General features: G+C 38.1%; 1 pseudogene; it reads right to left on the reverse strand.

Annotated features, from left to right (window-relative positions):
- Positions 1-33,310: 33,310 nt before the first annotated feature.
- Positions 33,311-183,706, reverse strand: LOC137221415 (cilium assembly protein DZIP1 pseudogene; annotated as a pseudogene).
- Positions 183,707-288,358: the final 104,652 nt, after the last annotated feature.

A 288,358-nucleotide genomic window follows, 5' to 3' on the forward strand; every position in this document is an offset into this window, starting at 1 on the left:
AAGAAGCCACAGGGGAAAGCACCACCTTGAAATCTGGAGAGACGGGAGCAACTCAAAAGTCAAAGCTGAGATCTGTTTACCTGGAGCAGAAGCCACTGAAGCTGTAAACTTATAGGACTGAAAAGGCCATTTTAAAGAACAGATGGAGCATGTGTGGACTCGTGGGAGAGTGAAAAACTCCTGGAGCTGCAGGTCTCACTGGGCCTCACAGTTGCCGACTAGCTCCTCATGAGGTCCTCCTGAGAAGCCAGGACGGTTCCCTCTCGCCTCTGGCAGAAGGGGAAGAGAAATCCTTGTAAAATGCACCAGGCTTCCCCATAACAAAGGCTTACCCTCTACAGGAAAGGACTTTGCTAGAGCTTTATTCCATTTGGGGGAAGGGAATTCCTCCTGTTCTAGCCTTCCTGTCTCACTTGACAGAAAAACAAAAGAACAATCAACAAACAAACAAAAAATACAGGACTTCTGCTTCTGAGAAGACACAACACATCCATTTTCCCCTTTTTTTCCTGCTAAATACCTCTAAAATCTCTGGAAATTGTATATAAAACAAGGTAAGAAGCCTCTGAAAAGTGGGGAGAAGAAAGCTGGTCAGTTAGGAAGGTTGGGACACGGGGAATGATACAGTGGTAAGTTCCTGGCTTTACTTTTTGCCTCATGCAACCAAGACTTGGACCCGAAGAAGCCAGGAGACGCCAAGGGTCACAGACAACAAAAGCTCCAACAAAAACCTGCTCGCCTAACCAGAGGACCACAAAAGGGACAACACAGCAAGACCGGAAACTTTCGGAAAATACCTCTTTATTACACACAAACAGCAGGAAAACAAACAAACATCCGGCCCCAAACCTACCACCACCAGCAAAAGCCAAGTGGAGAGCCCAGACTTCCACCCTCATTAGGCTGTGCGGGGGTGTTCCAGCGTTCCCGCCTCCCACCCCGTGGTACTGGTGGAGACCACATGGGAGCCTAGAGTTCTACTCTCACCCAGCAGTAACAAGATGATCCTTACCCTCCTGATGGATTGGTGTAGGGGGAGACCCATTGGAGAGTCAAGTCAGTCACCACTGCCCAGTGGCACCAAAGCCACTCTCTCCATAGTGTCAGTGGGAACGACACGGGGAGCTGGAATTCACCCCTACCTACAAGGTCATGTAGCAAGGCATCACTGAAGCAGGACCCTGTTAAGTATTTCACAGAGGTCATGGTTGGGGAGGACATACTGAGGCACAATTCGATGCAGAAAATGTCGAAAAAGTGAGTCAACCATGACGGGTGTGAGTCACAGATAAAGGTTTCAGAGTCAAGTGCTAATTGAAAGCAAGAAGGGAGGATGTGACTGCCTAAAGAATTTGGGTAAAAGTGAGAAAAGAAAAGGGGTAGAACTAAGGTTAGCTAGGTTCAATGGAAGGGATACAGGATAACGGAACGAACGGAGCGACTTCCTTCCAGAACATGCATTATAGAAGCCCCGGAGCACACTCCCCCACAGTCCCAATGACTTCTGGGTGCTGGGATAACTCTGGTACAGTGCATTGATCTGTATCCTTAACTTGTCCCTGAATAAACTTTTGTTATTTAATATGTGCTACCTTCTCTTCCATTTCTTTATCTCCCCTCCTCCCCATGGGCGGGGGAAGGGGTAAGGGGGTGTTTAATCAAACTTAAAACAGAGGCTAGAAAGAAATCATTAATGTTAATTCTGTTCAAAAGCTAGAGAAAAATCCTTTTTAAAAATTCTGGATACTAATGTAGTAAATTTATTTTAATTTATTTTCACCTAAAGGATTTTATGTTTCTTTGAATTTTCTGAAGACTTTTTCTGTGGTAAAGTCTTTTATTTTTTATCCTTTCCAGCTTTACTGAGGTATAATTGATGAATAAAATAACACAGTTAAAGCGTACAACGTGATGATTTGATATGCACACATTGTGAACAGTGAAGCATTCTTAAGATTAAATAAATGGAGTGATCAGTTTGACTTGAATCCTAAATTTTTAGCTTCATCTCTACATTTTAAATGCCTCCACTCTACCTGTTCAATAAGGTCTATTTTTAGTTAACTCAGGATTTCTCATGACTCCAAACTGTTACCTACCAAAAATTCCTAAATCCAAAAACTTTCAAAAAGCGAATGCGTCTTGTTGTCATGCATTTAGTCTCAGCTTAAATTCTTTAAAGATGGCCACTTTAACTTGACCGTGTCTTTTAATGAACATACTAAATAATGAACGTGCCATATAATTCTCTGCATAGGATCACAAAGCTTGAGAACTGAGCTGAATGTTGTACAGCTAGTGATAGTAATCAGTTTCAGGATATCCCTACTCTTTGACTGAAATGGGGAGTCCACAGTCCTTCCTTTGTGACTAATATAGAATTTGAAACTAGATACCCAGAGGTAAATAGGAAATATTTCAGTCTACTGAGCTTCTTCATATTAATGACTGAAGCAAAAAAAGGAAGGATTGATTGTGCTTCTTTTACAGGAAATGAAGCAATGGGAATTAGCAGGATTCCAAGCATGTGTAGAAATACCACAGAGAAAAAAATAATAAAGCAATGTATTTGCAATATCTACCAGGGATCTGAAATCTAAGACAGGTAAGGAAGACATATGCAAAAACAGATTATGGCTACTGCAGGATTGTTAGCTTTCAATAAAGCACAATTTATTGTCTGTTTTACATCAAAATGGATTTCCTCTGGAAGAAAAGTACCCTCTTGCTTTCTGGAGCATAGTATGTAAGAGAAACATTTTAATTTTAACTCCCTCAGTGACAGTGACCCCTCTGCCCTCTCCATTTTATAAATTATTGACAAAGCATCAGGAAGATTCCAATTGTGCAACAGCTAATTGGCCCCTCTGGTCATTTCTCAACAGCCCTGAAAAGTTCATTGGTTTTAGATAAAGACTTTCCCAGAGTTGCAGGCTCAGGCATTCCGAGAGTTTGAATAAGTTTGTGTTCTTTATTTGCTTTTTAAATACAACATTTTGAGGCCAAGGCTTGGCAAAGAACTATGAGGTTGGGATATTTGCTGGCTAAGGAAAAAATGAGAACTAGAATTGGTATTTTAAATGGAATTAAATTTGAAATGTATATTTTAAAGCAAAAATAGACTTTAGCTGATTTTAAAATAAGGGAAAAATGAAGGTTGATATAAAATGAATGTTGATGGAATTAAGTTATGAGGAAAGACTTAAAGGTAACAATATTTAAATAAAATATTGTCATCCTCAAGCAATATCTTAAAATGTATTTTAGAAGCCTTAAACTGGTATCAAGATTTTGGCTTTCAGGATACATTTTTTCTATCTATGCAAAAAATAAAAAGAGCTTTTGCTGTGAATTGGTCAAATGTAAGATGAAAATGCTTACAGCTTGTATTTGAAATGGAGTATTTTCCATTCTCTTTTTGGAATTTTATTTTGGTTGAGAATTGCAATGTCAAACCAACACTTTTCCTCCTAGCTCTGTTACCTGTGGCCTCTGAACTGCGTGAGGTACATCACTGCACCTGTGGAGTAAGCTCTTCACACAGAATGAAGTTAATCCAAGCAGATGGGTGTTTCAGTCCACAGACTAGACTCACAGTTGTCCACGTCTACAACTAAAACCGAACTGCAATTCTCTGCCAGGCTCTCATTTCCATATACATTGTTTTTCCACTACAGTGCTGTTACTAAATTGTGGTCTTTGGTGGGGGTGCAGGGGGAATGTGTGTGTGTGTGTGTGTGTGTGTGTGCACACAAAGATGAGCAGAAGAGACTGAAGCAATTTTTCCCTTTCTTACCTCTGCAAATTTTTTTTTAAGAATATTATTTCAGTTGTTTATGACAATTAGGTCTCAGAAGCTGTATCAAGTACTTTATTATAGTAGGATATGTTCAAGAACTTCTGCTTATCTCAGTATAAGATATACTCTGGGATGTAACTATTTTTTTCTATTTTATCTTCTTCTTTAAACCTTTTGTTTTCCCTACCTGTTGGGTTTCTGTTAACTGACAGGTAATTCATGCAGATGGAAAGGGAACACAACACAAAGGGAAATTTAGGGGAAAAAGAAAAATTAAAGAGGGGAAAAAAGAATGAGAGGGAGAAAAATATTTGAAAATTTAATAAAATTAGATTTCCATTCAGGTCCACAGCATTTTTAAAAAGTTTCTCAAACATTCTTCTAGGCAGTATATTTTCAAAGCAATGATTTTCAGAAAAAAAGGAAAATAAAAGGGGGTAAATTTTATAGTATCCCAACCCTAATTCAAATGAAGATTTTTTTAAACTCTAAATAAGAATATAAACACATCTGAAATTATGTACATAATGTATATCAAGGAAAATCAAACAGAGGCATGACTCATAGTCTTAGAGTTAAAAATGGATGCATTTAGGAAACAAAGGTAATTATCCAGTTTTAATCTAGACTTCAAACTGTCATTTGGGAATCTTCCCACCATTTCAAGCTATATCATACACTACACAGTGTAACGTTAAACATAGTACACAGTTTATTATTCTTCATTTCTCCAATATCTACTGCATACATTCAGGACATATAAAGAACAATTGTATTTTTATTCTTTCTTGAGTTTTAGAACTGTAATTACTGAAAGTAGACACTTATACTTCTTATTTACCCTAGCATTTCAAACCTTTCCAAAATTATGGACACATTCATATTTCCATACTTTCAGTTAAAAATCAACTCCTCAATGTTCTGTTTGTTCTAAATGAGGAATTTTGTTTTGCACCTGGTTTGGACCAAAGTGTCATAGGCTACCACATTTCCAGATGTCACCCTTACCCTCATTACAAAATCTGGTGGTGGAAGGTTTGTTTTTCTGTGCTTTAGTTTTTATGATCTCTGGTAGCCAGAGGTCACAAATAATGATTCTATGTGCATGGTATATGTTGTCCTCAAAAGTTGTGTCGTCAGAAAGGAAGACTGTCCACAAGAGGAACTGAAATAGAGTACCACGCATCTCTACACATCAGGGGGTGGACCCCAGCCCTGCTCTCAGGGCAGTCAACGTACACGGTCACGTGTGTAACAAACCGCGTCTTCGCGTACAGAGCTCACGTTGAACACCATCCAAACTTTGCTTTGCACCTATTTATACAATTTTCTTTTTTTTTTCTTTCTTTCTTTTTTTTGGGGGGAGGGGGGGCACACCACGTGGCTTGCGGGATCTTAGTTCCCTGACCAGGGATGGAAACTGGGTCCTCAGCAGTGAAAGCATGGAGTCCTAACCACTGGACCGCCAGGGAATTCCCTATACAATTTTCAATACTGGAAAATCCTATCTATGATTCACAAAACATCAAATCACCAGACACTGTTGCTATATTACTTTGCAAACAAAGTTGTGAGATCATTACCAGCCAGAAAGTAGAAAGAAAACAAATTTAACAAATCATTCAATTGTCTCTTAACTTGCTCGGTAGCACTGATTACTGTAAGTCAAAGTGTCACTATGGTAGAACACCAATGCATCTCTGTACTAGAGAAGCTATGAGGGTGTATATGATAAACTGGGGAAAAAATTGCAAATTCAAAAGTGCAGTATTTTCCCACCTCTGTCAGCAGCAGAAGAGAACTTTTAACCAGTGCTACTTCTCTGTGCAACACCAACACGTAAATATCGATTCTATGCTATACTCCAGTAAAAGGACCCCAGACTCCTTGAGTCTAGTAAATTTTTTTTTTTTTTTGGTCGTAGCATGTGGGATCTTAGTTCCCTAACCAGGGATTAAACCAGTGCCCCCTGCAGCGGAAGCACACAGTCTTAACCACTGGAGTGTCAGGAAAGTCCCCCAAATCACCATGAATTGAAACATTTTGTTGTAAAACATCAAAGTTACTTTGCAAATTTTAGGGGAAGTATGAAGAAGTGTCAATTTAAAGACTATCCTACTAATGAATCTGTAAAAGTCTGAATCTAAAATAATAAACAGTAATAGTTCTATTATGTTTTATTTGATAATGAGATATATTTTGTTAATATAAGCACTAAATTTAATCAGAAAAGTTGAAAGTTTAGAAAAGCATGAGCTCATAATGATCCTCAAAAGAAAGAAAATGTTCATATAAATTGTTCACAAAGAAAGTTGTAATATAAGAGCAGATATAATAGACACATGAATTGGAGCATTCATTAAATGTGAATTTTATTTCTTCTGTAAATATGTTTATAAATGCATTATTCACTATTTAAAAATTCCTAGAACTCAGAGTTTAATAAAGAATTTTGTCTCTCATGTCACAGTTCAAATCTAGCTTTACTCACATTCCAATAACTAGAATTCAACCACCTGACCACAACTAACTATAAAAAAGATGAGAAATACAGTTCAGCTTTGTGCCCCAGAAGAGAATGGAAATTGTGTCTGAATAATTAGCCAAGTCCTGTCCTAATAAGACAGTATATTTCTACCTCTGTAAACAAGGAAAAAGGCATACAGGGACTTTTGAGTAACTTAAATTGTTCCAGAAAAATAAGTACTGTCCCCTAAAGGAAGGTTTGGCAAAATTTTTTAGTAAAGGGTGAAATTTTACTTTTTGTAGGCCATAAGGTCTCTGTTGAAACTACTCAGATTTACTGCTATACTGTGTCAAATGAAGGAAAAACAACAACAACAACGTAAGAGCTGTGAGTTTCAATTTTATTTGGGGACCTCTCTGAGGACTACAGCCCAGGAGACAGCCTCTCAGACAGCTCTGAGGTACTGTTCCAAAAAGGAAGGGGGAAGAGCCAGTATATATATTAATTTTTCGGCTATGGAAATACATGTGGCCAAGCACACATCATGGTAAAAGAATACTGTTAATCACAAAAAACAGATCTCTCAGGTTAATGATTTTAATGATTTTCTATGTATGGGGAAAGGCAAGAATCCAGGGTCATTAAAATTCTTCCTTCAATATGCATCTTACCTATCTAGGGGCTGTGTATCTGAAACACAGACCACTTCCTCCTGCTTTTCTCCATACTGAATTCCCCACAGGCTGTACCGTCAAGGGGCACTGCATGGGTTTCGACTTAACCTTTGATGTAATCACATGATGAGTGAGACTCTGTTTACGTGTGCAAAAGTGGCCATAAACAATACCTAAATGAATGGGTATGGCCATGTTCCAATAAAACTTTATTTATAAAAACAGGTGTCAAGCCTGGGATAGTTTGCTCACCCTCACCCTAACTGAAGGATGACTGATCAACAATGATTGACACACGTATTAATTAGTTACAAAGAGAGTTCAAGCGTTAGCACTAGTCATCACACATAGCAAATAAGTAGAAAGAGCATTTAACAATGTTCTAAGAAAACCAATTAGCCAAATGTCTTAAAATGTAGAGATAACTTTATCTCCTAGGGGAAAAATTCTCCAGCTAGATCTAATAGTAATAATTAAAATTTTTTTTAAATATAGTTTTACTAGTGGCAATAGAGCATGTCAATATAATTACAAGAAAATGGGTAATGATAAAAGCATATCATTTAGGGATGAACCATGGGTTGCATAAAACCAAAGCTAATGTAAAGGCATAGATGTTAAGTATTATTGATTTGGCACAATTTAGGTGTAACAATAAATTAGAAGTTCAGCATGATGCTCAGTGACATGGATTTAAATAACTTTGACACGCTTGTCAGGACCTGGGCCTTGAAAAGAAATAACTGATTAATAACCCAGATCTTGAGAATTGACTTATCTAAGACAACACTTATTTTTCATTTTATTCCAGTAAGATTATTAAGACCATAGGAAGATAAAGTTAGACAGGAATAAAAACAATGGCAAGGAAGATGCAAATTTAGGTAAGTGGCATTTATAAATAATGCTTATCAATAACATTGTAGACTCTGTTATAAATATTCCAATTGGTTTTATAATTACTTTTTATAATTTGTCTGCTTTTAAAATGCTAAAGTTGTTAAGAGAATATATGTTGGAATTGTGATTTTAATTAAAAATTTTTAAGTGATTATGTTTGTTTCCAGTAAATGTGTAAATGTTAGGGAAATTTTGACTTTTTAAATCCATAAAGATTTATGATATGTTTTAGTAATGTGTAACTATTTAAAGGAACTGATTAATTTTTAAAATGGTAGTTGACTGACAAATCAATAATACTGGGTACTATACGAAGTTCAAATGTTTTTCTGTATTGTTTTCACCACAACCTTTTGGCAATTAAATAAGCTATTACCTAACTGCAGCACACAAAATATACCAAACACAAAAACCCTATCATGAACTAAATGTATAATATCCTTCATAAAAAAAAATTTACATTGTATCATCAGCACTTAAACAGTTAAATATTTTTAAAACCGCTCTCTGTTCACCAATAGCACCTCTCCATCTATAGTTTATTTGATGAACCCTGAAGATAGTTCATCTTTACCTTAGCATTTTTAAGCACTTAGTATACTGAATGGTATTTTAAGCACCTGATTTCAACTAAATCAACAAGTAACGCTCAGAGCAGTTCACGGTGTTGAGGGGGTCTGAGTAATAATTTTCTGTTCTTCATTTCTAAAATTGGCGGCAGGTTTGAGGCAACCGTGAAAAAATATTTCCCATGAGGCAGAATAGCTGCTACTCTGATTACATCTGCTGCTGTTGAAATTATTACCCAAAGGAGAGAAATGATTTGTATTTGATTATTTCTATATAGTACACCTCTTATCATGAACTAAGATCAGTAGAGGGAGAATACCATAGTTTTCATAAAAAATAATTTTGCTTTAGTTTATTAAATAAATATATTTCTGTATCAGTGTAAGTATCTGGAGATACATACTCATCACCCCATCCTTCCACCTAAGAAATTTTAAAATACTAGACTGAAGCTAACAAATGACATGAGAGAATTCCCGACCTTCTTTCAGTTCTATACCAGCGCATAACAGACACCTTATTTTCTCATATGCTAAGATGATTGGGTTTTGGTCAACTGGAGATGTTCATCCTAAGGTGATGTCATAATTTTCTGTGATAGAGAGAAAACTGCCTTTAGAGAGAAACCTAATCAAAGGCAATTCTCTACTCTGTTCTTGACAACCCCCAGCACTACAAAGAAACAGCCTTTATCCCGGATCCACAGATGAGGTGGTTATTGCTTTCTCCGAGCCCTGTTTAAGGTTTTCATGAGAGGCATGGGTTATTTAAAGGTTATTAAGTTATTTAACTTAAAATAGTTAACCACTAATTTTTACATTGTGGTAACATACACGGCCTTTTAGGCATTAGAGATTAAAAAAAAATAGCCTCACTCATGTATTTCAGCGTCATAAATTCAGGGACTACTAAACTGTAGTGTCGGAATCACATGAGGAAGACAAGCCTTGGGTCCTCTCTATTCTTAGTTTTAGAAGCTCATCAAGGTCTTTGTTACAGGGTTTTCCTCAATGGCTCATTTCCTGAAAATGGGTCCTGAAGATCTTTATAGGGAAGCTGCAGTTCCTGTGCTTAACGCAAATAAGGAGAAAACCCTAATAAGGAAACATAAGATGTTTTCCATTAAGATTTTTAAGAGACATGAAGCATTTCAAAGAATTATGCAAATATATCATGCTGTGTGCCATTTAGCACATTTTATTATCTCACATATTAGTGTAATTTAGTGCTTGAGCAGTGGAAACCTCTGCCAGAGTTGTTGAAAGCATGAGGCATCTGTAGTCAAAATGCTGACATTAGCAGCCTACAAAATGTGGACAACTGTAACCATAAATTACAGAAATTACCAAGAAGATCCTTCCAGAGTAAGGCAGAGATCTGATGAAATACAGATGTCTCTGAAGTTCCCTCATATGCGCATAATTTCATAGCTGCACATTCTGATATTCTGAAGATTTTATTCCCATTCCTTTGGGTACTAACACTTTTAATACTTCCTTGGTCAACAGGTGGAGATGGCAGTAAAAGATATAAATCATTCCAAACATGATATTAAAAACTTATCCTTGCTCATTTTAATCAAGAGCTCCATGCTTGCAAAAAGTTAAACTGAAATACAGGTATACACTGCCATAAAAGAGAAAAAATAAACGATTGTTTCTTTGCAAATATATGAGATATATCCTGCCCCTCTTCCATTGTAACAATGAATTACAATTTAAAAAGAGTGAGAAGAAGGAGAGGTGAAGTCAGTTTATTTAGTCTGCTTCTCAGTGTTTCCTGAAGCCAGTGACCAAGCAGAGGCAAGGGTGTGTGAGCTGCGCCCTTACACAGGACCTTCCCTTGGAAGGCCTCTGCACTTGGCTTAGGCTCTGCTTAACCGTTTTTGAACAAGGTGTTCCTTGTTTCATTTTTCAGTGGCCCCACGATACACAATAAGCCCTGTCGGTGGAGTTCCGGGTCCTGTGGACCCTAGGGAAGTCTATTTCAGAGGCATCCGGGATTTGAGAGCAGGGAAAAAGAGAACTGAAGAAAAATGAACTGACACTCAATGTGCACTTTTTTAAATATTCGGACATTTGCAATTTCCTGTATGGGGCAAGAAGCTGAGAACTGTTAATAGAGAGCTGCTTCTAAGAGGGCGAAAATTTATCAGAGATTCAACAATCTGACCATTCCGAACAGAAAAAATTGGATGACAGGCCTGTTGAGGTAGCCAGAGGCTGCTATTTCTTTGGGTCCACCTATAATTCTGACTGAGGTCTGGGCTTGGACCAGGCAGATGCTGCTGCTGAGGAACCAGCAGAGCTGTTGGTGGTTGTGGGGATTCTAAGAAAGACAGGAGGCTCAAGGTCCTCACCATCTGGCTGACTTTCCCCTCCCAACACTTACTGAAGTCTGAAGCTTGAGGGGCTGGAGGATAAAGAGTTAAGACAAAAGTCTCTGTAAATCACAGGGTCATTTCTCAAAGCCTAAAGATGCAACAGAAACAAAGATTCACTAGGTGGAGGGTCAGCTCAGGATTCACCAGACAATGATGGAAAGGCCTGTGAGTGACACCTGCTGGGACAGATCTGACAGAAGGGCTTGCAGATTTGCTTTTCTTCAGCTGCTGCCTCTGTCAGACCCTGAGTCCGCAGGCCCACTCTATTCCACACCGACGCTTGGACAGCTCAGGTTTGAAAACTCCCTTTCCCTTGGGCCGACTGCTTTCCAGCCTCCTCATCCTTCCTAAAGGAGAATGACCTATGTGTCAGCAGGACAAAGATCCAGAAATGCATAGAAGCTTCACTGTAAGCCTCAATCCTTAAAGGGACTCAACTGCCAACTCCAAGTGAAGAGAAGGGGTGAGCAGAAAGCAGGAAGTCATTACAGTAATGAATCACCAGCTGGGCTTTGAGCTCCTTTACCACTGATTTATTTTTTTTTAACTTTTTATTTTATATTATAGCCGATTAACAATGTTGTGATAGTTTCACGTGCACAGCAAAGCGACTCAGCCATACATATACATGTATCCATTCTCTCCCAGACTCCCCTCCCATCCAGGCTGCCACATGACATCAAGCAGAGTCCCCTGTGCTATGCAATAGGTCCTTGTTGATTACCCATTTTAAATATAGCAGTGTGTACCACTAATTTAATGCAAAGCTTTATTATCTTCACAATTTACACTTTTGAAAAATCATTTAATCTTCACATAAATAACTATCTTTGTGTTTTATCACAGAGGAAATTATAGGTAGCAAATCAATATTTTATTTTGGCAAACTTGTACCTTACAGCTAAGGAAAACTAAAGTCTTATTCTAAATTAAGGCAGCATTAAGTAAAGAAATGGCATTTTTCTCCTTTTCGTGACTACAACACTTAATGATTCAATACTTTCTCTGCCCACTTTTGTCTTTTAATATTGATAGGCTGTTTTTCTGCAATAAGCATTTAAATAGGAATTAAAACTTTACCATTTTCTTTGAAAAGTAATAACGAACTGACTTGAAATTTATAGTTTCCAAGTTTGGAAATTCTTTGACATTTCATTTTCCTTTATCAGAAGTGAGTGGGATATTTGTTGCTGCTGTTTTCTTTTTGTTTATTGATCCTAAACTAAACATAATAGAGTCCCAAAGTTATTCTCTTACTCCCCTTTCAGCAATCAGACTTTTTCTGATTTCTAGATTTCACTTGATATATATATATATATTTTTTTTTGCGGTATGCGGGCCTCTCACTGTTGTGTCCTCTCCCGTTGTGGAGTACAGGCTCCGGACACGCAGGCTCAGCGGCCATGGCTCACGGGCCTTTAACACATAAATCTTGTTATAAAAGTATTTGGAAAAGTATCAAAAAAGTTAAGGAAAGCAGAGAAAATAAAGCTTAGAGATAATTCCATCATCCAAAATTAGCACCAATAATATTTTGGAATATTTTCTTTTAAAATGCGTTTTAGGATGGTTTAGTTATATTTCCATGCCATTTTCTGTGTCAATAAATCGTTTTTCTAAAAACATAAGTTTAATGTGTAAATCATATTAATTCTTATATACTTGCTGTAGTTAACAAGCTACCTTGTTGTGAGGCATTTAGATTATTTCCAACTATTTAGTACCCTAAATAACACTGCAAGAAATGACCTATTACTCATTTAATTTGAATTCATTTGTGTACAATGATGTCAGGAATGCGGAATAAAACTGGTCCTGCTTCAACTCTCGAATTTTCCTTTAGAGATGATCCTCAGTTTGAGTTAGAGGAAGAAGGTCTTTTCCTGGTTGATTACGTAGCACTCAGAAATTCCTTACTTATGTGCTTTACAAAACAAAAAGTAAGATGGAGTGTGGCAGGCAAAGTCAAGAACATGTTTATTAAATGTGAAAGCAGCCTGAAACATTTCACTCACAGTCAGGTTGGCTACCTGTGATCTAACCCTAACCCTAACCCTAACCTCTGCTTGTCTGAATATTTTTTTTGGGGGGGGGGGAACTAAAACAAAATTTCAGAAGAAGCATGAGCTATTTGGTGTATGTCTCCAATAATTAACAAGTAGAAGATACATTCCTGCATTATAAATAACTGTTACGAATTTATCCATGACCCTGGGGATAAGGAATAGTATATTTCTTTATTTTTCTATTTCTAGTCATATCTGATTTAAACACACCACTTGCCAAAGTGAGAGAGAAATTCAATATTAGTTCATTTAAACTTATAACTTAATTCTGGAAGTTAAAGCATCACTTCCCCCAACACTGGGAGAACTCCCTTTCTAAATCAATCTTCATCTCTGATCTAGCTTTCACTCCTTATATTCATGGTCTCACTGTGGAGCACTTGTCTTCACAATATTGTGCACTGCTTACGCTTGTCTGTTACCCCTGAATCCTTTCCAACCCTTGTCTATGAGAGAAAAAAACATTTTAACAGTCATAGAATGCCTCTGCTTTTTCAATCCACACTTTGAACTGAGAATTGTGGAATTTAAGCCAGTCGTCTTCTTTTGTAGTGCTACAAAGAACTGGATTTCTGCTAGGAGATCCTTAGAGAAATGAGAGGAATACAGAATCAGTTACTTGACCAAGTTGGGGCTATTGAAAGTAAAACTATTTACTCGGAGATGAGACTCTGCTAGCTCATGGCATGCAGTCGTGAATGCTGGTCATGCCATCATCAGTGAACACCAACCAGTTAGGAAGTGCCCACTGAAGGACAGACTTGGGGCCAAGTGACAAGAGGAATGTGGAATTTGAGCTAGTCAGTCATGACTTCCTCTTGGATTATATTTAATTTCTCTACTAAAAAAATTAATATGAAAGCAATCACCTAGCATTCAGAATTCAATTACATAGTTAGAGAAATTAAATATCATAGACTTGCTCGTTTGCTAAAACCTTCTTTTGCTTTTCTCCTCTTGATATGGATGTGGCTCATTGCTTCTATTGAACACGGCACAACAAGTCAGTTCAGTCCCTCTCCTGGCTTTCTTTATAAAAGTTGCATATCTCAGAAATGAACAAATAGACTAGTTTTAGCTTACTTTCCACCTCTTTTATTAAAAGTTACAAATCCCCTTTTTTTTTAAGCTACCAAAAAACCATAGAGGATATTCTAGTTTTATGTTTGCTATGTCTTTTACAAAGAAGAAAATAAACAGCTAATGAATTGGATGTCAGAGTCAATTTCCTAAAGGATTGAGACACTTTTGTTGAAATCTCTGTGCATGTAGGTGGCATGGTAAATCCTTTAACAGACCTGGTACCTACACCTTGCTCTAGAACATTTTTTCCTCCACCTGCCTCTTTAGCTTCTGTTTTAGCAGGTGTGGGTGGCTTGTGGTTGAAAAAAATAATGACCCGCAAAGCCCCTCATCTTTGACACTGAATCTGTCACTTGAATCACCCTTACGTTATAAACTTGACTATTGACAAAAAGTTTCAGGGAGAGAATATCCCCATTTGCTTTGCTTGTAAGGGTCTCCTAATTAAAAAAAAACAAAGAAGCTCGATTAAACAAGATTTTAACTTCTCCATATCCAGTAAGAATTTCAGAGACAATTCATCTCAGGGATTTTAAGCTTGCATTCACGTGTCCTCTCTGGTCTGGTCCTTAAGCAATGTGCATTCAAGAGCTAGTGCCCCACTGGTATTCCACTGTGTGTGTATGCATGTATGTGTGTGTGTGTACGCACAAGTAATATAACTGTGTTGCTTTTTAAATAATTGTCTTACCCAATTTGACAGTGACTCTGTTGTGTTTCTCTGTTGATGACAAACATTACACCCATACAAATACATTCACACCCAGTGAGAACTCTAGGTTTTCAAATTGGATTTAGGCTTTCATTTCTTTTTGAAACTTCGAATTAAAATTATATCATCTTTTCAATATATTAACTTTAAAATATTCATGTGCCATTTGTAAGAAAAATAACAGAAAGTGTAAAAGCAAAGTGTCTTTATGAGTCACAAATTTTTATTTTACTTTAATATTCCTTAAAATAAAAATAGTATTTCTTCCATGAGGCATTTTATAATGCTTTAAGATTTCATAATTTCAAATACAGAAAGAATAATTTTTAAACATCTAATTAGATTAAAATTTTATTTTATAAGATTTACACGAATATAAAAGTACTATGGATAAATAAAAACTCTAAGCCAATGTATATAAATGTATAGCACATTTAATAAATGCCTGAACTTAAAGAAGGTCTGCCAGCGGTAAAAGCTACACTGTAGAATATTTGGAGACACCTATTTAAATCGTGCCTGATGGCAGGTTTTTTTCTTTGTCTGGCTGTGCTGGGTCTTCGTTGCTGTGCGCGGCCTTTCTCTAGTTGTGGCGAGCAAGGGCTACACTGCATTGTGGCACGCAGGCTTCTCATTGCGGTGGCTTCTCTTGTTGAGGAGCACGGGCTCTAGGCGCACGGGCTCAGTAGTTGTGGCTCACGGGCTCTACAGCGCAGGCTCAATTGTGGCGCACGGGCTTAGCTGCTCCGCGGCGTGTGGGATCTTCCTGGGCCAGGGCTCGAACCCGTGTCCCCTGCTTTGGCAGGTGGATTCTTAACCACTGCGCCGCCAGAGAAGTCCTGAGACATCTATTTAAAGGAAATACTTTTTCTTTTGTATTTCTTATTGCTTTTGCACTTATTTTTCTGTATATATTTTTGAAATGATCATATTCATGCAAAGTGTTTAGCACACTGCCTGGCAGACAGAAAAGTTTTGCTATTATTTATATCCCCTCACAAATGTTCAGTTATAACCTTCTCATATTCAGAAGTAATTTCCTAACTTTAGCTAATTCTACTGATAATATGTGGAAATAGTTTCCTAAAAAAACACATAACTGACGCTTTACAAAGATGAGGATTGTATCATACACACACAGAACAATAATCCTGCTTGGTATTAGGTGATGCCTTTTTAATCTGTGAATGTGGAATTATCAGAATAAATTACTAGAGGAGGAGGTTTATATATAATATACTCATTTATGTATTTATTTTACTTAATTTACTTATATAGTTTAATTTAATTTACTTATTTTACTTAATTCGTAATCTTGTGTAGTGTAATCTTGTATATTTCATGCTTTTCTTGACATTGATTTTAAAAACTATGTTTTTCTATTTTATAAAATTTAACTTGAAATGGCAAATAATTAAATAATATCTTCATTAAAATCAGTCAACAAAAATGGAAATGAGAAGTGTAATAAATTGAGAAAACTAGAAAAATAAAGCATCTTGAACAAAATATGAAAAAATAAAAGTTATACTACTCTACAATTAAAAACAACTCTCAGATTGTTAAACTATTTTATGTTATGTTGTAAATGAGACACCCTGAGCACACGCAGAAAGGATTAAATTAGAATAATAAACAGCTGTGATTGTGGATATATTAAAAGAAAGAAAAAAGTTTTAATTGAGTAAATGTATGACTTATAATTTTAAAATGTTGTTTTATTAAATATCTATTTAAATATAAAAATAAAAATTTGTAAAAAGGCCAACATAAATATTTCTGATTTTTAACAGATTTTGTGGGAAAAGAAACATTATTAAATTATAGAAAGCATAAATAATTGTTGTTTTGATAAAAAATCTAACTCTGTACCTTCTAAATTACAAATACAATTCTTTTTTAAAAGCCAACAAAATACTTCAATTTTTTCAATTTATTTAAGTGGCAGAAATTACTATAAGGAAATAAAACTAGATTTAATAAACAACCTATAAATAAATAATTTACCATTTGGAAAAGCTTAAAAATGTTTCAAAACTTTATAAGATTAAGAAATATGATAATGAACTAATTATTAGAGAAATGCAAATCAAAACTACAATGAGGTATCACCTCACACCGGTCAGAATGGACATCATCAAAAAATCTATGAACAATGAATGCTGGAGAGGGTGTGGAGAAAAGGGAACCCTCCTGCACTGTTGATGGGAATGTAAATTGGTACAGCCACTGTGGAAAACAGTATGGAGGTTCTTTAAAAAAATAAAACTAGAACTACCATATGACCCAACAATCCCACTACTGGGCATATACCCAGAGAAAACCATAATTCAAAAAAACACATGCACCCCAATGTTCATAGCAGCACTACTTACAATAGCCAGGACATGGAAGCAACCTAAGTGTCCATCAACAGAGGAATGGATAAAGAAGATGTGGTACCTATATACAATGGAATATTACTCAGCCAGAAAAAGGAATGAAATTGGGTCATTTGTAGAGACATGGATGGACCTAGAGAGTGTCATACAGAGTAAAGTAAGTCAGAAAGAGAAAAGCAAATATTGTAATAATAACGCATATATGCGGAATCTAGAAAAATGATATAGATGATCTTATTTGCAATGCAGAAATAGAGACACAGATGTAGAGAACAAATGTATGGATACTAAGGGAGAAAGGGGTGGGGTGGGAGGAACTGGGAGACTGGGATTGACACATACATTATTGATACTATCTATAAAATAGACAACTGATGGGAACATACTGAATAGTACAGGAAACTCTACCTAATGCAATGTGGTGACCTAAATGGGAGGGAAGTCCAAAAGGGAGGGGATATCAGTATGTGTCTGGCTGATTCATTTTGTTGTGCAGTGGAGGCTGACACAACATTGTAAAGCAGCCATACTCCAATAAAAATTAATTAAAAAAAGAAAAGAAATATGACAATGAGAAACACACACACACACAGGTGGAGTGGTGCCAAACCTTACAACACAGAAATTTCAAGACTTTCAATATTTTTTTAACAGAACAGAATAAATGAGTTATCCATTCCAAGAAGTGAATAAAAGATCAGAAAACATGCTTAAGAGTAGGAAATTAATAAAGAAAAAGCAAAAATGGTGATTTAGAAAATAAAAAATACAAAACAAATTGTAATACTTTAAAAAAATTTTTCTTAAAGAAATAATCTCAAGCTAGAATAATCAAGAGGAATGAAAGAAGACATACATGAAAAAACGATGAAGGGGAAGATGTGAACACTCTTACTACAAATTAAATTAATTTTAAGGAACTTTTTTTATGAACAATAAACATGAGTGTCATTCACTCATTGAGCCCGGATTCATTTTTATTGTTTCTGCCCAGCACTTGTTTTGTACTTTCAGAGGCCTCAAGTATTTCTTCAGTTTTGGAAATGTTGAGGCATAATGTAAAGTATAAAATTAGTGTGGGAATGGCCAATTTTTTCTTGTTTAAATATTCTCTACGATTAGAAGAAAAACTTATCCAGGTGGACCCTTCGTAAATATTTGTTGAGTGGATGAAACTTCTCTTTTTGTTTTTTCTCATGAATTTTTTTTATTTTTATTGGGATACAGGGGATGGGCTGAGAAATATCTCTGCAAGTGATGCCCCACTAGGGAAATGTCCATTCTACTCTTCCCAGGATAATGTTTAGAACTTTTTCTTTTTGTTGGAGCTGCTGCTCTTGCTGGCAGCGGCCTCTTCGGGCCCACTGCTGAGTGGCTCCTCCTTGGAAGAGAATTTCCTCTTTTTTGGGGTGGGGGTGACGTTCTTGTTTCCTGACTCTCAGGGTCACTAACTGGTTCCTCTTTAGGGAAAGACTTCTTCCTCTTGGGAAGACTTCCACTGCCAGCTGTCTCTTCAAGATCATTACTAACCAGCTCCTCCTTGGAAAAAGATTTCTTTTTCTTGGGTTTGGAGAAGGAGACAGATGGGTCTTCCATTCCATTCTCCTGAGGAGCCCCCTGGGGCTTTTGCTTTTACTTCTTTTTTGTGAACCTTCTCTTTAAATATGCTTCTCCTTCATTCTCTCTGTCCTCCTTTTGGAACTTCTATCAAACCTGTTAGATGCTATCTTCACTGGTCTTTTTGATCTTTCAATCTCTTTATCTGGATAAACTCCTTATTATTATCATCAAGCTTCCTAATTCTCTCTTTGATTGTATTTCTTGTTTTTATGCTTCTTTTTCTTATATAATTTTCATTTCTAGAGCTGTTACTTATTTATACCTGTCTGTACTTTATTCTTTTTTTGCATGCTACTTCAAAATCTCCTGCTCTTTTTCATGGGTTGTATTCTTTTTTAAAAATCCCATTAAGAATTCTTAACATACTCACTTTAAAATCAAATGTAGACTGCTATAATATTTGTAATGTTTCCTATGGTGAACTCAACTCCAGAATGCTTGTATATATAAGTATTTTATTATCTCTCACAGTTAACTTTCCTTTCACATTCTGTAATATTTTTGCACACTCACCTTGAATGGGAGGTACTGTACTCATTCTTAGTTATAATGTTTCAAACAGAATTCATCATCTTTCTCCACTATTCTACATAATGTGCAGTTTCTCTTGGATGTTCTTTATTAATTGTTTAACCAGGGACCCTTGTCAAAAACAATGTATCATTGACTCTTCCAACTATTGTATCTCCTTTCCTATCTATTGTCCAGTTATTGATTTTTAACATTTTGCTATTTCTGTTCTTCCCATCTCTACATAACCCACCTGAGATTAGCCTTCTATAAGCAACTTCAAATTTCAGTCCACACTAGCTGTGAACACTACTCAAATTGCTGTTGTATTCCCAGAACATAAATTTACTTCACATGTAAATTTGAGTTATATGAATTTTACAAAATGTATACACAATTTACAAGCAAAAGTGAGTTATATGCATTTTACAAAAAATTCCATAAAAGATAAAATGAGATGATGATATATGTTGGAACGCATCACAATTTTTCTCCAAAGTAATTTCCATTAGAATTCCCTCCTTCCAGAACCCTCCTATACTGTTGGTGGGAATGTAAACTGGTGCACCCACTATGGAAAACAGTATGCAGCTTCCTCAAAAACCTAAATAGAGTTGCCATATGATCCAGCAATCCCACTCCTGGGCATATATCCAGGCAAAACTACAATTCAAAAAGATACATGCACCCCTATGTTCACAGCAGCACTATTCACAATAGCCAAGACATGGAAACAACCTAAATGTCCATAGAAAGATGAATGGATAAAGAGGATATTGTACATATATACAATGGAATACTACTCGGCCATAAAAAAGAATGAAATAATGCCATTTGCAGCAACATAGATGGACCTAGAGATTATCATACTAAGTGAAGTAAGTCAGAAAGAGAAAGACAAATAACATATGATATCACTTATACATGGAATCTAAAATATGACACAAAGTTATCTACGAAACAGATTCACAAACATAGAGCACAGACTTGTGGTCACCAAAGGGGACTTGGGGGTGGGGAAGGGATGGATTGGGAGGTTGGGATTAGCAGATGCTAACAAGTATATATACAATGGATAAACAACAAGGTCCTACTGTTTAGCCCAGGGAACTATATTCAATACCTTGTGATAAACCAATGGAAAAGAATATGAAAAAGAATGTGTGCATATACATATATATATATATGTATATAACTGAATCACTTTGCTGTACAGCAGAAATTAACACAACACTGTAAACCAACTATACTTCAATAAATATTTTAAAAAAGAATTCCCTCCTTTCTAACCCCATTCAGAGCTCTCCAATAATACATCATAAATGAAAATTTTAGTTCTTTTTCATCTTATCTGTTTACACAACTTGCATTAAAGTTCAGGTTCATTGAGAAGCATATACCAAGATGAATTAGGAATCCAAGACATCTATTGGAGGAGTGAATAGGAGAAGGTGGAAAAGTCTTCAGATTACAATGTCAGCCTTACACCTGAGGAAGGAGAGAGGGAAGGAAGAAGCATGGACTCCACACAAAATGATCATGGATAACAATAAATTATCAGTTTTGTTTGCTTTCCATACCAGTGTTGATCAATTATTTATCTGATTATCTCCCTGTGTAAAACTCATATTGATTATATTGCCATGAAATGCAATTACACAAACTGTATACTCTTCTACTCTAAAGGGGGAAGTTATACATGGGACAGAGACTTGAACTACAAATACTATCCTCCAATTCCCTTCCAAATTCTGGATACCATAACTGTATTGTGAAAAATGATTCAATAGTCCTGTTTCACTTCACTCTTCATACAGACACCCTTCATATGGTTTCCGAAGTGCAACTCTTAGCCATATCTTATGTTCTTTTGACTGGAGATTTCTACCTTTCAGAAAAAAAAGTGTTCAAATCATGATTAACTCTTGCGTGGATGGACCAGAACCAGGGCAAACGGAGACCAGTTTTTGTGACCCAGGCAAGATAAAATCATTTCCTCTTTGATGACTCAAATGATATATGTATTGCATATTTCAGGGGGCTCCGTAAGCATAATTCTCCCCCAATATGTTGGTATTGTTTCAAATCAAACTGTGTAAGTTTGCTCTTTATTAGGATGAGGTTTTATAATTCTCAAAGCATTTTTAGGAACATTTTCCTCAAATGAACCCTGAATCAACCTTGTGAGATAATCATAGGTGGGATTATTACCCCCGTTTTACAACTGAGTAAGTGGAGTCCAAGAGCTGTTCAATTTTTTGAGCTGGATTTTGGTCCACCGTTTCATGTAACCAAGCTTTGATTCCCTGTGCATTTGCCTATCAATTTTGCAAAGAATTTAATGACGGTTATAACATGTAAATTAATTAATTTTTCTCTTTGCTTGACAACCAAAACAATGGGAATTATGTGTAATATGCTTGGAGTATCTACAGATTATTTTGACTGGACAAGCACTTTCTCAGACATCATTCCAAGAACTAAAGAAAAATGATGAAATGTTCAAAAGCTACATTATAGTGCTTTGGGAGGGAAAAGAGAGAATGTTGCAGTATGTTTTCATATTTTACCTACTCAAGCTACATTACAGGAGATGTTTTAAACAATGGATAAAATCTCTCTTACAGTCCAAAAACAATGAGCCAAACCACAATTTTCCAAGGATATCTGAAATAAATACCTACATACAGCCTCCTAGATATGATTTTTTTTCTTACCTAGTTTATTAAATGTGTCTGCTTATAGCTTTCTTACCTACTCTACCTACCACCTTTTAATTAAATAAGATGATAAAATTTCATCTTAGTGCAGAATTTCCTTTGCTTGGCCTTGATGCTTTGTTCTGCTGCATATCACCTGCCTTGGCTTTCTATTGTATGGCTGTTTACACAGGGATGTGCTGTAACTCAAGAATAAGCAGAAGGTGCTTTCATTGTTAGAAATCAAATTGGTTTAACCTGTGATTGGGGTAAAGGCGGCCCCAGCTTTCTGATAACTGTGCTCCCTGCTGAAAATTGCTAGGTTGCTCTTTTTCTCTTTTTTCCTGTCACTTTAACTGGGTTTGGAGGTCTTTACAAGTCCAGAGCACTACTACTTAGGCAACCAGTTTTCTAGTGTGAATTAATAGGCCAAATGTATTGAGCAGAACCGACCTTTGCTTTTATATGTAATGCCGTTGCAATTGATGTGAACTTCTTTAGCTAGGTTGCAGGTATTGGATTACTTCATAGTCTTTATTGCAATCAGCAGGGTGTTAATTTGATTTTTTTTAACTCCTGAATTCTGTCATTCTCATTACCAGTTTCCTAATGAAAATCGATGGATAAAATAAATGAAACCTAAATATCATAATCCTAAAAATCCTACTATTTTAGAGTTCTATAGTCATTTGCTTTTGGCATTCATTGAACCATGTCTGGCTTGTAGAAGGATAAACAAGCATTTTTTTTGCAACAGGTATAGAGTACAAAATACAAAACTAATCACCAATTGTGTACGTGCTCAGAGTAAGCATTCATCAAAGGACATACTATTCCTTAGCATAAATTAGGCTTATGGAAAATATTTGTAGCACAGAAAATATAACTAAAGTTTAGAAATCTATTAAATTAGCCGAATGGTACTTAATATTTCTGATGAAAATTTGGGCCTATTATGAAACTGGTTATTTTATGCTTAAATAACTTTAATTATTTCTGTAATTTTCTGAGACAAACATTTTCAACAGCTGCTCTTAAAAACTGGAGAATTGGAAGGGGGAAAATGCTATTAATAACTGCTTCCTGAGAAGCATGTTTACAAAGTTCTCTGTTCTCCTCTCTTCAAAATAAATATCTTGGCTTCCCATTTTAATTCTGGTCATCAGAATTACCTAAAGTTTTCACTGATAATATCATCAAGCCCTGAAGGAAATTCAAGATAATACAGCGATATCCTTAGTTGAAAAGAGTATGAGAGTATGATTTTCAACCCTGCAAATGTAAAGGTAAGAAAAATTATCCTGGTAAACCAAAAGCAAAAGGAACATAATATTCATATATCCTATGTAATTCAGAGCACTTACTTCAGGTATATGAATATTTGTATAAAAGACGTTTATTCATCGAAAATTTTCTTGAAATTGATAAATGTTGGCTACACAATAACATCCTTTAGTCAACTGACTAACATAATATCAGTTTTCACCAACATCGGATCAAGAAAATGAAAACGTTAACAATAATTGCACGCTAAGTATGTGTGAATAAAAAACAGCAATGTTTAGTCCTTTTAAGTTATGCCACATTAACATACAAATATGTTATTTTCAGTTTATATGGAGAATTAACTAGTATCTTGTATTTTCAGGACATGTTGAATAATATTATATTGATTATATTAATAAAGTTATAATAAATGCTAACATCAAACTTTTGTTATGTGCCACATACAGTTCCTTGGCCAAAATGAACAGAATTTTAGCTGCAGATTTATAGCTAGGACTAGTCATTCAGGCCAGACATTAAACAACTAATGGATACCAGACAACAGTGTGTATGTATTCAAAACTGGGCTCCTTTTCCCTTGCTTAATGCTGTTTAAGCACCCTTGCTTAATGGGTGTCATTAGATTTACAGATCCTAGTATCTTACCATAAAATCACACCCCACATTCGAGAAATTCATTTTTAACAATTCTAGTTACCTAACGCCTACATTTTTCTCATCAACAACTACTTAGGTTGTTTCAAAGCTTAACCCTTTTGTTTGGAAATAGATCAAGGTCAGTCACACAGACAGATGATTTACGATTAGGGCAGATTGAGCCCCCCACCTCCTACCCGCATCCCGCCTGGGAGGCCAGGTTCGGCTGTGGCACCAGGGAGGGAGTGGGTTCCGGGTTTCAACGAAAAATATGCCAAGTGCACCGGGTTCCCATTCTCCATCCCCACCTTTCACCCTAAGCGGAAGACTCCCAAAGCCGAGGGCTGGCATTCCTGGATCAAGGTCATTCTGCGAATGCAGAGCGCGGAGAGAGTACAAAGCGCGGCCGGAAGTCACTGGGGTGGCTGAGAGGCAGCTCACAGACCAGCTGCGTGAGACATTGAGAGCATGACCCCTCAACCCAAGCCGCCCACGTGCACCAGCCCCAGAAGTGGGCCTCAAACCCACGGTGCCCCGAGCCAGGGTCCAGGCCGCAGCTGGCGCCGCGTGTTCCACCGGGCAGTGCGCCTCCTCGCGGATGCAGGGGAGGCCCGGGAGCCCGCGGTTAGCGTGCTCCTCCTTTTCCCACCACATACCTGGTCTTTACGAGGATCTGACGGGGGTGTGAGCGTAACAACGCCAGGAGGCAACGACTCCCCTGGGTCAAGGGCGACCCGGGCGCTCTTCTCGCCGCAGGCCTCGACCGCAGCCCCATGCTGGGCCGACTCCAAAGTCCAAATTTCCTCCTTCAAACTTCTTGTGGTGAGAGACGCGGGAACTGAATCAGACTTGTTCTTAGAGCCCACGACCTGGCGTAACCCCTGCCTCCGGCGCCGGGCCTGGGCTAGCACCCCGGAACCGAGTGTGCATGAGGCATAGCCGGCGCCGTCCGGAGTCCCGGAAGTGCCCCCACCCGGCGTCCCGGAAGTGCACTCCCCCGGGGCCGAGGGCTCGGGCCGCTGGCTGGTAGTGGCTTCCCGTTCCAACTCGAGGCCTTGCCCGCTGGTTCGTGGAGCAGCGAGATACTCCGGGTTGAGGTACGTTTTGACGACTGAGTAACGAAATGGTCTAAAATGAATTTTGAGTTAGAGTTTTGAACTCTAAGGCTGCACATGTAAAGCTGTCCCCCGAGTTCTTCTTGGCCACTAATCTAAACGAATTTGATAACTTTTGAGTTATGCTTAGTTGGAAATTTTCATCCATTCTTACTGCTGTGGAAGTGGTAAGATTTTTTTTAATGGGAAGCAGATATTTTGGGCAATTTTATATATATATATATATGTCCAACATATATGTCTAACGTATAGATATAATATATGTCTAACGTATATACATAGTATATGTCTAACGTATAGACATAATATATGTCTAAAATGAAATGTAATTTTGGACAGAAGAATCACATTAATTTTTTAAATTTTAAATTGATCCAAGCCTCTAACTGAAATTCATTTTTCAACAGCTCTTGCTGATTAAGTTGATCCTATTTTTAGTTTTCATCTGAGTTGGCCACTTGAAGCCTTAGAAGGCTTACAGGAACTCAGTCTGTTAGTTATCTTTTACCAAAATCATAGCCTTGTTTGGTCTTAAAATTGATCATACTCTAAGGCCCTCTAATTTTGAGATGGAGGAGAGGTGAAAACTTGGTACAAACATGTATTCACCATTTTCAAGGACAAATAATTGGGTTACTTAAACCAATAATCTTCATTTCTGCCCATTTTAAGAGAGTACATTGCTTTCTTGCCTTTTTTTCTTTTCTTCATATGTATTGATAAAGATGTGGAGTGTGCACTCTTACTGGAAGTTGCCTGAGCTGATATCTTTTTCAGGAATTCTTAACCTGTGGTTCAAGTACCCTTTGGGGGATGGTTGTCCATGGATAGATTTCAGAAGATGGGGGCATTCCCTCAGTTGGGTGAAAATTTCTTTGGTTTGTGTGTTAAGTGTATTTTTTCTGGGCAGAAGATCCATAGCTTTCACCAAATTCCCAAAAGAGCTTGTAACCACCCAAAAGTAAGAGCCATTGGTTTTTATGATGCATAGGTTGCAAATGAAGGATGAACTTGGAGATGGAAACTTTTGTAGTTCTTTGTAACAATTGGACAAGATGGCAGCCCTGTAAATTTCAATCTACCCTTAACTTTTAGAAACCTTGAATTTTCTTTAAACAAAATAATCTTAGACGTCCCTTTTATGTCTAAGTTCTACCTAGTTAGGCCTTTTTGAATTATTATCCACGAGTCAGTTTATGTATAACACATTAAATTAATAAATGAAGTAGACAAGATTTATTTTAATAGTACCTATGCATGAAATGTCAAGTAGGAGATATAGGCAAATACTTTAATGATTCATACCCAAAAGCTTCTTTAATCAAAATAAAACAATAACAACAATAATAACAAAATATTATCTGGCCCTGATTAAACATTCAGAAAATTTAATGTGAATTGCTTCTCTCTTCTCTCTCTGCACATATGTAAATGCTTGTGCACATTCCAACCATGCCTAGGTTCCCAAATTTTTCTTTTGAAAAGTTTTCCATTTTCCTTAAAGTTTAATGACTGTCAAAGTGGACGAAACAATAGATAAGGGAGGTGGGACCTTCTGACTGAGTCAGACTGTGCTATCCAGGAGAGGAATTCAAGACCAGATGGTATTTATCTCCTGTAGAGGACCCAGGATAGAATTTAAATTTAAATACTTAGAGGCCTTTCGCCTTGAATAGCAGACTTTGCCCATTTCCCACACTCACAGCTCCCCAGCTTACTTCCAACCTTGTCTGAGAGGATATCTTCCATTAATTCAAGAAGAAGTATAATATGTGGTTTATTTAGAATTTGCACAGAGACTTCTATTTAGAGTACCCACTGCAGCTAAGATTTGGCTCTGGTCCCCCAAATAGCGTGAACCAGGCAACCTCAGCAAGTAGATGCAAGATACTAGCAATTTATTTCATCTCAGCTCCCAAGTGATCACCAGATGATAACAACCCTTGGACACTGTTAATCTCTGCTTGACTCCAACTCGTGACTGCAAGGTAAAAGGCAGGACATTGTCTCTGAGCAATTCGCGTGCACTTCCACAGATTGCTGGTTGGGCCAATGTAATTGAAGCCTCTTCTCCAGTGGTTACTTTAAAAAATTCATATCCGAAGTCTTTAGTCTTTGTTGGACTGGAAGGTAGGAGGGCTTTAACAAGAAAAATGCCTGAAGGCCAAGATGTGGGAGCTTAGGATCCAATAAAAATTAGAAAGGTTGAAAAGGTAACCATGTGTGTTCCCTGCCCAGTAAACTTTGAACAACATCACAGTAACTATGACTAGAAAAAGCCTCTGGAAATGATAAAATATAATGTGTGCGTGTGTGTCTATGTTTACTTACCTGTATATACCATTGAGTGAAAAACTGTTTCCGTGAATTGGCTGAGGCTGGGGCTCCCACCCTGGCGGTGCTCTCCATGTTGGGGAGGCCTGGACAGAGCCACGAGATAATCTCAGAACCATCACATAATCTCTTGTCCTAGGCCCAAGATGAAAAATTTCCTTAAGATCAAGACTTGACAAGCATCATTTTTATTACAATAAGATCTTCCGAATATAAAAAATTTGAATATACATAGATTTTGTTCTGTTTTGCTCACACCTATGAGACTTATGCCTCTATTTTATGAAAACTTTACACTTCTTCTCAATGATTCTAATTAGACAAATTGAGCTGAAAAAAAAGTGACACAGCAGAGAAGGTAAGGGACTCCTTCCACGCATTGTTTATACAGCGAAAGGAAACAGGCAGAGGTGCTTCCTTCTGTCTGGTGGTGAAAATTGCTGAGAGATGGGTTAGTGGAAAGACAGAGCTAGAGCACCATCCTCCTTTGCCCCGTGTTTTCTGCATACATTTATCATCTTCAGCACTAAGACCACGCAACCTTTTGTTTTGAGAAGGGTTGAGAAACACTGGATCTGTGGCAAGTTTAATAGGTTAAAGTGTTCTGAAGCTTCTCTGTACCGTTCATCTAAAATGGCCTACATATTGGGGCTATTGTGGGATCCCTGAATTTCGATGAAACAAGTACTTTTAAAATTTGAGTTTAATTTGTAATTCAAGTTTAAATCATAACATCATTTTGCAGTATGTGTCATGATAGTATATGTTGCTGACTCAGTAAAGGTTCTAATTTGAATATTACTGGAATATGAGAATTTTAAGTTCTATGCTAAAATCTGGAGTATTTCAATTCAATTCAATGTAATCAACATTTATTGAGACTCCAGTAGGAGCCCTTCACTAATGTACTACTCCAAGTTTTGAGGATACAATATGGTCCCTGCTCACAAAACCAGACCTGTAGGCAAATAAGGTACCATATATTAAGGTCAAGAATAGAATTTTGCTTCAGATAAAATAGCAGCTCAGATGAGGGAATGGTTGACTTTTCCAGGAATCACTAAGATTAGAAAGGGCTTCTGTGGGGATTGATATTCAGGTCAGTTTTGGATAATGAGTAAGAATTCACATGAATCAGGAGAAGACCTTTTGTGATGGAAAGCATAGTGTGTGCAAAGGAATACGCACATAAGGTACCATGTAGATTTTTAAAGCAGTCAAGTCGTGGTTGGTAAGTGGCAATGATAAGGAACAAAAAGTAGATTCAGAGTGGTTCATGAAAACCTGGTAGGTTTTCAGTATAATTATTTTTATAGAATAAACGGAGACTTGAATGGAAATATAAAATCTTCAATTGCTGTTAGAACTTCTCAATGGAATTACAAAACCTGTTTAATTAACTGAACTTGCTAGCAGCAATTCTCCGTGTGATAGCACTAGGTAAATTTTAAAAAGTGCAGAGAAATTGGGCAATGCATAAACAAAAGTGGACTTATAATCAGAGAACCAGGAGTGAAGAGTCCTAGCCTTCCCAGCCCTATTTCATATTAGCTATGGAATATGCTCAAATCTCTTAGCTTCCCAGATGTTATTTCACATCTGTACAATGGGTTAATGATAACCTGTTCTGGGGGGATTCGCACAACTCCAAAGTTTATTTTGAAGGTCAAATTGACATGCATATAAAGTCATCTTTTAAATTCTAAGTTTAAAATATTTTATTCTACAGTCAAGGAGACTGTGGCCCTAACAAATTATATGTTTATAAAAAGTTAGTGTGTATTAACAGCAAGAACTGACAATTAAAACCATAAACTTTGTATTCTTATCCCTGTGCTTTTCCTTTGTTCAAGCAAAAATATGTATCTCCTACACACCTAACTGTCCTACAGGGCAGGGGACAAGTATACTGAGTTTTAATTCCTGTGGATAGCAGGAATGCTCCCTACAAAACCCAACCCGTACCAAAAATTTTATATGCCTAATGCATTTGCTTTCAGAATAACAATGTATTTGTAAGGCACTGGGGAGTAGCAGAAAGAATGCTCTTCCTCTCTCTGCCCCAGAGCAACTTGAATTTTTTCCACCTCAGTTCACTCTGGCAGGGAGTTCATTTCTGCTCCCATCACACCCCAAGCACCATTCATTCAAGGCTGTTACGTGGAGGAGATGAGAGAATTATATCAAACGAGGGTAGCAAAATATTCTCACACACATTCATAGGTACGTACATATTTTGACCCCACTGTCCTGAATTTCCTCATTTATTCCCATCGGAAGGAATTTCTCCAGCCCAATTCTAACAGTGTATTCTTGGAATTTCTTATCTAGACCTTTCTCCCACTTTCGTCTCCGTATCTAGGTCTGCCATGTTCCCGCTCCAAACCTCTCGTGTTAACTTGATATTCCTCTTCATTTATTATGCAGAGCTACAGCTAGTTCTTTCTTTTACCTTTGTGGTCCTGGTTAGGCCTGAGTGAATGTAGTAACTTCACATATCAGTAGAACTTTTACACTATAAAATGGGGAGTTTGAAAATGTTTAGGGCAAACATTGAGCCACTAACCCGAGGGAAAAAAAAAATGATCATTTTTAATAATTTAAGTTAATCATAAAGTCTTGTGAATTAAGATGTTTTTAGCCTTTCAATTCAAAGGTAATAATAACTGAGCATGCGTTTGTCCTTTTTCCACATCTATCCATCTTTATTTATTGTATCTGTGGTCTCTGCTAACTCATTGCAAAACTGAACTCCTATCTGCTCACCCATGTTTTGTCTTTATGGATCAGGCAGGACAACTGTGTATAAATTCACAAATTTTTTTGGTAACTTACTCTACTGTTAAACAAATCTTCCTGAAATTTGACCTAAACAATTCATGTCATATTCCTTCAGGAAAGATGAAGAATAACTAGAGTGTTCTCAGTGTAATTGTCTTGATGGCAATAACAGATTCTATCCTTAATATGGTACCCTAGACAAACTGGCCCTGATTTCTTAAACTGTGTCTTTTCAAAGGTTTAATGTTTCATTTCTCTGGTTTCTTTACTCATTTCAGATGTCTTATAGCTCTGTGTATAATTTGAATCCTAAATATCAGCTCAAGATCCTCCTGAGGACCCTGCTGTGTTTTTCTTTTTAATTTTTTATCTCTATTTTAATAAAAATAGAGATATACTTTGTATATGTACAAAGTACATATTTGTGTAGGTACTGTCCTTTTTTTTTAAAGTGTTATTCTCACGTGTGGCCTTCAGGGATATTCAAGCTGTAATTGGAAGGATTCAGATGAAATGAAAATTTCATTTTGATCATGACTTGGGATTTTGTGTGTGTGTGTGTGTGTGTGTGTGTGTGCACGCTTGTGTGTGTGTTTATGTGCCTTTAGTATTAGAAGTTATAGGGAATCCCTTCTATTGTTTCTTTCTCTCCCTTCATTTCTCACCTTTTATACTCAATAAGGGATTTTTTTTTTATATCTTAGGTTAACTTATTTTGTTTTTCATTATAAAATCATAGGCTCTCAGAGCCAGAAAGAACTTTAGAAAGTATAGCAGAATGATTGATAGAGACAGCTCTACAGTTAGATTAAATCCTTTTTCTCAGTTTCTAGTTATATGATCTTAGGCAAGTCGCATAAGTTACCTCTGTTCATTTTTCTTATTTGTAAAATGGGGAAAATAATGGTGCCTGTCTCTGAGATCAGATTGTGCTAAGGGTGAATTAGTTTGTGTAACAAGCATAAATCAATGCCTGGGACATAGTAACTATTCTTTCCTCTGCCTCAGTCTCTCTCTCTCTCTGTTTCTCTTTCTCTCTCTCTGTCTCCCTCTATATATAGAACAATATGGGTTTGAACTGTACAGGTCCATTTATATGTGGATTTTTTAAAATAAATACATGTTATAGTACTACATGACCCTGATGGGTTGAATCCGTGAATGTAGAACCTCGAATATGAGGGCTGATTGTAAAGTTATACATGGATTTTCAGCTTTGCAGAGGGTTGGCACCTCTAAACCCCACATTGTTCAAGGGTCAGCTGTGTATGTGTGTATTTATATATAAAATCTTCAGTCCCATAAAGACCTCCTATGTCATATCGATCCTCATTTCCAAAAGTAATTAGCATTTTATTGTAGTTCACTATAATGATTTGCACGCACAAAGCTTGTATAATTTGCAAAGTATTTTACATATGTTACCATATTCTATCCTAAGAAGAATTTTGAGATATTTGTGGACATACAACATTTATTCCTTATGGTAATAATGTAAACATTCTGATAAATGACTATACATTGTGTATCTTGAATATATCACTAAACTTGGAGTTTTTTATGAAGTTACCATGTATCCTTCATAACTAATAGTAATATTTTGACAGAATTCAATATTACTTGAATATTTTGCATAAAAGTCATGATATAAATAGTTTATATAAAACATTTATGTTTCCACATCCTATTACATTGTTCCTACTGTAAAAAATAAAAAGATGGACTAAAAACATCATATTTTTTCAACACACTGAAGAGCTTTGGATGCAAAGAGATCTAAAGGAAATAAATTCTAGCGAAAAACAAGCCCTTCCAAGAGGGTCAGCAGTCTAGGGCAGCTGAGAGTGTTGCCAAGTCTGAGCCTGTGCTGGCAGAGAAGCAGGCCTTTCATGGGTGGAGGAAATTTGTTTCTGTCAAGAAAGATCACTCATAGGCTTGGAATTCATAGAATCCCTATATGCAGAACAGAGTTAGTTCTCCCTGCCTACCTGCTAGTTCTCCACAAAGGATAGAAATACATGTTAAAAAACAAGAAAGGTTACTAACGTTTTAAAGCAATTAGTGATATCAATATGTTGACGGATTTATAATATATGTAGAAGTAAAATATATGGCAATATTAATAGGAAAGGATTGAGGGGTATATAAAATTATAATATTAAAAGTCTTACATTATTCATGAAGCTGCAAATTGCTAACCACCAGAAATATACTACAAAAATATATAGTTAAAAAGCCAATAAAGAAGGTAAAGGGGAATAATAAAAAGTTGATTAAAAGAAGATAGAAAAAGATAAACAAAGAACAGATGGGATAGCCAGATAAAAAAAGATAAAGAACAGATGGGATAGCCAGATAACAAGATAGCAGACTTAATTTCAGCCAAATCAGTAATTATTTTAAATATAAATGGACCAAATTCTCCAACTAGAGTGATTTTCATTAGATTGAAAAAGACCTAATTTTTATACTTTTTCTTTTTGTAATGGAGGGCTTTACTTGAAAGGTTGACAACATGAAGAAAGATCCAAAATCCAACAAACCATTTAGTTAAAATGTTACTTTTTTTGGGAAACAGAGTACATATAGTACCACAAAGTATAAAAAATGCAGAAAACAGTTTATATGAACTTTTTGACTGTTGACAATGTCATTGTTAAGAATAAAACTAACTTAGTTTTGAGGTATTTTAGAATATGGATTGGGCATTTTTAAAAAGTGAAAAAAACTACAGACATACATGAATTCAGTATTGACTCAATCTATTCTGTTCATAGTATGATAACAACTGACGTTTAAACTGGCTACATTTTATTCATAACATATCCAAGGTAAAGATGATGCCACAGAAAGTTTTTAAAGTTCTAAAATAAAACAGCATGCTTACAATGGCTCAAAGCTGCATATGGTAAAAGTACTTCTGGAAAATGTAGTTATCTAACATGGGCCTAGCTATATTTTTATAACTCTAAACTTCTATATGAAAAATAAGCAATCTACTCTTAAGATTTCACTGATTCCACTAATTCAATTTTAAGGATACTAACAGAACTTTATAATAAAACACTTCCAACGTGACAACATACATAAGAAAGATATAAGAAAAGGTTTTAATTCAAACCAAAACCTGCTATAAGTTTTAAAAAATATTCACTTAAAAATTAGTTGAAAAAAATACACTTAAACACTAGAGTACCGTTCTGAAGAAAAGCTTTTTATGACTTCAGTGACACATTATTTTTAAGCAGCAGCAGTCTTAAACACCTTTATATCCTTCAAAATACTGTTGACAATTTGTTTTTTAATAACTGCATTAGGTGCCACAAAAGGGACTCTTGTTCTTTGAGAGTCAGCTTCCTTGTTATTGTAGGAGATACTGCCAAGCAGGAGCATTAGAGTCGTGTAGGCAGTACTGAAATACTGCGCTACTGCCATACTGCTGGCGTCTGGAAGGGCCTCCTGATGCGTGGGGTGACAGTTACACATCTGAAGAGTCACTCCAATCAGTCTTGGTTACTAAGCTGCTTTTCAGTGTGCTGGATTCATCCTGAGGTCCTTCTCCCTTTGGCCCTTTCAGGTTAGTTGCACCCCAGGCACTTGGCACTTAAGTAGAATTTGACTCATTCTTCACAGGTGGAGGTTCCTTCTGTTCTCTTCCAATTCTTCTCCCCAAAGATTTCTCTTCCTCTAAGGATGATATGTCCCAGTCATCATCGTCCACATCTGCACACTTTAGATCTTTTTGTTCTTTTTTGATGAACGCCTCTGCAACATTAAGCCCACCAACTGGCTTATTCACATTTCTGTGATTTGAAACTGTCTTTTCAACTTTTCCAGTTAATGTTTTAATGGAGGTTCCTGTGGGCTTGGGAGAAATATCAGAGTCCTTAAGTTCACCTCCCTCAGTCCAGTCAGTGTCACTTTTGACAGTGCTCCTTCCAAAGCTACTCTTGTTGCTTTTAGATGACAGCACAGGAAGTAAGTCTGGCGAGGCATAGGCCTGGATGAGGTCCTCATCGTCCAGCTCTTCCTCTGAACTGAAGGGAGGGGTCGCAGTAGTTGAAGACTTTCTGGGAAAATGATCTTCTGTGATATTTTTCTTAACTTTTGGAACAGATGTCCTATCAGTAAAAACAGGTCTTTGTCTAACCAACTGTCTGCTTTTGGGAGGAAGATGTATTGCTTTGGGTATTTCTCCAGGTGAAAGGGTGTCCACTTGAGAAGCACTGTACCTGTCTGTGGACAGTAGTGTTCTCTCCTCAATTTTACGGGTGACCTGACGTTCAAGGAATTCACGAATTTGCTGAATGTTAGGTACTTGTCATTCCTGCTCATGTCTTGCTGATACTATGGTTCTTAGCACTCTATTCAAGTGGTCACTTGGAAAACCACATATATCTGCATTAATCCCCAAGGTTTCCAGTAACTCCACTAAACTCTCCTCCAAGACTGTTCTTATTTCCTTAGCGAGGGAAGGGTTATTCTTCAGTTTTCCTTAAATGTATCTTGTTATTTAATTTCTGTTCATTTTCCTTTCCTTTTTCTTCTTCTGAAAGTTCTTCTATTCGTTCCAGTATGTGCAATGAGAATGCCTGTTCATGTGCCATTGTTAGACTTGACTTAGCATCCAAAGTCTGTGGTGCTGCGGTATTCATAGGTACAGTTGGGGTAGTTGGCTTAGATTCAAAAGTTTGCCAGGTTAAAGGATTCCCTCTGGCTTCACTGACACTGTTTAATGGTTTACTGGTAAACTCTTTAATCTTTTGTCTCTGAGTGATGATCAGCTCTTTCTGCTCCTGGAGCCTCTGCCCTAGCTCTTCTATCCTTTTCTTGTAGAATACATTACTTGCATTTAGATCATCTATCATTAGGCTTCGAAGTTTCTCTATATGTAACAGGAGCCGGCTTTTCTCTTTCTTGTGTTCTTGATGAAGAGCCTGAACTCAAGCTCTCCACTTGCTTTCCTGACTATCAAGAAGTTGCATCACATTTTGGAAATCCTGCGGTTGCTGAGGACGTTCTTCTTTAAACTCATTTGCATCTTTTAACGTGCCTATGCCTGACTTGATCTGCATGTTGGACTTCCGGACTTCTGACAATTGCTATTCTAATGCTGAATTCTTAGAAGTTAGTTCTTTAAACTCCATCATAAACATTTCCTTGACTTTTTCCATTTCATCAACTAGTTTCTCCTTTTCTTCTTTCCATCTATCAAATAACTTCAGAAATTCTTCCTCTCTTGTTTTCTACATTTCATATTCCTTAGAGAATCTGACTGCATGGCCATGCTGTGCAGCCTCTAGCTGACACTTGGTGAGCTCCTTCAACGTGGCGGTCTCATTCTGGAGCTTGTCAGTCTGTACCCTTGTCTTATACTCTGCAAGATGGGAACCTTCAGGGTGGCAGCACTGAATATGACTTTGTAGAAAAGCTTGGTTCATAAAGACCTTTTCACGAAAACGGCACTGGTAATACCTGGCTTTGGCCTCAGTCATCAGCTGCTGGGTGGAAATCAACTTTTTCCTGCATTTACACTCTTCCTTGAGTAACTTGATCTCACTGGCCTGCTTGGTGAGGAGTTTCTTGCTCTGCTCGCACTAGGCCAGGCCCAGGCGCAGCCACTCCTCCAGGTTGTGCAGCTGCGAGGTGAGAACTCCTGTGAGTGTAAGTCGAGTATAAGTCTCTTATACTTTTTATAAGAGACTCACTTAAGAACATATATAGATTGAAAGTTAAATGATGGATAATAACATGTAAACTATAAGAAAATTAATGTAATGTAAAGGAAAATTAAAATTAAAACCACACTGAGACGTGACTATCCATTAGAATGGCTAAAATTAGAAAGATGGACAAAACTATGTGTTGTCAAGAATATGGAGCAACCAAACTCTCATATACTAGTTGTGGGAATGCAGACTGCTACACGCTCATTCAAAAACTGCTTGACAGATATTATAACTAAACGTATTCAAGAAAAACTAGTGCATATGCTCTAAGTAAATAAATAAAAATTGCCTGTACTAAATGGTTCAGAGCAGCAATGAGGTATCACCTCCACCAGTCAGAATGGCTATCATCAAAAAGTCTACAAATAATAAATGCAGGGGAAGGTGTGGAGAAAAGGGAACCCTCCTACACTGCTGGTGGGAATGTAAATTGGTTCAGCCACTATGGAAAACAGTATGGTGGTTCCTTAAAAAACTAAAAATAGAGCTACCATGTGATCCAGCAATATCACTCCTTGGTATATATCCAGAAACTATGAAAACTCTAGTTTCGAAAGATACATGGACCCGTGTTCATAGCAGCATTGTTTACAATAATGAAGACATGGAAGCAACCCAAGTGCACTCCAACAGACAATGGTCTTAAGAAGATTGTGTGTGTATATACACACAATGGAACATTACTCATCCATAAATAAGAATGAAATATTGCCATTTGCAGCAACATGGATGGACCTAGAGAATATTATGCTGAGTGAAATAAGTCATACAGAGAAAAACAAATACTGTTTGACATCACTTATATATGGAATCTAAAATATAATACAAATGAACTTATATACAAAACAGAAACAGACTCACAGATATAGAAAACAAACTTACGATTACCAAAGGGGAAAGGAATGAGGGGGGAGGGACAAATTAGAAGTATGGGATTAACAGATACAAACTACTATGCATAAAATAGATAAGCAATAAGGATTTACTGTATAGCACAGGGAATTATACCCAATATCTTATACTAACATATAATGGAATATAATCTGCAAAAAATGAAAAACAAAACTGAATCATTATGCTGTACACCTGAAACTAAAGCATTATTGTAAATCAACCATACTTCAATAAAAAAAAATTTATTTCTAAGTTCACCATACAATCTTTATTTCTTCCAATATTTCCTACATTTTGCTGTAATTAACTTTTCTGAAACATAAATATCTGATTATGTGTCTTGTCTACTCAGAAATCTCTACAATCTCTTCATGGCTTAGAAGGAAAATTATGATGCTTGGCACATTGTAGATACCAATTACCAGTCCACATGCACATGCCTTTCCTTCACCCCCAGTCTTCTCTTCCATGTTCACACCAGTTCTCAGTGTCACAGTCACATGGAATTCATTGTTTCATGAGCATAGCCATACTTTTTAACTTGCATTTATTTAAACCATCTGACCACATGGAATTGCCTATCCCGACCTGAAACTCAGCTCAGAAAATTCAGTGTTATGCCTTCCATGAACATGTCTTTAAACACTTTTGAAATTAAGTAGCACTCCCGTGATCACACAGCCTTTGCTGTATATGTAGTAATCTAGCACTCACCTTGTGTGGAGTGATCTAGTATTCACCTTGCTCTGCTTTTTCTTTTTCTTTTTTTTTTTTTGGAGAGGGGGGGCGGTTAGTTAATGACTTCTCTCTCATCTATTATGAAAGAGTATTGTCTTTTTTTTTAACATCTTTATTGGAGTATAATTGCTTTACAATGGTGTGTTAGTTTCTTCTTTACAACAAAGTGAATCAGCTGTACATATACATATATCCCCATATCTCTTGACTCTTGCGTCTCCTTCCATCTCACCCTTTCTATCCCACCCCTGTAGGTGGTCACAAAGCACTGAGCTGATCTCCCTGTTCTATGTGGCTGCTTCCCACTAGCTATCTATTTTACATTTGGTAGTGTATATATGTCCGTGCCACTCTCTCACTTTGTCCCAGCTTACCCTTCCCCTCCCCATGTCCTCAGTCCATTCTCTAGTAGATCTGCGTCTTTATTCCCGTCCTGCCTCTAGGTTCTTTGTGACCATTTTGTTTTCTCTGGTTTTGTTTTTTAGATTCCATATATATGTGTTAGCAGACGGTATTTGTTTTTCTCTTTCTGACTTCACTCGTATGACAGACTGGGTCCATCCACCTCACTACAAATAAATCAATTTCATTTCTTTTTGTGACTCAGTAATATTCCATCGTATATATGTGCCAAATCTTCTTTATCCTTTCATCTGTCGATGGACACTTAGGTTGCTTCCATGTACTGGCTATTGTAAATAGAGTTGCAATGAAAGTTGTGGTACATGACTCTTTGAATTATGGTTTTCTCAGGGTATATGCCCAGTAGTGGGATTGCTGGGTCATATGGTAGTTCTATTTTTAGTTTTTTAAGGCACCTCCATACTGTTCTCCATAGGGGCTGTATCCATTTACATTCCCACCAACAGTGCAAGAGGGTTCCCTTTTCTCCACACCCTCTCCAGCATTTACTATTTGTATATTTTTTGATGATGGCCATTCTGACCGGTGTGAGGTGATACCTCATCGTAGTTTTGATTTGCATTTCTCTAATGATTAGTGATGTTGAGCATACGTTCATGTGTTTCTTGACAATCTGTGTATCTTCTTTGGCGAAATGTCTATTTAGGTCTTCTGCCCATTTTTGGATTAGGTGGTTTGTTTTTTTTTTGATGTTTATCTGCACGAGCTGCTTGTCAATTTTGGAGATGAACCCTTTGTCAGTTGCTTCATTTGCAAATATTCTCTCCCATTCTGAGGGTTGTCTTTTCATCTTGTTTATGGTTTTCTTTGCTGTGCAAAAGCTTTTAAGTTTCATTAGGTTCCATTTGTTTATTTTTGTTTTTATTTCCATTTCTCTAGGAGGGTAGGTCAAAAAAGATCTTGCTGTGATTTTTGTCATAGAGTGTTCTGCCTATGTTTTCCTCTAAGAGTTTGATAGTGTCTGGCCTTAACATTTAGGTCTTTAATCCATTTTGAGTTTATTTTTGTGTATGGTATTAGGGAGTGTTCTAATTTCATTCTTTTACATGTAGCTGTCCAGTTTTCCCAGCACCACTTATTGAACAGGCTGTCATTTCTACATTGTGTATTCTTGCCTCCTTTATCAAAAATAAGGTGACCATATGTGCGTGGGTTTATCTCTGGACTTTGTATCCTGCTCCATTGATCTATCTTTCTGTTTTTGTGCCAGTACCATACTGTCTTGATTACTGTAGCTTTGTAGTATAGTCTGAAGTCAGGAGCCTCATTCTTCCAGCTACGTTTTTCTTTCTCAAGGTTGCTTTGGCTATTCAGAGTCTTTTGTGTTTCCATACAAATTGAGAAATTTTTTGTTCTAGTTCTGTGAAAAATGCCATTGGTAGTTTGATAGGGATTGCACTGAATCTGTAGATTGCATTGGGTAGTATAGTCATTTTCACAGTGTTGATTCTTCCAATCCAAGAACATGGTATGTCTCTCCATCTGTTTGTAACATCTTTAATTTCTTTCATCAGTGTCTTATAGTTTTCTGCATACAGGTCTTTTGTCTCCTTAGGCAGCTTTAATCCTAGGTGTTTTATTCTTTTTGTTGCAATGGTAAATGGGAGTGTTTCCTTAATTTCACTTTCAGATTTTTCATCATTAGTATATAGAAATGCCAGAGATTTCTGTGCATTAATTTTGTATCCTGCTACTTTACCAAATTCATTGATTAGCTCTAGCAGTTGCCTGGTAGCATCTTGAGGATTCTATATGTATACTATCATGTCATCTGCAAATAGTGAGAGTTTTACTTCTTCTTTTCCAATTTGGATTCCTTTTATTTCTTTTTCTAATTTGATTGCTGGGGCTAAAACTTCCAAAACAATGTTGAATAATAGTGGTGAGAGTGGGCAACCTTGTCTTGTTCCTGATCTTAGTGGAAATGGTTTCAGTTTTTCACCATTGAGGACAATGTTGGCTGTGGGTTTGTCATATGTGGGCTTTATTATGTTGAGGTAAGTTCCCTCTATGCCTACTTTCTGGAGGGTTTTTAATCATAAATGGGTTTTGAATTTTGTCGAGTGCTTTTTCTGCATCTATTGAGATGATCATATGATTTTTATCCTTCAGTTTGTAAATATGGTGTATCACATTGATTGATTTGCATATATTGAAGAATCCTTGCATTCCTGGGATAAACCCCACTTGATCATGGTGTATGATCCTTTTAATATGCTGTTGGATTCTGTTTGCTAGTATTTTGTTGAGGAGTTTTGCATCTATGTTCATCAGTGATATTGGCCTGTAGTATTCTTTCTTTGTGACATCTTTGTCTGGTTTTGGTATCAGGGTGCTAGTGGCCTCATAGAATGAGTTTGAGAGTGTTCCTCACTCTGTTATATTTTGGAAGAGGTTGAGAAGGATGGGTGTTAGCACTTCTCTAAATGTTTGATAGAATTCACCTGTGAAGCTGTCTGGTCCTGGGCTTTCCTTTGTTGGAAGATTTTTAATCACAATTTCAATTTCAGGGCTTGTGACTGGTCTGTTTATATTTTCTATTTCTTTCTGGTTCAGTCTCGGAAGGTTGTGCTTTTCTAAGAATTTGTCCATTTCTTCCATGTTGTCCATTTTATTGGTATACAGTTGCTTGTAGTAATCTCTCAGGATCCTTTGTATTTCTGCAGTGTCAGTTGTTGCTTCTTTTTCATTTCTAATTCTATTGATTTGAGTCTTCTTTTTTTCTTGATTAGTCTGGCTAATGGTTTATCAATTTTGTTTGTCTTCTCAAAGAACCAGCTTTTAGTTTTATTGATCTTTGCTATCATTTCCTTCATTTCTTTTTCATTTATTTCTGATCTTATCTTTGTGATCTCTTTCTTTCTGCTAACTTTGGGGGTTTTTTGTTCTTCTTTCTCTAATTGCTTTAGGTGTAAGTTTAGGTTGTTTATTTGAGATGTTTCTTGTTTCTTGAGGTAGGCTTGTATAGCTATAAACTTCCCTCTTAGAACTGCTTTTGTGGCATCCCATAGGTTGTGGGTCATTATGTTTTAATTGTCACTTGTTTCTAGGTATTTTTTGATTTCCTTTGATTTCTTTAGTGATCTCTTGGTTATTAAGTAGTGTATTGTTTAGCCTCCATGTGTTTGTATTTTTTACAGATCTTTTCCTGTAATTGATATCTAGTCTCATGGCGTTGTGGTCGGAAAAGATACTTGATAAGATTTCAATTTTCTTAAATTTACCGACGCTTGATTTGTGACCCAAGATATGATCTATCCTGGAGAATGTTCCATGAGCACTTGAGAAGAAAGTGTATTCTGTTGTTTTTGGAGGGAATATCCTATAGATATCAATTAAGTCCATCTTGTTTAATGTATCATTCAAAGCTTGTGTTTCCTTATTTATTTTCATTTTGGATGATCTGTCCATTGGTGAAAGTGGGGTGTTAAAGTCCCCTACTATGATTGTGTTACTGTCGATTTCCCCTTTTATGGCTGTTAGTATTTGCCTTATGTATTGCGGTGCTCCCATGTTGGGTGCATAGATATTTACAATTGTTATATCTTCTTCTTGGATCGATCCCTTGATCATTATGTAGTGTCCTTCTTTGTCTCTTGTAATAGTCTTTATTTTAAAGTCTATTTTGTCTGATATGAGAATTGCAATCAAGCTTTCCTTTGATTTCCATTTTCATGGAATATCTTTTTGATCCCCTCACTTTCAGTCTGTATGTGTCCCTAAGTCTGAAGTGGGCCTCTTGTAGACAGCATATATACAGGTCTTGTTTTTCTATCCATTCAGCAGTCTATGTCTTTTGGTTGGAGCATTTAATCCATTTACATTTAAGGTAGTTATTGATATGTATGTTCCTATTACCATTTTCTTAAGGTTTGGGTTTTTTATTGTAGGTCTTTTCCTGGTCTTGTGTTTCCTGCCTAGAGAAGTTCCTTTAGCATTTGTTGTAAAGCTGGTTTGGTGGTGCTGAATTCTCTTAGCTTTTGCTTGTCTGTAAAACTTTTAATTTCTCTGTTAAATCTGAATGAGATCCTTGCTGGGTAGAGTAATCTTGGTTGTAGGTTCTTCCCTTTCATCACTTTAAAAATGTCCTGCCACTCCCTTCTGGCTTGCAGAGTTTCTGCTGAAAGATCAGCTGTCAACCTTATGGGGATTCCCTTGTATGTTATTTGTTGTTTTTCCCTTGCTGCTTTTAATATTTTTTCTTTGTATTTACTTTTTGATAGTTTGATTAATATGTGTCTTGGCCTGTTTCTCCTTGAATTTTTCCCGTATGGGACTCTCTGTGTTTCCTGGACTTGGTTAACTATTTCCTTTCCCATATTAGGGAAGTTTTCAACTCTAATCTCTTCAAATATTTTCTCAGTCCCTTTCTTTTTCTCTTTTTCTTCTGAGACCTCTATAGTTCGAATGTTGGTGCGTTTAATGTTGTCCCAGAGATCTCTGAGACTGTTCTCAATTCTTTTCATTCTTTTTTCTTTGTTCTGCTCTGTGGTAGTTATTTCCAGTTTTTTGTTTGCCAGGTCAGTTATCTGTTCTTCTGCCTCAGTTATTCTGCTACTGATTCCTTCTAGAGAATTTTTAATTTCATTTATTGTGTTGTTCATCGTCATTTGTTTGCTCTTTAGTTCTTCTAGTTCTCTGTTAAACGTTTCTTGTTTTTTCTCCATTCTATTTCCAAGATTTTGGATATCTTTACTATCGTTGTTCTGAATTCTTTTTCATGTAGACTGCCTATTCCCTCTTCATTTGTTAGGTATGGTGGGTTTTTACCTTCTCCTTCATCTGCTATGTCTTTCTGTGTTTTCTCATTTTGCTTAACTTACTGTGTTTGGGGTCTCCTTTTCGCAGGCTACAGGTTCATAGTTCCCGTTGTTTTTGGTGTCTTCCCCCAGTGGGTAAGGTTGGTTCAGTGGGTTGTGTAGGCTTCCTGGTGGAGGGGACTAGTGCCTGTGTTCAGGTGGATGAGGCTGGATCTTGTCTTTCTGGTGGGCAGGTCCACATCTGGTGGTGTGTTTTGGGGTGTCTGTGGACTTATTATGATTTTAGGCAGCCTCTCTGCTAATGGGTGGGGTGTGTTCCTGTCTTGCTAGTTGTTTGGCATAGGGTGTCCAGCACTGTAGCTTGCTGGTCGTTGAGTGGAGCTGGGTCTTGGCGTTGAGATGGAGATCTCTGGGAGATTTTTGCCGTTTGATATTACGTGATGCTGGGAGGTGTCTTTTGGAGCAATATCCTGAACTCGGCTCTCCCACGTCAGAGGCACATGCGTGATGCCCAACCAGAGCACCACGACCCTGTCATCTCCATGTCTCAGAATGAAAGGGAGAAAGAAAGAAAGAAAGAAAGAAGGAAGGAAGGAAGGAAGGAAGGAAAGAGAGACAGGGAGGGAAGGAGGGAGGAAGGAAGGAAGGGAGAGAAGAAAAGAAAGGAAAGTTATTAAAATAAAAAATAATTATTAAAAATTTTTTAAAAATTTAAGTAATCAAAAAAAAGAAAGAAAGAAAGAAGAGAGCTACCAAACCAAAAAACAAGTCCACCAATGATAACAATCACTAAAATCTATACTGAAACAAAAACAAACCTGACAGACAGAACCCTAGGGCCAATGGTAAAAGCAAAGCTATATAGACAAAATCACACACAGTAGCATACACATACACACTCACAAAAAGAGCAAAAGGGAAATATATATATAAATATCGTTGCTCCCAAAGTCCACTGCCTCAAGTTGGGATGATTCATTGTCTATTCAGCTATTCCACGGATGCAGGTACATCAAGTTGATTGTGGAGGTTTAATCCGCTGCTCCTAAGGCCGCTAGGAGAGATTTCCCTTTCTTTTCTTTGTTTGCACAGCTCCTGGGGTTCAGCTTTGGATTTGGCCCCGCCTCTAAGTGTAGGTCACCTGAGGGCATCTGTTCCCCATCCAGACATGACGGGGTTAAAGAAGCAACTGATTCAGGGGGTCTGGCTCACTCAGGCTGGGTGGAAGTAGGGGTACAGATGCGGGGTGAGCCTGCGGCAGCAGAGGCCAGCGTAACGTTGCACCAGCCTGAGGCGCGCCGTGCGTTCTCCCGGGGAAGTTGTCCCTGGATCCTGGGACCGTGGCAGTGGTGGGCTGCACAGGCTCCCCGGAAGAGGGGTGTGGAGAGTGACCTGTGCTCGCACACAGGCTTCTTGGTGGCGGCAGCAGCAGCCTTAGCGTCTCATGCCTATCTCTGGGATCTGCGCTGATAGCCGCGGCTCGCGCCCGTCTCTGGAGCTCCTTTAAGCAGCGCTCTCAATCCCCTCTCCTGGCGCACCAGGAAACAAAGAGGGAAGAAAAAGTCTCTTGCCTCTTCGGCAGGTCCAGACTCTTTCCCGGACTCCCTCCCGGCTAGCCGTGGTGCACTAACCCCCTTCAGGCTGTGCTCACACCGCCAACCCCAGTCCTCTCCCGGCCTCAGCTCCCAGCCCCGCCCGCCCCGGCAGGTGAGCAGACAAGCCTCTCGGGCTGGTGAGTGCCGGTCGGCACCGATCCTCTGTGCGGGAATCTCTCCACTTTGCCCTTCGCACCCCTGTGGCTGCACTCTCCTCCGCGGCTCCGAAGCTCCCCCGCTCCGCCACCCGCAGTCTCTGCCCGCGAAGGGGCTTCTAGTGTTTGGAAACCTTTCCTCCTTCATGGCTCCCTCCCACTGGTGCAGGTCCCATCCCTATTCTTTTGTCTCTGTTTTTTCTTTTTTCTTTTGCCCCACCCAGGTACGTGGGGAGTTTCTTGCCTTTTTGGAGGTCTGAGTTCTTCTGCCAGCGTTCAGTAAGTGTTCTGTAGGGGTTGTTCTACATGCAGATGTATTTCTTATGTATTTGTGGGGAGGAAGGTGATCTCCACATCTTGTTCTTCCGCCATCTTGAAGCTCCTCCCCAATATTGTCTTTTTAATGTTGATATTCCCTGCTGTTTCACAGAGTACTGTGCACATATTTGTAAATTAACTTTCAATTGAATTAATCTTATTGGTGAATTCACCTATCAATTATCCTTTTCAAGTATTTTCCTTTAGAAATGTCTTTACCTTGATATATGCTAATTTCTAAAAGAAAACTGAATTTAATTTTGACCATAACATTTTTCAAAACAAAGTAATGGAAAGTACCATGAAATTCTAATGCTAGTTCTGAATAACACTTTAAATGGTACATCAAATGTAAAAAAAACAAAACCCAATTCCCCTGAAAGCCAGAGGAAGAAAAAAAAATCCTTGATAATGCTATAACTAAAAACAGAGGAAATTAATACAATGCACAATTTTAATCCCAAGATTGCCATTTTTTTCCCTGGCTTTGGGACAAAATGAACACATTTATAAACTTTGCTTCTTGTTTTTCCTCATATTGACCTTACACATAACATACTGTGCAACTGAAACAACAAAGGAGCAAAATGATGCTTGAAAAATGCAACACTTTCTTGCAACAATTCCTTAGGTGAATTTTAAATTGAAATGGCACCATTCTGTAATCACTAGGAAAGATCCTGAGTGTGCCAGTATTCCTTTCAGTTCAGATAAACATTGATAAGATCAAAGCCGGCTGTAGGTTATCTGCCTTTACCGTGCCTTGACTGAATCTCAGAGTGAAATCATGCAGTTTTTCTTTATTTCGGTTAAGCCTTTGATCTTTTTAAAATACAGGCATGTCTGGCTAAGAAAATAGCTATAGAAGGCAAAAAGACATGCAAAAGAAAATGTTAACCACCAGTTGTGTTGTTAAATGGGTTCAAGTTTAGGGTTTTGACAAGTATTTGATGTAAACATGAATTCAGCTTATTTCCTGTGGAGCATATAGGTCTCCAGGCATTTATTTTGGATGAAGTAAATACCTAAATCTCTCTAAATTTTTAAAAGACCTCAGTAATGTAAGTAAATGGTGTTCTTTTTAGTTTGGATTTCTGCATGTGATTCTATGTGGAATCTTAGGAAAGAAGGAGTAAAATAATAAAATTAAAGGCTATTTAAATAACAGTTCAGTGTGCATCTTAGGCAGAAACATAATATTCTGCTTTTTAAAAAGGTGTAAGTTAGTATTCTTTTTTCTTTAGTTACTGATAAACATTTCTATTTTCACTTAATTTACTCCCGGTCCCATGTACTATATTTGGAGCTAGAGTTTGGGTTGAAGGAGAGGAGAGCAAATCAATTTATAATATGGTTTTAATCAATAAATATATTACTCAAAAGTGTGACCTTTAACTCTTAGTTAAAAAACCCATACCTAGCAAGATGATTAACAACTTTTTATACAAACAAGTGCCTTACAATACTCAAACATTTAAAGTGCACTAAAACCATCTTCAAAATTATTGGCAATCAGCATATCATGAGTTCACTTTTCCAAAGAGGCAGAAGTTACTCCTTTTACCATGGATCTGTCTTTTCTAACTACCAGATGAAATAGCTGCGTATAACCACCTGCAAATTTGACGTTTTAGTCTCTTTATTTGCTTTTGTGTTATGTTTACTGTCCCCCTTATATCAATCAGTAGTTCTATTCTTTATATATCTCTCTTCCTTAAAAAGTATGCCTTCATTTAAATGGAAAACATATTTTTAAGGGAGACATTTACTCATGCCTAGACTTGTGGGTTTTTTTTTTGTTTGTTTTCTTTTTGTTTTTTTTTTCCTCAATTGCTGATCTGCCCCAAGGAAATGAATGTTGCTCTACTTATGATGCTGTTCTTTTTGTTGGATGTCTGCGGTTTATTACAGCTGGGGATTTTATAGGTGTCCACACTAAGCCTTTTCCTTGAGAGCAGAGATTACTTTGCCCAGTGCTTTGCTCGCAGAAATATATTTTAGAAATCAAGACAATATCTCAATATCTCTCTGGTTAATTCTGATTTGTTTCCACTGTTCACAAAGAGTGATTCTAAGCTCTTCTCATGGTCTGAAAGCTTTAAATCATTTCATGAAACCCTACTGTAAATACCACCACAAAACACCTACAGAGACATAATTGGGTATTTCACATTGCACTATTTTTGCTTTTAAACCTCCTTGAGATCAATCAAGTTATCTTTCATAGTAGAGATAAACTCAGAATAAAAAAGTGGGCATAGTTATGTACCTTGAGAGAAGAGTGAAGAAGGAATGGACACACATTCTCTGTCAGTAATGATTATTTTGTTGTTTGTTTTTTAAAATCTGTCTACTGCCCCAACCTACCAATGGACAGTGGTCATCTGATCGTAACAGCGCTGTGTGATAGTTCAAATCCCATAAATCCTCTTTATAACATGAGAAGAAATTAGGGCATTCTGCAGTTAATAGAATGTGAATATTTACACAGCTCAAGTATAATTTTCCAAAATCTTAATAATAGAACGCTCATACAAATACATGAACCTGTGTCAAAATTAGTTTTACCCATTCATAAAGGAACCAGTGAGATGGGAAAACTGGTTAGAAAAATTCTGCAGACTTTTTTTTCAAAAACAAGAATTTTAGAATAAGGTAGCTAGATTAGACTCAAAACTGGTTACTATCTTTCAAAAAAATGGTGCTGTGAAAACAAGCATCCACATGTGAAGAATAAAGTCAGACTGTTACCTTACACCATACACAAAAAATAATTCAAAATACGTCAAAGGCTTAAATTTGAAAGCTAAAACTATAACACCTTTAGAAGAAAACATAGAAGAAAAATCTTCCTAACCTTGAATTTGACAATGATTTTTTGGATATGACACTAAAGACGCAGGGAACAAAGGAGAAAATAGATAAATTGCACTTCATCAAGATTAAAATCTTTCGTGCATCAAAGGACACTGTCAAGAGAATGAAAAGACAACTCACAGAAGGGGAAAAAATATTTGCAAATCATATATATATATATATATATGATTATATCTAGAATATGTAAAGAACCCTTACAACCCAGCACAAAAAACAACTCAATTAAAAAATTGGTAAAGGACTTGAATAGACATTTCTCCAAAGAAATACACAAATGGCCAATAAATGCATGAGAAGATGCTCAATGTCACTAGCCCTTAGAGAAATGCAAATCAAAACAGAGAGATACAACTTCACACCCTTCACAGTAGCTCTTATCCAAAAAAACAAAAAACAAGGGAAAAAAAACAATAACCCAGAAAATAACTAGTGTTGGTGGAGGATGTGGTGTAATTGGAACACTTATGCATTGCTTACAGGAATTTGAAATGGTATACCTGGTATAGAAAACAGTTTGGTGGTCCCTAAAATAGTTTAATGTAGAATTACTGTATGATTCAGCAATTTCATGCCTAGATATATATATAAACAAAATGTTTATCCATATAATAGAATAGAATTCCACCTTATAAAGGAATGATATTCTGATACGTGCTACAACATGGATGAAACTTGAAAACATGCTCAGTGAAATTACCCAGACACAAAAGAACAAAGTAATATGATATACTTAGAATAGGCAAAATCATAGAGAGAGAAATTAGAATAGATGTTCTCAGGATCTGTGGGGAATAGTATATTATTGTTTAATGGGAACAGAGTTCCTGTTTGGGATGACGGAAAAGTTCTGAAAATGGATAAGGATGATCGTTGTACGATATTGTGAATGTACTTAATGCCACTGAATTGTTAACTTAAAATGGTAAAAATGATAAATTTTATGTATATTTTACCACACACACACAAGAAAAAAAAACCCTTCCCAATTGCACTGTGTCTGTGGTGACTGAATATAAATGCTAAACTTCGTTAGGAAAAAGGGAATGGAAAGTTGATATAATGCAGTAACTCTCAATAATATGTATGTTGAAATGTATTCAGGGCAACTTTTCTGAATGTCAGCCAACTGCTATCAGTTGTGAAAAAAACTGATCAATATCCCCCAGGGTGATAACCTCAGGCGTTGTCTTTTCCTAAGAGTGGAACCTCAGGTGGTTGTCTTTTCCTACGAGTGAGAAATCTGCACACTAACATATATCAATAATTTCTTAGTATGTAGTATGGAATCAAATAGTACATAGTAAAGTCAAAAAAGAATTAAGTAATCCTTTGGTTGCTCTGTTAAGTATTACCCCAATATAACACTGAAAATACATGTCTCATATCAGAGTTTTGGTTAATTTTCCTTAAAAGTCTTCTATCACAAAATCATTTTAGTTAATACTAATTTGTAACTAAGTTCCTCCTGCCAGTTCCTTATTTTGATCATCAAAATATCAAAACATTACTCTTGGTCAAAAAAAAAAATGGTCTTACTATGGTAGGCCTTGATAATTTACTTGGATATAGAAAGAGGTTGTCAAACTTGCGGGTCAAGCCTTCCCTCCTCAAGGTTCTCAAGTATACTAAGAATTCATGGCTTTCTAGAAGTGACTTCCTCATCCCTTTGAGGCTGGAACCATAGAACAGGTCCTTCCTAGAAGAACCTGGTAGGCATTGGATCAGCATTTAAAGTGCAATCCTTGTCTGTTAATGGTGAGTTTTCATATCTGATAAAGGAGATGTGTAGCCTTGGATGTCCAGTTAAATCACAGGAAAAAAAGGACACATTCTTTATGAAACTATGCAAATAATATGTTGCCATTAAAAGTAAGGAGATGCTGTAAAAAATATTGTTTTGAATTCTCAAAGAATACTGAAAATCAGATACCATTTAAATAATGCACTTCAGTTCTTATAACACACAGTCTACTAAATTTAGGATCAGAGGTAAATTAGGAAAAGAAGGAAAGGGCTCTGTCATATATCCATCAGAAAAGAAAACATTGAAACCACGTCACTATTCTAAACAATTGCTATCCACACATAACTTCCCTCGTGAATACTTTTCAGTCCTCTGCTTTCATAAAGTCATCTGCTTCTGAACCAAAAAGAGAAGCCCTTGAAATAACAAAGGTTAGAAATAACTAGTATGGTCACTATTTTATAGCAGAACGTTCAAACAAGTGTTAGAGGGAAGCAAAAACCACCTAGAGATGAGACTACATGGCTGTGGTTAGTTTACTACAGTAACAAGAATATGACAATAGAGGAGAGTAAAGTTGTGCATTAGTGTGCAGTATTTCATTATTTTATAAAGATTTCATCAATGTTTCACCTGAGGGCATGAACATACCATGGCCTTGACAGTCTCCAATCTGTTAGGTAATATATACAGTCTCTGAAACGTTTATGTCAATAGTACTTTACTTCTGTAAAATTAACCAGGAAGGGTGAGCTTTTTAGATTTGACAACTGTCTTCATGCAACTCATAAAGATGTGTGAAGCTAGTGAAAAAATATGCCAAACAAGTCTAGCTTCTTTTAGCATCACTTTTTATAGGGTGAAAATCTTTATGACTTTTCCAGGAGTCCTCTAGAAATCTAAAAGATACTTTTTTTGTCCTAAAACAAATCCTAAAAAATTATTTTTCTGAATTCTATATATAATTTTGGGTAGGCAAAAATAAAAAATGTTAGCAGAGGATATTTAGTCACCTGATTAAGACAGGAGGTAAATGCTGAGAATGAATGGGAGCTGAGCTATCTAATGCTCAAAGTTAAAAGGCAGCATTAAACTAAACAGAAGATGTTGGAATTGTAAGGAAGTTTATCCCCTTCAAAGTGAGAAATTTGGGCTGTTTCAAGCATGTTAAAATATCAAATTTCCTATAGGAAGATTCCCAAATGGTAAATAATGATCTTTTATTACTTCTTACAGCCGAATGAATATTACCAGATTAATTTTGTCATTTTAACAAATAAAGAGAAAATCTAAATTTTAGTCTTGCTTTAATATAACATTTGGCACCAAAGAATTCAAAATGTTTTCATAAAGCCATTTTAGCCACATTATAACACATATCATTTTGTCTTTTACACTTGTCATTTGCAGCTATTATAATCAAAGGAGAATAAATACCATTTCCTCAGACCTCCTACAACTTGCTATAAACATTCAAGTTTTTTCCTTCACTATGCTGTTTCATATTTTGAATCCTTACAAAGCCACTTTATCTTTTGAAAGCAAAAATACATCCTATTCCCTTGAATACATATTATTTGCCATAAATATTCTAGTATAATTGCAACTACTCCTATTATAACTTTTAAACAAAATATCTGTCCTTCACAGAGAGAACAGGGAGGTAGAGAGTTAAGAAGCCTGTCATACTTACTGCATACCAGTGATGAAGTAATCCCCTAAAGCTATCTACATACCTTTTATAACTTCATAAATAATATAATTGTGTCACTCTGCAATTATAGCAAGGTTTTGCTGTTATATCTTCAAAAATTTTATGTTAATTAACTCAAGTATTCATTCAAATTTTTAAATTAAGCATTTTGGAAATTATATTTAAGCTAATACTTTTCAAAACATAATGACTGCTGATATGAAAATTGGCAGAATAATAATTTAATTAAATTGAACAAAGTTTTATATCTTTCTGTGTCTCATCTTAAACATGTGGAGTAATATTAAATTATCTAATCATTAAACAGAATACGAGGTTAAGAAAGGTCAAGTTAACTATTATCTTAATGAAGAACTAAACTCAAATCTTATATATTTAAAAGGACAAAATTGTATTATTGCCCAACCTGATAAAACCAGAGGACACAAATTTAGCTTTTCTTTTTAAACCAAAATTATTAAGCCATTCTTACTAGTCCAGGGAATCACCTTGATCCTATAAATTCGGATTGAGTTAGCAATTTCTTTGAGAAGGCTTTTTTTTTTAACTAGGAAAATTATATCTCTAAATTTTCTGGTAGCTGCGAAAGAATATTATATGTATGTAGCTGCTCCTTAATCTCTATAAATTAATCAGGTTCTTTCAGCATAGGAGACATTATAATTTAATTTATTAATATTCTCTGGGAGTAGGAAAATATTCCACATGCAACACAATGAGAGCTAAAAGATTTTCCTAATGATAGACAAGCATAGTTTCCAGTTTCATAATCTCAGTTTTACTGTCTCAGATACAGAAAAATTTACAGCACAGAACACAAAAACCCTTCCAGGCCTCAAAAGGCTGTTGTCTCCCAGTGGGCATAAATAATTCCTTATTTTATATAGACAACCAAACTAAAGGATTAATGAGATCTAGAATGAGCACCCATCTCTTCAGTAGGTATTGCCAAATGGTCAGACCAAAAAAATCAGATTTCCAGTCATTGCTGCCACCAGTGGGGAAAACTTATGGGCTATGTACCAACTAAAAGCAGAATTGAACTTAGTCAAGGAACAGAAACGAACAAAAAACCCACATACACAGTTAGGAAGAGAGAGAGTCAGAGAAGGCAGCATTTCATTTCCACTTCACAGTTGGGATTCCCTCCAAGGGCCGAGTAAACAGGCCTGGGAATAGAATGCACAAGAGGTACACTTCTTATGTAAATATAAAATTAACACATGTTAAATTCATGTATTTAATAACTCATTCACTATGTATTGAGATGGTAAACCTAGTGCCAATAGCATATGAAGAAATGGGTATTTATTAACCTTTCTGTAAAAAAATTAGAAATTTAGAATAAAATTGCTAGGTTGGATAAAAAACTCTTTGTACAGGATAGCAAAACTGAAAGTTTTGCAACTGTCTTTTCTACCAAACAGAAATCTGCAAGTTAATATATAACTTCTATGTTGCTGGGCTCTAATCTAATCCTCCTAGTTAATTGAATAATCCTTGAATTGCTCTGTGAAATAATTCCTGAGCATAACACGAAAAGACAGGTCTCCCCACTTTTGCTTTATTTCCAAGATTTGGATACTTCTCCTTTTTATGAAAGAAACTGTAAAAGAAACATGAGATGTTTTTACTATAATATAGTGCTTAAGTTTGAAGAAAATTCTAGATCTTAAAAGTCTTTTAATCACTCATTCATCGTCATTATTCAAATCACTTCTCCTCTGAGACAGTTTTTCAGTTTTTGAAATGAAGATGAGATCAAGATGATTTTGGGGCTCTTAAGGTTTTTAAAAATTCTGATATTAGCTGAGCTTCTTAAATTTTTGTAATTATATACGCTGACCAGTAATTAAGCTTTTCTGTTTTTTTGGTGTTTTAAGTAGTTAGAGGGCTTAGATAAACTTGAATCAGGCCAGTGGCTTTCCATTAGAGAAGAACAGAAAAGAAGGAGAAATATTATTGACACTGTTCAGATCAGTGCCCACAGGGGAAGGCTAGACCCTCTTGATAAAAGTATCAGGAAAAAGCCCAAAGGCAATCCAACCTTCTCACTAGATTCTAATCCCTGATATCATCCCCCCACCCCGCCCCCACACCATGACGCGCGCGCGCGCGCGCACACACACACACATCCCCCTCCACACTTTCAAAGAAACCCTAAGGCTGTAAGGAACAGAGTTTAAAAGTTATTGGTCTATGCAAAGTTAAATACAGGGAGTCTGTTGTGACACAAAGTATAACTTTGTCTATTCCATGAATCTAAACAGCTTTCTGTTTACATCAGTCTTAATTCAGTAATTTGCAAGCTCCTCAAAATTATTCTCTCTCTCATTCTCCTTACCTCCCTCCCTTCCTTCCTTCTCCCCTTCCTTCTTTTCTCCCTTCCTTTTATTGAATGTAGTCGTAAGTATAATGCAAGAATTTCCTACAAAATTGAAGATAGAATTTCACTGTATTCCAGTCTTCTCAAGTAGGCAAATTAGACAGAGAAAGGTGTTTGCTAGTTAGACATCTAGAGTCCATGCTCCTTTTCTACTCCTCTAATCTATACTGTGCTATGAGAACGTGTCCCCTTTTGCAGGGTGCATAATTCCAGAGTCCAAATCTGAAGCTGTCCTGCCTTGAACTCCTTTGGACAAATCCTGACCTGGCCTCTGCCTGAAGTGACCTCATGTAATTTGGTGCAAAAATAGTAATATGCTGCTTACAAGGTGCTCAGATCACACTGAAGAACACGGGCACACCAATATCTTTCTAAAATCTAAATTTCTGAATCTCACCTCAAAAATGTTGTGGACCTATATTTGATAAAGGGGAAATAATGCAATTCAATATTACAGTACTTGGATGCCTATAGGAGATGACTTGTATATACAAAAAGAGTGAATTAAAATATTAATCTCACTCACTGTATAAAGGAAAATTCCACACATGGCCTCTCTCCTGCTCCGGGCCAAGTCTCTGGCTCAATGATGTATCTTGTATTTTCCTTAGTTTTTATAAAGAAGGCCCCCACAGTAAATCCTACTTTCTTTATTCTTATTAACTGTTAATTCCCTTTCACCCTTGGAGGTATTCTTCCCCACAAAACCCAATATATGAGAAGAATTTCTTTTTTTAAAATCAGGGATGTAGTGAATGGACTTGGGCATTGGGGTTATACAGATCTGGGTTACTGAACTTAATATTATGACATACTGTGACTTTTTTTTTTTTAAGTATCTGTTTTTAAGATAACTCTAAGAGAACCAAAATCTAAATTACCCTAATTCTTTTCAATATCTCTTTTCTACCAAATTCCCCAAACACAGGTAGAGGTTGGTCTAATCCTAATCTGTCCCTTAGGTACAGAGGTATAAACATTCTTTCCTCCCTGTAATTCAGAGAAGAGTTTACTGAATAAGTTACAGAGCTCCTCAATCCTATCCCTACAATGACCAAAGAGACTTTATTGTGGGCATGGCTGACATGCTGGATAAAAAACTTGGGAAATGAGTAGAGAGAACAGGAAGACTGTGGAAAATAAAAAGTTTCTTTCCGCAGTATAACAAAGTGAGAAAGCCAGACTTTTTAAAAGTTAAAGTTCATTTTTTCCTAGGTTATTACCTCTGAAAGTAGCACTATCTTGTTTAATTTGGATTGTAATAAATATCTTCAAAGATTTCCACCAGTTTAATGAAGTAATAACAGGCCAAATTTGTTCTACCATCATTAACAATCGTCTCTGACAAAGGGTTTTAAACCCAGGAGCCAACTCTGATCCATTTTTAGCAGATGCTTGGAAGAATGCATTTTAAAATATATTTTTATCTGTATGAGGGCTCTTAAAAAGAAAAACAAAAATTACTAAGTCGTTCTTGAGTTGTTGTGAAAAATGAATTTGTTAATACCTGTGAAATTCTTAGAACAAGACCTTTTACATGGTAAGAATGCATTCCATTTCCATTTCTCTAGGAGGTGGGTCAAAAAGGATCTTGCTGTGATTTATGTCATAGAGTGTTCTGCCTATGTTTTCCTCTAAGAGTTTGATAGTGTCTGGCCTTACATTTAGGTCTTTAATCCATTTTGAGCTTATTTTTGTGTATGGTGGTAGGGAGTGATCTAATCTCATACTTTTACATGTACCTGTCCAGTTTTCCCAGCACCACTTACTGAAGAGGCTGTCCTTTCTCCACTGTACATTCCTGCCTCCTTTATCAAAGATAAGGTGATCATACGTACGTGGGTTTATCTCTGGGCTTTCTATCCTGTTCCATTGATCTATCTCTTTTTGTGTGAGTACCATACTGTCTTGATTACTGTAGCTTTGTAGTATAGTCTGAAGTCAGGGAGCCTGATTCCTCCTGCTCCGTTTTTCGTTCTCAAGATTGCTTTGGCTATTTGGGATCTTTTGTGTTTCCATACAAATTGTGAAATTTTTTGTTCTAGTTCTGTGAAAAATGCCAGTGGTAGTTTGATAGGGAATGCATTGAATCTGTAGATTGCTTTGGGTGGTAGAGTCATTTTCACAATGTTGATTCTTCCAATCCAAGAACATGGTATATCTCTCCATCTATTTGTATCATCTTTAATTTCTTTCCTCAGTGTCTTTTGATTTTCTGCATACAGGTCTTTTGTCTCCTTAGGTAGGTTTATTCCTAGGTATTTTATTCTTTTTGTTGCAATGGTAAATGGGAGTGTTTTCTTGATTTCACTTTCAGATTTTTCATCATTAGTGTATAGGAATGCCAGAGATTTCTGTGCATTAATTTTGTATCCTGCAACTTTACCAAATTCATTGATTAGCTCTAGTCGCTTTCTGGTAGCATCTTTAGGATTCTCTATGTATAGTATCATGTCATCTGCAAACAGTGACAGGTTTACTTCTTCTTTTCCGATTTGGATTCCTTTTATTTCCTTTTCTTCTCTGATTGCTGTGGCTAAAACTTTCAAAACTATATTGAATAAGAGTGGTGAGAGTGGGCAGTGTTGTCTTGTTCCTGATGTTAGTGGAAATGCTTTCAGTTTTTCACCATTGAGGATGATGTTGGCTGTGGATTTGTCATATATGGCCTTTATCATGTTGACGAAATTTCCCTCTATGCCTACTTTCTGCAGGGTTTCTATCATAAATGGGTGTTGAATTTTGTCAAAAGCTTTCTCTGCATCTATTGAGATGATCATATGGATTTTCTCCTTCAACTTGTTAATATGGTTTATCACATTGATTGATTTGCATATATTGAACAATCCTTGCATTCCTGGAATATACCCCACTTGATCATGGTGTATAATCCTTTTAATGTGCTGTTGGATTCTGTTTGCTAGTATTTTTTTCAGGATTTTTGCATCTGTGTTCATCAGTGATATTGGCCTGTAGTTTTCTTTCTTTGTGACATCCTTGTCTGGTTTTGGTATCAAGGTGATGGTGGCCTCGTAGAATGAGTTTGGGAGTGTTCCTCCCTTTGCTATATTTTGGAAGAGTTTGAGAAGGATAGGTGTTAGCTCTTCTCTAAATGTTTGATAGAATTCGCCTGTGAAGCCATCTCGTCCTGGGCTTTTGTTTGTTGGAAGATTTTTGATCACAGTTTCAATTTCAGTGCTTGTGATTGGTCTGTTCATATTTTCTACTTCTTCCTAATTCAGTCTTGGCAGGTTGTGCATTTCTAAGAATTTGTCCATTTCTTCCAGGTTGTCCATTTTATTGGCATAGAGTTGCTTGTAGTAATCTCTCATGATCTTTTGTATTTCTGCAGCGTCAGTTGTTACTTCTCCTTTTTCATTTCTAATTCTATTGATTTGAGTCTTCTCCCTTTTTTTCTTGATGAGTCTGGCTAATGGTTTATCAATTTTGTTTATCTTCTCAAAGAACCAGCTTTTAGTTTTATTGATCTTTGCTATCGTTTCCTTCATTTCTTTTTTATTTATTTCTGATCTGATTTTTATGATTTCTTTCCTTCTGCTAACTTTGGGGTTGTTTTGTTCTTCTTTCTCTAATTGCTTTAGGTGCAAGATTAGGTTCTTTATTCTAGATGTTTCCTGTTTCTTAAGGTGGGCTTGTATTGCTATAAACTTCCCTCTTAGAACTGCTTTTGCTGCATCCCATAGGTTTTGGGTCGTCGTGTCTCCATTGTCATTTGTTTCTAGGTATGTTTTTATTTCCTCTTTGATTTCTTCAGTGATCACTTCGTTATTAAGTAGTGTATTGTTTAGCCTCCATGTGTTTGTATTTTTTACAGATCTTTTCCTGTAATTGATATCTAGTCTCATGGCGTTGTGGTCGGAAAAGATACTTGATACAATTTCAATTTTCTTAAATTTACCAAGGCTTGATTTGTGCCCCAAGATATGATCTATCCTGGAGAATGTTCCATGAGCACTTGAGAAAAATGTGTGTTCTGTTGTTTTTGGATGGAGTGTCCTATAAATATCAATTAAGTCCATCTTGTTTAATGTATCATTTAAAGCTTGTGTTTCCTTAATTTATTTTCATTTTGGATGATCTGTCCATTGGTGAAAGTGGGGTGTTAAAGTCCCCTACTATGATTGTGTTACTGTCGATTTCCCCTTTTATGGCTGTTAGCATTTGCCTTATGTATTGAGGTGCTCCTATGTTGGGTGCATAAATATTTACAATTGTTATAACTTCTTCTTGGATCAATCCCTTGATCATTATGTAGTGTCCTTCTTTGTCTCTTCTAATAGTCTTTATTTTAGTCTATATTTTCTGATATGAGAATTGCTACTCCAGCTTTCTTTTGGTTTCCATTTGCATGGAATATCTTTTTCCATCCCCTTACTTTCAGTCTGTATGTGTCTCTAGGTCTGAAGTGGATCTCTTGTAGACAGCATATATATGGGTCTTGTTTTTGTATCCATTCAGCAAGTCTGTGTCTTTTGGGGGGAGCCTTCAATCCATTTACATTTAAGGTAATTATCAATATGTATGTTCCTATTCCCATTTTCTTAATTGTTTTGGGTTTGTTATTATAGGTTTTTTCCTCCTCTTGTGTTTCTTGCCTAGAGAAGATCCTTTAGCATTTGTTGTAAACCTGGTTTGGTGGTGCTGAACTCTCTCAGCATTTGCTTTTCTTTAAAGGTTTTAATTTCTCCATCAAATATGAGTGAGATCCTTGCCGGGTAGAGTAATCTTGGTTGTAGATTTTTCTCCTTCATCACTTTAAATATGTCCTGCCAGTCCCTTCTGGCTTGCAGAGTTTCTGCTGAAAGATCAGCTGTTAACCTTATGGGGATTCCCTTGTGTGTTATTTGTTGTTTTTCCCTTGCTGCTTTTAATATGTTTTCTTTGTATTTAATTTTTGACAGTTTGATTAATATGTGTCTTGGCGTGTTTCTCCTTGGATTTATCCTGTATGGGACTCTGTGCTTCCTGGACTTGCTTAACTATTTCCTTTCCCATATTAGGGAAGTTTTCAACTATAATCTCTTCAAATATTTTCTCAGTCCCTTTTTCTCTTCTTCTTCTGGAACCCCTATAATTTGAATGTTGGTGCCTTTAATGTTGTCCCAGAGGTCTCTGGGACTGTCCTCAGTTCTTTTCATTCTTTTTTCTTTATTCTGCTCTGCAGTAGTTATTTCCACTACTTTATCTTCCAGGTCACATATCCGTTCTTCTGCCTCAGTTATTCTGCTATTGATCCTTTCTAGAGTATTTTTATTTCATTTATTGTGTTGTTCATCGTTGCTTGTTTCATCTGTAGTTCTTTTACGTCCTTGTTAAATGTTTCTTGCATTTTCTCTATTCTATTTCCAAGATTTTGGATCATCTTTACTATAATTATTCTGAATTCTTTTTCAGATAGACTGCCTACTTCCTCTTCATTTGTTAGGTCTGGTGGGGTTTTTTCTTGCTCCTTCATCTGCTGTGTGTTTTTCTGTCTTCTCATTTTGCTTATCTTACTGTGTTTGGGGTCTCCTTTTTGCAGGCTGCAAGTTCGTAGTTCCCATTGTTTTTGGTGTCTGTCCCCAGTGGCTAAAGTTGGTTCAGGGGGTTGTGTAGGCTTCCTGGTGGAGGGGACTAGTGCCTGTGTTCTGGTGGATGAGGATGGATCTTGTCTTTCTGGTGGGCAGGTCCACGTCTGGTGGTGTGTTTTGGGGTGTCTGTGGACTTATTGTGATTTTAGGCAGCCTCTCTGCTAATGGATGGGGTTGTGTTCCTGTCTTGCTAGTTGTTTGGCATAGGGTGTCCAGCACTGTAGCTTGCTGGTCGTTGAGTGAAGCTGGGTCTTGGTGTTGAGATGGAGATCTCTGGGAGATTTTTGCCATTTGATACTACATGGAGCTAGGAAGTCCCTTGTGGACCAGTGTCCTGAAGTTGGATCTCCCACCTCAGAGGCACAGCACTGACTCCAGGCTCCAGCTCCAAGAGCCTTTCATCCACATAGCTCAGAATAAAAGGGAGAAAACTTAGAAAGAAAGAAAGAAAGAAAGAGGATAAAGGAAAATAAAATAAGGTAAGGTAAAATAAAATAAAGTTGTTAAAATAAAAATATAACTATTAAAAAAATTTTTAAGTTAAAAAAAAAAAAGACAGAACCCTAGGACAAATGGTGAAAGCTAAGCTACACAGACAGAATCTCACACAGAAGCATACACATACACACTCACAAAAAGAGGAAAAGGAGAAAAAATAATAAATCTTGCTCTCAACGTTCACCTCCTCAATTTGGGATAATTCGTTGTCTATTCAGGTATTCCACAGATGCAGGGTACATAAAGTTGATTGTGGCAATTTAATCCACTGCTCCTGAGGCTGCTGGGAGAGATTTCCCTTTCTCTTCTTTGTTCGCACAGCTCCCGGGGCTCAGCTTTGGATTTGGCCCCGCCTCTGCATGTAGGTCGCCGGAGGGCGTCTGTTCTTCGCTCAGACTGGACGGGGTTAAAGGAGCAGCTGACTCGGGGGCTCCGGCTCACTCAGGCCGGGTGGAGGGAGGGGTACGGAGTGCGGGGCGGGCCTGCGGCAGCAGAGGCCGGTGTGATGTTGCACCAGCCTGAGGCGTGCCGTGCGTTCTCCCGGAGAAGTTGTCCCTGGATCCCGGGACCCTGGCAGTGGCAGGCTGCACAGGCTCCCCGGAAGGGGGGTGTGGAGAGTGACCTGTGCTCGCACACAGGCTTTTTCGTGGCGGCAGCAGCAGCCTTAGCACCTTATGCCCGTCTCTGGGGTCTGCGCTGATAGCCGCGGCTCGCGCCTGTCTCTGGAGCTCCTTTAAGCAGCACTCTTAATCCCCTCTCCTCGCGCACCAGGAAACAAAGAGGGAAGAAAAAGTCTCTTGGCTCTTCGGCAGCTCCAGACTTTTCCCCGGACTCCCTCCCGGCCAGCCGTGGTGCACTAGCCCCTTCAGGCTGTGCCCACACCGCCAACCCCAGTCCTCTCCCTGAGCTCCAACCGAAGCCCGAGCCTCAGCTCCCAGACCCGCCCGCCCCAGCAGGTGAGCAGACAAGCCTCTCGGGCTGGTGAGTGCCGGTCGGCACCGACCCTCTGTGCAGAAATCTCTCCGCTTTGCCCTGTGCACCCCTGTTTCTATGCTGTCCTCCGCGGCTTCGAAGCTCCCCCTCTCTGCCACCTGCAGTCTCTTCCCGCAAAGGGGCTTCTAGTGTGTGGAAACCTTTCCTCCTTCATGGCTCCCTCCCACTGGTGCAGGTCCCGTCCGTGTTCTTTTGTCTCTGTTTATTCTTTTTTCTTTTGCCCTATCCATGTACGTGGGGAGTTTCTTGCCTTTTGAGAGGTCTGAGGTCTTTCTGCCAGGGTTCAATAGGTGTTCTGTAGGAGTTGTTCCACGTGTAGATGTATTTCTGATGTATCTGTGGGGAAGAAGGTGATCTCCGTGTCTTACTCTTCCGCCATCTTCCCCCTCTCCAAAAAGAACATTTTATAGTAACAAATAGTAGAGTCTACTCTGTGTGAAGGTTAAATTGATTCCATGCACAATTTGATATTTAAAGTTGTTTAGAAGACCATCCCCAAAACATCCATCAATATAGAATACTGGACTTCCGGATATAAAGCCACCATTAGACCCACAACATGTAAAGAACTTGGATACTATCAATCTCATCCTTACCACAGGAAAATGCTGAAAAACTTGAAAATCAATAACTTTTCTAGTACCCGTCACAGAACTGAGGTCATAGTGAAAACTACCATCCCCAAATCTGTAGAAGACAGGTGAATTCAAAGAGTCACAACCAAGACATGCTTTCGTAAAGAAGTCACTGGAGCCAGAAAGTGGTAGGAAGACTTAAATGATAACTTTGACAAATTGATGGACGTTGAGAGTGGACTAACTTGAAAGAAGACTCCTGAGGAAGAGTCTTGTGGGAAGAGGTTTCCATCCTCCATAGGTTTTTTTCTCCAGAAACACTACCTCATTCTCTTGGGGAAGAGCCAAGTAAAATGCCCTCATGGCTCTAATAGAGAAAGGGGAAAATTAAACATTTTGATATTTCCAGAACATTCTCTAGGGGAAGACTTCCCCATCACACTTGGGGGAAGGGCATTTCCCTGACTGTAGCCCCCTTTAGGCTTCTGATTTTACCTAGGGGCTGGAGGGGGAATTAAAGAAACACTTTTGAAGGTCACAGTGCGAGACACATGCCCACTAAGAGACTTGAGTTGTAATCATAAGATTATAGAGTTTTTACCACCATGCCAATAGGGCTACAGTGTAAAAACAGTGGATTACAACTGAGAGAGCTGCACATTTCATGGTCTATCTCAGGATGAGTTCTTAGGGAAACTCAAAGACAACAGGGGAGGCAAAAACAAGTACATTAGAGGAATTTGAAATCTCTGGCAGCTAATGCTATAGCAAACAGTAAAAACTGGCACCCAACTCCTAGCCAGATTAATACAAAACTTCACACTAAATACCTATTTATCTTAGTTCCTATTACCCAGTAAATCATGTCTGGATTTCAAAGTAAAGATACAAACCATGCTAAAAGGCAAAGAAAAGCACAGTCTAAAAATATAAAGCAGGCATCAGAAGCATACTCAGATATGACACAAATTTTGGAATTATCAGGCAGAGAATCTAAAATAACTAAAATATGTTAAGAGCTCTACTGGAAAAATTAGCAACATGCAAGAACATATGGATAATATAAGCAGAGAGATGGAAACATTAGGAAAAACATTTGTTAAGTGCTACAAGTCAAAAATACTAGTATAGTCTTCTGCTTTCCAGCTTTACATGTAAGAAACTTAGAAGTCATCACAACAAGAAAGAAGCTGAAAAACAGAAAATCAACACCTTTTTAGATCCATCAGACAATTGAGGTCACAGGACAAACCACCACACTGAAAACTGGAGACACAGGCAGATACAAAGATGCACAGTTTACTCAGAGCAGAAATGCCCAGAAACCACTAATGGAGCTAATGTCAGTTCTTTTTACTTAGAACAGTGTTTTTATTTTCTAGTATTGCTTTTTGATATTAGGATGACCATCACTCTGCTTATATTACCTTGTAGTATACTTTGTAAAATATTTTTTGCCTTTCAACAAGTTATTAAAAGACATTTTCAAAGGTAAAAATCAGACTTTGAAGAGACAAGAGCAATCATCAGACCTGGACTGAGATGTGGCAGCAGTGTTGGAATTATTAGACTGGCAATTTAAAATAACTATGACTAATATGCTAATGGCTCTAATGGAAGCCAATGTGCTAGAGCAGATGGATAATGTAACCAGAGAGATGGAAATTCTAATATCAAAAAGAAATTCTAGAAGACAAAAACCCTGTAACAGAAATGAAGAATGCCTTTGATGGGCATTAGACTGGAAATGGCTGAGGAACTTGAAGATATAACAGTAGAAACTTCCCAAATTGAAAAGCAAAGACTAAAAAGACTGGGGGGGGGGGGAAATCCCAACGTAGAACAGTATGTCCAGGAACTATGGACAATTACAATAGGTGTAAGATAAATTTACTGGGAATACCAGAAGGCAAAGAAATAGAATAAATATTTGAAGCAATGATGACTGAGAATTTCTCAACGTTAATGTCAGATGTCAAACCACAGATTCAGGAAGCTCAGGGAAAGCAAGAAAGATAAATGTCAAAAATCTATACCTGGGCATATCATGTTCAAACTTCAGAAAATCAAATACAAAGAGAAAATCAAAAGAAACCAGAGGAAAAAATACCTTAGCTATAGAGGGGCACAGATAACAATTACATTTGACTTATCTTCAGAAATGATGTGGAAAGATGAGAGGAATGGAATTAAATATTTGTGTTGGAAGATAAAAACTCATCAACCTAGAATTCTATATCTAGTGAAATGATGTTGTCAACCAAAAATTGAGGAAATTTGTCATAATAGACCTACCTTACAAGAAATAGTAAAAGAAGGTCTTCAGAGCAAAGGAATATATAGGTCAGAAACTTGTAACTACATTAGAAAGGAAAAATATGAGAGAAGAATAAGTCAAGGTAAAAGAAAAGCTTTTATTTTTCTTACTTTTAATTGATTTCACAAAACAGTGTGTTCTATATAATAATAGCAACAATGTATTAAATGATTATAGTTCATGAATAAGTGAACTGAATGACAGTGAAGATATAAGGGACAGGAGAGATGAATTAGGGATACTTTGTTATAAGATACTAGCACTCCCCTGAAGTGGTATAGTCTTGTATGAAAGGGTTAGTTGTGGATGTATATTGCAAACTTTAGGGCAGCAACTAAAGAAGGCAAAATAAGGAGCATAACTGACATGCTAACAAAGGAGACAAAATGGAACCATATATTACGCTCAAATTCTGTAATAACTTATATAGGGAAAAAATCCGAAAAAGAATGGATATATGTATATGAATCACTTTGGTGTACACCTGAAACTAACACAACATTGTAAATCAACTATGCTGCAATATAAAGTTGAAAAATTAAATAAAAAAGGAAGACAGAAAAACAGAAGGGCAATGAATAGAAAATAATAACTGTAACGTCATTGAAGTATTTAGACATCAATTGTTTAGATACACCAATTAAAAGAAAATGACTATGAGAGTGGATGAAAAAAAGAGACCCAAATATTTGTTGTATACAGTAAATCCACTTTAAAAATAAAGACACACGTTGATTGAAAGTAAAGGGATGAATCAAGATATACCAGGCTGACAGTGATTAAAAAAAAAAAAAAAAGCTGGAACACCCATACTAATTTCAAACAAGGCAGACTTCATAGCAAGGAAAATTATCAGAGATAAGAAAGGCATTACATAATGATAAAAGGGGGCTATTCTCTAAGAAGACATGACACTTCTTAATGTGTATGCACCTAACAACAGAACATCAAAATATGTGACACAAAAACTAAAAACTGCTAAGGGAAATGAGCAAATCCACAGGTATAGTTGAAGAATGACTTCAGTGTGCCTCCAACAATAATAAACAGTTTCGTCATACAGAAAACCAGTAAGTTTATAGTTGAACTCAACAGCACCATTAATGAATTAGGTCTAAGTGACATTTATACATTATTTTACCCAACAATAGCAGAGTAAGCATCCTTCTTGAGGTCACATGGGATATTCACCAAAATAAACCATATTCTACAACATAAAAAACACCTTCACATACTTAAAAAAACAAAATGCAGTATACGTTCTTAGACCACAGTGGAATTAAACTAGAAATCAATAATACAAAGATAGGAAATCCTAAAATACTTGGATACTAAATAGCACACCACTAAGTAACATATGCGTCAGGAAGAAACCTCAAGGTACTTTTTAAAAAATACTTTGAATTAAATGGAAATGAAAATACAATTCATCAAAAGTTATGGGATGCAGGGAAAGCAGTGCTTAGGGGAAAATTTATAGCACTAAAACCATATTGTGGAAAAGAAGAAAGATCTAAAATCATTGATCTAAGTTTTCACCCTAACAAAGTAGAAAAAGGAGTAAATTAATCCAAAATAGGAGAAAAGAAACAATAAAAACTAAAGGCAATGGCATTTTTCACAAAACTACAACAAAACATCTTAAAATTTGTACAGGGACACAAAAGACCCCAAATAGCCAAAGCAATCTTAGGAAAGAAAAACAGAGCTGCAAGAATCAGGCTCCCTGACTTCAGACTATACTACAAAGCTACAGACATCAAAACGGTATGGTACTTGTACAAAAACAAAAATAGAGATCAATGGAACAGGGTAGAAAGCCCAGAAATAGAGGAATGGCAGCCTGAACTCCACCACACCAGGGGTTTTTTTGTTTTGCAGTACGCGGGCCTCTAACTGTTGTGGCCTCTCCCATTGTGGAGCACAGGCTCCGATGCGCAGGCTCAGTGGCCATGGCTTACGGGCCCAGCCACTCCGTGGCACGTGGGATCTTCCCAGACTGGGGCACGAACCCGTGTCCCCTGCATCGGCAGACGGACTCTCAACCACTGCGCCACCAGGGAAGCCCCACACCGGGTTTTCTGAGCAGCCGCAAGCATGAGGAGGGAGGGGAGTGTGGCACCAGACATAGCACTGGGTTCAACACCAGGATTGGTTTCAGGTAGGAAGCTTTCGACACTACACTGGGACCATCAGACTGTGCCGGCACCGCACCCGAAGCTGTAGCAGGCACTGCACGCAGGTGCTCAGCCAAGTGGCTGACAGGGTCTTGGTGCTCCGGCCAGGTGTCAGGTCTGAGCCTCTGAGGTGGGAGAGCTGAGTTCAGGACATTGGTTCCCCAGACACCTTCCAGCCCCACGTTCTATCAAACAGCAAAAGCTCTCCCAGAGATCTCCATCTCAATGCTAAGACCCACCTCCACTAAACAACAAGCAAGCTACAGTTCTGGACACCCCATGCCAAACAACTAGCAAGACAGGAACACAACCCCACCCATTAGCAGAGAAGCTGCCTAAAATCATAATAAGTTCACAGACGCGCCAAAACATACCACCGAACACAGTCCTGCCCACCAGAAAGACAAGATCCAGCCTCAACCACCAGGACACAGGCACCAGTCTCCTCCACCAGGAAGCCTACACAACCCACTGAACCAACGTTACCCACTGGGGGCAGACACCAAAAATAATGAGAACTACGAACCTACAGCCTGCAAAAAGGAGACCCCAAACACAGTAAGTTAAGCAAAATGAGAAGACAGAGAAACACACAGCAGATGAAGGAGCAAGATAAAAACCCACCAGACCAAACAAATGGATGGGAAATAGGCAGTCTACTTGAAAAAGAATTCAGAATAATAATAGTAAAGATAATCCAAAATCTTGGAAATAGAATGGAGAAAATATAAGAAATGTTTAAAAGGACCTAGAAGAACTAAAGAGCAAACAAACAATGATGAACAACAAAATAAATGAAATTAAAAATTCTCTAGAAGGAATCAATAGAAGAATAACTGAGGCAGAAGAACGGAGAAGTGACCTGGAAGATAAAATAGTGGAAATAACTACTGCAGAGCAGAATAAAGAAAAAAGAATGAAAAGAATTGAGGCAGTCTCAGAGACCACTGGGACAACATTAAATGCACCAACATTTGAATTATAGTGGTCCCAGAAGAAGAAGAGAAAAAGAAAGGGACTGAGAAAATATTTGAAGAGATTATAGTTGAAAGCTTCCCTAATATGGGAAGGGAAGTAGCCAATCAAGTCCAGGAAGCACAGAGTCCCATACAGGATAAATCCAAGGAGAAACACGCCAAGACACATTAAACTATCAAAAATTAAATACTAAGATAAAATATTAAAAGTAGCAAGGGAAAAGCAACAAATAACATACAAGGGAATCCCCATAATATTAACAGCTGAACTTTCAACAGAAACTCTGCAAGCCAGAACGAAGTGGCAGGACATATTTAAAGTGATGAATGGAAAATACATTCTCCATGTTATCATCAGGATAGATCATATCTTGGGTCACAAATCAAGCTTTGGTAAATTTCAATATTAAGAATATTGAAATCGTATCAGGTGTCCTTTCTGACCACACTGCTATGATACTAGATATTGATTATAGGAAAAAATCTGTAAAAAATACAAACACATGGAGGCTAAATAATACACTACTAAATAATCAAGAAATCACTGAAGAAATCAAAGAGGAAATCAAGAAAAACCTAGAAACAAATGACAATGACAACATGATGACCCAAAACCTATGGGATGCCACGAAAGCAGTTCTAAGAAGGAGGTTTATAGCAATACAATACTGCCACAAGAAACAAGAAACATCTCAAATAAATAAACTTACACCTAAAGCAATTAGAGAAAGAAGAACAAAAAAAAACCCCCAAAGTTAGCAGAAGGAAAGAAATCATAAAGATCAGGTCAGAAATAAAAAGAAATGAAGGAAACAATATCAAAGATCAATAACACTAAAAGCTGGTTCTTTGAGAAGATAAACAAAATTGATAAACCATTAGCCAGACTCATCAAGAAAAAAAGGGAGAAGCTTCAAATCAATAGAATTAGAAAGGAAAAAAGAGAACTAACAAATGACACTGCACAAATACAAAGGATCATGAGAGATTCTGACAAGCAACTATATGCCAATAACATGGACAACCTGGAAGAAATGGACAAATTCTTAGAAAACTACAACTTTCTGAGACTGAACCAGGAAGAAATAGAAAATATAAACAGAACAATCACAAGCTCTGAAATTGAAACTGATTAAAAATCTTCCAGCAAACAGAAGCCCAGGATGAGATGACTTCACAGACGAATTCTATCAAATATTTAGAGAAGAGCTAAGACCTATCCTTCTCAAACTCTTCAAAAATATAGCAGAGGGACGAATACTCCCAGACTAATTCTACGAGGCCACCATCATCCTGATACCAAAACCAGACAAAGATGTCGCAAAAAAAGTAAACTACAGGACAATATCACTAATGAACATAGATGCAAAAATCCTCAACAGAATCCAACTGCACATTAAAAGGATCATACACCATGATCGAGTGGGGTTTATCCCAGGAATGCAAGGATTCTTCAATATATGCAAGTCAGTCAGTGTGATACACCATATTAACAAATTGAAGGAGAAAAACCATACGATCATTTAATAGATGCAGAAAAAGCTTTCAACAAAATTCAACACCCATTTATGATAAAAGCCCTCCAGAAAATAGGAACAGAGGGAACTAACCTCAACCAAATAAAGGCCATATGTGACAAACCCACAACCAGCATCATTCTCAATGGTGAAAAACTGAAACCATTTCCACTAAGATCAGGAAAAAGGCAAAGTTGCCCACTCTCATCACTATTATTCAACATTGTTTTGGAAGTTTTAGCCACAGCAATCAAAGAAGAAAAAGAAATAAAAGGAATCCAAATCGGAAAAGAAGAAGTAAAACTCTCACTCTGCAGATGACATGCATGATACTCTACATAGAGAATCCTAAAGATGCTACCAGAAAACTACTAGAGCTAATGAATGAATTTGATAAAGTAGCAGGATACAAAATTAATGCACAGAAATCTCTTGCATTCCTATACACTAATGATGAAAAATCTGAAAGAGAAACTAAGGAAACACTCCCATTAACCATTACAACAAAAAGAATAAAATACCTAGGAATAAACCTACCTAAGGAGACAAACGACGTATATGCAGGAAACTATAAGACACTGATGAAAGAAATTAAAGATGATACAAAAAGATGGAGAGACATACCATGTTCTTGGATTGGAAGAATCAACATTGTGAAAATAACTATATGGATTGGAAGAATCAACATTGTGAAAATTACTATCCAAAGCAATGTACAGATTCAGTGCAATCTCTATCAAACTACCAATGGCATTTTTCAAAGAACTAGAACAAAACATTTCACAATTTGTATGGAAACACAAAAGACCCCGAATAGTCAAAGCAATCTTGAGAAAGAAAAGTAGAGCTGGAGGAATCAGGTTGCCAGACTTCAGACTATACTACAAAGCTACAGTAATCAGCACAGTATGGGGCTTCCCTGGTGGTGCAGTGGTTGAGAGTCCACCTGCTGATGCAGGGGACATGGGTTCGTGCCCCAGTCCATGAGGATCCCACATGCTGTGGAGCGGCTGGGCCCGTGAGCCATGGCCGCTGAGCCTGCGCGTCTGGAGCCTGTGCTCCGCGAAAGGAGAGGCCACAGCAGTGAGTGGCCCGCGTACCGCAAAAAAAAAAAAAAAGACAGTATAGTACTGGCACAAAAACAGAAATATAGATTAGTGGAACAGGATAGAAAGCCCGGAGATAAACCCACGCACATATGGTCACCTTATCTTTGATAAAGGAGGCAAGAATATACAGTGGCGAAAAGACAGCCTGGTTAATAAGTGGTGCTGGGAAAACTGGATAGCTACATGTAAAAGAATGAAATTAGAATACTCCCTAACACCATACACAAAAATAAACTCAAAATGGATTAAAGACCTAAATGTAAGGCCAGACACTATCAAATTCTTAGAGGAAAACATAGGCAGAACACTCTATGACATAAATCACAGCAAGATTCTTTTTGACCCACTTCCTAGAGAAATGGAAATAAAAACAAAAATAAACAAATGGGACCTAATGAAAACAGCTTTTGCACAGCAAAGGAAACCATAAACAAGACCAAAAGACAACCCTCAGAATGGGAGAAAATATTTGCAAATGAAGCAACTGACAAAGGATTCATCTCCAAAATTTACAAACACTCCTGCAGCTCAATATCAAAATGACGAACAACCCAATCCAAAAATGGGCGGAAGACCTAAATAGATATTTCTCCAAAGAAGGTATAGTGATTGCCAACAAACACATGAAAGGATGCTCAACATCACTAATCATTAGAGAAATGCAAATCAAAACTACAATGAGGTATCACCTCACACCAGTCAATATGGCCATCATTAAAAAATCTATAAACAATAAATGCTGGAGAGGGTGTGGAGAAAAGGAAACCCTCTTGCACTGATGATGGGAATGTAAATTGATACAGCCACTATGGAGAACAGTATGGAGGTTCTTTAAAAAGCTAAAAATAGAACTACCATTTGACCCAGCAATCCCACTCCTAGGCATATATGCTCAGAAAACCATAATTCAAAAAGAGTCATGTACCACAATGTTCATTGCAGCACTATTTACAATAGCCAGGACATGGAAGCAACCTAAGTGTCCAACGACAGATGAATGGATAAAGAAGATGTGGCACATATACACAATGGAATATTACTCAGCCATAAAAAGAAACGAAATTGAGTTATTTGTAATGAGGTGGATGGACTTTGAGACTGTCATACAGAGTGAAGTAAATCAGAAAGAGAAAAACAAATACCATATGTTAACACATATATATGGAATGTAAAAACAAAAAATGGTTCTGAAGAACCTAGGGGCAGGACAGGAATAAAGACTCAGATGTACAGAATGGACTTGAGGGCATGGGGAGTGGGAAGGGTAAGCTGGGACGAAGTGAGAGTGACATGGATGTATATACACTACCAAATGCAAAATAGATAGCTAGTGGGAAGCAGCTGCATAGCACAGGGAGATCAGCTCAGTGCTTTGTGACCACCTAGAGGAGTGAGATAAGGTGGGTGGGAGGGAGACGCAAGAGGGAGGAGAAATGGGGATATTGGTATATGTATAGCTGATTCACTTTGTTATACAGCAGAAACTAACACACCATTGTAAAGCAATTATATTCCAATAAAGATGTTAAAAAAAGAAAAGAAAAGAAAGCCCAGAAATAAACCCATGCAGCTATGGTCAATTAATCTATGATGAAGGAATCAAGACTGTACAATCGAGGAAAGACAGTCTCTTCAGCATATGGTGCTTGGAAAACTGGACAGCTTCATGTTAAAAAATGAAGTTGGAACATTCTTTCACACCACACACAAAAATGAACTCAAAATGTATTAAAGACCTAAATGTAAGACTGGATACTGTGAAACTTTTAGAGGAAAACATAGGCAAAACACTCTTTGATGAAAGTCGCAGCAAGATCTTTTTTGAGCTGTCTCCTAGAGTAACGAAAATAAAAACAAAAATAAATGGGACCTAATTAAACTCAAAAGATTTTACATAGCAATGGAAACTATAGACAAAACGAAAAAACAGCCCACAGAATGGGGGAAAATATTTGCAGTCGAAGTGACTGACAGGGATTAATCTCCAAAATTTACAAACAGCTCATGCGGCTCAATATCAGAAAAACAAACAACCCAATCAAAAAATGGGCAGAAGACCTAAATAGATATTTCTCCAAAGAAGACATACAGATGGCCAAGAGGCACATGGAAAGTTGCTCAAAATTGCTAATTATTAGAGAAATGCAAATCAAAACTACAATGAGGTGTCACCTCACACCAGTCAGAATGGCTATGATCAAAAAATCTACTATCAGTAAATGCTGGAGAGGGTGTGGTGAAAAGGGAAACCTCTTGCAGTGTTAGTGGGAATGTACATTGATACAGCCACTGTGGAGAACAGTATGGAGCTTCCTTAAAAAACTGAAAATAAAATCACATGATCATATCAAGAGGAGCAGTAAAAGTGTCTGATAAAATGTAACTCCCATTCATGCAAGGAATAAAGGGGAACTTTCTTAATTTGGTAAAGAATATCTACAGAAAACCCACCGGTAAAATAACACCTAATGGGAAGAAACTAGATACTTCCGGGAATTCCCTGGTGGTCCAGTGGTTAGGACTCCATGCTTCCACTGCCGGGGGCACAGGTTCAATCCCTGGCTAGGGAACTAAGATCCTGGAGGGGGGAGGAAAAAAACTAGATGCTCTCCTGCTAAGATCAGAAACAAGGCAAGCATGTCCCCTATTAAAACTCTTATTTAATATTGTATTGGAAGTACATGATCTAAATATACCAATTAAAAGACAAGTACTGTCAGCATAGATAAAGAAACAATACTGAATTATATATTGTCTACAAGAAAACCACTTTAGGTATAAAGACACTTATAGGTTAAAAGTTAAAAAAAAGGGAAAAAGTAAATATGCTAATACAAATTGAAAGGAAGCTCAAGTAGCTGTATTGATTTCAGACAAAAGAGTAAACAGAAAGTGACGTTACATAATAATAAGGGGGTCAATTTTCCAGGAAGAAATAACAAAACTATGTGTGTATGCAACTAACAACCGAGCATCAAAATATGAAGCAAAAACTGATAGAACTGCTAGGAGAAATAGACAAATATTATAGTTTGAGACTTGAACATGCCCTTATAAGTAAATGATAGGTCAAGTCAGAAAATCAATAAGGACACAGCTGACCTGAACAGCACTGTAAATTAAATTGATATTTACAGAATAATCCATCAATAACAGCAGAATACACATTCTTCTCTACCTTGTATGGAACGTGAACCAAGATACACCAAATTGTGGGCCATAAACACCTTTAAAAATATAAAAGAATAAAAATAAAACAAAGCATACTCTCAGAACAAAATAAATTGGAAATAAATAACAGGAAGAGGGCTTCCCTGTTGGCGCAGTGGTTGAGAGTCCGCCTGCCGCTGCAGGGGACACGAGTTCATGCCCCGGTCCGGGAAGATCCCACATGCTGCGGAGCGGCTGGGCCCATGAGCCATGGCCACTGAGCCTGTGCTCCGCAACGGGAGAGGCCACAACAGTGAGAGGCCCGCGTACCCAAAAAAAAAAAAAAAAAACTCAGAACAGATATCCTCTTTTCATTTACTTCAAAAGAATAAAGAGGGCATCCCTGGTGGCGCAGTGGTGAGAGTCCACCTGCCGATGCAGGGGACACGGGTTTGTGGCCCGGTCTGGGAAGATCCCACATGCCGTGGAGCGGCTGGGCCCGTGAGCCATGGCCGCTGAGCCTGCGCGTCCAGAACCTGTGCTCCGCAACGGGAGAGGCCACAACAGTGAGAGGCCCGTGTACCGCAAAAAAAAAATAAATTAAAAAAATTTTTAAAAAAATAAGAAGAGAGAAAATCTTCAAATATTTGAAGATTAAACAACACTTCCAAGTAACACATTAGACTAAGGAGAAGTCTTAAGAGTCAATAAAAATATTGTGAACTAAGTGAAAATGAAATTAAAACTTACCAAACTTTGTGGGATATGGAAAAATCCGTACTTAGAGGGAAATTTATAGCATTAAATGTGTATATTAGAAAAGGAATAATATATAAAACGAATAACCTAATTTCTACCTTGATATTAGAAAAAAAAGAGAAAATAAAAAGTAAGCAGCAGAATAAAGATATAATAAAAAAGTAAGGAAATACCAGTGGGTTTGGAAATAGGAAAACAATAAAATCAATCAAACCTAAAGCTAGTTCTTTGAAAAGATCAATTAAAATGAAAAACATCTAGTCAAGCCAAGGGCAAGAAAGAGGACACAGATTGCCAATATTTTAAATGAAAGAAGGGTCATGACCACTGATTCTGTGGACATGAAAAAGACTTGGATTTGAAGGGCATTATGCTAAGTGAAATAAGTCAGACAGAGAAAGACAGATGATGTATTATATCACTTATATGTAGAATCTAAAAAATACAACAAACCGGTGAACAAAAAAGAAGCAGACTCACAAATATAGAGAACAAACTAGTGGTTACCAGTGGGGAGGCAGGGGAGGGGCACTAAAGAGTGGGAGGTGGGAGGTACAAACTACTGGGTGTAAGCTGGGCCCAAGGATGTGTTGTATAATATGGGGAATACAGCCAATATTTTGTAATAACTGTAAATGGAAAGTAACCCTTAAAAATTGTATAGAATTTTTAAAATAAAAAGAAAAACAGGTTTAAGGAGGAAAAAATGGATAATAAAGGAACATTGTGAAAAATTCTATGCCCACAAATTTGATAACCTAGATAAAAAGGACCCATTCCTTGAAAGAAACAAACTTTTCCACTCACACAGGAAAAAATAAGTAATCTGAATAATCTTATACCTACAAAAGGAATAATTAATATTTATTCAATACAATAATTAATAACCTTCCAGAAAGAAAGTTCCAAGTCCAGGTAAATCTTGTCAAATATTTAAAGAAAAAAAATTATACCAATTTTGCACATTCTTTTCAAGAACATAGAAACAGAGGGAATACTTCCTAACTCATTTTATGAGGTAAGCATTATTCTGATACCAAAACTCAGTAGAGACATTACAAAAAATTAAAACTACAGATCAGGATTTCTCATGAGGGATGGATTTAACAATCCCTCACAAAATAGTAGCAAATTCAGTCCAACAATGTATAAAAAAGAAAGTGTATCACAGCCAAGTGGGATTTATTCCAGGTAGGTAGGGCTTGTTCAACATTAGAAAATGAATCTGTGAAATCCACCAGATCAACAGGCTAAGGAAGAAAAAATCATGTGATTATATCAACTGATGCAGAAAAAGCTTTTGACAAAATTTATTCATCATTTTTAAACTCAGCGAACTAGAAAGAGGAGAATTTCCTCGACTTGATAAAGAACATCTAAAAGAATACTAGCACTAACATCATACCTAATAGTGAGAAACTGCATACTTTCCCCCAAAGATCAAGAGCAAAGCAAGGGTTTTTTTCTCTCACCGTTTGTAAAATGATACTGCCACTTTAGAAGACAAATTGGCAATTTTTTACAAAACTGGAGCCTTACCATACAATATAGCAATTGTATTTGAAAATTATGTTCACACTAAAACCTGCATGTGACTCTGTTTAACAGCTTTATTCATAATTGCCAAAACAGGAAGCAACCAGGATATTTTACAATAGATGAAGAGATAAACTATGGTACATCCATAAAATGAAGTATGTTTAAACTACTGTCAGGGGTTCAGTGCGGAGTTTTAATAGGTAAAGTCTAGGAATTATTTGGGTTAGTGAAACTATTCTGTATGATACTGTAAATTTGAAACATGATACTATGCATTTGTCAAAAGCCAAAGAACTTTATAGCACAAAGAGTGAACTTTATACAGATTTTTAAAATTTTAAGTAAGAAGTTGTCAGAATTATACACACACACACACACACACACACACACACACACACATTGCATTTACATACCCAAATCTAATATCTCATCAAAATGCCAGCCCTTATAATTGCCTAAATTTAGAATATTAATTTGTTTATATTAAAACCCATTTTTTCTCTACATAAAGATATAAAATGCAAAGCAATAGCTTTTTTGTATTTAAAATTCTCTTAAATATGTATATAATCTTACAAATTCCAGTTTTGAATTTCTCTCAAATTTCGGTAAATCTCTATCAGATGGCACATCCTATGATTTCATTAAGTACTGTTTCTTCTTTTATTGAAGTAACTATTAAAATATCACTTTCTCAAGCAGCCTTCTTGGAACATTGACATAGAGATGACAACTTCCACCAATGAAATCTAGAGGAAATAGGAAACTTCAATGACCTCACACAAGTTGAGCAAAGAATGTCTAGATCTTTACCTGAAGTATGCATTGAATTCTTGACAAAGATGAGAACAAAACTAAATTTAAAGCACTTAATTTATAATAATAATGACAATCTCAATTTAAGGACGTTCATGGTCCACGTACAGCACTATTCATGTTGCCTACTTTATGACAAACTTTGAAGATAACTAACCCCACTTCAGAATTGCACATGAGAAACCAACATACTGAAAAAAATGGTAATCTGCCCAAAATCACACAGCCAATATTCCCAGCTTTGGGAGCACGTCTCTCTGATTTCAAGCTATCATTCTTTCTGTCACATTGCGCTGCCTTACAAAAGTTAATTATTTTAAAAAATATTCCTATTGTTCACTTTCTTTAAGAATCTTCCTATAATATATATGGCTTTATCTAAACTGTCTGAAGAGTTTAGAGATCAGGGAAAATTATAACTTGAGATTGCAGGGTTGTTTGTGTAGCCTTGGCTGCTGAAATGACCCAGAGTGAGGTGACTGGGGGCAGGGGGAGCACATGGCCTTTTCTTTCAGACTGATCTTGACCTTGTGCAGCTGGGGGGCATGTTGGTTCCAGCCAGGGGAAGGCTTGTGTGGGATTTCAAGCAAGAACAGTCTGTGTACATCAGTTACTGAAAAGATAATGTCTTATTCTTAAGATATTTGAAGAGGGAGACTCCCAAGCCCTTTGGAGAGATGACAAGAGGCCCCACCTGTGGGAGTCCACGGTGCATGAAGTGGGATGCGCTGATAGGTACCTGAGCCAGAAGGAACACCTTCTTAGAATGTGTGCATCAAGCACCGTTGCCTCCCAGAGTGTGCTCGTTGTCTGGAGAAAAAGCACTTCTGCAGTTGTTTGATCTGTGATGTGTTCTCACACTTATTTTTCACCAAACGCCGATTTTATTTGAGAATTGGGAGTTGAGAAAATACTCAGATGCCTAAAAGCCCCTGTACCTTTACATTTCCCTGTACTGCTTGTGACCTGTGTTCACCACACAAATGTGATAAACACAGTGCAGACCCTAGGCAGTAAGATGATTCTCAGCCAATACATGAGAGACATTTTTGAGAAAAGAAAAATCATCAATTTAATTATATGAAACTAAATGATAAATTCTTTGAGGTTTTCTCTTTTTTTTAATTTTCTTGTGCAGTAAACCAACATAAAGCAGAATTAGTTAGGAGTTAAATCATGTTTGGTCTTGTGTACGTGAGAAGGAGTTTGGATTTTATCCTATTGGCCTTAGGAAACCACTGTTAGGTTTCAGTAGAGGATTGATGTTAAAAGCTTTGATTTTTTTTTTTTAGAAAATCACTCTGATGATCAGATTGAAAAACCTCCTAAAATAAGTTGATACAACTACTCCTCCTTCAGCCTAACTCTATTTCTGCATTCCAGAGTTTTCTGGAAGTGGTAGCCTCCATGGAATCACAAAAGATACTCCCTGCTCCTCCAAATTATGATAGGACACTTTTTTTGTGGGAAGGGATAAAATTCCAATACTAGCCTCCTGAAATTCAAGCTTGTAGGGATAGCCCAAAATAAACTTAACCATGGTACAGTGTCAGGGAAAAATAATTAAGTTTTGAAATGGAATTGTGCTGAAGAGAGGGGTAAGCTAGAGATGTATCCGTCACTAAATCAGGTACTGTCTTGTGGCTGAAGAGGTCCTCGTGAGGAGTGGAGAATGGCCGAGAGTAGGACCCACTCTGACCTGAGAACGTGCTGGACCAGCAGAGCCTTTCCACTGAGCTGAGATGAGAAAAGAAGACCAGAGTCCAGGAAGAGAAGAACAGGTTAGAAAACAGATGTGCAATCGGTTGAGGCAAACAATAGAAAGCGTTGACTACAAAAATTGAGAGTACAGAGAGTAAGTTGTTTCCTCATACTGGCAACAGGGCATGGAGATAGCCTGGGAGCTAAAGGCATAGGGTTGAGTGAGACAAATTCAGCACCCCATATTTCATGAGTAGAAGACTCTGTTATTCCCTGTGAAGTTGGCAAATGTAGTCAAAAAAGGCAAACAATGCGATACAAAATACTGATTCCAGTTGTATTCCTAACATATGAAAGGAGTATTAGATTGTACTCTAATCTGTGCCAAATGCATGGTTGCAAAATGGATTGTTAATGTGCTAAGTGAGAATAATCTTCATAACTATGCACATAACACCATGCTAACGTGGGTTTTATATGTTTTATAAACATATAAAGCTCTACCCATTGAAATCTGTAATGTGTGGGAGGGCATCTACAGTACTTCTTGTACTAAAAATACTTGAGACAATTGGGAATTTTTAATTCTAGGACACTATTTTAAAGGAGTAATTTCTGCTCGTGTAAACATTTGTTATATCCTCTGACTTTCTTTGGAACTCTTTTCACCATCTTGGGATATTGTTACTGGTAGAAACAAAATCTGTTTTATCAAGATTCTGAAAAGCATGTTTAAACATTTTTCTTTCCTTTTTCTTTACAACATAAAGATTCACATTGTGAATTATACAGCTTACTGACAGAGGGGGTCTGTGATGAAACTAACAAGAATTTCTCTAAACTCTTAATGAAATTAAACACTGAGATGTTAAGATAAACAAGAAGCAAGATGTTTGAACATGAGAGTATTAGGACCAAGGGTTCAGCCTAAGAAAAAATAAATGCATTTTGTAAAAACTGCAGTTACCTTAATGAGTAATGCAAGGCAAACAGTTCAAAGGAGTGAATGCAGGCATAGGTTAAATTGGGAAAAGATTGAAGAAAATGGAAGGGGAATCTTGAATGGTTCACCTCTAGCTAAAGTAACAGGCATTTTCTATAAACCAGATAGACTTTTAATGGTGATTCTATTTTCATCTAAAGCATCTGAATAAAAAAAAAAAAACAGTGCACGAACATACAGAAGGAAGTAGAACTGGGGAATGGTGAGATAACTGATGTATCATTTCAGGAACTTAGAAAACTCAGCAATTCTCTGGGTTTTTAGCAAAAAAGAAAATATTTGTTTTTAATCATGTGTGTAAAAGGTAGCTGTTGTTTCACTAGTAAACTCATGTAAAACACAGTAAACTACCACCTAAATCTAAAATGCAGCATGTGATCGAAGAGCTTCCCCACAGAATGGGTGGTATGAGCGCTGCTGCTGACATGACTATAGCTCCTTCCATCTCCTATGGCTGGTGGAAAACACGGGTTCAGAATGTAGGTTCAATTTTCTTTTCTGTGATTATCTAAACTTCAGGTAGGTAATCACAGAAAATTAATGAAAAGATAAACAGCAAATTGTTCACAGTGATTATCTATGTGGGATGATGTTATGAATGACTTTATTTTCAAGTTTTCTCAGTATTTTTCCAGATAGTCAAAATAAACTGTGTGTGTGTGTGTGTGTGTGTGTGTGTGTGTGTTTCTTCCACACATATAGTGGAAGAAACAATGTATATGAGGAAAAACTGTAAATTGATAATGTAAGAATCCAGTATCAATTTCTGGTGCGTCAGCAGAAAAACATGTTGATCACATTCAAGAATCTCCTGGCTGCAACATTCTCAGGTGATGGGCTAGGACACACACCTCTTTTTCAAAGTCAGATCAGGATATCTATGGCTTACTAGCTTTGTTGGCCCCTTTGATATACAAGTTCTTAAATCCTTTACATTTATTTTTGGAAAATTAAAAATTCATTGAGTCCTTTTATTTCTGTGATATCTCAATATTCTCAGTTCCTCTCTATTTTTTTTGTAACCATGTCATTTGCTTATACAGAGTTTGAAAGTACTCATTGCTTAGTTACTCATCATTTCAGGGAAACAGGTAAAATCACTTAGATATGTACTTAGGGACTGATTTATAAGATAATTATCATATAATCAGGGAGAACATTGTTCAGTTATGGTGCAAAGTATAGAATGATATATTTAATTACTCTTTCTTGCTCTTTATTGAGTTAATAAAATTCTTTCCTTCACTCTGCGCCTGTTCCTCTACTTCCTTCTCATCTTTTCTTCATTTCCTTTTTCTTTTTATTTGATGCCATATAGTATAATATGGTGAAAATGTAAGATTACTTTTAAAATGGAAAAAAGGAAAACATAAGAGGAAATGACATTAACATATTTAATTTTAGTTATATTTTCTGTAAATAAGTGGTTATGCTAGTTATAACTTACTATTATAACATATTGGCTATAAAGAATGTAAAAGATTACAGAAAACATAGGGAAATGGGCAAAAATTTGAACATATGTTAGATTTGTTCTAGAGATGTATAAACTCACTATCTATAAGCCTTATATGAAACTTATTGAAGAAGAAAATCAAAAATAAGAAAGTATACATATTAAAGGATGCGTGGACAGATAAATGGGTCAGGACTCCTTGATTTGTCAAAGTGACAAAAGGAGATTAATTAACTAAACAAATGTGTCTTGAACTACGTAGTCCACGTCAGGCACTGGTCTAGGCATTGGGGGTAGAGCAGTGAGCAGAATGAAGTCCCTGTTCTCATTAATTGTACATTCTTTGGGACTGTTATAAATACGTTGATGAAGCTGATATCTCAGTGAATTTCATGAACCCCAAACTTATTTATTGACCTTTACCCAAATTTGTCATCCCATACTACCTGGCACACAATTGATGCTATATGAGATTTTGTTAATGAAATATATGTCATAATAATCGCTAACTGAGCTGTTTCATTTTTTCATTTTAGAACATTAGGTTTTCAACTTCTTTACTCTAAAATCCTACACTGTGAATTAAAAATAATCTTATATGCCTCATAGATACTTCTATAGGGATTTGTGTCCATCTCAGTGATATAGTTTACAATAAGTTAAATGTGGCTAACAGCAGAACTGCATAGGATTACGGAATTTGAAAGTCGCTACTTTGTCTGTGGTTTCCTGTTGTTAAAAATGTCAAGTTTTGCTTGACTTCAATTCAAAACCATACACATTTTTCAAAATTTCACTTGACTGTTTTTCTCAAATACTTGCTAATATGCCAATACTTATTTTAGTTTTTTTTTTGTTGTTGTTGTTGTTTTGCACAGCGTAAATGACTATCCTCAAAAATTATGGGAATGTCCAAATCTAGAACACCTTCCCATTTTCTAAGGATCTGTTTTAGAATTACTTCATAAAGACAATTTTCTGTTCAGCCATGTTAAAGTATAACCTAAAGGTTTTAGCAAAAATTAATGGGCTTTTTAACAATTCAGCCAGATTCTAAAATTTGGAAAAAACAGATTTCATCCTTGCCTGAAACTCCTTCCTGGAATTTTGTGTTTAAATTATCCTTTTTATAATTAGAAGTGAATATTGTCAACTAGAGGAAGCATGGAATATTGGAGAAAAGTAAAAGAACACATAATTCAGCACTGGTTAAGCCTTTCTTGGTTTGGGAAATTTTGAGAATGATTTTTGGAGGCTTGCCTAGAATTTTAGGGATGCCAATAAATGTTCTGTAAAATAGTAGGTACTCCATTTCATTCTGGTAGAAAACTTTTTAAATCTATACCAAAGTCAGAGCAAGCTCAAGGTCACTGCTGGATTTAGGCCTCTCACAAGAGTTATATTTTTCCATAAGGCTTAGGAAAGAGAACAGATTTTAAATACAGTATGCAAAAGAAATCTGCATTCTGGCATTCCGAAGTATCTCTTTGCACTTAGAGTGCTTATCTGCAAAGCACAGTGTTTCATTTCAATGGAATATTTGATACATGGGCTCAGTAGGTCTCCCACTCATATTTTACTTTAATTATGATGCTTACAATGTACAATCATTTCCTTTATTTATAAATAGCCTTTGTTAAAGGAAATCAAAGTCTGACAAAGTTTAGATTGCAATGCTTTTTTAGTATTAATGGTGACATCAAACATTTACTCTTCATGCCCTGTTAACCCTTCAGTCACAAATTCTAGCCTTAATGGCCATAATACATAACCCTCTTTTCCTGATGTGCTAACCTAAACTAAGGTTGACAAATCTAAAGAGAGCCTCCTTTTGGTTTAAGCTCTTGGGCCTACATTGTGTTTCTGTCACAGGAGTGATGGTAAGAGGGACTAATTAAAAGTCCAATGAATGTGCCAGGGTTAAAATCACAGGCTCTGCTCATTAACAGTCGTTTACCTATTTCCAGAGAATTTCCAGAGAATTCTTTCCGTGTCTGAAAAGAACAAAAACTGAAGGGGGGAGGGAGAAATAAGTTGAAAGAATCATTTATAAATATTTTATATTAGAAATGTGATTTAAAAAAAAATTCACAGATACCCTCAATGGAGGAAATGAAGTCTAAGTAGATTTTCAAATACTGCTTTTTTTTATTATGTGTGCATGTGTATCTGTGTGTACATCTGAGTGTGTGTGTGTGTGTGTGTGTGTGTGTGTGTGTTTTAAAGGGGGAATATCCTCTCTAAATCTAAAGAGTAGAAGAAGAAATAGGAAAAACAATCAAAGCCATTTTGTTAATTGTCTTTTTCCTGCTGTTTCCATGGTAATACTGGCTGCCAGACTTCTCTGCAGAGTGACAGTCCAACAATTCACACACTACACCCTTTCAAGCACAATGAATGGCCGTGAAAGAGGCCGAACAGGCACCATTCAGGAAACATGTGATATCTACTCAATGCACTACCTTTCATCCACATTTTCCAAATTGCAGTTAATTTAATTCTAAACAAATGGCTAAGGGGGACAAATGAGGATTAGAAGGAAAAGAACATCTTGAGCGCTAATGGGGCTGGTTTGTGTGAAGAACAATATAGCACTTTCTTCTGTTGCCAAGAAGGCTGGATGTAAAGATGCACTTTCCCTCTGCATCTGAGGCCTTCGTTTAGACGCTGTGTCAACAATGAGAACCACGGCAGAAAATTCCCTGGCAATACAGAGTTTATGTAGGTTTTGGCTTTCCATTTGGAAACACATTTGATACAGTACGAAGTAATTTCATTTACTAGGAAATTATCACATCAGACTTTCTACTGGCATTTAGGAGCTACTAGTTTTTGTAAGGTTATATTTTCCTCTATTTTTAACATCCTTTAAGGTTCAGGGGAGGGAAAGCAGTGAATTCAAAAGTTCTTGTAACAAAATACAAGGAATTATCTTTATTCAGTCTAGAGTTGCATGTGATTTCTGTGTTTAAATGTCAGTAAAGTAGGCCACAGTCATTTAAAAAACAACACAGACCAAGAAAAGGTGGAATGGTGTCCCTGCGAACTATTTCATGTTATTTGAATGAAAGAATCATGAAAGAATTCTCTCTCATGTTCATGTAAGTCTTCATATAAATGCCTCACAAAACTCAGGATAATTCATTTTAGATACAGCATATGTAAATTGATATTTCTAATAAAAAAAAAATTTAAGGTAGGACTTTTTATTCCATTGGTGAGCTTTATGTGTTACAGTGTCATGAACAATTTGGTTAGAGGTACACTAGTCAGATACCAACCTCAGTGTTCCATATTCAGTGTCATAAATCCGTCTCTAAGCACATTTGTATTTCATCTGTCACATGTAACTTTCTAAGAGACCATACTTATTTATTTATTTCCTGATCCAGGAAAATGAATCCAAATGAATTTGCTAATAATTCTTCGTCTCCCTTACAACATAGTTCTGCTTGAAATATGAGCCCATCCATAAACTTATCTGCACCACTGTGATGATTACATAATTCACGTTTAATCCAAGTGAGTTATTTGAGAGGTACCACATTGGTCTTCAGAGAATTTTTGACTCTACAGTAGTTTCAGAAGAATACACTTTTATTCAGCTCTGATTTGTCTGCCATCAGATAATCTGTAAAGAAATGAGACTTGTAATGACGTCGGTTTCTGAGTAGATTAGTCCTAGGGCTTAAGTATGAAATTGCCCTAAATCTTCTCAGAAATTTAAATGACACCAGGATCATAGTATTTCAGACGTTTGACAAAAGTCTTAAAATTCTTCCTTCTTTACTAGTTTCTTCTACTTTTTTCTCTAGTGTTTGGGACCCTTAGGGTTGACAACCTATAGTTGTTGAAATGCGCCAGACAAAAGGTCATTTCCCTCACGTAGATGAGCTGGGATCAGATGTTACCTTGTGAAAAAGTTGTGTTTGATGCAGAGATTCAGGTGGGGAGCCAGGACTCCTATTATTTCTGAAGGTTTTGATCTGCTCGATGGAATCTTGATGTTTCTTGTAAAGAGGGATAGAAATGGATACTTTTAGTGAAGAGTGGCTTTTAGTGTCTAGGAGGCTGATACTATCATTTCAAGGCTGAGACTCAAAAGCATCCAGCTCTGGGCAGGGGCCAAGGGGGCCCCCATTGTAGAGTGTGGCAGACAGACCAGCCTCCCCTCGCGCTCCCAGCACGCCCTCAGCTTTGCTTTCTGTTTTCAAGCCTGCATTCCTATGGGATTCAAACATACCTTGGGGATTTTAACTGCTGAGAGAAGTGGGAAAAACCTGTGTTTAATCACTGTCAAGCCCACCCCTGCATGCTATTGTACATCTTGGGGTAGAGTCATTGCACTATTATTTTTTAAATCCATGAAGTTCAAACAATTCTACTTTTTTGTAATATTCCATATAGAAAAAAAAGCCTATGGTAAGTATTCAGCTGTTAAGTATTTACAGCTGTTGATGCACAGGTAAAAGACAGTTAACTACAAAGATAGTGTTACAATGCCTGAGGAAAGCACACTGTCCACAACGAGAGGGAGAAGACAGGCTAGTGACTCAGTGGTGCTTATCTAGCTATATACCCTGTCTATCTATACACCTTAGTAGTATCTCTCAGGGCTCTTTCTCTTTAGGAAAGAAAAATTTCCTGGACTGGGTTTCAAATTTAAAAATAAATAAATAATGACATCATTTTTCACAAAAGGAGGAAGAAAACAATAAGGAAGCACCAGGAATGACCAGTGGCAGGTCGTCACATGTCCCACTCCTATTTGCAGAGGTTCATTTTCTCCCAATAGAACAAGTCATCAAGTTCTTCTACAGAGGATACCAGTGTCCTAGAGACCCACAGGTGGATAGAGAGACTGAGGAAACTCTTGAATAGTGAGCCACACTGAGTGAATATTTGTCTAAGTGCATTTCTTCTGAGGAGATGGTCACAGTTTTACCCACATCTCAAAAGATGACATTACCCGAGGGTGGGGATGTCCCTGGCTTGCAGGGTATTAACAGCATTGGTGCTAAAACCACTGTGTGTTACATGAGATTTCCTTAGTTTCATTTCCCAGAGGGCCTGAAAATGCTCTCACCATAAAAATGAACAAACTTCCACTCAGTCCAGTAAGTTCCTTAAAAACAAAAACACATGGTGTTTGTCATGTATTTGTTTGGAATGGGTGTCCGTGACCTGTTTCTCACACTTGGTCCAAATAAAGAGAACAGTCACTAAACTCAGAAGCTTCCACAAGTGCTGGTAATTCGCGAGTGATTTCAATGTTTTTATTAACCCTGTTGAGCCACACAAAAGTGACACTGAGAATGAAGATACAGTGTCTTGTGTTACTTTGGGACACAGATATGTGTCTTTAATTTTACAATGTCACTATTCGCAGAAATGGACCTCCTGGCATATTTAAACCGTATTTTGAGACTAATAAAGAACAGCTGAAAATCTTCATCTTTAGAAAAGATGGAGGAAAAACAGGAATGAATCACACGGCACTGTCATTCTGGGCATATTAACTCCCTATAACAGGGAAATATGGGTCCCTTGGACCATCTCAAAAGCTCCAGCAAACGCTGACCAAACAGCAGATGTCTGAACTTAACTTGTCATCTTTAAAGACAGTATTTAATTATTTCCCTTCATTCAGGCAACAAATGGCTCTTTTAGCAGGGACCGTCCATGTTCCTCAAATTCTTTCTACCAGCGAAGTGCTGGTATTCGTATGCTGTTTTAGAGGAAGATATCAATTACCGTTGGTCTCAGTAGCCATGTGTCTATTCTAAAGCAATTAGGATAGCAAGAACTCTTGATTTTTCTCTTATCTGGACATCCAGTTACTCGAATATACTTTCAACAAAGACATGGGATGAAGACCGCAAACTCCAAATCTGCCCTCTTTCTGGCAGATGGTTTTGAATATCTCAATATAAAATAAAGAGTCTCTAAAATGACTGGTCCAATATTAATTTTGAATATTTTTCTCATTTACCAATATTCTACTAGTCAACTCTTAGTTATCTAGGTTTTCATTTTCTGTGGAATTTGTTGTTCTTAGCTATTCAGCCATTCTGTCATTTTTAGGAGATAAATAAAACAGAATGAAACAAAAATCTGTTGGAGTTTCTATTTTGCTCTAATTACTGATGAAGACCAAATTTTAAAAGTCATCAAAAGTGAACTTTTTACGTTATCAGTTCACTTTATTAATGGTCTTATTCCTTTTAAGAAGCACATACATGGGTTTGCCCTTGCCTAGGCAAGGTTCTAAGCGACTTGCATACATGAACTCAGTTAATCTTCATGACAACCCCTTGACACGGATGGAATGACTAACCATATTTTTCAGATAAGTAAAAAAGGATTTACAAACTTTAACTTATTTAAAGTCACAAAGCTCATGAATGCTACTGCAGGATTTGAAATCAGGCAGAGTATCTCAGATGTTCTGAGCTTTTAACCCAAATGTTTGCCTCCTATTTACTCCTATGATTACTTTGTCTTAATATTTGTTTTTCACTAAATTAAGGTATTTTCCCAAGTTTTCTTTGATTTGTATTTGTTTGTGTGTCTTTTTTCATCATTTAATATTCATCATTTCTTTGTTATGTTTTAGATATATCTTTTATAAATAGCATGTTGCTGAATTTTTTAAAAGCAAATCTGATAATTTATGTGTTGTAACTGGCAAATTTTGTCATTAACAATTATGGTGACTACTGATAGATTTATCTTTACTTACTTTGAGCTTTGTATATGTCTCGCTTTTCTTAGCTTTATTTATTTTTTTAATTTTGTTTTTGCTTCTTTCTTTTTTGTTATTTCTTGATTCTGCTTTGCTTGTTTTTATATCTTATCTTTTAAAAAATGTAACAATTTATACATTATAATCTTATTTTGTGTGAATGTATTTACTTAGGTTTACTGATCATTACCATTTGCTTTACTCTCTATTCTTCCTTAAATCTGCCTCTTTCTCATTTCTTTCCTTCTTTCCTTCCTTCCTTCCCTTCCTTCCTTCCTTCATTCTTTTCTACCTTTCTTTCCTCCTTCCTTCCTTCCTTTTTTTTCTTTCTTTCTGTTCCTTTTCTTTCTTTCTCTTTCTTCCTGAAATACATCACTTAGAAGTTTTGTATTGTTCTGTTGGTGGTAAGCACTTTCAGTTTTACCATTCCATTATCTTCTCACTTTTATTGTTGTTGAGAAGTATTCAATCAATTTGCTTTAAAGAACTTTAAAAACATATGATATACCTTAACACACATGGACAACTTGGAGCAACACATAACAACACATAACTGTAAGGGGCTATTATTCAATGTCAGTATCTTAGAAGAATGATACATTGTCACACACTTTTCCTAAACTAGCTCACCAGGTAATCCAGTTAACTTACATAAGAGAAACTTGATTATAAGCCACAATGCCAATATACAAATAATAATAATAACTACGATAGTTGGCTGTTTCTTTTTCCAGGAACTCTTCTAAGGCCTTTTTAGAAATTAATTAATCTAACCATTTCTATGATGTGTCTGGGTATAATTTTCTTTGTATTTATTCTGTTTTGGTTGTGAAGTCTTTCTTGAACTTATGGATTCTTGTTTTTAATTTATTTTGCAAAATTTTCTGCCATTACTTTTCAAATACTTTTTCTGTCCCGTTCTCTTTCTTTAGATCCACAAACACATACGCTAAATATTTTCACTGTCTCATTTATCTCTACATTATTTCCAAATTTTTCTACCTTTTAGGCTTTCTGAATCTCAGCCCACATATTTCTTCTGATCTTTGAGTTTACCTATCTCTTCAGCTGTGTGCAATCTCCTGTTAAATTCATATGCTGGGTTTTTAAGCTCAGTTATTGCATTTGAAAGCGCCAAAGTGTCCATGAGATTCTTTTTATACTTTCTAGTTTTCTGTACCTCCTACCTTGGCATTTAATTTTTTTTTAAATAAATTTATTTTATTTTATTTATTTTTGGCTGTGTTGGGTGTTTGTTGCTGTGTGCGGGCTTTCTCTAGTTGTGTAGAGCGGGCGCTACTCTTCATTGCGGTATGAGGACTTCTTATTGCTGTGGCTTCTCTTGTTGCGGAGCGCAGGCTCTAGGCATGTGGGCTCAGTAGTTGTGGCTCGTGGGCTCTAGAGTGCAGGCTCAGTAGTTGTGGCACACTGGCTTAGTTGCTTCGGCATTTGGGATCTTCACAGAGCAGGGATCGAACCCATGTCCCCTGCACTGGCAGGCAGATTCTCAGCCACTGCGCCACCAGGGAAGTCCCCATTTAATTTCCTAAACATATTAATTATAGTTATTTTCAAGTCTGTGTGCAATAAATTCTAACGTCTGAATTTCCTGTTGGTCTGTTTTAGGTTTGTTTTTATTATCTATTTCTTCTCTTGGTTTTAAATTGTATGAAGTTGTGTCCTGACAAGATTGGTAATTTTATTGAACTCTAGACATTGTCAATGAAAACGTTATAATACGCAGATCTGAATAATGCTGTTTTCTTCCAGAGAGGATTCACTGTCACTTCTGGTGAGCAGTTATGGTTAGGGACAGATTAACTTAAGGTTAATGAGCACTGATCCACAGCAGGGCTTCCAAATTTGTAAGAGCTGATCTATTTCTGATTCACCTCATTTAGTTGCATATAGTCCTTTGAGGGGTCCCAGCTGATAGCCTGGGGTGTTAAAATGTTCCCTTCTTCTTCTTGAGCTGTGAACACCAATTTTTGTCTTCATAGCTCCATATGATTTTTGAAAGCACTGCCAGCTTCTGAGTATTTCAGCAGCCTCATCAAAAATAAAAAATATTCAATATCTCAGGAAGAAAAGCAACACAATGTAGGGCTCACATCTCTGAACTGAACTCCAGAATCTCGTCCCCACTGTCCACAGGTGTTCACTAACTTGGTAACTCTCTGATGTTTTCAAGCACACCCTCACACACACACACACACACACACAAACACACACACACACACACACACACACACTATTCTGCATCTTGGCCTGCATTCTTAATTACTATACATAATTTAATGCCTGCCTGTGTCTGGATAATAGACAATCAATACACTGTTAAGAGAGAGGAAGACAAATATATTTCTAAAGAACTTACTCATGTTTCGGGGACTCTTAAGTACCTTACATATATTATCACACTGATTAGTAAAATCCCTAGGAAATTACATTTACAAATGATAACTGAGTATGGAGACATTAAGCAACTTGTCAAAATTTGCATATCTTCAAATGGTCGAGCCAAGATTAAAAACCAGGCTTGTATGAAGGAAAACATTTCATTGTCTTCTTGGTATTAATACTCTCTATTCTTTATCTTTTCTTTTTTCTTTTTCACTTCTTCCCCTCCTCTCGGTCTCTCCCCCCTTTCCTTCCCCTTCCTTTTTTTCTTTCTTTATAAAATATAAGGAGAAAACGTGATCCAAAGACATTCTTAGCCTGGATTCTGACTAGCCCAGGTACCAGCACCAGTGGCAGTGGACATTATGATGACATTGGCTGTCTGGTGAATTAGGATAGGGGAGGCTGGGTCTGCTACATCCCACGGAGCAGCTGCACCATCTCAACTGTTCCCCACGTGATCCCTGAGCACCACACGTCCCTTCTTCTCCCTGATCTCCTAGTCTCCCAGCTTGCCACAGGTCTCTCCACTTATTCTGAGACCTTAGTTTAGGTACCAACATTATCTTTGACTGAGAGCTACATCCACTTCCTAAATGTATCCATAATTTCCGTTTTGCCAGGCCCCAATCCATTCTCCAAGCTACAGCCAAATTGATCTTTGTAAAATGCAAAACTTTTGATGGTGTCACCTACCTGCCAAAAGCCCTCAGTGACCTTACATACCCCTCAGAGTAGCCCTCAGCAGGGAACTGAAAGCACTTTATGGTCTACCCGCTTCTCACTTGTCATTGGCTCTGCACATTTTTCATAGCTCTTTAACATGTCATGTCCCCTTTTTTATTCATTTTTTTCTCACATATTTTTTTCTTTGGCCTTGTAATGTCTTTACCCCTCCCTGTTTTATCTTCCACAACTCCTCCATTTGTAATATCAACTTAGTCATGACCTCCTCCAAGAAGATTTTTCTAATCACCAAAGGCAAGATTTCTACGTGCTGCCACAGGTCTCTGTGCAGTCCATATTATCAGTTCACTGGTCCTGCTGTCCTAGAGTTTCCTATTTACTCGATTATATCCTAGTCACCATTGTGCCTCACAATCAGCATGAGACCTAAAGAGCCCTCGTTAAATGTTTATCTAATAAATGACTGAATAAACGAGTGATAAAAAGATAAAGATGCAGCAAATTACCCATAGTGGTACCTAATTTATATGCAAGAAAAACTCTTAAACACGTATATACAAATAGGCATACTAGTAAAATAATTGGAAGATGATATAGCATAATATTTATAATAGTTATAAATGTTTTCATAAATCACTTGCATAATTCAAACAGTCACATAAAAGAGATTATAAGTGCTACTCCTAATTTTATCACATCTGGGATTTCCAGTGCTTTTGCCTATCACCTTCTGGAGTGGCATTGTGCTACTGGGAACTGAACCTTAATCTGATTTCATAAATTATACTCAACAATTATATATTTAATTTCTATCATGTTGTTATCACTTGACTTGTTGCCATGGTAGAAAGGAATGACTTTACAACTGTTTTTGAGTTGCTTACAAACTTTTGGAGAGAAAAAATATTAACATATAGATAAAAAGTTAAGGGTTTTTCTACCAGGTAATCAGGAGGTGTGTATAGTTGTTTGTAAAATATTCAGAGGTTGGACTTTATATATTTTAATACCTTTCCATTCTACTCCTCTCTCTGAGCCAATCTCTTCTGCTCCACTGTACTTCCTTTTGAGGCATAGAATCCTACACTTAAAAAAACTGAAATAACTTCAAGAAGCATACTATTTGAATGTCTCCTTCAACATTATCACCAAGTGGTTGCATTTTTCAGACCTGAACACCCCCAGTAATGGTAACTCAGTAGTTCTCAAGATTCTACTGTTTTGTGCTATCTCCTGTAGTTTCCAATCACATTGTCAAGACCAAGTCCAATCCCTTTTCGCCTGTTGACCAGACAATATCTGAAGATAAATATTTTGTTGCTTCTGAATCTCCTCTTCTTATTATTCTAAAATCCTTAATCAAATCTAGACAAGCATTAGCTGACTCGCGGGGTTGGCTTTTTGAAACCATGTACAAGTGTATATATCTCCACAATAAAATTTTTCTTCTTAGATTCTGGCCTGTCTCTACTCATCAAGATATTTTATACGTATAATATATTTATATGTATAATATATTCACCTAATGCCAGTACCTAATACTGGCAATGACTTAAAAATAGGTACCATTATTATCCCGATAGTACAGGTGAAGAAATTGAGGTACCAAGAGGTGAGATGACAAGTGTGCAAAGATGGAATTGAAATTTGAGACCATTTGGCTCCAGAGTCCATCCAAATGATATAATGCCACTCTGCTCTATGATGCTGTGAATAGTTGTACACTGTGACTACAATCGCAATGACAAACATATAGCTTATTATTTTCTCTCTGTGATGGTCAAAGTTTATCAGGGGATTTGTGCCTCTATAGCTACAAAGCTAGTGGGGGGCTTCCCTGGTGGCGCAGTGGTTGAGAGTCTGCATGCCAATGCAGGTGACACGGGTTCGAGCCCTGGTCTGGGAAGATCCCACATGCCGCAGAGCAACTAGGCCCGTGCACCACAACTACTGAGCCCGCACACCTGGAGCTTGTGCTCTGCAACAAGAGAGGCAGCGACGGTGAGAGGCCCGCGCACTGCGATGAAGAGTGGCCCCCACTTGCCGCAACTAGAGAAAGCCCTCGCACAGAAACAAAGACCCAACACAGCCAAAAATTAATTAATTAATTAATTAAAAAAAAAAAAAAGCTAGGGGGAACATTATCAAAAGATTCTTCCAGCAAGCTCTACTATACAACACACTTCTGTCCCTAACTCCTACTTATTTTTAAAACATTAATTCAATTAGACTATGTCTTGCAATTATTTTTGCATTTTTCAACAAATTCCTAAATCATTCCGTAATATGTTTTTATATAAAAATACATATGCATATTTTAAAATATAACTATATGTTAAATTCTAAAAATTTAAATATAAAGCCATATTTAAATAAATGCACTAAGAAAAGATTAGATGAAATATCTGAATGTCTGTAATGAAGTTGTTGCAAATGGATTTGGGGAATATTACTTTTTTTTTAACATCTTTATTGGAGTATAATTGCTTTACAATGTTGTGTTAGTTTCTGCTTTATAACAAAGTGAATCATCTCTATGTATACATATAACCCCATATCTCCTCCCTCTTGTGTCTCCCTCCCACCCTCCCTATCCCATCCCTCTATTTGCTCACAAAGCACCGGGCTGATCTCCCTGTGCTATGCAGCTGCTTCCCACTAGCTATCTATTTTACATTTGGAGAAAATATTCGTAAATGAAGCAACTGACAAAGGATTAATCTCCAAAACATACAAGCAGCTCATGCAGCTCAATATCAAAAAAACAAATAACCCAATCCAAAGATGGGCAGAAGACCTAAATAGACATTTCTCCAAAGAATATATACAGATTGCCAACAAACACATGAAAGGATGATCAACATCACTAATCATTAGAGAAATGCAAATCAAAACTACAATGAGGTATCATCTCACACCAGTCAGAATGGCCATCATCAAAAAATCTACAAACAATAAATGCTGGAGAGGGTGTAGAGAAAAGGGAACCCTCTTGCACTGTCGGTGGGAATGTAAATTGGTGCAGCCACTATGGAGACCAGTATGGAGGTTCCTTAAAAAACTAAAAATAGAACTACCATATGACCCAGCAATCCCACTACTGGGCATATACCCTGAGAAAACCATAATTCAAAAAGAGACGTGTACCACAATGTTCATTGCAGCACTATTTACAATAGCCAGGGAATATTACTTTGTAAGTCTATTAATTTGGTGAAGTAGCCAGGGGAAGCAAAATAATATACTTCCTACTTATGTTTCAATTCTGTCTGTTTTGAAATTTGAAAGAAATGAGAGGCAATTAGGAAATTTTACCATACTATTTAACAGTGAAAGTTGGTATTTTTCCCATTATTGTGATTCAAAATAAATATAATGCTTCTCCTCCATAAAATCCAGTGGAAGAAGTTCAGAAACGGAACAGGAGATAATTGTGTCCTTGACAGGGACAGAGTGACATCGTGTGGAATAAAAGAGAACAGAACTACCCCACAAGCTCTCCCCAGAAGAGCACAGCCTGACATAGGAGACGAATGGCAGACTTTGTAAGTTCAGTCACCTTATCTCCCTAAATTCACCTTAGAGGAGAATGTGGACATGTTCAAGCAGGCTGACAGCAAAGAGGGTGTATGCAGTTAGACTGGAATATGTAACATTTTGTAAGAACTATTTTATACTCGAAAAAGAATAAAGCCAGTGGTAAGACATTATGATCCATATACATCTGAGATGTATATAAATATATAAAGAATTTATACTTATATAAATATATATTTATATATTGTATATTTATACATTATATAAATATATTTATATTTATAAATATATAAAGAACCTTCCCATTCCTCCCCCTGGCCCCCAACACACATAGCATAGTTTATCCATACTTGGATCTGGAAACTTCAGAGATCTAAAAGCACTTAAAATAAAACTCACAGCTTAAATAATTACTGAAAGAACTTTCTTCTCAATTAAATACTCTTCAGAAAAATTCACAACAATGTATTTTATTCCAAGTCCACTAATATAAATCAATTGTTCCAACCAAGAGAAGCCGGGAAATCACTGGCAAAGATGCATTTGAGATTGGATTTGGGGAAGAAATTTGACTTACACATGTTTTTGAAGAAAGATATATGCAGCATCGGGGATTGTGCATATGAAATTTTTTTCACTTATTCAACAAATATTGATGGGCATATATTACATTTTAGGCACTGTGGGAAGTGTTGGAGACACCTCTGTAAGATAGAAGTCCTTGTCCTTGACTTTCTGGCAATATAATGAGATGCCAGAAAAATGAATTGAGCAATGTTTAAAATATGCATCAAATTCCATTTTAGCATTTGTGGAGAAGATCAGAATATTTTTCTATAGATCTAATAATAGGGTAAATTACACCACTCTTTCGCCATAAAATATCCAGAGAGAGATGTTTAAAACCCAAGTCATATTACACCTCTCACCTTAAGATGTTACCATCACATTTATATCAGTTGGAATTCTTACTGGGTCTTCGGTGCTGTCCCCCATTGGTCACTCCCAGCCTGAGCCAGTCTCTGCTGGCCACAGGCCTTTGCACAAACTCTGCTGTGCCTGAAACGTTCCTCCCTCATTTCTGTACTTCTGGCTCTTATTTTTCAAGACTAATTGTGACTAGTGATGCCATATCCTCACAAAGGACATTCTCTGACTCTCCAACCTAGTGCTTCCCCCTAGACTCTATATATCACTTCGTTCCATTATGACTCTCTCCTTGGCACTTATTGGTCGCTGCTAGTTTTTATTTGTGTTTATATTTTTTATGTGGCTCCGCTAACAAGAATGGAAGCTCCCAGTGAGAGCTCTTTTGTTGTTAGCCGTACGTCTCTATCATTTGGAATGAAGGTTCTCCACTCAGAGGTGTTCAATAAGTATTAACTGAATGAATAATGTTTTGATCCTTATTTATTTATATTTTTATTAATTACAGACAACTTCTTCCAAAGAAGAGACTTTGAAGCACTTTTTATTCTGCTGTTTTCTCCCTCCCTCCCTCCCTCTCTCCTCCCTTCTTTCTTTCTTCCTTCCTTCCTTTCTTTCCTTTTCTTCCTTCCTTTCTTCCTACCTTCCTCTTTTCTTTCTTTCTTCCCCTATTTTCTTCCTCTTTCCTTCTTTTCTTATGTCTTTCCCTTACAGAAATATGAAGATTTTCATGCTTAGCGTTTAAGGAAAAATGACAACACCAAGTCAAATGTCTTTATATTGACTGAGTTCTTAAAAGGAGTATATGGAAGTAGGTCTCCAAACACCATGATGAACTGTTGAAACAAATAGCAAAGCTAGCATATGTATACCAAAAAAGGCTTGCACAATCATATTTTTTTCTAGTGAGAGCGAAGAAACAGAGCTGTTTTATTTAGAACAATGCAAATGTATTAGGTATGATAGACTTTTTAGAAAGTTTTCATACCTTTAATAAAGAAAGGGGTTGGGTTTATTCTGTGATCAGTAAGTGGTACTTACGGGGCAACACCTTTTAGCAAAGTACAAGAAAAAAATAAATTTTACAAATGAGAAAGATATGCTTGAAATTTAAATTCTGCTTATCCAGTGCCAACTCTAATTAACTGGTGGTAGCTGCCCTGAGTACTGTGTATCCAAGGATTCTGAGGTCATGTTCAATCTTTGTGGGTAGTTCTGTAATTGAATAAAAATGCCTATGTAAGCAGCTCCCTGAATTAAATTATCTCAGTTGAAATACTTAGAATGATTTCCACTTTCTCTAAAGGACTTGGCTGATACTAGGGCACTTCCCAGGTGTTCTGTTTATATAATACAGTAATTAAAAGCACAGTTATTGAAAATGCATTGAAGTACACTACACTTGGGAAATCTTATAGATAATCTGTGAAATTACCTAGTTTTTCCTGCTTAGAATGGTACAGGGAAACACTGAGATGCACAGAGTGGATGGATGCATCCAAATTTTGAGTTGCCGTATAGGAGACTGTTCAGCTATCTAGTCTTATTCTTAGAGATAGAAGAGAACAATGATTGCAGCATAATACTGAACATTCCTTTGGTCCTATATTCTATACACATATAATGAGATACCTTTTTTGGCCAGCATGCCACTTGAGCTTGATTTCAAAGATTAATTTCTGCCCTTGTGCTTGATAGAGACATTTGTTGGCAAAATTATCTGATATGAATGTGGGCAAGTGGATAGAGGTATTCTGAAATGAGTTGCTTTAAAATAGTAAAATTAGACTAAATAGCTAAGTAGTCTATAAATTTGAACATAGTACTTGAAAGAGAAGCATGCAGCGACTTCCCTGGTGGTCCAATGGTAAAGAATCCACCTTCCAATGAAGGTAACGTGGGTTCAATCGTTGGTCGGGGAACTAAGATCCCACATGCCGCGGGGCAACTAAGTCCACGTGCCACAACTACAGAGCCCACGCACTCTGCAGCCCGCGCACCACAACTAGAGAGAGAAAACCCGCACACCACAACCAGAGAGAAGCCCACATGCTACAACTAGAGAGAGAAAACGCACGCGCCACAACTAGAGAGAAGCCCGTGCGCCTCAGCAAAGAGCCCACACGCCACAACAAAACATCCCGCGTGCCACAACAAAGACCTGATGTAGACAAAAAAAAAAAAGCAGCTTGTATTTATTTACTGGGCATAGTGATTGAGTCAACGTCTGCTAAGTTAAAGTTCATAAATGTTATATAAAGAGGTAGATGAAATCTACATCCCAAATCTACATTGAACTTCACATTCAAGAGGATACATTTTAAAATAACTTATCTCTGTGGATCCAGAAATTGTGAAAATATGTATATTGAACACTAAAAGTTATTGAACAGCTCTTAAATACTATAATTCAGTTCTGATACTTCTATCCAGCCTCTTTTTCCCTTTGTGTTTGGAGAAGGAATAGGCTGAGGAGGATGTGGCCGGGAGGCAAATATAGAAAATGATGGAGAAGAATTTAGTAAATGTTACTTGCATACAAGAGAGCAATACGGAGCTTTTTATTTTAGCTACTTAATTCTTGGAATTTATTCTTAAAATTGGTAGGTCCTCTAAAAAGAACTTTCATAGTTTTGAAAACCAATGTGAAATGGAATATATTGACAAGGTTCAGTTTCACCATCCCTGGAACTTTTCATTGCTGATTTTGGTGACCTATAATTTTCAGTGAAGACATTATCAATAGCTTGAAATCTGAGAAAAGATAACCCTGGACTTAGGCTTGCCCCAAAGAAACTCTGTGTACTACAGAGGAAGAGATGAACTAAGTGAATATTTGCAATTTCTGTTTATTCACAAAAGTGCATTTGAATAACGTCAGCGTATTAATTATTCAATCTTTAATTTCAATATTTTGATTTTTTTCCAAAAAAATCTACTCCCAAGTACTGGTTAATAAAGAGAGTCTAAGTTATAGAACATTTTTAAAATAAATTTATTTATTTATTTTTGGCTGCGTTGGGTCTTCGTTGCTGCATGCCGGCTTTTCTCTAGTTGTGGTGAGCAGGGGCTATTCTTTGTTGCAGTGCACAGGCTTCTCATTGTGGTGGCTTCCCTTGTTGCGGAGCATGGGCTCTAGGTATGTGCGCTTCAATAGTTGTGCCAAATGGGCTCAGTAGTTATGGCTCGCGTGCTTAGTTGCTTGGCGGTATGGGGGATATTCCCAGACCAGGGCTCGAACCAGTGTCCCCTGCATTGGCAGGCAGATTCTTAACCACTGCACCACCAGGGAAGTCCCTATAGAACATTTTTAAGGGGGAAAATTTCCTTTTTCTCTCGAGACTCCTCTCTATGTATGGCTTTCTTTTATTGTGGGGCATCTCCTACTGCCAGGGAAAATAATACCAAGATACATGTGTTTTTGGTTTCTTCCTACAGTGCAAGTCATAATAATTTTAAAAAGGTAGTAAATTCAAGGATAATTGAAGAGGTTTATAGCATTTAGACACACATTTGCTGCAATTGCAAGAGCAGGGATTTAATATTTGTGGTCTAGTGATTCAGAGATTTGGGGAGAAATAGATATCTGTAGACATTTCTAAATATGTGTAAATATAGATAACTTTAAAATCTTGCTCTTCAACTCATTCTTTAGACATAGGAAAAACCCACCTAGTTTCTTAAAGGATACCTCAATAACAAACTTCCAAATTTGAGTATTGGTATGCTGTCTTCATTAATTAATAGATAAGCTTCAAGAAATCTAGAATTTATGCCTAAATGGCTAGTCCCCAAGTCTGAGAACCTTAATTATCCATTCATAAGTCTGAATAAACTGAGTAAAATTTGTATGAATTAATACCCATATAGTAACAAGGCACTTTACTTTCCAATTGATTTAAAACTTGAGGTTTTAGTAAAAAGTGTTTGGCTTTATCTTCACAGTAACATTTTTGGCATTTGAACTAAATCTAATGAAGGCTAATTATTTTGACGTATGTGTATGGATTAATATTATTTCAATAATTTTACTAGTATAAAAACATTGAGGACTTCCCTGGAGGTGCAGTGGTTAAGTATCCACCTGCCAATGCAGGGGACATGGGTTCGAGCCCTGGTCCGGGAAGATCCCACATGCCGTGGAGCAACCAAGCCCATGTACCACAACTACTGAGCCTGTGCTCTAGAGCCTGTGAGCCACAGCTACTGAGCCTGTGCGCCACAGCTACTGAAGCCCATGCACATAGAGCCCATGCTCCTCAACAAGAGAAGCCACCACAATGAGAAGCTCGCGCACCGCAACGAAGAGTAGCCCCCACTCGCTGCAACTAGAGAAAGCGTGCATGCAGCAACAAAGACCCAACATGGCCAAAAATAAATAAATAAACAAACAAAATAAAACAAAAACATTGACTGGCTGTTTACAGAGAATTATCCATAAAATTTTTTTTGACAATTCAGGAAATGTAATATTTTCAATTTTGAATTCATCAGCAAAGGTGAAAACAAAATACTTTTTAAGTGAATCGCCAATATTTTGTCTTCTTTTTTAAAAATTTCACTTTTATTTTATATTGGAGTATAGTTGATTTACAATGTTGTGTTAGTTGCAGGTGTACAGCAAAGTGATTCAGTTATGCATATACATATAGCCATTCTTTTTCAGATTATTTTCCCATATAGGTTATTACAGAATATTGAGTAGAATTCCCTGTGCTGTATAGTAGGTCCTTGTTGGTTATCTATTTTATATATGCAGTAAGTTCCCTACATACAAACCTTCAAGTTGTGAACTTTCAAATATGCGAACGTGCGTTTGCATATCCAGTCATATAAGTTAGTTCACGTGTCTGACGTACATTGTCACATGCGTGCATCCTCTACAAGTGGTTGTGCTTTTGTGTATCTTACTGTACAATACTGTATAGAATAGAGCAGTACAGTATCTTTATTTCAAGCCCAGGCTATCTGGAAGCAAGTGTAAAAGCAGCAGTGATGAAACTGGTACTGCTACCAGCCCCTGTATGCCAGCTGTTGTACTGTACTACTGTACTTTTCAAGGTACTGTACTGTAAGATTAAAAATGTTTTGTTTTTTGTGTTTTTTATGTATTATTTGTGTGAAAAGTGTTATAAACCTATTACAGTACAGTACTATATAGCTGATTGTGTTAGTTGGGTATCTAGGCTAACTTTGTTGGACTTACGAACAAACTGGACTTACAAACGCGCTCTCAGAATGGAACTCGTTTGTATGTAAGGGACTTACTGTAGTAGTGAGTATATGTTAATCCCAAACTCCTAATTTATCCGTCCCCCTCACCTTTCCCCTTTGGTAACCATAAGTTTGTCTTCTATGTCTGTGAGTCTGTTTCTGTTCTGTAAATAAGTTCATTTGTATCATTTTTTTAGATTCCACATATAAGTGATATCATATGATATTTGTCTCTCTCTGTGTGACTTACATCACTTAGAATGATAATCTCTAGGTCCTTCAATGTTGCTGCAAATGGCATTATTTTATTCTTTTCTATGGCTGAGAAATATTCCATTGTATATATGTACCATATATATACATATATATATATATATATATATATATATACACATCTTTGATGATTATCAGGTATAAAGCATTTTTCTTCAGGAAAGAGGATACTGTCCACTGTTTTCAATTACATTTTCTCTGTTTGCAGCAAGGAGAGTGAATTGCACTTTCCTGTCAATATTGTCTTCCTCAAGCACAGCTACTGTTATTTACTGATTAGGAAAATAATGCCTTTTCTTTTTTTAAAAATAAATTTATTTATTTATTTAGGGTGCATTGGGTCTTCGTTGCTGCGTGCGGGCTTTCTCTACTTGCTGTGAGCGGGGGCTACTCTTCATTGCAGTGCACGGGCTTCTCATTATGGTGGCTTCTCTTGTGGCAAAGCATGGGCTCTAGGCGCTTGGGCTTCAGTAGGTGTGGTGCACAGGCTCAGTAGTTGTGGGGCACGGGCTTAGTTGCTCCGCGGCATGTGGGATCTTCCCGGACCAAGGCTCGAACCCGCATCCCCTGCATTGGCAGGCAGATTCTTAACCACTGCGCCACCAGTGAAGTCCCTAGGAAAATAATTTCTGAATTTTTTTTTTACAAAGTTCCGTAAGTTAGTAGGGGCAGAAATTCTGATCCATCAATATGGAACATTCATTTAAAATTCTATTAATTAAAAATGGCAAGACATAACAGAATTATCTGGAGTAATAGTAATACCCCATGTTATGATAGGGGTTTGTGTTCAGGTGCATGCATTTGTCAAAACTCATCAAGGGTACATTTAAGATTTTTTATTGTGTCCACTGAAAAAAAATGCACAACCTAAAAGTTGAGAATTATGTTTTATTTCGGGCATTACTGAGGACTATAGCCTGGCATGGAAGCCTCTCAGATAGCTCTGAGGAACTATTTCAAAGAGGTGGAGGGAAGAGCCAGTATATACATTATTTTTTTGGCTATGGAAATACATGTAGTTGAATTTACATCTTGGTAAAAGATTACTGCTAATCACAAAAAACAGATATCTCAGATTAAATTTTTAGTGCTTTTCTATACATGGGAAGATGCAAGAGTCTGGGCTCATTGAAATTATTCCTTTGCTATGTACCTTAACTAACTATAGGGCCAGTATCATGTTTTCCTCTGTCCTGAATTCTCCTGAGGGCACACCCGCTGGGGGGCAGAGGGTGAGGGTGCAGCTGCAGTGGCCGATGGCTTGGTGGCCACGACACCCTTTGTTTACTGAAATGGCAGGAAACAGTCTTTCTCCACAATTGTATATAAGTTTTACCTCAGAAGAAAAAAATAAACTACAAATAATTATGGAATTCTTATTAATGATATGTATGTTAAGGTATTTAGGGGAATTTGTAATAATGTCTATAAATTATTTGAATCAAAAATGCATTAAAGGGCTTCCCTGGTGGCGCAGTGGTTGAGAGTCCGCCTGCTGATGCAGGGGACACGGGTTCGTGCCCTGGTCCGGGAAGATCCCACATGCCGCGGAGCGGCTGGGCCCGTGAGCCATGGCCGCTGAGCCTGTGTGTCCGGAGCCTGTGCTCCGCAACGGAAGAGGCCACAACAGTGAGAGGCCCGCGTACCGCAAAAAAAAAAAAAAAAAAAAAAAAAATGCATTAAAAAGATGGGTTGATTGATGGATATAAAATGTCATGATAAAGCAAATATATTTTAATGCTATTGGTATAATCTAAGGAGTAGATATTGATTGTTCACTGTAAAATTGTTTAAATTTTTCTATATGCTTAACGTTATTTATAATAACACTTAATTTTTTTTTAATTACAACTAAAAGAAAAATTGCATATTTGTATCTTCCTAAAGAAGGCTGCTTTGTTCCTTTTTTAAATTATTTATTTATTTGTTTATTTATGGCTGTGTTGGGTCTTTGCTGCGCGTGGGCTTTCTCTAGTTGCGGTGAGTGGGGGCTACTCTTCGTTGCGGTGCGCGGGCTTCTCATTGCAGTGGCTCCTGTTGTTGCAGAGCATGGGCTGTAGTCGCACAAGCTTTAGTAGTTGTGGCACGTGGGCTCACTAGTTGTGGCTCACAGGCTCCAGAACGCAGGCTCAGTAGTTGTGGCACACGGGCTTAGTTGCTCAGTGGCATGTGGGATCTTCCCGGACCAGGGCTCGAACCCGTGTCCCCTGCATTGGCAGGCAGATTCTTAACCACTGTATCACCAGGGAAGTCCTGGCTGCTTTGTTCTTGAAGATTATTTTTAAAGATTTAAGGAGTACTTGATTAAATAGATCAAATTGTTTTGTCAGTTCAAACAACTTACATTGTTAAGTAGATCAAATTGTTAGTGAGACATACTTTGTATGACTAATTATTAAACTAATTTTTCCTGTAGGAAAATAATATACAGATGAGGGTTTTTACCTTTAATCTATCTGTGTAGCTTTGACCCTGTGGACCGAAACTGAATTAGCATTTTGGTTTCTTGCCCTTCCATTGACCCCAATTTTCAGAGGTTTAGAAATTGGCTACAAAACTGGTTTGGATTCTGAAACTTGGCACCAAAACCTAAAACCCAAGACCAAGCCGTCGTTTTCAGTTTATTTTCGAGCTTATTGGCAAGAAGTCCTAACTTTCATTTCTTTGCCTTAGACGATAATGCTAAGGATGTCAGGACACAATGTCCCTCAGGTGATGTATCAGGAATACCTGAAAACACGTGCAGTAGGATGTTGGCCTTAGGAGTCCAAAACTGCTGAAGCAGGAATTCAGAAATAAATGAGGGGCAAGAAAGGTTTAATTTTCAGGTATGAGGTATCATTCTGTTTCATTCTTACTAAATTCTCCATGGATGGATGAATTTTCTGGCCAGGGACTCAATATGTCAGTAAGTTGATTTACCATCTTACTATTTTTCTGTGTGAACATTTTAAAATAAAGAGAAAGAATTGTAATGTTAATCATTTGTAGATTCAGGTGGAGAAGGTGGATCAGTTATTTCTTCTGATTTATTTTTCTTTTTTTTCCCATTTTTTTTACTTGCACATTTCCTTCCTATTCAGTTGATTAACACTTTATATTTCTTAAGATTATCCTTCTATTGAGATCCTTACATTTCAATCAAGGACCCTGGGCTGGTTCTGAACTGTGTAGGAAACAAAATACTAAGTCAGAAATAGCTGTCTGCCCCTAAGAATTTACCCAGAACAATAAACCAAAGTAAAGACAAAAGCTAGAGAGAAAACAATAGGGAAGGAATGAGTTTGATGGGCCTATTCATTCAATAAATATCAGTTTAGCACTTCTGAATAGCCAGTTTGGCATGAAGTGCTTTGCAGGGAAGTGCAGAAATGAAGATATAATTTCTATCTTTGAAAAACCAATAAACATGCTGTGAAAATTGAATAAACAAGGCTTCATACTGAAGAACCATACCAGGGTTGCAATAAGACACTTGTAAGTAGTCAGCAGGCAAGTTGACTGCAAAGACTTTTCTAGTAAGAATGTGTAAAATGATGAGGAGTGAAACCTAAGAATGAAGAGGAGCTATTTATGGGGCAGAGGCGAAGTGAAGACAAAGGAGGAGATGGGCCAGCAAAGACCATTGCTGAGGATGTTTAAGACTGACAGCCAGTATCTGTTAAGCACTTACTTTATATCTGTTAAGAAATACTTTATGTGCATCATCTTGTTTAATGCTAAAACAGTTTCATGTAGTAGGCGCTGTAATTCTGTCCATTTTACAGACAAAGCAACTGAGACTATGGAGTTTAAGTAACGTTCCCAAGGTTACGTGGTTAGTATGAGGTTGATTTGAACAAAGATTCATAGATGACTGCTCTAGTTTCAGAACCCAAACTCATAGGATAGTCAATAGTTCCAGATGCTCTAATGATGCTGCATTGGGATGGACTGAAAAGTGAAAGAGAACACAAATAACAGGAGTGGAAAGATATAGAACATGAGATAAAGGATTCTATGGTTATAACAGTTACAATAAACAGCAGTAAAGCCCTAATTCACAAAACACCGTAACAGTGAAGAGAATGTCAATTCCTAACTTTCAAATATTCTCTAAAAATGCTTAAAAATGATTAAGTGAAAAATAAAACCTGAGAGCCTCAGCAAGATAAATCCTCCAAGTTATGCTTTCTCCACCAAAATTGGTTTAAGAAATAACATCTTTCAGACTTCCCTGGTGGCACAGTGATTAAGAATCTGCCTGCCAATACAGGGGATATGGATTTGATCCCTGGTCCGGGAAGATCCCACATGCTGCTGAACAACTAAGCCCGTGTGCCACAACTACTGAGCCTGTGCTCTAGAGCCTGCGAGCCACAGCTACTGAAACCCGCGCACCTAGAGCCCGTGCTGTGCAACAAGAGAAGCCGCTGCAATGAGAAACCTGCGCACTGCAGCGAAAAATAGCCCCCGCTTACCACAACTAGAGAAAGCCCATGCACAGCCACAAAGACCCAATGCAGACAAAAATAAAGAAAGAAAGAAAGAATTTTTTTAAAAAAAGAACATCTTTCTTATTATATAGTATATGTTTGGTTATTTCAGGATAATCTACTGGGTGACAATGGTAATCTCTTAGTGGAAAATTTGTGCTTCTGTCTACACATTATTTCATTTGATTATCCCAAAGTTCATCATTTCCTATCTCTCCTGTCTTCCTCTAGATTTTTTATCCCAACTACTATCATTGTGTTTGGAGAGTCCCCAGTACTTAGACCAAATACGGTAATTCATATGCCAAAAGGTATATATCTTCTAATTGATATGTAGAGGAACTGTAAAAAAAATAAAAGCACACAGTATATACTGTTATCATTTTTCAATTATTTATTCATTTATTTTGACACTTGATTGTCAATTCTAAGCTATCTTGGCCAATAGAAACTTTCATTTGTTTCCTGTGTCCCTTTATTATATGTCCATCAGTGTCTTTGCTTATTTTTTTTAACACTACTTATTTTCTGGCACTACATAATGCTCCAGGCTCACCTTATATATTTTCTGCCTCACTCCTGGAATCATCCATTTCTCCAAGAAATCTTGGTTCTTCTGGAGAATAGTATTAGACACCAAGATCTGGGTGCTAGGCGTGCTCATTCCTACTAAAGTGTTATAACCTTCTCCACTGGTAGAGAAGAGAAAAAAATGTATATATACCAAGTCGTATATATACACATAAATATATATATGTTTCTGTATGTAACCATCTGCGTCCAAATTAAACTGAACACGAGTTCCTTCTGATATCTCCAATCCTAATCTATTATCTATGGATCATTCTAGCCTTCTCCCTTTGTGTATCTGTAACCTCCTACTCGCTTTATCAACATTATCAACTACAGTGCAGTGCTTCTGTGTAGCTCCTTTTACCTTGATTTTTGAGACTCACTCATTTCCAAAGTTAAATAACTCTGTCAGTAACTTTTCCCTACTCTTTTCAGTGAGGTTGTTTCATACATTTGTAGTACAGTTAGATTGCTTTGTTAGATTGTTTTGTTACATTCTGCAGTCCCTCCTAAGATCCATTGAACTCCTAAATATTTTTTTTAATTTGTGTACATTAAAGTTCACTATCTGTGTCAGTGAGTTTTGACAAATGCATACTGTCACATACCCACAATTATAGTATCATGCAGAATAGTTTTACCCCGTAAAAAGTCCCATGTACTTCACCTATTCAATACCCTTTCTGCAGCTTAAGTCTTTTTAATTAAATCTCCTTCTTAAGAAGGAGGACAAAATATTGCCCTTTATTTTGGCATATATGACTATATAGCCTTCATCATCTGACTTATGTTTACTTTTCCAGACATATCTTTAGAGTCATATTCAAAGGCAACCAAACATTGTGCATTCCATGCAAATCAAGCTATTTGTATTTCTTAGAATGTTTCATCTTGACAATTAATGTACACTAAATACTTCTCTGTCTGTCAAAACTGTTCTTGTAGACATGAAAGCCTGGAAATTTTCCACACATTCTTCAAAAATGATCTCAAATATTGCGACCATCAAAAAAAAGCCTCCTTGATAACATAGAACACGTTAAGTAACATCTTATGTTTTTTCATTTTATTTGTCATTTTATTATCCTTCTATATTGTTATATTTCTATTATTTTGCCCCCTCACTAGAATTTAATCACCTTGAAGAAAAATAGTATATTATTCATCTCTATACAACGAATAAATGAACAAGTGAGTGGGAGAATGAATGAGTCAACCATACATATTTATTTCTGATTTTACCTTCCAGAAGTTGAGCTTTTTGGAAATTGAGGCTAGTCTAAGGCTAAAATGTTAAATCTCATCTTCCAAGGGGAGTTCTAAAGGATCTGGAGTCTAACCACCTGCGGATCACAAGGTCTAGTTATGGAAGGCTTGGATGTAAACTTGATATAAACTGTGTTCCCTTAAAGTTGCTGCATAGTTTCCTTATTGCATTCACTCATTAAGTTTGAAAAGGTGCTAAATATCCCCATATGACTGCTTAGCCTGACTTTTATAAGTATACAGGTATACATATACAACTCTAAGAATGATTCCTTGGCCAAATGGTGAATTTGGATATGCTGTACGATTACAGCCCCTTCCATGAGAATCCTTTTGTCCTTACTTTCACACTCTCAATACACAAATTTAGTACAAATATCAACATATTAGGTAAAAATGTCACCATATTAGGTACAAATTTCACCACTGAAATTCCGTGTTCCAAAGGCATCAAAACAAGTCAGTAAAGGCAATTTAAATTCTTGTAGTACATCACAAGACTCCCTCTCTATGTCACTTAGAATCACTACCCTAAATGTTCAGTGTGAAGTTCAAGTGCTCAACAGCTGAATATTTTTTTAATAGATCTTTAATGGAGTATAATTGCTTAACAGTACTGTTAGTTTCTGTCGTACAACAAAGTGAATCAGCCATATGCATACATATGTCCCCATATCCCCTCCCTCTTGAGCCTCCCTCCCTCCCTCCTTATCCCACCCATCTGGGCCATTGCAGAGCATCGACTTGATCTCCTGTGCTATGCGGCTGCTTCCCACTAGCTATCTATTTTACATTCTGTAGTGTATGTCTGTCAATGCTACTCTCACTTTGCCCCAGCTTCCTCCTCCCACCCCATATCCTCAAGTCCATTCTCTATGTCTGCGTCTTTACTCCTGCCCTGCAACTAGGTTCATCAGCACCATTTTTTATTTTAAGATTCCATATATATGTGTTAGCATACAGTATTTGTTTTTCTCTTCCTGACTTACTTCACTCTGTATGAGAGACTCTAGGTCCATCCACCTCACTACAAATAACTCAATTTCGTTTCTTTTTATGGCTGAGTTATACTCCATTGTATATATGTGCCACATCTTCTTTATCCATTCATCTGTCGATGGACATTTAGGTTGGTTCCATGTCCTGGCTATTGTAAATAGTGCTGCAATGAACATTGTGGTACATGTCTCTCTCTTTTTTTTTTTATGTTTAAAGAATATTTAATGACATGGTAAAGTGTCCAAAATATAAATCACTGCGAAAAGAATGCAACATAGAACTGTACACAATACACACAATAATTTCAGTTTTATAAATATCTGAACATACATAAATCTAAGGTAGATACCTATATAGATATAGATAAATTAAAATTGATTAGAATGTTAACCACAATTATCTCTAATTTGGGGAATACATATAGGTGACAAATATTTTTGTTCTCTGATTTTTGGTATTTTCCCAATGTTCTGTAATGAACATGTGGTAGTTTTATAATCATGAAAAATATTTTAATATTTTATAATTAAACCAAAATATTGACAAAGTTTTATTCATGTCTAGATTCTATAAAGTTAACATAGCTTTGGTAGTAAACCTGGCAAAGTTAGAACAAGAAAAGAAACCCATAGACCAATTTGTCCCCAATTGGTATTCCACAGAACTCTGTCCCTAGGTATCCCAGAAAAAAAAGTTTCATTTCTATATAACAGCTTAATAAATGTATAACAGCTTAATGAAAACAGAATTTACTATAACCAAGTATATACATTCCTCCAATGTAAGAAGTTAAAATCTGGAACTCTACTGGATCACTAAGAAAAAAACAGAAGAAATTCAATAAGATGCTTCACCCATTCTAGATTTTATATATTTGGGTACACTAAGAAATAAAAAGATATTTCTTTAACCTGATAAATATTATATCAATTTTAAATCAATGACTAGCATCATTCTTAATAGTTTCTTTAAAAAAAATCAGTAGCATTCCTTCAGACTAGCAATGACCAGTCAGAAGATATAATGAGAAAACACAGACACACACACACACACACACACACACACACACACACACACACACTATTTTAGTTGGAAAAAAAGCAGGATATAAATAGGATTTATACCCTGAAGCCAAACGCTCACATAATCACAGTGTTTGCATACCCAGGTTTGGGTTTGACCTCTTCAGCCCTGCTGCACCTGCCATTGGGAGTCCATCAGTCATGTTGGTAAGTTTCTTAGGGATGTTTTTTAGTTCACCCACATGGGTATCTAACTTAGTGAGGATGTTAATTTTTCTATCCATAAACAAATCAAAACATAGATGTTTGGGGTTTTGTTTGTGGCAGCAGCAGAGATTGAGGGCAGAGGATACCTTCTAGATAAAGAGGGTCACTATGAGCATGGATTGACCATTACTAGACCAGATATGGAGACCCTAGAGCGTGATGCGTTCGGGGAAGAACTTGCAGTTAGCTTAAGGGATGTGAGTGGGTTGAGGAAACAGGCTTCCCTTACACCCAAGGGTCTCTTGGAGTCTCCTGCCTTTCAGAAAACACACGTCTAGGTCAGCTTCCAGCCTCTCTGGGGCTTGCTGGCCTAGTATTCAGGCCCTGGTTTAAAGGGATGAGGGCAGAGCAGCTGGCTGGCTCAAGATGCGTGGATGGGTTGGGAGGCTTTCCCTGCCCCAAGCCCTGTTGAGGCAGACCCCTAGTGTCTTCAGGATCTGGGAGCTTCCTCCAGGAATGGCCAGCCTGAATCTGACTTGCCCAGGGTCACATGCCTAATATCCAGGCCCTGAATCTGAGGGAATGGGGGCCTGGCAAGAAGCAAGCTAGAGGAAACTGCGTGGATTTGGAGGCTCCCATGTCCCCAGGCTCTGGTAGTGCCATCATCAGTAACTTCTCTTGTTTGTTTGTTTGTTTGTTTTTAGTCTCTCAGAAAAAATTTTTTTAACATCTTTATTGGAGTATAATTCCTTTACAATGGTGTGTTAGTTTCTGCTGTATAACAAAGTGAATCAGCTATACATATACATATATACCCATATCTCTTCCCTCTTGTGTCTCCCTCCCTCCCACCCTCCCTATCCCACCCCTCTAGGCAGTCACAAAGCACCGAGCTGATCTCCCTGTGCTATGTACCTGCTTCCCACTAGCTATCTATTTTACGTTTGGTAGTGTATATATGTCCGTGCCACTCTCTCACTTTGTCCCAGCTTACCCTTCCCTCTTCCCGTGTCCTCAAGTCCATTCTCTAGTAGGTCTGTGTCATTATTCCCGTCCTGCCCCTAGGTTCTTCATGATCATTTTTTTTTAGATTCCACATATATGTGTTAGCAGACGGTATTTGTTTTTCTCTTTCTGACTTACTTCACTCTGTATGACAGAGTCTAGGTCCATCCACCTCACTACAGATAACTCAATTTCGTTTCTTTTTATGGCTGAGTAATATTCCATTGTATATATGTGCCACATCTTCTTTATCCATTCATGTGTTGATGGACACTTAGGTTACTTCCATGTCCTGGCTATTGTAAATAGAGCTGCATTGAGCATTGTGGTACATGACTCTTTGAATTATGGTATTCTCAGGGAATATGCCCAGTATTGGGATTGCTGGGTCATATGCTTTTCTCAGGGTATATGCCCAGTATTGGGATTGCTGGGTCATATGGTAGTTCTATTTTTAGTTTCTCAGGGAACCTCCTCGCCATAGTGGCTGTATCAATTTACATTCCCACCAACAGTGCAGAAGGGTTCCCTTTTCTCCACACCCTCTCCAGCATTTATTGTTTGTAGATTTTTTGATGATGGCCATTCTGACTGTTGTGAGATGATATCTCATTGTAGTTTTGATTTGCATTTCTCTCATGATTAATGATGTTGAGCATTCTTTCGTGTGTTTGTTGGCAATCTGTATATCTTCTTTGGAGAAATGTCTATTTAGGTCTTCTGCCCATTTTTGGATTGGGTTGTTTGTTTATTTGATATTGAGCTGCATGAGCTGCTTGTAAATTTTGGAGATTAACTCTTTGTCAGTTGCTTCATTTGCAAATATTTTCTCCTATTCTGAGGGTTGTCTTTTCATCTTGTTTATGGTTTCCTTTGCTGTGCAAAAGCTTTTAAGTTTCATTAGGCCCCATTTGTTTATTTTTGTTTTTATTTCCATTTCGCTAGGAAGTGGGTCAAAAAGGATCTTGCTGTGATTTATGTCATAGAGTGTTCTGCCTATGTTTTCCTCAAAGAGTTTTATAGTGTCTGGCCTTACATCTAGGTCTTTTATCCATTTTGAGTTTATTTTTGTGTATGGTGTTAGGGAGTGTTCTAATTTCATTCTTTTACATGTAGCTGTCCAGTTTTCCCAGCACCACTTATTGAAGAGGCTGTCTTTTCCCCATTGTGTATTCTTGCCTCCTTTATCAAAAATAAGGTGACCATAGGTGCATGGGTTTACCTCTGGACTTTCTATCCTGTTCCATTGATCTATATTTATGTTTTTGTGCCAGTACCATACCATGTCTCTTTTTGAATTATGGTTTTCTCAGGGTATTTGCCCAGGAGTGGGATTGCTGGGTTCTATTTTTAGCTTTTTAAGGAAACTTTATACTGTTTTCCTTAGTGGTTGTATCAATTTACATTCCCACCAACAGTACAGGAGGGCTCCCTTTTCACCACACCCTTTCTAACATTTATTGTTTCTAGATTTTTTGATAATGGCCATTCTGACTGGTGTGAGGTGATACCTCATTATAGTTTTGGTTTGCATTTCTCTAATAATTAAGGATGTTGAGCATCTTTTCATGTTCCTCTTGGCCATCTGTATGTCTTCCTTGGTGAAATGTCTATATTTAGGTCTTCTGCCCATTTTTTAACTGGATTGTTTGTTTGAGCTTCATGAGGTGTTTATATTTTGGAGATTAATCCTTTGTCTGTTGTTTCTTTTGCAAATATTTTCTCCCATTCTGAGGGTTGTCTTTTTGTCTTGTTTATGGTTTCCTTTGCTGTGCAAAAGCTTCTAAGTTTAATTAAGTCCCATTTGTTTATTTTTGTTTTTATTTCTGTTACTGTAGGAGGTGGGTCAAAAAAGATCTTGCTGGAACTTCCCTTGTGGTGCAGTGGTTAAGAATCTGCCTGCCAATGCAGGGGACACAGGTTTAAGCCCTAGTCCGGGAAGATCCCACGTGCTGTGGAGCAAGTAAGCCCATGCGCACAACTACTGAGCCTGCGCTCTAGAGCCCACGTGCCACAACTACTGAAGCCCGTGTGCCTAGAGCCCATGCTCTGCAACAAGAGAAGCCACCACAATGAGAAGCTCGTGCTACGAAGAGTAGCCCCCACTCGCTGCAACTAGAGAAAGCCCGCTTGCAGCAATGAAGGCCCAATGCAGCCAATAAAGAAATAAATTTATTTATTTTAAAAAAAAGATCTTGCTGTGGTTTATGTCAAAGAGTGTTTTTCCTATGTTTTCCTCTGAGAGTTGTATAGTGTCTGGTCTTACATTTATGTTTTTAATCAATTTGGAGTTTATTTTTGTGTATGGTGTTAGGTAGTCTTCTAATTTCATTCTTTTACATTTAGCTGTCCAGTTTTCCCAGCACCACTTATTGAAGAGGCTGTCTATTCTGCATTGTATATTCTTGCCTCCTTTGTAGTAAATTAGGTGCCCATATGTGCGTGGGTTTATCTCTGGGCTTTCTATCCTGTTCCATTCATCTGTATATCTGTTTTTGTGCCAGTACCATACTGTCTTGATTACTATAGCTTTGTGGTATAGTTTGAAGTCGGGGAGCCTGATTCCTCCAACTCCGTTTTTCTTTCTCAAGATTGCTTTGTCTATTCGGGGACTTTTGTGTTTCCATACGAATTGTAACATTTTTTGTTCTAATTCTGTGAAGAGTGCCATTGGTAGTTTGATAGGGATTGCATTGAATCTGTAGATTGCTTTGGGTAGTATAGTCATTTTCACAATATTGATTCTTCCAATCCAAGAACATTGTCTATTTCTCCATCTGTTTATGTCATCTTTGGTTTCTTTCATCAGTGTTTTATAGTTTTCTGAGTACAAGTCTTTCACCTCCTTAGGCAGGTTTATTCCTAGATATTTTATTCTTTTTGTTGCAGTGGTAAATGGGAGTGTTTCCTTAATTTCTCTTTCTGATTTTTCATTGTTGGTGTATAGGAATGCCAGAGATTTCTGTGCATTAATTTTGTATCCTGCAACCTTAACCAAATTCATTGATTAGTTCTAGTAGTTTTCTGGTGACATCTTTAGGATTTTCTATGTATAGTGTCACGTCTTTGGCAAACAGTGACAGGTTTACTTCTTCTTTTCCAATTTGGATTCCTTTTATTTCTTCTTCTTCTCTGATTTCTCTGGCTAAGACTGCCAAAACTATGTTGAATAAGAGTGGCGAGAGTGGACATCCTTGTCTTGTTCCTGATCTTAGTGGAAATGCTTTCAGTTTTTCACCATTGAATATGATGCTTGCTGTGGGTTTCTCATATATGGCCTTTATTATGTTGAGGTAAGTTCCCTCTATGCCCATTTTCTGGAGAGTTTTTATCATAAATGGGTGTTGAATTTTGTCAAAAGCATTTTCTGCATCTACTGAGATGATCACATCATATGGTTTTTATTCCTTAATTTGTTAAAATGGTGTATCACATTGATTGATTTGCATATATTGAAGAATCCTTGCATCCCTGGGATAAATCCCACTTGATCGTGGTGTATGATCCTTTTAATGTGCTGTTGGATTCTGTTTGCTAGTATTTTTTTCAGGATTTTTGCATCTATGTTTTATCAGTGATATTGGTCTATAATTTTCTTTTTTTGTGATATCTTTTTCTGGTTTTGGTATCAGGGTGATTATTTTATTTTTAATGAAAGCAATCAAACACAACTGAGGAAACAGTGCAGCTTTCTTTACTAGATCTTCCAAATAAAAGAACCAGTCATGCCAAGTTAAACCAGGTATTTCTATAGACCAAAGTAACACCTGCATATGGAGCAGGCTTGGTGTTATTTACCTTCCCTGCGCTGAGCTCAACAATTAGCCAGAAGACAAAACTGTGCTTGGAAAATCCAGTCAAATAAAATGAACCATTTAACCTAATAATGAAAAGAATGATTAATTCTAGGGTCCACTCTTAGAAGACCAAGGTGCTTCATTTAGGGATAAATGAAAATCTTCCCCAATTACTTCTAATCATTAACCTTCTTAAATCAATCTAACCATTTGCCGTGAACTTCTTGAATAGGAATAGAAGTTTTCCTTTTATTCTCTGAAATGGAACTGATTAGAGGTAGAAATTTCAATAAACAATAATGAAGAAAAGTTTAGTGGGGGAACCTATTCAAGTATTTTTCTTAGGAAAACTTCATCAAGTCAGCAGGTTCCACGTCAAGAACTGAACTTTTCCATGTTTGTCTGAACCAAACCTAGAATGTACTCTTTGAAGTTAACTCTAGTATTGCCAATTTAACAGTAATCTGCAAGAGCACCAGTGTATAAATAAAATCAGTAAGTGTTTATTGGCTGACTACTCTTGTTCTGGGTGACAGAAGTAAATAAGAAACTCACAAATGTTCTCAGTCAGAAAAACACCAGTTAGTAGTCACTGAGTAGTGAAAATGCCACAGCCTCTGACCTAGGTGTTAGTCACTTAGAAACAAAGGAGACAGTCTAGAGGGAATATGACGTTTGGCCTCAAGGAGCTCATTGATTGGAATCAGAATGTACACAATTATCTGTAATAAAATGTTTTGGCATGGACCTTTATAATAATCACATATTCCCAAGAGCAGACTTTATAGAAAGGGATCTTGGCATTGGAATCATGCCAATGAGATTGTAGATTATAGAGCTAGGATTTATTTTTTATTTCAGTTTGCATCCATCTCTACCCCCCTTCTCCTAACAACAAAAAAGATTATTTCTACTCATTCTCTGGGTGTGATTTGTTTAAAGTCCAACAGGTGTGATGAGGGGGGATGCAATCCTTTTGAATTAGGCTTCAAAAATACTCTTCCTTGAACTAGGAAAGAATAAAGAAAATGAATGTTATGAGGCAAAATATTAAGAGGCTCAGATTTTGAAAAGTTAGGGGAAAGGAGGTGGCAAACTAGGGTTTAGGAAACAGCAATACTAATTTTGTTGGGAATAAATAAATATCAGTATCTTCATCGTTTTTGAACTGCTAATCTCCTTGATCCTTTGATAATAAAGAATGAAATAATGTTTTGCTGTCTTTAGTTGATTAAGGCAGAGCATTTAGACTGTGATTGTTTTCATATAAAGCACAAAAATATATTGTATTAAAATACCTTTATGAAAGAAATACACCAGGCTCAGTGGTTAAATGACTTTTTTCCTTTAAAAGTTAAACGAATTTTCATTCTCATTTTATGCACATGTTGAAGATAAGATTTTTGCAATTGCTCTAACACAAATACTGCTAACCTTCGTTACAGTAACATTGCTCTTTTCTTTGGAATAAATGAAGCCTCAAAACCAGTGAACCATTTCCTGCTATGTGTTGTTCTTGCAGTTTCATTACCTCCAGATCCACTGCCAGTTTGAAAGCTCCTGTGCATAAAGCATCGCCAAGCTTGAACGTATAATAAACCTTCTGTAATATTCTTGGAAACCAAAGACACTGAGCCCAGGGAGTGAAGCGTTTATATGTTTAAGTCAGGTATTGCAATTCTCCTAATCTCATGAGATTCTAAATAACCATTGGCTGAATAAAGCTGTTTTCTGCTGACATTAAAATTTCACCCAAGTCTGTCAATATAAAAATGAGAGGCTCCAAAGTAGAAGGCAGGGTTTGCATTCACAGAAGAGTGAGAAAACTTGAGTGGTGTCATGACTGAGAACAAACACTCTTAGGCTGTGGCCAGAAAGCACAAACCCAAGAGTTTTAGTGGGGAAAAAAAGAAAAAAATATTGAGCATACATTTACATGAGACAGTTTTTTTCAGGGATAAATCTATGCTTTTGTGCTTCCTTTAAATCACTGAAAAACATTTTATTTTCTCACACAACCTTCCAGTCTGAGTAAAGGAAATTAGCGAATATAGAAATGTTTATCCTTGGTTGTTACAAGTCTCTGGCATCTATTGCAAATTTTCTTACTGTTATAATTTGCGTTCATTATGGCTCACAAATTACTCACTAGTCAAGTAGGATCCAGGTCTCAGACCTTAGACGAGACATGGAAAAACTGATCAAGCAAGCCTGGGTCCCTTCCTATTGCAAGAAAATATTAGGACTGAGGTTAAGGTCGAAGTTGAAGCTAGCGGGAGCGAGAGTTTAGATGTCCTCAAGACCCTAAATCATCATCTGGCTTTCTTCCCGCCACTGCTGGAGCAGTAGTCAAAAAGGTACAAGCATACATAGTACTCTTCTAGAAAAACCAGCAGTAAGAACATTTCAGATAATAGACATCATAAGGCCCGAGAAAATTCTGCTTCTACAGAAATACCATTTTCCTTATTTTTTTCAGACTGTCAAGGCAGTTTCAGAAGTCTAAGAAAACACATACCTGTTATTCGAATAACAGGATGCCTCACGTATATGTTACCGGTCCTGGTAATATGTGTGGGATTTTCATGGCTGAACCGACCTCTGCCTGACTCAGTTTCCTATTCTGTACAAAGGGAATAAATCAGAACTCCAGAGGTTTAGGGACAGACTTAGCTCCTGTTCTCCTATTCTTGCAAAGTAGCCTCAAGCACTGTTTCCCAAATCCACCCTCCTTCCCGAGAACACCTGAAGTTTCATTTATGTCCACTGTGAACTGACCCCGAAGGTTGGTCGAGATACTGGCCCTTGCACTGTGAGTCACCTCTGCTTTCCTCTCCTCCTCCCACCGTCTACATCCGAAGGTCCGAGTTGAAGCTGTTCAGGAACCAGCTGACAGTTGAAAGGAGTGGTGGCCTGTTGGAAGGTTGTTATTTTTCCCCACCCCCATCATTCTTCCTTTCCCTCTTCTTCCCTTCCTCAAATGGCTTGGCTGCTGCAGCATGAGACAAATAGTTGAGCTGTCTGCTCTCTGCATGAGGTGAGGTGAGGAGGGAGCAGTGACCGCCAGGCACCAGATTGATGGTGTGTGGAAACCAGAGCCAGGGCTGCCAGCAGCCAAGTGCTTCTCCGCGGGGATCCCACATAATACACTTTCCAGATTTCTGGGCCTCCATCCAGCCACACACTTCTGTGCCTGCAGCTCTCCCTTCATGAGAAAGGGGTGGAGGGGGAAGGATGGGGGCGAAGGCCTGTGTTTGCACTTGCTTACTTATTTACAACCTTAATAAATGTGTTTAACATATGTTACTTTAAGAAGCAGCCAGGGAGAGGAAGGCAATCTGACTATCTCTTTCTACAAAGCCTCCACTCATCCCCTTCTGGGGTGGATGATTAAAGTTAGATAAGGGCCAGTCTAAAAGCGTGATGTCTTCCAGGGCTGACAGCCACTGAGGTAGGCTTATGTGAACACAGTGAAAACACCACTGATAAAGTCTCCTCCACTGTCAGTCCTGCTGCCACAAGCAATTAGGATTCCTATCCTAGACCATCACCTCTGCGCATAACTGCTGCTGTCTGGAAACACAGTGCTTCTGGAACATGCTTCACTTTGGAGCTCCAGAGAACTCTGCAGCTGGGAAAAGACTTACCTCCGAGGCCATAGGGGGACTAGATTATGTCCTTAGGAATTAACTGAGAATATCACCTTTCCCAGCATCACCTGGTGTGGAATGCCTTTCTCTTCTCCAAAGTTCTTCAAAGCTAAAGTTGAAGCAGGCAAAATAAAAGTACAAGTCAATGAGAAGCAGTTGAGTGAATAGAGTCTTTTGAGAACAAATTGCATTTGTGCTCACAGGTGAATTTAAGCTATCGGTATAATCAAAAGTACAGAGACATTACAAGCTCAAAATCATGTTTTTAAAAATTGTCCCTACAGAGATGAGGTCTTCTTGCTCAAGGTCTCTGACTCGACATATACATTTTTCTCACCTCTTCTGAGACACCATTAAAAGGACACAGTAAATGAATTAAAAGTCATAAATCCATAATAAGAAAAAGAAGGGATTCATGGTGAAGATGGAAAGTAGATAAAAGGATGGAAATGATTAAACCGAAATAAAATACGAAATCTATAATGCAAGAGGTGGGGACTACATAGACAAGGAAACATGTTTAATGAGACATGCAGAGAACAACAGAGGGTGGGAGTGAAAACACGGTGTAATATTAAAGGATAAATTAATTCCTTTAAAATATAGAGGAAATCATAGATTCCCTATTGATTCCTGCCTCTTCCCAACTTGTGCAGACCAGGAGTTTACCTCCAGGCAGCACATTGGAGAGTTGTCCTCTATAAAAACTGTCAAACAGTTTTGGAAACTAAGACATCTTAGATGGATATTGTCATTCTAGAATAAAGCACTAATAATTCTGGCATCTTTGAGAACCTCAAGGGTAAGGCCAGCATCTTTCTCACTCATACTAAAGCAAGTTTTTTTTTTAACATCTTCAGGCTTCCTCTCTGTCATCCTCATCTCTCAGTATAAAATATAAAACAACAATTAAAGATGACTAGATATTTGAAGCAAGCCTCCAGCATGAAAATAAAGACCTAGATAAAATTAACCTCAAAAGAAGCAAATATTCATGGAAATGGACATTTTAAAAAATCAAGAAAACCCACCTCTACTCAGAAAAGTTTCAGTAAGTAATATGTGAAGGAAGAAAAGTCAACCGTAAGAAACAACCCAAAAAACTATAAGAAAAAAGAGTCAGGATTTGTTTTAAGGATGATTAAAATCAATAGAACAACAAAAAAAAAAAATCAGTAGAACCCTGGGAAGATAAAATGAGGACCTCTCCAAGAGCTTAAGCTAAAGGACATAAAGTGTTAATCCAGAAAATTTAATATCTGACTAGCTAGTTTTCAAGAAAAAAAAGTAGGGGAAAAAAAACAATTAAAAAATTACCAAAGAAATAATGGAAGAATTTCCCCAAATCTTAAATAAAACAGATTACTCTATGTTTTCATATTTAAAGGACACTTTAAGTGCCATTTAGTAAGAATTTGTGAAAGACGTACACCTAGAACTATTATCAATTATTAAAGCACTGAGTATATCAAAACAAGATGCTAGAAAGTTTCACAGAGAAAAAACATCTTTTAAAAGAAGATCAGTCTTGCATCTAATTTTTTCACATAAACAATATATCCTAGAAGATAGAGAACAGAATTTTTTAAAGTATGGAGGGAGGGATATATTTAAGAAATTGAAATTATATTTTTAGCCAAAACATGCATCAGGCATGAGTATGAATAAATTTTTTTTTTTAAGATTTGTAAGTTTTATCTTACAAGCATCCTCCATGAGGAAGGTTTTGAAGTTGTACACTAGCAAAACAAGGCTGGGAAACAAGAAGGAAAAACATGTAGCATACAAGAAATGCTGGTCTTGCTTAAGAGTCCACTTAAAAAATTCTTAGCCATGCTGGAGACCTACAATTAATCTTTCCAAATTTGATCTAGAAGCCAGTTGCTTCTAAGAAGAATGTTTTCAATGTAAGAGAAGAGTATAGTACAAAAGAAGATTAATATTTGTAGGAACTTGGAAGAAGTTAGAAATAAATGTGGTATTGATTTTATCTCTCAATAAGAAAAAATAGAAGGCAATCTCAAATTCCAGGAAAAACAAAAACATGTCCAAGAAAAACATGATCTAAGTATGAAACAAAATAGAATGCGACTTAATATAAACAATTGATAGGCAAGAATGACAGGGAAATAATTTTCTTTGATATTAGAAATACCAGTTTTTGTGTGTGGCATAAGGCTTATAACAGCAGAACTGAAGAGAAAGAAGGGTAACAATAGCACACTGCTTCATCCTTGGTAAAAAATATTCACCTGATCATCATCATGTAAACATTTTGTTGGCTGTCAACTTTTAGAATCAGGATGAAGGACTTGATTTTTGTTATAGAACAGAAATAGGATGTGACAGAATTTGGAAGTAGAACTTGAGTGGAGGAGAGGTTACATTCAGAAAATTAATGTTCTCATCTTAAAAAGCAGCATCTCAAAAGACACCATGGAGTGTTGATGAATTTTAAATGTACAAAATTATCCATAGTTATCCATGTAGTTACAAAGATATCCATTAAAGGAACTAAAATCAGTAATATAACAAAATACAGAAGTAGAAGGAGGAATTATTGAGGTATTTGAATAAACAAAATTCTTATCTATTGGGACAGAAATGTATGAACATCAATAAATAGTGATATTTTTATAACTTGAGGATAATCACAAAATACTGATAACAGAAATATTTCAAAATAATTGCATTTCCTATAAGAATCTGTTCTGTAATTAAGAGTCTGGGCGAGGTGGTTACTTTTATACTACACGGCATAAATTAATTTTTAAAAAGTGTAACAAAAATAAGTGTTTATGGATATGATTAAAATGTTTAATTTCAACATGACCAAGTCCACTGCTTTTATTCTCCACCTTCCACTCTCCCAACACTTACCATCAAAAGTGTTTAGAGTATTCAAACAAATACATGAAATTGAACATTTAGCCATATTAACAATACAAATTTGTTCAGCCACTTAATTTTTTTCTCTTGCTGACTTCACAGCTGTCAATCAGCAGGAGAAATCTCCCAACTATTCTAACATCAGCTTCCATACGGTTGATTTTTTTCATCTTTAATGACTCCTGAGGGAGGTAGTAGATTTTTTTAATCAAAATTGATTTCAATATTTTGATCATCTTATTAAGCACACACACAAGAAAGCCACAAAATCTATTTTCTTTCCATCACACCTTCCCTATTCTTAAAGCATTTTTGTCTCTTGAATAATATAATACTGTTTACCTTTCCTTCTTCCATTCTAAGGAGTATCAGTAAAAATCGATGTCCACTACAGCAGTGGAACTCAAATGCCTTGTTGACAGGGCCTGGCATCATATCAATATATTAAGAAGGTAAAATTATTAAAAATACAATAACCTTCATATTTTAAATCATAACTTGTCCATTTATTCTCTGCTTTATTTGTTAACTACATTCCTGATCATTTGGGCTTGTCTTGAAAATTTTATTTTTATGCCCTTTAGCTAAGTCAAATTTATATTTCTGGAATGTAGTTCATTAATTCTAAAACACTGTCAATTTTCAAAAGTGTTTTTGACATGTCCTCGTGTTATGGGAAATTGTCTAAGGGAAAGCTAAAGGGAAAAAAACAGAAAACAGATACTTGGAGTGGATTTTTAAAAATTACTTATTATGGTTACTCATTTCAAACTTTTAACACTTTCATCGAACAGGAAAGCGTGGTTTTATCTAGACTATGATTTTTAGTTGCTCCACTATTTATTAAAAATGAGAAAAACATAGGGTATTCTAAGAGCTACTTGCTTTCTGTGTCAATTAAAAGAAAGCATTTTATTGTCCTTATTTAGATAAGATTTATTTTTTAATGTACTGAAATGTATTATAATTTTGTTCCTTTGGTAAATGACTTATTAACGGGAACTGAACCTAAATCCTGAGTAGATTGAGAACATGTCAGTTGTTTTCCTGCCTTGAATTTTGAAAGTTAATTATTTTTGTTTCCCACTAGTTCTTTTTAAAACTGCTCTACTTCTTTCCACGATTATTTTACTGAGAACATTACACTTCATTTTAAAAGCCCTTGGGGGAGAAAGTCTTTTCTATAGGGATTATTTTAAATTTAGTAACATATATTAATGGAAATGAATAAACTGATTGGATATAAGGATGAGAGGACAAAGTATGACAAAACAGACTTTCAGTTTACAGTTATAATATATCTTGTTTAAATGATACTCAATTGCTGCCCTCTCTAACCTGGATTGTGGCAGTCAACTTTTAAATAGCTTTCCCACTGCCAGTGTGTTTCCAAACATGGCCCATCTACCTCACATTCTTATCAGTTATTTATCTATTTCATGAAAACCATTGTGTCATACTCCTGTGTAAAAAATGTGTTAACTCCCAATGATAATGGGGAAAATTCCAATTTTCTTAGCAAAACTAACAAGGCCCTGTAGGATCTGTACCCAACTGCCTCCGACCTCATTGCCCTTTCCACTCACACCAGATTTCTCAAGAGACCTGTTTGTGCTTTCTCCTTTTTCTTACTGTACATTCACTGCTTAGCACAAGGCAATCTGCCTTCCACTTTTATTATTGTACTGAAATGTCACCAATGACACTTTTCCTTCCTAAAGCACTTTCTTCTGCTGCTTTTATTGACACAACTTCTGCCTGGTGTTTCCCTGTCTCCTTAGATGCTCCCTCACTGTCTCCCTTGGGTTGATTCAGTTGCAAGCAACCATTTAAAGGTCGGCAGCTCCTCAAAGCTTAGGGGTCAGCCTTCTCCTCTGGTCCCTGATCTCTTCCTAGGTAATTGTATCCACATCTACAGAACAATGACCATGTACATACAGTTGACTCAGAAATCAGCATCTACACACTAGGCCATTGCACTGGGCCCTGGACCCTATGATCAAACTGCCCACTTGACACATGTCCTTGAATGTTGCAAAAGATCCTCAAAATAAACTTGTCCACAACCTAAATCAGAAACTCGTTCCAAAGCCTAGTCTATTTAATATAAGTTGCTACTTGCTATCCTGTTTTGAGAAGCAAAATGCTCTGGAGCAAGGCTTGATACTTTTCCCTCATCACCCCCTACTCCCTTAACCAGTAAATTAAGGATTTAATTATCTATCCAGGGATTCGCAAGCTGCAGGTCCCAAGTTTTGATATAAGTTAAAAGGGTCAGGACCATCATTTTTTTTTCTTTTAATGAAAAGGAATATAGTAAACTAAAGCTGAAAGAGTTCAGTGTCAATTTTAAGTCACAAATATGTATTTTCATTATAGACTTACACGTGCATGCATACACTGGGTTGAAATGGAAAAGAATATTTCTTATTCTAGACCATGGTCAAAATTTTGTTTCCTCTTCTTCTTTCCACACCTCTATCCACCACCACCATTCTAGTCCAAGTTACCAACAGATCCCTCATGGACCAATAAAATAACCTAATGGATTTACACTATAATCTTAGCACAGTGCCTGGGACATGAGAGCCACTCCATTAATATGAATGAATGACTCTAACTTTACCTTTTCAGTTTCACATCCTACTGGTCTCATTCACAAGCTGTAGTACTTAATCACATCCAACTTCTCTCCATTCTGTAAATATGTGTGTCACGATGTGTTATGGGGCTAGGGGGAGCGGGAGTGGGCTCTTGTCTAACACTTGGAAATGAATTGTCCGAGGAGAGACACGTACTGATGTAAGGCAAAAGACTTTATTGAAAAGGGGTGCTCTAGGGGAGAACAGCAGGGTAGGGGAACCCAGGAGGACTGCTCTGCCTTGTGGCTCTCAGTCTCAGGTTTTATGGTGATGGGGTTAGTTTCTGGGTTGTCTCTGGCCAATCATCTTGCTCGTGCCCATATTTGGTCCAACTCAGGGCCCTTTCTGGCACACATATCTCTCAGTTAAGTTGGTTTCCAGTGTGAGGGTTTCTGGGAGGTTGGCCCCTCCTGAATTTCTCCAGTTGGTTTTGGTGCCAGCTTGTCAGTGCTGTGTTCCTTATTGGCACCTCCTGTTGTGAGATGACTCATGCCAGCGTGCCTGACCAGGGCAGGTGGTCTCGATCAAGAGGTCCCTAACAAACATACTCATCCATGCCATACTGTTTTCTCCATTTTATTTTATTTTATTTATTTGTTTAGAGTGAAAGCAGATTTATTCAGGGAGATACGCACTCCATAGACAGAGTGTGGGCCATCTTGGAAGGCGAGAGTCCCCAGGGTACAATTCATAGGCTAACAAGTGGGGAAGGGGAGGGGATTTCCAGGAGCTGTCATGGCGGCTTTGGGCATGTCATTTAGATACTAATGTATTCTAATACAATAAGCATATAATGAGGCTCAAGCTTTTGTGGAAGCTGAATCTTCCGCCATCTTCAGCTGTTTCCTGCATTTTATTTTATTTTATTTTTAATTTGTTTTTACTTATTTATTTTTGGCTGCGTTGGGTCTTCGTTGCGGTGCATGGGCTTCTCACTGTGGTGGCTTCTCTTGTTGCAGAGTACAGGCTCTAGGCTCAAGGGCTTCAGTAGTTGTGGCTTGTGGGCTCTAGAGTGCAGGCTTAGTAGTTGTGGCACGCGGGCTCAGTAGTTGTGGCATGCGGGATCTAGGCGCAAGGGCTTCAGTAGTTGTGGCACTCGGGCTTAGCTGCTCCACGGCGTGCAGGATCTTCCCAGACCAGGGTTCGAACCCACGTCCCCTGCATTGGCAGATGGATTCTTAACCACCGCGCCACCAGGGAAGCCCTGTTTCCCGCATTTTAAATGCCAGGTGCCCCTCATACACAACTGAAAATCTGTGAGGGCAAACTGGTCCTGCTCAGCAATGTATCTGGTGAGTCATGCAATAACTGGCAGATAATAAATGCTTCATACATAGCTTTTGAATGAGTGTAGGTATGAATAAAATGGTGTTAGAAAGTTGAATAATTTGAAGGGAGTCAAAACTGTTTACTTGACAACACAATTACACAGCTGGTGGTTTGGAAGTCAAAATAGTTTGTAGGTCTTGCTATGTCTACATGTAAAATTTAAAATTCATGGGGCTTCCCTGGTGGCACAGTGGTTGAGAGTCCGCCTGCCGATGCAGGGGACACAGGTTCGTGCCCCGGTCCGGGAAGATCCCACATGCCACGGAGCGGCTGGGCCCGTGAGCCATGGCTGCTAAGCCTGCGCGTCCAGAGCCTGTGCTCCACAACGGGAGAGGCCACAACAGTGAGAGGCCCGCGTACCGCAAAAAAACAAAAAATAAAAACAAATAAAATTCATGCTTCTTTTGAAAAATCAAACTAATTTGCTAAATAACTCAATGGAAAATCTTAGAAATGTACAAAATACTTGCTCGTATGATTTTATAAACTGTTTTGTGCCAAATTCTTCATACTTTTTGCTTTCTCAATGCAATGAGATGTGTGTCTTATTTAAAAGCTTTTTGTTTCTCCATTAAATTATCTTATATTTCCATTTTACCTATATTCTGCCTTTCAAAACCATTACATTAACCTTTACTTTTTAATAAATTTTAATACTAAGGTTGAGAAACATAATTTGAACATTGGAAGCACATGGTATTCTAGACGTTATGATTTTACTGCATAAAAGAAAGAATAAACTGTCCCAAACAATTTTACTTTTAGTCTAGTTCTAAAGCAATTTTCCTGGATTGCAATGAGTAAGGGTTCAAAGACACGTGAGGCCAGTTTGAAGTAACTTAAACTTCATGGATTTAAGACTTTGAATTAACTTCAAATCTTCCCAGAGTAAAATATGCTTTTTTTTTTTTTACTCTTTCAAAAATTGCTTTATATTTTTAATTTTTTTTTTTTTTTGCAGGTAGGTGTATCAAGGTACATTTAATTTTAAAAATAACTATAGGGGGCTTCCCTGGTGGCGCAGTGGTTGAGAGTCTGCCTGCCGATGCAGGGGACACGGGTTCATGCCCCGGTCCGGGAAGATCCCACATGCCGCAGAGTGGCTAGGCCTGTGAGCCATGGCCGCTGGGCCTGTGCGTCCGGAGCCTGTGCTCCGCGGCGGGAGAGGCCACAACGGTGAGAGGCCTGCGTACCGCAAAAGAAAAAAAAAAAAAAACTATAAAACTTTGAGAAATATTTCTGAACATGAATTAGCTCTTACAAAATGATTTTGCAAGTTAGCTGTAAGTAAAGAATATATATTTATATATATATATAAATGTATAATTTTCCTTACACTCTATATGGATTTAAGAATTTATATTATGTTATATATCATGTATTGACTGTGCTCTTATCATCTTAAGAAGTCTACAAGAGACTGAAGAGTAAAAGAATCTACTTGTACAAAACTGATAACTTTCAATGTGTCTGTTTTGTCTTTGTACCTGTTCTTGAGTGCGTAAAACAGTAGTGATTCTAGCTTAAGTGAACAATAGTAATTCAGGAACATTAGGCTCTCTTTAATACATGCAAATGTATGGACTGTTTGTTTAGCATGGCTCAATTCAGCAATTTGGTCAAACGTGTTTCCAACTTTTATGCTTGATCCATTTGTGTCTACATTCTGCTATATCCCGAGTGCCCTCAGTTTTATTATTTGCTTTGATTTTGTTTTTTAAATAAAATTCTGACCACTACACTCCCTTTTAAATTATCCAGTAGCTCCCTAAAGCTTCCAGGATCATGTCCAAGTTTCTTACATGATATGTAAAGTTTTTAACCATATGGCCCCAATTTTTTATTCCAAACTTTTCTCTCACTAATCCTTATACATTCTGTGTTCCTTTCAACTCCAATCCTGTTTGTCTCCTAAAACAGTTCTACTTCTTTGCCTTTGCGCATGGTCTCTGTGGAATGCCCTCCTTTTTGCCACAGGATGCACCCAGCTTAATCCTCCAGGGTCAGTAGTGATGGTTCTTCTCTCTGGACCTTTTCTGTTTGTCTCCAGCAGTCAGGCTCAGTGGTTAGGAGCTCTTCGTCTGTTCTCCACAGCACTGTTTCAGATCCTTTATAGCACTGTCACTGCATTACATGGTACTCATTGGATTGCATCACATGACAGTGTTATTCTTTTTCTGCTGCAAATTCCTTGTGGGTAGAGAATTTGCTTTATTCATTTTATATCTAAAATATTCTATTTCTTCTCATATAACGAGCAATGAATCTTTAGTGAATTGAATGATGTGTGAGAGAGTAAGAAGAAAAAATTGGGCTTGAAAATTACACAGTAATATATCTTACTTCTTACCATTTTCATAACTTCTGCCTATATTTTATTGATAACCAGGCCTTGAATATACATGACTAGATAATACGCGTCTGACATCTTGGGGAGGCTTGTAGCAAATTAATCTTCTAATTGTTTGTTTATATTGTTCTATTTGATCATCACAACTTAGTCTCCAACATGGAAAAGGCAAGGAATTTCATCTACATGACAAATGAATAAACAGGAGATAAATGGGATGTGTTAATAATGGGATTTGTTAATACTCTGTTAAAAACATGATAAATTTTTACTCTCTGTGATAGTAACAAAATGAAATAAGTTGTATTCCTAGAGTTTACTTATAAATTAAACACATTATTACCACTTTATTTCCTTATCTCATCTCTTTAAGAAAAATGTGTTACTTTAAAATGATCTATCAGTATAATTTTATATTGCAAGAACAATAAAATTATTCTTAAGGCAATTAGGGGTTTCACTGTAATGGCAACTGTAAAAACGGTTTCTCATTCACTGCAGGGTGTGTGGCACAGACCTTTAATACAGCCAATGTCACTAAGAAGTTGAAAACACAGTACTACAGAATCAGTGGAAATCAAACAAACAAGTGTCCATCCTCTTTTCTTTGTCTAACATGTTTGGATATTAGTATTGAAAAAGCTCTGTAACAAGTTGCAAATTATGTGTGAAATGAATCAGCTCTGCTCAGCATACAAGCAGAGTATAAAGCTACTTATGCAAATATAGTTCTGCTGTGTTAATTGCTATAGGACTCAGATCACATATGGCAGAAGGATAACCAAATTTAGATGACTTATACACTGATGTCGCATTGAACTCCCTCCAAATGTCCCTATGAGATAAGAATTGTTATTAGTGCCAATCTTAAAGATGAGGAAATTGAGCAGAAGACCTAAATAACATGGCTAAGCTAGTAAGAGGCAACGTCGGGGTCACCCCTCAGCATGCTGTCCCTAGATCCTGTCCTCTTCACCACTATTCCACCCAGCTTCTGACCACCTCTACGAGTTCTCATGATGCGTGCACGGGTCAGCGGGTGCAGTGGGTGGCGATGCATCACATCGCTGCACTGACACCTATGGCACACTAACAAAGTGGCTGTGGGAAATACCAGTGTCCTTAAATAGATGAACCCTGCTGGGACCCCCTTAGAGCAGATACCCCTTGTCTGCAGAGAGCAGAGAGCAGATAGCCCTACCTCACACCAAGTCCTAGAGCCTCTAAGAAGACTCTTCGCTGTTGCTCTGGTGGGCCAGCTCTTAAACACACACAGTTTGTACACCCTACAAAGGGGATTTTTCTCATTCCATAGAATCTATATTACTCAGATCATCCCGAGTAACCCTCATAATTGATGGCAATCTGTCTGTCTACTCACACATCCCTGGAGAGACAGAAAGACACTTATTTTGCATATATCGTTAAGACTTTTCTTTTCCTCTCTCTAGCCCTCTTTGTAACCCACTGAGCCAAGAGCAACTGCCCTGAGCCCCTTCCTGCTTATAGTTTTCTTCCTAAGCAGTGCCTGTCCTCACGGTCTCCTCTAGAGTCTTCCCTCTTTCTGTCACCCAATATCACTTGTTCTGCTAAATACCAAGAAAAAGAAAGACAAAAGTCTTGAAACCTGCCCTGTGCTACGCAATTTCACATACTTTCAGGAATCCAGATATTGGGGAGCTTCCTGATGAACTCACATAGTACACTAGGGGGCAGAGCCAATTGGAATTCAGGCCACGCTAACCCCAAAGCCCATTTGCTTCCCACAGTCCCACTAAGAATCATCCTTTAAAGGAGGGGAACTTATGTAAAAATATGAAATATTTATAGGTCACATTTATTTTTCCTCTTAAAAATGGAAATCATTGCATTATATTTAATAGGGAAAACTATATTCCTTCAGCTTAGATTTATTCCTTTTATGGAATAAAATTATGTGTATTAGATAACGGGCACTGTTTTGTAGCCTCTAGCATGTAAATAGCTGAGATTATTTAATATATTACAACTCTAAGTCTGTTTTCTTATCTTTTATTTCTCATCTTTGTATAGTATGTAAAGTGTACTCTTCATTTTTGGAAAAAAAGACAAAAAGACCCTCAAGATAATTCCTCCTGTTATAGAAGATGAATTTGGAGGAAAGCATTGGAAATTACTTATTGAAGTTGAAGTTGCAGAGCAGTGACTGAAGGTAGGTGGTGACATCCATTACCACACTCACCAAATAATTGCAGAGTGCGCCATCCCACTGGACGTGGCTGTAAGGAGATGGTAAAGATGCAGTGCTTGTCTTCCCCCTATGAAAGTCCTTTCCTTTCTCTTGGCTATAGAACCACCTCTCTTTTGGAGTTAAACAGGGGAACAGAGAAGCCTAGAGAAGCCCCACACTGAAATGTTCTCGCAAACATCTCTAGGTGTTCCAAACAGCAATCTGCTGTGTTGAGTTGGCTCCTGGGGCCTTGAGGTGCCAACCTAATGCAGGTGTATTGAACAGAGAAGCCTTACTCCCCAACTCTTAGAATGAACACCTTCCAAACCCACGAGCTTGAGTCTGTGGCTTAAGTTGCTCAAATAAATGCATGGGCCTACAGACATATTTCATGCTTTCCTATACTATGCTAATTAGATAGTGAATTCAAGTTAATATGCTAATGACCAACAAGAACTTAAGGTTTCATGGTGTTCAAATAATGTTCACATTTATACAGGGGCTTCTGCCTAAGTTCAAAAGAACAAATAATATAGAGGTTGTTACAGGAGGCCAGGCTTAAAGTAAGTTTGTCATTTTCAGCTTTATATACATTTAATGCAAGAGTTGATTATAGGAGGTGATGGTATCCATGTGTGAACAATATTCAATATTATGGCCACACAAACACACTCAGGCATACACACTTCTTATAGTAATTAACTCAAAGCGCCCAATATGTTCAATCTCCTATAAAATAGGAGATTGATTGATCAAAATACTCATATGTATGAATCAGAGGTAAGTATATAAGTGGTAGTAATCTAAGTGATGTTAGAAGTAATAATTGCTATTATTATTATGTTATTAGAAACGCTTCCTCTTTAAAAACTATATAAAAGGATGCTATAATTTTGTGTGTGTGGTTTTTCTTTTAAGTCAAGAATCTTCTTCAGCATAGTGATATATAGACCTCAATGGTTAAATTATGGTGTTTCACATGGTTGGATATATATCACAGGGAGGGTGGGGAAGATGCATGAAGTTGTAATGCTAACCAATAATAATTGTGTTACATTATCACTTTAATATGGTTTTATTCACAGTTCTTTTACATGTTCAAAAATATTTCAAGCAGGCTGAAAAGTATAAGTAGGCAACAATATAAAAATTATTCAGATTTGTCCAATTTCAATGTTATTTTTTGTGATTTCAAACTTTACATGTAATATCTTAGAAAGTGGAACACACTGATATTATACTGGAAATATCATAAAATATGGTCCCTATCCTGAGGGTCTTGGTGCTTTAGTTTGAGAGAAATATGCGTAAAAGAGAAGGGTATGGAATTCAGTGTGATAGGAATACAGTATAATATTAGAAGCATGTGCTAAGTGTAGAGGTGAAGCAAGTGGGATACAATCTACTCTCCTCCATCAGCAATGAAGAGTAACCATTATTCCTCCCCAACTCAATCTGCGTTCAACTCCCAGCAGTTTCTACCCTCTGGGAAAAAAGATTGAGTTTGACACTTTCTAAAATCCATACTCTCCAGCATCATCAGATATCCTTCACTGTCCCCTCACACTAACTTGAAATTTGTATGCTGTTGAAGCCCCCTTCTTCCACATTTGTCTGTGTTTTCAGATTGACCTGTTGTACTTTCCATTAAGTACCTACTGGCAATTTTATTGTTCTACTGTCAGGGCCATTTGAGGCACCGATTCCTTTATTCTGCTTTTACCTCATAGATGATGATACTGAATGGTGTCGTAGCTGTTGGTAGTTTGTATTTTTAGGTTCAGGAGAAATTCTTGTCACCTGGCTTTTTTGTAGATGTTATTTACAGGTGTTTCTGTCATTACTCTTACTCTGTTACTGTTTGTTCATCAGCGTCCCATAATCCTTCATTTAATTTTTTTTTATTCATTTAATTCTAAGGGTTAGATTTACACATTTGGTCAAAGCTGTTTACCAGTCTAGGAGCAGAAGTTTTTAAGTATCATTACTCTTTTCTCTGTAGGCAACAATTAGAAATTGACATCATTCCCACAAGGAAAAATATAACTTCTTAAAAAAGAATATTTTATACAATTTTGTAGTGCAACTACAACTAAATAGGCCATTTAATCATTTTAATCCAACAAAAAACATTTTAAGAAAAATAACAAAAAGAAAAAAATGGAGGTAGATTACGCTTTGTAGTGATAAGGCATTTCTTCTGGGAACCTAAACACTTTAAAATAAATGCAGTTAAATGTTGAAAAATTATGCATTATAGCCTGAAAATAAAAATCTACAGTACTACAAAATTCATGATCCTTTACACGCCCGACATAAAACCTTGGCATCGGCTGCCATGGTTGCAACCTAAGTCATACTTTCAAACGAGCCATATGAGTTATAAAGTCTCTCATAAAAACACAGCATTTTTTTTTAGTGACCAGAAAATGAAAACCTAGCTCTCTTCAATTCACCTCTATCCTTTTTCTCTTAATTTTATTAATGGCCCAAAGTGGGGATTAATGTAAAGTATAGTATGGCTCCATGATGGCAATAGACATTTGTTTTCTATGAAGTTAATTCATTTTCCAACAATAACAAAGCATTTTCCAATAGCGGAGTAGGAAAACAGAGGGGTTCTTTATATTCCAGCAGGATTTTTAGGTCTGTGCTCCTTTTAGATATCACTGAAATTAATATTGCCTGACAGCTTTAAGACTTGAGGGCTGATTAAGCTAGACAAGTGGTGGGAATAACAATGAGTTGTTCTTTATGGATAATTGGAACTGTGGTAACTTTTTCACTTGACATTCGGCATAGCCTGTTGGATGGAGTGTAACTGGGAATGGAATATTTGATCTCTTTGAGGAAAGTATAGTATTTTATTCATTTTTAAATGCTCAATACCTAACAAAAAGCCTGGCACAGAATAAAAGCTAAAAATATTTGTTGCATTCAGACTGAATAAGTAGATGAATGAGTGCATGAACTAATAAATAGAATTCACTTTTCACAAAGGAAACATTATCCTCTTCATCTATCCAGATATTGAACATAGTCCTTGGCAACTTGCTATCTGATATCCAATATACGATCACTTAAAGTAGAGTAGTCTACTTTGAGAATGCTGAATTTTGTGGTTAGAATGAACATAACCCCTGTAAGGCACCGTGCCACGCATAAAACAGAAAACAATACTGTGGAAAAATATTTTTCCCCCGAATGTTTCCTGTGCCCACATTCTATTTTAAAACATGATTGATGACCAATTTTGCTGAAGAAAGCTTAAAATAGAGAATTTGACAATTCAGCTTCTCGTATTTCTTTCCAACAGATGGCTGCTTTTCTGTTTGGAGTACCGTCATTTCTTCTTTGTCAGATGAAATTCAATGTAATAAGAGATTAGATTTCTCTTCTTTTCTCTTGATTTTTAGTACTGCAAAATTACTAAAGAAAAATTCAACACATAGGGAAAATTTGTTCAAAATGAATAATAACACTCTGTTGCAGTTTAATTAGGGCCATACTCCTTTGAGAATGGCAAGCAGATATTCTGCATTTATAAGCAGCTTTGTACAAATCCAAATGACCTGGAGGCGAAGACTACACGAATCAATTACATTCACTAAATATCCCAAATCTCGGTTTTGTCCAAAGGTTCAAATGCCTCACAAAAGCTGGCAGAAAGTCACAAGACACTGTAAGTCTGAAATCTTATTTTTTGTTCACATCGTGAGCTAGAAATACTAACTGGCACCAAAAAGTACAAAAAATGAACAAGAAAAGGAGACAAAAAAATAAGTAGATTATTTTATCTGAGTAGCAAATAAGCTAGCTACACACAGGTGTGAAGTTTATTTTCCAATGGGTAAAAATTTTAACATTAAATTCTAATGGAAAGATAGTTTGTTCATGCTTTAAACTATATCAAAAAAAAAAAAGACCAACACCCATGGCAACAGCAATAACCAAAGAGGTTAACATTTAACCTACATAATTTCACACTGTTTTAGATTTTCAAAAAATTATATTTTTTGTTAATGTTCCCCTAAATGCCTATTTTATGTATTCAGCCATGTCAGAAATTTACTTACTTATTTTTAATTTTTTTTCAATACCACAATAAGTTTAGTGAACATCCATCATCTCATATAGATACAAAACTAAAGAAGTTTAAAAAGTTGTTTTTCCTTGTGATGAGAACTCAGGATTTACTCTCTTAACAAATTTCATATATAACATATAGCAGTGTTAATTATGTTTACCATGTTGTACATTACATGCCTAGTACCTATTTATCTTATAACTGGAAGTTCGTACTTTTTGACTGCCTTCAACCAATCCCCCCTCCCCCAGCTCCTGTCTCTGGTAACCACAAATTTGATCTTTTTTCCTATGAGTTTGTTGGTTTGTTTCTGAAATATAATTGACCTACAACACTGTTAGTTTCTGTTACATTTGATATTTCTATACAATTCACAATGATCACCATGATAAGTCTACTTACCATCTGTTACCATACAAAGATACTACATAATTATTGACTATATTCTTCACACTGTACATTTCATACTTGTAACATTTATTTTGCAGCTGGAAGTTTATGCCTCTTAATCTCCCTCATCTCCAACTCCCTCCCCTCTGTCAACCATTATTGTCATAGGTACAGAGAATCTGTAACTGTTTCTCTTCTGTTATGTTTTGTTCATTTGTTTTGTTTTTCTAGATTCCACATGTAAGTGAAATCATATAGTATTTGTCTTTCTCTGTCTGACTCATTTCACTTACAATAATACACTCTAGGTCAATCCATGATGTCATAAATGACAAGATTTTATTCGTTTTTATGTCATATTATGTCATATATATATCACATTTTATTTATCCATTCCGTATCTTGACTATTGTAAATAATGATGCAATGAACATGGGAGTGTATATATCTTTTCTAATTAGGATTTTAATTTTCTTCAGATAAATACCCAGGAGTGGAATTTCTGTATCATATGGTAGTTCTATTTTGAATTTTTTGAGGAACTTCCATATTGTTTTCCGTAGTAGCTATACCAGTTTACATTCCCACCAACAGTGCCCAAGGGCTCCTTTTTCTTCATATCTTCGCCAACACTTATTATTTGTTGTCTTTTTGTTAATAGCCATTCTGACATATGTGAAGTGGTATCTCATTGTGGTTTTTTTTTTTTTTTGCGGTACGCGGGCCTCTCACTGCTGTGGCCTCTCCCGTTGCGGAGCACAGGCTCCGGACACGCAGGCTCAGTGGCAATGGCTCACGGGCCCAGCCACTCTGGGGCATGTGGGATCTTCCTGGACCGGGGCACACACCCGTGTCCCCTGCATTGGCAGGCGGACTCTCAACCACTATGCCACCAGGGAAGCCCTCTCATTATGGTTTTGATTTGCATTTCCCTGATGATTCGTGATGTTGAGCATCTTTCATGTGCCTGTTGACCATATGTATGTCTTCTTTTAAAAAAATGTTTGTGTGTGTGTGTGTATACACACACACACATATATCTGAAAAAAAATTCAAAAACATACATGCACCCCAGTATTCATAGCAGCATTATTTACAATAGCCAAGATATGAAAGCAGCTAAAGTGTCAATAAACAGGTGAATGGATATAGAAGAAGTAGTATATATATATGGAATATTAGTCAGCCATAAAAAAGTGAAATTTTGCCATTTGCACCAACATGGATGGACCTGGATGGTATTATGCTTGGCAAAATAAATCAGAGGAAGACAGAGGAAGACAAATACTGTATGTTATCACTTATATATGGAACATAAACAATAAAACAAATGAATGAATATAACAAAACAGAAAAAGACTCACAGATATAGAGAACAAACTAGTGGTTACCAGTGAGAAGAGGCAAAGGGGGGGCAAGATAGGAGTAGGAGAGCAATAGGTATAAACTACTATGTATAAAATGAATAAGCCACAAAAATATATTGTACAGCACACAGAATATAGACAATATTTTATAACTTTAAATGGAGTATGATCTATAAAAATATTGAATTACTATGCTGTATACCTGAAACTAATATATTGTAAATCAACTATACTTCAGTTAAAAAAAAAAATTCAATCTAGTTTAAATGTGAAAAAATATTGGAAATAAATAAAACTGTTACTGTTTGCAGTTGACATGATATTAAGAAAATCCTATAGATGCCACAGAAAAATCTACTAGAACTCAATGAATTTGGTAAAATTGCAGGACACAAAATTAATATACAGAAATCTGTTGAATTTCTATATAGTAACAATGAAATGTCAACTTGCAACAGCAATTAGTTGGAACAAATTCATACTTTAACATCTCCTTGAGGTGATTATGATTCCCATAACTCTAAAGGGCCTCTGTCGAATAATTAGAATAAAATATTTTGCCTGACACCAAAACCTGGATCATTTCTCTTACAGCCAATTATACGTGCTAAATAGACAATTTTTCCTTTATAATTGGTCTGGGAGTATATCAGACCACTATTTTCAAAGTGGGTAATAGTAAAAGTGTCACTTTCTCACCTTTTTTGATCTCTCATGTTTGTAATCTGAAGCTGGTATCATGCCTTGTACATGAGACATATTCATTAAATTTCTGTTGAATTGAACTGCTTACAAAATATAATCCCAAGATGTTTTTATGCAATGGATTATTTCACCATAAGCATTTTTTTTCTCTCTTCTCCACAGGGTAAGATAAGACAGAAAGTAGTTCATATCCAGATGATAAATATGTATAAATTTTATGTTTTGTGTTTAGTATGAAGGAGAAATCTTCATCATTATCAAATGTTGCAAACAAAGTAACAAAGTTTTCTGAAAGGTTTTAAGAGAAAATTTTCAGTTAAGTAGAAAATTTCATACAAAATATTGTGATATATTTTTAAGTTCCCTTTTCTGTTAAAAGAGAAAAGTCAACAGGTCAAGAGAGAGTGAAAATTCATTTTTTAAATTCTTCTCTATGCTCCAAACACATCAGATTGATACACAGAATATTTTTAAAGTAAATGACATAGAACAAGTAAAAATAAGATTAATATCACCTTGGATCAAGTGTTACACAGAGAGAAGGGGGCATTAACTATCAGCTAATTAAAAACAAGTAGAGAATGTTAAAAACTAGACTCCTTGCAAAGACATATGCATCCCCATGTTCATTACAGCATTATTTACAGTAGCCAAGATATGGAAACAATCTAAGTGTTCATCACTAGATGAATGGATAAAGAAAATGTGCTGTATATATATATATATATATATATATGTATGTATGTATACACACACACATATATATATACACAATGGAATATTATTTGGCCATAAAAAGGATGAAATCTATGTTGTCATTTGCAACAACATGGATGGATCTTGAGGGCATTATGCTAAGTAAAATAAGACAAATATCATTATAATCTCAATTATGTGTAGAATCTAAAAAGAAAAACAACAAATAAAAAAACAAGGTCATAGATACAGAGAACAGATTAGTTGGCACCAGAGGCAGGGGGTTGGAAGTGGGTGAAACAGATGGAGTCAAAAGGTACAAACTTCCAGTTATAAAGTAAATGTCATGAGGACATAATGTACAGCATGGTGACTGTAGTTAATAATACTGTACTGCATATTTGAAAGTTGCTAAAAGAATAGATTTTTATTTATTTATTTATCTTGGGCTGTGTTGGGTCTTCATTGCTGCGTGCAGGTTTTCTCTACTTGGGGCGAGCGGGGGCTACTCTTCCTTGCGGTGTGCAGGCTTCTCATTGCAGTGGCTTCTCTTGTTGCAGAGCACGGGCTCTAGGCATGTGGGCTTCAGTAGTTGTGGCACACAGGCTCAGTAGATGTGGCTTGCAGATTCTAGAGTGCAGGCTCAGTAGCTGTGGCACACGGGCTTAGTTGCTCCATGGCATGTGGGATCTTCCCAGACCAGGGTTTGAACCCACATCCCCTGCATTGGCAGGCAGATTCTTAACCACTGTGCCACCAGGGAAGCCGCAAGAATAGATCTTAAAAGTTTTCATCACAAGAAAAAAATTTTGTAACTATGTGAGCCAACGGATATTAATTAGACTTACTGTGGTGATCATTTCACAATATATACAAATATCAAATTATTATGTTGTACACATGAAACTAATATAATGTGGTATGTCAATTACACCTCAATAAAAATTTGACTCTTAAATGGGCTAATAAGGCCAAAAGTACCCTGTTTGTGGTGGAGAACTAAGAAAAATCTACTACATAAGATAAGGAGTTTCAGGGCTTTCCTGGTGGCGCAGTGGCTGGGAGTCCACCTGCCGATGCAGGGGACGCGGGTTCGTGCCCCGGTCTGGGAGGATCCCACATGCCGCGGAGCGGCTGGGCCCGTGGGACGTGGCTGCTGGGCCTGCATGTCCGGAGCCTGTGCTCCGCAGTGGGAGAGGCCACAATGGTGACAGGCCCGCGTACCGCAAAAAAAAAAAAAAAAAAAGATAAGGAGTTTCAGTCAACCTTTCCAGACCTTGAAACAAATACAAAAATGTATGTGATTTCTCCTCTGCACTGTAGGGTTTATAAAGCTGTGAGAGAAAGAAATGAGATCAGCACCCAAGACTTGGGCATTCACCTTCCACGCTCAATAATTGTATTGTGACTTTCCCTAAGTATCTGCTGGACAGAAACCCCAAGGTCCTGTCCTGGCCCGGTTCTGAGCTCTAAGTGGCCGGGTGGAGTAACTAATATCCTTATCAGGAAAGGTGAATTCAGAGAGAATGTGAGGACTTCCACACAAAAGCCCTTTAACTAAAATTGTAAAGTGCCACGATAGACGCTAACACTAAAGAAAATCAGCAAAGAGAAGAATCTTTTCTCGTTACATGCAATTAATTGAGTAATCTGAAAATTACTTTAAAATAAATATTATACATACACAGACATAAGGAGACACCAATGAAAAGATGAAGGAGTGTCTTGACCAACCTGAAAATCTAAATTTTAAAAGTTATTGAAAAAAGTGTACTTATAATCAATCTATTAGTTAATTAATTTACACATGAATATTTAAAATCACATATTACACAAATACATTAATTTGGAAATATTACATTTTCACTCATATTAACTAAAATAATTTAATACAAATTTGTCACATGTGTCTTCAAATATATAACAAAAGAGAGTTTTGTCTACTCGGAAATATAAATGATAAAGCATGTAGATAAAAGTCAACTATTCAATTACAAAATTTATTTAATTTAGTTACATGTAAATATTCACATTGCATATTATATAAAATAATTGAAAATAGTCCTCTTTCCACTCATATTTCACAAAACAAATGTTCTCCAGTGTCTCACATGCATTTTTAACATCTCTTTTCTCATTGACTTAAAGACAGTTATCACTATTAAACAGTTTTACCTAGCCCATCATCTTCAGTTATATCTTCATTATTTGAAATACAGTACATTTCTATTACTGTATTATCTTATTCCTAAAAATTGTATCCTGAGTCACAGGTACTCATTCCCAACACACTAGCAGTTTGTTGTTTTTCATGTCTTATAGGTCTTTACTTGTGATTTATATAACATAAAAAAATCAGCATATTCTTTTTATGTGGATCTTAAAAGTTTTCCAGCTCTTCTTCATTGGTAATAGTATCATTATGATTTCACCACATATATACGTATAATGTTTTTAGTCTAATATTCTTCTCCCTTATAAAAGATGTTAGACTTTATTAAAAACTTGACAATATGGTAGACACCCAAACCAAAATGCACTGCTACCAAATGCTTAGGTGGTAAACAAACTACACTAAGAATATATTTAAATATCTGGGGGGCAGTCACAATTAGGGCAAATCTTAAGAGCCAAACTGGCTGAAACCACAAAAGAAGATCTGGGATTCCTGAAATAGCTATATTCTCAGTGAAGCCTGAGTAAGAAAAAAAATGCCCTCTGTACAAAGAGGAGTAACAGGAACCAGGCTTTCTCTGATCTATCTTAGAGCAACTACCATTAATATTACCACTAATATGACTGAAACAAATGACTATGAGCACCACTTCTACTCCAGTATGATTGTCTATGCTACCAGTCTAATACTACAGTAAGTACTACTACTAATATATTGTCATAATCATAATCATATGTATAAGCAGAAGTATAGAACACATAGGAAACAAGACATTATAGATGAGAGTCAACAGAGAATAAAACAACAAACTTAGTCACTCTGCTCATGACTTCTGATAATGAGATGATCAGGTAGAATTTAAGATAGTTATGTATGAAATATATGTTTCCTAAAAATATTTTTTCTGAAAAAATAACAAAGGGGTGATAAAAAGAAATATAAAACAGACCAAGCAGATTTTTTTCGGCTGTATTGAGGTATAGCTGACAAATAAAATTGTATATTTTTAAAGCGTACTTGAGATGATTTGATATATGTCTATACTTTGCACAATGATTCCCACAAAAGATTAACACATCCACATCTCTCATCGATATCTTTGTGTGTGAGGGGTGAGAAGACTTAAGATCTACTCTATTAGCAAATTTTAGGTACACAACAAAATTTTATTAATTATAGTCATCATGAGGTATATTAGCTCTCCAAAGCTTATTCATCTTATAACTGAAGCCTTGTACCCTTTAACCAGCATCTTCCAATCTCCTTTAGGTGTCAGTTCCTGGTAACTGCCATTTTACTCTCTGTTCCAGTGTGAAATATTTTTAAAGTTAGATTCCACATATGAGATCATAGAATATTTGTCTTTGTCTGACTGACTTGTTTAGCTTAGCATAGTGTCCTCTAAGTCCATCATATGTACCTCTAATTTTATCCAAATGACTGTGTATTCTTCCTTCTTGTAGCTAAATTATATATGTATATCTCACATCTTCTTTATCTATTCATCTGTCAGTGGACCCATAGGTTGTTTCCATATCTGGACTATTGTGAATAATATTGTATTGTACATGGGCATACAGGTATCTCTTTGAGATACTGATATCATTTCCTTCAGATATAACCCAGAAGCATGATTGCTGGATAATACAGTAGATAAGCTGTTTTTTTTTGTTTTCTGGGTTTTTTTGTTTTGTTTTGTTTTGTTTTAGAACCTGCATTCTGTTTTCCATAGGAGCTGTATCATTTTGCATTCCCACCAATAGTGAGTAAGGGTTCACATCCTCACCAACAACTTGTTATCTCTTGTCGTTTTGATAATAAAGCTATCCTAAGGGGTGTGAGGTGATAGCCCATTGTGGTTTCAACTTACATTTCCCTGATGACTAGTGATGTTAAGCACATTTTCATGCACCTGATGGCTATTTCTATGTCTTCTTTGGAAAATTTTTTATTTAGGTTCTTTGCCCTTTTTTAATCAGATTTTTTGTGTGTTTGTTTGGGAGTGGGTTGGTTTGGTTTGGGGGTTTTGTTTTTGTTTTGATTTTTGGTGTTGACGTTTATAAGTTTTAGGGAGTGTGATGCCTCTCCAACTTTTTCCTTTTCCTCAAGATCGCTTTGTCTATTCAGGGTCTTTTGTGGTTCTATACAAATTTTTTTACTGTGAAAAATGCCACTGAAATTTTGATAGATATTTCACTGAATCTATAGATGGCTTTGGGTAGTATACACATTTTAACAATATTAATTCTTCCAGTCCATGAACATAGGTATCTTTCCATTTATTTGTGTTAGCCTCAATTTCTTTCATCAATGTCTTATAGGTTTTAGTGTAAAGGTCCTCCTGGGTTGAACTTATTCCTAAATATCTTATTGTTTTTAGTGGTACTGAAAATGAGATTATTTTCTTAATTTCTCTTTCTATTAGTTCATTGTTAGTGTTTAGAAACACAACCAACACTATCAATTTATTTACTGATTATAACAGTTTTTTGTGGGGGTGGAGACTTCAGGCTTTTTTATATGTAAGATTATGTCATCTGCACACAGACAATTTTACTTGTTTCTTACCAACTTGAATATATTTTATTTATTTTTCTTATCTAATTGCTCTGGCTAGGAATTCTACCACCATGTTGAATAGAAGTAGCAAGAGTGGGCATCATTATCTTTTTCCTGATCTTAGAGGAGAATCTTTAAGTTTTTCGCCATTGATTATGATGTTAGCTATGGACTTGTCATATATGCCCTTTATTATATTGAGGTACATTTCCTCTATACCTAAGTTGTTGAGAGTTATTATCATGAAAGGATGTTGAATTTTGTCAAATGATTTCTCTGCATGAACTGAGGTGATCATATGAGTTTTATCTTCCATTTTGTTAATGTGGTGTATCACCTTGATTGATTTGCATATATTGAAATATACTTCATCTGAGTGATAAATCCATGATTACGGTGTAGGCTCTTTTTAATGTGGTGTTGAATACGGCTCAACAATATCTTGTTGGGGATGTTTCCATCTAAGTACAACACATTAGAGATTTTGAACTGCAATTTTTTTCTTCTTATAGTGCCTTTATCTGGCTTTGAATGAGGATAATGCCAGCCTCATAAAATGAATTTGGAAGTGATCTTCCACTTCAGTTTTTAAGAAGAGTTTGAGAAGAATTGATATTAAGTCTTTAAATATGTGATATAATTCAACAGTGAAGCCTTCAGGTTCTGGTTTTCTTTGTTAGGAGATTTTAATTACTTCTCCAAACACCTTACGATTATTTGTTTCTTCATATTTTCTATTTATTCATGATTAAGCGTTTGTGGGTTGTATGTCTTTCAGAAATTATCTTTTTTTTTTTTGATTATCCAATTTTTTGGTGTATAGTTGTTCATAGTAGTCTCATGTAATTCTTTGCATTTGTATTAGTTGCAATGTTTTCTCTTTCATTTCTGATGTTTAAATTTTGAGTGTTCTCTCTTTTTTTTATTAGTCTAGCTAAAGGTTTGTCAATTTTGTTTTTCTTTATATAAACAACAGCTCTTATTTTTGTTGATCTTTTCTATTGTTTTTCTGATCTTTATTTTATTTCTGCTATGATCTTTGTTATTTTCATCCTTCTGCTAATTTTGGGCTTGGTTGCTCTTCTTTTTCTACTTCCTTGAGATACAAAGTTAGGTTATTTATTTGCAATCTTTCTTTTTTCTTCTGTGTGTGTTTATTACTGTAAACTTTCCTCTTAAAACTGCATTTGCTGATCCCATAATTTTTGGTATGTTGTGTATTCATTTTTATTTCAAATTTAATCTTTGACCATCAGTTGTTCAGGAGTATATTGTTTAACTTCCCTGTATTCATGAATTTTCCAGTTTTCCTCTTGTTATTAAGTTCAGGTTTTATACCATTATGGTTAGAAAAAATACTTAGTTGGACTACAACTCTTAATTTTGTTAAGACTTATTCTTTGACATAATATATGATCTATTCCTGGAAAATATTCCATGTAGCCTTGTAAAAGACTTTTATTTTGCAGCTGTGGTTTAGAATGTTCTGTATATGTCTTTAGGTCCCTTTGGTCTAAAGTATAACTCAAGTCAAAAGATTTCCGTATTGATTTTGTTTTTGTCTGGATGATCTATCCACTGTTGAATGTGGGTCTTAAAATCCACTTCTATGATTGAATTATTGTCTAATACTTTCTTTAGAGCTGTTAGTATTTGCTTAGTATATTTAGGCGACCTGTTTTTGGGTACATACATATTTACATTGTTTTAGAGTTAGGTGATTAATACACCACCATATTACAGTAATATAGTATTATAAATTTGCTTATATACTTACTTTTACCAGTGTGTTGTATATTTTTGAATGTTTTCATGTTACTAATTAGCATCTGTTCATTTATTCTTGAGGAATTTCTTCCAGTGGTTCTTGTAAGTCAGTTCTAGTGGTGATAAATTTTCTCACATTTTCTTTGTCTGGGAAAGTCTTTTATCTGTTGGACAACTTTGCTGGGTAAAGTATTTGGTTTGCAGTTTTTTCTTTCAGCATTTTGAATATAACATCCAAATTTCTCTTGGCCTACAAAGTTTCTGCTAAGGAATCTGCTTATAGCTTTATATCTGGGAGATGTTCATTTTGTAATGAGTCATATTGGGGACATATTGTCATATGTCCCCATATAGCATATGACATATAAGCTTCATGAATTTGGATGTTTAAATCTTTCCAAGTCAGCGATTATTTCTTTTTTTTTTAAATAGATCTTTATTGGAGTATAATTGCTTCACAATACTGTGTTAGTTTCTGTTGTACAACAAAGTGAATGAGCCATATGCATACATATATACCCATATCCTCTCCCTCTTGAGCTTCCCTCCCACCCTCCCTATCCCACATCTCTAGGTCATCGCAAAGCACCGAGCTGATCTCCCTGTGATATGCTACTGCTTCCCACTAGCTATTTTACATTCAGTAGTGTATATACATGATGCTACTCTCACTTCGTTCCAGCTTCCCCCTCTGCCCCCTGCATCCTCAAGTTCATTCTCTATGTCTATGTCTTTATTCCTGCCCTGCCACTAGCTTCATCAGTACCATTTTTTTTTTGGATTCCATATATATGTGTTAGCATACGGTATTTGTTTTTCTCTTTCTGACTTACTTCACTCTGTATGACAGACTCTAGGTCCATCCACCTCGCTAAAAATAACTCAGTTTTGTTTCTTTTTATGGCTGAGTAATTATTCCATTGTATATAAGTGCCACATCACAGATTGAGAAAATACAAGAAATGTTAAACAAAAATCCAGAAGAACTAAAAAACAAACAGATATGGACAACACAAGAACTGAAATGAAAAATACACTAGAAGAAATCAATAACAGAATAACTGAGGCAGAAGAACAAATAAGTGAGCTGGAAGACAAAATGGTGGAACTATCTGCTGAGGAGCAGAATAAATAAAGAAGAATGAAAAGAATTGAAGGCAATCTCAGAGACAACACTAAACACACCAACATTCAAATTATAGGGGTCCCAGAAGAAGAAGAGAAAAAGAAAGGGTCTGAGAAAATTTTGAAGAGATTATAGTGGAAAACTTCCCTAACATGGGAAGGGAAATAGTCACCCAAGTCCAGGAAGCACAGAGAGTCCCATACAGGATAAACCCTAGGAGAAACACACCATGACACATATTAATCAAACTAACAAAAATTAAATTCAAAGAAAAAGATATTAAAAGGAGCAAGGGAAAAACAAAAAATAACATACAAAGGAATCCCCATAAGGTTATCAGCTGATTTTTCAGCAGAAAGTCTGCAGGCCAGAAGGTAGTGGCAGGATATACCTAAAGTGATGAAAGAGAAAAAACTACAACCAAGATTACTCTACCCAGCAAGGATCTTATTCAAATCAGTCAATGTGATACACCATATCAACAAATTAAGGAATAAAAACCATATGATCACCTCAGTAGATGCAGAAAAAGCTTTTGACAAAATTCAACACCCATTTATGATAAAAACTCTCCAGAAAATGGGCATAGAGGGAACCTACCTCAACATAATAAAGGCCATATATGACAAACCCACAGCAAACATCATGCTCAATGGTGGAAAACTGAAAGCATTTCCTCTAAGATCAGGAATAAGACAAGGATGTCCAATCTTTCCACTCTTATTCAACATAGTTTTGGAAGTCCTAGCCATTGCAATCAGAGAAGAAAAAGAAATAAAAGAATACAAATTGGAAAAGAAGAAGTAAAACTGTCACTGTTTACAAATGACATGATACTATACATAGAAAATCCTAAAGATGCCAACAGAAAACTACTAGAACTAATCAATGAATTTGGTAGGGTTGCAGGATACAAAATTAATGCACAGAAATCTCAGCCATTATTTCTTTAAATAAGCTCTCTGCCCCATTTTCTCTCTTTCCTTGTTCTGGATTCAGTAGATAACACATAGATTATTTCCTTTAAGCAATCCTATAATTAATGTGTTTTTTTTTTCACTCTTTTCATTCATTTTTCTTTGTTTTCCTCTGACTGGATAATTTCAAATGACCTCCCTTTGACTTAACATTTTCTTTTTTCTGCTTGATCAAGTCTGATGTTGATGCACTTTATTGCAATTTTTATTTCATTTATTATATTCTCTAGCTTCAGAGTTTTTGTTTGATTCTTTTTTGTGATTTCCATCACTGTATTAAACTCTCATTTTATTTGTGTATTTTTCTCCTGATTTTATTTAGTTATCTTTCTTTGTTTCCTGTAGTTCACTGAGTTTCCTTAATTCAACTCTTTGGAATTATTTATCACAGATCTTGACTTCTTTGGGGTTGGTTACTGGAAAATTTTTATGTTCCTTGGGTGGTGTCATGTTCCTTAAAGGCTTATATAGCTGTCTTCACATTTGAAGAAGGAGCCACCTACTCCAGTCATTACTGACAGCTTTGGTGAGAGAAATACATTCTATCAGTCCTGCAAGGAATTCTGAAGCTTTCTCAGACCTTTACTATGGTACACTTGTTCCACATTTCTTGTTCCCTGTTGGGGGAGAATTATTAATTTTGAATGCCTTCTCTCAATCCCGAAAATCCAGCCCAGGTGCAGACAACCTCCCACTTGCTTTCTCTGAGGCAGTGATTAATGCTCGTTTGTGTGCTTTCTCCCAGTCCCACAGACTTTGGTTTGTGTTTTGCACGTGCTTACTAGCCACCTGCAACCACTTGCACTTGCCTCCCTTGGGCCCCGTACAGGGAGCTGGCCAAGGTGTGGGGATCTGTGTGGAGTGCTAATGGTGCTCCTGGGCGAGTTGAGGATATCCACAGACAAGGTATTCTGGGGCCTCATAGGAGGGCTTTCTTATGGGGTCCATGAAAAGACTCTTCATATTTATCATGTTCTTTAAGAGCCCTGACTGCAGACTTCTCAGCCCCTCTGTACCCTCCAGTGTTACAATACAACTCCGCACTCTAAATGAATTGAGAAAGAATTGTAGTTCATTGTCAGCATCCAACATGGATGAGGGAGACAGACGTTCACTCACACAACCTAATTTTCCCCTGTGGGAGCAATTTCATGCCAAGAAGTCCTTGGCACTGAGCTGTGCTGCCTTGAAGGATGGTTCACACAGGTAATTTGAAACTATTCCTCTTACCCTCTTCAATGTATCCAGTCTCTGGGGTTTTTTTGCTCCAACTCTGTGCTGGAATATTGTCACAAAAATCCTGGACTTCCAAAATGTCACTCTCATTCAAGGGTGATTGTCGATATTGGCTTCTTTGGGGGGGGAAGACAGTAGAAAATCCCTCTTTTGACATTTTTCTGATGACACTCCAGACCAAGAAGTTTAAAGAAGAACAAAAAAGAAAATATAAAAATGATGGGGGGAGAAAAGAATACAATGAAATAATCGATTTAAAGAGCTGAGATTAAAAAAAGAAATGTCAAAAGAGCCCAACTGGAAATCCTAAAGATGAAGAATACAATAATAGTACTAAAGAATTCAACAGAGATATTCAATAACAGACTTGACTAAATAGAATAAAGAATAAAGAACCAGTGAACTTAAGGTAGATAAGTTGAAAATATCCAGTCAGAAGAGCAAAAAGAAAAATGAATGAAAAAGTATGAAGAAAGCTTACAGGACTTATGGGACTCCACCAAAAAAAAAGTTGGGGGGGGGGGTTGAGAAATATAAACACTATGGGAATCCCAGAAGGAGAAGAGAAAGAGAAAGGGAAAGAAAGTATATCTAAAACAAAAATCGCTCAAAACTTCCCAAACCTGGAGAGAGAAATGGGAACACAGATTCATGCACCTCATAGAACATTTAAAATGTTGAGCCCATAAATCACAACAATATTTTTTTTGATTCATCTCCTAGAGTAATGGAAGTAAAAACAAAAATAAACAAATGGGACTTAAAAGCTTTTGCACAGCAAAAGAAACCATAAACAATGGGAGAATGGGAGAAATAGAATGGGAGAAAATGTTTGCAAAAAATGCTACCGACATGGGATTAATTTCCAAAATATACAAACAGCTCATACAGCTTAATATAAAAAAAAATCAAAAAATGGGCAGAAGACCTAAATAGACATTTCTCCAAAGAAGACATACACATGGCCAACGAGCACATGAAAAGATGTTCAGTATCACTAATTATTAGAGAAACACAAATCAAAACTACAATGAGGTATATCACCTCACAGAATGGCCATCATTTAAAACTCTACAAAAAATAAATGCTGGAGAGAATGTTGAGAAAAAGGAACCCTCCTACACTGTTGGTGGGAATGTAAATTGGTGCAGCCACTATGGAGAAAGCATGGAGATTCCTTTAAAAAATAAAAATAGAGTTACCATATGATCCTGCAATCCCACTCCTGGGCATATATCCAAGAAAACAGTAATTTGAAAAGATACATGTACCCCAGTGTTCATAGCAACACTATTTACAATAGCCAAGTCATGGAAGCAACCTAAATGTCCATTGACAGATGAATGGATAAAGAAGATGTGGTACATATGTACAGTGGAATATTACTCAACCATAAAAAGAATGAAATAATGCCATTTGCAGCAACATGGATGGACTTAGAGATTATCATACTAAGTGAAATAAGTCAGACAGAGAAAGACAAATATCATATCCACTTATATGTGGAATCTAAAAAACTGATACAAATGAACATACTTACAAAATAGAAATAGATCCACAGACATAGAAGACAAACTTATGGTTACCAAAGGGGATAGTGGGGGGTGGGGGAGATAAAGTAGGAGTTTGGGATTATCACGTACACACTACTATATATGAAATAGATAAACATCAAGGACCTATTATATAGCACAGGGAACTATATTCAATATCTTGTAATAACCTATAATGGAAAAGAATCTGAAAAAGAATAGATATATATGTACATGTATAACTGAATCACTTTGCTGTACACCTTAAACTAACATAGCATTGTAAATTAACTATACTTCAGTGAAAAAGTAGTTAAATTTTTAAAAGTAACCCTCCAAAAAGACAGTTCCATATGTATGTAATTTCTTTGGATTGGCTGTCTTCTAGCACTTTTATGTAGATGGGTCAGTTATCTAGGTTTTCTTTTGGCAGGTACCTGATTGTTGAACTGCATAGGGGAAACAAAGAGTAACTGAAAACAAAATTCATGATCCTCGGAAAGCACTATAGACGTACCACATACCTTATTGAGGTGGTGGAAGATTGTCAAAGGGTAAATGGTAGTAGTTGTTTGTCAGGTTCCCAGTGAGAGAAAAAACAAAGGAAGTTTCACAGATCAAGAGCAATAATATTGCCTATATTGAGATTAGAAACGTCCTGGTATGGAGCATGGACTTGCATTTCTGCCTTACTACCTCAGATCCCCAAGCTCAAGTGCAGTGTCATGAAGCTGTAATTGGCAAGAGTAAACTCCTCAGGATAAAGGGGGTTAAATGTACCTGCCATGGATACCTGGGTAAGCAGTGCACACTCTCACTTCTTATTAGATGTCTAGCCAGAATCAAAGTCCCTGGATTAATATTTCATCATATCAGGGCCAGACGTGTTTTGCATCCTCCAGACATGCCTAGTAGCATACCTTAGGCATCTGGGCTGGCCTCAGAGTCTTTTCAATGGGTTTCAAGGCATTCACACATGTAAGAGAAGCAGACAGTTTTACACAGTGTTTGAAATAAAGGATCTTCTAAACACTCCTCTTGCCCCAACGTATTTACCCAAATCGAAGAACCTGTCCTTCACTTTTGGTTTAAATGTTGCTATCAGCAGGTCCTACTCTACCCTGCATCCCTTTTCCTGTAAAGAGGGCAACACACCAAGATGAATACTAACACGCTAAAAACTATTTTTAATCAGAATTATTAAGATTATTATCTTCCAAAGATAAAAGAATGAGCAAGGTGGGTGGAAAAGATGATAGAAGAGAAAGGACTGGGAAGAAAAGGTGAAGTACACTTAGTCCTCCTTGTCTGCAGATGTGCCTCAGTTCTCTCTTTTATCTCTCTGAAGGCAGGCAAATGAGATTTTGTGTGGGCGAATGTGTGTGTGTGTGCGCATGCGCGCATAAGAGAGAGAAGGAGAGTGAGAAGATATTGCGTGAGTGTCCGAGCCTCTTTCAGAGGAACAGGCTTTGCGAGTTTCCATTTTCTTCAGGAGCCCAGTGTTTTTAGCAGCCCTGGCACGGTTCTGAGTGAGGAGGCACCGGAGACGCAGCAGTTGTGCTACGGCTGCCCCGTTGCAGCTGTTGAATGGCTGTACTCCCACCTGTGCTACTCGTGGGGTCTTTCCTACGTGAGTTCTGGTAAACTTGGCCCAGAAGAAGCATTCTAGGAAAATACAGTATAACTCTAATGATTCACCAGTTACTAGTCAATCGATTGAATACACATAAATGTATGTATGTGTTTTGTCTGTGTATTTTCAAGCTGTTTTATAACATTCGAATGTGGAACAATGGTAAGTACAATGGACTTTCTTAAGACTTTAGTAATCAGTAATAGCAATAAAAGGCAAAAAAGGAGGAACAAGAATAACAACTAAAATTCATTCCAGGGCTCACATTTTACCAGGCAGGCACTGTTAAGAGTATTAGCCCATTTAACCCTCCCAATCTTGCAAGTAAGGTTTTACTATTTTCCCATTTTATGGATGATGAAACTGAGGTAAGGTTTAACAGTAAACTACCTCTATGAAAGCACATATTTAATATTCTTAGAAATAGGTCATTCTGTGAAATAGCAAAAAATATTTTTGCCTTTAAAATATACTTACAAATTTCAACTCAATAGGAAATAAGTGCAAAGACACTGTGCTGAGCTCTGTATGTTTTAATAAGCTTAGAAAGTGTCTACTCTTGAGGAGTAAATTGCAACCCAGTAGTGCCCAAGCTTGTGTTCAGAATGGATTTTAAGAAGGTAGATGTCTCCATGCAGAAGATAAGCTCAGTTTTACTAGCCCAAGACAACTCCTGGACTATGTGAAAATGCAAATCGCTAGTATTTGTATGAATATACTTACGTCTTCTTTAATTGCTTGTCCTGAACCATATATAGAACTGAAATGATTTCCCTCAGATTCTTTGCGTGTGATGGTATCTGAGTTCATCATTTTTTCGTTAGGCATTTCTGCCAGTTTGTTTGACTTCTCAAGGAAGCATTGTCTTGACAGCGTCCGGGGTCATCCTCCATAGTGGAGCCCATTAGAACAGTGCAGACACAAAGAGCACACCGAAGAAAAAAGGCAAGGCTGTAATGGGAATAACAGTGGTTTGGATAATCCAATTTACCTTCTTCTGGGGAGAAAAGAAATTCAACCTCATGGATAGAGTATCTTTCCCCAGAGTAATTCCTGGATGTTAGACAAGTTTATTCACTTAAAAAAGATGACTGTGAGTACAGAAATGCCATTTAAGACGTACAATGGAGGCCAAGGAAAAGAAACCATCTAGTTTATTTTCAGGACCATTATTAATTCCTACGGAATCTGTAAAGCAACACTTTTATAACAATGTAATTTAAAGGCTATCTCATGATATTACATCTTGGACTGAGAGGGTAGTAACTGCTTGCTTTTTTTTTTTTTATTCAGTGTTCTGCACAATAATTTTCCTGAAGTTAAATGCTGTGTTATATAATATTTTATTTTTTACTGTTAAAATCTTCATTTACAAGAGTTTTTAATAGAATTATAATAGTGAGAAATCAATGTTAATATAATCGAAGGACTGATTATGAAAAGGGAATATTCACTGTGTGAATTTGCCTAGGTGTTTATAAGAAAATTCAGTGACATGGATTTCATCATGAATTCAACTCACTCTGAGGAACATTTCCTAAATGCTTACTCTATGACAATATGAGCTAAGTATTAAAAAAAAAAAAGAGAGAGACTCACTATTTTCTCTGAGCTCTGGGTATTTATGGAATGTTAGATAATGTAGGCTTTAATTTTCTTATCTGTGAAATAAGGAAATTAAACTAAAATTAGAAAGAAACAGTGGAGGCATTTCTCTGAATTTTGTATGCTTGTGCTCCTATTTCTACAATTCAGCTTCCCTTCTACTCCAAACCTCACTAATAAGCAAGAACTCTCATGAAACATTAGAAATCATCTAATGGAAATGTATGTGCACAGCTTGCATCACACTACTACAAATGGATGACTTTAGAAGTTGTTTGGTTGCCAAAATGTAGCTTGCATGGAGGTCACACAGACTTAAAACTTATTATTAGTTACATTTATCCACACTACTAATAGAATAGTGTCCACACTACTGTGTTGCTTTGGAAAATAGCCCCAAACCCACCAGCTTCATATTTTTGGACTCTCAGCCTGGAGATGATTTTACTTGTTCTCCAACTTAGATGTGTGCTAAGGCCAAATAAATTGTTTGAACAACTTTAAGGAGCCCAAACTAATAAATTAATAGGCTGTGCCTAAAAATATGAGATTTTTTTGTTTTATTTAATCACTGGGATTAAGCAATTCTAGTTGTCCAGAGGTACTAGGTATTGGATCATCTCAGTGAAGAGCTTGAACAAAACAGATACTGTAAAACTTGGTCTTTATTGCTAAAAATGGAAAGTCTGAAGATTGGAAATTTGACCTAATATTGGCCTCAAATGGAAGCAAATTCAAACCAGAGCATAGGGATGGAAGACGTCCATGATGTCATTACCATTCCAAGTCTATTGTGAAACGAGGAAAATCACCTCCTGATCTCAGCTCGATGCCTGAGGATGCAAAGTCCAAGGGGAGGCCTAGGTTCTTTCTTTATCATTGCTTTTGTATTTATCCCTAAACTTATTCTGAACATGTTTTTCCAAAAATACACAAATATGTGCTTCAGTGTACAAACAGGTGATAAAGGGAAAGAAAAGGGCATGTGGAGGAGTTAGAGGGACCAGTGTTTGAAGCCTATTCCCACTTACTTGCTGTGTGACACATATTTAATCTTTCTGAGACTTCATTTCCAAATGTATGAAAGGGAGACTTTCGCATGGGCAGCATCTGACACAAAGTAAAGCTGTCAGAAATCATTGCCTCCTTCTCTCCTTTCTATTCTGCCACCTGCTTCTACACTGCTACACAGTCTGATCCCATTCCCAGAACCATCTTCTCCACGGCATTGGCACTAGTGAGACTTGCTGTGTTTTGTTACTTGATTAATACCTTATAGCCATAAATAATGCATCCACCTACTTGGAGATTGCTGCATTCCAGGCTGCTGACTTATCTTGAGAGTCACAGACAGCCCAGCCTCTCTGGGGTCAATAATGGTGGGGATGAGCTCTGAGATCCTGGGGTAAAGCAGGTGGGGTGGACGGTGGGGGTGGAGATAAGTCTACATGAAGCAGAGCTAGTGATGTTGGTCAACCAGAAATTAGAGAGCAAAGGAAGAAGCAGATGCAGTTTGCAACTAGAGTGAGAAGAAACAAGCAGAAAACAGGAGATCAATGTGAATATATTCTCTCTTTTTGTGTGGATGATATGATGAGAGGCTAACTATACATTACCTGAAATTCCTTAATGAGATCAAATAAAAAGGGGCTATGGATTACTACCTCCATCTAGAGATTAAACAGGAGGTTCATACTGGCAGAAGCCCTGTACGCAGAAGTGGACTATCTTGTGATAGTCCTGGGTGGGGAAGCACATCTTGAGGAAGGCTGCTGCGTCAGTGTACTTGTATTAGGGTAGGACCTTCCTGTCCTTCCAGGATTAGATATTGTTTTGGGTATCATGAATTTATGGGTAACTTTATATATGACATTCATGAGACCAAATCTGCTAGGGACTGGCTTCAATTGGCTTCAGAAGTGCAGGGAGCAGAGGGGAGTATAAGAGAAAGATGGGTCTTGGCTTTCTGTAGTTCCTTCACAGTTACAAGGTAGTGATTTTCTGCAACTTGTTTACAAAATATATGCTTTAGAAAATGAAAATGAGATCTAGCAATTATGGATTCCAGTGTTCATGCTAATATGACCTGACCCAGATGGTGAATTGGCGAGAATTGCTAGAGTAAAGTTGACGCAGGAGAGTGGGACTTAGTTGTGAGTGGTCTCAGTTGCAGATTATGGCTAATTTTAGAACCCAGTGGTCTTTACTAAGGAAGGAAGTGCAAATTTCACAATTATAAACAGCAAGAGAAACGCTGTTTTTAGGTTCTTAACTTCAGGAGTTTCTGTTTAGTTTAGTAAAAGAATGCTTACATTCCATTGATACTGAGGGTCCAGGATAACTCAGTTATGTAATGAAGTCCCAACTGATGATGAAACAGTATCCACATTGGCTTTAGTGACAATATTGTTGAAAAGATAAAAAACACAACCATAAGACACGTGATCCCTTGAAATAATGGCACTGTGTCTCATCAGCAATATAACTTCCCAAATCATAAGGGATGGGAGGGAAGAAGTTTTGGTGCAGGACAGAGGCTACGGTATGAAAGGAAGATTAATTGAAACAAATTATTTAAGTCTTCAAAGAGTATAGAGTATTTATAGTTCAGATTTACCCATAGTTTAGAGCACAGAGCAAATCCTGTCTTTTCCATGATGCTTTCTTGGACTTCTTACTAATGTCTTCCATTATATTTAAAAAAAATCTCAGTTATAGCATTTTGCATAATCTAGTTTGTGATCCTACTTAATGCTTTATGATAATCTTTTCTTCTTTAGAGCAGTGCTATCCAATGGAAATATAATGTGAGTCACATTTGTCACTTAAATTTTTTAGTAGCCATATTTAAAAGGTAAAAAGAAATGGAGATTTTTTTTTGCTTTACTTCAATGAACATTTTATTGAAGTTTATTATATTGTATTATGTGTTATGTTATAAACTTTTTATATACATATAGAAACATTTACAGTCTTAGGTGTGCAGCTTGAGGAATCACCACTAAGTGAATCCGTTTATGTAACTACCACCCAAATCAAGAAATAGAACATCTTGGAAGCCTCGCTTATGTCCCCTCCTAATCATGACCCTCTCTCTTCTCCTAAGAGGTAACTCTGTCCTAACTTCTAACACCACAGATTATTTTTACCTATTTTTGAACTTCATATAAACGGAATCATATAGTACATATTCTTTCATATATACATTCTTTCACAAAACACTGTGTTTGTGACATCCATCTACCCTACTGTTGATTTTCAGTGTTGTATACTTATGCCATTGTGTGAACAGACCACAATTTATTTATCCATTTTAGACCATTTTGAATCGTGCTGCTAGAATCATTCTTCTGCATTTCTCCTGGAGCATGTATGTGGGCTTTTCTTTGGGTATTTATCGAGGAGCTGAATGAATACATACTTCAGCATTCTTAATTTCAGTTATCATATTTTTTTATTCTAGAATTTCCATTTGATTTTTTTTACAGTTTCAATTCCTCAGCTGAAATTTTCTTTCTTGTTATCTGATTTTTCAAATATATTAATAAAGTTATTTGAAAGACCATGGATCATAATTCGAATACCTGACTCCCCATGGTTGGCGATATTAATTTTAATAATGTTTTTATCTTATCCAAGATCTTATCATTTCAGAATATAATCAATATAAAATTATTTTATATTGATATTTTATAATCTTTTTTCATACTAATTTGATAAAACCCAGTGTGCATTTTATAATTATAGCATGTCTCAGTTTGGACCAACCATATTTCAAGTATCAATAGCCACATGTGGGTAGTGGCTACTGCATTGGACAGCACAGCTCTAGAAATGAGCTCCTGTCTGACTTCTTTATTATTTTCAGAATCTCCTGTAACGCCATGAGTGACATGGCACATAAGAGACACTCAGTATAAAAATACATTGAATTAAACTCATCTTAGCTATTCGTGATGTGAAGTCAATGAGACTCTATCAGGAGATTTAACCAGGTAGAAAGGGTGTTTGCCTCAAATAGGAGCACTGATCTGGGCTGAAATCCTCCAGTCAAATGAAACTTCATGAAGCATATGAAGACAGAAGCTTGCTAGTAGAAGACAGCAGAGCCCGGGAGCTGGTGCTGGGAACTTGGATGACAGCCCAGTGCATTTTGCCTTGATGCCAGCGCTGAGTGAGCTGTAAGCCATCCCTTCCTGGACTCTGGATTGAGTATCTGGGCCCTGGAGCATCACTCCCTCACTGCATATCTGTTCATGGACCTTGGGCTAACCTTCCCTTTCCCTTTCCTTTGAAGTAGCACTGATTCTTGCACCCTGGGTGAGGAAAGGACACTAAATAGTATCCTTTATCCCTTAAGCCCTAAGTGATAACCAGAAAAGTCCAACAGAAAAGTGACTGGTGTTAAGTTGCTTCTTTCAAAGAGTAGTTCTCCAAGCCTCTCCTGAAGCTAATGTGATAATATAGCTTTACTCGACCTGAGGTCTTAGGCCTAGGTGTCAAAAAGCCAGAGTGTGCTGCTGTGTTGATCATGAGCTGTAATTCCACTGACAGTTTCTCCAATTTATAGATCCTTGTCTCGGACTCAAGAGACTCGTTTGAACTCCCTGATGGCAAGCTGACAGTTTGCCAACAATTCGTTATTTTGGAGGCCAGTTAAGGCTTCACAGGAGCACAAGCATTTAAATACATTTTAAAAAATCTCCAGTATTCCTCAGACCTTAGTTTCTTTAATACTTCTTTTGTTTACTTGCTTTACTGGTTGCCATAGAGCTCACAATATACATTTACTACTAATCGAAGCGCACTTACAATAACACTATACCACTTTACCAGCAGTGTGAGTACCTTATAACAAAATAGTTCTACTTCCTCCCTATTTCTCCCCCTGTCCCTTATAGTACTGCCATCATTCATTTCACTTGTATATAAACATATATGTGGTATTTATATAAGCATACACAACCAAATACATTGTTGCTCTAATTATTTTGAACAACCTTTTACCTGTTAGATCGATGAAGAATAAGAAAAATGAGTTTTTATTTTACCATCACTAATTCTTCTTCAATGTTCTTCCTTCCTTTATGCAGATCCAAGTTTCTGACCTATATTATTTTCTTTCTCTCTAAAAAAAAACTTCTTTTAACATTTCTTGCAAGGCACATCTACTGGCAGCAAATTTCCTCAATTTTTGTTTGCCTGATAAAATCTTTATTTCTCTTTAACTTTTAAAGGATAATTTCATAGGGTACAAATTCTAGGGTGGCGGGGTTTTTCTCTCAACACTTTAAATATTTCACTCCAGTCTCTTCTTACTTGCATGCTTTCTGAGGAGAAGTTGGATATAATTCTTACCTTAGTTCCTCTACAGGTAAAGAGTTTTTTCCTCTGGCTTCTTTCATCTTTGATTTTCTACAGTTTGAATATGACATGCCTAGGTGTAGTTTTGGGTTTGTTTTGGGTTTGTTTAGGAGTTTTTTTGCATTTATCCTGCTTAATGTTCTCTGAGCTTCCTAGATCTGTGATTTGATGACTAACATTAATTTGGGGAAATTCTCAGTCATTATTGTTTCAAAAATCTCTTCTATTCCTTTCTCCCCTTCTTTGGAACCAAGCAGAACCCTGCAGGGCCCTCCCTAAATACAAAGGACCCTCTATGTCCCCTGCCTCTTGTTTGTAGAAAGCTGAAGTCTCCCAGGCCTCCCAGAGTCTCAAAAGCGTAGGCTCAAGTAGTTAATGATTAGGACCTTAGAGTCACAGAATCAGTGTCTGATGAAATAATGAGATTAACAGTATTGCACATAATTATATCTTTGTGGGCGTTAGAACAGCTTGCTCTGCCCATATATGTAAGCAGGAAACTAAAATTGTCAGCAAAGAGATGCTGGAGACCCATGTCAACATCTTCCACTCAGAAAATATGGTGCCCTATGTCAGCACAAAGAAGTTACAGAAGATGGACCTAGCCCCTAATCCCATAAAAATGGAATTGATGTCTGACAAGTGGGGACTTGTAAGCAGCTCTTTTGCCCCTTTCCTGTTTGTCTATGTCTGTTCCCCGTAAACCTTAATTATAAAAATGAGATCACTAGGTAACATTTAACCTAACTCCTGACTTGTGCTCTACTGAATGTACACAATGCCTTTCCTAACCTGTCGACTCCTTTCCTGGATTAAAAGGAGTATGAATGAAATCCAGTAGTTAAAGAATAACTGACTCTCTACCCCAGCTTCCCCTTAGCAAATTTGCAGGCAGACCATGCAGGCAAGAGAGCGTCCAAAGGAAGATCAGGAGAAGTCAGCAGTCTGCACACAATGGAAAAATGATGAAGAATCTGACCTCCTACCTTAATGATTAACTGAGATTGTTTCTCCTTTTTCCCTTTAAAAATTGTCACGGCTGAGCAGAATCTTTGGAGTTGGTGTCCAGACATGAGTCCAACTTCTCCCCAGATTGCTGGCTTTTCTGAATAAAGCACCTTTCATTTCTACCAACACTTACCCCTCAATTATTGGCTTTTGAGCATTGAGCATCCGAACCTGTGTTTGGTAACATCTTCTCCTGTGTATTCACATTACTTATGTGTTAACTCCTTCTGCAGTTTTCTCACAGTCCTAGGATATTCCCTTCTGTTTTGTTTGTCTCTTTGCTTTTCAGCTTTCAAGGATTCTATGGATAGAGCTCCTAGCTCTGATATTCTTTCCTCAGCCATGTCCAGTTTACTAGTAAGCCCATCAAAGGCATTCTTTATTTCTGTTTTAATGTTTTTGATCATTAGCATTTCTTTTTGGTTGTTTCTTAGAACTTCTGTCTCTCTGCTTACATTACCCACCTGTTCTTTGTGTGTTGTCTGCCCACTAGAGTCCTTAGCATATTTATCGGAGTTGTTTTAAATTCCCAGTCTGATAATTCTAACATCCCTGCCACATCTGGTTCTGATGCTTTCTCTGTGTCTTCAAATTGTGTTACTTGCCTTTCGGTATGTTTTACAATTTTTTTCTTAAGACTCGGACATGATGTACTGGGCAAAAAGGAACTGCTATAAATAGGCCTTAGTAACGTGGAGGTGAGGTGTGGGGGGGATAGGAGACACTCTATGGTCCTGTGTTAGGTCTCAGTCTTTTAGTGAGCCTGTGTCTCCAGACCATGAACTTCACAAGAGTTTCTCAGTTTTTTTCTCCCCCCTTAGGTAGGACAGGATGGCTAGAGTGGGCTGGAGTTGGGTGTTTCCCTTCCCTGGTTAGTTAGACTGTGATAAAACCCCAGCAGGTTAGGCTCTGGTTAACTAGTTTTCCCTGCGGGCAACCCTTGTTAAGAAGAACAGAATATCCAGGCATATTTCAAAGTGGCTCTTTCCCTCTCCCCCAGCAGGAATGCTTGGGGGATTTTTCTCCTATATTTACTATGGGAATCTGGTTATATTCCTGGAGGTAAATCTCACAGTATTGACTATGACTGGGTACCCCTGATGCCTTCTAACTCTCAGACTTGTCGGCACTGAGCCTCCAGCAGTTTGTAAATTATAGTGCTGATTTCCTACCCCAGCATTGGAATCTGCTCTGGTGAGCTGAGACTCCCTGTATTTGCCTGTCTCTCTCTCCAATCTTGGGAGCAGCTGTTTGCCCTGGGGATTCAGGAAGAGTTAATTTTCCAGTCTGTTTAGCTTTTTACTTATTAGGGTGGAGTGGTGACTTCCAAGCTCCTTATACACAGAACTGGACACTTAGTTTCTTTTAAGACACTATAATATTTTATGATATGATATTGATATATTCTACCTGTGGTAAAAATGAATAAATAATATATAGATCTTAATAGTCTCATCAGTAACATTCTGAATTTCATCTCAATTTGCTTTCTGTTTACTTCATTAGAGACTAGACTTTATTCTTCTTTTTAACTGTTTGAATCCCTGTGCTATCTATTGCTGATTTTGTCTCTCCGATTTGCACATTGTAAAATACATCCTCATTGAATTATATCTTCATGGAAATTTCAGTTTTGTGACTAATAATTTTAGCTTCTATTAGTTGTTTTGTATTTCTTTATTTACATTTAAAATGTCTTAGTATCATAGAATTATAGTCTGTCAGAATCTTGGAAATTTTCTGGTACAATTTCTTAATTTTATATCCAAGACATTAAGACACATATAATTATGCTTTTTGTGCAGGTTCATGCAGCACACATTCATAATCCAAACTAGAACTGACTTGCCATTTTGCTCTGAATAAAAGCTAACATCATGCAAGACGTACAGGACTGGTGCCTGGCATCTCTGGTTTCACATAGAATACTTTCCCCTGTGCTGGGCCACTCCTGCTGTTCCCCAGACACCAGGTACATGGGCTGCTGGGGGCCTCTGCCTGGATGCTCCCTCTTCACAGAACTTTCTTCCCCCACTTATCTGCACAGGTAATGCTACATCTTCTTCAAGCCTTTGCTCATTGTCACCTTCTCTATAAGACTAACTCTCACCACCCAGGTTTAAATTTCACCTTCCCATGCACACCACATCTCCCTTACTAGGCTCGCATCTGTCTTTTTCTTTTTACCACTTTTGAACATACCATATCTGATACTGAACTCAGGTTCAGCTGCTCACCACCCAAAAGCCAATAATCACGGGGCAAGTGTCAGTAGCAAGGAAAGTGCTTTATTCAGAAATGCCAGCAATCTGGGGAGAAGTTGGACTCATGTCTGGACACCAACTCCGAAGATTCTGCTCAGCCGTGACAATTTTTAAAGGGAAAACAATCTCAGTTAATCATTAAGGCAGAAGCTCAGATTCTTCGTCATTTTTCCGTTGTGTGCAGACTGCTGACTTCCCCTGATCTTCCTTTGGATGCTCTCTTGCCCGCGTGGTCCACCTGCAAATTTGTTAAGGGGAGGCTGGGGGTAGAGGGGCAGCCATTCTTTAACCACTTAATTCTTTATTCTTATTCCTTCTAATCCAGGGAAGGAATCAACAGGTTAGGCAAGGCATTGTGTACATTCAATAGAGCAGAAATCAGGAGTTAGTTTAAATGTTGCCTGGTGATCTCATCTTTGTGATTAAGGTCTGAGGAAACAGAAATGAACAAACAGAGCCACTTACATATCTTCTCTTCTTTACAGTCTGTCTCCCTTACTTAGCATGTGTGTCCCACAAGGGCACAGGCTTTTGTCTACATCTGTTCACTTATGAAGCCCAAGGCCTAAAACAGAGCCAGGCACCTGATAATAACTTTGCTAGCATTTGTTGAATGGATGAATGACTGAATTCCAGTTGATTGATTATTTAATTTTTATGGCAACTTCATTTATTAAGCTTATACCTTATAAGAGCATTTAATTTAATAGCATCTAACAGCCATTTTAAAATGACATTAGCAAGCAGGAACGACTGAGCTGGAAAAAATAATGAAAATTAATGTGGTCAACATAAATGTAGGTTAAAGTATTCAAATTAGTTATTTACCTTAGTGAGAACAACCTGGGGGATTAGGGAACAGAAGGTCGATGTGTAAATTCAGTTCAGGAAAGTAGTTCTCAAAATGTGATCTTACCTGTCAAAACACTGCTTGTATTAACACTAAGAAGTCATTTCCTTTTTTCCCTCTGATTCTCCCCCAAGTGTACAGTGAAGTTTCCTTGAGACTACATGATGTGTAATATCACAACAGATTGAATGCACACACAGATCTGGGAATCCAGCTGTCTTCTATGGAAGAAGACATAAAAGCAAGTTACAAAAATGTAAAATATTGCTTTTCTTCGCACTCTATATTTCTTTTATTTTATCAGTATAGTTAATTTTCATTACAATATTATTTATAGTGACATGTAATGGTATCATTATTTCAAAATTAATTAATATATAGGTTTTTTTTAAAATCTTCAGCTTTAATTTCTAAAATGGTAACTATTAAGGGATATAACCCATATAGACAAAAGCTCTTTGAGGCCCCCCAAAATTTTTTTAAAAGTGTAAAAGTTTCTTAAGACCGAACTTTGAGGAACACTGATCTACAACAATACTGAGCTGCTTTTACAGAGTTTAATGACTGTATCACTGAGGTATTCTGGCCAGTTTGGAACATTGGTCAGATTAAATATGGACAGGCATGAATTTCAAGACCTTACTTCAAGAGTGAGGTAGTCAGACAGCCAATAAATCAGAAGAACACAGTGTAGTGGCTAAGAGTTTGGACTCTGAGGCCGGACTACCTGGGTTTGAATCTTACCTCTACTAACTTCCTGGTTGTGTGCATTTTTCTTATCTATAAAAAAAATCGTAGATATGTCATACAGTTGTGAAAATTAAATGATTTAATATATGAGAAGCATTTAAAACAGTGCCTAGCACATATAAACACTATATAAATTTTAATTACTGTTGTTGTTACCGTTATTAGTTTCTGCAGGCATAATTTGCACTTCCTGAAAAAAAGCAGTAACAGGAAAGAGTCTTATGGGGCAACATCATAGTAAGAAGGGCCAGTAGACAACTAATAAACACACAAATAATAACAAATATTATTGGAAGTAATGATAAGGGCTGTGAATAAGATAACAGTATTGGGATGCAGAATTACCAGGAGGCAGATGTCTCTTTTAGCTGGAATGATCAGGGAAGACTTTTGAAAAAAATTTTTTTTTTTTTTTTTTTTGCGGTACGCGGGTCTCTCACTGTTGTGGCCTCTCCCGTTGTGGAGCACGGGCTCCGGACGCGCGGGCTCAGCGGCCGTGGCTCACGGGCCCAGCCGCTCCGCGGCATGTGGGATCCTCCCGGACCGGGGCACGAACCCATGTCCCCTGCATCGGCAGGCGGACTCTCAACCACAGCACCACCAGGGAAGCCCTGCTTTTGAAAATTTAACATTTGAATAGAGACTGGAATTATGAGCAAGGAGGAAACCACATGAAGATCATTAAGAGAATAATTATACAAGGAAAGGTGAGCATCAGAGGCCCTAGAGTGGGAATGGCACTGACATGTTCAAGAGGCAGCTTTTAAGGTAATTGTTGCTAAAACAATAAATTCTGGGAAAAATGGAAGGAGATGGGGTTAGTACCATGGTACAAATTAAATATTTTCCTGCATTCTGTGGAAAACTGTTACAGGGTATTGAATGTGGAGTGACTGGAAGGGAAGTCTGTAGGGTGGAGGATGACTTTACAGGTGAAGGGGGAGGTGAACAAAGGCGAGGAGGCTGGTTAAGAGGCTGTGGCTTAGAGATGACAGTGGCTTGATCTGAAGTTGTAATAGTAGGGACGGTGAAGTGGTCATATTTTATTGTATGTTTTGAAAGTAGAACCAGTAGGATATATTGGGTTGGCCAAAAGGTTTGTTCGTTTTTTTCCATAAGATGGCTCTAGTAGTACTTAGTTGTCTTTAACTTCATTGGAAACAATTTTGTTAGATTGTATGTAACAGCCGTCATATCAGTGTGCATTTAAAAAAAGACGTATCAAAATTGGTGAATTTTTGTGTAGCCATTTTAATATTGAAGGTGGAAGAAAGAAAGCAACATTTTCGGTATATTATGCTTTATTATTTCAAGAAAGGTAAAAACGCAACTGAAACGCAAAAAAAAAAGATTTGTGCAGTGTATGGAGAAGGTGCTGTGACTCATCGAACGTGTCAAAAGTGGTTTGCGAAGTTTCATGCTGGAGATTTCTCTCTGAACGATGCACCACGGTCAGGTAGACCAGTTGAAGTTGATAGTGATCAAATCGAGACATTAACTGAGAAAAATCAACATTATACCATGCGGGAGGTAGCCGGCATACTCAACATATCCAAATCAAGCGTGGAAAATCACTTGCACCAGCTTAGTTATGTTCATCGCTTTGATGTTTGTGTTCCTCATAAGTTAAGCGAAAAAAACCTTCTTGACCGTATTTCCACATGCGATGCTCCACTTAAATGTAATGAAAACGTTCCATTTTTATTATATTTATTTTTTGAAAACATTCAATTTTTAAAACAAATTGTGACAGGCAATGAAAAGTAGATACTGTATAATAATGTGGAACGGAAGAGATCGTGGGGCAGGTGAAATGAACCACCACCAGCCACACCAAAGGCTGGTCTTTATCCAAAGAAGGTGAAATTGTGTATACAGTGGGATTGGAAGGGAGTCCTCTCTTATGAGCTCCTTCTGGAAAACCAAACAATTAATTCCAACAAGTACTGCTCCCAATTAGACCAACTGAAAGCAGCACTCGACGAGAAGCATCCAGAATTAGTCAATAGAAAACACGTAATCTTCCATCAGGATAACGCAAGACCGCATGTTTGATGACCAGGCAAAAACTCTTACAGCTTAGCTGGGAAGTTCTGATTTACCGCCGTATTCACCGGACATTGCACCTTTGGATTTCCATTTATTTAGGTCTTTACAAAATTCTCTTAATGGAAAAAATTTCAATTCCCTGGAAGACTATAAAAGGCACCTGGCACAGTTCTTTGCTCAAAAAGATAAAAAGTTTTGGGAAGATGGAATTATGAAGTTGCCTGAAAAATGGCAGAAGGTAGTGGAACAAAAGGGTGAATACATTGTTCAATAAAGTTCTTGGTGAAAATGAAAGATGTGTCTTTTATTTTTACTTAAAAACCGAAGGTACTTTTTGGCCAACCCAATAATAAAAGGATTAAATATAAGTGTAGAGGAAAGAGAGAAATCAGGAATGATTTCTAGCTTTTGGACTTAAATACTGAATGAATAATAGTATTGTTTATTGAGATGGGGAGTTTGGAAATAAAAGAAATTTTAATAGAAAATCAGTAGTTTTGTTTGGACTATGTTGATTCTGTGACATCAAAAAAGAATTTCAAGTAAGCAAGTGTACAAATGAATTTGAGATGCATGAGAGAAGCCCAGGCTACACTTCACATTGCAGAGTCTTAGATTACTTAGAAAGAAGTATAACATATAAAAGAATGGTAAGGACAGGATTCTGGGCAAGCCAGTATTTAATAGTAGAGGACAATTTTCCAGCATATGAGTTGAGAGGAGCAACCAATAAATTATAAAGAAAACGAGGAGGGTATGGTGTCTGGGACTCCAGCAGATCAAAGTGGCACTTTCCAAGGAATGTCTATAATTAATACTACCAAAAGCAACTGAGATGAGGACAAAGAATAGACCATTGGCTTTGTCAAATATTAATGATTTTGTTAAAGTTTGTTTGAGTAGAATTGTGAGGACAAAGGCCCAACTGTAGTGATTAGAAGGTGGTTAGGTGAAAACAGAAACTTCACACAATTCTTTTGCAAAATTTGGGGCTGTAAATCGGGAGATTGCAGGAGCTAGACACGAGGTCTAAGAAGACTTTCTTAAATGTGAGAGTGAGGAAAGAACAGGTGATAATGGGTAGTGAAAAGAATCGGCAAATTTGAAGTCTCAGTGAAAATGCTGGAATGGTTATAGTACAATAAATGCTTTGAAATAAAATGTGAGAGTCCAAGACTGTCTTCACATTTGAAATCAAGGTTTCAGAAGCAGTGCAGTCATTGGTCATGACCAGATCTGGATCCTTGTGAGATCCTTGGCATCATGAGAGATGAGCTGGAGAAAAAGTTCACTGAGGATACGGAGTTTAAGGACCTGAGGGGCCAGAGTTTTAGATGAGTCATATATCTGGATGTCTGAGATCACCAAGCTTCCGGGAAGGGGAAGACAGGGGCTGAGAGATGGTAGAACACACTGACGAGGAGAGGAAATGATGAAGACTGGCACCGCACACTTCAAAGGAGCTTCTGTTTCTGAAAGGCCAGAAGATCTGGAAGTAACAAATAGAAGCAGAGATCCTATCAACTCCACAAGCACATCTTGAAGCATGAGGGAAGAAAAGAAGAAAAAGCTTTTATTTTCTAGGACTTGAAGGGAAGGAGTGGCCTCAGGGGACAACTAAGTTTCCATTGGAATAATAAACAGAAGTGAATGCTTAGAGGAAGAGAATTTGCTTTTAACAGACCAAGAGAACTAAGTGGAAGATTTGGGGAGGAAGGTCTGGGAGTTTGGATAGAACACATGATTTACACAAGGAATTGGGAACATGAATCTACATGATGACAATTCATCTGAGAGTCTTGTTTTTCTGACAATGACTGAGGAGCGGAGAGATGCGAGGAATGATGGGTTTCATCCTGGAAGTCTTTGAGCTAAAATGATTGAGAACTCAGGGAACCTGGAGAGAAGTGGATCCAGAGCACATGGCAATTGAGTGTCTCGGCGGGGGTGGGGGGGCGGGCACTGTCTAACCAGCAGGAAGTCTGGAAGTCAGGGGCCTTCCCTGGACACGCAAGCTGAAAATGTCGAGGCTGCTGGTCTTGCTGCCAGACAGGTTTTCAGCACCCGAAGGATGAGAAACTCAGGGCAACTGGTCTGGAACAGAGACCATTACTGAGACATTTGGGGTTTGAGAGCTGTACAGTAATGTCAATGTCCCATCTGGGGAACTTCAGGAAGGCAGTGCTTTTCCAAATGTTTGGGTATAAAAATAAAATCTGGGATATAATTATGATCCTTGTTCTATAGACAGTGAGGCTGCTGTTAAACCACTTCAACAAATTCTACTTCAATATTCTGGACAAGTTCTCGACCAACAAATCCAAATCTTAGAATCTCAGATAGTTATGTGCTTAGATGGTTAATATCATTGCTGCTACTATGACACTATTTGTAGTTTGAAGTAAATGTCTTTTCCTCTGTTTCTCTCAGGAACGTTTTGGTGAGACGTATCCTTTCCTTTCCTTTCTCAATTTTAAGATGTCAGTGGAACAGTATTAGCTCCTCTATGTAGAGGACCTGAGACTCCCGGGAGGGAAGTGAGAGGCAGATGACACAAATTCCCAACTGGTAAAGACCAGCAGCCGTGGGCCAGGTTGAAGGGAAAGAACGAGCTCTTCTGCCACTTGAAAGGTTCTAAGAACGTGCATCTTAGTAGACACTGCAAATAGGAATCCGGGGTTTTCTGAGCAAAAGGAGTAAGTGGAGGATTCACACCCATTGTTTCTAAGTCGAGGTTTGGAGACAGGGAAGCAAGAAGCCCTGATCCAGACTGCAGACTCTGATCAGTATTCACCCCTGAATGTGTGTGGTGGTGGCAACAATGAATCAAGATTCGAGGCTGGGGACCCGGTTGGTTTTGGAGGTTCCACTGTTTTAGTAGCCTTCTCAGTTTAAGCTCTCGCCCCTGTACTTTCCTCAACTAAGAGTTTCAGTAGTCTTTCCGCCGTTACCCCAGGGGACTTGCTTGGCAAAGCTAACAAATCAGGCTGCTTTTACAAATCAACAACAAGGCCTGCTAGGTTTCTGCCTCTGCCCAGGGCTGCCAGGTTCCTAACAAGCACCAGGAGATGGAAGGAGGCAGATGGCAGGAAGCACACTTGGCCCTTGCGCTAGAGAAAGAAGGATTGCGAGGCCCCTGCTTGCTATACAACGCTTTCCTCCCTTCATTCTTTTCGAGGAAAATAAACCAAGTAGCCCTGAGGGGAATTGAAACATACCTTAACAAAACAGAGTTGGTGCATGAAGAACTATATTTAAACTGCATTTTCTGTTGGAAAGCAAGCACTGGAGAAATATCCTTTTTACTCTTGTCTGTCCTCTGCTTCCAAATGAAGGAAATAAGAAAATGTCAGGAAGAATACAGAGCTGATCTCTACAGATTGGGCTGGGTTAGAGTCCAGTGTGTTCTGTGAGCAGCTTAATCAATAGTCCCAAAGACTCCTTGACTACTCTGTGTATCTCACATTGTATCATTTTCCATCTCAAGGCCAAGTTCTAAGATGTCAGTCTATGTCTGCCTAATTGACTGTGCCCAGGAACCTCTGACACTGAGAATTACTGCTAGTCTAGTCCAATGAAAATGAAGAATTATATTGCTCACAAGGCATTAAAAAAAGAATTAAAATATACTTTAAAAACCTAAAACTAAATTTTAGGTAATATTTTCTGATGATCTTGGTAGTTTGAAGTGAATCAGTTACCAGGCATAGACCTAAGTATTATTTTACATACCAGTATTTGGGACTGCAGGCATCTGGATAGGATTTACATTTTTCACTAATATTTTTATGGACCTAGTGGATCATCTAAGAGTTTTAAACAGCGTTAAGGGCTACTATCATGCAAATATTTTAAAACTAGATTTTTTTCAAGGTCCAAGTAGCAGAAGGAAGTGAAGATTAAGGAAAAGGAAAAGGGTGTTTCAGTAGGAGTCAATTGGATAGTAAGAATGGACTGAAAAGTAAAGTGCAGAATTTGAAATGATATTCAGCATCCCTAGCTTATTCCAACACTTGCATAATGATCCAATATACTCATTGTAATAACCTATGCTTAGTATTAAAGAGATAATCATCACATACGATTGTAAAGATCTTTCAATTTGAACAACATGAGATGAGTATTCAAACCTCTTCAAATCTCATATAAATTATGAGACCTAGGGGGCTTCCCTGGTGGCGCAGTGGTTGAGAGTCTGCCTGCCGATGCAGGGGACACGGGTTCGTGCCCCGGTCTGGGAAGATCCCACATGCCACGGAGCGGCTGGGCCCGTGAGCCGTGGCCGCTGAGCCTGCGCGTCCGGAGCCTGCGCGTCCGGAGCCTGTGCTCCGCAACGGGAGAGGCCGCAACAGAGAGAGGCCCGCGTACCGCAAAAAAAAAAAAAAAAAAAAAAAAATTATGAGACCTATATAGCTCTGATTGCCTAACCTGTCTGCCCAGCAGAATCACCTGGCAAATTAAAAAAGTGTTCCTGAACCTCCTCACGACCTTCAGTTTGGGCACCTAGGAACCTCATTAATTCAGCGCTCCCCAGAAGATTCTGCTAAGCACTCACATTTGAGAAACATTCCAGCATAGAATTCCGATCTTCCTCTTGCTTCTGACTGGGAGCCTATTTGCAAGTCAGGACTGGCATTGCAGCACGTGACCTGTACAGTTACATGGACTCAATCCTAGGAGGAACTCACATGCAGTTCAATGCGGGGGGCCGGGGGGCGGGTCGCCATCTTGAAATTCTTAATAATTTTTGAACAAAAGGCAGAGCATTTCCATTTTGCATTGGGTGCACATACTATGCAGCCAGTCTTGCCCCTTGTGTTTTTCTCATCAGCAGAATCACTCTTGAAAGAAGCAACCAAAGGGTCCTAGGAAAGGATGAGTCCAGGAGACTCTGAAAGCTCTACTAACCCAGACTGTTACTAATACACCCACACTTTAATATAACAATTCTCCCACACTGGTGGGATTCAGGGCGTCTCATCTCAAGGAAGGAAGGTGGCTCCTGCCCCAGCTGAGAGTTCTGATTGTGTTTGGCTCTCTGCAGTCTCCATTGCCCTGTGTCACCATCTTGTTCCACCTCCCAGAGGACACTCCTAAGATCCCTGTGGTCAGTCTTCCTTCTCTGGAGAGTTCCTCACAGCAGGACACGTATTCCTGTCAGTTGCTCCTGCCTCCCTTCATGAGAAGAGTGATAAATTCTTTGTCAGTATGTGTTTTGCAAATATTTTTGCCAGTTAATATCTTAATTTTTCATTTTTGTAAATGTGTCTCATAGAAACAAAATTTTTATTTTAATAAACTTTATCATTTCATTGATTTCCTTTTTGTTAGGTCCGTTATAAGAACTCTTTTGCTAACCAATGCCACATAGATTTTATGCTATATATTCCACTAGAAATGTAATAACTTGGACTCTTACATTTAGGTCAACCAACAATTTTGATTTTTTTTTTGTGCATAGTGTGAGTTAAGAGTCAATGTTCATTTTATCCACACAGATATACAATAATTCTAGCAACATTTCTTGAAAAATATATCTTTTCCAAATTGAATTACCTTGGCACTTTCTAAAAAATCAATTGTTCACTTAATGGTGAGTCTATTTCTGGATTGTCTATACTGTTTACACTATTCTATTGATCTATATGCCTATCGTTATGTCTATTCTTACTGTCTTGATTACTGAAGCTTTATAGTAAGTTTTGAAATCGTATAAGATAAATCCTCCAATCATGTCCTTCTATTTCAAAACTGCTTTGGCTGTTTTATTTATATATATATACACATTTTTTTTCCATGTAAGTTTTAACATTATCTTGTCAATTTCTTCCAAAATCCTGTTAAGATTTGATTGTGTGGGACCTCCCTGGTGACGCAGTGGTTAGGAATCCGCCTTCCAATGCAGGGGACAAGGGTTTGATCCCTGGTCCGGGAAGGTCCCAAATGCCGCGGAGCAACTAAGCCCGTGTGCCACAACTACTGAGTCTGCGCTCTAGAGCCCAAGAGCCAGAACTACTAGATCCTACATGCATGCCGCAACTAAGGAGCCGGCAAGCTGCAACTAAGGAGCCTGTGAGCCACAACTAAGGAGACTGCCTGCCGCAACTAAGACCCCAGCGCAACCAAAATAAATAAATTTTTAAGAAAAGAATTAAATGCTCTCATTATTTAAAAAGAAAGATTTGATTGGGTAATATTAGCCTCATAAAGTAAGCTGACATATTCCCTTATTCTCTCTTTTTGAATAGTTTGTGTAAGAATGATAGTATTTATTCCTATAATATTTCTGGACTTCAACAATTTTTTATTGAAAAGTTATTTTTTTTTAATTGGAGTATAGTTGATTTACAATGTTGTGTTAGTTTCAGGTGTACATCAAAGTTATTCAGTTATACATAGATATATATCTTTTTTTTCAGATTCTTTTCCCTTATAGGTATTAAAAAATATTGAGTATAGTTCCCTATGCTATTCAGTAGGTCTTTGTTGGTTATCTATTTTATATATACTAGTGTGTATATGTTATGTCCCAAACTCCTAATTTATCTCCCCACCCTTTCCCCTTTGGTAACCATAAGTTGCTTTTTTGTTTTTTGTTTTTGGCCACACAGGGTGGCACTCGGGATCTTAGTTCCCCTACCAGGGATTGAACCCATGCGCCTGCAGTGGAAACAAGGAGTCTTAACCACTGGACCACCAGGGAAGTCCCCATAAGTTTGTTTCGTATATCTGTGGGTCTATTTCTGTTTTGTATATAACTTCATTTGTATCTTTTTTTTTTAGATTCCACATATAATGATATATGATATTTGTCTTTTTCTGTCTGGCTTACTTCACTTAATATGATAATCTCTAGATCCAACCATGTTGCTGCAAATGACATTATTTCATTCTTTTTTTATGGCTGAGTAATATTCCATTGTATAAATATACCACATTTTCTTTATCCATTCATCTGTCGATGGACATTTAGGTTGCTTCCATGTCTTGGATATTGTAAATAGTGCTGCTGTGAACATAGGTGTGCATGTATCTTTTCGAATTATGGTTTTCTCTGAATATATGCCCACGAGTGGAATTGCTCGATCATATGGTAACTTTAATTTTAGTTTTTTAAGGACCCTCCATACTGTTTTCCATAATGACTGCACCAATTTTCATTCCCACCAACAGTGTAGGAGGATTTCTTTTTCTCCACACCCTTTCCAGCATTTATTATTTGTAGACTTTTTGATGATGGCCATTCTGACTGAAGTGGTACCTCACTGTAGTTTTGATTTGCATTTCTCTAATAATTAGTGATGTTGAGCATCTTTTCATGTGTCTTTTGGCCATCTGTATGTCTTCTTTTTGATTATAAATTAAATGTTTTAAATCACTAGAAGACTATTCAAGTTCATTTTTTTGTTTCTTCTTGAGTCAGTTTTATTATAAAGTCTTTTTCAAGTAATTGTCCATTTAATGTAGGCAGTCAAAATTATTGGCAAGAGTTTTTTAATAATCTTTTCACATTTTTGTATATCTGCAGGATCTATAGTGATGTTTCCTATGTCATTTCTGATCTTGACAATATGTGCCTTCTCTATTTTTTACTTAACCAGTTAAGCTAGAAGCTTATCAATTTTATTGATTCTCTCAAAGGACCAGCTTTGGTTTCACTGATTTTTCTCTTTTGTTTTTTCCTTTTTTAAATTTCATTGATTTTTACTATTATAAAATATTATATGTATTATTTCCTTCTATCTACTTAATTGGGTTTAATTGTTATTTTAGTCTAATTTTATAAAATCAATCCAGATCATTGACTTGAAATCATTATTTTTTCTAATATATGCACTGCATTTAAATAATAGGTTTTACCCCAAGCACTGTTTTGACTGTGTCCTAAAATTTTTGCTGTAATTCCATTCAATTCAAAATATTCTCTAACTTCCTTTTTGATTTTTTACTTTGACCCATGGAATATTTATAAGTGTGTTGTTGAATTTTCAGATATTTGGGGTTTCCTCATTATCTTATTTTGGTAAATTTTTAATGCAATTGCATTTTGGTTAGAGGTTATACCTGAATGATTTCAATCTTTTTATTTATTTTATTTATTTATTTTTTAAATTTTTTGGCCGCGCCTCACATCATGTGGGATCTTAGTTCCCCAACCAGGGATCAAACCCATGGCCCCTGCAGTGGAAGTGTGGAGTCTTAACCAATGACACCAGGGAAGTCCCTCAATCTTTTTAAATCAATGGAGTTTTTATGACACTGCATATGATCTAGTCTGATAAATATTTTATGTGCCCTTAAAAGGTATGTGTAATCTGCATGTATCATGTTTTATATTGTGCAGGTATCATGTTTTATAAACATAAATTGTCAGTGTTGTTGATTAGATGGTTCAGATCCTCTATATCTTTCTTATTTTTTCCCCTAATTTGACCACAAATTTCTGAGAGGAGGGGTTTATTCTCTTTAGTGCATTGAATAGTGGCCCCCAAAAGAGATGTTAACTCAGAACCTTAGAATGTAACCTTATTTGAAATAAAGGTCTTTGTAGATATAATTAAGGTAAGGCTTTTGAGATAAGATTATCCTAGATTAGAATGGGACCTAAAACCAATGATAGACATCTTTGTAAGAGACAGAAAAGGAGAACACATACACAGCTGGCAGAGGCCATGTGAAGATGGAGGCAAAGACTGGAATTATGTTTCCACAAGCCAAGGAATGCCAGGGACCACCAGAAGCCAGGAAAGGCAAGTGAATATTTCTCCCCTAGAGCCTGCAGAGAAATCATGGTTCAGCTGAAACCATGACTTCAGATGTCTAAACTCCAGAACTGTAAGAAAATAAATTTAGGTTGTTTTAAGCTACAAAATTTGTGGTGATTTGTTCTAGAAGCCCTAAGAAACTAACACACTCTCCGTCTATGATTGTGGAATTTTCTATTTCTGTGTTCAATTCTGTCAATTTTTGCTATTTGTATTTTGCAACTCTTTTAATGATTGCATAGATACTTAATGATTGTTATGTCTTCTTGTTTAATTAACCACTTTTTATTAGGAAATGTTTTATCTCTATTAATACTTTTCATATTAAAAATGTAATTTTTTTTCTGATTTCTATATAGCTACTCCTACACACATAAGCTTACTATTGGCATGGTAAATATTTCCCATGCATTTACAGTCAACTATTTGTGTCTTGTAATTTAAAGTTTGCTGTCTTATGGACAACATATACTTGGGTCTTGTTTTACTTAAATACTTTTAAAATTTGTGGTATTTTATTGAAAAATTTAGTCCATTAACATTTAATGTAGTCATTCATACCATTAGGTTTAGGTGTATAATTTCAATATCTGTTTCTTCTATGTCTCTTCTATTTTTATTTCCCCCCATCATGTGTTTTAAGGAATATTTAAATAGCTTTTAGAATTTAATTTAAATTTACTGTTGATTTTCAGCTATACTGCTTTTCAATCTTTAAAAATGTGGTTGGATCATAATATACATCTATAAGTTTTCACACTCCACTTACAGTAAATATTGTACCAAGTCATTAAAAATATAGAAAGCTTGCCCCAATATTCAAATCTGTACCCCCCCCATCCCTTATGTTATAATTACTTTATGTATTACACCGATATACTATATAAACCTCACAAGGCCATGTTGTTGTGTTTGTTTTAAGCTCTTCTACGAAAGTGCTAGGAGGGACAAAAAATTAAAATGTACTGATTGTTTTCTACTTAACCAGATATTTACCATTTCTAATGTTCTTCCTTCTCTTCTGATGATCCAAGATTCTATCTGGTGTGATTTACCTTCAATTTGAGTAATGATTTCTTATAGGGAAGAACTGTTGGCAATGAATTCTCTTAGGTTTTTTTTATCTAAAATTGTCTACTTGTGATTTTTTTTGTTGAAGGATATTTTCAATGTATGTAGACTCTTAAATTTTCAGTTTTTATTTTAAAGTATTGTTCCACTTTTATCTGTTCTCACTGATTTTTAACAAGAAGGTAGCTGTTAGTGAGAGCATTGTTCTCCTGTATATAAAATTTCCCTTTTCTCTTTCTGTTTTTGAGATATTCTGTTTATTTTGACTTTCAGCAATGTGACAACAACGTGTCTCAACCTGGATTTCTTTGTGTTTATTCTGCTTGGTCTTCATTGAGACTCTTATATCTATAAATTTTTGTCTTTCATCAAATTTGGGGTAATAGTAGACATTGTTCCTTTAAATATTTTCTGTTCCATTTTCTCTCTGTGCTGCTTCTGAAATTCTAACTACATGTATATTGAGCTGTGTAGTATTATCTAAAAAGTTCCTGAGGCTCTGTTCATATTTTTTCAGTCACCTTTTCTTCTGTTCTTCACATCTACTGATCAGTATTCAGGTTCACTTACTCCTTCCTCTGAATCTCTGATTGCTGATTATAATTGCATCCAGTGAATTTTTTAGTTCAGATATTGTTTCTTTTCAGTTGTAGTATTTCTGTTTTGTTCTTTTTTATTGTTTCTGTTTCTCTGCTCGGGTATTGTACCTTTTTATACGCTTCAAGCATATGTTACCTGACTTCATTTAGGGTAGTTAAAATGGCTTATTTAAAGTGCTTTTCTGCTAATTCCAGTTTCTTACTCACTGCAGTGTTGGAATAGGTGGATTTTCTTTTCTCTTGAAAATGTGTTCTATTTTCTTGGTTCTTTGCATGTCAGTAATTTTCTTTCTTTCTTTCTATCTTTCCTTTTTTTTTTTTGCCACGCCACATGGCTTGTGGGATCTTATTTCCCTGACCATGCATTGAACCCAGGCCCATGGCAGTGAAAGCACCGAGTCCTAACCACTGGACCACCAGGGAATTCCCCCAAGTAATTTTTAATTGCGTCCTACACACTATTAATGTTTAATTGTAGAGAACCTAAATTGTTTGTTTTGGGGTGGTTTTTTTTTGTTTTTTTTTAATATTTATTTATTTATTTGGTTGTGCTGGGTCTTAGTTGCAGAAGGCGGGCTCCTTAGTTGTGGCTCGCCAGCTCCTTAGTTGCGGCATGCGAACTCTTAGTTGCTGCTTGCATGTGGGATCTAGTTCCCTGACCAGGGATGGAACCTGGGCCCCCTGTATCAGGAGCACGGAGTCTTACCCCCGGCGCCACCAGGGAAGCCCCTGTTTTGGGGTTTTTTGATAAATGTTTTAGTTTTTGTTTCAACAGACAATTAACTTTGCAGGATTTGAATAGCAAACTCTATTTCTTGGGCAGCAGCTCTAGTGTCAATTCAAATCTTTTATGTTTAGTTGAAATACTTTAGTCTTTTCTGCAAATATGTGACTCAGGAGACAACCATAAATATGGGTAGACCAAATTATGGGATTCTTTCTACAGATCTTTTTCTTCCATTATTTCCTCACTCTCTTAAGCCATCATGGTTTCCCAGGCTATATTTTTTTCTGAGGCTTCTTCTGATGCGTTCAGAAGAATGCATATTTCCCATTGTGTCTTACCACTCAAGTGCACTTAGCTCCAGGCGAAAAGCCACAGCTGGGAGCTTATTTAATCCCATCTCTTCCTCCCTTCCATCAGAGTCTATCTAGTTCTGATCATTCTTCATTGTCTTCAGATTTTTTTTTTATTATGTCTGCATTTTATGGTTGTTTTCTTTAGGGAAGGGCTTTTGTTAGGGCTTTAGACCATCAACACCAAAAGCAGAAGTCCACATATAATTTATCTTGGATTGAGCCCTTTTTACAGGTTAAGCAATATGTACTATATATATAGCAGCATATTTAACACAGACCATATTTCTGTAGTACAGGTAGATTAATCCCATTTTCTAGATGAGGAAACTGAGTCTCAGGTAAAGCAACTTGCTGAATACCATACATTTAATAAGAGTTGGAGATGGATTTGAAACCCTAGTTCTCTGAATCCACTGTTCATGTCCTCAAATTTCGCTGTGATGTGCTGGCCAATATTCTAGCTGGTGCACTATTGTAAGGAAATGTTATTCAGTATTTGGTACATATGTACAGCAACAGAGTAAAAAGCTATGATTCTTCTTTATAATGATAGAACTTGAGGTTGCAAGTGAAGTAACTTTGCTCTTTTATATTTTGGCTGGAGATTGGTTTCCTATAAAATTTCAGAAGGAAAGCATATTTCCATTGGTTTATATGAAGTGATAATGAGACAATTTTTATTCTGTTAGGGGAAAAAATTTAATTATGCAGGAATTCTCTATATCGTAACCATAGCTAAATTTGCCCATGTCTGAAGAGAGCAATTATGGACTGTCATTGTTCTCTTTTGCATACATTATTTCCCTACAGACAAGAAAGAAGACGGGCAGAGCCAAGCGATGTCCTCACCCTCAATAGAGAAAAGTTCTTAACTAGCCAGTACTTCTCAGTGTTCTTGAACCTGCATTAGTATGCAAATAGTTAACTAGTTCATCCGCAAGGCTGAGTCAGGAAGGACCTGAAACAGAAGGGTTAAGTCATGGTGAATTACAGGAGTCAGGCAACAGAGCAAAAATATTGTGAGTAAAGCTTCCTGAAGGCATATGTTATACATGGACCTTATGACTAAATGATTTAAACAAAATGATTCATTTTGTCGAAACAGTTCATCATTCCTGACTCCCCTGTTCACAAAAGCTATTAGATGTGGTGATAATGAGAAATTTCCTTCCGCATATTTGCTTATCTCAAGAAGTTACTTGTGTTGGTAAAAATGAGGAGCAGCATCATTAAGTAAGAAGGAATAATATTCAGCATAAATACAGTTTTATGAAAGATGCCAAATAAAAGCTATTCCAGATGAAATCTATTTAAACTTATAATAAGTTAATTAATGTAAGTAGTAAATGCAATTATAAGAAATGCTGGAGTGTTGCGAATAATTTCTAGTTTAAGATGACATATGGTAATGTTTTTGCTGTAGTACAGGTTTATTTTTTTAACAGATTGGAAGTTTGGCAGGAATATCAATGAGCTTCTCTCTCAGCCCCGACCCCCTGCACACATACACATTTTCCTTCTTGGCAGCACTGCTACCAAATCTCAAACTCTACGACAAAATTAGTGTTTTATTTTGAAGAATATCTGGGTCTCCAAGGTCTACACTTGAACCTGGATGATGGGCTTATACTAAACATTTTCCTTCATCTCTTAAGTAAAACCCTCTAAAGAATATTCATTTTTATCATTCTCCCTGATCATCTGTTAATGTTGCATTTTCACAGCAGATAAAGTGAGAATCTCAGGGTCGCTGTTCTCACCATAAGACAATGTAGATGCTCATTCAATTTTATTATTATTATGTTTTCAGTCCACAAAGGAGATTCAGGTATCAGCTTATTTTAATCACACAATGTTCAGAGATGCTGGTGTCAATTTTTTAGACTTATCACCAGTAAACATAGCAAATCCACCTGCTTTGTCTACTATTGTGAGTTCTAGTTTTTGGTTTACATAACGTAACTCATATATAAAGAAAACAATATATATTGCAAAAGGGTTTATATACATTCAGTCCAATAATAACACAAGCAACCCCATATCTACCACCTGGTTTGAGAATTAGAATATGTTGAATTGTGTGACCCCCCTCCCCTGAGATTACCATTATCCCAAGTTTTGTGCCTATTTTCTTGCTTTTTAAAGAAATAATTTTACCACCCTAAATATACTTTTTTTTTTTTTTTTTTTTTTTTGCGGTACGCGGGCCTCTCACTGTTGTGGCCTCTCCCGCTGCGGAGCACAGGCTCCGGACGCGCAGGCCCAGCGGCCACGGCTCACGGGACCAGCCGCTCCGCGGCATGTGGGATCCTTCCGGACCAGGGCACGAACCCGCGTCCCTTGCATCAGCAGGCGGACTCCCAACCACTGCGCCACCAGGGAAGCCCATACATATATTTTAAAACAGTTCAATTTTGCACAGTTTTGAACTTTATATAAGTGAATGAGTTGCTAATATTCTTCTGTAACTTGCTGAAGAATATTAAAGTAATATTTAAGGTTTTTAAAGCTATTTTCATAAAAGGATTGGCATTTAATTGCTATTTCCCATATTAACTCTGGTTTGGGTTTTGTGGTTGTGCAAACCTCATAAAATGAGTGGAGTTATGATTCCTCTTTTATTTTTTCTTCTCTATTTTAAGGTTTGGCTAAGATTTAACAATGCATTTCTCACATATTTGATGAACACATAAAATCAGTTAAGCTTGCTCTTTCCTGGGGAAAAACTATTTAACAATTAATTCAATTTCTGTATTATGGGACATTTTAATTTATTTCATATTGAGTCAGTTTTGGTAATTTATATTTTACCTGAGACATTTATTTTCTTCTAAGTTTTAAAATTTATTACCATAAAGTTTGTACATGATTTCTTGTTTTTAATCTGTTGTATCTACAGTTAGGTCCCTCTTTTTTATCTCCTAATGTTATTTATATTGCCTACTCTCCAGTTTTATTTTGATCTTACTAGATTTCTATCAATTTTATTAGTCTTTTTAAAGAATAAATTTAGCTTCTTTTGAAGTTTTGTACTCTATTTCCTTAACATCTATTTATTTTTAAATTTGTCTTCTGTGTCTTTGTGCTATATTTGTTGTAATTTTTCTAATTTTTTGTTTCCTAGCTCATTAATTTTCTACCTTTCCTCTTCTTTCTGATAAGATTTTGTCTGAAAGCTTCTTTCTAATACTGTAAGCTTTAACATATTAATTACTTCATTTAGTTGCCATAGTAATTTACTTTATTATGAGTTTGTTTAAAATGTTTTTAAATTTTCAGACATATGAGGTTTTTAAAAGTTATCTCTTTATTATGGATTTCTAAATTAATTATGTATGTTAATGAGTTTTTAAGACTCATAACCTAGCACAAGACTGATTTTAAAAATGAAGCATGGGGGGCTTCCCTGGTGGCGCAGTGGTTGAGAGTCCGCCTGCCGATGCAGGGGACACGGGTTCATGCCCCGGTCTGGGAAGATCCCACGTGCCGCAGAGTGGCTGGGCCCGTGAGCCATGGCCACTGAGCCTGCGCGTCCGGAGCCTGTGTTCCGCAACGGGAGAGGCCACAACAGTGAGAGGCCTGTGTACTGCACAAAAAAAAGAAGCATGGGGAATTCCCTGGCGGTCCAGAGGTTAGGACTCTGTGCTTCCACTTCAGGGGGCAGAGGTTGGATCCCTGGCTGGGGAACTAAAATCCTGAATGCTGTGGGGAGTGGCCAAAAAAAAATAATATAAAAAAAAATGAAGCATGAAAAGAGTATCTATCATCATGTAACAAGTATGATATTCTTTTTTTCAAATATTGATTTATTTATTCATTTGGCTACACTGGGTCTTAGTTGCAGCATGCTGGATCTTTGTTGCCACATGCAGGATCTTCACTGTGGCATGAGAGATGTTTTTAGTTGCAGCATGTGGGATCTTTAGTTACGGCATGTGCGCAGAGTCTTAGCCACTGGACCACAAGAGAAGTCCCAAGTATGATATTCTAAACAGGATTATTACAGGATTATTATTATTTACATATTCATTCATTCAAGTATTCTGTAACTTTCTCATTTGCGGTTTGCTTGAATTACCAATTAGATATACCAAACTTAAAGATGTATTACAAACTCACTTTAAGATGCTGAATTTTTCCTTATTGTTTTTAGTTCCCTAATGTTTGCCTTGTATAATTTAAGAAATTATATTAAGTTCATACAGATTTTAAGTTATCTTCCTAGTGTAATTTATCATGTGTGTTGGACATACTTATATCTAATAATGTTTTTGCTTCAAAGCCTATTTTGTCTAATATTAAAATATCTATTTAGCTTCCTTATATGTGATATTTGCCTATTATTTTTGTGTAATTACCTGTCATTTTCTTTCAATCATAATATACTTCTTATTTTAGTTGTGTCTTTTATAAAAAACATAACTCATTTTTGTTATTAACCCACCCAATTTTTAAAAAATTTTAACTAGCAAGCTTAGTTCACATTTATTTCTTTTTTATTTTAATTTCTATTGGTTTTGTTTTTCTGATTTTTCTTTTATCTCTTCTGACATTTTTTTTGTATTGATTATAAGTTTTATTTCCCAATTCTGAAGCTACTGGAAAATTCTCCATCTTTTTTACTCCTTAAATTCTACTCCTCTCCCCACATTCTTTCTTCTCTCCTAGAACTCTAGTCAGAATCCTGTTAGACACTTACAGTCTGTTTGTCAAGAACTTTGACCATTCTTCCCTGTTGTACTGTCTGTATGCACATGCTTCTTTCTTAATATCTTCATCTAAATTCTTCAATCCATGAATTTTCTCTTCAGCAGAATCTAATTTTGGTCTGCAATCTAGCTATTGAAATTTAATTTAAATTATGTTCTCACATTCCCAGAACATCTATCTTCTTCTTTTCTAATTTACCTGGTCATTTTTTATTTTTCTCATATACATGTATGGGCTTCCACATCCCTGCTTTATTTCTTTAAACATATCCTATATAGCTATTTTATACCTGTATTCACTAATTGCAGCATCTGCAGCCTTGAGGGGTTCTGTTTGTCTTTTGGCTGTCTCTCCTTAGTGGTATCTTGCTTTCATGTGTCTTGTAATTTTTAATCAGGAGCTTATTTTTGTGTGACTTTGATAAGTGGAATCTTGAAGTGTCTGGGTGGGGTAGTGATACCTATGGAGATAATTTCCCTGTGTTCCTACCTTGCACCTGGCCTACATTAAATATATTTCTAGGCTGGAGGTTTACCAGAGCACATAGGTGGTAACGGTTGGAATCTCAGACCTTTGTGAGAGTAAAACTGTCACTGTGAATTTTCAGAGCAGATATCTAGAATGTTTTTTGTTTTACACCAGAATCAAGGTGAAGATCAACCAATCTTCCTTTGCTTAGAAAATATTTTTCTACCTTGCCCTTCCATTGAGGGTTTAGTTTGCTGAGCCTTCCAATACTATGAGAGTCTTGGTTACAAACCCCCCCACTCCCCCCCTACCCATTATGTGGACCAAGTGTTTGTCTCTTGTTCCCTGTGTGGTCAGTGAAGTGTGCGGCACCTGGTAACAGGAAAAATTCTCACAGCAGAAGTGGTTTCAGTGCCTCATCAGCACACTGATATGCAGCCCCCTCTTTGTTTTGAGACTTGTATGTTTTCCTAACATTTTGAAGTGCTCAGCTATATATTTAAAGTTATCTTTTTGGTATTTTAGTCAGAATTCTTAGATCTTTGGTGGTGGGAATATTTTTCTTTGTGAGTCCCTACTCCATCATTGCTTGAGTGGAAATACAATAAGTATTTATCAATCAGGAGATCCTGAATTTTCATCATGTTTTTCACCGTGAAGATGCCACAGTGCTTTGAAAGAGAAAAAAAAAAACCCCTACATTTCCTACAGCTCTGGTGTGTACTAACCACACTGCCTTGCGTCCTGCCTTCCTTTTACTCACTTTCCTTTTCCACTTGACTCCACATGATTATATTCAGATATATCAAACTGACATTTCCCTCCACACACAAAACACACACACACACACACACACACACACACAATATACTCACCCAACTCCTTCAAAAACTTACATTCGTGTCAGAACAGAGAGAAACCCGTTTGTTGTTCTTTTACTGACCTATTGTAAGGGCGCCATAGTGAATTTAGATGAGCCAAGAAGCTTTGATTTGAATAATAGCTCTGTCCGTATTGGCTATACAGGAACCTGAGTTTGTGATCCAACCCATATAAGCCTAGGTATCCTTTTCTGGAAAAATGAGGAGTGGAGCTGGTGAAGGAGGCGGTGAGGAGTTGTTCCTTCCTGTCAAGTTCCAGTCATGAAGGGCGGGGGCAACTCTAGGGTCTGCTACCTGGTGTGTGTGTGTAACTGGAGGTTTTGTACTGCACACTTGGAAATTGCTGGGAAGGGGAATTTTAGTTATGCATTTTTTGGTCATGATAAATAAATAATAAACATAAATTTAAGAGAGGAATACTTAAATAATCTCTGAAACTTTTCAAATATAATAACAACTGAATCTATAAATCTGACATTTGAACAAGCATTGAAGAAGTTTTAAAATCAGGGTTCATACGATCCTACAACTTACATGAGTTTGCTCCTCAATCAACATCTGTTAGTAGAAGCCTTGCTTTAAAAACTAAAAACAGAGTTACCATATGATCATGCAATCCCACTCCTGGGCATATATCCAGAGAAAACTATAATTTAAAAATATACACCCCAAAGTTCATAGCAGCACTATTTACAATAGCCAAGACATGGAAGAAACCTAAATGGATAATATATAATGGAATATTACTCAGCCATAAAAAAGAATGAAATAATGCCATTTGCAGCAACATGGACAGACCTAACAATTATTACACTAGGTTAAGTAAGTCAGATAGAGAAAGACAAATATCATATGATATCACTTATATGTGGAATCTGAAAAAAATACAAATGAACTTATTTACGAAACAGAAATAGACCCACAGACATAGAAAACAAACTTATGGTTACCAAAGGGGAAGGAGAGGGAGGGATAAATTAGCAGAATGGGATTCACATGTACACACTACTATATATAAAACAGATAAACAAGGTCCTACTATATAGCACAGGGAACCATACTCAATATTTTGTAATAATCTATAAGGGAAAAGAATATATATTCACTGTGCTGTACACCTGAAACTAATACAACACTGCAAATCAACTATACTTCAGTTTAAAAAAAAAGAAAAGAAAAAATGCAGAAGCCTGGCTGAGTGAGAAGCACCACGTCTCGTGAGCAGAAGTGGTGAAATGGCTATAGCTTTCTGGGCTCCCTTTGTGGCACATCCCAAGGTGAAACGCTTGTGCTCAACTTCAGAAGCTGTTGCCTTGGAAAATGTTATTTAAAACCTTTCACTTACAGGTATCTGCATCTGATTAATCAACTCATAAACACTAAGGCCTAGATTCTGAGTTGGTCATTAATGAATAAATTAATTGTATGAGAATAAATGACAGTCTGTTCAATAGAGTTCTAAGGATCTGAGACAAAAATATTGGTGGAAGGGGAGTGTAAAATGCTTGGACAGGTGAAAACCCAGAAGAGCTGTGCATGGAAATTGTGCCATTTTTTTGCGGACCAACTACCCAGTTTTAATGCTCAGTGTACCCTGGAGCATTTTGGTGATTCATTTTCCCCCGAAGTTGTTGCTAAGTAGAGCCCTCAAATGTCTTCCCCTTGATCGGCTCTCTCCCTTTCATCTCCTGCTCTCCATTAGCTGAATCTCTCCCAGAAGGAAGGCAGGGCTCTGCCAGACCAAGGCCAAGGGCTCTGAGTGCTCAGACAAAGCCTCCAGGTTGTAGCTCCCTCCCGGCTCCTGGGAGGCGCACTCCATCCAACACCACAGCGGCCAAAATGGAAAGTGGGAAAAAACAATCTTCTTTGGCAGGAACAGTAGGGCATGCACTGCCAAGTCTTATGAATTCATGTCAGTGAAGACTGGCATTTCTTGAAATTCTCCAAACAAATAAAAGGGAGAACGTTGCTGCATTTGCATGCAGAACATATTCAGTCCAGACGACTGCTAATTTTCTTCCAAGAGTCAAAACACAAGATCCTGACATCTTGCAGATTAGCCCCTTGTCACATTGTTTTTCTCTGTCCTGTCTCCTATTTATTCCACTGGCAGAGGGGAACCATACTTTACTTTCCTAAGAAGCTACTCTCCTAAAATCGAAGACCAGACTTTGTCATGAATTTACAACAGGGATGTGCTCTAAGACCATCGCAGGAAGAAGGCATTCAGGAAAGCAGGTCTGGGTGGAAAAGCCCTCATTAGTGCGCAAACACTACTTACTTACCCAAGGCCGGCCTGGGTGTTTTCGTTCCTGCTGATACAGATTTCAGAGATGGACTTCAGTTAATACAGTACCTGGAAAAACACACAGCGAAGTCCAGATGTGCATTGCATACAAGAGAGTATGCATTAACTTTTTACAAAAACGGATAATTAGGACTCAGGTTCACTCTCAGGTTACACACTGGATCTGCTCTACAGAACAAACTGGTCAATCAGCATAAACCCAGGATCCCCGAACCAAGACAAATTAAGCCAAGGTTGAAGAGACAGGTTATAGAAAAAAATTTTTTGAAAGGAAAAATGGTCATAATTATGCTAATTTTAAACAATTGCATTAATAATCAGATAGTCTGAGAAAAGTTCAGGTACCATATAGTGGCCTAATACGGAACTTGTATAGAGAATGACGGACTCTAGAGAATGAAATATATCAAGTAGAAATAATTTCTAGGTCCTCAATGTCCTGTCTTTCATCATTGATGCTAAAACATTTCTACCAACCAGGATAATAGGATAGTTGTTTTAAGATTTTTACTGCAAATATCTTGTTTGTTTCTAATATTTTCACTACTTTCTAATTTGTAACCTACTTCTAAGGTGAATACTACTTACATGCTTATTTTAGAGGTAAAGCATGAATATTTTACTGAGTATGCTTATATATGTACATCACTGAACTAGGTACTATGAGAGGTAATGAAGGATAAGACATGATTTCTAATGTTAATGAGATTAGTACTAATAGAAGAGGGGGGCACATTATGAGTGGCCAGCATCAGAAGAACAATTAATTGGAGGGGATCTGACACAGAGGCCAGTTCAGATGAAGGGCTGGGTGTCCCTAAATGTAAATTATTTCCTTTCTCATAAATCTCACTCTAATCATATATAAAATACGAGAACTGGTTTTAAACTTTAATGAGTGATTGTGTGACTGAACGTGTATTTGGAGTTCCCAGAATCTGTGTAACACATTAGTGTGTTATTTTCATAACACTCCCACTAGTGTCCCACATAAGGGGTGGGGAAAATGCCATCAAATATCGCACAGCGCGTCTCCAAACCTTTTAAACCGACTGTCGTAATCTCTATTGAAAAGACTTCTTTGAGGCTCATGCCATTCAGCTCTGCTGTTTTCTGTTTCTCCTTGTCACAGTCATTTTTACACATTAGCTTTCTCTGCGTAACAACTGACCTAAAACTTAGTGGCTTAAAGCAAAACTCATTTACACAGCTCATATGTCTGCAGGGCAGCGATTTGGACTGTGCTCACGTGGGGTTTTCTTCTGGTCTCAGCTGCACTCATTTCCTGCTGCGAGGGTGCCTGAGGGATGACTAGACCAGGCCGACCTCAGATGGCACAGGGTATTTCTGCTCCATGTGGACTAGTGCAGCAGACTAGCCGGGGCTGGCGGGGGGAGCTGGGAAGAAGCAGGAGAAACAAGTGGAAGAAGCAGTCAAGGGTTTTGAGGCCTTGGCTCCACACCATCAACTGCACCACACTCCATACATCCACTGATGCAAGTTATGAGGCCGACACAAATTCAAGGGGAAGGGAAGAGATTTCTCTTCTGCCTGGGAAGGTGGGAAGGGCTACAGTCACCAGTGGCATGGATGCAGGGAGAGATGCAGCGTGGGGTCATGTCTGCATCTCTCTTACCTGATCTTCTGGTCCCTCCTCCCCAGTCCCTGAGGAGCCCTTGGAGTCATGGTCCACGTCATCTCCATGTCCATCATCTCCATCCTCTGACTGACTTCAGGATCTCCATCCAGCCTTCTATTTCCCAGGTTCTGAACCTCTTCATCACCAAAGCCTCCCACCTCCATGTCCCTTTGCTCATCTGCTGCCTTACCACGCCCTGAACTTCGTCTACACTGGAACAGATCCACCTCGGAAATAGTAGAAGTGAACACTCCATTTCCTGACAAAATCTCAACACTTTGCGCTCTCATGATGACCTGACCCTTTTCCGTGGGCATTCTTGGCCTTTCTTCTGGGCCTTTAAAACTTCTCCCCGTATATCAGTTCCCTTTCTGGTCACCTCCTGTGCTGTTCAATTCTATGCTACAACATTTCAATCACTCTCCTGGTTATATCTTCAAATTCTTTCAAAAATACATCACGGCAGGGACTTCCCTGGTGGCGCAGGGGTTAAGAAGCCACCTGACATTGCAGGGGACACGGGTTCGAGCCCTGGTCCGGGAAGATCCCACATGCCGTGGAGCAACTAAGCCCGTGCACCACAACTACTGAGCCTGCGCTCTAGAGCCCGCGAGCCACAACTACTGAGCCCGCATGCTACAACTACTGAAGCCCGCGTGCCTAGAGCCCGTGCTCCACAACAAGAGAAGCCACCAAAATGAGAAGCCTGCACACTGCAACAAAGAGTAGGCCCCGCTCGCCACAGCTAGAGAAAACCCATGCACAGCAATGAAGACCCAACGCAGCCTAAAATAAAAATTAAAAAAAAAAAAAAACATCACAGCAATGTGGCAGCTTAGGTGTTGTTCCCTGAAGAAAAAAATACGGCCACAACACACCCCAATATTCAGCGGGACATTAGAGACAAACCTGGGCCCACAAACCACACATCTCACACTGGGGCCTGTGCAGAGTCAGCCCTGGCCTGCTTTGCCGTTCACATTCTTCGACCTCTGCCACAGTGGTTGTTACTGTCTGGAGTTTATGGAGCCCTTACATGTGTTCCTTGTTTATTGTGGTATTTTAGCTCAGCCAGGGCATTAGTAAAGCAAAGAAGACTAAGCATATTTACAAAGGGACATAGAAAGGAAACTTTTTTCCTATGAGCTTTTGGCAAATAAACTTGAAACAGCACTAGGAAAATTCGATGGTTTCCACTCCACCCTCCTAAGCCTCTTACCATCCTAATCTCGCCTCACCTACCTGAAGAGGGCTGGAGGAGCACAGTAAAGCCTTGGCTATTTCCTGAGCCAGTAGTCATTTTTAACTTCTCAGAAATAGAGGAATAAAATACTAACAATATATAAAAAGCCATAAACACAGAAAATGAGTTTCTATTCATGGAGGCCAAAGTGGTAAAATGTGGCATTTGTTTAAGAAGGACAGAGTGAGTTCCCAAGTTACATTAGCTGTAATTGAATGTGTTGAAATCCTCAGACTGGTAAAATCTTCTGGTTATACAAGGGCAAAACCTCCTTGTTGGGAATGGACCTCATTTTCTCCCTCTGACGCTAACTGCTACCAGGCGTTCATTTCACTTTAAAAAAATAAATACACTGTGTTCTTTTACCTCAGACTTCACTATTTTATTTCAAATTTTTTGTAAACAAATAGAGCATTGAAGACAGAGGAGAACACTTAGGCCCATGAAAATGATCCTTTTATCCATATCACAGTGCTAATAAATTTTATACTCAACTGGAACACAAATCTTCAGCATCTACTTCCTCTTCCTGTACTACAAGGTCAGAACAAACCCAGTTATGTATCACTTTGTTAATATACTTGTTTTCTTTTTTTGTATTGCCCTTCTTGGTAGCTATATACCTAAACATCACAGTCTAAGACAAAGTGAATCAACAAGCAGAATAAAACAAAAAAAGAAAACAATATTCCTCCTACTCTCCTGCCCCTTTCACTTTATTGCTCTGTACCGTTTTTGGTTTTTTTTTTTTTTTTGCGGTACGCGGGCCTCTCACTGTTGTGGTCTCTCCCGTTGCGGAGCACAGACTCCGGACGCGCAGGCTCAGCGGCCATGGCTCACGGGCCTAGCCGCTCCGCGGCATGTGGGATCTTCCCGGACCGGGGCACGAACCTGTGTCCCCTGCATTGGCAGGCAGATTCTCAACCACTGCACCACTAGGGAAGCCCGCTCTGTACCTTTTAATTTATGCATTCTTGCTCAGCCCCGAAGGCAGAACTATCTTAAAGGGAAATGGTCATCAGTGAATGATTACTCCAGCATCCTCTGATGACTCGCTGAAGGGTCAGCGACCCAATCAGCAGAAATACACCCTTTTAAAAATAACTAAAATATGGCTAACAAATGAGTCTCCAGTGAGGAACAGAAGGGGAATATTACAGGCAATCACTAGCTTAGGAACAGGCTACACTATAAACCTTTGTGTTTTAATTAGCTATTTTAAAAAGAAAAGGTTTTTAAATTTTTTCAAATGAAGAATATTTTGTATCGTACTAATTCCCAATATCAACCTTAGAACAGTGTCCACAGAGATGGACAGTATTTAACCCAACTCTGATCTCCAGGGTGGTGGATTTCAAAATCAGGTTCAGGTACCACTTACATGGAAGCACTTGCAGAGGGAGTTGCCAAAGACGATGCCTGGACCAACAACAGACCCGCCAGGTCATGCTTCCTGTGGGAAAGCCCTGGGAGATAAGGGTGGAGGGGTGGGCTGGGAAGAGAAATTGTGGAAAACTAGTCATGTATGGCATCATTCTAGGTCATTTGCATCTCAGATATTGTGGGGATTTTTCCCAGAGAGTGGAGTTGGTAAGTCTAAAAAGACCTGCCTCTCAATCACACAACGGATGCATTTATAATTTGAATAGTCATAATTTGGGTATTGCTTCTACATGGAAACCTCAGTATCTTTTAAGGAACACATCCGAGCTCTTCAACACTAGCCACTACTACATTATACATACTTAGAATCTGGGTTTTAACATGCATAAGAAACTTAAGGTAAAAAAATTTTTGAATCACAATTCTCAAAGAAACATGGCTATGAGCTCTAAATGACTCTGACAGGAAACTAGTGCTAGACTTGGAAATAATGCCTCAGACAACCTCAAGCTCGAGGCAAAGAAGGAAATTTTCCGCTGGCATAAGCAGTTTTCAAACTTCTTTCCTGTCTATGCACCACCATCACTCCAAACCCACCCCTCACCTCGACAATGGCAGCTTTATAGAGAGAATCAAAATGCAAATTTGAATCATAATTTAAAACGAGTAGTTGCAGAAAACAAGGATACTGGAGACTCTGTTATAGCAATGAAAAAGAATCATACCGAGAAAGTAGGAAATAATTAGTGAATGTAGGTTACCTGCTTAGAATTAAAAGTAATTAAAAACTTTTAAGTGTAAACTAATATTTTTATTGGTGAAAAAAGTGAGGTTCCAAAAGCTGATTTTGTTAAACTACAAATAATACAAGTCTTTAGTGGTAGAATTGTTCTTAGAACCTGACCTTTTAATAAATGGTAGCTTTCAGACATAAAAAGGCACCTATTAAAAAATATTAAATAATTAATAATTATTTAACATCTTATCGATTAAATAATTAAATGGGGGAAGATATAAAGAAATCACATAATAGAGTTGAGCAAAAAAACAAATTATGAGAAGGGTAATATCTAATTTACTGTCCACTGCTGGTTATTTGAGAGTGATTAAATTAAATTGTATATTTTATGAAATATTTAATGAATACCAATTGGCATTGATACATTGCTATATTGACTATTCAGAACCTATTTTCAGAAGTAAAATTATTTCTAAAAGTGAGCTATACATATTTATTAAAGCAAAAAATTTTACAGCCGTTACTTGCTTTGAATATTAAAAATAGAAAACAGAATAATTATATATATATTTGTATTTTATCCATTTATTAGTATCCATGTCACTAGCATTTTTCTGAAAAATATATATTTTCTTAGTATGGTATTTTACATACTTATCATCTGCTTTCTTGAGAAATGAAAAGCCAGTTCTGACTTGATTTTTTTAATTAAAATGTATTTTTTCAGATAATTTCCACTGGAAGTGGTTATTGCAGAAAGAGAACAAGTTACAAACAATAAAATAGTTATAGATTTAGTCCACACAAAGCCACTACAGCAAGATCTTCTTAGCCTTTGTTATTTTTTCTTACACTTTTAGTTTCCCAAGTTTCCCTCTGACTTTTCTACCTGATCTTGTGTGTCTCCCAGGCCCCTTAGAAAGAAAGGACCATGCACAAGTGGCTGAGGTGAGCTGACATGGGGCAGGCACCAGGGACAGCAGCAAAGAATGGGAGGATTCCTCCACCCCAGACTTTTATGTCAGCTCACAACCTGCTTACAGCTGTTGACAACCAGCTTGCTGTCCGTTAAACTGAGCAGTTAGATCAGATTTGGAAAAGAGACACAGGCTACCGTTGGCCCCCTTCAGATTTTTTTTTTTTTTTTTTAGTCTTTATTGAATTTGTTACAATATTGCTTCTGTTTTATGGCCGCGAGGCCTGTGGGATCCTAGCTCCCAGACCAGGGACTGAACCTGCACCCCCTGCATTGGAAGGCAAAGTCTCAACCACTGGACCGCCAGGGAAGTCCCTCCCTTCAGGTTTAACTACATACGCTTCTTGCATACTGTGAGACAAGCTATGGCAGAAGTTGGAAGTGAAAAGTGGACAGTAGCCAAGTCCATCACAGATGATTATAATGCAACAGTTAAATGTTATTTTCTTTTAAATGATAAAGCATCAAGATTAGTGCTAAATGGACAGACATGGTTCAGGAGGCATAAACCAATCCTGTCTAGGACGTCCTAATTATGAGATTTCTAGGACCAAGACCAGGAGAGGTTCTTGTCTGTGCCTTATTAAGGTGCTGATACAGCAAATGGTGTTTCTGGTATAATTGGCAACAACAAAGCATGCAATGTTTGGTATTTGTCCCACAGCGTCTTTTGAAAGAGCCTCCTTCCACCCTTTAAATATCCCCTTTAAGAATGAATCTGGCCTTGACTCTAAGGATTTTTTTTTTTTTTTTTTGCGGTACGCGGACCTCTCACTGTTGTGGCCTCTCCTGTTACAGAGCACAGGCTCTGGACGCGCAGGCTCAGCGGCCATGGCTCACGGGCCCAGCCGCTCCGCTGCACGTGGGATCCTCCCGGACCGGGGCACGAACCCATGTCCCCTGCATCGGCAGGCGGACTCTCAACCACTGTGCCACCAGGGAAGCCCGACTCTAAGGATTTTAAGATCTTAGTGTGGTTTCCTCTCAATCCGTTCCTTTGGAGGATATTTCATCAGAAGCCTCCACTAACTTAGTGAAATCACCTTGGAAGGTAACCCTAAGCTTTAGACAAGATTGCAGCCCCGGCCGAGACTTTGGTTTCAGCTGGGTGCAACCCTGAAGCAAGGACCTTGCTAACCTGTGCTCAGATTCCCGACCAAGGAAAACTGTGAGATAATAAATTTGTGTTGTTTTAAGCTGCTAAATTTTGATAACAGAAAATAAATACAATTTTAAATTAATAGAAATTTCAATAAATTAATTTTATTTATGTATGTATATATAATATATATGCATATATAGTAAACAGATAAAATGCACACAGCCTATCAGATACTCATGGGCCGTTTGTGAGGCCCTATACAGCATGCTGTAGCATATGTATTATATGCATACATACATACATGCATTACCTATTGGAGAAGCGTGGAGTTTCCTATGAATTTACCAGGTATAAATTTTTAAGACCAACCTGCAAAAGGGCTCATTCATTACTCATAGATGAAGCTTGGCAGATATCTGCCAGTGCAATAGATGGTGATTTGTTTTTTTTTTTAATTTTCTTTTATTTTAATCGAAGTATAGTTGATTTACAATGTGGTATTAATTTCTGCTGTACAACAAAATAATTCAGTTATACATATATATACATTCTTTTTTATATATTCTTTTCCACTATGGTTAGTCATAGGATATTGAATACAGGAGGACCTTGTTGTTTATCCATTCTCTATATAATAGCTTACATCTGCTGACCCCAACCTCCCACTCCATCCCTCCCCCAACCCTCTCCCCCTTGGCAACCACCAGTCTGTTCTCTATGTCTGTGAGTCTGTTTCTGTTTCATAGATAGGTTCATTTGTGTCGTACTTCAGATTCCACATATAAGTGATATCATTTGGTATTTGTCTTTCTCTTTCTGACTTACTTCACTTAGTATGATAATCTCTAGTTGCATCCATGTTGCTGTAAATGGCATCATTTCATTCTTTTTTATAGCTGAGAAGATGGTGATTTAGATTTAATTTCATAGTCTAGCGGTTAGCCTTTTATGAAGAATTTTTTAAAATAGAACAGTTGCATGTTCTACTCTGTTTTGCACATTATATAAAATATAATCCTTTTTCTACATAACAGAGTAAATATTATTCAGCAACAAATTAATGTGAATACAACACTTAAGAACAGACTAAAGCCTGTGGATTCTGCATCACCCATTTGTAGAAGTGTAACATTAGGCCTATGTTGGTGATATACCAAATGTTTTCTAGAAAATGCACGTGGATAAAACATTGCACAGCAATGTAACTTTGGGAAAGACAATGCTCTTTTCTTCCCTTGGAAATTTATTTGTAATATATAGCAGCATTCTAAAGATTCTGAGAAATCGTGTGAGTTAACACAGAGGATGAGATTGTTACTTCAGACACACAAATCAGAGATCTTTCCTGAGCTTTACAAATAATTGCTTAAAAGTGGTCAAATGGCACAAGTGAAACAGGAAGAAGGCTGAGGCATAGAGAGTGATGCCCCATGTGTTTCCTTCCCACATCACGTGCATGCTCTCTGACTCATAATATTGATGAGCTTTTAGAATCAGATACACATATTATTACCTCACAAACTTAGAGGATGTAGATAGTAAAATGACTCCATCTTGGATACCAGATAGTTTTATATTTTATATGACATTTCTGGAGGACACGCTTTTTAAACCCATAGATTCTAAGCTTGTTTTCTATAAGCAATTCTGAACCACAGACTTCCTAAAAGCATTTCACAGGTAAGGACTCTACTCCTGGCAAAGACTACGAGTCTATTTACCAGGAGGTTGGGTTTCAGCCAGGTTAACATGAAAGAATGAGTCTCCCACTCTAACAGTAATGGGAGAGAAATAGATCATGGGTCAGCTGCCTTAATTCCTTTCACTCCACACTGAAGTTTAAAAATATCTATCTGTTTAATTTGTTTAATCTAGTTTTCAACACCTTATTTAACTAAGGAATAATTTTCTAAATATTAATATACAAGGAACACATTTTGGGAAACGTTGGATTAAATAATTCTGAGATTCTTTTTAGTTATGTAATCATATAAGTTATTTGAAACCTCAGACAAGATACTTAACCTCTTTAAACCTCTCATTTCATATCTGTAATGATACTTATTTTTTGCAGAATTATAGTAGGTGTTAGGAATAATGCATAAAATACCTATTATAGTTTAGCATATGACCTGTTATACTTTGGCATTAAATATGTAGTAGCCTTTTGCTCATTGGTATTTGAGTTCAGGTATCAATTTGTAAGTTTTAATTTAAAAATAACTCTTCGTATTCAGTTAACTCAGATTCCACTCTCTCACTTTGTGGTTCTGCACTCTGAGATGTCCCTCCTTGTTTATGGTTGGCAACCAGTGTTTGCGGCTGAGTAGTTTTATCCACCCGCTTCATGCCAGTAGAATTTGGGGGAATCTAACAGCTTCTTTTCATTTTGTACTGTCTCTATTCAATTTAGTCCAAACAGACATGTTTCTGCTGGAACAGTTTTCTCAGAAACCTTGTGGGTCTTCCATGTATTTCACAGGAGTTCACATCACTGAACAAAAACAAGGCCCAAAGATTTTTTTCAAGATAATCTATTGTCTATCTTGGTGGCCTGCTGAGATGATTGAGCAACAACACACTAAATCTTCCAGAAGATTAAACACTCTGGTCTGATGGAGAGGTTCTGTGAAGAACAATTTTAATCTCTTGAAAGGGCCCTTTGTGTGATTGTGTGACTAAATACTTTGACGTTTTGACCTGTCGGAGGTTTTAGCAAAAGGTTGGATCATCACACATCAGTCTCTTCTCTATGCCATAACTTTGGCTGCCATTTCTAACTTTTAGTGTCTTTTGTTATATGAAAGGTCTTTCAGAAAGTCCTGGTTCCTCTTTGTTTAACATTTTCCCCCTAAATTTATCTCTCACCTTTCAGTTTACCATATACAGCAAAAAGAAATCAGACAGTGCTGTCAACAAAATTGTTTGGAATCTCCTTAGCTACTTAACAAGTTGCTTCTTTCCACATAACTGCAGAAGACAATTTCATTATGTTTTCTGCCACTAAAGAGCATAACAAGGATCCTTCATTCCTCTAGTTTTTGATAACATATTCCTCACCTCCTTCTGAACCCTCACCAAAGTGTCCATAAGTCCAACTTTCTACTAACAATCTGTTCAAGGCAATCTATGCTTTCTCTGTCACATGCGTCAAAATTCTTCCACCCTATTCTAAAGCTACTGCCACATTTTAGGTTTTGTTACAGCAGCACTTCATTTCCAGGTACCAAAATCTGTGTTAGTTTTTCACTGGTCCATTACGAATTACCACAAATTTAGTGGTTTAAATCAACATAAATGTATTATCTCACAGTGTCCTTGGTCAGGAATCTGGGCTGAAAATCAAGGTGAAAATCAAGTCTCAGCTAAAAATCAAGGTGTTGGCTGAGGCTGCAACCTTGTATGAGGCTTTGGGCTCTCCTTAGGCTCACTAGCTGTTGACAGGATCCAGTGCTCATGGCTGTAGGACTCCTGGTGATTCACTTTTTCAAACCAGCAGGATTGTCGCTGCTGTGGGCTAGGCCAGGGCCAACTTTACACAGCCAAGTAACCAAGTTGAGGGCAGCTAATCCATCATAATCACAGGTCCCATCACACTCAAGGGGAGGGAATATATACACTGAGGGGCGGAAACCTTGGGGGCCTTCTTAGGTTTCTCCTTACAACAAATACATTTGTATTTTTGTCTCTTTTACATGTTCTAATTCTGAGTTCACTTGTCTCCCACAGTTACTGTGGTTTTATCATGTTATGTTTTCAGATTAGGATAATTAGGATTAACTAGCATTTAGTTAATTCTCCTAACCTAGAGACTCATATCTACTCTCAGTTCAAACAAATCTGTTCTATCATGTCATTCACTATTTTCTTTTCTCCGTCTATGTGGTTTGTTCCTTCTGGAATCCCTAATGAAAGTGTTGTGAACCTCCTGGTTCTAACCTTCATGCTTCTTAAGTTCTCTTTTATAACTTTCTTATGTTGGAGAAGAATTTCTCAAGTTACATAAAAAATATTCTCAAATTTCACTGAGCTTTTAATTTGAATCTTTTTTTGATTTCTTTTAGAAATTTTCTTCTAACACTCAGTTTAATCAATTATAAAATGGGTAGATTAATAATTGCAGAGATATGGCATGGTTTAGAAATAACATTTAAAACTGTGAGATCGAGCTTCCCTGGTGGCGCAGTGGTTGAGAGTCCGCCTGCCGATGCAGGGGACACGGGTTCGTGCCCTGGTCCGGGAAGATCCCACATGCTGCAGAGCGGCTGGGCCCGTGAGCCATGGACGCTGAGCCTGTGCGTCAAAGCTGTGAGATCATGGCTTGCTACAATAGGTTTTCAAAATTTTCTGTTATCACAGCAGTTCAAAGGAAAAAGACAAAAACTCTGCTCCCATAAACTCCCATTCTAGAATCATTTTAGGGTATTTTCTCTAGTTGTACAGCGTGGCCCTTCTCTTTTATGCCGTCATTTTTCTATATCTGTTTACTGATTACGTTAAAAATAAACTGGCATTGAAGATCAGTGCAAAGGGTAGAATTAGTTAACAAATCATATAAGAATTTGCTTATTCATAGAAAAAAATTGGTTTCCTTTCTTACATCATACAAACGAAAGTAATTCCCTGTAGATCCAGGACTTCAATGTGAGCTATATTAAGAGATTAAATCTTTTAGAAGAAAATAGAATATATTTATTTTCCTGAGGAAAGAAAAGATTTCTTAAATAAGAGCCAGAAGAGTACATGTAAAAGTAAGGTAAATGTGAAAGTATTCAGTTACACTAAAATTAGAACAAACTACAAGAACATAATTACGATACATGTAACCAATTACAGTTTAGTACTTGGATCAAAGAAATCAAAGAATTTCTTTGAATCTATTAAAAAAATATAAACCCAATGAAAACATAGTCATTTCATAGCAGAGGACAAAGAAATGGCTAATAAAGATATGAAAATTTCCTCAAGTCAATTTATAATCAAGGACAGGAAAATGAAACCACAAAGAGAAACAAACTCGCATGTATTAGGCTGACAGAAAGTTTTGATGAGTGTTCGGAGCAATGACATCTCTCACGCACGGACAAAGGCTGTGTGAATTGGCATAGCATTGTGGAAGACAATCTGGCATTATCTAGAAAAGGTGAAGATAGGTACCCCAGAATTAAACTTTCAGTTCTAGAATAACCAGGAAAAACAATGCGTGTTCAAGACGTGCGCACAAGTGCACGAGTGTGCACATCAGCATTGCCTATATTAGAATCTGTGTGTAAGCAGCCCAGACGCACATCAACAATAGAATGAACGAAGAACACGTGGACTATTCACACAATGGAATAACATCTAGTGGTAAAGATGAAAGGACTAGAGTTTTAAGGAACCGCTCTGATGCATCTGAGGAAACCAATGACTGAGCGATAAACGCAAGTAAAGAAAATCATCCAGCATGTTTCCATTTGCATAATATTAAAAATAGGCCAAATTAATCATTATTTTGTTTGGGGATACACTTCTGCGAAGAAGAGAAAGTAGCATTAATGGTGAATGATTACAGAGACAGGAAAATATAGTGGTTTCAAGCACAGACTCAGGAATTAAACTGCTCTGGTTCCAGATCTGCCACTAAGTCACTGTGTGACCTTGGTCAGTTGCCCTACATCTCTGTGCCTCAGTTTCCTCATCTAAAAATGGGGTAATAATTGTACCGGTTTCAGATTATATATGGGTAGTTCAGTTTGAATTGCTCTACATGTTTGTTCTCTCTTGTTCAGACTAAATGCTGTATGGTTCTCACCATTAGTGGAGATGAGGCACGTAGGGGTACAGTCTGAAAGGAGCCCACGGGGACTCCAAACGCTTTCTCAAATCATCGCCATAAGGTGGTTGGCACATTCCCAGTGACATTTTATTCCATTCTTTAAACTGCACATATACACTGTGTACCTCTTTTATGAGTCCTACATCTTATATGTTTAGAGATACAAACATAAAGGTTTTAGACTATAAAACCATTTGCCCATTTCTTTCTCTTAAAAAGTATAATATACCATTTAAACTGCAAACTCCAGATTAGTGGACTATTTTATTTTTTCTTCTATTTCCAAGAATTGGTATTTAAATATTGTTGTTAAACTGACTTCATTCTAGACAGCACTTGATACACACACACAAATTGGTTTTTAATCTGTGTATGTGATTATGGTGACTCTTCTAAGGAATAAATGATTTCCTCTGGGCAGTGGTTCATTTCTAAGACTGTAAATCTATTAATTTACTCCAAGAATTTAGTATAGTTTGGTAAATTTGTATCTGGAAGGGACTCTATTTTAATTCATATTTAAGGAACTGAAGTACAGTGAAATTGTTCTCCAAAATGGCTTAGTTTCCTTTACAGCTCCTCCCAACACGTCGTTAAGATCTCAGGAAATGTGTGAAATCTCTTGCTGCTTTGCTTCAATGGCTGAGAAAACACAGGCAATCCATCCCTGCTTTTGTGTCCTGCCTTCAACCAATCTTCAGCCTTGTAACTCTGGTCTGCATTAACCAAAAATCTGTCCTGATATTTCACATTTGAACCTTCATTATCATATTGATAATTCCGTTGTCACCACTACCTGGTTTAGCTCTTTTTGTCCCTGGGATGCTGTTTATTGACCTTTTAGGATCTCATTCTCAGAAGCTTTCTTTCCAGCTTTGTGTAAACCTGAACTCAGCCCCAACCCAAAATCCCAGAACCAAGAGCTCAAGCCTGTCAAGAAGTGTGGTTTAGACATCAGGGATTTAGTCAATAATTATACAGTTAATGAACAACAAAGTTGAACCTAGGAGCCATCTGAACTCTTGTTTCACTTAGTGCAATTTAGTCGATCTGTGTGGTTTGGTATATTTGCATTAATTTGCATTATTTGCAATCTCCTCACTATTCTCCTCTTTAAATACTAACAAATTTCATCTGATAAGCAGCACATCTTAGAGGCTAAATATAAATTGGCTTAAAGCATTGGGTTTTGTGGCAACCAGTCCTGCTGATCATCTTAGCTTATCCACTAATACTCTCCCCCAGCCCATGCTGTTCAAACATACTGGCTCCAGTTTTCTGCAAAAACAACTCATATGGTTCTACCTCAGGGCCTTTGCACTCACTGCCTCTCTGCTTATAGTTCTGTTCCTAGATGTCCAGATGGCTTATTCCACCACCTCCCTTAGATCTAAGCTTAAATATTACTTTATTGATGAGGCATAGTCTGTTTATTCCATATAAGGTAGCAATCTTTCTCTCCCCAAACTTTCAATCTTCCTTCCCCTGCTATATTTTTTTTAATATCGATTGACTGATTGATTGATTGATTTGGCTGCACCAGATCTTAGTTGCAGCATGTGGGATCTTGGTTGCGGCATGCGGGAACTTTAGTTGCGGCATATCCGGGCTCTTAGTTGCGGCACGTGGGATCTAGTTCCCTGACCAGGGATGGAACCCAGGCCCCCTGCATCGGGAGCGCGGAGCCTTAGCCACTGGACCACCAGGGAAGTCTCCTCCTGCTATATATTTTTTCTACATAAAGTTTTCACCATCTGACAGAGTTTGTATTTTAACTTTGTTGGTAATACTTCTTCATCACCAGAAACATGTTCCACAAGGTCAGGGTTTTATATCTGCTTTCTAATTACCATACCACCAGTGCTAAGAACACAGGACTTGCTCAACAGTTAAGGGAAGAATAAAGAAGGTAGAAAAACAGCAAGTGAAAGTCAGCCGAGCTCATAACGGCCTGACATCCAGCGTCAGAAGCCTGCCTGCCATGTTATGTTGGGCGGGGGCCATCTGCTCCCTCTCACGTCTGTCACAAACTGCCTTATTACAGCGCATATACCACGATTTAATTAACAGACCTTGCCAAGTGGAAAAGAGGAGCGTGAGTAAGAAGTGTGAAAAATGGCGTTGTCTGTTTCTTACATGTCTTCATTCCTTTTGTCTCTCTGCATTTCTTTCCTCCTTCGTGTGTCCACCTCTCCATTTTACCTTTGTGCCCTCTCCTCCTTGCTCCTTTGCCCCTGTTTTTATGGCTAAATGCATCTGTGGCACTAAACCAAGCTGAGGGGCAGAGATTATTGAGGGTTGATGAGGCACGTAACAGGCACAGTTAATCTGTCCTGGAGAGCCTTGAAGGAGGAAGGGGGCCTTGCGGTGAAACTGGTTAGGGTATTCTGTAAACCAATGGCCTCCAATAAGCATTCGATTTAAACTGAGCAAGATATTGTGTAAGAATTGCTCTCAGTTTCTTAGAAACACCTGCCAATGAAGAAGCATTGTGATGAGTTACTTTAAAAACTGAGAGTGTTTTTCAATTAGCTTTGCTTCTTTTGTGAGGATTAGTTTCCCTTTCTGAAAAATATTTGAGTAAATGAGAAAAAGTGAGTAAGATTCAGCGTGTAAAGAAAAAGTTAAACCTTTAACATTGAGTGATTGCCTGTCAACTTGCACATTAGACAGAGGTTTATCATGGAATCAGATATGATGTTTTGGGGATACCATTTGTTAATCCTCCTGCCTACACTCAGGCACACGCTACCTGATCCCTGATCATTCTGCCGCTAGAATCCCATATTATGTAAATTCCATGGTGAGTAAATTTACTTCATAAATCCAGAATTCCTTGAAATGAAGAAAAACGGAATATCTAATGAGTTGTTGGTCATGTACCTAACTCTAAATTAGAAGTTCTAATTTAAAGAACTGGAATTATAATTGTGAGCAGGGAGTACAAACTCAGAAGCCAGTATGAAAGACCTTAGCTGTAAGTGCAAACCAATATCAGAAGCAGCTATTTGTGACAGACAAGAAGGAGTCTGTATACATTATCAGTTCTTGGACAAGAGTCTGGGAAATACAAGATAAATCCTAAACAAATAATTCTCTATTTCTTTAAATTTTTCTTTAAAGCATTTTATAACATTTCACACGAATCCATTGCTCTGTCTCAGGAGTTTTGTAAACTACCTAAAATTTTACATAAAATTTTGTGTTTATGTTTGGATGTAAATGTTTTTGGAAAGCGGGTCTATAGTAACCTTAGATAATTTTTATGAGCCCCACCCCCCACAAAAGTTAAAGAACTACTGCTCTATAATCTTTTGGAAATTTGGAAAAAATGTGAGAGGAGTGTCTGGCTTTCCGTTCATTGTGGTGTTTTTATTTGACAGAAGTCCAAAGGGCTGCCAAAGTGAAAGTTCTTTGGTTACAAGAAACAAGCCCAAATGACCCAGCTGAAGCCGTTCTAAGATGCCTGATTGGCAAACAGAAAGAGAATCTAGTTGTTCTAAACAGAAACTTAATTTATGGGATGAATATCATGGATTTCCTAGAACTGACTGGAAGTCTAAGGAGCCAGTTTTAAAAATATGGGCAACAACTGAGGAGGGCCATTGGAGGAAAATCAAAATCCAAACATGAAGAGTGGTCAGGGCCACGTTGTTTCTAGTGCAGAGCCCTGCGTGATGTGGCAGTGCTTCCAGAACACCGGGAATCACCAACTCTTCAGAAACTTGAAAGAAATGCAAACGGTCCCAATTTTTTAATCAGTTGATTCTTTGCAAAATCAACCTTTACATTATAAAGGTTGATAGAAACGGAAATGTTGATAGATGTCATTGACAGCAATGGAAATGTCGCTTACCAATATTCTGCACAGTATCTTTTTGCATATTTGAAAGTCTATTGATAGTTAAGGTTGTTCTTCAAACCTATAGACTAATTATTTCCATGCAGTTTGAATTTCCAGATAATGCAGACAATAAATATTAATATACATGCTTTTAAGGAGTTAACAATAGCAGTTCAAACCATGCCATTTCCAAATTATCTATATTTCACATAAATAAAATTCTAGTCCCCAAATTAAAGAAATAATTCCATCATATAAGTGAATGCAATACCAGTCATCATTTAGATTCAACCCTTTGAGACCACTCTCTACTAAGATACACAAAAAAATAGAACTCAAATCAAATCATCATGCAAAACAAAGGTCAGTTAAAATTTTAAGTGAGAAAAAGGAATGTAACAAGATTCTTTTAAAGGTTCAGATAAAAAGTGTACCTATTAAAATAATATAAGAACAACTATATAACTAGATAACGCAACTGAGTACAGTGTTGAACATGATCACCTTAATATCTCACATAATGTTATTCTGGTCCATTACATTGATGATACAATAGTAATTGGTCCAGATTAGCAGCCAAGTTTCAAGCAATCTAGATCCTTGCTACTCAGAGTGGTCGTTGGACGGGCAGCAGCGATATTGCTTAGAAGTTTTTAGGAATGCAGAGTCTCTGGCCCCATCCCAAATTTATGAATTAGATTTTGCATTGTATCAAAATTTTCAGTTGATTCACTGAGTTGATGCTCGTTTAAATATGAGAAGCACTGCTCCAGTGGTCAGTTAAGTCCTTTTCTTAAAGGACTATGGCTTTAACTAGGAAAATAAGGGTTAAGAAGAATCACCTGGGAGCATTAAAAAAAAAATCCCCACACCTACCCTATGACCAGACTCTGCAATATTCTCAGAGTAGAACAGGCTTGGTAGCCCAGCACAAACGTTTTTTAGAAAACTCCCCGAATAAGCGTTTTAACCTGCCCTCCCTGGTTTGAGAATGTCTTACTTAGTAATATTCATCCCTTAATAACCATTTCTAAGTCCCTGCTCGGTCATGCTAGCTTAGAGCACAGGTCACCTGCTGGATCTATCCACTTGTATGACGTTTATCAATTTACTTTGTTACTCTTTAACTCATTTGCTGCATCTGTCAAGAAGGGATATAATAGCACCCACCTGATATCATTTTGAGATAATTAAATAGCATGTAAATATAACATGTTTACAACTGTTGTGATAAAATGTGCATCAGTGAGAAAGTCCGTGATGATGTTGATAGTGGTGGTGGTGACAGTCCTCCCCGGCACAAAAGGTTCCTGAATATATCTTGGTTTTGAACCATTTAGAGTGTGAGTTCTAGATTTTAATTACAAAACTACAACTGTTTTAACAATGTGATTGCTTTCAAATCATCATATCATGCACACCTGTCCTTTTGTTAAATAAATTTTGTTCAATAATACAAGGGGTTTTTCTTAAAGACTACTTACAAAGAAGCTAATTTATTAATTAAGATGATGAGCTGTTAGTGGCCCCTGACTACCACTTCCCAAAGTTTCCAATGAAAATACTCATGACAATATGTAAAGAAAGGCAGATTACAACCGTATATAAACTAGGGCACTGGGTCATTGTTCTGTCAGAAACGATGAGGATTTCTCATTGCAAGGTGGAGATAGAGCCAATGACAAAATACTGGGGCTGGTTAGAGAAGGGCGAAGGGGTCTTGTACACCCTGACAGGCTACACATCTCCTCAGGGATGTGGGCCTTCACTAACCATGTATAGAAAGTGCTTCCTATGTCTCTACCCACCCAAGGCTATTTATTTCCTGCCCCACATTTCTTAATAGTCCATTAGTATACGATTTTCTCCATTTATGTTAAAACCACATCCCACCGATGCAAAGCCATCAGGGATAGAAGTAGTCCTGCATTTTAACACTAGGATTGTAAGGAAAAGGTAAATAACAGGAGGTACCTGTGCTGTTTGGGCATGGGCTGTACTTTTTCTTTTTTGAAAAACATTTTTTTATTGAAGTATAGTTGATTTACAATGTTGTGTTAGTTTCAGGTGTACAGCAAAGTGATTCAGTTTTATATATATGTATATGTATGTGTATATATATTCTTTTTCAGATTCTTTTCCCTTATAGGTTATTACAAAATATTAAGTATAGTTCCATGTGCTATACAGTAGGACCTTGTTGGTTATCTGTATTATACATAGTAGTGTGTATATGTTATTCCCAAACTCCTAATTTATCCCTCCCCCCTTTCCCCTTTGGTAACCATAAGTTTGTTTTCTATGTCTGTGGGTCTATTTCTGTTTTGTATATAAGTTCATTTATATCATTTTTTTTAGATTCCACATATAAGCAATATCTTATGATATTTGTCTTTGACTTCCTTCACTTAGTATGATAATCTCTAGGTCCATCCATGTTGCTGCAAATGGCATTATTTCATTCATTTTTATGCCTCAGTAATATTCCATTGTGTGTGTGTATATATATGTATACACCACATCTTCTTTATCCATTCATCTTTCGATGGACATTTAGGTTGCTTCCATGTCTTGGCTATTGTAAATAGTGCTGCTATGAACTTTGGGGTGTATGTATCTTTTCAAAATTATAATTTTCTCCAGATATGTGTCCAGGGGTAGGATCCCTGGATCATATGGTAGCTCTATTTTTATGGGCTGTACTTTTTTCTTGCTCTGCTTTTTAAGAATGTACAAGTTACAGTGTGCTTCAAATCATTTATAACTAAATTCTCCCACATACATTCACATAACTAAGCAGGAACATATGTATTTTCATCTGTCCTTCAGAACTGCATAAAATCAATGACAAACACTAAGAATTTGGCTAGGAGCTGTGATAATCATTCAACCCTTTAGTTTCAGGTCTGAAATGAGGATTAAAATAGCAATCAGGTAGATAGTAATTGGAGCCCAGCCAAGGAGAATGTACCCATGCAGTTTATTGGCAATCACCAGGCCTAATTCATTTCAAAGAGAAACAACAGACAAAAAAATAATTAAAGCAATCAAACAACAAAATAAAAAAACAACTTTTGGGATTTAAAACCATCATAGAGCATAAATGGAAAAGAATAGTTCAGAAGAAAACCATACTTTTAGTTAAAAAATAAAAAGGAAAATTTTTTCATAAACACATTTAAAATTTTTGTTATGCACATTATTTATTTATTTTTATTTATTTTTTTGGCCACGCCACGCAGCTTGTGGGATCTTAGTTCCCCAACCAGGGATTGAACCTGGGCCCTCAGCAATGAGAGTGCGGAGTCCTAACCACTGGACCGCCAGGGAATTCCCTTAAATTTTTTAATTCTTATTTTATGTTGGAGTGTAATTGATTTATAATATTGTGTTGATTTACAATATTGTGTTAGTTTCAGGTGTACAGGAAAGTGATCTAGTTATACATATACATATACCCATTCTTTTTCAGATTCTTTTCCCATATAGGTTATTACAGAATATTGAGTAGATTTTCTAAAAGGAAAATTTTAGTCCAAGAAGTGCAATTAAATTTTAAAGAGCATGAAATTTTTGTTAAAAAAAAAACAAGAAAACATTCACTCTGTTGACATGAGGCATGAAAATTATGATGATCCCACTGAGGAAATTAAAAGGGACCTGAGTGATGGGTGTGCGTTTAGAAAGAGGTCAGCCAGCTGACCTGCCCATGAACACTTCGGCCAGAGCCTCCAGAAGTGATCGAAAGGGTGGTAAGGGGAGTGGTGACCTGAAGCTCAGACACTAAAGGAGGGAATGCGTCCTAGTTAGTGAGGACACCGGAGGGTAACACCCTGCAAGGGTCAAGTGTAATGGGGTGAAAAATATAGGCAAGAGGGGAGACCTACCACAGGGAACTGACAGTCAGCATGTTTGTAATGACAGTGTTCCGATGCAGTGGTTTTAAAGATTAAGTGATCTTGAAATTGGCATTCCATGTCATTTTTAAAGATGAGTGGTAAAGCAAATATTTTATTCAGATCTCTCTGTTTCATTCTGTCTCTCCCCCTTCCTTTCCATCATCTGTTCTTAATGTGGAAGTTTAAAATCCAATCTCACATCAGTTCCTTTTAAAAGTATAGTGTGAAAAGCTCCCCTTAGTACACCTGTGTCATCACCTGGGTTTTGCTGCCACTTGGTGGTAAGAAGAAGCCATGAGTCTTAGACACACTATTGTTCAAGTCAAGCCAGTGAACTACAGGAATATGTTCCAGGTTTAAGGGTAAGAGTACTTCATCGTAAATCCTTTTATATTTTGTAGGCAAAGGGCTTTCATTGTTTTACACGCAAGGTTTGTTGAATATACTTTTTAAAACAAAGTTTGTTATAAGCATTGTATAACTTTTAGTATGAAATGGACCATAATTTAAAAGTTTGGGCTAGCTTTTTGTCTGTCTTTCTTTATATTCTGAATGTGATATTGTATTGGAGGGAGCTAAGCATGAAATAAACTCACCCTCATCTGCATGCAGACGTCTTTCCCCTAGTGGAGCTGCACATTGAGGATGGGGAGGGCGAGGCTGTGAGGTCCATGAACTAAGCAGTATTTGAGCCAAAGTTCAGAAACTGGGGCCCTGAACAGTTTTTTGTGTCATGACAGCACTTGGAGGTCCTTCATTTCTAAAGCATCTGGTGGAAAATGACCCCTTATTGTAGTCCAAACACCATGCTCCCCTCCAACACAAAGCATTGCTTCATTTCCTTCATTTAGAATGTTGTTTCTTTTCAGATTCTACCCATCCCACAAGGCCTAGTTTTAAAATGTTAGCTGTCTTTATTTCTTCCCGTTCTCATCTCCCTTTAGCACTTGTGCCTTATGCTGTATTTTCCACTTGGTCACGTCTGTGATGGTGACAAAATCTTTTTATTTCTTTTGCATCAACTCATTACTTAATGTAGTCACTTAAATAGTACTAAGACAGCATGTACTAATCTGCAACGAATTTGTGCAGTAACTGAGAGTATGAATTTGGAAAATTTTGTAGCAGTATGACATTGCCACAGTGTTTTTATTACATTTTACAAAATGTAATAGGCCTTCACAATGGGTAGTTTGAGAAGCACCACTGAAGACAAAAGAAGATAAAACTTCATAAATGCTTATTGGATGATCCTTAAGGTAATAAGTAAACTAGGTATCCTATAAAGTGCTGTCCTTCACCAAAAAAAGGCAATAATTAATAACAGTAGTTACTTAAATAATTAAATTACAATGATTCATTTCTGTGGTAAGATTGAAGAATGAGTTTTCCGAGCCTGATTAATTCTTTCACAAAATGTTCGCTTATATAAGCACTTCACTTTTAATGGATAAATGTACTTTTATAAAATCTGAAGGAAAACACGTTTTGAAAATTCTTATCCTTACCTCAAAACTACTTTTTCTGCTGGTACCTCTGACTAAAAGACTTTAATATGTCAACTAAAGCCTTTCAGTCAGAGATACCCTACTTTTTGAAATTTGAGCCACCTTTGAAGGTCCAAATGTTTACAAAAGTAGTTTCCTCTCTTCTCTCATTGTATTATTATATTAATGCCTTAATTTGTGGTGATTTGTGAATATGTCATATTTTCCTTAAGCTTCTTAAGGTCAAGCTCATTTATTGTAATTTTGTATATTCCTTAATGTCTTGCCCAGAAGAAGTGCTCAATAAATGTTTGCTAAGTTAACACCATTGAATAAAACAAAACAATGTCATTTCTATTATTAATAATGATTGACTCTGCATTAGCAGGGCAGGAATCCTGAGGCATTTGTCTACAAGCATTTTCAAAATGACCAGCCAACTTTAGTACCAGAGACCAGGGTAAAGGACCTGGGTGAAGTCATTGGATGACCTTGGCTTCCTTAGACATGATTCAGCCCAATGGATCCAGATAAGAGAGTTTCAGAGTTGAAAGGGGCCATAGACGTCATCTAAATTAATAGCCAAACCAGAAAAAATATTTCAAGGACTACTTGGAAGATGTGTTAAGCTGTTAAAAGTGAAGAAGGCTAAGAATCTAAGAGGATAGTTGCTTAAGAATAATGCCGCCTCATAAAAGAATACTGCTGACCACTACAACCAAAGCAATACTTTTTTTTTTTCCTGCGGCACGCGGGCCTCTCACTGCTGCAGCCTCTCCAGTTGCGGAGCACAGGCCCCAGATGCGCAGGCCCAGCGGCCATGGCTCACAGGCCCAGCTGCTCCGCGGCATACGGGATCTTCCCGGACCGGGGCACGAACCCGCGTCCCCTGCATCGGCAGGCGGACTCCCAACCACTGCGCCACCAGGGAAGCCCAAAAGCAATACTTTTGATGAAAGTAGATTCATAGATCTGTACACATCTTCAAATATTTAAAACTGATATAAGCTTGATATGTGATCCAACATGTTTCTGTAAGATCTCCAACTTCTTTTTGTTTGAATGTTAAATGTATTCCTTAAGCAAGTGATTTGAAGAAGATTTTCATCATGCCTGCCTTCCCCCTGTCCTCCCTCAACTGAAGATGGGAACCCAGCCGTCTACACTGGCACAGGGTCCGCTGGTGCAGTGCCTTGGTGACATGGCGGTGGAGAAAAGCGCCGGGTCAGTCTCCAGACAGATGACCTCCTGTGAGTTTTCTGCTTTCACATGAAGCTTCTGAGAAAGGAGAAAGAAAAAACTCATAGGAAATGCATTGCCTTTCAAGAAAGGAGACCTGCTGTGCAGATGCGCACACCACTGTGGACAGAGTTCAATATTTTAAATGAATTTTTCCACATAGTTTATGTGACCTCATTTAAAAGACTGTTTTTGGACTCCCTGTTTCTAATTTATACCTATATCCTCCTGTTCACTTAAATTTAAGGAAATACTCATGTTAGCATTGAGAGCTGTGTCTTTATTTCCCTTTTCTCTTGTGTTCTCTGACTGTGTCGCAAACGGCACTGATGCTGCACGGTGACGTGAATCCAGACACACTGCACGCTCAGGGAAAGAGCTCCCCTTGTTTCGCTCAGCCACCCACTTACTGGTCTCACATTTGATAAGGATAAAAATAGAAACACGTGTCAAACACCATAGTCAAAGTACTTAAACGTGAAAGTTAAAAACACCTTAATTGATTCATGACTGGCAAGGTGACAATACACATATGATTTATGATATTCCTCTACAATCTCTATTTATAGACTACATGTATGCAATCACCTCAGTTACTTAGAATTGTGTTCATTTACAAGTGACAGATAACACTCAAGATAAGTGTTATTCAGTGGATTCAGCAAGTGAATTCAGCAAGTGTATTTCTTGCTCATATAGAATTAGACGTTAAGTTGACCATCCAGGTTTGGTGTGGCAACTCCACTTCATGAGTTATCAGGAACCATACTTCTCCAGCTCCAGCTAGAATATGGCTCATTTACTTATGGCCAAATGTGCCTTTGAGGAAACACAACTACCAACTCTGGGAAATCACAGACGCACAACAATTCTGCCCTTATCTTACCTTCTCTAATTTAAGTTCCATGGCCACACTGAGCTGCAAGGGAGGCTGAGGAATATAGTCTTTACCTGAATAATAATGCTGTCAGCTAAAAATATTGTTCCAGTTTCTATGAGAAAAAGGGGAGAGAAAGTTTTGAAAATAAATTAGAAATCTTTGACACACATTATCCCTTTCTATAACAGAAATGATTCCTGTTTAAGGAATTCTTTTAATACTAATGAGAAAAAATTTGGGAAATCCAACAGAATAGAGAACAAGGAGTATGAATAGGTATTTCAAGGTAGGGACAACACTAATGGATTAAAAAATATATAATCAGGTAAGCAACACAAAATAACACTTTACAGACACATTAATAAATTTTAGAAAGTTGCAGCATAACAAATATTAGTGAAAATGTGGGTAGGCAGGCATGTTCATGTTTTCTTTCAGGGATGCAGACTCATTTAGAGATCATTTTCTTTTTTTTAATGTATGTATATATTTTTATTTGTTAAGTATGGAAAGTGTGCTTTTTGGTTCCCTGTGTATTTTTTAATATTTTTAATTGAAGTATAGTTAATTTACAAAATTGTCTTAGTTTCAGGTGCACACCAGAGTGATTCAGTTTTATATATATGTATATATTTTTTTACGTTTTCAATCTTTTCCATTATAGGTTAGTACAGAATATTGAATAGAGTTCTCTGTGCTATACAGTAGGTCCTTGTTGTTTACCTATTTTATATATAGTAGTGTGTATATGTTAATCCCAAACTCTGATTTATCTCTCTCCCTTTTGGTAGCCATAAGTTTGTTTTCTATGTATCTGAGTCTATTTCTGTTTTGTAAATAAGTTCATTCGTACGATTTTTTTTAGATTCCACATATAAGTGATATCATATGATATTTGTCTTTCTCTGTCTGACTTACTTCATTTAGTATGATAATCTCTAGGTCCATCCATGTAGCTGCAAATGGCATTATTTCATCCTTTTTTTTAATGGCTGATCAATATTCCATTGTATATATGTACCAGATCTTTATCCATTCATCTGTCGATGGACATTTAGGTTGCTTCCATGTCTTGGCTGTTGTAAATAGTGCTGCAGTGAACATTGGGGTACTTGTATTTTTTTTAATTATAATTTTGTCCAGATATATGCCCAGTAGTGGGATTGCAGGATCATATGGTAACTCTGTTTTATTATTTTTAAGGAAACGCCATACTGTTCTCCATAGTGGCTGCACCATTTACATTCCCACCAGCAGAGTCGGAGGTTCCTTTTTCTCCACACCCACTCAAACATTTTTGTTTAACTTTTTATTTTATATTGGAGTATAGCCGATTAACAATGTTGTGATAGTTTCAGGTGCACAGCAAAGCAACTCAGCCATACATATACGTGTATCCATTCTCCCCCAGACTCTCTCGCTCGAGCATTTATGTAGACATTTTAATGATAGCCATTCTGACTGATGTGAGATGATATCTTATTGTAGTTTTTATCGGCATTTCTCTAATAATTAGCAATACTGAGCATCTTTCCATGTGCTTGTTGGCCATCTGTATGTATTCTTTGGAGAAATGTCTATTTAGGTCTTCTACCCATTTTTTGATTGGGTTTTTTGTTTTTTGTTCGTTTGTTTGTTTTTTGATATTACCTGTATGGGCTGTTTGTATATTTTGGAAATTAATCCCTGTCAGTAGCATCATTTGCAAATATTTTCTCCCAGTCTGTAGGATGTCTTTTCGTTTTGTTTATGGTTTCCTTTGCTGTGCAAAATCTTTTAAGTTTAATTAAGTCCCATTTGTTTATTTTTGTTTTTATTTCCATTACTCTAGGAGACGGATCCAAAAAATTCTTTGGCCTATTGGTTATTCAGTAGTATGTTGTTTAGTTTCCACATGTTTGTAAAATTTCCATCTTTCCTTTTTCGACTTCTAGTTTCATACCATGTGGTCAAAAAGATACTTGGTGTGATTTCAATCTTACATTTTCTAAGACTTGTTTTATGGCCTATCAAATGATCTGTTCTGGAGAATGTTCTGTGTGTGCTTGAGAAGAATGTGTATTATGCTGCTGTATGGTGGAATGTTCTGTATATGTCTGTTAGGACCACTTGTTCTGATGTATAGTGCAAATTCAAAGTTTGTTGGTTTTCTGTCTGGATGACCTACACATTGTTGAAGATGGGGTAATGAAGTCCCCTAGTGTTATTGTATTATGGTCTATTTCTCTCTTCAGATCTGTTAGTATTTGCTTCATATATTTAGGTGCTCTGATGTTGAGTGTGTATATATTTATGATGGTTATATGTTCTTAATGGGTTGAGCCCTTTATTCTTATATAATGAGCTTCTTTGTCTAGTTACCATTTATTTTTCAAGTCTCTTTTGTCCAATATATGTAGAGCTATCCCTGTTTTTTTTTGGTGTCCACTTGCATGAAATATATTTTTCCATACCTTCACTAAGATCCCATGTGTGTCTTCCAAGCGGATGTGTGTCTCATGTAAGCAGCATATAGTTGCATCCTGTTGTTTTTAATCCACCCAGCAACTCTGTGCCTTTTGATTGGTGAATTCAATCCACTTACACTTAGAGTAATTATTGGTAGGTAAGGACTTATTTATGCCATCTGATTACTTGCATTCTGGCTATTTTATCAGTCCATTGTTCCTTTTTCCCTCTCATGCTGCCTACCTTTGTGGCTTGGTGATTGTCCTTGGTGGTATGCTCTGATTTCCTTTTTTGAATCCCTAGGTTTTTGCTTTGTGGCTACCATTAAGCTTACATAGAACATCTTATAGATCAAACAGTCCATTTAAAGTGTTATCAAATGAACTTTCATTACATACAATAACTCTACCCTTTACTCCCTCCCCCTTACCTTTTTAATGTCATAATTCACCTCTTTTTAATATTATATTTATGATATAAATATTGTTTTTCTGGGGAAAGTCTTATTTCTCTTTCATTTCTGAAGGATGATTTTGCTGGAGAGAGTATTCTTGGGTGGCAATTTTTTTTCTTCCAACACTTTGAATATATCCTTCCCCTCTCTCCTGGCCTGTAGGGATTCCTCTGAGAAATCCACTGATAGCCTCATGGGAGTTCCTTTGTAAGTTACAATCTTTTTCCTCTTAATGCATTTAGAATTCTTTCTTTGTCTTTGATTTTTGACAGTTTAATTATAACGTCTCTTGGAGAAGGTTGTTTTGAATTGAGATAATGGGGTGCTCTATTAGCTTCATGAACTTGGATGTCCAAGTTTTCCCAGGTTTACAGCTATTGTTTCTTTTAAAAATCTCTCTGCCCCTCTCTTCTTCTGAATCTCCCATGTTTCTGATACTGGATTGTTTGATCCCATTGATCACATAGGCTTTTTTCCATTTTTTTTTTTCTCCTCTGACTCAGTTATGTCAAAGTTCCTATCCTCTAGCTCACTGATTCTATCTTCTGTTTTGTCTATTCTGCTACTCATGCTCTCCCTTACATTCTTCACTTCATTCACTGAATTCTTCAGCTTCAGAACTTCTGTTGTTTCTTTTTTGTATCTCTCTTTTAAATTTCTCATTTTGTTAATGTATTGTTTTTCTGATTTCATTCAGTTGTCTTTCTGTTTTCTTGCAGCTCATTTAGTTTCCTCAAAACAACTATTTTGAATTCTTCATAAGGTAAATCACAGGATTCTGTGTCTTTGTTTAACTAACTGGTGGCATACTGAGGATTTTGGGGGGGTGGGGGTTTTGGTGATTTTATGTTTCCTTGATTTTTCATATTCCTTGAAGTTTGTGTTGCTGTTTTTGCATTTAAAGTAGAAGTTACCTCTCAAATCTTTACTAGTTGCCTTCAGGTGGAATATGCTTTTTGTTGGTCCTGCTTATATCTGGGACTTTCTCTGACCTTGAATGAATACACCTGACCCATGCTTCTTGCTCCCTCTGGTAGCATGATTCTCAAGCTTGTATCTTTTCTTTAGATCTTACTACTCATCAGGCTGGCTGCTGGTTTTCCAGAAGGTGTCACTACAGCTCAAATTTGCAGTTTCTCCCTGCCCACAGACCCTGGCCTGTTTTATGCATGAACTTCCTGTTTGTTTGTGCTGGCTCTCACTGTCACACTCAGGAGTACCTAAGAGAGCTGGCTGCATGGTGGGTTTAACATGTGGTGCACTGGAGGTGTCTGCAGGCCAGGTGGGGCAAATCCTCAGGTAAGGTTTGCCCAGCAGCTTGTGGGAAGGCTTACTGCTGGAGTTCTGAAAGCATTCAGTAGTAACAGTGTCCTTTTACTGCTCTGCAATATTTCTTATCTACCCCTTTCTTGATTTCCTTCCGCTCCAGAGTTGTGGAGGTCTGCCTCAATATTCTGGGCACAGCAGGAGAGAAATGGGTTTCTCCAGCATTGCCCTGCACAGCTGGGAAGCTGGGCATTCTCTCACCTATCTCTCTTTCCTCACAGGAGAGTTCACTGCCAGCTTTTTTGGCCCTCTGCTGTTCTGTCTTGTGGAGGGGCAGACCTTGCAAAGTTCCTCTTACCCTCTCCAGTGCATCCAAACTCGTTTTGCTTTGTTTTATTTTGGTTTTGCTCTGATAGCAGGCTGAATCTTTGCCCAGGAAGCCTGGATTTCAAAAAAGACTCTCTCATCTGTGGCTGTCTGCCCAAATCAGTACTCTCCAGGTTTTCCCCAACTATGGCCGAGAGTGGATGGGGCTGGGGCTGCTTCACTGGTTCCTGCTGGTTCCACAGCCTGTACCAAGTTCTGTATGCACAGGTAGGCAAGACTCTTCCTGGGTCCCTTGGCATATGATGCCAGATGCCACAACTCCCACAGAGGCACTTTTGTTCATGGATAGATTCTGAATTTTAGGTCTCAAATTTGGAGAGAGGGGCAAAAAGGAGGGATGTTATGCCATTAGATGCTAACATTACTCCATTACACCTAGTATTTTAGTTCTATGAATTTTGTATTCTTCAGGTATGGAAAACCACATCTCACTTTTTATCTTTACTACAATTTTGTTTTTGTCATCATTTGTTTGGTTAATAGGAAAGGTAACCTACATTATAGGACTACAAGATAATTTTTGTGAATTTCTGTCCTAAGCAAAGTTTTCTTTCTTCACAATAATACAAAAAGATCCATTTATTGGATATCAGGTATCAAATATCATTGATATTATATATCAGCCCTTATGTCTTCTAGCCAGATTTACAACTCAATTTAATTCCAGATGTCTAGAATGTCTTTGTCCTTTTCTCTAAATTATTTGAATACCTTTATAAAATCTTAATCTGAACTACCCTATTATGGCTTCTTATAGGCCCCTTCGAATTTCTTGAGGAAGAATTACAGAAAATTTTAAAAGGAGAATAATATGAATGGCAAAGATATAAACACATGAAAATGTACTGATATCAAGTATAATGAAATAATTGCAACCTTAGACTACATTAAAGTAGCTTACATATTAATAAATTTTAAAACTTTACCACATACACATGGGAATGTGGGGAAAGGCCCTTGTGCATTACTGATGGGAACCTACCTTGATGCATCCTCTTTGGATGGTATTGTGACCATTTCAAAGCTGTGAATACGTTACCTTTGATTCAACAGTTCTTCCTTGCAGCACTGTGTGAACTAGAAAAAAAAAGAGATAAACTAAATGTCTGAATGTATGCATCTCTTCTTTCCTTTTGCTTCTTCCCTCTTCCTTCATTTTCTGCTGGAGTTAGGCTTTGTAATTTGTTGTCTGAGACACCTGGGTAGAGAAGAAAAGTGAAAGGAGCCTCCAGAAGGCAGAGGCTTTTCAAGTCCTTGGAATGTATTCAGTGAAGGACACTAACTGTCCTGGACGCAAGAGGGCAAAGGGAGAGCTTTGGAAATGGATCAAGGCAGAGTCCCCTCCCTCTACACCTGCAGCGCTGTGAGGGGTGTGAGGGAGGGCTTTTCCCCAAGCCTGATGGCTGCTTTGTCCCCTGGTTTTGCAGGACCAGCCCTCAGAGAGGATTCACAGTCTTCAGGAGGATGTCCTGTTTCAAGTCTGGCACAAAAACAGCAGAAAATTCATAAGTGGGAAAAGAACAGAGAAAATTCACCTTTAGTTAGTGATCATATTTAGCTTTTCATCAGCCTGGTTGGAATTAAGCTGATTCAAAGGAAATAATTCATTTTTTAAATGCACTTGAGTTTTGTATTCTGGAGTGTACACACATTAGTTTGTATACTAGAACTCATGTTGTCTATATGCCTTAAAATGGAGGACTAGAGACTTAATTAAAGAAATTATTGAAACATCCCTAGAAAGAAATACTCTACCACTTGTAAAATCCATGTGGTATATCTACACTTGCTCATAGGGAAAGTGTTCAGGGCCCCATGCTCAGTGAAAAAAGCAAGGTTTAAGATTTGATGAATATAACACATATACTTCTATATATGCATTGATATATTTGATATGCATAGAATATTTTTGGACTATATAGGAAACTTAACAGTGATGACTTGTTGAATGGAGCAATGTTGCAGGAGATTGAATTTTTTTTTAAATGTGGATGTTGTGAGATTATTTTTATAATATATTGATATAATATATAATAAATCAGTGCATGTCTTTATTTTATAATTTTCTGAACTAGTTCATAATAAGAAGCAATATGAGAAAGTCATTTTTATATTTCCTTGAGTAGGCAAAAATTTTAGCAATAACATGTATTTTTTATAAATACATTTTAAAATCATTATTTTATTTATAGTAGATATAGAGAAAGTTCACAAATTGTAAGTCAAGTAGATTATTATTTAGAATGTGCCTTACTTGAGCGTTGGAAATATTTACATAAGTAACTATATACTTATGTGACCCTGTATAGATGAATAACATGACTTATTTAGAAATCACAACTGAGGAAAATAATTGTATAATAATTACAGGCATCATACTTCATTTTATTGTACTTCTCTTTATTGTGCTTTGCAGATATTGCATTTTTTACAAGTTGAAGGTTTGTGGCACACCTGCATTGTCATATGATGGTTAGAATTTTTTATCAGTATAGCATTTTTTTTTTAATTGGAGTATAGTTGTTTTACAATGTTGTGTTAGTTTCTACCGTACAGTGAAGTGAAGCATTTTAATTAAGGTATGTATATTAGTTTTTTTAGACATAATGCTATTGTACACTTAATAGACTGCAGTATAGTGTAAACATAACTTTTTAAATCATTTTTTTAATTCTTAATTTATTTTAAGTTTCTAAATTATTTTTGACTGCTTTGGGTCTTCATTGCTGCTCGCGGGCTTTCTCTAGTTGTGATGAGGAGGGGCTACTCTTCCTTGTGGTGTGCAGCCTTCTTATTGCGGTGGCTTCTCTTGTTGCAGAGCACAGACTCTAGGTGCACGGGCTTCAGTAGTTGCAGCACGCGGGCTCAGTAGTTGCAGCACGCGGGCTCAGTAGTTGCAACACGCAGGCCCTAGAGCATGTGGGCTTCAGTAGTTGTGGTGCGTGGGATCAGTAGTTGTGGCTCACGAGCTCTAGAGCACAGGCTCAGTAGTTGTGGCACATGGGCTTAGTTGCTCTGCGGCATGTGGGATATTCCTGGCCCAGGGATCGAACCCGTGCTCCCTGCATTGGCAGGCGGATTCTCAACCACTGCGCCACCAGGGAAGTCCCTAAACATAACTTTTATATGCACTAAGAAACCAAAATATTTGTGTGACTCTCTTTATTATGGTGATCTGGAACCAAACCCACAATATCTCCTAGGTATGCCTGTATATGATAATTAGTTGAAAATATTTATTCTAATATAATCCTGTGGACCTTGTAGGCTGGTTCTTCCTGCCCTCTGGTGGCCATTTCTCAAAATGCAGACAAAGTTGTGTTAAGATGACAGTTTAAACTGTTAATGTAACACAGGTATATGCATCAGGCTCCAAATTTTAGATATTTGATGAGCCTGAGAAATCATCTGACTCGATTTTCTCATTTTGATTTTACTACATAATCACAATATCTCGATTACATAGGCTTACTTCACATTACAGACATAAAGTTGAATTTTGGCATCTCTTGTCTATGTGACTTAGATATTAAATCATCCATAGCTATAGTAACTTTCTGTAAAATGTTTGCAACTATAGTATAATCTGAGGCCCTATAAATATCTCGTAAGGTATGCTTTTCTAATTAATTAATTAATTACTTTAAAATTAGTCTCTTTCCTACTGTTAGGAACTACATACTCTACCATTTGAATTTCACAGGTAAACACAGCAATGCTGAGGGTAGCCAAATTAACTTAGTAACTGGTAGACCCAGAACTTGAAAACGGTCTGACTCCTGACGTTGTGTCTTCCTTTTCCTTCTTCTGTTTCAAATCTGTATAGTTAATTAAGAATAGATTTTAAATTATTTAATTAGAATAAGTTATTAGTGTATAGCTTGTGAAGTATTATATAGCATATTTTAACATTTGTTTATCATATTTATCCTGTGCTAATATATATGTCAGCCTCAAAGATCTGGGCTTTTCTATAAAGTTTGAGTAACAATATTCTATTTTGGATCGATGATGGTGGGGAGAATGGATTCAGGTGAGAATAAGACTAAAGGAAGAAACTAATGTTGCAGCAATGCAAGTATTTCATACACTACTTAAAAGGATTTGAATTATTCTAAAAATAATTTTGGAGGCAAAATGCTTATTATTTCCCCTAATTGATTAAAATAGGATAAGGAAAGAGAAGTTTAGCAAATGGGTCCTGATTTCCTTGATATCATAATCAATGGTATAATAAATGGAACAGGAACCACAAGGGACTGGGCAATAGGAGAAAAAATAAAATAATGCTACTGGAGCATATTAAACATGAATTGCTTACAGGACCTCCAAAGGGAACTATCCAGCAAACATAGGCAATGTGTCTGGAGACCAGGTAATATCATTCTATCATTGGCAGGCATTTACTCCTCAGCTACCTCTCATTCTTTATTTACTAAAAATCTTTTAATAATAAACATATAAACAAAGGATTTTCGTTATCTAAAAATTGGGCTTCTCAAATTCTGAAGATTAGTGATACAGTACACATTAGTACTTTTTTTTTTTTTTTTTTTTTACCACTATGTACTTTCCCATTCTTTTTAAAATCAAAGTTCTTTCACTTGGCCGGCCTGGAGAGGGTTGTATGTCGCTCCATCCCAGCCAGCTGGGAGAGGCTGTGTGTTGCTCTATCAAAAAGAAGGCGGTGTGTTGCAGAGGTGGAGATCGAAAGCACCTAGTAACTCAGAAGAATGAATTGGATTCTTAAGAACTGAAATTTGGGAGACAATGAAGAAGTGGGTAAAGCAGAAGTAAAAATCAGAGCTGTGTACTCTTGGGTAAGATGCATTAGGAGTTGGGCACAGGAGCTTGGAAGCAGGTTGAAAACAATGGGAAGATTCTGGACTGTGCAGTCTGGCATCAAGGCAATTCCTCGTGATCAAAGCAAACCCCAATAAGAGAAGTTCTCAAGATTGTCTCTCTGCGGGAGATTGGCTACTGTCTCTGCTAAGCCTCCTGAGTTACTCAAGCTAGAACATAAAGGCAGGACGCATCACCCCTCTCATTAATGAACACATCACTACCCACCCCCTTCACCAAAGAATTACAGTATCTGCACTGAGTTGGTCCTTTATTCCTTTAACTTTACAGATGAGCAGACTGAGGCACTGGGAGAGGGAGATCCTGACCCCAGGTCCCCCAGTAAGTAGCACATGTGTCAGGACCAGAACCCAGCTTTCTGTCTTGTGGTCCAATGCTCTTCTTCCTCCCTACTTGGTCCTGAAATAAAAAATATTTTATGGAACCCCTTGTTCCATAAATTCCATGTGGAAGGAACCCCAAAAGACCAAAAGAGTTCAGGGAAACTCATTCAGATGCAAATACAATGTATCTTAAGGTAGGCAACGCTTTTCAATTAAACAATACATTGGCATGCATGTAATTTCATTTTTCTCTCATTTTAACGCAATGTGGTCACTGCCAACAATGAAGTGGACTGAAGCAAGGTTTGTCTCCGTTTTTAGGTGCTCCTGGTCATGGAACGGAGGATGAACCCCACTGCGTTCTCAATGACCTCCTTGCCCACAAGGTTTAGGAATTTGGGGAGCTCTGGCTCTGGTTTTGTGCCTGAACCATCTGGCTTTCCCTCGGGCTTGTCATCTGAAAAACACGACAGAATCTCAGGGATGATTCTCAGCTGGAGGAAAGGGAAATTTCTTTCACTGCAGGGAGCCCCAGAGCCTTTTATACCCCCTCTCACTAATTCTATAGCCTCAGATAATTATCCTTATTGTACATTTACTGCCTGCCTGGTTAACGTCTTCACATGCATTATGTCATTTATTCCTAAAACCGAACAGACCAACAGATATTGCTACTTAGGTAGACATTGGTCCCCTTTCCAGATGAGAAAACTGAAGCTCACAGAGGTTAAGTCACTTGTTCAGAGTTAAACAGCTGGTAAGTGCCGGTGCCGGGGCTGGAATTCAGAATGCCTGGTTTTAATGTATTTTTTCTCATGGAATCCCTGGGCCTGTGGTCATGATAATAATGAGGATGATATAATCATAGGTAGCATTTACTGAGCACACACCTGTGACAGGCAATCTACATGCATTATTTTATTCTCACAGCAACCCTACGAGGGAGGCAAAATTATTATCCCAAGTTAAACGTAAAGAAACGGAAGTTGTGAGAGGTTTAGGAGCTGGTCAAAGTCACAGAGTTGATAAGTGACAGAAACAGAATTCAATCCCATGTCCATCTGGTATTAAAATCTGGATTTTTAAGCACTCTGTAATGAGCTACATTGTGTTTGACAGAAAAGTTATGATCTAACCACAAGTGTGTTATAAGATTGAAAGTAGTATAATGATGATTAGGAGAAGTTCTATCACCTGTATATCATCTGATAGTTCTGTAGATAATGATTTTACATCTACTGTGTAATTTCACACTTGACCAGTCTTGTGGAGTATGCAGATTTTAGCTCACTGGACTAAGAAACTTAGAAGATAGGGCTTCCCTGGTGGCGCAGCGGTTGGGAGTCCGCCTGCCGATGCAGGGGACGCGGGTTCCTGCCCTGGTCCGAGAAGATCCCAAATGCCGCGGAGCGGCTGGGCCCGTGAGCCATGGCCGCTGAGCCTGCGTGTCCGGAGCCTGTGCTCCGCAACGCAAGAGGCCGCAACAGTGAGAGGCCTGCGTACCGTAAAAAAAAAGAAAAAAAAAAAAAAAAGAAACTGAGAAGATTAAGCAACTTGCAGAAGATCTCACAAATAGCAAGAGAAGATGGAACTGGAGCTGCAGGTCTCTTACTCTTGACATTTAACCAAGTGCCCACATATATGGACATGACGCGCACATAAAACTCAGAGCAACCACGGTGACCAGAATTGCTTTGTTTTCGTTACAGGAAGCAAAAGAAGGAAAAGGCCTATTTGTGACGTGCAGGTACTGGGATGTGCGTTCATCACACGGCCTGATCCTTATTCAGTTCAGTGACAGGAGTACAGTTTTACAGGAAGGAAAACAGATACTCAGAGGAATTAAATGACACACCTAAAAGCACAAATCTAGAAAGTGGCTGAGTCAGGGTTGGAACCTACATTTTTTTTTTAACTCCACAGACCATGTTATTTATATGATATAATACTGCCTTCAAGCAATTGTCCCTGGAGACATTCACCAGGTGCAAGCCAGGGATTCCTTGCATGAAGAGTGAGTTCCTTTTTTCTGTGTTTCTACGTGCCTACTTGCATAACAATTTAATTTTATCAACTTTTTATTTTATCATGACACTAAATGCTAACTTTTCAGTATGAAAGGAGCCCTGGATTGGAGTGTGTGTGAAGGTTGAATCCTTGGCCACCGCCCTTGGATCACATATATAATGAGAGGTATTAGAGTGTGGTGGGTCATGTTTTGGAGTCCTACATACCTGAGTTTGAATCGTGTCTTCAACAAAAAATTCACCATGTGACCTTGTAAACAATACTTAACTACTCTGTTTCCTCATTGTGTTATTGTCAAGATTAAAGGATACTTTATATATCTCTATTATATACCATATATGTATGTATATATATGCATATACATATATTATATAAACCACTTAGGCTTACCAGGCCTAAGGTAAGCCCACAATAGATGCTCACTGTAGTATTATTACTATTATTAATAATAATAGCAACAGAATGATTCATAGTAGCTTTCTCCTCTAGTGCTTAGAGATTATGAAAATTTTGAAAGGCTGTTAAAATATTAAGAAATTTGAAACTGTTGAAAAAAATAATAAAAATTAAGAAATTTGGCATACCAAAAACAAATCATCAAAATCAATAGTTGAATGTTTTCTCCTTTCAAATATAATATGGGGTAGCCTTTATTTACATTAACTACCTGACTGAGTTTCTTAGTCAATCTAAACACAAAGTTCTGAAAAAATACAGTAATGCTGATATTTATACAGTTTTTATGGTTTACAAAGTGATTACAAAAGCATGTTCACTTGACCTGGTGAAGCTGATAGTTATCCCATTTTACAGATGAACAAACTAGGTTCAGGCTGTGAACTGATTTAACCCCTTTCAGAGTTCATGAGAGACCGACCTGGGACTGGTCTCTAGGATACAACACTCACCTTTCACTTTACCACAGTGATGGACACATTAGTCTCTGAAGCCATCCCTGCAGTAACTCTGTGGGAGTGTCTGCCTGTGTGTCGTGCTGGTAGACAGTGGGTGGCTGAGGGTGTGAGTTCTGCCAAGTTACATTTAGAACGACTCAGAAGGCTCTCTTACTAAATATTTGCACTGTCTGGTTTTCTGACCTATCATTCTGAATGGAGACGAGTTAAGAGCTCACTGCTTCTGCAGAGCAAAAATTAATTAATGGGAATTCTGCAGGCTGCCTTGTGGTCCTCTATGTGCTTAGAACAGACATGAAAGAAGTAGATGCTTTATAACAGAAGGAATTGAAGGGCTTAGGTTTCAACCCAGGTGTGCCACATCTACCTGTGTCCATGCTCAAGTAACTTTCCCTCTGCAAGATCAATTTATTTACCTGCAAAAGGGAAATGATAATCTGCCTGTTTACTTAAAAGATTATGAGAACTGGATGAGATAATAATACATGATAACAATAACAGTTAATATTTACTGGGTGCTTATTATGGACCAGATACTTTTCCAATGTTTTGTCTCTTTTATTTAATTTCCGTGACAACTAAATGATAAAGTTAACTACTGATATTCCCTTTAAGTGTAAGGCCCATAGGCGTTAAATAGCATGCCTGAAGTTATATTTCTTTTTTTTTTTTATTGAAGTATAGTTGATTTACAATGTCTTGTTAGTTTCTGGTATACAACAAAATGAATCAATTATATATATATACATATATGTGTGTACATATATACACATATATATTCTTTTTCATGATGGTTTATTACAGGATATTGATGACCTAGTTGTTTATTTTTTATATAGTAGTTTGTATCTGCTAATCCCAGACTCCTAATTTATCCTCCCCCGTGCCTTTCCCCTTTGGTAACCATAAGTTTGTTTTTCATGACTGTCTGTTTCTGTTTTGCAAAAATGTTAATTTGTATCATATTTTAGATTCCACATCTAAGTGATATCATATATTTGTCTTTTTCTTTCTGACTTACTTCACTTAGTATGTTAATCTCTAGATCCATCCATGATGCTGCAAATGGCATTATTTCATTCTTTTTATGGCTTAGTAGTATTCCACTGTATATATGTACCACATCTTCTTTATCCATTCGTCTGTCAATGAACATTTAGGTTGTTTCCATGTCTTGGCTATTGTGAATAGTGCTGCTATGAACGTAGGGGTGCATGTATCTTTTTGAGTTATAGTGTTGTCTGGATATATGCCCAGGAGTGGGATTGCTGGATCATATGGCAATGTCTTTTTTAGTTTTTTAAGGAACCTCCATACTGTTCTCCATAGTGGCTGCACCAATTTACATTCCCACCAGCAATGAAGGAGGGTTCCCTTTTCTCCACACCCTCTCCAGCATTTGTTATTTGTAGACTTTTTAAAGGTGGCCATTCTGACCAGTGTGAAGTGATACCTTATTGTAGTTTTGAATTTCATTTCTCTAATAATTAGTGAAGTTGAGCATCTTTGCATGTGCTTATTGGCCATCTCTATGTCTTCTTTGGAGAAATGTCTTTTTAGGTCTTCTGCTCATTCTTTGATTGGGTTATTTGTTTTTTTGTTATTGAGTTGTACAAACTGTTTGTATATTTTGGAAATTAAGCCTTTGTCAGTTACATCATTCACAAATATTTTCTCACAGTCCGTAGGTTACCTTTTTTTTTGTTTATTGTTTCCTTTTCTGTGCAAAAGCTTATAAGTTTGATTAAGTCCCATTTGTTTATATTTTGCTTTTATTTCTATTGCCTTGGGAGACTGACCTAAGAAGTCATGGCTATGATTTATGTCAGAGAATGTTTTGCCAGTTTTCTTCCAGGAGCTTTATGGGGCCATGTCTTATGTCTAAGTCTTTAAGCCATTTTGAGTTTATTTTTGTGTATGGTGTGAGGGTGTGTTCTAACTTCATTGATTTCCATGTGGCTGTCCAGCTTTCCCCACACCACTTGCTGAAGAGACTGTCTTTTCTCCATTGCATATTCTTGCCTCCTTTGTCGAAGATTAATTGACCATAAGTGTGTGGGTTTATTTCTGGGGTCTCTATTCTGTTCCACTGATCCATATGTCTGTTTTTGTGCCAGTACCATACTGTTTTGATTACTGTAGCTTTGCAGTATTGTCTGAAGTCTGGGAGGGTTATGCCTCCAGCTTTGTTCTTTTTCCTCAGGATTGCTTTGACAATTCTGAGTCTTTTGTTGTTCTATATAACTTTTAAGATTATTTGGTCTAGTTCTGTGAAAAATGTTATGGGTAATTTGATGGGGATCGCATTAAATCTGCAGACTGCTTTGGGAAGTATGGCCATCTTAACAGCATGAATTCTTCCAACCCCGAAGCATGGGATATCTTTCCATTTCTTTAAATCATCTTCAGTTTTCTTTATCAGTGTTTTATAGTTCTTAGCATATAGGTCTTTCACCTCCTTGGACAGGTTTATTCCTAAGTATTTTTTTTATGCAATTTTACAAGGGATTGTTTTTTACTTTCCTTTTCTGATATTTCATTGTTAGTGTAAAGAAATGCAACAGATTTCTATATGTTAATCTTGTATCCTGCTGAATTCATTTATCAGTTCTAGTAGTTTTTGTGTTGAGTCTTTTAGGGTTTTCTATGTATAGTATTATTTCATCTGCATATAATGACAATTTTACCTCTTCCCTTCTAATCTGGATACCTTTTATTTCTTTTTCTTCTTTGATTGCTGTGGCTAGTACTTCCAAAACTATGTTGAATAGAAGTGGTGAGAGTGGGCATCCTTGTCTTGTTCCAGATTTTAGCAGGAAGGCTTTCAGCTTTTCACCATTGAGTATTGTGTTGGCTCTGGGTTTGTCATAAATGGCTTTTATTTTGTTGAGATATGTTCTCTCTGCACCCACTTTGGTAAGAGTTTTTGTCATGGAAGGATGTTCGATTTTATCAAGTGCTCTTTCTGTATTTATTGAGATGATCATGTGGTTTTTGTCTTTTCTTTTGTTGGTGTGGTGTATCACATTGATTGATTTACATATGTTGAACCATCCTTGTGACCCTGGGATGAATGCAACTTGATCGTGGTGTATGATCATTTTTATCTGTTTTGGATTTGGTTTGCTAATATCTTGTTGAGAATTTTTGCATCTATCCTTGTTTTATATAAGGACATTCAAGCTTGGAGAAGTTAAGTAATTTGTCTAGCATTACAAGTCATGAATGAGCCAGAGCAAGGAATTGAACTCAAGGACATGTTACTTCAAACTTTGGGGTCGTAACTACATTATTTTGCTCAGTGCTGCTACTGGTAAAAAGTCTGGGTCAAGCAAGTACCCTGTAGTCACCAGCCTGTTTTTGCACAAATTCATCTGTGTCTGCTCTGCTTTACCCACTGACCCACATCAGTCACCTCTGTTTGAGCTCAGTTTGATATATCAAAGGTGCAGGGTACAGAGTGCCTTCTTAATCCTTGGCAGAAAATGAGCTAGAGACAGGGCTGCAGAATTAAACACAGGATGGGATGCCTCATGACATTTGAATTTCAGATAAACAGTGAGTAATTTTTTTTAGCATAAGTATGTCCCCAATATTTCACAGGACATACTTTATGAAAAGAAATTTTGTGTTTAACTGAAATTTAAATTTAAATGGCATCCTGTACTTTTATTTGCTGAATCTGGCAACCTTACCTGGAGAGACCCTCATCAGAGTTTTCTTACATTAAACCTCAGATCAGAGAGTAAAGGACGGGACTGAGGGAGATCCAAGAAATGATGAAAGGGTACCATGCGAGAAGTTAAAATCATATATGGAAGGTGGAAGTTACTGAAAAGCCCCAATTCCTCTTTAATATCACATCTGGGGCATATTTCACCCCTGAATTCCTCCTAAGAAAATCATTAGCCCCTCTCTTGTTCTTGGTTCATTCTACCTAAAGTTTCAGACCAGCCATGGAAGGGATTCATGGGGCTGCAGGAAGGGCTCCCATTCCCATGGTGCCCATATGCTGAGAAGGGGCTCCAGTCTTTGTCACCCTAATCCCCTTTCTACACATCGCTTATAACTTAGTCAATCCTCATGCCACTCATCGATTTATCAAATTCTTATTCAGTGGACATTTCTTGAGCTTGCGCTATTTGCCAGGGGTTCTGCTAGGCCCAGGGACAAGAAGATGCAAAACACCAGTCCTCGACCTTGCCTTTGCTGAGGAGGCAAACATGTCACCTAACAACTGCAATTTAAATACGAGAAGTGCTGGCGGAGGTATGGACAGATTCCTACTGAAGGCTGTCGGGAGGGGTAACATTGCCTGGGGATGCAGTCATGGAGGTGTTGTGTGTTTGAGGCCTCGAAAGGTGGGTCTGTAGGTATTCACTATGCAAGCAAGGCATGGCGGAGACACTTTAGGTAGGAAGAATGGCATCTGCAAAGGCACAGAGGTGTGGAAGAGCAGACCGTATATAAGCCCTCAAATTCTTGAGTGTTGAAATTAGAAGGGAAAATGAAAGTGAGCTAACTGAATCTTGAAATATGTTTTAATTAATGAACATGCAAGGGAGATATAAAAGAGAGAGGGAGGGAGAGGAGGAAGCAGAGAACACTGTGGGGAGTAAGAAACCACAAATCACTAAGTATCAATATTAGCGCTCATAGCTCTTCCTCTGCTCGTTTCCCTGTTCCAGTCTCAGATATGCACATCACCATCCATCCAACTATCTGAAATGCAAGTTTTCTTTAACTCTTTTTTGCACCACGGAACTCATTTGCTCACACAGTCCTATCAATTCTCCACTCAGATATCCTTCCGATTTATCAAATTCTCTTCACGTCCACAGGAAGTGTCACAGTTTGGGCCATTGTCTTGACTATTCCAGTAGCATTCTGGTCTTTCTGATGTGTGCCTCCCCCGTCTCCTCAACATTGCTGTCATTTTTGTCTTTCTGAAACATAATATTGTTTACATCCTCTAATGGTTTTCTTAGAAGGAATTCAGGGGTGAAATATGCCCCAGATGTGATATTAAAGAGGACCTGGGGCAATATGTCGCTCCATCCAGGCTGGACAGGAGAGGGCTGTGTGTTGCTCTATCAAAACCAGCCAGACAGCTGTGTGTCTCTGTTCAAAACTGGCCAGGAGAAGGCTGTGTATCTCTCCATCAAATCAGCTGGGAGAAGGCTGTGTACCTCTTTACCAAAGCTGGCCAGGAGAGATGGTGTGTCGCTCCCTCCCAGCCAGCAGGCAGATGGCAGCATGTCTCCCTACATTTAAAAAGGCTGGGAGAGAGCTCTATATCTCTCCATCAAAACAGGCAGGGAAAGGGCTGTGCATCACTCTATAAAAACTGGCCTGGAGAGGGCTGTGTATGGGTCCATGGAGATGGACCAGGGGAGTGCACTCTGTTGCTCCAACCAGGCTGGACAGGAGAGGGCTGTGTGTTGCACTTTAAAAATTGGACGGTAGATGGTGGTATATCCCACCATCTCAGTGGTTAAGAATCAGCCTGCCAATGCAGGGGACACGGGTTCAATCCCTGGCCTGGGAAGATCCCACATGCTGTGGAGCAACTAACCCCATGTGCCACAACTACTAAGCCTGTGCTCTAGAGCCTGTGAGCCACAACTACTGAGCCCACGTGCCTAGAGCCCGTGCTCTGCAACAAGAGAAGACACTGCAATGAGAAGCCCGCACACCACAACGAAGAGTGGCCCCCGCTCGCCACAACTAGAGAAAGCCTGTGTGCAGCAACGAAGACCCAATGCAGCGAAAAATAATAAATAAATAAATAATTTCCATTTAAAAAAAAAAAAAAGACATGCCTTGAGAGGGGGCTGTCTATGTCTCCATTAAACCAGCTGGGAGAAGACTGTGTATCGCTCTATCAAAACAGGCCGGGAGAGGGCGGTGTGTCATTCTATCAAATACAGATGGGAAAGGATGGTGTGTCACTCTATTTTGGCTGGATGGGAATGGCAGACATGTCGCTCCATCCTGTTTGGCTGAGACGGGGCTATGTTTTGCTGTATCAACACCCGTCGAAGTGTATTGCTGTGTGTTGCTCTAGCAAAACCAGCCAGTAGATGAAGGTATGTCCCTCCATCCAGGCCAGCCAGGAGAGGGCTGAGTTCCCTCCATCCCAGCAAGCCGGGAGAGGGCTGTGTGTCACTATCACGGCAGACAAGGTGAGGGCTGTGTGTCACTCCATTAAAACAGGCCTGGCAAGGTTGTGTTTTGCTCCATCAAAGCGTGACCTGAGAGGGCTGTGTATCTCTCCATCAAATTGGCAGGGAGAAGAGTGGGTATCCCTCTATCAAAACAGGCCAGGAGAGGGTGGTGTGTCACTCTAGTGTGGCAGGTAGGGAGAGGGCTGTGTATAGCTCCATCAAATCCAGATGGGAGAGGGTGATGTTTCACCCTATTTTGGCCAGACACAAGAAGCAGGCGTGTCCCTGCATCCCATTTGGCCAGGAGAGGGCTGTGTGTTGCTCTGTCAGAGCTGGCCAGGAGAGGGCTGTGTACCATCCATCAAAACCCTGCTGGGATACAGCTGTGTGTCTCTCCATCAAAACCAGCCTAAGGGGTCTGTTATGGCTCCATCAAAACGGGCCAGGAGAGGGTGGTGTGATGCTCCATTCCATCCACTTGTAAGAGGGCTGAACGTCGTTCTCTTCCGGCTGGCCAGCCAGGGGCTATGTCAATACATCCAAAAGAGATCAGAGGAGAAATTAATGAAACAGAGACTCAAAAAAGGTCAATGAAACTAAAATCTGGTTCTTTGAAAAGATAAAACTGAGAAACCTTTAGCCAGACTCATCAAGAAAAAAGAGGAGAGGGCCCAAATCAATAAAATCAGAAATGAAAACACTGCAACTGATGCTACAGAAATACGAAGGATCATAAGAGACTACTACGAGCAACTATAGGCCAATAAAATGGACAACCTAGAAGTGGACAAATTCTTAGAAAAATACAATCTCCCAATACTGAACCAGGAAGAAAAAGAAAATATGAACAGACCATTTACCAGTACTCTAATGAATCAGTAACACACGAAAGTCCAGCACCAGATGGCTTCACAGGTGAATTCTACCAAACATTTAGAGAAGAGTTAATACCTGTCCTTCTGAAGCTATTCCAAAACTTTGCAAAGGAAGGAATTCTTCTTACCTCATTCTGTAAGGCCACTATCACCATGATACCAAAACCAGACAAAGATATCACAGCAAAAAGAAATTTACAGGCTAGTATCACTGATGAACATAGATGCAAAAATCTTCAACAAAATACTAGCAAACCGAATGCAACAATTCATTGAAAGGATCATATACCATATCAAGTGGCATTTGTCCCAGGGATGCAAGGATTTTTCAATGTCCACAAGTCAATCAGTGTGATACACCACATTAACAAATTGAAGAATAAAAATCATATGATCATCTCAATAGATGCAGAAAAAGCTTTTGATAAAATTCAACATCCATTTATGATAAAAACTCTCTAGAGAGTGGGCATAGAGGGAACATACTTCAACATAATAAAGGTCGTATATGGCAAACCCACAGCTAACATCATACTCAACAGTGAAAAGCTGAAAGCATTTCCTCTAAGATCAGGAGCAAGACAAGGATGTCCACTCTCGCCACTTTTATTCAACATAGTTTTGGAAGTCCTATCCACAGCAGAGAAGAAAAAGAAATAAAAGGAATCCAAATTGGAAAAGAAGAAGTAAAACTGTCACTGTTTGCAGGTGACATGATGCTATACATGGAAAAATCATAAAGATGCTACCAGAAAACTACTAGAGCTCATTAATGAATTTGGTAAATTTGCTGGATACAAAATTGATATACAGAAATCAGTTGCATTTCTATACACTAACAACAAAATGTCAGAAAGAGAAATTAAGGAAACAATCCCATTTACCATCACATCAAAAAAGAATAAAATATCTAGGAATAAACCTTCCTAAGGAGGCAAAAGACCTGTACTCTGAAAACTGTAAGACACTAATGAAAAAAATTGAAGATGACACAAACAGATGGAAAGATATACTGTGTTCTTTGATTGGAAGAATCAATATTGTTAAAATGACCATACTCCCCAAGGCAATCTACAGATTCAAAGCAATTCCTATCAAATTACAAATGGCATTTTTCACAGAACTAGAACAAAATTTTTTTAAATTTGTGTGAAAACGCAAAAGACCCTGAATAGCCAAAATACTCTTGAGAAAGAAGAATGGAGCTGGAGGAATCACACTCCCTGACTTCAGATTATACTACAAAGCTACAGTCATCAAAAGAGTATGGCACTGACATAAAAACATATTTAGCTCAATGGATAGAAAGGATAGAAAGCCCAGAAATAAACCCACACACTTATGGTAAATTAATCTTTGACAAAGGAGGCAAGAATATACAATGGAGAAAAGAGAGTCTCTTCAATAAGTGGTGCTGGAAAAACTGGACAGCTGCAAGTAAATGAATGAAATTAGAGTTGGCTGAGAGAGGTCTGTGTATTGCTCCATCAAAACAGGCCTGGAGAGGGCTGAGTGTTGTGTTTTATGTTTTGGAAATACTGCTAAATTCAGTGACATCAACAGTTTAAAAGAGATCAAGCAGGATTCAATATTTTCCACCTTCTGCCTTTTTTTTTACAGTTTTTGAAATAATTATTATAGTATTTTGTTTAATTAATTAATTTTAAATTGATATAGTTGATGTACAATCTTATATAATTTTTTCAAGTCTGCAACATAATGATTCACATTATTTAAAGTTTATACTCCATTTATAGTTATTATTAAATATTGGCTATATTCCCTGTGCTGTACAGTATAGCCTTCCAGCTTATTTATTTTATACATAGTAGTTTGTACCTCTTAATCCCTTACCCCTATATTGCCCCTCCCTACTTCCCTCTCCCCATTGGTAACCACTAGTTTGTTCTCTATATCTGTGAACCTGTTTCTTTTTTGTTGTATTTACTAGTTTGCTTTGTTTTTTAGATTCCACATATAAGTGATATTATACAGTGTTTGTCTTTCTCTGTCTGAGTTATTTCACTTAGCATAATACCCTCCAAGTCCATCCATGTTGTTGCAAATGGCAAAATTTTATTCATTTTTATAGCTGAGTAGTATTCCATTGGTATGCATGTGTGTGTGGGGTGTGTGTGTGTGTGTGTGTGTGTGTGTGTGTATATATATATATATATATATATATATACACACACACACACATACCACAAAATATGTGTATGTATATATATATATGTGTGTGTGTGTATGTATATATACATACAACTTCTTGTTTATCCACTCATCTGTTGATGGACACTTAACTTGCTTCCATATCTTTCCAATTGTAAATAATGCTGCTATAAATTCGTGTGCATGTTTCTTTTCAAATTAGTGCTTTGGGTTTTTTGGAGATATACCCAGGAGTAGAATTGCTGGGTTATATGGTAGTCCTTTTTCTTATTACTACATACTGGTGGATGGCTACTTCCTAGTGGTATTAAATATTTTAGCCCCTTTTGCTTTCCTTCCTGGGGGAAAATTTTGTTTGTTGGTGTGTTTCTATTCAAGTTCATTTTCTGAAGTGTCTTCCCAAGTGGAGCCAGTTCCGGGGCACCTTAAGTCAAGCAACCATGAATTATGTATGCATGGTTACCATAAGACTTTGGTATCCTTTTCTTTTTAAATAATATATATTTTATTGAGATATAGTCAACATATTGTATTAGTTTCAGGTATACAACATAATGATTTGGTATATGTATTTATTGCAAGATGAGCACCACAATAAGTTTGGTTAACACACATCACCGCACATAGTTACAAAAAATGTTTTATGAGGATGAGAACTTTTAAGATCTACTCTCTCAGCAACTGTCAGATACACAATTCACTATTGTTAACTAGAGTCACCATGCTGTACATTACCTCCCCAGGACTTATTTCCCTTAAACTGGAAGTTTGTACCTTTGGACCATCTTCATCCATTTCACCTACTCTTCTACCCACTGCCATTGGCAACCACCAAACTATTTTCTGTATCTATGAGTTCAGTTTTTGTTTTTTAGATTCCAGATATAAGTGACATCATACAGTATTTGTCTTTCTCTGACTTGTTGACCTAAAACAGGCGGTTATTTTACTAGCAAAATGGTTTATTCAGGAACAGCAAAGAATCGCAATTCAGGAGTTGCAATCTATGGTGAACCACTGGCAAGTCTGGAGAACAAAGGAGAGGAAACTTCTCTTCCAGAGGAAAATGGAGAGTTAGAAGGGGCTGTTATAAACAAAGAGCCCATTGAAGGGAACTGGGAGTTTGGTGAAGTGTAGTGGCTTTTTATTGGCTGATTTGTGACAGTTTATCATCGGCTGGGTGGTACCAGGCAAGGAGAAATTCTTCCTTTCTTCTGCTGTGTAGTAAATTAGTAACCTTCTTCCTATTGGAGATGAAAATGTACCTCTCTTCTTGTTGGGTCTGCAACTGACATTGAATGGTTAAGTGTAACAGCTCCCCCTTCTGACCCCCAACTCCATTTTAAATGAGGTTTCTGTTTATCAATTTTCACAGACTTATTTCACTTAGCATAATTCCCTCAAGGTCCGTCTATGTTGTCCTGATGGCAGGACCTCCTTCTTTTTCATGGCCATATAATATTCCATTATATATTTATCACATTTTCTTTATCCATTCATCCATCAATGACGCTTATGTTGTTTTCGTATTTTTGCTATTGTAAATAATGCTACAGTGAACATGAGGGTGCAGATGTGTTTTCCAGATAGTGATTTTGTTTCCTCTGGATAAATACCCAGAAGGGGATTACTGAATCATATGGTAGTTCTATTTTTAATTCTTTGAGGAACCTCTTTTCACGGCAGCTGCACCAATTTATATTCCCACCAACAGTGCACAGCAGTTCCCTTTTCTCTACGTTTTCCCAGACACTTGTTGTTTCTAGTCTTTTTGATAATAGCCATTCTAACAGGTATGAGGTGATATTTCATTGTGCTTTTGATTTGCATTTCCCTGATTACTCGTGATGTTGAACACCTTTCCATGTACCTTTCAGCCATTTTGTATGTCTTTTTTTTTTTTTTTTTTTTTGCGGTACGCGGGCCTCTCACTGCTGTGGCCTCTCCCGCTGCAGAGCACAGGCTCCAGACGCGCAGGCTCAGCGGCCATGGCTCATGGGCCCAGCCGCTCTGCAGCATGTGGGATCTTCCCGGACCGGGGAACGAACCCGTGTCCCCTGCATCGGCAGGCGGACTCTCAACCACTGCGCCACCAGGGAAGCCCTGTTGTCTAGTTTTGATATCAAGGTAATGATGGCTTCATAAAATGAGTTTGGAAGAACCCACTTATCTTACATTTTTGGAAAAGTTTGAGAAGGATTGATATTCATTCTTCTTTAAATGTTTGGTAGAATTCACTCATGAAGCCATGTGGTCCTGGACTTTTTGTTGGAGAGTTTTCATTATTAATTCAATCTCTTTACTAGGAATTGATCTGTTCAGATATTCTATTTATTCATGATTCATTCTTTTTAAGTTGTATGTTCATAGGAACTTATCCATATCTGCTAGGTTACAGATTTTTTGGCTTATAATTATTCATAGCAGTCTCCTATGATCCTTTGCTTTTTGCATGATATCACTTGTCCTTCATTTATAATTTTATTTATTTCAGTCCTCTCTTTTTATTGATTAGTCTAGCTAAAGATTTGTCTATTTTGTTTATATTTTTAAAAAACAGCTCTTATTAGTTTCATTGATCTTTTATATTGTGTTTTAGTTTCTATTTCATTTATTTCTAGTCTGCTCTTTATTGCCTTCCCTGTACTAACTTTGGGCTTAGTTTGTTCTCATTTTTCTAGTTCCTTATTAGCTTGTTTATTTGAGATCTTTTTTTTTCTTAATGTAGATTTATTGCTATAAACTTCCCTCTAAGGACTGCCTTTGCTACATTCCATAAGTTTCCGTATGTTGTGTTTCCATTTTCATTTGTCCTGAGGTATTTTTTTAATTCTCTTTTGACTTCTCATTTGACCCATTGGTTGTTCAGTCGTATGTTGTTTAATCTTCACATATTTGTGAGTTTCCCAGTTTTCTTCTTGTCACTGATTTGTAGTTTCATACCACTGTGGTCAGAAAAGATGCTTGATGTGATTTCAATCTCAATTTTATTAAGACTTTCTGTGGCTCAACCTGTTATCTCTCCTGGAGAATGTTCCATGTACGGTTGAGAAGAATGTATATTCTGTTGCTGTTTGATGGAATATTCTATAAATATCTCTTAAGTCCATCTGGTCTAAGGTGTCATTTAAGTCCAATGTTTCCTTATAGATTTTCTGTCTGGGTGATCTATCCATTGATGAAAGTGGGGTATTGAAGTGCTCTACCATTATTGTATTGCTGCCTATTTCTCCCTTTATGTCTGTTAATATCTGTTTTATATATTTAAGAACTCCTTGATATTCTTAACATTATTTTTAAAATGCCTTTGGATTCCTTAACATGAGTCAAACAATCAGAATATACTTGGTTCACTGGAATGTGTATAAACATGATATGTTTCCTACCCTTAACAATATCACAGGTCTAACCAAAAAGACAATGTGGAACTACAGGAAAATTGAAACTTTTTGAAGGGTCATATAGGATAGGAGATCTGTCTTGGCAAAATGTTTTTGAAGGATATTGCCACTCATTCCAGACCCATGTTGAGACTTGTCTTCCCTTGCTCTTGTCTTCTTTACCAGGTAGTGTTCATTAACTTTTTTTTTTTTTTTTTTGGTTGCTAATAGCTATTGTTTAGCTGCTGAGCTACAAAACCTATCACAGCAGTCATGCCAAAAGGTGAGGGTTTCTTTGGTCTGGCTTTTAGGAAGTTAGTAGAAAAAACTAATGTAGGACGTACTGGAGCAAAACAGGAGCAAAGAGCACTGAAGCCAGGCAGAGGCCACTTATACCTAGTCCCCATATGTAAGATTGCCACCCAGAACTATAGAGAGCAGTGGTGCGCTCTTCTTGAGAAATCCTGAAATCATGCCAGAACTGAGTTTTGTAGTGATTTCCTTCAGTCCCTCCAATTTTAACCCAAATGGACAGGTTGAAACTGTTTCCTGAGGCTGTATCAGCACAGCTTTCCTCATGTCACAGAAATTTCCAGAAGTTTGAGATTTAGAAGTAGAACCTGTGGTGGGGCAGTGGTATCAGAGCCCGCTGCAGGAGCACAGGGGAGAGGCTGGCATCCCATCAGCAACCACCTTCATCCTTGATGACACACCGCACACCTTGTTTAGTTGTTGAACAGGTTTCTCTAAATCAGCGGGAAACTCCACACACTATTAGATTATGCAGTGATCCAATCAGTCTCTGCTGAGAGCTGACGATATGGCCACCACTTTGCAGGGTGCAGTGATGTGGGAAGGACTGGGCCCCCATGCTTCCTGTCCTTGTGTCATTTAAGGCCCAGCAGTGTCTGGAGTAATACCTTTCTTGTAAAGGGGCAGAAGCTTGGTTTCGGTGGATTTGACTATGAGAATGGGAGACAGTGCCCTCTGGATTTTTCTGCCCTCTGTTTTCTATATCTGTGTTTTTGCATCAATTTGTCCTGCTAGGACTCCAACTCAGACCAGTTATTTAGTGCACGGGGCCAAGAATCCAGCAGTAGTCTACAAATTCACTACAGTGTCCATTTTTGTGGGTGAAATAGTATAATCCACTAAATCCCTACAGTTTTGATTCCACTGTGTCATCTGTGGGTGCTCTGTGAACTGAGAATTGAGTACTCACATTAGAAAAAAATGAATTTGAAATCCCAGTGAGGTTGTGCAAGTGTCTGGGTGGTGTGGGTCACATGTGTTCCAAATCCTGTTCTGAGCTATTCCGCTGACTTATTGACATTGAGCCACTGTGTCTTACATCAGCCTGGCCATTGTTAAACCAAGGGGTCCTGGCCAAACGTGTGGTAAACATTCCACTGCAGAATCATGATAGCTCCCTAAGAGGAATGTTAACTTTGGTTTCCATTACTAATTGAGAAGAAAGAATACCAGGTTAAAATGCTGCCTCCAGCATTTACTAGCTGTATGACCCTGAGAACTTGGGCAAGTTAATATAACCTCTCTGAACTATTGCTTTAGTTCATTATGAGTAAAATGGGGCTAATAATATTTACCTTGTAGTGCTGTAGTGGTTAAATGATAAAGTCCCCAGTAGAGTGTTGACATGTACTGTGGGCAGGTGATGGCTGCTCCACGGATGGTAGCTGTGAATGACTTAACGGTTAGTGTTTTAGCGCAGTGAGGAGTCAGAGAGAAAGGGGACCAAGGGGAAGACTTCATATTACTATGGAATGCGAAGGAATTCCTGATAAGGCAGGACAAATGGGAACCATTTCTGAAGGAAGCCATTGAATCTCTTTCTCATTAGATTCTTTAAAATAAGACAATATCCATCCGTTGAAAGAATTCACTACAGAGTGGATAACCCTCTGAGGTATACTTTGGGTTCTGGGAAATGTCTGTTAACAGAGGGATTGCTGTTGAAATTTACCCATGAACCCAGACCCTGACCCTTGTTATAAGCTCATCCCTAATCCTTCCCGCTTGGTGATAGACCAACTCACTGGCCTTCTGCAGTTTTGTTTTCAAGTTCGAGGGAAGCAGAGCTGATACTGAAGCAGCATTTATAGGTCCTTTTTTTAAAAAAAAAAAAAAAAAGCAAAACAAGATTGCCGTGGAAACTGAAGGCAAAATGACAAAACTCCAAGGGGGGCTATCCTTTGTTAATTGCTTATGAAAATATGAGAAGGGAACAGAAAGTTCAAGCCTGGTAAAATGATGGATCTGTTCCAGAGGAGGAAATGAAAGAATAGGTAACAACACCCTTGGGGAGGCCCCAGACAGCACTGTGGAAGCATTTGATTAGAGAGTTTCAGTTACATTGCCTCTCAGATTCATGCTGAGGTTAAAAAAAAAAGCTTGAGTTACATTGACTATTATATGATTAAACTGAGACTCTCTGGGGAGGAAAACAAAATGGTCAGCATACATGCTTCTTGGCTGGATTTTAAATCCCTTTTTAAAAATTACCTGTCATTTCTTCAAGGATTAAATAAGAAGGTAGAGTGTTTCCTAAGTTTCAGTGAATTCAAACACTTGAGGTTTTTTTCTATCTATCTATAAAAAAGACACAGCCCAGGTATTAAAAGCTAAGTGTAGACTGCACAGCATTATAAAACATAAAGTACTCTTATTCTTTACAGCTTCCTTTAAAACTTAAATGTGTATCAGAGAACGAAATTAAACCTCTATTTAAAAAGTACACCTTTGTTCAAAATGTTCTTTATAAGACTATAGGCCTTTCAGAACTAATTTTTGTAGAACTCTCATACTAAAGCAGTTTGTAAGAGCGGTAGGTTATTAAGGCTTCACAAGGAAAGTACTATTGTATGTAATTTCAAGCCACACCTAGGAATCAGTGCCTAGTTAGAAACTGGTGGAAAAGTGACTAATTCTTCTTTATGAGTAAAGTAAGAAAAGATATGTCAGGATGAGGGGTGATGTTTTGGTGCTATTAGGATGGTGTTATTTCTATGGACCAGCATCACCCAAATTCTGTTTTGGGACTAACAAAAGTATCCTCTGCAAAGTATTCTTGACCTGAGAGTGAGACTGAAAGAATAAAAACTAAACAGGAAACAAAACACAGGATTCTTTATATCTAAGGATAACTAATATTAGAAAATGTCACTCAAATGGAACCCACTTAAAGTTAGGACCAAAAACATCATAGTAGACAACATAAAACCTAGAGATTATCATATTAAGTGAAGTAGGTCAGACAAAGACAAATATGTGATATCACTTATATGTGAAATCTTTACAAATGATATAAATGAACTTATTTACAAAACAGAAATAGATTCACAGACATAGTAAACAAAATTATGGTTACCAGAGGGAATAACGGGGGCAGGGGTGAAAGGTAAATTAGGAGTTTCAGATTAACATACACACCCTACTATATTTAAAATAGATAATCAATAAGGACCTACTGTATAGCACAGGAAACTCTAGTCAATATTCTGTAATAACCTAAATGGGAAAAGAATCTGAAAAAGAATAGATATAAGTATACGTAAAACTGAATCACTTTGCTGTACACCTGAAACTAACACAACATTGTAAACCAACTATACTCCAATATAAAATAATATTTTTTAAATAAAAATAATAAAAAAACAGGTTTGATAGGTATGATTTTTGACAAATAAAATGAAAATTTATAAAAATGAGTTTATTTTGTTTTATAATTAACAAAATGATCTTATAATGACAATTGTGCACTAAATCATTTGGCTCAACCAAAAATAAATGGAGTGTTGATTTGAAGGATGTGATGGACTGTCACTTTGGTGGCCCTCAATGAACCATGCTTCTTTTTATCTGTACCCCTGTGAGTCGCTTCACACATTGATTCTGGTCTTGGCCACATGACTAGCTTTGACCAATGGAACATTAGTGATGAAAGAAGTGAAAGACTGGTAAATCCTTGGACCTTGTCTTCTTAGAATGCTTCTTCTTGGAACCCATCCACCACGCTATGAGAGAGCATAAGCAACCATATGGAGAAGCCCACCTGGAGGAGAATCGAGACCCCTAGCCAAGTCCAACTGGGCTCCCAGACTGTAGCCAGTACCAATTTCCATCCCTGCATGAGTCCATTTCTAAAATGAGTTCATTTTAGATCTTCTAGACATCCCGTCTCCAAGCCAACAACATGTGAAGCCCAGTAACCTCCTGGTCAACCCACAGAGTTGTATGAGGTAATAATAAATTGTTAGAAGCCATTAAATTTGGGGTGGTGTGTTATGCTGCAATAGATTAACTAAAGCAGAAACTATTACCTCCAAGTGGGGTCCTGCCATCACTTGTGGCATTGATTTTGAGTCTGGGAGAGGAATGGAGAAATTTGGAGGAATGATGAAGAGACTGTTTGGTGGAGGCCGAAAGATAGTGAGGAATATCTTATTGGAAGCTGAAGGAAAGAGAACTTTCAGCTTCCAATAGGATATAGGCAGAAAAATTAGCAAAACTATTGCAGTATTGCAGAAAAACTAGCAAAACTATTAGCCTGTGGACATATGGGAAATAGAAAGGGTACCTCATAACCTTGTGGATATGGCTAAGGAGAGTTCTGGACAGAATGTTGAAGGTGCCATCTGGCTTCTTTTAGATGCCTACAGTAAAGTCCAGGAGGAGCCTGTTGAGGCAAAGAGGGGACTATTTAGATTTCAAGCAGAATTTAGAAGAACTAAAAAAGCACTAGAACTTGTGGGCTTGATAACAAAATTGCATTCAACCCTAGTCTCTCCAAGAAAACATTTCTCAACCTAAGAAATGGCCTTGGTTTGCAGATGAAATACAGGGTGCTGTTAGTAAAATATGACCTCAGGGTCAACGTCTCTGTTAAGGCATCAGAAAGATTTAAGGAGTATCTCAATCATCCTCTCAGCTACACAAGGGACGTCTAAGAATCTTAAAGGTGTTTTCCCATAGCTTCCTGATTTGCAGCTCCAAACAGAGAAAGGGTTGTCTTGAAGAGATTTGTGAGTGTGATGATTTATCTAATAGAGTGGATTATAATTTGATACATAGAAAACTACAAAGTTTGTAATGTAATGTAAGCTACAGTAATCAAAACAGTATGGTACTGGCACAAAAACAGAAATATAGATCAATGGAACAGGATAGAAAGCCCGGAAATAAACCCACGCACCTATGATCAATGAATCTATGACAAAGGAGGCAAAAATATACAATGGAGAAAAGATAGTCTCTTCAATAAGTGGTGCTGGGAAAGCTGGACAACTACATGTAAAAGAATAAAATTAGAACATTCTCTAACACCGTATACAAAAATAAACTCAAGATGGATGAAAGACCTAAATTTAAGGCCGGACACTATTAATAGCTCATTTTTTAAATTGCTGAATAATACTTCATTTTATATCAGTTTGTTTATCTGTATACTTGTGGATGGACTTTTGGGTTGTTTCCTGTTTGGGGCTATTACAAATAAAGCTGTAATGACATTCATATTCAAGTCTTTGTACGGAATATGTGTTAATTCTCTTGGGTAAATACCTAAGTGAAATGGCTGTATTGTATGTTTTCCTTTTTAAGGAACCATCACATTGTTTTCCAAAGTGGTTGTACAATTTCCCTTCCCACCAGCAGTGTATACGCGTTCCAGTTCCTCCACATTCTCAACAACACTTGATATGATCGGTCTCTTTAATCTTTGCCATTCTAGTAGATGTTTAGGGGTAGCTCACAATGGTTTTAATTTGCATTTCTCTAACGACTAATGATGCACTTAGTTGCCATCCTGATATCTTTTTTGGTGAAGTGTCTGTTCAAGTATTCTGCCCATTTTTATGTTGGGTTTTTTGTCTTCTTACTGGGTTTTGAGAGTTCTTTGAGTATTCTGGATATACATCCTTTATCAGATATACGCTTTGCAAACATTTCCTTCAAGTCTATGGCTTGACGTTTTATTCTCTTAACAGTGTCTTTTATAGACGGAAGTTTTAAATTTTGATAAAGTGCTATTTTTGTCTAACCCAAGTAAGCAGAGGCTTTCTCCTAAAAGTTTCATGTTTTGTATTTTGAGTTAATTTTTGCCTATGGTGCAAGTTATGGATTGAAGATCTTTTTTTTTTCTTTTGCATATGAATATCACCATTTGTTCAAAAAACAATCCATTCTTCAATGAATCGACTCTGCATCTTTATAGAAAAACACTTTATTTATTTACTTCTGCACTCTCTATTCTATTCCATCGGCTCATGTATCTGTGTTTACACCAAAGCACACTATATTGATTACTATAACTTTACAGTAAGTCTTGAAACCAGGTAATGTTAGTCTTCTAAATTTGGTCTTTATTTTTTAAGTTGGTTTGGCTAAGTTCTTTGCATTCCATATGAAATCTGGAATCTGCTTGTCAATTTCTACCAAAAAGTCCACTGAGATTTTGATTGAGATTGCATTAAATTTGTAGATTAGTTTGGTTAACATTGACACCTTAACAACATTCAGTCTCCTGACTGTTAGCAAACTATGTGTGTCCATTTTTCACAGACTTCTTCCGTTTCTCTCAGTAATATTTATAGTTTTCAGTGTATAGTCTTTTCAGCTTTATTCCTAAGTATTTTATATATTTTGATACTACTGTGAATGGTATTGCTTTTTAAATTTCAATTACCAAACTTTTGCTGTTATATATAGAATACAATTGATTTTTGTATGTTGATCTTGTATTCCATACTTTGTTAAACTTGCTTATTAGTTCTAGTAGCGTTTTTTTGTGGATTGTATCAGATTTTCTACATAGATGATTATGTCAGCTATAAATAAATAGAATTTGTTTACTAAATGAGTTAAAACATTTCATAATATCACTGTCTTAGTCTGCTCAGGTAAATGGTTTATTTATTAAACCATTTTTATTGAAGTATAGTTAATTTATAATGTGTTAGTTCCAAGTGTACAGCAAAGTGATTCAGTTATATATATGTGTGTGTGCGTATATATGCACACACACATATATATACACGTATATATGCAGATTCTTTTGCATTATATGTTATTACAAAATATTGAATATAGTTCCCTGTGCTATATAGCAGGTCCTTGTTGGTTATCTATTTTATATATAGTAGTATGTATCTGTTAATCCCAAATTCCTAATTTATACCCTCGACTTTCCCTTTTGGTAACCATAAGTTTTCTCGCTCTGCCTGTGTGGACTCTGGAATCTGATGCTGGGGTTTGAATCCTTGCTCAGTCACTTTCTAGCTCTGTGATCTTGGGTAAGTCAATTAACCTCTCTGTACCTAAGTACCTTATCTCTAAAATGAGGACGATACTAATACCTACTTTGAAGTGTGGTTTGGAGAATTACTTAAGATAACATATGCAAAGTCCTTACAACAGTGCTTGGCCTGTAGTATGCACTGTATAAGTGTTAGCAGTTGTTAATATTATAATTTGGCAATGCTTGCTCGCTCTACGTCGGCTTGCCAGGAGTATAAACCGTTTCATATCCTCTCTCTTTTTTTCTAGCAACCCTGCAAAACACCTGCTAAATAACTGTTATGGACTGAATTGTGTCGCCCTCCCCCCACTCCCCACCCCCTACCCCCGTCCCGCCGCCTTCTCCCTGTCCAAATTCATATATTAAAGCCCTAACCCCCAAGGAGGCTATATTTGGAGACAGGACCTTTAGAGAAGTAATTAAGGTTAAATGAGGTCACAAGGTTGGGTCTTAATCATCTTTATAAGAAGACACACCAGAGAGTTCCCTCTCTCGCTACATGTACACAGAAAAAGGCCAAGTGAGGACACAGTAGGAAGGCGGCCATATAGGAGAGAGGAAGAGAGACCACACCAGAAAGCAATCCTGCTGGCACCTTGATCTTGGACTTCCAGCCTCTCACTCTGTGGTATTTTGTTACGACAGCCTGAGCAGACTAAGACAGTGATACTATGAAATGTTTTAACTCATATATTCCATGAGAGGCAAATAAGCAGTCCTGACATACAACGTCTGATGCCAACCTCGGGTACCATTTCCCCATTGTGGGAAAGTCTGGCATCTACCATGGTTGAGGTGGGGGAGTGCTGCAGAGTCATATACCATTGGGACTACTGCCCACTTGCTTCCCTCAATATAGCTATTTTTCCTACAAAATTTGTTGAAGCCCCAGGCTGACTACTAGCTATACAGGGGTTAGTTATTAACTGCGAGAGCTGTTACTCTTATTTCTTTCTTCTTTCAGGCCCATCACAGAGTCCACTAAGTCGCTGATCAGATTCTGGACTAGTGTGACCTCATGCAGGCTATAGCCTTCCATTCCCTCCCGAGCTGGGCAGGGCTGCGCTGGCTGGAGTCCTGGTCATTCCACTTGTTGGGATTCCCAAAGCCCTCCCGATTTGGGGGTCATGGGAGGTGAGGCCCAGCCTTGGAATTTTCTCTCCTGCTTCTCTATCCTCTTTTCTCTTACCTTTCCTTCCAGAATTCCCTAAGAACTCTTTTCCCTTCAGTACAGAGAAGAATTCAGCTGGGTTCCAGGGCTTAAACTTGCAGACACCCTGGTTAATAAGATGTTTGCAGAACAAAGAGCCTGCCATTTTAAGGCAGTTTTGCTTGTACATTTATTATAAATATATATTATATATAACATGTATGATATATGTACGATGGTATGTATATTATATGCATGATATTATGTATATGTGTGCTATATTGAATATATAAAAGATACATATTTCTAAGTAATATCCTTTATTTTCTTCTTCTTACTACATTAGGAACAATTAAAGAAAACTGGAGATAAAAGCAACCTCTGAGTTTAGAAATATAGAACTGTGAGTTCGGGTCTCCTCAGGTTCACTCACTGACTTGTGAAAAGCTGTTTGCAATTTACCTCTGAATTTATTTCTCAGGTGTAGGGTGTTCAGAATACGAAAGCAGTAATTATGTAAATCATGAAGTCAGGTGGCTGTAGGAAAATCAGAGCACTATGGCTTTGGCTTTTCAAATCTTTTATTAAGACTTTCCAAAGACCATCATTAAAAAATAAGCAGAGAGAGAGAGGAGGTCCAGAAAAGTTTATTAGATCACACTTAATTTCCTAGTTAACCTCTGCGAAGGTCAAGTCAGATTGCTATATATTTGACTCCAAATGAACTACATAGAAAATGCAAAAACATATACAGAGTAATCGTGGCAGTTGACAGCGCTCGTTTTAAAGAGGTCGCGGGTCTGCAACAGGCTTTGCGCCTGGAAAGCTTTGACTCAGTCATCTGCGCGCAGGAAGAGGGCTGGGCCGCCGCTCCCATCACTGGCTTTCTCGCGCGCTGCCCCCAGATACCGCGCCCGCCCCGGGGCGACGCATCCAGCGCAGAGCGTCTGCGGAGCGTCGCGAGCCCCCCACCACCGGCCGGCGTCCCGGCTCCGCCCCTCCCGCCGCGGCCCACGCCCCTGCCCCGGGGGGCGTGAGGAGGCGGCGGCCCGTCCTCCCCGCGCCGCTGTGGGGCGTCACGGGCTGGGACGGGCCGAGTGCGCCTGGCGGCGGAGAGAGCGGCGCGCGGAGCTGAGCGCCCAGGGCTGCGCTTCTCTGGCCGGCGGGGCGGCGCCGTGGGCCGGACGCTCCGGGCTCCTCGACGCCGCCGGCGGCCCAGCTCCGCCCCGGGCCTCCCCGCCCAGCGCCCCGGTAGTGCGCCCCGGGCGCAGCGCCCACCCGGCCGGTCGCAGCCGGCACGCTGCCCTCGGGGCTGCTCGCCGCGCTCTGCCTGGCCGAGCGGCTCGGGGCCGCCTGCGGCTGCCAGCTGCCTTCGAGTGGAGACCCCTGAACGAGGGCTGCGGCGCCCAGTTGACCGAGAGCGTCTCGTACGCCAAGGTGCTGGCGCTGCAGCAGGAGGTGCACGGCCTATACAGCTCCTGCCCCGGCAGTACGAGGCCGGCAAGGCGGGGCGCCTCTACCGGGCCGAGGTCAAGCTGCTGTGGACCAGGCGTGGGGCAGCGTGCTCGAGGTGCCCGCGGGCTCCAGGCTCCACCTCAGCGGCCTGGGCTACTTCTGTCACTCCCACACCGTGGTCTAGGATTACGCCTGTTGCTTCTTCCTCAGGTGAGCCTGCCACCTCCCGCCCATACCACCCCATCGGCCCATTTGCGTGACCAACTGAGGTCGCCTTTATCCGGAGCCGGATCAGGAACTCGCAGGGAGTCCTGTCCATGCGATGTTAGATGACGCCTTGGGCTCCTTCCCGTGCTCTTGGTTCTTTCCTGCTCCTCCCGTCGTGTCTACAACATCCTGGGTACCTCTGGCCAAGACTGTTGGAAAAACAGGGAGTGTTCCTGTGCTTTAAGAACAGAAGAGTGTTTCAGGCAAAAGCTCCAGGTGCTTTCCAGCAACAAGTAGCCAGCCCATTCCAGATAGCAAAGGTTTATGCGGGGGGCTCCGCGGGGAGACCCTGGTCGCAGTGCTTTGAGGAATATAAAGGTAAATCAGGCAGGACCCTCTCTGATTGAGTTCATGCAAGTTGGTCTGTGGTCCAGATGAAACGCTTGTGTGTAAGAATTCAGGTGACGGGTTAGACTAAGGTTTGAAATAACAGCAGGTGGAATCCTAGTATACTTGGAACTCTGTGTTTTAAACTGGATTTGGTGGGAGTAGTTTGGGATGGGTGGTGGTCACACCAAAGCAGAATCCCTTTGAAATCAATTGTTGGAATTCTGGCTCCTCTTTTCCTGTGGGTTTGAGCAAGTTACTGACCTTGTCCAGAATCTCAATAGCCTCACCTTCATAATGTGAGAAACAAGGTTGCTTGAGACTAAAACCCACTCACACAAAACACCTGGTGCAGGTTAGATGCGGACCAGTCACTATTCTGCACACCTGCTTAAATGCCAAGATGGCGCTGGTGTGGAATGCAGCCCAGCTGGTCTCCCGTTTCACCCGCGTGATCTCCCATCGGCTGCCGGCAGATCTCAATGCCAGGCTCTAACAAACAAATTTATGGAGGAGTGGCGGGGGGTAGGGTGCTGGATGGGGTCAGGGCCTTGCGGGGGTCACAGGGCTTTGAAGAATATAGAAGTGAATTAGGCAGGAGGCCCTGTCTGATTGGAGACTCCTGGAATCTTGGGCAGTTCCGTGAAAGTTGGGCTGTGGTCAAGACGAAACACATGTGGATAAGAATTTAGGCAATGGGTTTGACTGAAGTTTAAAGTAAAAAAACTGCAGGTGGAACCCTAAATGCATTGGTTGTCTCCAGTTGAAGGAGGAGACTGAGAGGAACCTCAGAATGGAATCGAATGCATCTATCGAGATAGCGATTGAATCTACAGCTGTGATGGGCGACAGATCCAGTCTTCCCAGTCTGTGGAGTAGGATTAAAGATATTTGGAATGACCATGACCTTGGTCTGCAGACTCACTCTTAGCTCTTTAGATTTCATGTCACTGAGTAACAAGAGTGAGTTCTGCAGAGGGCTGTCCGTAAGCTCATGGCAACATATTTTCCATGCTGAAGCCAGAATATCTAAGATTAGAATATGTGGCGTGCCTTGTGTTGGCTTGGGTGGCTTAGCTAGATTCAGTTGAATTTATTTTTAATTGCTGAAAAGTACAGTTTCTAAATAAACTCGTCAAGGAGTGAGACAGTACCTTCTTGATACAGAGAAAAACTAGACTTTTCATGTCTTTATTTAAGGAAAACACTGGGGACCCAGCTACAAAACTATTCAACAATGAAACTTCATTTTCCAAAGAAAAAAACCAGAGTACTTGAGAAGACGTTGTTTTCTTTTCCTATTGTATAATGAAATACTGTTTTGTCCACTGGTTCTGTGGTCAACCAACTCTTTCATCTTCTCTCTGACATGTTTATAGAACGTTAGGGCAGAAATAGAGTCAAATGGTAGTCTGATAGATTTCTATTTCACAGAGTTATGTTGCGCTGATGTGTGTTAACAGCTGCATACAAAGCATTCCTCCTCTGTTATTCTGGGACCCATTGAGAAGAGAACAGATTCTGGTCAACGTCACAGGAGAAGGTGGCACTGGAGACTCCCTGGTGAGCCCCGCATGCCCCCCATGGGCTGGAGAGTAACTCGTGTCTCTCCTTTTCCTTTTGTTTACTTCTTCATCTTGACAACAGGCATTTTTTGCGAGGCTCAATAGAAATGTTAACTAACTTTTATACTGCAGTTACTCTAGCCAGAGACTTTTTTTTAATGTAATCCTTATATCACCATCAAAAAGTAAGGTGCTTTTGTCATCCTCTTTTTATAGATTGTAATACTGAAGCTTAGGGAATTTAAGAAATTCGTTTCCTGTCAGACAGAAGTAGTAGTGGTAGGACTTGAACCTGGGTCATTGCAACTGGCCTCCCTTTCACCAAGAAACAAGGAACACACTGTCTATGAGAAGGAAGGCCACCTGGGAGATAACACAGATAGACAAACGCAGACACATGCACACACTCCCTCTGCCCCCAAACTCACCTTTTTCAGAAGCTTAAGGATAGACTCATGAAGTAGGAGGCAGAGAAACAATTAGAAATAATGAGAGCCGATGGAGACTGTCACAGTCTTCTGTTGACTCAAGATTCAAGATGGCGCACCCCATGGCTGTCCAATCTACAGCTCTGCTTTCTTCCTCTTTCTTGTTAGGATGGATGAAAATTATAACCTCTTGCCTCATGGAGTCAGTTTCCAACATGCCATCTTTCCAGACACTCAAGAGAACAGAAGGATGTTTTCCCAGTGGCAGCAATGGTGACTTTTTCCAGTGACCGGGAGATCCAAGAAGACAATTGGTAAGAATTGGTACCCTGTGCCAGAGCAAAATAATAGAATAGCTGCATTTTGACCCAGAGAGTCAAGAGTGCTCTTCCAGAAGCTCAGACCAAAGAGTATTTTCCTCCGTGCCCCCGACCGCCACTCCCAGCAGTTAACAAACCCTGCTCATAAACCTTCGACTCCTGAGGCTTTACTATTGGGCGTGGAGTTCCTCACAGTCAGGGAACAAGGTGGGATGAAGGTTGGCACGCTGTGCCTCAATTGCCTCTTCTGTAAAATGGAAACAATAGTAGCATCTACGCTATAGGGCTGATGCCATAGGTTTTAACTCTGTAGGAAATGTAGATATGTAAAGCCCTTAGCATAGCGCTTGACAGAGAAAGTACTCAGTACATGTGAGCTGTTATGACTACTACCATTATTATTATTATAATTGATAGCATAAGGCTACTCTGATTGATAGCATAGGGCTCCGAGGAATTTTCCAAGAGGAAAGAAAAGTCCTCAAGAAAATGAAATGAGAGAATTATAGTAGCTAACACTTCTATGATTCTTATCTATAGCTATTAAGACGTAGAGGTACAGGGTGACCAAGGTAGTCGTGGAACGTAAGGGTCAGGATGATTTGGGGCATGAACATATAAAAGGGGTATTCCAGTCTGAGGCATTAGCCAGAGTTGTGGGGACATTCTGAGGACTGTCACTTTGCCAAAGCAGTGGCATTGACACAGTTGAGCTGGGACGATTGTGGGACCAGGTCAGGAGAGGTGGTGGCCCATGGCTCGCAGTCTCCCATCTGAGATGTTTTTAGGACCACATGACAGACTACTGGAGAGAGTTCTGATGTGGGTGTCCCCCAGGACAAGGACTTTTTTGTGGGTCAAGGAACCAATCTGAACATGTTGGGTGGCTTCCTTCTTTCCACCCATCTGTGCTGGCCTTGCAAAGAGTGTCTTTCTCTCGTCTGGTGGGTTGGCCTAGGGGGACGGCCTTGTTCTTCCAAACCTCCTTATCTTCTGCCCTAGGCTCCCTGGCACCTGGAGGCCTTCTGCATGTTCTTTGCACAGAACCTGTTCTCACGATGGGCAGGGGTGTCCAGCTAAGGAAAAATGTTGATTCTTGCTTCCTAGACATTATCAAGGGTCCCTTCCTCAGGCGTACCCTACTGACAGATCTAGACTGCTCTGACCCCTCCTCCATGGTTTGCCAGAATTTTCTGAACTCTGCTCCCAGCATGGTTCCAAGCACCTGTTTGTTTTTCTGCTCTTAATCTGTACTGGTACCCACTCCACATTGAGCTGGACCTACCAGGTGTCAGCCTGAGTATCCCTGGCTTGAGTCAGATCTTAGCATGTTCCAAATGAAATCTTTTTGGTCTCCGTCCTTTGCTTCTCCATTTTTATGGGAGTTTGCTTATTTTACTAAATCTTTGGTAACGATAGATTTGTATCAAAAGATAAGATGTTGTTCCAAAAACACCTTATAGCTTAGCCCCCAAACTCTTCAGGTCCATCACTAATTAGCCCTGTGGTCACATAATGAAGCTATTAATATTTCCCTGGAATTAGATATTCCATCATTAGAAAAAAATAGAACAACAGGACCATGGAGAATTGTTTCAAGGTGAAAGCAGTTCTATTTCGGGTGGTCAGATGTTGATCTTGGGGAGAATCTCTTTTCCCTTTCATCACCCTGGTCTCTTAGATAACAAGGGGTGGGTGTGTGCATTGCCCTGAGAGTCAAAAGCTTTGGGGGAAGAAAATTAATTCTTCCAGATTGCTGAGCTGCTGTGTAGCTGAATTTACGCGTTGGAACCAGTGGACCTTGCACTTTTCAACACCTTAGCTCCCTCCATTTTTATCCCTTGTCCTCTTTGAAAGGTACCACATCAGACCTCAGTTAGCTTGTTAGTTTCAGAATTTAAATTTAAACTAAAAATAAATTGGCTTTTTGGTAAATTTTAGCATTTACATTTTATGATACTCAAGAAATTTTTACTTCCTCTGCAGTGAGTAAAGTAGTTGTAAATGGAAGATCTCAGAGTTAGATGAAGAATTGACAATTACTTGCTCTTTTCTTCCCAAAAAACCCACTAAAACTTCTCTGCCTTTTCCTTTTGAAGGTGAACGTCTTATTTTCTCTCCTACCCAGAATAAATACATCACGTTACATCAGAAGCAGTCTGTTTTTCCTATGGTGGTGGGTCCTCAGTCTTAGGAGGGATCAGAGGAGCTGTTCAGGTCACCTTTTGTTTAAAATTTTATTTTATTGAAGTATAGTTGATTTACAATATTGTGCTATTTTCTGCATAGTAGAGTGATTTCATTATACATATATATACATTCTTTTTCGTATTCTTTCCCATTATGGTTTATCACAGGATACTGAATATAGTTCCCTGTGCTATACAGTTGGACCTTGTTGTTTATCCATCCTATAGATAATAGTTTGCCTCTGCTGACCCCAGCCTCCCAACCCACCCCTCCCCCTTCACCCCTCCCCGCCTTGACAACCACAAGTCTGTTCTCTATGTCTGTGAGTCTGTTTAGTAGATAAGTTCATTTGCGTCATATTTTATATTCCACATATAAGTGATACGGTATTTGTCTCTTTCTGACTTGCTTCACTTAGTATGATAATCTCTAGGTCCATCTGTGTTGCTGCAAGCAGCGTTATTTCATTCTTTTTTATGGCTGAGTAGTGTTCCATTGTATATATGTACCACATCTTCTTTATCCGTTCATCTGTTGATGGACATTTAGGTTGTTTCCACGTCTTGCCTACGGTGAAGAGCGCTGCTGTGAACGTAGGGACGTGTATATCTTTTTTGTTTTTGCCGCTGTTGTTTGTGGCTGCACCGTGCAGCCTGTGGGATCTCAGTTCCCCGACCAGGGGTCAAACCCCTGCCCCCTGCAGTGGAAGCATGGAGTCTTAACCACTGGACCGCCAGGGAAATCCTAGGAGCGTATGTATCTTTTCGAATTATGGTTTTGTCTGGATATATGCCCAGGAGTGGGATTGCTGGATCGTATGGCAACTCTATTTTTAGTTTTTTGAGGAACCTCCATACTGTTTTCCAGTTTACATTCCCACCAACAGGAGGGAGGGTAGGAGGCTTCCCTTTTCTCCACACCCTCTCCAGCGTTTGTTATTTGTAGACTTAATGATGGCCATTCTGCCGGTCAGCTTTTTGTTCCAGTTAGACGTTTGCTAATCAGAGCACGTGAACCTTCCGCATGCTCTGAGGCCTTTATGAATGGCCCTGGACGTTGCACGTTACACGGCTTCCCTGTATTCCAATCTGTATCTTAGAGGATGATAAATCCTAGAGGAACACTGCCGAGCTCTTGTCCTTTTCACTGCTGCTGCTCTCTAGTCCCCCAGTCAGCCTGATCGGTGGATCTGGGCCTTGGTTGTCAAGAGCGCGTTTCATTCCTTTCCCTCAGAGGTCTCACTCTCTCAGAGCATCACGTGAATCTGGGACTGCAGTATCAATCCAGAGGTTAAGAAATGGAACCAGAGGACGATCTTATGTAGGGAAGCTTTTTGTGATGCACACCCAGGGTGACATGCAGCTTCGTCCTCAGCAGGCAAATAAATCCTCCCATTCTCTAGTTCCATCCTCAAAACATCCCACCCACGCCTCAGTCAGTGGAAACACATTCTTGCTTTCAAAAGTTGCCGGGAAGTCAGCATCATCGTTACTAAGTATTCAGCGTCTCTGGTGCAGTATCGTGGTGTTACTGGGACCTCAGGGGACGTCTGTGGCAGGTCAGAGCATCCATCCCCTTTACTGGCAGCGTTCTCTCCACACCAGCCAAGAACGTTTTCCTTCCTCTTCTCGTCTCTGCTGGGTGAGTGTAACACAGAACAGAAGTCGGCTGTTCTCCCCTCTCTGCAAGTCCTGTCCCCTAGGACCAAAACCCAGACTCACCCACACTTACATCAGTCTGTCCTAGAATGTCATGGGGTTGAAACAAAATCTGTGAAAGACCTGCTGCCATTTTTCTTTTCCTCTTTTGGAATCTGGAAGGGTGGTGGGGAAGTTGTCATCCTCCGAACTGCATGGGAAGGATTGTCGACTTTTCATCAGAAGATCGAAATTGACTCTGACATTTCCAGACGCGTGACCTTGGGAAGGACCCTTTATTTCTCACAACTTCAGTTTTCTCATCCATAAAATGGGGCTAAAACCATGTAAACTGTCTCAGGTTGTTGTAAGGACCTAATTAGAGAATATGTTTGAAAGCACTTAGTAAACTATACAAAGTGATGCAAGGGTTTACGACTAAATTGATAATTACAGAGTATGGCTTTATAAAAAGTGATGCAAGGGTTTACGACTAAATTGATAATTAGAGAGCATGGCTTTAAATGTTAAAGAATACGTAGCTTTTGAAAAGCTGCTTGCTTCTTCCCAGGATGGTGGCAGAGTGGTGGCGGCCGTGCTGAGGGGGGATGTGTGTTAGAGACGGGAACGGTGATGGCGAAGCTGTCATGTGAGCTGTAATTCATTCAACGGTTCATTGGGTTCTGGCCAGGGAGCACGTCTTTAAAAATTCATCTGTTCAGTTATAAACATATAACACATTCAGGGGGGTTCCCAAATCTAAGTATAAAATGATAGTAGAGTTTTCTCTCCCACCTCTGACACCCGTCTACCCAGTTAGTTACACCTACCCTCTAAACAAGTAGCCACTGTTAAGTTTCTCAAACATTCCATGAGTATTTTCACCCAATAAGTAATTCAAATGTGATTTACTGTTGTCTCTGACACCAGCGGTACTTCACTATGCACATGCGCTTTGCTATGCCCTGCTTTATTCACAAGTAGAGCTTGAAGATCTTTCCATATCAGTGCATGTAAATTGCTCTAGATAGTATTCCATTGTATGAATGTCTCACAGTATATTTAATCAAGTCCCCTGTTGATGGGTCGTTACGTTGTTTCCAATCCATTGCTATTATTAAAGAGTGCAGATATGTATGACATTGTACATACCTCATTTTGTGGGATTGTTGATTCCAATCTTTAGCAAATATTTATTGAGTGCCTACCTTGAGGCAGCTACTGTGTTAGATACTAGAGTTTCAGCGTTGGGCAAAATACAAAGTCCCTGATCATGGAGTTTATAGTCCTAGTGTTGGTGGTTGACATGATCAAAAGACCATATTAATGACTTCATAATTTTATTTTTTAATTAATTTTTATTGGAATATAGTTGATTTACAAGGTTTCTGCTGTGCAGCAAAGTGAATCAATTATACATATACATATATCCACTCTTTTTTAGATTCTTTTCCCATATAGGTCATTACAGAGTATTGAGTAGAGTTCTCTGTGCTGTACAGTAGGTCCTTAATAGTATAATTTTAAGTGGAAATAAATACTCCAAGGAAAAGAAAGGAAATCAGGAAGTCTGGTGTAAACTTCAGGGTAAAGAAAACGTTTTCTGCTGAATTGATGCTGGGGCTAAAATCTGATGGAAGAGAGGTATCCTAGTTAATTTTGGGGTAATGGGGTCATGAGAGCAATCCAGAGAAGGAGAAGAATCTGTGCAAAGGCCCTGTGGTAGCAGGGTCCATGGTACCTTTGAGGGAACCAAAGAAACCCTCTGTAGCTGGAGGAAAGGGAGTGAGTGCGAAGGATGAGGCCAGAGCACAGGGTGGGGCCAGACCATGCAGGGATTGATAGATCCTGGTGAGGATCTGGGCTTTGTTCTAACGGTAACGGGAAACCTTTGATGTTTGGAAAGCAGAGGGTGATGGGACCAAATTCACATTTATAGAAAGACAAAGTGACAAGAGTGGAGAACTGGATTGGAGGGGATCCGGGTGATATAGTAATAAGTAGTGGTGGTTAGAAAGCTACCAGATAGATGTTGGTCTAGGATGGAGGCGGGGAGCATGGAGCGATGTAAGCAAATTTGAGAGATATTTAGGAAATTAAATCAGTAGATGTTAATGACAGGTTGAATTTGGGTGGTAAAGGAGGTGGGAGGGTCAAAGATACGTCCTGTGTTCCTGGCCGATGGCATGCCAGGACCAACACTGATAAATGGGAGTAGGACAGGTTTGGTAGGAGATTTGTGAGCCCAGTGTTGGACATCTTGAGTTGAGGTGCCCTTGAGCCGTCCATGTGAGATCTTGACGAGGTGGTTGCATCTATAACTTTGCAGCTTTGAGAAGAGCTCTGAGTAGAGCTTACACCTTTGGGTCTGAGCCATAACTAGGTGTCAGCTGAAATGGGAAATGGGTGACATTTCCAAGGGAGAGGGCTTAGAGTAAGAGTAGAAGCCCCAAGGTAGGACCGAGTGGTGTAGAACGCTAACACTGGTGGAGAAGGAACAGTCAGACAGATACGAGGAAAACTATGAAAGTCAATGGCACAGAATATCTCTGAAAGGATGAGTGATCGACAGAACCAAAAGCTGTTGAGAAGTCAGGATGAGGACTAAAAAGTAACCAGTCGACTTCGGCAGAGGTGAGGACAGTTCCATGGAGTGAGGGAGTAGAGTCTAGGCTGTGGAGGTGGGAGGAGGGAGTGGGACAGGAGGATATGGAGATGGTGGGGGTGGACGACTCCTTCAGGACGTTTGGCTGTGGAGGGTTGAATACAGATGAGGCTGCAGGTACAGGGCGCAGAACGGTTGAGGGAGGGGGTTTTGTTGTATTTAAAGATGGCAGCCATCCTGGTCAAACCATCTTGGTCCCTGTTTTCCTACTTATCAGATGCTGTCTTCCCAAGTAGACTAAACTACTCAAGGGCAGGGATATCTATTTTATTCACTGTTGTATACTGTTGTGCATTTTTATGGTGTCTTACACATTTATTGAATAAATTATCTCTCATCCAGAGAGCTCTGAGGCCTTAGGAAGCAGGGGTCTTCTCTCTCTCCCTCTCTATTTCTGTTTTCTAAATTAATATTTAAAATCCACATACAGTAAAAAATTTTTTAAATATTTATTTATTTATTTATTTATTTATATTTTGGCTGCGTTGGGCCTTCGTTGCTGCACGGGCTTTCTCTAGCTGCTGTGAGCGGGAGCTACTCTTTGTTGTGGTGTTTGGGCTTCTCCTTGCAGTGGCTTCTCTTGTTGCGGAGCACGGGCTCTAGGCGTGCGGACTTCAGTAGTTGCAGCACGTGGGCTCAGTAGTTGTGGCTCTCGGGCTCTAGAGCACAGACTCAGTAGTTGTGGCGCACAGGCTTAGTTGCTCTGCGGCATGTGGGATCTTCCCAGACCAGGGATTGAACCTGTGTCCCCTGCATTGGCAGGTGGATTCTTAACCACTGCACCACCAGGGAAGTCCGTATACAGTAAAATTTGCTTTTTTCACGTATAGTTATGTTTTGGCAAATACACATGGTTGTATAATCACAACTACAGCCACAATATAGAAAAGTTCCATCATTGCCAAAACCCTCCCCTGTGCTGTCGCTATATAGCCAGACCCTTCCCCAACCTCAACTCCTGGGAACCACTGATTGGGAACCTCAGTGTGGACTGTCATCCATAATGACTGTACCAATTTACTTTCCCACCAACAGTGTACAAGGGTTCCCTTTTCACCATATCCTCAATAACACATCTTTCAAATTTTGGATAATAGCCATCCTAACATCCCATTATGGTTTTGGTTTGCATTCGGCCATTTGCATGTCTTCTTTGGAGAAATGTCTGTTCGGGTCCTTTGCCCCTTTTAAAATCAGGTTTTGTTGTTTTGCTATTTACTTGTATGCATTCCTTATATATTTTGGATGAGATAGATGGCTTTCAAATATTTTCCCCCTATCCATATGTTGCCCTTTCATTTTAATTGATTGTTTCCTTTGCTGTACAGAAGCTTTTTATTTTGACACAATTTTTGCTTTTGTTCCTGTGCTTTGCGGGTCATATCTAGAATATTATTGCCCACACCAATGTCAAGAAGCTTTTTTCCTATTTTCTAGTAGTTTTATAGTTTTGGGTCTTACATTTAAGTCTTTATTTTGAGTTAATTTTTGTATATGTGTGTGAGATAAGGGTCCAGTTTCATTCGTCTGCACGTGAATCCAGCTTTCCCAACACAATTTATTAAAGAAACTATTCTTCCCCATTTGTGTTCTTGGCATCTTTACTGAAGCTCAGTTGACTGTAAATCTGTGAATTTGTTTCCGGGCTCTTGATTCTATTCTGTTGGTCTATCTGTTTTTAATGCTTGTACCATACTGTTTTGATTACTGTAGCTCTGTAATATAATTTGAAATCATGAAGTGTGTTGCCTCCAGCTTTGTTCTTTTCACAAAATTGCTTTGGCTATTCAGGAGATTTTGTAGTTCCACACAAATTTTAGAATTGTTTTTTTCCACTTGTGTGAAAAATGCCATTGCAATTTTGATAGTGATTGCTTTGGGTACTATGAACATTTTAACAGTATTCTTCCAATCCATGAACATGGGATATATCTCCATTGATTTTTGTCTTTCTCTCATCAGTGTTTTAAACTTTTCAGTGCATAGGTCTTTCACCTCCTCCATTAAATTTATCCCTAGCTCTTTTGTTCTTTTTGGTGCTATCATAAATGGGATTGTTTTCTTCATTTCCTTTTCAGATAGATTGTTGCTGGTGTAAAGAAATACGACTTTTTTTTTGATATGTTGATTTTGTATCCTGCAAATATACTGGATTCATTCATTCTAATCTTTTGTGGTGTCTTCAGGGTTTTCTACATATGGAATTGTGACATCTGCAGACAGAGAATTTTACTACCTTTGTTCTAATTTAGATGCCTTTTATGTCTTTTTCTTGCTAGTACTTCCAGTATTATGTTTAATAGAACTGGGAAGAGGGGGAAAAACTTTCAGTTTTACCAATTGATTATTATTATTTTGCTGTGGGCTTTTCATAAATGGCCTCTATTGTTTTGAGGAAGTTCCTTTTATATCTATTTTATTGAGCATCTTTTAGCATGAATGGATGTTGAACTTTGTCAAGTGCTTTTTCTTCATATTGAGATGATCACATCATTCAGATCTTTCATTTTGTTAATGTGCTGTATCACATTGATTGATTTGCATATGTTAAACCAACCTTCCATCCCAAGGGTAAATACCATTTATTCATGGTGTATAATCTTTTTGATGTGTTTTAGTGTGCTAGGATTTTATTGAGGATTTTTGCATCTATGTTTATCAGAGACATTCGTCTGTAGTTTTGTCTAGCTTTGATATCCAGTGAGGCTGGTGTCATAAAATGAGTCTGGAAGTAATCCCTCTACATCTATTTTTTGGAAGAGTTTAAGAAGGATTGGTATTAATTTTTGTTTGAATGTTGGTAGAATTCAACTGTGAATCCATTTGGTCCTAGGCTTTTTGCTTTTGGGAGTTTTTTGATTACTATTTGAACCTCCTTATTTGTTATTGGTGTGTTCAGTTTTACTGTTTCCTCTTGATTCAGTCTTGACAGGTTGTATATTTCTCAGAATTTTTCTGTTTCTCCTAGGTTACCAATTTGTTCACATAATTGTTCATAAATAGTCCCTTATGATCCTTTTTACTCCTGATGTATCTATTGTAATGTCTCTTTCGTTTCTGTATTTATTTATTTCAGTCTTTTTTCTTCTCAGTTTAAGTAAGGGTTTATTGATTTTGTTTCTTTCAAAAATTCAACTTAGTTTTTTTCTGTTATTTTCTAGTCTCTATTTATTTCTGCTCTGATCTTTATTTTTTCCCTTCCTGCTGCTAACTTTGGGTTTGTTCTTTTGTAGTTCATTGAGGTGTGTAAAGTTTGGTTGTTTACTAGAGATCTTCTTTTATAATGTAGTCATTTATCACTGTAAACTTTTCTCTTAGTACTGCTTTTACTGTGTCCCATAAGTTTTGGTATGTTGTGTTTTCATTTTCATTTGTTTCAACGTTTTTAAAAATTCCCTTTTAATTTCCTCCTTAACCCATTGGTTATTCAAGAGTGTGTTGTTTAATTTCTGTGTATTTGTGAATTTTCCTCTTTTCCAGAACTATTATTGATTATTCCATTGTGTTCAGAAAAAAATGCTTGGTATAATTTCATTCCTTTTAAACTTGTTAAGACTTGTTTTGTAACCTAACGTGTGATATATCCTGGAGAATATCTGTGTGTGCTTGAGAAGAATGTATACTCTTCTGCTGTTGGGTGAAAAGTTTTCTGTATGTCTGTTAGGTTCATTTGGTCTATACTGTTGTTCAAGTCTACTCTTTTATTTTAAATTTATTTATTTATTTGGCTGTGCCAAGTCTTAGTTGTGGCACACAGATCTTCGTTGCAGCGTGCAGGATCTTTAGTTGCGGTGTGTGGGATCTTTTAGTTGCGACATGTGGGCTCTTAGTTGCGGCCCATGAGATCTAGTTCCCTGACCAGGGATCGAACCCAGGCCCTCTGCATTGGGAGCCTGGAGCCTTAACCACTGGACCACCAGGGAAATCCCCTGTTTAAGTCCACTCTTAATTGATTTTCTGTCTAAGTGTTATCTCCATTATGAAAGTGGGATACTGAAGTCTGCTACTATTACTGTATTGCTATCAATTTCTCCTTCAGATCTGTCAATATTTGTTTTATATACTTAGGTGTTCTGATATTGGGTACATATATATTTATAATTATTATATCTTTCTATTGAACTGACCCCTTTATGATTATGTAGTGACCTTCTTTATCTCTGGAGACAGTTTTTAAAACCTACTTTGTCTGATATTAGGATAGTCACTCCTGCTTTCTTTTGGTTACCATTCACATGGAATATCCTTTTCCATTCCTTCACTTTCAGTCTCTGTGTCTTTGAATCTAAAGTGAGTTTCTTATAGATATCATACAACTGTATCTTAATTTTTTTGTATCTCTCCAGCTACTCTGTATCTTTTTATTGGGGAGATTAGTCCATTTATGTTTAAAGTGATTATTGATGCAGAAGGATTTACTGTTGTCATTTTGTAACTGGTTTTTGTTTGTCTTATAATTCCGTTGTCTGTGTTCTTCTGTCTTGCTATCTTCAACACTTTGTGCTATGGGTTTTTTTTTTTTTGATAGGTTTTGATTTCTTTGTGTTTTTTTCTTTTGTGTAACTTCTGTAGGTATTTTCTTTGCGGTTACCAAGGGGCTTACATAATATACTGTATAGTTATAACATTCTGTTTTAGGCTGACAACTACTTAACTTCACTTGCATACAAGAAGTCTTGTCTTTTACCTCTCCTCCTCACTGCATTATATGTTCCTGATGTCACAGTTTACTTTGAGTTTCACATATTCATTAACATTTAGTTGTTTCTAATGCTTTTGTCTTTTATAGTCTAAAGTAATACAGTATGATCTTTGTTTATATATTTACCAACTAGTTTCATGCTTTCTTATGCTCTCATATTTCTGATCAGTGTCTTTCATTTCAACTTGAACTGCCTTTAGCATTTCTTGTAAGGCAGGTGATAGACTTTCTTAGGCTTTGTTTGTCTGAGGAAATCTTTATCTACCCTTTGTTTTTGAAGGACAAGTTTGACAGAATTGTGTTCTTGGTTGGCAGTTCTTTTCCTTTTTTTTTTTTGACTGTATTGGGTCTTAGTTGTGGCACGCAGGATCTTCATTGAGGCATGTGGGATCTTTCCTTGTGCCGCGCGGGCTTCTCTCTAGTTGTGGCAAGCAGGGGTTTTTTCCCTCTCTAGTTGTGGCATGCAGGGTTTTTTTCCCTCTCTAGTTGTGGCATGCGGGCTTAGTTACCCCACAGCATGTGGGATCTTAGTTCCCCGACCAGGGATCAAAACCGTGTCCCCTGCATTGGAAAGTGGATTCTTTACCACTGGACCATCAGGGAAGTCCCTTCTTTCAGTATTTTAAATACATCATTCCACTCCTTTTGACTGGCAAGAATTCTGTGAAAAATCCTCCGATAGTCTTATTGGAGGGGGTGCAGAGTTCCCGTCTACGTAACAAGTTGCTTTTCTCTTGCTCCTTTCAAAATTCATTCCTTGCCTCTAACTTTTGACGATTTGAATGTAGTGTCTTGGTGTGGGTCTCTTTAGATTCATCTTATTGGTGTTCTCTAGGCATCCTGGATCAGGATGTCTATTTCTTTCCCCAGATTTAGGAAGTTTTCAGCCATTATTTCTTTCAACAAGCTTTTTGCCCCTTTCTCTCTCTTCTCTTTCTGAGTCCCCCATAATGCGTACGTTGGTCCACTTGGTGGTTCCCCATAAGTCTCTTAAGGGATCTTCACTCTTTTTCACCTTTTTTTTGCTCCTCTGCTTAGATGATTTCCACTGATCTGTCTTTAAGGGTGTTGGTGCTTTCTCTCGTTTTATCTGGTATGCTGTTGAACTTCTCTGTTGATTTTTTCAGTTCAGTTATTGTATTCTTCGGCTCTATGATTCCTCTCTGGTACATTTTTTATATTTATGTTTTGAGCATACAGATCCTGCCCATATGTTGCTAGATTTATACTTCATTATTTATTTGTATTCTACAATCAATGATACTGCTTTTAATGTTTTTATTTCTAATTATTGATTGCTTGTCTGTGGAAATACAATATTTTTTTATATTTACTTTGTAACCCGCAATCTTGCTAAGCTCACTTATTAGTTCTAAGAGCTTTTGTAGATTCCATGGCTTTTTTTTTTTTTCTTTCTTTTTAATGTGGTACGCGGGCCTCTCACTGTTGTGGCCTCTCCCGTTGTGGAGCACAGGCTCCAGACGCGCAGGATCAGCGGCCATGGCTCACGGGCCCAGCCACTCCACGGCACGTGGGATCTTCCCAGACCAGGGCAGGAACCCGTGTTCCCTGCATTGGTAGGTGGACTCTCAACCACTGCGCCACCAGGGAAGCCCTCCATGGCATTTTGTATTAAGTTATTACGTCTTCAATGAAGAGAGAGAGTTTTATTTCTCCCTTTCAAGTCTGTATGCCTTTTTTTCCTATTGGATTGGCTAGGACTTCCTGTATGAGGTTGCATAGGAGTGATGAGAGTGGACAGCCTATTTTAAGTATGCTATTTTTAGTTTTTGGTGTTCATGCCTTTTATCAGGTTAAGGACGTTTTCTTCTATTCCTAGCTTGGTAAGAATTTTAACCATGAATTGAAGTTGAATTTTGTGAGATGCTGTTTCTGCATCTGAGATGATCATGACATCTTTCTTCTTCAGTTTGTGATAAAGTGAACTACATTCATTGTCAAATGATGAACCACCCTTGTATTCTCAGGATAAATCGCATTTTTTATATATTGATGGACTTAATCTGCTAATATTTTGAGAATTTTTTACATTTATGTTCATGAGGAATATTGGTCTGTAGTTTTCTTATAATAAAATAATCAAAAAGTGGGCATCAGGATAATATTGGCCTCACAAAATGAGTTGGGAAGTGTTCTTTCCTCTCCTTTTTTTTTAGATGAGATTGTGTAGAATTGGTATTTTTTTCCACTAAATGTTGGTGTATTAGTCTTCTGTGGAAAACAAAATACCACATAATGGGTGGCTTAAACGAGAGAAATTTATCCTCTGTCAGTTCTGGAGGCCAGCAGTCCCAGATCAGGGTGCTGGCAGGGTTGGGTTCCTCTGGGTCCCTGTCTGCGGCTGGCACAAGGCCACCCTCTTGCTGCCTCTTCACAGGGTCATCCCTCTGTGCGTGAGCATCTTTAGCGTCTCTCCCTTTGTCCTCAGCTCCCCTTCTTATAAGGACACCAGTCTGGTTGGATCAGAGTTATACAGATCTTGAAAATGTTGAGATTTTTATTGTACAATATTAAAAAAAGTCCTTTTCATCAATATCACTACTGATCTCATCAGGAAAGTCTCAAAGTAATGGAAAAACGTCGAGCACAAAGTTTTCTAAAATTCTAATTTTTGCTTGAAAGCTCACATTTTATCCCTGGCAACAAATACTGCTTGTTTTCCTTGAAATGACAGACTTACTTTATTCATTTTCAAGAAAATGTCTATCACAAAGCGAGAGAGAGGCATGGACATATATACACTACAAAACGTAAGGTAGTTAGTGGGAAGCAGCCGCATAGCACAGGGATATCAGCTCGGTGCTTTGTGACCGCCTGGAGGGGTGGGATAGGGAGGGTGGGAGGGAGGAAGATGCAAGAGGGAAGAGATATGGGAACATATGTATATGTATAACTGATTCACTTTGTTATAAATCAGAAACTAACACACCATTGTAAAGCAATTATACCCCAATAAAGATGTTAAAAAAAAAAGAAAATGTCTATCAAACATTCAAATCTATAGTTTGTCATTCATTCTTTCAAGGAAAAATAGTCTTTCACAAGGAAAGCTACTAGTTCAGCTCAGAACGCCATCACCTAAGTGCTTTTCCTTGAGACACGACCATTGTACCTTGATAAGCAGCAGAAGTGCTTTGTGTCAGCTTCTGATTTCTTCACACAGAGTATTAAAAACATGTGTCCTCCAGGGTCAGGATTTAATTAATGATTTTTCACTGATTCATCAAGGACATTCTTTTTTTTTTTTTTTTTTTTTTTTAATTTATTTATTTATGGCTGTGTTGGCCTTCGTTTCTGTGTGAGGCTTTCTCCAGTTGCGGCAAGTGGGGGCCACTCCTCATCGCGGTGCGCGGGCCTCTCACTATCGCGGCCTCTCTTGTTGCGGAGCACAGGCTCCAGACGCGCAGGCTCAGTAATTATGGCTCACGGGGCCAGTTGCTCCATGGCATGTGGGATCTTCCCAGACCAGGGCTCGAACCCGTGTCCCCTGCATTGGCAGGCAGACTCTCAACCACTGCGCCACCAGGGAAGCCCCATCAAGGACATTCTTAAATTAAACTGCCTTCTTTTCTGCCCACACAAGGCACTGAAAATCGGTCATTCATTTGGCCAGACAGGGCCAGAATATGAAGTAGGTAGTGTTAGGATGGTGGTCTTTTTCATTTATTCAGACCTTCATAGTACACATATTTATTGAATACCTGCTATATGTCAGGCACTGAGAATACAAAAGAAAACAAGCTCCTCCTGCCCTCCTGGAGCTTATACTGTAGTGGGATGAGGGAGAGATAGTCAACACATCAGTCAATACATCAGCCCATTAAAAATGGCAGGTAATGACGTGTTTGGTCAAGAATTGAAAGAGGGTGGTAATTGACAAAGAGGAACTAGTAACTACTTTAGGTTGAGGAGGTAACCCCTACACTGAAGTCTGAATGACACAGTTCCAGCTGTACGAAGATCAGGCAGCAAAGCGTTCCAGGGAGAAGAAAAAGCCGGTGCCGTTGTGCAAGACAGACCGCGCTTGGCATGCTTGGGGGTTGGAAAGGTGTGAAGGGGAGTGATATTGGTGGGGAAGAACAGAATGAGATGAGTTTGGAGAGGTGAGCAGGAGCTGGACCATCTAGAGCTTTCTAAGCAAGGGTAAGGAGTTTAGATCTTTGTGCTTCGGGGAGCCGTTGAGGGGAGTGATGTGCCCTGAGTGACGGAGTCTGGGCCTAGGGGTCGGCAGGTGCTGGACAGGAATGGCTAAGTTCAGGGGACACTTGGAAGTGGGGTTCCTCCAGTGTTCCCTGATCACAGTCTACTCTTCTATTCCCACTTTTTAGGGCTTTTCCTCTTGTTCCTCTTCCTAAAGAGCCTTGGCCACCCCCAAGGTGTTGGCCTAGTACCCTATTTTGTGCTGCACAATTTACACTTTGTTTTGGGAATATGTGCATCTTAATTTACTAGTAATTTGACTCTTTACAAACAGAGTTTTAAAGTGGCAATTTGCCTCTCCATAGGGTTTTAGGATGAGCCTTGGGTTCTAACATTGATTCAGTACCAATTGTGACTTTGCATATCACTTAACCACTCTGAACTAAGGTTCCTTACCTGTAACATGGGTCAGATTATATACCTTCTTTGCTTTATTCATAGTACTGTAATAAAAAACAACTGAAAAGACATATTTAAAAGTACACAGTCATGATTACGTGTGAGACGTTGTGTCTTGGCTTTCATGCCCCGTGTGTACCCATTCTCCATCACGTAGCTCACAAGAGTGCGAATAAAAGATCTTGAGGCAGGCATGCCTTTATTCCATCAGTAGAGATTTTTGATACTTCCTACATTCCCAGCATTGTGTCGTGTATTATGGAGGATGTGGTACAGGAAGACGACCTGGTGTCTGAACTCAAGCATCTAGTTAGAGAGATACGGTTAACCCACGTGGAAAGATGGATACTGCTGCTGGGCCTAATGACCCAGTGGGAAGGATTTGGATAAGTGGCGAGAAGATGGAGTCAGACAGGGGAGAGCATGGAGGGAAGCCCACAGGTGAGGATGTGTTAGGACAGCAGAGCTGCATTCGGGGGGGTTGGAGGGCAAGTGAGGACACTTGTTAGCAGGTCCCCGCTGGGAGGTCTTGATTTGTTATCAAGTATGTGCAGTTCATCTGAAAGGAGGATTCCCTCCAGCATGTTGTAGAGGTGATGGCTTGTGGCTGTACTGCGCGGTCTGTCATTTCCTCTTGACTTCTGCCTTCAACTCTGAGCTTTATTGAAATACTTCCATTACTTTGAAACATTGGCTAATGCTCTGACTGTATAGTTAAAAATTAAAAAAAAGCTCACAAACTTCTTGTTTTGGAATAAATATAGATTTACAGGCAGTTGCAAAGAAATGGAGAGAAGTCTTTGGTACCCCTTGCCCATTCTCTCCAGCTGAACATCTTGTGTAACTAGCGCAACAGCAAAACTCGGTAATGACATTGGAAAATGCACAGAGCTGATTCAGATGCTACCAGTTATACACGCACTTGTTTGTGTGTGTAGCTTCCTGTCACGACCAGCAGAGTCAAGATACAGAACCGTCCCATCATCCCAGGCTCCCTCGTGCTACTCCTCACAGCTACACCTTCTCCACTGCCGATCCCCAAACCCTGGCGGCCACTCATCTGTTCTCTATCTCCAGAATTCTATTTCAGGTGTTACATGAGTAGAACCATATAGTTTATGGAACTTTCTGAGATTATCTTCCTTCACTCAGTATAATGTCCCTGAGGTTAATCCAAGTTGTTGTATTTCTTTTTATTTACTGAGTAATAGTCCATGTTATGGATGGACCATTGTTTGGATAACCATACACCCCTCAAGGACATTGGGGGGTTCCCAGTTATGAGCTATAATGAAAAAAAGCTACTCTGAACATTCATGCATAGGATTTTGTGTGGACAGAAGTTTTTATTTCTCTACAGTAAATGCCTAAGAGTGTTGTATGCTGGGTCATCTGATAAACCCATTTGTCATTTTAAAAGAAACTTGCAAAATATGTTCCAAAGTGGCTGAATCATTTACAATCCCACCAATAACTTATGAGTGGTCCAATTTTTTACATCGTTGCCAGCATTTGCTATTGTCATATTTTTGTTTTAGTCATTCTGATAGGTATGTTCTCACTGTGTTTAAATTTTTTTCAGATATAATTCACATACCATAAAACTCACCCTTTTAAAGTATATTATTTGATAGTTTTTAGTATATTCTCAGATATATGCAACCATCATCATTGTCTGTATTTCCAAAGCATTTTCATCCCTCCAAAAAGAACCCAGTACCCATTACCAGTCACTCCCAATTCAGCCCTCTTCCCAGCCCCCGGCAGCCACTATCCTCTGTCTCTATGGATTTGCCTGTTACAGACACTTCTTATAAATGAAACCTTATACTATATGGCCCTTTGTGAACGGCTTCTTTCACTTAGCATAATGTTTCCAGGGTTCATCCACGTTGTAATATGAATCTGTACTTCCTTTATATAGCTGGGTAATACTCTATTGTATGAATACACCACATTTTCTTTCCATCAGTTGATGGACATTTGGGTTGTTTCCACATTTGCCTGTTGTGAATAATGTTTCTAACAACATTTATGTACAAGTTCTTGTGCATCTGTGTGTTTCCATTTCTTTGGGGTATTTTCCTAGGAGTTGAATTGCTGGGTCGTAGGGTACTTACATGTTTAGCCTTTGGAGGAGCTGCCAAACTGATTTCCGAAGCAGCTGCACCATTTTCCATTCCCACCAGCAGTGTGTGAGGGTTCCAGTTTCTCTACATCTTTTTCAACACTTGTTATTATCTGTCTGATTGATTCTAGCCATCCTACTGGAAGTGAAGTGGTCTTTCATTGTAATTTTGTTTTTTCATTTCCCTGATGACTGATGATTTGAGCATCTTCTCATGTGCTTACTGGCATTTGTGTAGCTTCTTTGGAGAAATGGCTATTCGTCTTTTGCCCAGTTTTGAATTGGGTTGTCTTTTTATTGTTGCGTTGTCACAGTTCCTTACATATTTTAGAGACTAGACCCTTATCAGGTATATGGTTTGCCAGTATTTTCTCCCATTCTGTGGGCTGTCTTTTCACTGTGGTTTCAATTTGTGTTTCCCTGATGACTGCTGACGTTGGTTATCTTTTCACCTGCATGCTTTACCATCTGTATGGCCTCTGATGAAATGTGTTCATATCTTTTGCCCATGTTGGTCATTTCTTCTTACTAGAGCTGTGGCTGTAGACATTTTCCTTTAGAGTATATATGTCTTCAAACTCATCTCTACAGCAGCACTAAGATGGATCAGAGACACAACTGTTAAGCTACGCATCGCTATAGATTTTTTAAATTGTGATTAAAAAAACACGTAACATGGAATCTACCCTCAACAGTTAGGTATACAGTACAAATGTTAACTATATGCGTGTCGTTGTACAGCAGATTTCTAAGACTTCTCCATTTTGCACAAACTGAAACTCTAGACCCGCTGAATAGTAACTCCCCATTCCCCCCACCTCCCGGCTCCTGGCAGCCACCAGTCTGCCTTTTGCCTCTGAGTTTGACTACGTTAGGTGCCGTAAACCGGTGGAATCATGCGTCATTTGTCACTCTGTGAATGCTTTGTTTCACTTCACACAGTGTCCTCCAGGTTCATCCATGCTGTAGCCGGTGACCGTGCTATAGATTTGGATCCATGCGAGGCCAGTTCTCATTTTTAACTCATTAATAATCACGTTCTCTCACCATGACTCAGTTTCTCCATCACGGAAATCTTGGCCGTAACTAAACTCAGAGCTTTGTGAATAATCCGTACTCTCGTCCTGTGGACCGCCTCACAGATGGCAGTTACGCGCGCCTTTGCCAAAGAATCAGAGGTCAGCAGGAGAAAGTTCTCATCCTGGTTTGTTGAAGAGGCTTCACTGAGTGGCCTCATTTCTTCATTAATTTTTCATTTATTGCATAAGGAAGCTCACCCTTTAATCCCCAATCCATTCCAGAGTACCTCAGCACATATATCCTGAAATGCAGAGGGGAGGGCCAACAAGGGGTCTGGTTCTCAGTAAAGGGTCTTCTATGGCCCCAAAGGGAGGATGCTCAAGCTGGCCTCCATCTGGCCCCTTGAGGCACCCGGTTCTCGGGGAGTTGCCATGGAAATGTGCTCCAGTACTAGGAGGAAAAGGAATGAAGCATTCCGAGAGTCTCGCAGGCTAGGCAATGGACGTTCTGACGTCTGTTCCCCAAGTCTCCTGCAGTTGCTTTCTTTGTTGAGTTCTTCATGTTTCACTGTTCGCATGTGGACACAGAGGCTGAATGTGTTGACTGTCCTTGTAGAGGCTTTACAACGCAGCATGAGAGATGTATAAGATCTCTGCCCATCAAGCTGTGGATTGAAATGAGAAAGGATGATCGTTTATTGCCATTATCTCGGAAGCTAAAAATCTGCCACCATCTGAGCTCTCCTGTACGCATCTTAGCTCATGCAACCTTCTCTTGGGAAGGGAAAACGTATCTTTGTCTTTATGCTTTTTTCTTCCCCAAACCCCCTCCACCCTGTAGGCCCTTTGCTTCTGCACCATCCCATCCCGGGAGGTGATCAGCAGCTTCAACTCTCCCCCGTCTCAGCACACACTGTGGTTTTGCGCACAGGCGGGGGGCCCCTGGGGATGGATCTCGGTGGTCAGAACAAACACCACCTGTGAATTTTGAGCCAGAGGAGATTCCTCCAGTCTCCTCCATACTGCCAGACCCTCAGGGATGCTGTCAGGCTTCAGTTCCCATGGCTGGTTGAAATCAGCTGTGACCCCTGCAAGAGCCACACTTCCCCTGGGGGCCTAGGCAAACCCGGATGCTGCCAGCATGTTCTGGGGTCGGTGTCCCTGGAGCACACTCAAGGCCAGTCCATTTACTCTGCACAGACGCAGAGAGAAGAATGTCGGTGCTAGAAGGGAGCTGAAAAGTCTTCTAGTCAAACCTTAATGCACCATCACAGAAGAATTTTATAGGAAAACAAAGACCTGCCCCAGAGCTACAGCTCTTAGCAGGTGGCCAAGTGATGCTGTTTTTTTTTTGTTTGTTTGTTTTTTCCGGTACGCGGGCCTCTCACTGTTGTGGCCTCTCCCGTTGCGGATCACAGGCTCCGGACGCGCAAGCTCAGCGGCCATGGCGCACGGGCCCAGCCGCGGAGGTGTGGGATCTTCCCGACTGGGGCATGAACCCGCGTCCCCTGCATCGGCAGGCGGACTCCCAACCACTGCGCCACCAGGGAAGCCCAGTGATGCTGTTTTGACTTTAAATACAATAATCATAATTTCAATGATAAAACTATTAAAATATTAGTAGAAGCTAGCATAGGGTTCCAAAAGTGTGAAGCCTCTGTCGCAGCTTTGTAGTAAAGCAAAAGTCATAATACAGATCAAAGGAAGTAAACCAATGCATGTGTGCATACGTACATACAGTACATTCATACATACGTAAAAAGGAAGGACATTCTTGCACAGTGTCAGCTGGTAACGCTGCAGGTGCTTTCTAAATTATTTCTGTTTATTTATTTGCCCTGAGAAGAGGGTCATTTTTCAATCTCCTTATTCTGTGGCCAGAGAGAAGGGTTGATTTCTCAGTGTTCTGGGAAGTGGTTGTAGTTGTGTCTGGAGACCAGGGTTAGTCTCTGCTGTTTGTCTTTTTGTTTCCATCTCTAGGTTCTCCCTGCAGACCCGGGTTGGGCACCTGCCCGGTGCCCTCAGTTCCCACCTTTCTCTTTCTCAGAGTCCCATTCTCTAGGCCCCAGAGATTTCTTCTGCCCCACCTGTCCTTTGCTGATCTGTGTTGTATAGCCCCGAGGCTCTGCTAGACAGGTGAAGCTGATCCCATACACTAATTCCAGGTGAAGTGGTAAAGGAGATTAGTGGCATTATTGCCTTTCCATAAACATTTACATTTTAAAGCGTTAGATCCTTTAATTCTAAAAAAAAAAGAAAAAAGAGTAGGAGGGGAGAGGGTAGGGACATGATAGGGGAAGGGGATTAAGAGGTATAAATTCCTAGGTATAAAATAAGATACAGGGACTTCCCTGGCAGTCCAGTAAAACACTTCGCCTTCCAATGCAGGGGGTGCGGGTTTGATCCCTGGTCAGGGAGCTAAGATCCCACATGCCCTGCGGCCAAAAAACCAAAACAGAAGCAATATTGTAACAAATTCAATAAAGACTTTAAAAATGGTCCACTTAAAAAAAATCTTAAAAAAAATAAGATACAAGGATGTAATATACAGCACAGGGAATATAGCCAATATTTTATAACTTTAAATGGAATATAATCTTTAAAAGTATTGAATCACTATATTGTAAACCTGAAACTAATATAGTATTGTAAGTCAACTACAACTGAAAAACAGTGAGTGGAACAGGCCACTCAAGCAACAGTGGGAACGCAGCTTTTCTTTTCTGGGCAATGCATTGGGTCACTCAAACCACATAGTTGATACCATCCAGACACCATCCGTGCACAAGCCCAGGCCCAAGTTTGTTCCTCTGTCCAGTTCTTCCTAAGGAAGATTAAACCTGCTTTACTCCAGGTGTGTCTTTTATGAGTATTTATCTGTCTCTAATCTGGTCCTAAGCTACTAATGAAAAGGGATCCTCTCCTTTGGATCCAGTGTATTCCTTAGGATTAGGTTCAGGCCAAGGATCAGAAAACCCAAGAGGCTTAGGTAGAAGTTTGTTTCTCACTCTTGTGAAAGTCAGGTAGGCAGGCCAGGCTTGAATGGAATGCCCTGGGGTCTGGCCCTTCCATCTGGTTACTCCACTGTGCATGGTCTCCATGACTAACTCGACTCATGGCCTAAGATGTCCACTCCAGCTCCAGCCATCACGTCTGCATTCTTGCCAGTAGGAAGGAAAAAATGTTAAGAGGAGGACATACCTTTTCCCTTCATGAAGCACTTCCCAGAAGTTGTACATTATACTATTCTACCTACCACTTCTACCCACATCCCGTGGTCAGAACTTGTTCACATGGCCGCACTTGGCTCAAGGCAGCCGGGATACGTGGGTTCTCACCTGGGCAGTTACAGTTAGTTACAGCCAGTTCTCACAGGACTCTGTTACCGAGGAAAAGAGAGAACCAATATAGAGGGGCCACTGGCAGTGGTGTTTGGCTCTTCTGCTATTTAAATAACAAAATGAGTCTTCCCTCCCAGGGACCCTGAAAATCAAATGTGATGTTGCAGTCCATTCACAGCCCCACTGCTTCCCAGGTGTCCTCATAATGTCGCAAGAGATAAATGAACTGGCCTAAGGACAGGGACTTGAGCTCTGACCAGACTTGTTGGTCTTCAGTTGGTCACCAGGTGTTTATTTAGTGCTCCCAGACTTAGGGCATATAAGGGCAAACACTGTCTGATAATGACCTTCATTCCCATCATTAAGATTAAAGAGAGAGACCAGCTGCTCTAGGAAGAGTCCTGCAAGTACAGAGAGAGAGGGAAGGGGTCTGAGGTGAAGGGGGCCCCTCCCCTCATCATGTATGTGTGCTGCCTTCCTTCAGCACATCCGATTCTCATCCCCGCCATCCCTTTGATGAGGGAACCACCCTGACCCTAAGGTGACTTCTGCAGACATCTAAGCTCATTCATAACATGGATCTTATTAGCGTAACTCTCCAGGGATCATGTGATTCTGAAGTCCTTGCAGACCATTTCATTGCAGTCTGCTGTGAACCAGTAACATATGTGAAATGTAGCAGTTTTCCAAACTGTAAAGTCTTATTCCCAGGAGAAACAGTGTACTGGGGCTTGGCTTGGGGGGGAAAAACTCAGTCACTCTTTTTCCAGATGCCTTGTTTCTCTCTGTGGGTGTTGCTTCTGTAACTGAGATAGTCTGGTGTATTTATGCAATTTTCTTTTCTCTGTAAAACACAGCTGCCAGCAGGGTCCTGTGCTTTGCCAAAAAATCAGCCTGTTTTTAGTTAAGTCTGCTGTGTTTACACAGAAGTAAAACTGGAGATAGGGAAGGTCCTGGAATGGGCACTTAACCCATCCGAGCCAGGTCTATCCTCTCCAAATTTAAAGGCCTCCAGTCTTACTTTGATGAACTGTGCTAGTACATAACAGTCTTTATTTTCAGGAAATGGGGAGTTAGCCAGTTAAGATTTTTACTAAGTCACTGGCTATAAAGTTATTGATTTTGGTCACTCTAGATTGCTCAGGCTTTGATTTCATCATTCTTTTAGGTAATTATCATGATTTGGTTGGAATCTCTAGTGTGTCTCTGTGTGGCCCCGTGTGAGAGAGCTGACCTTCCCAGAGTGTCTAATTTATTCTTTTTATTTTATTTATTTTTTAAAATTTTTATTGGAGTATAGTTGATTTATAATGTTGGGTTAGTTTCTGCTGTACAGCAAAGTGAATCAGTTATACATATATCCACTCTTTTTTAGATTCTTTTCCCATATAGGTCCTTACAGAGTATCGAGTAGAGTTCCCTGTGCTATACAGGAGGTCCTTATTAGTTATCTATTTTATATATAGTAGTGTGTATATGTCAGTCCCAATCTCCCAATCTAATTTATTCTTAGAGACCAGCTGATATCTGGACAGAATCAATCCATTTCTACTGTTTATCACATACTAGTAATCTGCATTATAAAATAGAAAGCTTCCTTCTCCGGCAGCTTAAAAGCTGCAGTTGGATGGGTTGGATGGAAGTTGAGCGCTCGAGGAGGCATTTAGCTTACTCCAAAGAAGGGCAGCTTTTCTGTTGGAATGGGGAGATCAGAAGATGCAGATATGTTTAAGGAATGAGGAAGAAAGTTGAGGAGACTATTCTGCTCCCCCCGTCTCTCTTTCTCACACACACACACACACACATACATACATACATACATACATACATACATACATACATGGAAGTGTTTATTTCTCTATAAAGCAGGGAGCAAAGTCATCTGCCAGGAGTGAAGAAAGAGGCGGTAGGAGAAGGGTTTGCGCAGAGTGCTGAAGGCTGGCATCACAGTTGTGAGCGACAGGAAAGAGTTGACTTGAGACCATAAAGGAAGGGCTGGGCAGGGTTGAAGTTGGAGATGCTGAGTTTGTAGCGGAAGCAGTCAGCATCTGGGAATAGAAGGAGAGAAGGTAGGTCTTTGGTTAGATCTGGAGCTGCTGTACTGTTGGGGTTTTTATTAAAAGGACAAGAAGGCAGAGGGGTTGCAGGTATGAGAACATAGTTGAAGTTATGGGTCATTGATTCATTCATCCATTAAGCAAATATTTATGAAGCAGCCGTGGGAGACAGGGTGGCTGGCTAGGGAAGGAGGTGAAGTCAGGAGTAAACGGAGAGGTGAGGAGGTAAGAAGCCTCAGGAAGTCAAGGACCAACAGAGGAAGTGAGGGCGTGAGCAATCTGGAAGGATGACAGTGGAAGCCGGTGTGTAAAGAGCTCAGCATGTGTGCCAAGCGTTATTATAGATTTTGGGGTAAATTAACTCATTTAACTCTCACAGTAACTGTATGAGAAAGGACTATTCTTCTTCTTATTTTACAAGCATGGGAAGGTTAAGTAACTTGTCCAAAGTCTCCCCACTATTACAGAGCTGGAATTTGAACCCAGCTAGTCTGGCATCAGAAAGCCCAGGCTTTCACTCACTGTACTTACACTGCCTCTAGGAAGGTGTGGTCAGAATGGGTGCAGAATGTTAAAGGTGGAGTGGTTCCACGCGATTACCCCATACTGAAGACATCCATAGGAGAAAGGGGCTAAAGCCCGGTATAGACAAACATCCCTGAAGGCAAGATCGAGGTGCATTATCCGTGTGATTCCTGTGGGGAGAGAAGAATGGGCTAAAAGCATTCACGGGTGTAGGCTGGTGATTAGAAGGCCAGTGGATGACAAATGAAGAAGTGGAGATGGTCATACAATCAGATGGCCTGAGTCTGAAAGAAAGCTCCAGGGTTCTCATATGTGAGTAGAGGAGGAATAGTTTGGAAATGCCATTGTCGGGGAAAGAAAAAGCGAATCCCTTCTCCCAGCCCTGCAGCCTGAGGGACCGGGAACCTGTGTTCTTAGGGACAAGCCAGGCTTTAGCGAAGCAGGCAGATGGAAGGAGGATTGTCCCTGTGAGATGAAGGTGCTTGAGGATTGATTTTCTATACTGCAGAGTTCCAGGGATTTGGGACGGAGGAGGGTGTGGGGAGCCTGGATCAAAGCAAAAGAACACAGAGAAAATAAGAGTGGGAGCAGGGCCAAGGATGGGAGACGGAAGGGGCCAACATTTGGGGTGATGACAGACCTGGACAGATTGTTTGCCTTCAAGGGTCCAGGTAGGGCCCTGGTGTGAAGTTGCATGGGCCTCCATGCAGGCCATGGCCCAGGTCATGATCGTCGTCCAAAGGGCTCGGGTTGGCCTTCCATCTGAGCCAGGCCAGTGAACATGCTTTCCGCAGACCATCAGCTTTCCTTTAGCCGTGGCAACAAGCTGTGAATGGGCTTATTCTGAGGGACACTCTATCCCTGTCCAGCATAGAGCTCCGTGGCAGTCTGGTGAAATGTAAGGACCCCTTTTCAGAGTAATAATTTAAATGCATAAAATAAGATGCCCAGGGTTACAAAGGCAACCAATTTTATGTACATAGGTGATCAGAATATGAAAAACGAATTTGTGATATAGAAATATACATGCTCTATTATTGACACATTCTAAAATAAGAACTAGCTACAGGTCTAATAAAAATTTCAAAGTAATGATGAGCAAAAGGACTGAAATTGGGTCATTTATAGAGACATGGATGGACCTACAGACTGTCCTACAGAGTGAAGTAAGTCAGAGAAAAACCAGTATTGTGTATTAACGCATATATGTGGAATCTTAAAAAAATGGTATAGATAATCTTATTTGCAAAGCAGAAATAGAGACACAGATGTAGAGAACAAATGTATGGATACCAAGCGGGGAAGGATGGGGTGGGATGAATTGGGAGATGGGGATTGACATATATACACTATTGATACTATGTATAAAATACATAACTAATGAGAACCCGCTGTAAAGCACAGGGAACTCTACTCAGTGCTCTGTGGTGACCTAAATGGGAAGGAAATCCAAACACGAGGGGATATACATATAGCTGATTCACTTTGCTGAACAGTAGAAACTAACACAACATTGTAAAGCAACTCTACTCCAATAAAATTTTTTTAAAAGACATCAAATAAAATATGTAACAATAAAATAAACTGAATTAAAAATAAATGATGAGCATAAATAATTTATTGAGATATAAGGTAAAATGAAGATATCTGTAATTTCTACCAGTGACATAAATGCCAGGTACTGCTAATGCTGCTGTGGCTCGTTGAATGAATGTGTAACAGGGTGAAATGTGATATTTCAGTTAGTGAAGATAAATATGTGATATCTTCCCACCCAAATCCACAGTCTGTGAATTCTACTTACAGACCCTTTGGGGCGTGAGGACCCCAGAGTAAGAACCCCATAGAGGAAGCACACACATAGGACCTAATTCTTGATATGCAGACAGTTTAGGACTTCTGGCTTTTCCCATTCTCCTATAGATGCCTAAAAAGTTGAGAACTGTTGCTTTTGTGGGTGGACCTCATTCATAAAGGTTTGTGAATACAGTGTACTTGTCAGATCTGTAAATCAGATCTTCAAATCAATTTGTGCCCCCCACTATGTAGAGTCAAGTCTGGACCAGAGCCTGGGACAGACACATGTCATTGGAGTTCCACCGATGCCCCGTCCTTACAAGCCCCTCCTTTACTCTGTGCTCCAGATCTTCTGGAACGGGCTTTCTCAGCCTTAGCACTGTTGGCATTTGGGGATGGATACTTCCGTGTTGTGGGGCCTGGCCTGTGCATTGAGAGATGTTTGGCAGCATCCCTGGCCTCTGTCCACTGACGGCAGTAGCATTATCCCTTAAGTCATGACAAAAATGTCTCCAAACACTGTCAAATATCCCCGGGAGGTAAAATCACCCCCAATTTGAGAACTATCCTCCAGAACACGGTTTCAGCTGTTAACCCAATAGTAGTAGCCACTCTCTGCTATGGCCATTGTCAGCTGCAGAGGAAGACAGTTCTACTGCACGTGTCAGAACGGCATCCCGTCCCCTTAGTGTCACATTAACCTCTTACTAATCATACAGAGCAACGTTCACACATTGAAGGGACTTCTCATTCCAGTCATGGAAAGAGAACCTTTTATTTTCTTAACCATTTTTAAATTGAAGTACAGTTAATTGACAGTATTGTGTTTCAGATTACAGCAAAGTGATTCAGTTATATATAAATATTTTTCAGATATTTTTCCATTATAGGTTATGATATTGAAATGTAGTTAAGATATATTATATCTTATATCTTAAATATAAAGATATTGAAATATAGTTCCCTGTACTATATAGTAGGTCCTTGTTTAACTTACATAGTAGTGTACAGATGTTAATCCCAAGCTCCTCATCTGTCTCTCCCCCCATCCCTTTTGGTAACCATATGTTTGTTTTCTATGTCTGTGAGTCTTTCTGTTTTGTAAATATGTTCATTTGTTTCATTTTTTTAGATTCCACATATAAGTGACATCATAGGATATTTGCTTTCTCTGACTTAACTTCACTTACTATGATAATATCTACATCATCAATGTTGCTACAAATGGCATTATTTCATTTGTTTTTATGGCTGAGTAATAATTCCATTGTGTATATATATATATCACATCTTCTTTATCCACTCATCTGTCGATGGACGTTTAAGTTGCTTGCATGTCTTGGCTGTTGTGAATAGTGCGGCTATGAACACTGGGGTACATGTATCTTTTTGAATTAGAGTTTTGTCCAAATATATGACCAGGACTGGGATTGCAGGATCATATGGTAACTCTATTATTAGTTTTTTAAGGAATCTCCATACTGTTTTGCACAGTGCCTGCACCAATTTTCATTCCCACCAACAGTGTAGGAGGGTTCCCTTTTCTCCACACCCTCTCCAGCGCTTATTATTTGTAGACTTTTTGATGATGGACATTCTGACTGGTGTGAGGTGAGACCTTATTGTAGTTTTGATTTGCATTTCTCTAGTAATTAATGATGTTGAGCATTTTCTCATGTGCCTGTTGGCCATCTGTATGTCTTCTTTGGAGAAATGTCTGTTTAGGTCTTCTGCCCATTTTTTCATTGGGTTGTTTATTTTTTGGATATTGAGCTATATGAGCTGTTTGTATATTTGTAAATACAGCTGTTATCAGTTGCATCATTTGCAAGTATTTTCGGCCAGTCCATAGGTTGTCTTTTCATTTTGTTGATGGTTTCCTTTGCTGTACAGAAGGTCCCATTTGTTTATTTTTGTTTTTATTTCCGTTACTTGAGACGGATCCAAAAAAATATTGCTACAATTTATGTGAAAGAGTGTTCTGCTTATGTTTTTCTCTAGGAGTTTTATAGTGTTCAGTCTTACATTTAGGTCTTTAATCCATTTTGAGTTTATTTTGTATATGGTGTTAGATAATGTTCTAATTTTATTCTTTCACATTAAGCTGTCCAGTTTTCCCAGCACAACTTATTGAAAAGACTGTCTTTTCTGCATTGTATATTCTTGCCTCCTTTGTCAGAGATTAATTGACCATAAGTGCTTTGGTTTATCTCTGGGCTTTCTATCCTGTTCCATTGATCTATATTTCTGTTTTTGTGCCAGTACCATACTGTTTTATTTTAATTATTATTTATTTATTTATTTTACAGTAGGTCCTTGCTAGTTATCTGTCTTAAATATAGCAGTGTGTACATGTCAATCCTAAACTCCCAATCTGTCCTTCCCCGCTGGTAACCGTAAGTTCATTCTCTAAGTCTGTGAGTCTGCTTCTGTTTTGTAAATAAGTTCATTTGTATCATTTTGTTTTTTAGAGTCTGCATATGAGTGATATCGTATGGTATTTGTCTTTGTCTGACTTACTTCACTTAGTACGATAATCTTCAGGTCCATCCATGTTGCTGCAAGTGGCATTATTTCATTCTTTTTAATGGCTGAGTAATACTCCATTGTATACACGTACCACATCTTTATCCATTCCTGTCAATGGACATTTAGGTTGCTTCCATGTCTTGGCTACTGTAAATAGTGCTGCAGTGAACATTGGGGTGCATGTATCCTTTCAAACCATGTTTTTCTCTAGATATATGCCCAGGAGTGGGATTGCTGGATCATATGGTACCTCTGTTTTTAGTTTATTAAGGAACCTCCATACTGTTTTCCATAGTGGCTGTATCCATTTACATTCCTACCAGCAGTGTAGGAGGGTTCCCTTTTCTCCACACCCTCTCCAGCATTTGTTCTTTGTAGACTTTTTGATGATGGCCATTCTGACTGGTGTGAGGTGATATCTCATTATAGTTTTGATTTGCATTTCTCTAATAATTTGCGATGTTGAGCATCTTTTCATGTTCCTCTTGGCCATCTGTATGTCTTCTTTAAGTCTTTTGCCCATTTTTTGATTGGGTTATTTGTTTCTTGGATATTGAGTTGCAAGAGCTGTTTGTAAATTATGGAGACTAATTCCTTGTCAGTTGCATTGTTTGCAAATATTTTCTCCCATCCTGTGGGTTGTCTTTTCGTTTTCTTTGTGGTTTCCTTTGTTGTGCAAAAGCTTTTGAGTTTAATTAGGTCTCATTTGTTTATTTTTGTTTTTATTTCCATGACTCTGGGAGATGAATCGAAAAAGGTATTTATTTCTGCAATTTATGTCAAAGAGTGTTCTGCCTGTGTTTTCCTCTAAGAGTTTTATAGTATCCAGTCTTACATCTAGGTCTTTAAATTTTTTTTAAATTTTTTAAAAAATTTATTTATTTTTGGCTGTTTTGGGTCTTTGTTGCTGTGTGTGGGCTTTCTCTATTTGTGGCGAGTGGGGGCTGCTCTTTGTTGCGGTGTGCGGGCTTCTCATTGTGGTGACTTCTCTTGTTGAGGAGCACAGGCTCTAGGCACGTGGACTTCAGTAGTTATGGCACATGGGCTCAGTAGTTGTGGCTCAGGGGCTCTAGAGCACAGGCTCAGTAGTTGTGGCACATGGGCTTAGTTGCTCTGAGGCATATGGGATCTTCCTGGACCAGGGCTCGAACCTGTGTCCCCTGCATTGGCAGGTGGATTCTTAACCACTGTGCCACCAGGGAAGCCCACATTTAGTTCTTTAATCCCTTTTTGAGTTTATTTTTGTATATGGGGTTAAGGAATGTTCTAATTTCATTGTTTTACATGTAGCTGTCCAGTTTTTCCAGCACCATTTATTGAAGAGACTGTCTTTTCTCCACTGAATAGTCTTGCCTCCTTTGTTGTAGATAAATTGACCATAAGTGTGTGGGTTTGTTTCTGGGCTTTCTATCCTGCTCCATTTATTTCTATTTCTGTTTTTGTGCCAGTACCATATGGGTTTGATGACTGTAGCCTTGTAGTGTAGTCTGAAGTCAGGGAGCATGATCCTCCAGCTCCATTCTTTTTCCTCGTTTGTTTTTGCTATTCAGGGTCTTCTGTGTTTTCATACAAGTTAAAAAATTTTTTGTTCTAGTTCTGTGAAAAATGCCATTGGTAATTTGATAGGGATTGCATTGAATCCATACATTGCCTTGGGTAGTATGGTCATTTTAGCAATATTGAGTCTTCCAATCCAAGAATACAGTATATCTTTCCATCTCTTGGTGTTATCTTCAATTTCTTTCATCAGTGTCCTGTATTTTTCAGAGTACAGGTCTCTTGCCTCCTCAGGTAGGTTTATTCCTAGATATCTTCTTATTTTTGATGCAGTGGTTGCATTTGATGGATTGTTAATTTCTCTTTCTGATAGTTTATTGTTAGCGTGTAGAAATGCAGTAGATTTCTGTATATTAATTTTGTGTCCATTCATGAGCTGTAGTAGCTTTCTGGTAGTGTTTTTGGGATTTTCTATGTATAGTGTCATGTCATCTGCAGACAGTGACAGTTTTACTTCTTTTGTGATTTAGATTCTTCTTACTACTTTTTCTTCTCTGATTCCTTGGCTAGGACTTCCAAAACTATGTTGAATAAAAGTGGCAAGAGTGGCACCCTTGTCTTGTTCCTGATCTTAGAGGAAATGCTTTCAGCTTTTCACTGTTGAGTGTGATGTTAGCTGTGGGTTTGTCATAAATGGCCTTTATTATGTTGAGGTAGGTTTCCTCTATGCCCACTTTCTGGAGAGTTTTTATCATAAATGGATGTTGAATTTTATCAAAGGCTTTTTCTGCATCTGTTGAAATGGTCATACAGTTTTTATTCTTTAATTTGTTAATCTAGTGCATCACACTGATATGCAGATATTGAAAAATCCTTGCATTCCTGGGATAAACCCCACTTGATCATGGTGTATGATCTTTTTAATGTGCTGTTGGATTCTGTTTGCTGGCATTTTGTTGAGGATTTTTGCATCTATATTCATCAGAGATATTGGCCTGTAGTTTTCTTTTTATGTGACATCTTTGTCTGGTTTTGGTATCAGGGCGATGATGGTCTCATAGAATGAGTCTGGAAGTGTTCCTTCCTCTGCAATTTTTTGGAATAGCTTCAGAAGGATAGGTGTTAAATCTTCTCTGAGTTTGTTAGAATTCACCTGTGAAGCCATCTGGTCCTGGACTTTTGTTTGTTGGGAGTTTTAAATTCACAGTTTCAATTTCAGTACTTGTGATTGGTGTGTTCATATTCTCTATTCTTTCCTGGTTCCATCTTGGGAGATTGTACCTTTCTAAGAATTTTTCCATTCCTTTTCGGTTGTCCATTTTATTGGCATATAGTTGCTCATAGTAGCATCTTAGGATCCTTTGTATTTCTGTGGTCCAAATTGTAACTTCTTTTTCTGATACTGATTTGGGCCCTCTCCCTTTATTTCTTGGTGGGTCTGGCTAAAGGCTTATCAGTTTTGTTTATTTTTTCAAGGAACCAACTTTTGGTTTCATTGATCTTTTCCTATCTTCTTAGTCTCCATTTATTTCTTCTCTGATCTTTATGATTTCTTTCTACTAACTCTGGGTTTTGTTTGTTCTTTCTCTAGTTGCTTTAAGTGTAAGGTTAGGTTGTTTCTTTGAGATTTTTCTTGTTTCTTGAGGTAATCTTATATTGCTATAAACTTCCCTCTTAGAACTGCTTTTGCTGCATCCCATAGGTTTTGGATCATCATGTTTTCGTGTTCATTTGTCTCTAGGTGTTTTTTTATTTCCTCTTTGATTTCTTCGGTGATCCATTGGTTGTTTAGTAGCATATTTTTTAGCCTCCACGTGTTTGTATTTTTTGGCAGTTTTTTTTTCTTGTAGTTGATTTCTAGCCTCATAGCATTGTGGTTGGAAAAGAATCTTGATATGATTTCAATTTTTAAAAATTTACTGAGGCTTGCTTTGTGGCCCAGCATGTGATCTATCTTGGAGAATGTTCCATTTTCTCTTGAAAAGAACACATATTCTGTTGCTTTCAGATGGAACACTCTATAAATATCAATTATGTCCATTTGGTCTAATGTGTCATTTAAGCATGTGTTTCCTTATGGATTTTCTGTTGGGATGACCTGTGCATTGATGTAAGTGGGGTGTTAAAGTCCTGCCTACGATTGTGTTACTGTCAGTTTCTCCTATTGTGTCTGTTAACATTTGTCTTATATGCTGAGGTGCTCCTATATTGGGTGCATATACATTTAAAACTGTGGTATCATCTTCTTGGATTGAGCCCTTGGTCCTTGTCTATTGTAACAGTCTTTATTTTAAAGTCCATTTTTTCTGATATGAGAGTATTGCTATTCAGGCTTTCTTTTAATTTCCATTTTCATGGAATACCTTTTTCCATCCCCTCACTTTCAGTCTGTGTGTGTTCCTAGATCTGAAGTGGATCTGTTTTACACAGCATATATATGGGTCTTGTTTTTGTTTCTATTCAGCCAGTCTGTGACTTTCAGTTGGAGCATTTAATCCATTTACATTTGAGGTAATTATCAAAACGTAATTCTTATTGCCATTTTGTTAATCGTTTGGGATTTGCTTTTCTAGGTCTTTTTAGCCCTTCTTTTGTTCTTTTCTCTTCTGAAATGATGACTATCTTTAGTATTATGTTTGGATTCTTTTTCTTTTCTGTGTGTATATCTATTATGGAGTTTTGTTTTGTGATTACCATGGGGTTTTGGTATAGCAGTCATGTTACATGATTACTTTAAGCTGCTGATCTCAGTTTGAAATGCACTGTAAACACCCTGCATTTGTACTCTCCTTCCCTCATTATTACCGGTTTTGTTATCATATTTTATATCTAATTGTTTTGTGCATCCCTTAACTGCTTCTTGTGGATACAGATGATGTTACTACTTTTTTTGGATTCAGGAGAAACATTTATTTGCTGAGGCAGCCTAGTTGTAAAAATAATGTATAAAGTACTTAACTACTTGATAAGCTAACTTTTACATTAGAAATTTAAAGTAGTAATGATTCTACAGTATGCTCGGAACATCAGTAATAATTATAAATGATATTCAGACTACATCATCTACACTGGATATACAATTTCTCTAAAAATTGGTACAGCAATATTCAGCTTGGACAGCTCTTAAAAATAAGTTGGATAATCATTTGCCTCTATAATGTAAAGTAGCACTAAAAGACCACCCTTATCTTTTCCCCAAAGATCTCCCCTGTTTAACAGTCAGTTACCTGGAATTCTATCACTAACGATTTAGTCTTGTTGAAATAGATTGCTAGGCCCAAGATGGAGTCACTCCTGCTCAGGGTGATGCGTCAGTGAACGAAAACTTAGGTATCTTTTGCATCCCTGTAAATACTCCTCCACTTGGCCAGAAATGCAGTATATCCACTCAGCCAGTCAACACCAAGCCAACAATGGGCTCTGTACTTATCTGCTATTCCTTCTTACCCTAATCAAGGCCTCAGCCAACATGTTTTCTATGCTTTCTATTTCTATTTTTCTCTGCCTTGTTCTTTATTCTTTTTTTTTAACATCTGTATTGGAGTAGAATTGCCTTACAATGGTGTGTTAGTTTCACCTTTATAACAAAGTGAATCAGCTCTACATATACATATATGCCCATATCTCCTCCCTCTTGCATCTCCCTACCTCCCACCCTCCCTATGCCACCCCTCTAGGTGGTCACAAAGCACAGAGCTGATCTCCCTGTGCTATGCGGCTGCTTCCCACTAGCTGTATTACATTTCGTAGTATATATAAGTCCATGCCACTCTGCTTCGTCCCAGCTTATCCTTCCCCTTACCTGTGTCCGCAAGTCCATTCTCTACATCTACGTCTTTATTCCTGTCCTGCCTCTATGTTCTTCAGAACCGTTTTTTTTTTAGATTCCATATATGTGTTAGCATATGGCATTTGCTTTTCTCTTTCTGACTGACTTCACTCTGTATGACAGACCCTAGGTCCATCCACTTCACTACAAATAACTCAATTTCGTTTCTTTTTAGGGCTGAGTAATATTCCATTGTATACATGTGCCACATCTTCTTTATCCATTCATCTGTCGATGGTCACTTAGGTTGCTTCCAATACGTCCTGGCTATTGTAACTAAAGCTGCAATGAACATTTTGGTACATGACTCTTTTTGAATTATGGTTTTCTCAGGGTATATGTCCAGCAGTGGGATTGCTGGGGCGTATGGTAGTTCTATTTTTAGTTTATTAAGGAACCTCCATACTGTTCTCCACAGTGGCTGTATCAATTTACATTCCCACCAACAGTGCAAGAGGGTTCCCTTTTCTCCACACCCTCTCCAGCATTTATTGTTTGTAGATTTTTTGATGATGGCCATTCTGACTGGTGTGAGGTGATACCTCATTGTAGTTTTGATTTGCATTTCTCTAATTATTGGTGATGTTGAGCATTCTTTCATGTGTTTGTTGGCCATTTGTATGTCTTTTTTGCAGAAATGTCTATTGAGGTCTTCAGCCCATTTTTGGATTGGGTTGTGTATTTTGTTCATATTGAGCTGCATGAGCTGCTTGTCAATTTTGGAGATTAATCCTTTGTCGCTTCATTTGCAAATATTTTCTCTGATTCTGAGGGTTGTCTTTTTGTCTTGTTTATGTTTTCCTTTGCTGTGCAAGTTTCATTGGTCCCATTTCTTTATTTTTGTTTTTATTTCCATTTCTCTAGGAGGTGGGTCAAAAATGTTCTTGCTGTGATTTATGCCAAACAGTATTCTGTTTGACATAAACAGAAACAGTGTTCTGCCTATGTTTTCCTCTAAGAGTTTTATAGTGTCTGGCCTTACATTTAGGTCTTTAATCCATTTTGAGTTTATTTTTGTGTATGGTGTTAGGGAGTGTTCTAATTTCCTTCTTTTATATGTTGCTGTTCAGTTTTCCGAGCACCATTTTTCTCCATTGTATATTCTTGCCTCCTTTGTCAAAAATAAGGTGACCATATGTGTGTGGGTTTATATCTCGGCTTTCTGTCCTGTTCCATTGATCTATATTTCTGTTTTTGTGCTGGTACCATACTGTCTTGATTACTGTGGCTTTGTAGTATAGTCTGAAGTCCAGGAGCCTGATTCCTCCAGCTCCATTTTTCTTTCTCAAGATTGCTTTGGCTATTTGGGGTCTTTTATGTTTCCATACAAATTGTGAAATATTTTGTTCTAGTTCTGTTGAAAAATGCCATTGGTAGATTGATAGGGATTGCATTGAATCTGTAGATTGCTTTAGGTAGTATAGTCATTTTCACAATGTTGATTCTTTCAATCCAAGAACAGAGTATATCTCTCCCTTTGTTTGTATCATCTTTAATTTCTTTCATCAGTGTCTTATAGTGTTCTGCATACAAGTCTTTTGTCTCCCTAGGTAGGTTTATTCCTAGGTATTTTATTCTTTTTGTTGCAATGGTAAATGGGAATGTTTGCTTAATTTCCCTTTCAGACTTTTCATCATTAGTGTATAGGAATGCAAGAGTTTTCTGTGCATGAATATTGTATCCTGCTACTTTACCAAATTCATTGATTAGCTCTAATAGTTTTCTGGTAGCATCTTTAGGATTCTCTGTGTATAGTCATGTCATCTGCAAACAGTGACAGCTTTACTTCTTCTTTTCTGATTTGGATTCCTTTTATTTCTTTTTCTTCTCTGATTGCTGTGGCTAAAACTTCCAAAACTATGTTGAATAATAGTGGTGAGAGTGGGCAACCTTGTCTTGTTCCTGATCTTAGTGGAAATGGTTTCAGTTTTTCACCATTGAGAATGATGTTGGCTGTGGGTTTGTCATATATGGCCTTTATTATGTTGAGGTAGGTTCCCTCTATGCCTACTCTCTGGAGAGTTTTTATCATAAATGGGTGTTGAATTTTGTCAAAAGCTTTTTCTGCATGTATTGAGATTTTCATATGGTTTTTATCCTTTAATTTGTTAATATGGTGTATCACATTGATTGATTTGCATATATTGAAGAATCCTTGCATTCCTGGGATAAACCTCACTTGATCATGTTGTATGATCCTTTTTGTTTGTTTGTTTTTCAGTATTCGGGTCTCTCACTGTTGTGGCCTCTCCTGCTGCGGAGCACAGGCTCCGTACATGCAGGCTCAGCGGCCATGACTCATGGGCCCAGCTGCTCCGCGGCATGTGGGATCTTCCCGGACCGGGGCACTAACCCGTGTCCCCTGCATCGGCAGGCACACTCTCAACCACTGTGCCACCAGGTAAGCCCTGTATGATCCTCTTAATGTGCTGTTGGATTTTGTTTCCTAGTATTTTGTTGAGAATTTTTGCATCTATATTCATCAGAGATATTGGCCTGTAGTTTTCTTTTTTTGTGACATCTTTGTCTGGTTTTGGTTTCAGGGTGGTGGTGGCCTCATAGAATGAGTTTGGGAGTGTTCCTCCCTCTGCTATATATTGGAAGAGTTTGAGAAGGATGGGTGTTAGCTCTTCTCTAAATGTTTGATAGAATTCACCTGTGGAGCCATCTGGTCCTGGGCTTTTGTTTGTTGGAAGGTTTTTAATCACAGTTTCAATTTCAGTGCTTGTGATTGGTCTGTTTATATTTTCTATTTCTTCCTGGTTCTGTCTCAGAAGGTTGTGCTTTTCTAAGAATTTGTCCATTTCTTCCAGGTTGTCCATAATATTGGCATATAGTTGCTTGTAGTAATCTCTCATGATCCTTTATATTTCTGCAGTGTCAGTTGCTACTTCTCCTTTTTCATTTCTAATTCTGTTGATTTGAGTCTTCTCCCTTTTTTTCTTGATGAGTCTGGCTAATGGTTTATCCATTTTGTTTATCTTCTCAAAGAACCAGCTTTTAGTTTTATTGATCTTTGCTATTGTTTGCTTCATTTCTTTTTCTTTTATTTCTGATCTGATCTTTATGATTTCTTTCCTTCTGCTAACTTTGGGGGTTTTTTTGTTCTTCTTTCTCTAATTGCTTTAGGTGTAAGGTTAGGTTGTTTATCTGAGATTTTTCTTGTTTCTTGAGGTAAGATTGTATTGCTATAAACTTCCTGCTTAGAACAGCTTGTGCTGCAGCCCATAGGTTTTGGGTCATCTTGTTTTCATTGTCATTTTTTCTTTGTATTTTTTGATTTCCTCTTTGATTTCTTCAGTGATCTCTTGGTTATTTAGTAGTGTATTGTTTAGCCTCCATGTGTTTGTATTTTTTACAGTTTTTTTTTCCTGTAATTGATATCTAGTCTCATAGCATTGTGGTCAGAAAAGATACTTGATATGATTTCAATTTTCTTAAATTTACCAAGGCTTGATTTGTGACTGAAGATATGGTCTGTCCTGGAGAATGTTCCATGAGCACTTGAGAAGAAAGTGTATTCTGTTGTTTTTGGATGGAATGTCCTATAGATATTAAGTCCATCTTGTTTAATGTGTCATTTAAAGCTTGTGTTTCCTTATTTATTTTCATTTTGGATGATCTGTCCATTGGTGAAAGTGGGGTGTTAATGTCCCCTATTATTACTGTGTTACTATCAATTTCCCCTTTTTTGGCTGTTAGCATTTGCCTTATGTATTGAGGTGCTCCTATGTTGGGTGCATAAATATTTACAATTGTTATATCTTCTCCTTGATCATTATGTAGTGTCCTTCTTTGTCTCTTGTAATAGTCTTTATTTTAAAGTTTATTTTGTCTGATATGAGACAGCTTTCTTTTGATTTCCATTTGCATGGAATATCTTTTTCCATCCCCTCACTTTCTGTCTGTATGTGTCCCTAGGTCTGAAGTGGATCTCTTGTAGACAGCATTTGTATGGGTCTTGTTTTTGTATCCATTCTGTCTGTCTATGTCTTTTGGTTGGAGCATTTAATCCATTTACATTTAACGTAGTTATTGATATGTATGTTCCTATTATCATTTTCTTCATGGTTTTGGGTTTGTTGTTTAGGTCTTTTCCTTCTCTTGTGTTTTCTGCCTAGAGAAGTTCTTTTAGCATTTGTTGTAAAGCTGGTTTGGTGGTGCCGAATTCTCTTAACTTTTGCTTATCTGTAAAGGTTTTAATTTTCCCATCAAGTCTGAATGAGAACCTTGTTGGGTAGAGTAATCTTGGTTGTAGGTTTTTTCCTTTCATCACTTTCAATATGTATGCCACTCCCGTCTGGCTTGCCAAGTTTCTGTTGAAAAATCAGCTGTTAACCTTATGGGATTGCCCTGTGTGTTATTTGTTGCTTTTCCCTTGCTGCTTTTAATATTTTTTCTTTGTATTTAATTTTTGATAGTTTGATTAATATGTGTCTTGGTGTGTTTCTCTTTAGGTTTATCCTGTATGGGACTCTCTGTGCTTCCTGGACTTGACTGATTATTTCCTTTCCCATGTTAGGGAAGTTTTCAACTCTTATCTCTTCAAATATTTTCTCAGAACCTTTCTTTTTCTCTTCATCTTCTGGGGCCCCTATAATTCAAATGTTTGTTTAATGTTGTCCCAGAGGTCTGTGAGACTGTCCTCAATTCTTTTCATTCTTTTTTCTTTATTCTGCTCCCTGGCAGTTATTTCCACCGTTTTACCTTCCAGCTCACTTATCCGTTTTTCTGCCTCAGTTATTCTGTTATTGGTCCTTCTAGAGTATTTTTAATTTCACTAATTGTGTTGATCATCACTGTTTGTTTGCTCTTTAGTTCTTCTAGATCTTTGTTAAATGTTTCTTGTATTTTCTCCGTTCTGTTTCCGAGATTTTTGATCATCTTTACTCTCATTACTCTGAATTCTTTTTCAGGTAGGTCGCCTATTTCGTCTTCATTTATTTGGTCTTGTAGGTTTTTATCTTGCTCCTTCATCTGCAACATATTTTTTTGTCGTTTCTTTTTTCTTTCCTTTTTTTTTTTTTTTTTGATGGGTGGTGCTGTATTCCTGTCTTACTGGTTGTTAGGTCTGAGACGTCCAGCACTGGAGTTTGCAAGCAGTTGGATAGAGCCAGGTCTTGGTGCTGAGTTGAGGATCTCTGGGAGACATTACTCTGATTGATATTCCCTGGGGTCTGAGGTTCTCTGTTAGTCCAGCAGTTTGGACTCAGAGCTCCCACCACCAGAGCATGGGCCCGATCTCTGGCCTGGGAACCAAGATCCCACAAGCATGTGGCAGGTGAAATAATGGTCCCCCAAAGACACGGACATCCAAATCCCGGAACTGCCTGGCTTGTGCATGGTAATGGGGACCTGGGGCTGCCGGAGGGGCAGTGCAGTGGCCTGAGGTGCATGGGGCAGCCTGGTGTCCTCTGGGTCAGAGCCAGGTCGTCTGCACTGCCCACGCTGCCCAGTGCTCCAGGGACTCTGCCTGAGCTTGACAGGCGTCTGCACCCCGGGTTCACGTCCGAGACCCTGGTTTTACATCAGTGACCCCCTTCTTTGTTTTTTTAAAAAATCTCCCCCATTAAAAGAGAAAGTCTGCCTCAGATAAGATGAAGTCTGTGAAAGGGGGTTTATTCCTGCTGCATTGAAGGACTTATCGCTCAGTTTAGAAGCTGCTTCCAGAGCAGGACCACCCACACCTAATTTGGAAAATGGTTCCCTGTCTGTGTCCTAGTCACCTGTCCGGAGACATTTCTAAAAGGAAGACAAAAGAAGAGCAGTCGTGGGATGTTCCAAGGAGCGTCCATGGGCGACCACTGAAGACAAGACCGAGACTATCATCTTTTGCCTCAGGAGAATGCTGCTTCTCTCAGGAATCCTGCAACTTATAAAACTCCTGAGTGAAGTGATGTCATGGGCAGAAGTGTCTTTAAAGCATCACAGTATACACATATTATGAAGTTTGCAATTTACCTCAATTCCAGTGATCTTATCAAAAACTAAACTTGCCTAAAAACTGAACGCCCCTTTCTTCCAGAACAGTTGATTTCTTACAAAAAGAGCATGACACCCAGGTTGTTACAAGTTTGAGCTTAATTAGAAAATCTATGGCGGGGGAGAGGTGTTGAATCCAGATTAATCCAATTAATCATTCAAAAAATATCTTCTATGCCTACTCTGATAAGCCAGTGGTTCTCAAATTTGTGTGTTAATGAACCACCTGGGGTGCTTGTTAAGATGCAGATTCCCAGGCCCAGCTCCAGACTCTGCTCAAAGAGGTTGGGTTTGGAGCCTAGGAATTTGCATTTTAAACAGTCATTTCAGGTGATTCAGATGCAGAAGATCCAAAGACCTGTCTCAGAGAAATATTGCCCTAAAAAGGGTAGGGTTGGGCATTCAGGGAGGGCTTCAAATTCACTTCCCATTCATTCATTCATTCATTCCATCCCTCTCTCCTGAGCTCATTAATTCAACAAACATTTCTGGTGCCCTTGCATTGTACTTGATGATGTGGGACATAGTAAATATAAAGAGACTCAGTTCCTGCCTAGAAGGAATTTATACTTAATGACTGATAGGCTTATAGCTATAGCTATAGCTATAGATAGGTATATAGCTATAGTTATAAGTCTATCAGCCATTACACATATAGCTATAGCTATAGAGATAAATAAATGTGTATATATTTATAGAAATACAAATATATTTACATAAATATATGTATATAAATATACATTTTAATCATTTATCATTTTATCCATAGAAATGTATATTTATATAAATATAACATATATATGAATGACAATGTAAAGTGGTACATATTAAATTTACAGACATGGTACCAAAAAGAGTGTTGCAGGAATTTAGAAGTTGTGCCAATGTGAGCTAGTGTGGTCGGGAAAGGAGAGCAACTCCGTGGAGCGGGGGGGACATGGCCTGGGTCCTGAATGATGGGGAGTGAGCAGGATATTTGAGATGAAGGAACATTAGCTTCCTATCATACTTGTTAAGCAAGGACATTATTATTATCATAAGCCTACACTAAAGATAGCAGAGTGGCAAAGCATGGCCAGGGATTAAATGGATAATCTTGTTAACTACCTTCAGAGGAGCCATAAAGGATGAGAAACCAAAAGTTCCTGACCCAGCAACATCCTCTCCTTGTGTTTTCAGTATTGTCGTGCCAAGTGGACCATTTTTTACTTCAGTAAATTGATAAATAGTAGCAATTCTTGACATGACATGTTTAGCATATACATCCTGCTTTTCTCTTAGATCCATATCTATTTCATCAAGCTGCTTTAAAAGTTAAAATTATGGTCATAAGACACATGAAGGGCATAGACAATTAGCACCGTGAGAAGAGGATCAGACTGTTAGAAACCAAGAAAGGAAGATTAGTCCAATTAAAAATGACTTCTTGGCCTTCCCTCGTGGTGCAGTGGTTGAGGGTCCGCCTGCCGCTGCAGTGGACGCGGGTTCGTGCCCCGGTCCGGGAGGATCCCACATGCCGCGGAGCGGCTGGGCCCGTGAGCCATGGCCACTGAGCCTGTGCGTCCGGAGCCTGTGCTCCTCAACGGGAGGGGCTGCAACGGTGAGAGGCCCGCGTACCGCAAAAAACAAAAGACTTCTTATTTAATAAAGAGATCTGCATTCCTTAGGACTTATGCTTAGACATATTATTTTTAGCTATCTTTTGCCTATCTCATTACAGGAAAGACATTTTAATCTAGCTACTTTGTTTTCTTTCCTCAGATCTTCTCCCCAACATACACAAAGCATCAAAAACAATATATTTAAGCCAATTTTGTCCAGGAGTTTTCACTGACCATGTAGAGAAGAGGTATTACTATACCACCACCACACTTGGTGGGAAAGGGGACCCTTCTGGAGCCAGACAGTTGGGTTTTTAATCTTAGATCCATCACTTACTATCCATGTGGCTTTGGTGAGGTTACTTAACCTTTATGTGCCTCGGTTTCCTAATCTATAAAGTAGACACAAAGAGGGTCTTGTGATGGTTAAATGAAGCCATACATGGAACGCGCTTAGAACAGCCCACATAGTAAGTGCTTCATCAGTGTTAGCTGTTGTCATGAGCTCTGGTGTTGAGGAGAGGACACAAGAGCAAGTTTCTTGGGATATATATAGGCAGATTGAAGAGGCCTTAATATGTATTTGAAAATCAACTATAATATGGGGCTAAAAATTATTCAGCACCCCCCCAAAACATTATTTATATCCTTCCTTGTAAGAGAAAACATTTAAGACTGTTTATAAGAATACTCAACATAAAATCATATGACACAGACCTTAAATAGGAGAGGAACAAGAGTAGGGACATAAAAGAGAACTGGAGAAGAGCTTGTATAAAATGCATTCATGGTATTTGTCTCTGAGCTTTCTAGTAACCGTTGTAAAAAGGGAAACCTGATCAGTTACAAGATCAAAAACAGGCCAGTTGTTCAGGAGAAACACTTTTTTTTTTTTTTTTGCGGTACGCGGGCCTCTCACTGCTGCGGCCTCTCCCGTTGCGGAGCACAGGCTCCGGACGCGCAGGCTCAGCACGCGCAGGCTCAGCGGCCATGGCTCACGGGCCCAGCCGCTCCGCAGCATGTGGGATCTTCCCGGACCGGGGCACGAACCCCTGTCCCCTGCATCGGCAGGCGGACTCTCAACCACTGCGCCACCAGGGAAGCCCGCAGACTTTTTAATGATGGACATTCTGATGGGTGTGAGGTGGTACCTCATTGTAGTTTTGATTTGCGTTCATGAATGATATTTTTATTGCCAAATCCAATGACCCCTTTCTCAGCTATTTTTTTTTAAGTTTCGAAATAATCAATTACTCACTCTTCGGCATTCTCTTCTCCTTTGGCTCTGAGGGCACTAAATACTCCTGGTACTCCTCCCCCCTCCCCTATTCTGTCACTAGCCTTTAGGACCTTCTCTCCACCCATCTCCTATAGGGTGGAGTTCTCTGGGTTTCCATCTTTGGTTCTTTCTTCATCTTCCTCTACACATTCCCCCCAAGAAAGCCAATCCTCTCCCATGAATTCAACTGCCATCTTGAAGACAGTAATTCCCAAACTTACGCAGTAGAGTCACATGTTGAATTGGGTTGACTTCTAAGATCAGGGTCAGAGGTAAGAATAGCATTTGTCAACATGAGACTTACTCATTGTTTTTTAATTGAAAAAGAGGTGAAACAGCTGGCTCAAATTTGGAGTTGTTATGAAGGACAGTGTTTCTTTGAAGACTGGAATTATACTCAGAGTGGTGAGATGTTCATATTGTGAGGACCTACAAGGGAAATGAGTCCATTTGGAGGAAGAACAGGTTCACACCTCCCATTTCATGGTCTGCTTAGAGCTTGGAGCCATAGTGTAAAATGGCAAAAAGAAAACAATTTAAATAATTCTTCCCCACTCTCCATTATTTATTTATTGAAGACTGAGCATGCACAGGTGAATTTGCATATGTAATGATGACTCCCTGTGTCTCTACAAACTCTGTCTGCCTATTAGACATTTTTCATTCAGTTGTGTCACAAGATTTCAATCTCATCCTGCCCAATATTTTATCTATTGTCTTTACTTCCCACTCAGTTTTAATTAGATATAGCAAGATATCCACTCTATATTATTGCTGTAACAAAGATACTCCCAATTCTTAGTGGCTTAACCAATAAAAATGTATTTCTCATCTGTGTAACAGTCCAAGGTAGGAGT

The sequence above is a fragment of the Pseudorca crassidens genome, chromosome 1 (assembly GCF_039906515.1).
Source record: "Pseudorca crassidens isolate mPseCra1 chromosome 1, mPseCra1.hap1, whole genome shotgun sequence".
NCBI lineage: Eukaryota > Metazoa > Chordata > Mammalia > Artiodactyla > Delphinidae > Pseudorca > Pseudorca crassidens.